Below are 234,342 nucleotides of genomic sequence, written 5' to 3' on the forward strand. Positions count from 1 at the left end.
CCCCACCTCAGCCTTCTGGTGTGCTTTAGCAACACAAAGACCCATTGTTCACTCGGGAATCCTCTTTTTGGCAGGGCACCTCGGGAGTGCTCTGCGGGTGTGCCGGACCCTCCTGCCCCGCTGGCAGGTGCAGCTGCCCCAGTTCCCAACCATGGGGCTCATGGGGATGGCTGGGTGCGGGTTGGCCATCTCATAGCAGCCCCTGTGGGATTTACTGGTGAGTGCTGACACACAGCATTTCCCTGGTGTCTGGCTGGCAGGGCAGCACGTCTGCAGCGTTTCTAATTTGTCACTGTCGTGCCCGGCCCCATCTCCTGCTCATCTCTGAAATGCCTTCTGACCAAAGCTAGGAAACTTATTGGCACATCATTTATCTTTTAATATTACCAGGAGGGTTTCTTCTACAAACAGCCTCCAGATTACTATCCAGATTATATTGGATGTCTGTTCCAGGAAAGAGCAGATCCCCACAGTCCCCACTCGATGCTGGGGATATCACAGCAGCACGTGAGATCTGTGCCTGGTGCACAGGCAGGCAGCAGCTTGCACTCAGCTCCCCTCAACAGGCAGCAAAGGTGGGACATGGAGGCTGTTTTTAAGGTTAAAAATCAATATTTCTCGAAAGGAACATCCCACAGATGCCTTTGCATGCTCCCCCTGCCATGAGGCAAGCAGACGTGCAGGGTGGGAGCTGTGTGCAGCAGTGGTTTCCTCCCTGACTCCCTCTGAGCATCCCTCTGCCCATGGGCTGTGCCAAGGCGTGGGGCTCAGTGCTCCATGCTCATTCAGGGCAGAGCTCTTCTTGAAAGCTTGCTCATGGTTTTATAGCTCTGCTCTGTTAGAGATATCAAAGCCATTTGGTTGCTGTAGCTGTTTTATGAGCCAGGCTTCAAAGGATGCAATTCCGCAGGCTGGGCAAAGATCTGTCCGTACCTCATGGAAAAGTGTGGAAAATCCCTTCCTTGGAGCCACGTCCCTGCTCCCATCACGGAGCAGCACAGCATGAGGGTACCAACCTGACCCCACCCCGAGGGTCTGAGTGTCCACAGCCTCTGACTGCCACAGTGTGCGCCGGGCTCGGGGTCCGCACCGTGCCCCAGCCCTGCCCAGCTCCTCCACACCGGGAAACTCTCAGTGTCTGGGAAGACCCTGAGGCTGCATAAAAGTTCAGCCTGTGATTCACTTCCTTCCTCTTCAGGGCTAGGCTAATTTGAGAGTGTTTGCTGAGCATTAATTACCATCTTTGCCATGGTTTCCTATCCAGGCATCCTTTCCCAGCTGACTTTCTGCTCGTTCAGGTCCAAGGCCGTAAAAGCTCCCCCATTAGGAGAGGAAATATTTTACATCAGGTTTATACTGTACGCCTGAGGTCATCAGAAGTACAGATTGAGTGGCAGAAATAAACACCGCGCTCTCTCTTTCCAGCATGAAAAAGGAATCAATAACTCATTGATTTAAATTAAAATGTCTTCTTTGCAAAATGCCTCTGAGCGGTGATATTTGCAGCCCTGTGTGTTGTGATGGCGGTGGAAAGCGGCTGCCCCTGTGCTATAGGCATGGCTCTGTCCCTGGTGAGGTGCCCACAGGCTGTGTCCCATCCTCTGGAAGGATGCAGCATGGGCAGCTTTTGGAAATCACCTCTCCCGGAACATGAGCTATGCAGACAGCACGTGGCGGTCAATATATCCGACTTCTTGGTGAAGTAATTAAGGATAAATGCAGGAATTGGGGCAGAACCACTTCCCGGAGCAGGAGGCATGACCCCATGGTGCTTCACTGGGGACACTTCTGGCTGTGGTGGGATGCCAGGTCCTCCCCTTGTGCTGCCCCACATCCTTGCACGGCACCTCGACTTCCACCCCCCAGCTCCAGCAGCTCCACCCACAGCTACTCCCACCAACTAATTAAGAAGCAGCTGTATTAGCAAACACATTTAGAGTCATTAGCAAACAGTCAGCTCACTGATTCTGAAGATTTATGGCGCTGGTATTGGGTAAATGATGGCCTTCAGAGAGTTTTCTTGCAAATGAGCTGAAAGCAAGGCTTGCTCTAGCCTCAGGGAAACATAAAGGAAATGCAGGCAAAGACCACAGAGCCTATGTGCTGACAGTCCCGCAGAGACAGGCAGTGCCTACCTGAGGTTGTGGCAGTCACTGCTGGTGATGGCTTTGCTCAGGAGCCCACCTGTGAGTGTCCCCAGGGGTTCCTCCCCTCACCCACAGGAGGCAGGCAGCAGCAGTGCGTTAGCAGTGAGCGTGCAGCTGTTGTTTCCCACATTTGGTTATAAAAACCTGCTGCTCTCCAACTGCAACACGTATTACGGTCTCAGTTTCGCAGTTAGAATAATGTTTAGTTTGGCAACGAAAGCTCTAAATGTGCTTATAGAGGAAAGGGCTCGCCGTGCTCGCTGGGAATTGCTCTCATCCATCCCAGTCCTTCTTTCTGCCCCTATGGGTCCCTGCAGCACTGCCCCACCTCCTGCTGTTGCCACGCTGAGGCATGCATTGCGTGTGCTTGCAGTGTTTTTGCAGCCTCCATCCAAGAGGCGGATGGAGCAACCCCAGGGCTCAGCATGCCTTTATTTCAGGGCACCTGATTTATGATCCATCACAAGGCTGTATTTCTGCAGAGGTTTGGGGCGTTCCCAGAAATTGATGTGGGTTTTGGAGATGTGGGGGTCCACCATATATTTATGCAGTACCTGTGTGTCCCGAGCTGCAAACAAGGCTTCTCTGAGTACGGATAACTTGCATGTGCCTCTTTGCTTCCTTCTCTTTCCATAAATGCTGACAGTGGATTTCTGCCATGCCTCAAAACCCGCTCGAATAAAAACATTAAAGGGAGCAAATTATTTAAGAGCTGGGAGCACGGGTGGGAGCGGCGGCAGGAGGCCAGCACTGCGCTTTTTGGCCGTTAAGCTGCATATCATGCTTAATATAGCAGGTGATAGCTTCAACCTCCCCCCACGTTCAGGGCAAGAGCCAAGAAGGAGAGGAACTGGTTCTTGTCAAGGGATTTGTGCTGGTGCTGAGGAACCAACACAGCCCTCTGTTGGGGAAAGCATCAGCACTCGCATACAGAGGACACATCCCTGCGGGAAGGGACAGCTGCAGGTGAGTGTTGGGTGATCTCTGAGGTCCTTCCCAACGCACCCATTCTGTGGTTCTGTGGTGGCACCAAGGTGCCAGGGCCTCTGAAAACATTCCTGCCTGGCGCAAGGACACACTGCAGTTCTGTAAATGGGAACATGGCAGAGATAATGGAGATCCAACAGAAGGCACTGCTCTGCGCGGTGCTCTCAGGTGGGCATCTCCTGTTCCCAAGCACTCCTCCAGATGAGCAGACGTGGTGGCACAGAGCTGCTCTTTGGTGCCCCAGCTTCAAGGAGCCCTGTCTCCCCTCTCATCATCGTGCAGGACTGACTGCTCGGGGGGAGGTGAGCCCGTGTTGGTGCTGAGCAGCTGTGAGCACCCCGGGCTCCCTGCTGTCACCTCAGCTTCCCGATCGTTTTAGTTCCTTAGCAGCAGCATCCCCACATATTAGCTTAACACATCGCGTGTAATGCTCTCGACGCTGATTAAATTAAAGAATGTTTTCCGCCCAAACCGAGTGTTAATCCCCTTTTCCCCACCGTGGAGATGTTAGTGGTGCTGCTCCTGCAGTGCGGGGCTTTGCTCCATGCTCGGTCCGTGGGATGAAGGCAGGGATGTGCACAGGGGGAAGGAGCAGTCCCTTCCGAGGCAGAACCCTGCGGCGTCTGTCTCCAACCTAACAACATTTTGCTCGATTACCTCTTCAAAACAAGTGATCCTGGTGGTGCCTGCCCTGCTCTGAGGGGGTGCACTGGCTGCTGTACACTGCTAGCAGCATGAGAAATGCCCTTTGGTCCGTCTGGCTCCACCTGTGACTCAGCCACCTCCGATAGGACGGAGAGCTGGAGGGAGTCAAGGGAAGCTCCTGCTAACTCCAGGAGGGCTCTTTTCCTACCTTCAGGGAGGTGTAGGTTTCTCAGGGAAAAAAAAACCTAATTTAATGCTAATATAGCACAGCTTTTAGTAAAGGGAAGTGTTTTGCACTTCAAAGGGTCTATCAAAGACATGGACTTAGAAACAAAAAGTGGCTTTATCTGACCATAAATCTTGTCAATGCGTTATCCATGTGCAGTGGGCAGACGGCTTTGAAACGGAGCTCTCATCGGGGTGGTTCTTTCCGTCCTGGTCAGGGAATGAGATAAGGCAAAAAAGAAAAACTCACTAATAAAAAGTCAATATTTGGTTTGGCTTAAAGAAATGAAACCTCTTTCTTCTTTGAAACTGCTGCTGACCTCACGGGGATTACTTTTATCTGATTTTGAGCTCCCTCCCACCACTGAGGGATGGGGCCGGGAATAGGGTCAGTCCCCATTGCCAGGATGGCTGAGTGTTGCTCAGACATGGGGATGAGCCATGATGCTGGGTGCCCTGCAGCCCCTCTCCCACAGCTGCTCTTTGCTTTTAGCTCCCTGCATGGTGGGCCCAAAGCGTTTCTCTTTAATTTATGTAGTTTCTGTGAAAGGGCATTGAATTAAAGCAGGGATTTGCCAAATTGGTGCACCTTGCTGAAAGCCCGAAATGAATTCTCACTTGGCCTACCTATTAGGAAGAAATATTATTGTTTTCTGCAGAGAAGGATGTGTGTGTGTGTGGGGGGGGGGGGGGGAAGGGGGCTGGGAAATCTATACATTTCTGGTTTTAATCTGAAATGAGAAAATAAAACACACCTCCCTGCTGCTGTTGGGAGCTGCTTGCCGGAGCCCTGCAGCACCTGTGCCATGGGTGCCAAGTGTTGTGGGCAATGCCCTGTGTGATGCAGAGCAGAGATGCTGCCTGAGGAATGCCAGGTGTGCTGCCCTGCTGGTCCCAGCCACCACCAGGCACCTCGTCCTGCCTGGGTCCGGGCTGCTCTGCCCAGAGCCGCCCGCCGGAGCGATCGCTCAGCTCTATCGATTATGTCAAAGGCAGTAATTCAAGAAAGCTATTTAAATTCACAAGAGGAAGCTCTCACAATTATAAGTGTCTGCAGCAGATTATTAATCATTTTTGTTACGGCTGTGGAGCCACGAGGCAGGCACTTTCTGTAAGGCTGATGTGAGCGGGTGCTTTTCAGTAGCGACTCGGGTCCTGCTTTGCCTATAGGTTCTCAGTGTGGGATGAAAGATGAGCAAAGCCCTCATTATGTACACCAAAATGCACAGGGTGCTGCAGGATGACGCTGTCAGGAGCGGATACACTTTCAGGAGTTAATTATTAAATTCATATTCCACAGTCTGTGGGGATGGATGGAGGCACGGAGGTGTCCTGTGGGCACCTGGATGCTGCAGGGGACATATGGCTGTTTCAGCTGGACAGAGAGCAGTGTGCCACACAGCTCTGCTTCCCCAGCCCCAGCTTAGCAGCCAGCAGGCAGCAGCTTCCCCAGAAAGGCAGCTGAGCAGAACAGTCCTCTGTCAAAGGCTGCAGAAGAGAGCAGAACCGCTCTCCCTCTCCTCTTCCATCTCCTTTGCTTAGTGACCTAGAACTAAATGTTTTATTATTAGAAGGAAATGTCTCTGTGTGTGTTGCGTTCCCGTCAGGCCTCTGATGCAGGTTTTCAGGGCTCCACCGACGTGATGCGATGCTGCAGAAGAGAAGGGGCCCAGCTCATGGGATGTGGTTCCCAAGGAACCAGCTGTGGGTCCCCTCACACAGGACCATCCCTCTGGGCTTCTGGGGCTGACCCCACAGGGTAGTGTTATGGGATGGATGGCACAACGCTTTCCCCTCCTGCAATTGTGCTGGTTTTGATTAAAATCCTCATCAAACGTTTGTTTTGCCTGAAAGGAAGCTTTTGTTCTCATTTCGGGACCTCTCGGTTATAAAAACTTCAGCTGAAAGCACTTAATTAAAGATGTGTTTTTCCTGCTCTGTGCCTCAGGAGGTTATCTCAAGGCACACCGTGTAACAGGGTGGCACCGCTGCCTGTATGGTCCAACCAGGGACACCTCCAGAACACGTCCCTTTGGGGGATTGGGTTTCCCCTTGCAGAAACGAAGTGGTCCGTGTCAGCTCCAATCACCAGCAAATGCGTGACTGTGATGGAGCAGAGAAGGGTGTGTGAATGGAAGGAGGGCTCTCTCCTGGAGGATGCTCCCAGCACTGTGTGTGGAGCTGCCATGGGGTGTCCTTGTGCTTCTGAGCTCTTGGATTTCGCTCATCAGGCATTGGTGGCTGTCAGAAATTCTCCTGCAGGAGCCAATACACGGAGCACTTCCGATTCCACCCCTGTTACAGAATGGAAAGAATTAGTGCCTCAGTAGCAAGCATAAGGCACAGAGCTTTTTCCTATGGAAACTGCCCTGGGAACCTTTGGGCGTTGCTGTGATGTGTTCCGTCACGTCTTTCCCATCTTCATTTCCCATTGGGCTGGGGTGGGTGCAGTTCTCCTTCCTTAAATTTAAATGCCTCCTAAATAGATGCAATTCACCGTGCCTTAGGCTTTAGTCATCTTCTTTCTCCATCCTTTTACACCTTTTGGGATGGGCTGTGTGGCACGGATGGGAGAAAGCCAGGTGGGATGAGCATGGCAATGTCCCCTTTCCCTTCACACCTTTTGCAGCATAACAGTCTGAGCCCACACGCTGCGAGCAGCCAGCTCAGCACTGATGGGTGCTGCCGCCTCACCGCGCTTTGCTTGGGTTGTGTTTGTATTCACGCTTCCCACCCTCTTCCTTCCATTAGTCCTGACGTATTCAAGTCTCATTTTCACATGCAGTTCACCATGCAGCAGTGCTTCCCCTTCCCACAGGGTTTGCCACAGGGAGGAGGAGATGGTGGCCCTGGGAATGGGGCAGGAGCTGTGCTGGGTGCTCCCGAGGCCCTTCCACTTCATGTGAGACGAGGACAACGCGTGATGTACACTCTCTGCCGCACCAGTTCTTGAGATGTTAAAAAAAAGACACCAAACAACAAGAATAAATATTGCTGACAGCCCCCAGACAGTCTGCTCGAGATGGAAATCCAACAGCGTGCTCAGTGTGGCCTTGGTGTGTGCAGGAGGGGCAGCGGTGGTGGGGAGGGATGGTTCCTTTGGGCACTGTATGGCTGTTGCAGGCTCTGACTGATAGCTGGGGGAACAGCTTCTGGTTCACAGTGCACATCCACCCCATTCGTGCTCCGTGATCTTTACCCCCTTGAGGAAACAGCAGAGAAAGGGCAGATTGTCACCACCAGACCGGGCTCTGGGCATTACCATGATAAAGACACAACAGCTCCAGCTCAGCACTGCTCCCCAGCGCAGGTGCCCCCATGTATTTACCAGCAGCACAGTGTCCAGCAAGGAGCCCTGCAGAATGGTGCTGTGCTGGGGAGGAATGCTGCTTGTGGCTCTCAGGGTTGACATGGACCCAACACAGGGACACGCTTTAGGTGCTGTGGGTTTGTGGCCCCCCAGGATACACTGAAGTCCCCAGAGGAGAGCGGCCCCATCTCCCTATGGGGCCGCTGCGTGTTATCCTAATGCTGATAATTAATACAGTGGTGTCTTTAATCCTGTGCAGGGAGAGCTGAAGCGTTCCCCAAAGCTTCTTTGCATCATAAAACTCCTAATCAAATACAGCGTAGATCCCTGCCCTCTCCACAGCTTTAATCCCACTTCTCCTCCAGAACTAAACGGCTTTAAATTCTTCAGCCCCCGCCGTATTCAGCTGCAGAAGCAGAAACGTTGCCATTTTTAATTCCTCCCCCAGCACCAGACCAAAACCTCTGCAAACACCGCCTCAATAATCCCTGCTAATTTATCAGAGGTGCTCGCGAATGCTAATTTTCATGTGCAGCACTCCTGGATCAGAATTACAATTGACTGGCTATAAAATGATAATTATACACTGGGAGCTTTGCGTTGTGTAAACACCTTAAATTGATTCCCCTGCTCTGCCAGTGGTGAAATTCTTTCCATAGCACGCTGGCGCTATCTGAGATCGAAACGATTGCGCCTTTTCAAAACTTTTCTACCATGTATGGATTTTCTTGCTGGAGGCAGTGAGCACAGCAGGGCGGCCCCAGAGCTCTGCACGCACACGGGGGGGGGGACTGACCGGGGCTGCAGGATGGTGCTGAGCAGGGACACCCCAGGGACAGCCAGCCCAAATCCCATGGGTTTGCTCCAGGCCCTCCATTTCCCCATGCACGGCACTGTCCTGTGCTGGGATAATGATTTCCCGCTTTGGCTGGGAGCCCCAGCAGCTCCTGAGCATCCTCCTGAGTGCCATGAGCATCATCATCTGGCGCTGTGTCTCCATTGGGAGCGGTGGTTCCTCTGGCAGACAGCTGGTAATCTTGTACTCAGGCATGAGAAGGTTTGGTACACCGGAGTGTTTCTGAAGCCAAGCTAACCAGCACTGTCCTGCTCTTAGCCCACGTCGGTGCATCCAGAGCCCTCGCTCAGAGGCAGTGTCTGTTCTATGGGGTATTTCACCAGATTGGAGAATGTCCCAAGTTGGAAGGGGCCCGGAAGGATCATGGAGTCCAACTCTTGGACTCATGTGCCCCGCCAAGTCAGCGCAGTGTGCTGTTCCCATGCAAGATAGGGATGAATTGGCCAAGGGGCTGTGGTTGAGCTCCCACCCATGTGGCCCTGCACGCCGCGCTCGCTGTCTCTGCTGAGCCCATCTAGGGAAGCAATGGCTTTACACCATGTGTTACATTTCCCAGAATGTATGGTCCATCCACTTGAAGTATTTTGCTCCTCCCACAGCAGGCAGCGGAGCAGCCCCCCCCGCCCTGCCCAGCTGCTCGGGGTGTTCTGCCAGCTGTTGTGCAGGGGAGGCTGCAGAGCATCGTGAGCATCACTCTCTGCAATGCAATATCTCCAGACTGGGCTCCAACGCACACCAAGCATTTAAAAATACGCTCGTGGCACCATTTTATATCCGAGTGACATGGCGGTGCAGCGTACAGCTCAGGTGAATGATTGCTTTGAATATATGGACAGTTTAGCTTATGAAATGCATAACTCATCCGGTCCATGGAAAACCAATCCATCTTCCATATGAGCAACAAATCAGAGATTACTGTCCTTGGGGAACAGAACGGCTGTGCTGCACCGAGCATTTTGACTTGGAGTTGACGCAAGTTCTCATTCCTGCTCCATGACCAAATTTCCTAAGCCGAGCCGTCAAACAGAATGAGCTCACTCTCTCCCTGAGCCGTGCTGCAGGACTGCTGGAAGGCTCCTGCTCTGCTCCAGCAGCAGGCTTCGAGCTGGGGAGAGCAGTGAGAGCACTGCTATTGGCACTCCACGACGGCAAACCCCCATCTCCGGGAGATAGCACGATGATGTAATGGAGACATGGCACAGACCTGGGGCCATAACCTTGGCCGTGGCCATGTGTCCCTGCACAGTGGCACACACACCGTGCTGGTGGCACGGTGACTTTGTGGCCGGTCCCTCTGCCCCACCTGGTGCCCACCGGTGCGTGCGTCGGACTCGGGAGATGATCTTGTTACAGGAAGATTATGCTAATGAAATGTTTCCTGAGATCAAACTCATTTTGTGTTCAAAAGCATTAAAATAAATGGCTTCTAATTGAATCTTATAAACGGTTCCCTCCTGATAATGAGCTGCTATTAATTATAATTGAAGGAAGGCAGAACGTAAACACAGTGCAGCATGGGGGGAAGCGGGGGCACTGCGGGGTGTCCCCACAGCCCCAGCCCTACTGCTGTGTGGTGCCACAGCCCCGTGTGGCACTGCTGGGGACACTCTGGGGACCCTGTGTTGGCAAGGAGTGGACAGGGACAGGTGTGTGCCACCCACGTTGCCTCCCTATGGCCCACAGGGTCTCAGTTCTGTCTCACTGCTATCATTGCTGTTTTCTTTTCTTGTTTGGACTGCCCCAGTCCTTCTCACTGCAGCTCTCTCTGCAGTGAGGGTGACCTCATCTGCTTCAAAGCAGAAAACGGGCATCTGAGCTCAACCAGAGAAAATTTACAGGAATCCATCTGTCAACAGGGACGTTTCCATTTAATAAGCGCCGGGTTTGAGCTCACATCAGCCCCTCCATTATTTATAAGCTGAGATCGTACAACTTCTCCACTCGGGTCTAAAAAAAGTCTTCATGCAGTGCAGAGCCGGGGGGGTCTGTGGGGCTGCACGCATCCTCTGGGACCCAGTGGGGAAGCTCAGTGCTTTCTGCAGTGCGCTCCTTTTGCTAGGGGGGGCACCCTCAGGACCCCTCCATGTTATCCTTTTGCTTTTCTCCCCTTAAGGTCTCTATTTAGGACACGGTGTGGCCATGGCCAGGGCAACTCGATCTGGAGCCACTAATGGCCCTGGCGCTGTGTCTTGTCTGCTTGAAGGGAATAAAAGGGAATAATTAAATAGCCAGTGATGCAGCGATCAATAGCATTGCACTAGCAATGATGGAAAAAGCACTGCCTGAAGGCTGCTGTTGTGGAGCAGCAACGCTGGAGGGTTCTGGTGCTATGGGTTGGTGCTCTGAGGGACCAGGGGAAGTAGGCTGCATTTCTGTGCTGGAACAGCACCAGTGCCGTATTTAAACATGCACTAATCCACGTGGACGAGAGGGAAAAGGAAAACTCCCCGGGATGAGGGATCACTGCCCTCCCCCAGGAATTCCCCAGTGGGGTGCAGGCTCTTTGGGGTGCCCTGTGGTTGAAGTGCTCCATGGCTCTTTGGAGAGATGAATGGCTTTGGGGTGAAATTTGGCTTTTTAGGGCACAGGGAAACTGCTGAGGTACCGTACCATATTCCCCAGCGATCCCCCTGCTGGTTTATGGCTGGGAAAGCCAGTGCTAACGTGCTAATTGGCTTTAACACCCGAGCTGGGAAAGAGGCAAATTAGCCTGAGCATCACACTTAATCCCACGGTGAGGTCCAGTTTGTGCAGCCCGCTGTGTGGGATCCCACTGAGCCACCGGGAAGGGTTCAGCATGATGCAAAGCATCTTTCCCTTCCCAGAGCCTCCAGTGCTGCCACACTGTGCTGCTGACTGCAGGGACCCCTGGCTCCAGAGCTGTGTGCAGGAGGCATGGGGCTCTTACAGGAGCACCTCACCCCATCCTGCTCCGAGTCAGCTGCTCGCCTCAGCACGGCGTGGCGGGGACGGTAATTGTATGTTGAGTGCTCTCCGGTTGATTAAGAACATATTTATTGAAGTTTATCTGCTGTAATATGTATGAGTCTCTTATTAGATAATTGCCAAACCTCAAACACCTGTTTAACAGATCATATATATAACCCATTACATAGTTGTTAAACCACACTGGTTTTAATTCCTCAAACGTGGATGAAATCCGTTCCCAATTAAATCCATTTTGAGGTGCTCCTCCCCAGGGGCCTTCCCCCTTCCATGCAAAGGGACATGAGCACGGCCGGTGACAGCAGTGAGGGTGCTGCCCCCAGAGGTGCTCTGTCCCAACCTCAGTGGCCCTATGACTCCATTGGCCCAGAGGAGCAGGCAGGGGATGCAGTCGGTGGGCACGACTTGGTGGTTGCACTGGATGACCTCAGAGGTCTTTGCCAACCTTAAGGGTTCTATCGATCAGTGTGGAAGGCTGAAGAGCTCTTATTCCCACTCTGGTTCGGCAAAAAGCTTGCCCAAAGTGCTCTCCGTGTGCTGGAGCAGTGCACTGGGTTGTGAAGCACAAATCTGCCAGCTGGCAGCTCGCTTCTTCTGCCTCTCTCTGGTTATTTTCTGTTCATGACAAAACAAAGTGGAAAGGAAGCATGAAAGCCAAGGGGAGGGTGAGAAGAAACACGATCTCTTATCTAATGCATGCCTGACCTGCTCGAATGTTCCCATATCAGCAATTATTTTGCCTGGCTCTGGGTTTTCGCAAAGCTCTTGAGCCCTGAGAATGTGATCTGAGATCACGCTGGTGAACTGCAGGCCCAAATTCCTCTCTGCTTCCCTCCGTGGTGTGCTCTGTGCAGGGCACTGTGCACAGACCCTCGGCTGCTCAGCCCAAGGGTTAAGCTTTAAACCTCTTCCTAAGCAGAGAGGAAAGAGAAAAAGCGCCTCACTGTTAATAGCAAAGGAATAATATCTCTTTATCTACGTCTGCAACCACGCTTGAAGTCGTGCATATATGCTATATTTCAAGCAAAGCAATATGCAGCACTCAGAAAGGCAATATCCCTAAGCTCTGCTCTCGTTCCCATGTTGATTTTGATATTTTTAATATCGCATCCAGACAACGGAGCCTGTCAGACGCGATGCGAAGCGTTCGTTTAACTAAGCCAATTTAAAATGTGTAACAATTATAAAGAGATGGGTTCAGATGAGTCAATTTGTCTCGAGTGTTTTCTAGCTGAACTTAATAATATTGGAGATGTGAGAGAAATTGGAAAAAAATTCACCCTCTGCTTTCAATCCTTTTGAGAAGTCGAGATACCTAATTCGCTCTGGCAAATGATAAATGTTCCTCCCCTCTCCTAATTACATCTCGCCTCAGTCGCAGCGGTGTCTACTAAATCTCCTTTTGTGCCTGCACACACTGTGCAGCACCCTTCTTTGCAAAGGAGGAAGAAAGGAAAAGTTCTTGCTTGGGTTTAATTGAAGTGAGATTCACTCTGCCCCGCTTCCATTTGCTACATCTCAGGTCTTACTAAAGAGAATAAAGCAGTGCCCAATGGAAGGCGTTGGTTGGGGGTCCTATGGGGAGCTGAGGCTTCCAGATCTGTGAGGGAAATGGGAGCAAGTGTGTGCCCAGTGCAGGCAGAACTAATGGGGATCTAACCATGGGACAAATGGGCTTGGGGTCCTACTGTGATGACGCCACGCCCCAAGCCCCAGCAGAGCTCCTCCTCCAGGAGCTGCTGCTCTGTTTGGACCATTCGTCTTGCTGGGTCTAATTACACCAAGAAAGCAATTATAATGTTATGCTCTTCAGATTATCATTCTTGCTCAGGGCACCACAATTAGTGTATGGTTTGTAGCTTAATGATTCTGAGAGCAGTCGGTGCAAACTTCCCAACTGCAGATGAGCTTTCTCCAGCCGTATTTACTGCACACTGTGCTGCCCTGAGCTCGGGGATGCCGCGCCGGGCAGCAGCTGTTGGCCGGTGACACATTGCTCGGGTCCACTCAGGAGCTCCCGGGAGACTTTCACAATCTCTTTTCCACTGGAAAATTTCATTAATTCGTTACAAAATTGTTAACATAATCAGGAGCTCTGCTTTATAAACGAAGGATATTCTCATGATAAATGCCACGGCGTTCCTTGGGTATGAGTCCGGGAGGAGGCTAAAGAGCATTGAGCAGGAGCTGCAGCCCATTGCCTGCAGCACTGAGCATCCCTCGCTGCTCATGGGTGGTTCCCACCAAGTTCTCCCTTTGCAGAGGCTGGCAGCCAAACACAGAACGCTGGGACCATTAAATCTTCGTGACATTTTTGCAGGGATGTCTGAGAAACAAAGCATTGTCACAAACAGATGCAGGAAGGAGAGGCAGCTTGCTGGGCTGCCAGGGCTTCGGTTCAGGGTTTGCTGGTGGCCCTGGTGGCACTCACTTTATGTCTCCTCGAGGAACATTTTGCTCCCTGCAGTCGCCCGCGGCTGCAGTGGTTTCCCCCTCTCCCTGCATCTTGCTGTAGCTCAGCACCGTGCCGAGCATTGCAGGCACTGCTGTCTTTCTTTCCAGCAGTGGCTGCTTTTCAGGAAGCTAATGAAGTGATGATTTGCCTTAATTGGCCCCTTGGATCTGCCCATCACTCCTCGGGCTCTCAGGTTGAGCGGTGCCTGTTGTTACTGGCAGGGCAGAAGGGCTGCACTTCGTGGCCAGAAGGGTTTGGTGTGTGAGCAGCACCAGGTGCCGTGGTACCCACTGCCGTGGGGTGCCCCTGGGTGTGCCAGTGGCAGCTGTGCAGCATGTCCCAGCACATCCCCTTCTCCATCTTAATCATAAGCCTCAAGGGAGAGACGGATATCCAAAACCAGATTCTGAACGTTCTGGACATCCTCCCTGAGAAGATGCATGGGACCGGCCCTGAGCCACGGGGCAGTGGCAGGAAAGGATGGCACCACAGAATCACAGGGGGCCGATTGCATCTTCTCTGGGTGATTTGGGCAGTGCCACTGGGGGCAAGGCGGAACGATGAGCACAGCAAAGTGCTGGGCTGGGTTTCCTGCTCTGACGGTGTTGTGTTCGCAGGCAGAGCCCATCATGGAAAGTGAGATTCAGGAGGAATCTGGGGCTGGTGGGGGAGCGGCGGAGCCCTGGCGACGGAGGAGCAGCTGGAGCCCAACCGAAGCCACAGCTGTGGGGAGTTGAGTTACTCAGCTTCCAAATTCGCATTTTTCTGCGGTTCCCTCATTTGAATGTGGAATAATGCAGGAATTGTGAGCGGGGCCAGGTGGGAACACCCAGCACACAGCCGGTGCATGGGGCTGCCCGCAGGACACGGACCTGAGCCCCCCCAGAACATCCCCAGTTCTGCAATGGGGAGCACCAAAAGGTGCGATAAAGGCTGCTGATGTGTGCTCAGTCCCTGTGCAGCCCCTGCTCAGGGTAATGCCCACTCTCTGCACAGCACTGTGCCCACAGTACCCAACCTGCACCCAGCAGCCCCACATGCTGATGGTACAAACGCAGCCATGGGAGCTCCAGGCCTGCTGGCGTTCCTCAGATGCCTGCAAAAGTTCAGGCTGGCCAAAAGGGAGCCCTGGCAGGGGAGGCAGCACACACAAATACTTCTCATTCCAGATCCTAACCCAGCCGGGTTTGTTTTAACCATTCCACACCTGTTTTCCTCCCTCTCCCTTCCCAGAGCCCCACAGAGGTCCTGGATTGCACTCAGTGACACGTATCTTTTGGAGGCACATATGGCTTCAGCATCCTCACCAGGCACAGAGACATGGAGAGGGTCTGGTCCCACCGCAGAGCGAGCGCTGAGACTCCAAAATTAAACGCCGTTGCCATAGAAATATTAATTGGGAACAAAATCTTAGAGATGGCACTTCAGCAGAAGATGGAACGTTAGGGAGAGATGAGGACAGCGATGAAAATAGAACAGTTAAAAGGGAAAGCCTTCAAAGGAAGCGTGGTGTAGGTGAGCACAGAACGCACCGCAGCAGGTCAACGTGGTGGAGGCGGTGGAGTTGTAGGGCCGTGGTGGGGAGCTGTGAGCTGCAGGCCAGAGTGCAGCTGCAGGATGGCTCTGAGGAGGGAGCATGCAGCAGCACCAGGAGGATTACACTGGGTATAGGGAAGTTTTTACCCTGAGGGCGGTGAGGCAGTGGCACAGGGTGCACAGAGAGGTGGTGGTGCCCCATCCCTGCAGACACCCATGGGCAGAGGATGGGGCTGTGAGCACTGATGGAGCTGTGGGTGTCCCTGTGCACTGTGGGCAGTGGGACCAGACAGCCTATAGAGGTCTCTTCCAGCTCAAAACATTTCTGCATTACTCTGCTCGTGCTCGTTGGGAAGTGGGAGCCATATGCACCAACGCACAACCCAAAAGCCAAAGAGGTGTCACATTCTGGATTTTCTGCCTTCAGGTAGAGGCTGGAAAGAGGCTCTCAGCACTGGATCTGTGCCTTTGCCCCAAAGGAATATTTGCATGGAGTGTAGGGGGAAGCACCCAACCCTGTCAGGCAACGCGGGCAAACCAGCTCTTTCAAGTCTCCTGCCCTCAAACCACTGCTCAGCCTGAGCTTTGTGAACAGGGCTGAAAAGGAGGGCTGTTTGAGGTAAAGCAGGGCTGAGAGGTGTTGGAGTGCCCCACAGTACAGAAGTACTGCTGGGACTGAGGTGGGGATAGGGGTGAGGATAGGGATGGGAATGGGTATCAGGATGAGAATGGGAATAGGCATGAAGATGGAGATAGCGGTGGGGATGGGGGTGAGGAGGGAGATGGGGATGAAAAGGAGAATGGGGATGAAAAGGAGAATGGGGATGGAGACAAGCATTGGGCAGGCAGCCCAGGGGAAGCAAGGGGCTGTGACCTGGCAGAGCACAGGCTGCCTGGTGCACCCATCTTCTGCCATCTTTCCGCTTAAGAGGCAGGACAATTACCATGAAGTCGTAGTTTTCCCATGAACCACCTCCCACTGTGTTATGCTCTGAAGTTAATTGCAAATGAGGAGATGGAAATAGCTTATTTTGACTTTCCTTAAACAGTGCTTCATTGATTTTTCTTTGCCTTATTTTTTTTTCTGTCTCGAGAGGCAGGCCCGTATCTATTGGAAAATAGCAATTATTTCTGTAATTCCCCAGAATTAGTGGAATTAGTTGAATGGGTAAAATCTGAAGCAAAATTCTGGTTAGAAATACACAGAGGTTGGAGGCATGACACGGTGGTGCATCACTGGGTGCTCTGCATCCATCCATCAGAGCCATGGCACGTGTCTGCGGCACTGAGCGATGCAGTGGGGTCGGGCTGGTGGTTGGACTGGGTAACCTTAGTTGTGTTTTCCAATCTTAATGATTCTATGATGCTCAGAAAAATTAAAAGGAAGGAAAAAAAGCACAGGCTGCTCTCCTGACATGGCCGGGGAGCCCACCTGGCTGCTGTGCTGCACACAGGGCAGCTCCAATCCGTGCTCTGTGCTCCTGGCTGTGCTGATGCAGTGCTGCTTCACAACCAAACACAGAAGAGGTCCCGTGGTATTTTTAATAACCTGCCGGTTTAACTCAATGATGAGAGCGTAATTAACTCGCTGAGATGAAACACGAGATAAACCTTTGATTTCTTTTTCTTGAAGGATGCTGCAGATAGATTCCGAACTTTGTGTTCAATTACCTTAAAAGAGAAAAAAAAAAAGAAATTAGCAGGTTTCTGATGAGAAAAGCACACTGCCTCCTCATAAGGAGAGATTTATGAAGGACACTGAACGAGCGTACCTCGGGGCTCAATCACTGCCGCTTTTTTTCAGGGGGTGATTCAATTACTTTAAGACGCGTCTCCTAGAACAGACCGGGCTCTGTTCCCCGGCAAATTAATCAAGTTCCTCGGGTGGTTTCTCCGGGTTGGTAATTTCGTTGAGGCGGCCTTCTGTTCCCCACGTCGTCCCTGCTGAGAAAACACTCCGAGGAGAGGGAGGAGGGGAAAAATCGCTGTTTGCACGTTGGCCTCAGCGCGGAGCTCCGGTGGGGAGAGCTGCTCCGAAAGCCGAACGCTCGGAGCGGCTGTGAAAGCAGCAACCGGTTGGGAGAGCTGTAAAAGCAACGCGTGAAGGGTAATATTTTCCCTGCGCCAAAAGGCCATTTGGGTTTGTTGTCATCCGTGAAGGGCTGTGGATTTGAGTCGTAATTACCGTGAGTGATGTTCGCTGGATAGCGCGAGCGAATCCTGGAAATGTCACCGATTTTTTAACACTTTCATTTTTATTTTTTCTCTTTCACTTGAATATTCATAGCTCTGCTGTGCAGTGCAGACGGATGGGAGCGGCACAGGGAGAGATGCGGGCACTGCTGGCCCACCCGCAGCACAGTCCTGGTGAGAGGTCCCCAATGTGTTGTGCTGAGTGAATGCCCACCCCTCTCTGTCCCAGTGACCAATGTCTGGCTCTGTGTAGCGGAACAACGAGGTCAGGATTTGAAGGTGAATTGGGCTTCTACACCCCAAGCAGCCCCACAGTGGAAACATGACACGAGACAGCACTTGGGTACCATGCTATCCCCACACTGGATCTTGGGGCTGCTCTGCTTTTTGGAAATGCTCTTGGAAACATGGCTGGTGCCACATTAGCCCTAATGAGGCAGCTTCATTAGGTGCAGTTGGGGCACCTCACTGCCTGCCCAGGATGCTGAGGCCCTGGGCTCCTCTCTGCACTCCAGCACTGTGTTACCCCATCACCAAGGGCTGGGATGTGGCTGCCGGGGGATTTGTTGCTGGAGAAATGCTGCACTCATGCTTAGGAAAGTAGGGCATCTGCTTGGCAGCTCTAGAAATAATGGGAGATTGGTTTAATTATTCTACAGAAAGACTGAGATTGTGCAGATGCTGAACGTAGGTTTAATATAATTAAGACAACTCATGTCTTATAAACACGTCTGGGATGGCCTGGGTGGTGGAGTGGTGCTCCCCATCAGCACTTCCCTTCCCAGCCACGATCTGGAGCTCCCAGGGCAGCACCATGGGATGTGGTTGTGCCACTGTGCCAGAGCAATTTGGCACTCTGGCTGAACCTGACGTCTTCTCTACAGGATTGCAAGGTGAGCCCACCCCAAGCACAGCATCACAGGCTTTTCTTAGGCACCCGCTATCCCAATATTACCTTGTTCTTCTCCATCCCACCCTAGGCTCCTTCCAGCCCCATGCACCTCAAAGCTCCTCGTGCAGTGCCAGCCCCAAGCACCACCCACCCCACAGCTGTCCGGGCTGTGCTGTTACCCATCCAACCCCAGCTTCACCCCCAGGTAAGTGGGAGACCCGCACATGGCTGAAGAGTAATTAGTGCGAACACACACACACACAGCAGTGCTGATTTCTGCATTAGCATGATAATGAATGTTCTCACTAGAACCTTGTAATTATGTTTCCTCTTTTTTTTTTTTTCCTCCCCCTGAAAGTATAATTAATTATGAATAGAGCCAGAGTTTGACGCTAACGCATATATTTTTTTTAAATCCCTTTTGGCTCCATTTCTGCCCTATTAAAAATTTATGAAGGAACCAGAGGTAAAGTCATTTTCCCAGGCAGTTCTTTCTATAAATTCAATGGGAATCGTATTAAAAATAATACTAACAGGAGAAGGCAGGAGGGCACTTTGCTGATGGTTTCTTCCCTCTTTGTAGGGTCTTCTGGGCAGGACGTGGGGTTCTCCAGTCAAAATGAAAGAGAATCCAGCCTGGGAGAGGGCGGTGGGCAGAGGGACATAGTAGGGCATGGGTCAGGCAGTGGTGGTACAGCTGCTGTGTGAGTTCATTGTGGGATGGGAGATGCTGTCCCTGCAGGTGCCACCCCAGAGGGTTTGGGGCAATGGGGTGAAAGGGCCACACACAAGGCAGAGTTCCCCAGCCCTCCTCCTCCACCAGCTGCCATTCACGCAGCCTTCCCTCGCTGTAGGTGGGAACTGTTTTTCTTCCTAAATTGCATTTATTCTAACAAATGTCTCATGCAAACACAATTGCAGGTTTGCTGGAGGGAGATGCTATTTGCAGGCAGCCTGGCACAGAGGCAGATTTATTCTCCTTCCTTTCATTCATTTGAAGCTAAAGTAATAGCTCTAACTACATCTGACTTCTAATAAGCGCGTTACTGGGAACAAACCTGAGTTCTGCATGTATTTCCCTCTTTGTCAGCTCCATCCAGGCACTTTTTCTCCCTCTCTTTTACAATAACAGAATCAGAGCCTTGTCAGCTGGAAGTTTATATGCCCTATTTATAACACCACTGCACTCGTGTCCTGGCATACGGAGCTCCTCAGCCTCTGCTCATGGAGCAGAGCAGCACTTGCCCTGGTTCAGATGCCCGAAGCACACTCTGCACTGCAAGCTTTGCTTGTTAGCAGCAGGTCCTTGGCCTCGGGGTTGCTGTACAGGGATGGGCATTCTGTTGGGCAGTGCCCATAGGTTTGCACCTCGCTCCGACGAGCTGATGTCCATCGGTTCCAACTCCTCCTGAATGAAGACCAAAGCTGGCTCCAATTTGGCAGCCACCTGATGGCTTAATTAATGAGATGCATTAATTACAGGCTCAGTGCCCCTACGATGGAGAGGTGGTACAGTGCAGGGCACACAGCTCTGCCACCGCTGCCTTTCCCATGTGGATTTCTGCTTGCTGAAGTCGTCTCTTCTGTTAAATATAGCTGATGAGCTGTTCCTGAATTGCACCTAATTACGGCTCCTCTCCAGCGCTTCCTGCCGGCTCACAGCACCAGGAGTGGGGAGACTCGAGCTCCTCCGCTATCCCACACTGTGTGCTCAGAAGGAAGGAGATGAAAAGAGGAATTCTCTGAGAAGAGAGGGGGAAATAACTTTGTCAAGACTCCTGCTGAGCACTCTGCCCATGGAGATGTCAGAAGTTGGGTGCCCAGATTTGAGCAGGGCTGCCATGGTCACGGTGCTGAGCATCTGAAGTTAACACAGTGATTCTGCCTCATTCTCACAGCTTTGTCCATGGTGAAGATGTTTTGCACCTCCATCCCAAAGCGGGGCTCTTGCTGGAGCTGAAGCATGTTTGTCCCTGCTGGTACTGAAGCTGCTGCCCTGTGTGGGTGCATGCTGGGCACTGCCTGCCCAGCTCGGCTCAGACACCAGAGCTCTTCACTGGAGGAGGAGGGGGAGAGCCAGCATGACCAAAAACATGCAGAAGATCTGCTCTCTGGTTAGGAGCAGCCCAGCTACCAGTTTCAGTCTCAGGCACTTGGCTTTGCTGTGGGAAGCCCTCATCATTTTCTACTGTTTTACTCATAGCCAAAAATATGATGAAACCAGAACTGAATGTGTTTGTTTTTTTTTTCCGTTTCATTACAGTAAGCATCATAAATTATTCAGCCATGAGACTCAACCACATTTCTTACTCCAAAGGAGCTTCCTTTTGTCTCCAGATGCTGGGACCTGGAGCAGGGCAGGGCCCTGCTGGAGGCCCAGAGGTGGCTGGTGTGTCCTCAGCCCCTGCCTGGCACAGGGATGGCACCGCTGGCCATATCTGCTGTCCCTGCAGTGCAAGGGACATATCCCAGGGTAAGGTGGGGGAGGGACCCAGGGCTAGGGCCTCCAATGCAGTGCCAGCTCCTCCAGCACCACGTGCCCTAGGACAATGTCAGCCTAATCAGCGCCCTCCTCGTTAGCAGGGCCCTATAATTAGAAGCAGCAGCCAGCCATCTGCTTTTATCTCATCACATTGCACTGTGCATCCCTGCTGCCCTTTATGACTGGCCATCGCTTTAGATCAACATTTCCTCCCCAACCCCCCCCCAGCCATCTCTTATCCCACGATCGTTATTGCTAATGACTGACACCAGTGATGCTCTGGCACGAAGGGCATCAGGCAGTGCTGAAAGCGATCCCATATCTGACACCCTCCTGCCTGCTTTCCTCCATTTCTGCCTGTTGTCCCTAAGATGTGACATTTTTGGGGTCCCAGCATCATCGTGGACCTTCCTAAAATAGGGAAGAGTGGAAAAGTGGAGCTGCACTCCCATTTTCTGAGGTTTCTCAACCTGTAAAATGCTTCCTCACGTTTCTCAACACCCCGTGGCATCAGCCAGCACCTAAGGGACAGGCAGGCGTGGAGGGCACAGGCCCCCCATGGAGGAGCTTCAGCGGTGGCACCCAGAGAGAAGCATAAGGCATATAAACGGATTAACAGCCACGGTTTATTAGCACTCCTTAATTCACTTCACGGGGCTGAGGGAAAAGTTATTAGCAGATGTATGGCCAGTAATAAGCTAATTATAACCCTGTCAGATCTGAGATTTGAAGAGGTGGGGAGTTTTGTGTGCGAAATAACTGCAATCGGGCGCTGAAGCTTAGGAATTAACATTGATTTCACCACGTGGAGGCGATGCCCTGCTGTGGGTCCTCGCTGCTCGCCCTCCTGCCCACCCCACAGCCCTCCAGACCCACTGTCCCTGAGCAACATTTGCACTTACACAACGACAGCGTTCCCCTGAGCAGGGCAGTCCCCAGGCAGGATGCTTTGGGGTTCATTTGGGATCTGTGCGTCGCACGCTCGTGGGGACCCCCATCGGTGAGCTTTTCACGCACATCGCTCCCCACGGGCCGACGCTCCAATGAAGGCAATTACAGGCTGCCTCCGCTTCAAGGCCGCGCGGTTCGCAGCAGATTTAATTACTTTCCCCGAAGCTTTCCATGGGAGGGCTGTTTCAGGGCGCGGGTAGTGCTGCTTTGCATCCCGCTGCTTTTCCTGGAGGAGCTCAGGTGAACCCGAGTGAGAAAACGCCCCGATTTCTGCACTGGTCGGGCGGGGTTACCCCGGCAGCGCGCAGCGATGCCCCGGCTTTCCGCCGAGCTCTGAAATCCCCTTTTTTTTTTTCCGACGCATCTCAGCAGCGGAGCGCAGCGAGATCCACGCGCTCCGGACCGCGAGCTCCCGTGGGAAAAAAAAGAAAGGGAAAAAAGAAAAAAAAATGTGCTCTCGGCTTACAGCCATCCGTGGGAAGTTTGGAAACGCCGCTCGGCGAGCGCCTGAGCGAGGGCTGTGTGCTGAAGTGCAACACGAGGGCAGCGCGGCCGGGGCAGGGGCCGCGGTACAGCAGTGCTGGGTCTGCAGCCCACCGGGGCACAGCAGGTAGGGCACAACACCCATCTGTGGGCCGCTCAGTTTTGCCGTACAGCGCGCTCAACCCTGAATCTGAATAGATCTGCTCGCAACATTGCCCTAAGGCCCCTGGAACCGAAACCGCTGCGGGGAAACGAATGGCTGACAGCCCGAGCGCGAAAACACCGCGGGACAACAGAAGGGAACGAAAGACTCCGCAATACCCCCAGCCCCGCAGGAGGGCCGCGGTCCCTTTAAGGCGCGCGGGCGGCACGGCCCCGCCCCGCCCCGCCCCGCCCGGCCCCGGGCCGCTGTGGGGCGGCCGTGAGGAGCGGCGCCCGCCCCCCCCCCCACCCCCCCTTCGCCTCCCGCCGGGCACGGGCAGGGCCGGGTCAGCGCGGCGCGGCGAGTGGCACGGCGCGGCCCCATGGCTCTGGATTTATAACCGCGGCGCGGATGGACGGGCCGAGCCCCCGCGCCTCCCGCTGCCCCGCCGGGCGCTGAGGCGGCCCCGCGACGGGAGGAGGAGCGCGGCGGCCATGGGGGGCGGCGGTCGGCGGAAGGCGTAGGTAGGGATGGATGGATGGATGGAGGGAGGGCCCCGCGCGGGGCGAGCGGGAGCGGGAGGCGGCGGGGGTGGGGGGGGGGGCGCTCCGCCTCCGTGGGTCCGTGGGCGCGCGGCAACAAGTGGCCGCCGCTCCGCGCCGCGGTCGGGCCGGGCCGCGTGGGGCGGTGAGCCGGGACCCTCCGCTCCGCAGCTGCGTTATCGGGGCTGCCCGGCGCGGCCGTGCGCTGCGCTGTCTCGGAGCTCCGCGCACGGGGAGTTCTAGCCGCCGCTGTCCGTGGATCCTCGCGAGGAGAAGTGCGTGGCGCGGTGGTGCCGAGCGCGGGTCGGGGCGGCCCCTGCGTTGGGACGGAGGGGTCGGAGCTGTGAAAGCGGCCGCGGAACGCGACGGCTGCGGGGAGGTCGTCCCGGAGCTGTGGGCTTTCGCTGCTGACTCACCCCGCGGCAGCGCCGGGCTCGGGGCGGCCGCCCGCAGCGTGCAGGGCCGTGCCTCGTGCTGGGAGCCGAGCCCGGCCGCCATGGCGGGGCAGGGGAGCGCCGTGTGTGCGGTGGTGATTTCTAACGTCGCTGTGAGATGGGACTGAGTTTCGCTATGAGAGATAGTCTCGCGAAACGCGTTCAGCGTATTGAAAGTGCTCCAGCTCTGGTTTGTTGTTGCCAAAAGGGAAGAAAAGTCGTAGCTATTTTTGGTGTGAGGGAGAGGAGATGGGGCATGCACGCGTCTGGGGCAGGAAAACAGTGATACTTTGTTCTTCGGGCTGTCTGTGGGTGGTGGTTTCTGTTTGTAGCTGCGTGCTGCCAGGCTGCGTGGCATACCTGTCTCTGCCAGAACGCCGTGCTGGAGCACCACCCCCAACCCTGTGCTGGGCAGGGGTAGTGCCGTGCCCTCCCCCCTTCCCCCCCCTCGCCGGGTGTTTCTTTCCAGCAAGATCTGGACCAAAACCATGAGCTTGCTCCCTGTAAGCACCGAGCACTGATGTTTGGCAATGCCTCCCCCTTTGCCAATGGCTGCAGTTGGATCAGCCCCAAGTTGCCTGGAGTGGGAGGTTGTGCCTGTCCTGCACCGGATCCAAAGCAGGTTTGGTTCAGCTGTGCTCACCTCCTGAAGCTGCAGGCTGGGGAAGGCGGCTGTGCTGTGATTGCTGTGTGTGCAGCTGTGCTGATAGCAGTGCGTGGTGGTGGAGCTGCCCCATGCATCTCCATGGCAGCTCCAGCTGGGACTGCTCCGAAGAGGCACCTCTGTGGTTTGTGACATACCTGTGTGTTGTTTGTCCCCCTGACATCTCCTGCTGCTGGGTTGGCTGTTGTGGACCCGGGGATGTCCCTGTGCTGACACATACGCTGGGAGGGGCCTGCCCAGGGCTGACCATGGCTTGGTGCCCGCTGTCATCCTGTAGCTCTTGGGCAAGAGGGAGAGCTGTTTTCTCACAGGTTTGGGTGGATGGAGAGGAAAGGAGGAACAAATGGGTAACTTTTTAGAAGTGGTTTTTGAGCAGCTGACTGATGGATGGCAAATGGGGTTTGTGAAGAGCTGCTCCCTGATACGGTGCCTCACTCTGACCACATCTCCAGAAACACATCGAGGCCAGAGGGGTGATGTGATTGGGGGGCTGGGGAGGAGAAGTCACTTCCCCATGAGTTCCTCAGAACTGCACAGTGCTGATTCCTGCATGGGCTCAGTGCCTGCCAGCAGCCTCCTGTGATTGCATTCCCTGGGCTGTGTGTGGGTCCGTAGAGATGGAAACACCAAACCCAGGGCAGTGTGTGCCTGAAGGACGACTGTCATTGCCTGAGCTGCAGCTGGCCCTGGTCTCTGCTGAGAGACTTGAGCAGAAGCAGGGTGAGCAGTGATGGAGCTGGCAGTGGATGCAGCAGCACCCGCACTGCTGGTCACTGCTTCTGGGATTTGGGTGCTGTGAGGGACGTGGTTCTGTGTCTGTGGGGGCACAGCACTGATAATGGCACTCACAAACACTTCATAGCACCAGAGCACTGAGCGAACGTTAATGAACGGAGAGGATAGCAGCGCTGTCTGCTTATAGAGAAGGGAAGTTAACTCCAAATTAACTTTATGGTCCGTGAAACTGAAGGTTATTTAAAAAAATAATAAGGCAAATGAAAATGCTGAAGTTTCCCAGAGTCACCGAGTGTGCTGCTTGTTGTTTAATGCCTTCCACTTTTTTTTTCCACTCTCAGTCTGTGCTTTTGGCTTGGGAACAAATTACAAGCAATATCAGCTTACGCTTGGATTTGAACCCACATTACTCTTAGTCAGCTGAAATATTTCCCCTTATCACCGCTCCCATAATGTTTATTTTAGAGCGGATAGCATCGCTGTGTTTCTGCTGGCTGTGGGAAGAGCTGGCTCTGACACGGCCCAGCACCTCAGGAAGAAGCGATCTCGAAGCTTGCTTCAATTTCTGAATGAGATACAGCTTCATTTTCCATGGAGAGCTTTATGCAAGGCTGTGTCCCAGAACCGTTCTCCGCATTGAAAGCCCAGGAGGCAGCAGATGGATGAATTGCTGACAGATTTAAAATCGCATGACGAACATCAAGTGCTCGGTCTGGAGGCCAAGGCTGGAGGGAGGCTGCAGGGGGAGGCGGAGGCAGAAGGTTGAGTAAGTTGTTCTGGGCAGCAGCGCTGCAGAGCCCAGCAGGTCGGGCTGCAGGGGAAGAAAGGGCCCATCTTCAGGGGAAGGGATGTGGTGAGGAGGATGTTCTGTCCGGGCAGTGAGCCCTACGTGTCCTGCGAGGAGGAGAAGGGAAGCTCTGGAGCTGGGTGTGCTGCACGGGGCTCAGCCCTGTGGGGGGGGGGAGGTGGTGTGCTGGGGCTGTGGCCCATCTGCAGCATCACAGTGCGTATGGTGAGGGAGGAGAGCCGGCAGGATTTCCTCTCGGCAGCGCTGGCTCCTGGGTTAATAGCTAACTGGGCAGCCGAGGGTTGTCCTTTCATTGTGGAAGGGAATTGTTTACATAATAGCACTTGGCGTAGCCTTTATTTAGCATTGTTTCTCTGTGTGACACCGGCAGCAGTGGTGCCCAGAAGTGCCGTTTCAGCCTGAATGGAAGTTAACCCTTGTGCCTGGGGAACGCTCCAGGGTGCTTTGCCCCATGTGTACAGGGTCTGGCACGTCTGGAGGAGCACTGGGTGATGTGCTTCTGCTGTGCACTTCTGGGGACCTCAGTGATTTCTAAGCCTTGCTTTCTGCAGGCTTGGGACTGGTGCTTTGCAATCCTTTCCCTGGCTCCCAAAGCAAGGCAGCTAAGGTTTGTTCTGTGCATGTTTGGGCAAAGGAGTGTTGTGATCATTTGTTTTGCTGTGTCTTTTATGTAAAGAAGGCAAAACGAAAGAAATGTGTCAGCCCGTGGGTGGAGGATGACAGCAGCATTTGGGCTGCTGGTGCAGACCATCCCACCTCCTGCCATCAGTCCCAAGGACCAGCTTTCCCCTGGGCTTTGTCCTCAGAGCATATTGCTGTGCTGGGAAGAGTGTGGTACAGGGGGTTGGGGAGGGCTGTGATTTTCTGGGCTGGAGGTTGGTGTGTGCTACCTTCTCTGCCAGCCCTGCTGGAGCAGCACATACCAGCTCTGTGCTGGTGGTGTAGATGCTACCTGCTCAAGCCTGCAACTTGCTGGAACAGAGGTCACTGTTAACACGTCCTTAAGCCGACTGTAACCGGCAGGGTGAGTCTGAGTAGGACCTGTGCTGGGTGACTGCAGTGTTCCTGCTCCACTGCTTGCAGCCCTAAAGCTTTGTCTACTGACTCGTCGAGCCCTTGCCATCACCATCATGTGTTTCATGATCTCATGTGGTATGTAAATCCTGGGCGTGTAGCAGTGCTGGAGTTTACTATCAGAGCTGTGTGCTCAGGAAGTTTTCTCTGCTTGTTTGCTGGAGGTATCTTTCCTGCATTTGGGGCCTTAAATAATAGCATCCCCTCCTTTTTGGCACAAGGCTTCCTTCTGTTTGTAGGGGGTGATTTTCCTATTGGAAAGATCTCCTTGATCAAGAGTTGCCCTTGTTTTGCTTTAGGTCCCATGCCCTACAGTTTCATTGGTAAGCTTTTCAAGCTCCGTGTTGAAAGCAGCTATGCTTCTTCTTGCCTTTTGCTGCAGAATTTCAGGCTCATGCCAGAGTCTCAGCTTGGTTTCTAGGTCACCCATCTGCCCTTTCATTTCCCCTTGTGCTGGAGCTGGCCGCCTTGTTTTGATTTGGTGAGAGGCGAGGTGGTGTCCGCAGACACAAACAGCAGGCAGCGGAATTCGTGTTCCCTGCAGCCTTGTTCCTGTTGAGTGTGTGAATAATAATTTCCAAATGCTGGACCAGCAGTGATTAAAAGCTGTCAAAGGAATAAAGCACAGCAAAGTCTGCATTATAGTGTGTGCCTCCAATGTTCTGGGAAAACTCTCTGAACTGGCAGTGGAAAAAAAAAAAACCTTCTGTATCCTTTAAGGTTTCTAATCTTAAATAACTCCCTTGGGAAGATGCTGAGGAGGCAGTGTGAATGCACCTAGGCTGGGCAGGGCTGGCTGTGTCGGGGCTCAGCTGTTCTGAGCTGCAGGTACTGTTGCACAGTGTTTGTTGTTAGCTGTGAGCAGGTATCAGTGGTTGTTTTTTCACTGAGCATCCGCTGCCCTGCAGCTCTAGTGTTGGGGCCGTGGAGCAGTTGTCAGCTGCACTGAGCAGTTAACCACATCTTCATTTTTGGAGTAAGTGATCCTGCTGGCAGCGATGTAGAGGAGGTGTCAGCCAGCCCTGAGCTCTCCCTCCCTTTTCCTTCATTTGTAAGTTTTCATCTTCGCTTTGACAGGGTAGCTGATGAAAATTTGTGTTGTGTTTTTTGAGTTTTGGTGTTTGTGAGTCAGGATGGCATGCTGAGAGATGTGGTTTGGTCCAGCACCCAGACAGCTGCCTGCAGCTCTCCCCAGGGCTCTGTGCTGCTGGGCTGAAATGCTGCAGGATTTGGGGTTTTCTCCATTGCTATGAAACGAAGCAGAGAGATGTAAGCACATACCTTAAGGCTCCTGTTTTTGTTGTAGCTCTCTGTGGAAAGCTACAGTTTGCATCTTCTCCATAGAGACCAGTGTTCGTGCAATCTCAAATACTGCTGTGCATGTCCTGAAGCTCTGCCAGCAGTAGGGGAAGGCTGAGGAATCATACAACTGTTTGAGCTGAAAGGGACCTCTGAAGGCCATCTGGTCCCACTGCACGCAGTGCACAGGGACACCCACAGCTCCATCAGTGCTCACAGCCCTGTCCCCTGGCAGTGGGTGTCTGCAGGGATGGGGCACCCCCACCTTTCTGGCACCGTGTGCTCCCTGGCAGTGCTCTCCTGGCCCCAGTTCCCTCTGTATGCGGAAGCGCCCTGAGCCTGGTGGGGCTGCTGGGGAGCAACGTGCCCATGCACGAAGCAGCGTTGGCTCTCCAGGTGTGGGACGTGCTTGGCCCGGGAATGTTGCTAACCTGGGGCCTGATCCTTCCCTCAGTCACTTCAGTTTTTGCATAGATGCGCTGAAGATCCCTGTGCTGCCTGGAGGACTGGATCACAGCCTGCCCAAAGAGCCTCTCAGCCCACAGAAGAAACTTCCAAATAAATACAGCATCCTGGCCTTGCAGCTGTGCCAGCTCTGCACCGTGTGTACATTGGGTAGTCAGAACAATTACTTACGGAGACAAATGGGTCCTCTGCGCTCTGTGCTCCGTCAGCGGGCTGTGATTAGCATAGCAGTGAGATCTGCATTAAGCAGCCAATTAAGGCATCTGCAAGAAGATGAAGAAAAAAAAGTAGCAGCTTAACACGAACCTGCTGAGAAAGGTGGCACTGAATTGTACCTCCTAACGAGTCTGGGGCTGTCTCTCCAGCAGGGCTGAGCTCTGGGGCCTTTCTCTGCCTGTAGCTGACTCCAGGCCGTACCTGGGATGTGGCAGCATGTGCTGCAGTGCTGGCTGAAGGAGTTTTCTTCTTCTAGAGAAGCAGTGTTGAATTGCAAATTGCCATTTCTCTCCCCTTTCTCTAAATCTGCTATTCCAGTCTTTTGGGAGAAGTGGAAGTTGGTGTTGCTCGTGCTCAGTACACGGATAGAAGCAGCAGAGGAGAGTTACGAGCAGCTGAAATGTTGATCATAAATGGGCAGCGTGTTTCCAACGACAGTCAAAGCATTTGCTTGTTTGGGAAGTGCTGTAGCTCAGTGGTCTTTCTGCAGATGCTGGAGCAGCGTGGGGGAGGCAGACAGCTTTGTGCTGCTTCTGACAGTGGGTTCTGCATTTATAAGAGAGCGCAACATCTTTTTGTTTCTTCCCACATATACAGGGCTGGGGGCAGATCTCACACGCGTTCTGTTTGCTGCTGTGTGTGAGTGCATCCTCTGGCTGTGCTGTGAAGCTGTTTGCTTCCCAGATCTGCTCCAGAATGCCCTGTGCTCCCCATCCAGAACAGGGAGAGCTGTGTAAGTCCTACTGCCTGGTGCTGTGCTCATGGTAACTGGCTTGCTTACATCAAACTCCACTAATGAGCCTAATGAAGAGCAGCTTCCAGGCTGTCTCTCTCACTGGGTCTTGGGACAGGACTGGTGCTGTCTGGTCCTCCAGTGCTATCTGTCTCAGTCTTTCTGCTTTCCACTGCCACTGAGGCCTCCAGGCTGGTCAGAACTTCAGATGGATTATTAAATATCGTTAACCTCTTATCCTCAGGAATCAGAATATGGGTTTTTTTTTATGCTGCCTCTGGCATGTTTGAACTTCAAGGATTTGCATACCTGCATCTCTTTAGCTTTAATGGTAAGGGCTGGGAACATCCTCGCTCACAGTTTCAGCATTCTGTATTTGTTCCAGCAGAGCTGAAGTTAACCCCCAGCTGATGACCCCTCTGCTCCGTGCATCTGACCCTGAAAACAAATGTGCTGAGAGAGGAGCATGTGAGCCCTGCGCTGGTCACTCATTGACCAGGACCCTTGTTTGCCTTCCTTTGAAGCTCTGCTCATTGCTGTGAGGGTACTGGGGCTGCTGGCCCTGCGTGATGTGTGAGATAACACGGGGCTGTAGGAAAGCTGCAATCAGTTTGGCTGGGGAGGAGATTGTCATCGATATCTCTCTGCTCTGACGTCTGTGCAAACACACTGGCCGAGCTCAGTTTCAGTGAGCGGGTTCACGTTGGTTAGTTCCCCTTGGAATGGGGCACAGAGCATACCAGGGCTGTGGGCCTTCTGTGGGGTTGCTGTCTGTAGGATGAAAGCTGATGCCCACGAGGGCAAATCTCAGCGTAGCAGCAGCTGAATGGAGATGTGGGGCCCATGGTGTGACCTGGCTCTGAGGTCTCATCATTCTATTTTTCATCTGTACTTCCTTTAATACCTCCAGGTGACCCAGGAGATGCTGCAGATCTTGATGCTTCTGGACTGGTGCAGGAGAAGTGGAAATCACTTTGTTTCCTTGGGGAATAGCATCTTGTTTCGGGTGCTGGCCATCTTTCCAGCTCGTGGTTTGGTGAATGGAAGCAAGCTGCCAGGGAGGGCTGACAGGCGTGCGGAGAAGCGAGGCCCTGCCTGGCTGTGGGCCTTGTGCGATGAACTTGCTTGTGCCTCAGATGTTTGCTGTTGTGCCACTGGAACTGGATTTTATTGGGGAAAAAATGTGGTTTGAATGGATATTTGGATTCTCAGCTTGCACGCTTTGGCCCTGGCAGGCAGTGTGTGGCTCAGACAGCAGTTCTTTGGGGCAGCTCTCAAATCATTTTCCGCTGGTAGATAGCTTCCCCCGTCCCCCCGCCCCAAAACAAAAGGGCAGATGAAAGGGTTCATTAGGAATTATTCACTCAGCTCCGCCGCCTGTCTGAGGTCTGGCTGCCTGCTTTCATCCCCCAGCTCGGGAGGGGTCAGGGGGCATCTCCTGGGGGAGAATTTGCTGTTGACTGAATTGCACTCTGTCATTATCCTCTGGGATAACGAATGCAGTGGCCTCATTGGCACCGGCTTCAGAAAAAAGTGGGGTCATCTGCTCATGGCCTTGAGGCGAGGGGTGAGAGTGCTGGGAGGGGGACAACGAAATGCCATGCCATGGGGAAGGCGTGGGACAGGGCTGGGTGGCTGCGGGAAGTGGGGGGGCATGGCAAGCGTTTGAAGGGCCACAGCCCTTCTGGTGGGGTGAGGTGTGCTCTTCTTTGCCTTGATGGAAAACCTTGCATGCTCGCGACGTGTTTTGAAACCTTTTAAAATGAGATTTAAAACAGTTCTTTTTTTGTTTTGTCTTCAAATAGGCTTCCTGAAAGAAAAACCTAGAAATCCCCCTGAGCTAATTGTGATGTGATTTGAATTCAGCTGCTGCCTTGGAAGAGCTTTTTCTGGCAGCTGATTTAAAAGGCACCTTTTTCACAGAGTTGTGGGCTGTCAGCCAGCGTCCGAGGGTCCTGGAAGCCCTGGGCTGGGGGGAGATGTTGTGTTTGTGCTGCACTTGGAGTGATGATGGAGGGATCATAGAGTCATGAAGTTTGGAAAAGACCTCTGCTCGTGTCCAATCTCTGCTATGCCCACTAACTGTGTCCTGGCAGTGCAGTATGGCACAGCACGGAGTGGGTCTGGGGAGTTTTACATCTTACACGTGAAGTAGGGTAATAATGAGTTGAAATCACTGTAATTCTACCGCCAGTGTTAGATGAGCTAAAATTACCCTGTGCTGTAATAAAAACTAAAATACAGAAGCCTGGAAAATTCTTGTTGGTGTCATCCAGAAAGAAAACATGTGGGTCTGGATGTGAATTTCTTTGATTGCTTCTTTGAGTCTGATCCTCCAGGTCCTTATTGTTGCAAGAAATCCTGCTCGGAAGGGTGGTTTTCTTTGGGCTGTGTGTAACTGTGCTGCGTGACCAAGCAGTGGCTTGTAGCATTTATGAACTAGGACAGAAGTGGATGCCTCTATTCAGGCAGACTCGCATAAGCCTTTCATATTCTATCCTGGGCCCCAATTTGCCTATGTTATAAATAAGTCTGTGGCTGCATGCTTGTGTGTGTTTCTTTTTTAAGCTGAAGGCAACCCCTTAAGCTCTTTTCTGCAGGTCTGTTCAAGCTGGGGCATGGGGAATTCCTAAGAGGATTATCATGGTTTACTTGATACAGAACTTGAACTTGAGCAATGGCTTATCTTATCAGTGATAAAAGACATGGAAATGAAGTTTACGTAACTGAGGAGGCCTTGAACATGGCTTATTTTTTCCCTCTGGAATGACAGATCTGCCGAGCTCCTTCCCTAGCAGTCACTGTGCTGTCTGGCACGTACTTCCCAGGTGCTGGGGACCGGTGCAGGTTGTGCCTTGCTTCTGCACAGTCACCCACAGGACAGCCTGACCTCAGCGTTGTGGCTTGTGCTGAGGGGGCTCAGCCTCCTCTTCCTCTCTGCTGGGTTCAGGAGGATGTGATTGCCTGGGTGTCCGACTCCTGCCTCATCTGCTGTGTGGGAGGAATTGAATTTTGGAGCTCTTGCTGTTGCAGATGGTGACAATGGTGCTGAGGGCTGGACAGTGTGGTGCTTCCCATGGCAGGGCTCGGCAGCCTGAGGCTGGCAGGCTGACAGCCCTTATTAGAGGTAACCTTCAGGAAGTGCCACACGCAGCCCTCGCTGAGCTCCCTGGCTCTGGGTGCGTATGGTATTTACACCATGCTGCTTGAGCTTCCCTCGAGGCTCTCAGCCTGCAGCTGCCTCTGCTCTGCCATCTGCACACATCCTCGTGCCCGTGGTGGGCCTGGTTCCTGCAGCAGCACCTTGCTGGGCTCTGCTCACCCTGTGCTGAGGCCATTTCCTTTGGCCTCCTGGCCTGGGTGCAGTCTCAGGTTAAGCTCTTTCTGTGCAGGCACGGGGAGGTTTGTGCTTCAGCTCTCAGGATCCAGGACCAGGTGGTAGGTAGGGGCAGCTGCCTTTGTTCTCGCTTCTGCTGGTGTGAATAAACAGAACATGTCTTCTGAGCTGTTCCTCTGGTGTTTTTCACAGCGGCCAGATTTACTTAACAAAAGGAAAATATTGATCTTCCTTCACTATATTTCATAAAAACTGACCGAGGTAGGAAGCTTGCAACCCACTGCTCTCACATGTGAGTCTCACCAGTGGTGAGCTCTCTTATTGGCCCTGGAGCATCAGCTGGCTCAGGACTTGGCTCTTTCTGCTGTGCTGTGGGATAACTTTCATTGGATTGAGCAACACTGATCTAAGGTGCTGCTTGCTTTGTGTGCTGTAAATGGAGTTTGGGACCTGGACTCCTTTCTCTCATGTCTGGGTGCATCAGCATGCTCCCTTCATAGCTGAAGGAAAGCTGTGGCTGTTTGCTTTATGAAGGGGCCTGCAGAGATGGGTTGCCAGGGGCTTTACCTGAGGCCTGTGATGGAGCTGTGCACGTACCACAGAGCCACAGGCTTTCTGCCCAAGATATAGAATAAAGGCTGCTATGTGTGGGGCTTTTCTCACCTTGATTTCCAGATGCTTTCCAGCACAGTTGGAGGGACGTGGATTCCACAGCTGAAGCTGTTTGGGCAGAGGTGTGGGTGCATTTTGGTTCTCATTTGCAGTGCTATGTTTGTAATTTTGTTGATGCAGAGACCTGCTGTCTCCAGCAGGGTGGAAAGTCTCTGCAGCATGCTGTGAACTCGTTTGTCTGTTGTGGCTCGGTCTGACCAGCTCTTCCTGCAGCCCCCAGCTGCCCTTGGAGCTGTTAATGGCCTGGTGGCCCGTAAACCATCCTGGCACCTGGCAGAGGGACGGCTGCTGTGTGTCATGGCTCTGCTGCAGGGCAGCCCAGCCAAGTGCTCTGAACCCATGCTGCTGTGCAGTGCTGAAATGCCCAAGAAATCTGCTATCTCTGATGTCTTGTGGAATAATTTGTGTCTCTTGACTCCAAGCTCATACCAATCAATAACTTTCCTTTTTTTTTTTTTTTGGTAGCAGCTTGGTTAAACTCTTCTGCTTGTGTTGAGAGACCTTGACTTGCACAGTACTGATCTCAGCTGTGCTTTTGCAGCAGAATTGATCCAGGCGTTTACATGGAGCTCTGTGCCCCTCCTCAGGACGCTCAGCTCAGGTTTCTGCATACAAAAAGCAGCCTCCCTGCATCCTTCCCAAGGGTCTTGTGTCTGCCCCATGCTTTCTGGTCTCGGGGCTGGGGCTGGTTGAGCTCCTTCTCTGAGGCAGGGCTGGAAGCATGCTGCCGTGCCATTCCAGCACTGGAAGAGCTGATGGGAGTGAGTGGCAGCAGCAGGAGGGCAGCTCCTACCAGCAGATGTGCAGCCCCTGCAGCCCAGTCACTGGGATATGGATATGTTAATTTATTCCTGCAATTTCTGGGCCTGTCTCTGAACACTGAAGTGCTCTGATGATCTTTGCTCCCTGTCAGACTGGGAGATGAAGCCTGAAATGTAGCAGTAACAGCTGTGCCCTTTGTGTTGGGTTATTATCCCTTCAGAATTTAATAACATGACACCCCTTCTCACTGGATAGCTTGTCCTTCCTTCCAGGAACAGATCGATAACAGACCTTGTATCTGTGATTTGGATGTAATTGCAGGTGTCAGCTGATGTCTGGTGCCACGTCTCCAGCCAGCCCTGGAAGCTCACGGCTGGGGGCATGCAGGATTTCTTTTCAGCCTTTACACTGCACCCAGATGCTGGGAGAGCACAGATTGTGTTAGGTTTCCCTGCTCCCTTCTCTTGTGTCTTGTGATCTGTGGGCTGTGTGGGAGGGAGAGGAGGAATGAGCAGACGAGAGGGCTCTCCATTGCAAACAATTATTCTGCTGGAGTCTTTAGGGTAATTGAAGAGGGTAATTGCTGTACTTCCATGCTTGTAATCTACAGGTTGCCTGGGGAGGAAGGAGGAAATGATTCAAGTGTGTGTGCAGGTAGTGAGAAGGGGAGGGCTGCTGCTGGGCTGCTTGCTCCCTGCCTGCTCTCTGCCTGCTCTGCTGTCCTCATTGCTCAGGTTTCCATCTAATTGGTAATTAGGGGGATGCAGAACAGTTGGGTTGGAGAGAGTGATTTGAGGTCTGTTGTTCAAGGGAGTATTATGTTTTTAATAAGCGGAGTTGAGGATTTTGCCCATGAAAACACGGGAATATTGCAACTATAAAAAGTCTGCAGCATCTAGGTCTAAAGAAGTGTAAATATTTCCTAGCAGTGAGGTTTGCCTGCACGATCCCACAGCGAGAGGGGAGAAGTGTGATTAATGGCTAGCTCCATCCTGCCTGGTCCCCAGACGCAGGGAGCTGCCCTGCATCCTGCTGTCCCCTGGTACTGCCGTGTTGGGTTGCGGTGCGTGTCGCAGTGGTGACAGTGCCTGACTCACTCAGCATGAGGTGCAACTCTGTAGATGAAGCCAGGGCCATGCCCTCGCTGTGCATGTCTCCAGAAAGAGCAGAGCTGCTGGGAAATGCAGGTCTTCTTTCATTGAGAATACTCCATGCCCCATCTTCCTTGCTGGAAGCTGCGTGTGTGGCACCGGCATGGCTTTGTTTCTTTACAACACCTGCAGGCAGAGTGCCACTGGGGGTGGGATGGGCTCCTCCAGTTGAGGGGGGGATGAGGAAATGCAGCACCTGCCCCACACAGCTGTGTGCTGGGTCAGAGCTGTGACCCACTGCTGCTCTGTGCTGCACCCCTTCCCCTTTTTGGCGTTTTCGTTATTTCCTCTAGTTCTGTCCCCAATTAAATAGCGGAGGGGAGGGAGAGCGGAACAAGACAGATGGATATAATGGGGCTAAATCCTGCCCAGCTGTTTTCTCAGCAGCCATCTCCCTTATGATCCCGAGGAAATAAATGCTCCTCTGGAGGGTCCTGATGGTTAATGATGATGTGAAGAGTGCACACAAACATCCCCGCAGATGCAGCCTGCCTGTGCTGTTCCGGCCATGCAGAGAGCCCTGGGAGCCCACTTCTCCCGCAGCCAGTGCAGTGATAAATCATTCATAGCCTGGCAAATGCGATGCTCCTCCTCGCTCAGCACACGAGCAGCCCTGGCCCCTGTGTCTGTGGTCCTCTGAGGCCGTGTGGGCATCGTGACAGCTGTGAGAGTCTGAAATGGAAGAAGGGGGAGGGCTCCGGGTGCGTGGTTGTAGGATCAGCTCTGTATGGTTTTTTTTGTTTGTTTTGTAGCGGTCCCAGGGTAGCGAAAGGAGAACAGGGATGTGCTGTTCATGGACTGACAAATCGAAATTATTGCTTGTTTTGTAAAGATCTGGTGCTTCCTTCCTCTCGTGTGCAGGCTGGTTGGTGTTGCAGCTCTAATCCCTGCGAGCCCCACATGGGAGGGGTGCCCTTTGTGATGAGATGCTGCCAGGCCCAGCCAGCACGTGTGAGAGAGAGAGGAGGGTCACTGGGCTGGAATAATTCACTCTTGCTGTTTCAAGCAGAAATCCAACCCATAGATCTCCCTGTTCTCTGTAACCAAACTCATTTGGGTTTCTGGTTATGAGCCTCATGCGGTGAGGTACTACGGGGAAAGGGAAAAACACACGCACCTACACACGCTCTAGAAATACGTCAGAGTTGGGTTGCTGAGAAATTCAGGCCCAAGCCTGACCTACTTTAACACTGTTACAGTCTGATGGGGAATGCCCTCTGGATCAGGTCAGTAGGTCCTATTGATGTGTGCTTTGGGCTGGAGGAAGCAGTGGCTCAGTTGCTTGTTTTCTCCCTTTGCACATGAAGCAAGGAAAGATGCTCAGACCTGAGAGCAGAGGAGGTGTGCTTGGCAAGCATGCTGGGACTGTTAGCCTGCGCTGGGTGAGGGTGGGCAGCAAGGCCTGTGCTGTGCCCCTGGCTGCTAGGAGGACCTTTGGCTCATTTTGAGGTTCAGCTCTTTGGGACTGTTTGCTTGGATTTGTTCTCATCTGATCTGCTGCATGCTGAGAGATACCCAAGCAAAAGTGAGATATAGATGCATCCAGTCTCTTTCCACTCTTCCATAGTATTTTTTTTTCTTTGTTTTTCTTCCCCTCTAACAAATTACTTCCAGAGCTCAGCAAGGACATGCATGTATGTGGTGAGAAGAAAATCAGCAGGCAGGCTGTATTTCACATCAGTGTCCCACAGAAGGTGGGGACCTAGCAACTGCCAAGGAAAGATGTTGGAAGGGAGAAGCACTACACTTGGTTTTCCAGGAGATTTTTTGAAAGCGGGGAAGCTGAGATGGAAATAAAACTTGCTGCATTGAAGAACTGGGAGTTCAGAGGTGGCTGTGCCTTGGGTGACTCTGGGGGTTTTCAAAGCTTTCTCCTCCAGTTCCCAGAAAGAGGAATGGGGTGTGAGGGATATTCCATCCACTGGTGTGAATTGTTCTGCCAGGCTTCAAAGAGATGTGGAAATACCTCATCTGTTGCTTTCAAAGGGAAGAATAAAATATTCTGATAGATTCTAAATGGAATTGCATCAGCAGTGCCTCTTCCACTGATGCCTTTGAGCTGCTCACTGATCTTTCTGATTGGGGTAATGCGGTGAGGAGGATACAGTATTCCCTCGAGGGGAGCAGCTTGTGAACGTTACAGCTCAGTCAGCCTGAAAAGCTCTGTTACAGGGAGACTGAGACCCGTCTTTGTGCACTGTGAGGCGCAGCAGCGGGCTTTGTCTGCAGGCAGGTGCACGCTGGGCCCAATGCTGCGTGGCCTTTCTGTATCCTGTGTGCACACATGTCACCTGCCACCTGGGGGGCTGCCCAAAGGTGGGCTGCTGGCTTTGCTCTCGTGTGTTTCCATGCCCTGACCTTTGAGTTTCTGTCCTGAGAGCAGGACTGTGGTGTCACGCAGTGGGTGCTGCGTTTGGGAGTAAGTCCCAGGAGGTTTTTGTGCCACTGGCAGCTGATGAAGATGAGTCAGGTGGATAAACCAGCAGGCTCATCCAGCATGCAGTGAGTGTCTGCAAGGTTCTCTCTGTGTTTCCCAAGCTCTGCAGTAGCTTGTGCTGATCTAGAGGGGATGTCATGTAGGAGTTTTTTGGAACAGCATGAATATGGAAGAGAGAGGATTTCCTGAAAACACAGTACAGCTTGTTCCTGGTGTCTCTCAGCTATGCTGGCGTGTTGGGGAAATGCAGCTTTTATTTCCTTAGCTTTGCTCTTCGTGTTGGTCCCTGGAGGAGTTTCAGGAGCTTCACTGGGATCATGCTGTCCTTGCTTAGGTCGGTCCTTCTTGTTTGCTTTGGGTAGTGTCTCAGGTGTGGTGTTGTGCCTCTCAATTGTACTGGGGAGACCACTAGCTCCCCATCCCTGCAGCAGCATTGCAGTGCTCCCAGTGCGCATGTTCCTGTGGCTGCAGCGTGTCCCATCAGGGCTGCACTGCTGTCTGTGGAGGACAGGGATGGGACCTCATAGATGTGCTTCTCCATCCCACCCTCTGGGGATGGGGTGGGATGCTGGCTTGGAGGCAGCTTCCCAGCTGCACTGAGCCCTGCTCACACAGCACTAGGAGCTCGGGGAGATGTCGAGGCTGCACGGTGTGCAGCTCTGTGCAGCAGCCTGCCAGATCCAGCTTAGCGCGGCCGCAGCTGTCGGCTTGGCTGCCAACAGGGCGATGCAGGAGGGGAGGAGGAAGGAGAAGGGCCCTTTGGAAGATGGCAGTGGTGACAGAAGAGCAGTGAGGGTGAGGCCTATTGGTTACATGCTTCTCTGCTTCTTTTGTGCCCGTGTTTGAAGGCACACTGCGGGCATGGGAGCCCTGTGCGGTGGCTGGGGAGGAGAGGAGTGGAACGAGGTCTGGGAACGGAAGCAGCAACGTTGTTGGACTTAACCAAACTTCCAAGTGAGGGTTTATTGCAGACAGCAGAATGTCCCAGGTGGGATGAGCTTCCTGGAGGGGAGTGTTGGCTCTCACTGCCGTGTCTGAGCTATCTAGTGAAGGAAACTAGCACGTGAGTTTGCTGAGTAGCTCTGAAATCTTGAGGATATCTTTGTGTTGTCCATAGAAGTCCTGTTCATGCAGCTGGAAACATAAAGGACCATTTCTGCAGGGAACTTGTCTTGCCTCCAGAGTGAAAGAGCTGGCTCAGCAGCTGCACGCAGCCCAGGTGCCTTGCTGCGTGGCCTAGGGTTTATCCTGCATTTAAAGCATCTCTCCAGCCCTGAAATGCTTTCCCCAAAGCCACGAGTGCAGTGTTTTGACTTGAGCCTCTTCGCTTATGTTTCATCTCTGCCTTCCCGGTGCAGTACAGCTCAGCAGTGGAGTGCCCTCCTGCAGACATGGGGCTCGGTGGGTGCTGCTGCCCCTCTCCCAGCACAGCACCTCTCAGAGCTGGCTGTGTCCTCTGCGTGTCGCTGACCGAGTGACACAGTTGTTTTGTTGATTTGGAGTGGGAAAACATAGCAAGAGTGGGAGTGCACATGGCAGATGCCTGTTTGTTTTCAGAAAGCCTGGGGATAGTAAAGACCTAATTAACATTCTTGTGAAGGCAAGTCGTAGGGAGACTCCAGGATTTAGTTCTGCATGGAGGGACTTTGCGTTGGTGAAAGCAACAGCTCGCTGGAAATGTGGGAGCAAAGTACTCTGTGCTGAGGTGGAGGAGGGAAGGTGGCATGCAGGGTGCTGGGAGCAGGTATGTGCTCAAGGGCACCGATTCCCAATAACACCTACGGAGGGTTGGCTGCAGCCAGTGCCCTGTTAGTGCCCGGTGCTGCCCGTGGTGAGCCCTGGGCTGGGCTGGGGCAGGAGGAGCTGCCCACGGCTTCTGTCTCTGGGGCAAGGCCTTGAATGTCAGCAGCCCACAGCAGTGCCAGGCTCCTGATGGCCAGCACAGCAGCTAGAGGCTGGTTACTTCATCTCTGCAGTCCCATTTCATTTGCTGTTTTGGAAGGCTTGCTTTGGAGGTGATCCAAGGATAAATTCCTTGTGTGAAGCAAATGATTTCCAAAAGTGCATGACTGGTTTTTTTGTTGATTTTTTTTTTTCCCCTCCCTGTCCTTTTGTCTCTGGAAGGAGACTGTACATCTGCTTATGTTGGCTGCAAGAAATGCTCTTGGAGAATACAAATTAATGTTTAAGACGTTGAACCTCCGGTGTACATCTAATCACAGTATTTCTGCCTTTGCAGTATGTTCAGCGGGCGTCATTTATCATGATGAGGTTTAGCTGTGCGTGGCTCTTTGCTGGTCTTCCAGTCCTCTGCCTGAGGCACATATGCTTCCATTAATTTTCTGTTATTATCCACTCAGGTGTCCTGTGTGATCCAACATGCTTAATTTCATTCTACTGAGCACCAGCTCTTCCGATCTGAAGTTAGCGGTGTGATTTGCAAGCATCACACGGAAATGAATCTCTCTTTTCTGGAGATAACTGCTTCCTGAATTTCTGTTCTATTTGTAATGTGCTAATAACCTCCATCCACCGAATCCTGCTCAACTGGAGATCCTGTTTGTGTCCCTTGGGCTTCTGCTGAACCGGAGCATTCCTCGTTGTGTTGTAGCTGCATCCAGGCCTGACTGCACAGGGTGCTGCTCTGAGCAGGAGCTGCTGGTGCCTTGGTAAGATGTGAGCTCTTCAAGGCATGGTGAGGTGTGTGGCTGCAGCCTTAGGAAAAAGGCAAATGGCCCCGTTTAATAGGCTGGGCACACAGACCCAGGGAACCTGCTGCTGGGTGTGGTGGAAACCTCTCATGCAGAATGAAGATGATTATATGAAAGCTGACTTGAAACAGGCCAGGTTTCAGAGCTGGCCTCTCTACAAAGCATGACCAGGGGCAGTCTCCTTGGCTGATGAGGAAGCTCTGAGAGCTGAGCTGTGGCTCCACAGCTGTTGGCTGTTTGCAAAGTGTGCCTTCCAAGGCAGTGCCTGAGTGCAGAGCCCAGGGTTCCTCGGGGCTCACACCCATGGTGCTCTGGAGCATCCCCCGTGGCTGTGCCCATCCTCAGCCACTGGAGGTGCGGCGTCTCCTCCAGGTGCCTGGCTCTGCTGGGGCAGCTGGCAAGATGGGGCTGGGGGCATTTTGGAGATGCCTGGCTCTCAGGGCCTGGAGCTTGACAAGAAATACAGCAAACTTGTGGGCTGGGCACACATCTCCTTCAGTAGATGGTTTGTGTGGAGGAGTGAGTTTGAAAAACAGAAGGAAACAAGCAGTGGCTAACGGAGTGGGTGAGGCAGGGAAAAATGCTCATCTGCCACACTCATCTGCCCTGGGATCCATTTCTTTTTTGGCTGCTCCCAGCTTTAACGCTGGCGCTCCAGAACCTGGCAGCAGTTTGGGGGATGCCAGTTTGCTCCCCCAGCTGGTGCAGCATGCCTGAGCCCAGGCTGCTGGTGATGGTTTCTTCCTGCACTGATGCTCAGGGGTCTGCTGGGGGTCTCTGCTTCTGGCCATGCTGTTGGCACACCACTGTGGGCTCAGAGCTCATGGGCCTGTGAGGTGGCAGCAGGATGCTCATGTAAGGATGGACCTGAGTATTTCATTAGCTAATGATGTTCCGTGATGTAATTAAAAGTGTCTTAGAATATGTAGGCATCAGGAGGGACCTCTGCCTCCTTTGAGCCCACTGCTGATACATGCATTGGTTTGCATTCATTCTGTAAGGTGCGTTTCTGTCGGGTCTGCAGGAAAGTCTGCACCCTTTTAAATGGAATGAGGACAGCCAGGGACACCTGTGCCCTTCATGGGCACAGTCTGCACTCCTCTGTGTGACTGAAGTTCTGTCTGAGGCTCTGTTTAATGTGGCAGTGGTGCAGTATGGGGCTGACTGCCCTTAGATTGCTTTGCATATGTAATTAGTTCGTCCCCTCCGATAGTTTCCCTCTGGTGATAACGCAGTGCTCTGAACACTGCTGCTGTGGCCATGTGTGAGTACAAAGAGTTGTGGTGTAAATGACAGAGGTGGCAGTGATGCTGCAGAGCTCCTGCTCTGAGCAGTTCACAGCCTGGGCCCTGTGATAATGAGCACAGCATGTGTTACACGTGGGAGATCTTTCTTACAGGTGTTTTCCATTCAGCCCTTGCAGTGGCAAAGTTTTGCTTGCAGGTTTTTCTTCATAGCTGGAGAAACTGAGGTTTGGAGCCATGAGCGATGGGTTGCGGTGTGTGCAGGCTGGTGGGCTCAGAGCTGGGAGTGCTGGCACTGCATGGCTCTGTTTATGCTGCAGGCACAGACACCAGCTCTCCTTCAGGGGACAGGAGTGCCACCTGCCCTGGGGACAGCCCCGCTGCGGGCAGAGCAGCTCCTTGGTGGAAAGGGCACCGTGTGTAATTGGGCTGAGCTGTGTCAGCTGTTTCCTGCTTGTATGGCATTTGATCTGCAGCAGAGATCAAGCCCTGGTGACACAGCCCATTGATGCCTTTGCTGCTGTTGTTTCAAGGGAAGCCTGCATGACTTATTCATGTGGCTTTCAGGAGTTGCCCGCAAGAATGCATTTGAGGGTCGCCTTGTTTTTGTTGCTCCTACAGTACGTGCTTCCAGCCCTTAAGACATCCTCTTTGCCCATCATTCTCCAAGACCAAATATTTTTGGCGTTGTTGGTAGTTTGTTTAAAGAAGAGTAGAAAACCAACAGAAAGGCTTCTGTTCTGCATGTGTTTATTTCTTTGTGTGTAGGGTTTTCACTGCTCAATTCTAAATGGTTGAATTATTAAACTTGAAAAGCATCTGCTCTTTAGAAAGCATTCACATGTACTGTAAACATGATGGATAACGAGGCAGAGCCTAATCTAATTGACACAGCTCTGTTGATGTTGAAATGCAGGCTTGTGTGAAGCCTCATTTTCAAGCTGTGGCTCTCACTGGTGCAGGAGATGCTGCTGGCTGGGCTTCTGAAGCTGCTGTGGGTACCCTGAGCTGGGGGGTGGGGGGGACAGCCCACGGCAGGGGGTGGGGTTGGGGGTGCTTCTGGTTCCTTCCAACCCGGCTGCTCTGCGATCTCCCTCTCGCAGGGCTGTGTGGGGATGCCTGGCATGGCTCGGTTCTGTGCTTGGTCAGCTCTGCTGGTGCTGTGAGCTGGGCCTTGCTGTGTCTGTAGCTGCCCCAGCTCCTCGACCCATGGTGTGAGGATTTGCACTGGGGCGTTCCTAACCAGAGGCCGGGCTGGTGCTGAAAACTTTTCCACATGAAATGCTGTGGCTGTGCCAGCGGAGATGAGGGCAGGAGGAGGCGGCTGCGCTGTGCCAAAGCGCTCTTTCATCTTCTGTCAGCTCTCCCCATTAGGGGTCCTGGCTCACAGCACATTAGATGCCTTGTGCAGATGTCTTGGCTGGGAGAGAAGAAGTGGCCCCTTCTCCCTCCCAAGCAGAGAGATATAAGAAAGCTATTGATTTGCTTGTAGCGAAAGTGAGCTGGGCTCTGCAGTGCTTTATTGAGTCTGTGTTAAGGCTTTGTTACTGGGGAGAAGGATGAAAAAAAAAGTGCTTCCAGTTCTGCCTGTGTTGGTAAGCAGATCGCTAGCTGTTTGCTTTGGGACTGACCAGCAGGTAGGTGGGAGTCCGGGACAGACTGAGTGCTGAGCAAAGCCCCCCACCCCTCCTGCCCCATCCCACCGCACTGCGTGGCAGTGCTCCAACGCTCGGTGGGCAGGTGCCTCCTGCTGCTGGGAACGGTGGCTGGCTGCCTCGCACTGCTGCGGGGTGCCAGGCTGGGCTGAGCTGCCAGCCCTGCATGCCTGCTGCTCCCCGGCCCTTCCCAGCTGCTCTGCTTCGCTGCTGCTGGAGGAAGAACAGAGGAAGTGGCCTCTGGGGCTCCTAATCTGCTCTGTGTGCTGAACAGTGAATCCCACCTTGAAGGCTTTTCCCTCTGGCAAGCAGGTATTGTAGAGAAAAATGAATTTTGGGAGCAGCGTGATTCGTTTACTTGATGCTCTGCTGGAGGAGTCCTTCATCTCTGCTTTGCGTGCTCTCTCTGCTGTGGTCACGAGTGTGCTGAAGCTGCAGGAAGCATGGGCTGGTGATGAGATCCTGCTGTCTGAGTGTGTTGGGTTGTAGCTGTAATTGCACGGTGGGTATAAGCAGCTGAGCACGCTCAGTGCTTCTGTTGAAACCTCGTTTGTGGGATCTCCTCTGCAGATATTCAGAGCCCTGCTGGATGCTTTCCTGTGCATTTCAGGAACATGCTTTGACAGGGGTGTTACAGGGGCGTTGGACTGGGGGATCTCAGAGAGCAGCAAGGCCCCAGCACGTGTTGCACAATGAAGTTGTGGCTGTGCTTCTTAGGCTGTTGTGGATGCCCATCCCTAGAGGTGCTCACAGCCAGATTGGATAGGGTCCTGGGCCCTGATCTTGGGAGGGTTGGAGACAAGCAGCCAGCAGCCAGGGGTTGGAACTGAATGGCCTGGTCCCTAAGCCATTCTGTTACTCTGTGATCTCCAGAGGCCCTTTCCATTGGTTCTGCAGTGCTGATTTAGCACGTATGGTACAGTTGCTTTTGCTTTAGTGTGACACAGGGAGGCTGGCCCCGTTGGTGTCTCACTCCTTGTGTGAATAGCCCTGCTTAACTCACCAGTGGTATTTCTCTTTGAGGAGCAGGTGGTGCTCATGGAGTGAGGAGCCCACAAACCTCACGGGGATGCTCTCAGTGTGGGGCCTGTCTGCTGTCATCGCACCCTCCCTCTGCTCACGATGGAGAAAACGTTCCTTGTACCCAGGAGGGAGCAGGGGCTTTGCTGAATGTCATTGCTTACCAGAGAGCTGTAGAGATCTTTAATCTCAAGGTGCAAATTGTCATTGCAGCATTTTCCTGGGGAAAAGCAGCCTGGAGAGGAAGCAGAGCTGTACATGAGCAGCCTGGCTGTGTGCTTGCAGGCAGTGCTGTGTTCCCTGGGCAGCCTGGCAGAGCTGTGTGCCCGCAGCCCAGGCCCTGGCAGCACTGCTCTGCTGCGATGGGTGGGCTGGCATTGTGCAGCCTACCTGCAGGCTTTGAAAATCTAACCTTGTAATTTTAGCAGCTGGCTCAGCTCTGCTCTGAGCCGACAGGCTCGTTAAAATAAATAAATAAGAATACCGGCCTACGTTTCCTGCGCGTGTCAATATTGGAATAATTCTAAATGGTGTGTTTTCCCTTGGTCACTGACCTATAGTTTATTCCATTATTGACTGCTGGGTTAGTGGCTCTTTGTGTGCTGTGGTTAAGTGAACTGTAAGGCTGAAATCATTTGGCGGGGATGGTGTTGCTGGGCAGGAACTCACGTCTGGCTGACTCAGATTGGGGTGAAAGTGTGCCCTCTGGCAACACGAGTGCTCCCTTATCTCCCCTCCTTCGATAAACGGGTTAGGCAGCATAGTGGAGTATTGATCCCACTCTCAGCTGGTGGCCCCGGGCTGCAGCAGCCACCTTTGTGCCGCATTCCTGCTGCTTTCCCAAGGATGAGATATGCTCTGCCTTCCCCAGGGCTCCCTCCCTTGTGCCTTCGGACCTGGTGACGAGGGGCTGTCCCTCGGGCTCTGCTGCGGAGCTGTTGGTGTGAGGTGGGGGAGCCGGGCCTGGAACAGCCCCGCTCTGTTCTCTCGGGGCTGTGAGGAAGGCATGCTGCTGTCCCACAGCACACGTCCACATCTTCAGGAGAAGTGGGGAGAGGGGTGGTCTGCACATCTAGGTTTTCTTTGCCTTAAACAACTGGTGTTTGGCATCCAAATAAACAGGTGTTCTGGCGCACGAGAAGAGGAGTACTTGTCTCGGAGCTCCTGTTTCTCATGGCAGTGAGGATCGCCAGGGAGTCTGTATCCAAGAGCTGGGTTAGTAGTTCTGTTTCTACTGCGGGATTGGTGTGTCTGTGGCAGGGCAGGCTGGTCCAGGAGGTAGATGCCTCTGGAACACAGCCCACAGATTTCCTTAGATGAACTGCAGAAGTGAAGAACGCAGCTGCTCTGCAGACCTGCTGGCTTTGCCACGCAGGTGCCTGGGGCTTGGCTGGTCCTCGTGCTGCTCCCCGGGGCCACGCCTGCTGTTCAGGTGGGATGCTGGGGTAACCCTCGGGTCTTTGGGCACCCAGGTTGGAAAAGTTTTGGAGAGCTGGAATTTTCTGTTGCCCAGCATTTGGACATGTGGGAGGAAATGCTGCCCAAAGAGCATGTTTACCTGTTGTTGCCTTTCATGTGAAGGTCTCCCCAGAGCCGTGTCCTAGCCGAGGGGCCCAGCCCTGGAGTTTTGGTTGCTTGGTGTGGAGCAAAGTGGTATGGCTTGCATGGGAAAAGCTTCCAGTCAGTCCTTTATCACATGGGCCCCACCGTGTGTGTGCAAGAGGTGGGCTCAATCCTCTGACAGACCCAGATAGGAAATCCTATGCTTTAAAGCACTGCTCGCTCTTAACTTGGTGTCTCAGCTCCTAAGCACTGGCAAACTCTGTGATGGTGTGACACAGGCCCTCGCTGCCATCCACGTGTGCCTGTCTGTTACCCTGGCTGAGCTGTGGGTCAGGTTTCTTTGAGGGCCAGGCCCTGAAAGCAGAGAACCAAAGGGCTGGTGGGGTCACAGCAGCCTCCTCTGCCTTGGTGGCTGGGGCAGAGACCAGGGGCAGGCTGTAGGCACGTCACCCAGCTGGGAGCAAAGGCACAGGGTTGTGTAGGCCCTCGAGCTGCTAATGGACCCCATAGTGCTCATTTCCCCATACTGGTTTGTTTGTCTGCGTGTCCCCAGGGTGCTTTTATGTGCTCTGGGGTGCCTGAAAGGCCTGAGGCACCCAGGCGGCTGTGCACAGGGTCACTGCTGCAGCGGGGCACGCTTGGCTTGTTTTGTTCTTAAATAAAAGCAGCTCCAGAGCAGATGGAAACATCAGCGTTAGAGAGCTGTGTGCCTTTGTGTCGTAATGCTGTCTGCCCAGCAGCTAGCAGACGCATTAGGAAGCTCTGGCTGCTGGAGCACTTTGCCAGGCACTGTCAGGAGGGCTGTGTGCCCCTCGGTGCTGCGGGGGCTGTCTGTGGGATTCACTGCAACTCCTGGATACAGGAAAACCCACATATGAGCTGTGTGAGCACAGCAGCATAGCTGGCCAGGAAATGATGCTGCTCAGCTCTAAAGCTCTATGTAGGAAAGAAAGAACCAGAAGTGACAAAGATTGGGTTTACTTGGGAGTAATGTGAGTTTGCTTTTTATTGTATGCCACCTGCAGTACTTGTCACCCAGTGTGACCTCCATCCAGACCTGCACCTCCCACACTCTCTGCTTGTGGGGCTCACGGGTGCTCATCTCATTCATCCCCGTGTGCCTCTGTGATGTGCTGGCTGTCCCCTTGTCCTTTCCTCCCTGGTGTATGTGTGTGCCGCTCCTTCAGTGCGTTCTGGCACCAAGGGGAGGGTAAAAATGGTGCTTAAAAACTTAAAGGATTCCAGATGCAGTCATGCTTTGGACACTGCTGGTGGGGGAGGAATGTGTAACCCACACAGGTGTTTACGTTATGGCACAGCCACATGCTATGTGTGGATAAACACATCCCAGATAAAGTTGCTTGCTTTTGTAGGTTTGTTTCCTCTCCCTTTTAAACTGTAATTTGAAATCCACACCCCGGGGAGCATGCAGCTGTATACCTGCTAGCTTCATTGCTTGCTGCCGTGTCAACTTGGTGGCTGGGGCTTCACATGCATAAATGTGAGCGATGAGGTGCGAGCAGTCCCCCTCTTCCTGCTGGAGGAGGTTGGAAGAGGCCCCTGGGAGCTGTTTGCTGAAGGAAATGCGAGTTGCCAAGATCCTCTCCTTCCTATGGATGCTCTGTGATCTCTCCACCTTTTGGCGGCTGGAATAATCCTGGCACTGCTATGCAGCCCCTTCCCTGGCTGGGTGGCTGGGGCCAGTCCCTCTTGTGCTGCACCACTCTGCAAATCCCCCTGCGACGTGTGAGGAGCAGCTCAGTGGTTCATGTTGCTCCTGGGCTCGTGGCTCCTGCTGGGGCTGGTTTGGTATGGAAGCCTGCAGTGGTCGTTGCCCGTGGCTCTGTGTTGGCACTGAACGCTTGTCAGCCCGTGGCAGTCCCTGCAGTTCTGCTTACCAGGAAACCTCCAAATAAGGGGCACTGCCTGTGGCTCTGTGTGCTTCTGCTGCTGTGGGAGATCCCAGTGCACGCGGGTGGGGAATGGGCTGTTCATAGGGCTGCTCTTCTCAGTTCTGATGCTTTGGGCCTTCTGGCTCTTTGTTCATGGTTTTGGTGAGTGCTTGCAGCAATTTGATTTAAAGAAAAAAGGTTGAACTGAAGACAGAATAAAAAAAAAAAATCCCAGCAGAGGATTACCTAATTTCAAGCTAGTGACTGTAGCATTTCACACTTTCCCCTGTCTGTCATGCCTCTTTTTATACGCATGAATTTGCTGAGACAGGCCTTGCTGCTGGAGCCTGAGGGATCTGACTACCTACTGCAGGCTATTCTGGGCATCTGCTGGAGGTGTGTGCCTCCTCTCTGTGGTGCTGCCTCCCTTCTGCCCAGGGAGGAACCGGGGATTCTGACTTCGGTCCTCCTCCAAGGCTGCTGGAGAGGGCTGGGTCACTGCTGGCCTGCTGGAGCACCAGGTGAGTGTTAAATCTGTTTGGCTTTTTTGCTAGGTTTTGTATTTGTTTTTATTTTTTTTCTCCTTGAAAACACCAAAGATGTTAAACCTATGACCTGGGAAGTGGTAAGTGGCTCAGTCCCAGGGGAGGTGAGCACGGGGCTGGGGCCCCAGCTTCCCCACTGCGCTCCCACCGAGGTGGGCCTGGAGCACTGAGCTGAGATTGTAGGAACATAAATTGAATGAGCAGTCCGGTTAAATAAGTAATGAAGTTAGCAGGGTGCCTAATTAAATTAAATTCAAAATTATGTATGGATGATGCCTTTCTAATAATTGCTGTAGGTTTGTCACTGAGGTACTCCACACTGCCCTCTTGGAGGGAGATCCTCCTCTCTCAGACAAACACGTGTTGGTACCCCAGGGGGATGTATTTTATGCTTCAGTTTGGTTTGGCTTCTTCCTCATTCCCTTGTGAACATAGGACAACATGAACAGCATTCCCTTGCGTTGTTCTGCTTTACTGAGTTGTATGGAAAGGGTTTGTGTGGTTTCAGTCTCTGCTGCTTAAAGTTGCTTTTCCCTTCCCACAAAGGGTTTCTGCATTGTTCCTGCTCTCCCAGACCAGCCCCGGGGCTGTCAGGATTTTCAGGCAGCTTCTTTAGAGCCAGGCTGGTGCTTCCCTGGGTCTGTGCTGCACTGATGTCTCACGGACAGTCCCTGTCCTTCCAGCCCCTCTTCCTGAGATGTGCTCCAGGGTTCCTAACGCAGCTGGGTGAGTGTGTGGCTGCCACGCCGGTGGCTGGGGTCAGGTGTGGGGATGTGGCTGAGCATGATGTCTTAACCCATCGCTCGACTGGAAAATAATTTCTCTATTTTCATGTTCCCAAGCCTCTTTCAAGCATTGGCACTGGGAGGGTGTGTGTCAGCCTGTCTCAGTGCAGGCATTAGGCTGAGGCGGAAGGACTATTTTGAAGCGAAAGAAAGCTGCTGAAATTAAAGACACTTGAGAAGACACAGCCATCGCAGCTGCCAAAGGAAATTCTCCCCTTGCCAAACAGCACATTAACAGCAGGCTGTCCTGCTATCCTGGGCACAGCCGTGTGGTCAGGCTCTCGGTGTGTCGCGAAGATGGGCTGTCAAGGCCAGAGCTGTCTGTGGCTTGCAATTACTGACCTTTGAGGTAATGTGTCCTTAATAGAAGGATGTGAGTACACTGGAGAGAGGGAATTATCATCGTCGGAGACATCTTTTCACCTCTTTGGAGGAAGACAATCCTGTTAAAGAGCCTGTGCTCTGACTGAACAGGTTCTACTCCTCTGGGAAATGAAGGGGAGAGTAGGATGCAGGGAGGAGAGGGAGCCCAAATGGCCATGGAGCTTTGTTGATGGCTTCTTCACAATTTTTTCTCCTGCTCTGCTATTAATTTTGCAACGGGGCTTGTGTATAAGGTCTGAGACATGGTCTTCAGCATTCATCCAAGCTTGTCTGGGCCTGAGGATCCCCATCTGATGGAACATGTCGGGGACGGGGAGCTGTTGGGGCGATTCAGCATGTTGGCTGCAGAGAGGCGTCTGGGACTGCAGCTCCAGTGATGAATAATGAGAGAGCTCGTTGTGTTTGGACAGTCTGACTGTGATCATATCCCTGGGGAAAGGGGCCTCCAGGTGATGAGCACGAGGCTCTTAAACGCAGTTGATTTTCTCCAGGAAAAGCAAATGCTGTGCAGTGAGTTGCTCTGTGCTGCTTTATCAGAGGATCTGGAGGCCCTTTGCAAACCTTTAATTAGTCTTTGATTTGCCTTGTCACCTTGGTGTCTGCTGCCCTGTGTTGGGGCGGCAGGACTGGTGAGCCTGGTTACCCCACAGCTCCAGAGTGGGGCTGTGGCAGTGTGGGGCTGTGGCTGGAGCCCTCCAGGAGTTCAAAAAGGCAGAAGGTGACTGACAGCACTGAGTGACTTGCGTGGGTGCAGTGACCGGAGCGGGCTCTGCACATTTCATGCACAGTTGCTTTAAAGGGATGCTGATCGCTTTCAGCATGACCTGCTAATTATTAGAGCAGATGAAAGACTTTTTTTTTCTCCCTGTAAATCCTCCTCCCACTCCATGTTCCCTTCTCCCTCCTCCTTCCCTAAGCCTTTATCTAAGTTAATCAACACAATGCAAACAGCCTAAAAAGCAGTATTGTTGTAACAGCTATTAGCGGGGAAGGAGACAGCAGGCATCTGGAGCCTCTCAGGAAGGGCTTGCCTGGTATAACACGTTATTTTTAACAGCCAGAGAGAGCTGTAGAGTCAGAACAGAAAAGGTTTAACCTTTCCTTTGAGATTCTAATACTCAGTGACCTGTATCCTATGGTGTAGATTAAGGCCATAGCCTGGATATTCTGTAGCAATGAGTCTTTCCAAATGTCTCATACATCCACAGTAAATATAAATGTGTTTTCTGCTGGTGAGCGTTCAGATATTCAAGACGTGGGTTGGGTCCCTGTGAGCAGCAGGCAGAAGTCACAGTTCATTTGGTGCCACCGTAGTTCCCATGGCTGGGTCACGTTGGAGGCATCAGTTCGTGTTGTCCCATATCTCAAGGTTTTCATTCTCTAGGGTCACGGGATGGCTTTCCCAGAGTCTTTTGCTCTGTTGTAAGTGGTTATTTAAAAGTTGTGCTGATGTGATAATGGAGACAGGCTCAGGTAGAGGATGGAGTTGTCTCACGGATTTCAGCTGCGGTGCTGTGTTGGAAGGAAGCTGAGCCAATGGACACCGTGTTGAAATACCGTGTCCCGAATTGCTTTCATTTGGTTCTTGTTTCGTGAGGCATTGGCTGGGTTTTCTGTCCTCTCAGAAACCAGCAGCTTCTTATGAAATATGGAGCTGTTTAAAAACAGACAGCAGCTGCTCCATCCTTGCGTCAGCGAGGGCTCGGCAGAAGGAAGGGGAACGGTAGACGCTTGTTTAGCTGTGATATTCTTCCCTTCATTGCCGTTGTCATATTGTGTTAACAGAAGGTCTGATCAAATGTACACTGGGAAAGTAAGACTTAATGTTTCTTTGTTCTCCTGAAACAGTGCTGGGAGGGAAGGGGGGAGCGTTTGAATGAGACTTTTATTTATGTGGTTCAGAGAGCTCGGTGTTGCCTGTGTCGGTAGATGTGTTTTTCTGCTCTTTTTTTCTTAGGCTATTCATGGTATTTTTAGCTGGGAGAAGACTTGATTTGTTGTTTGTGGAAAACCTCTGCTGCGCGATACAAAAACCTCTTGGGGGGTAAATATTTAGCAGAGGGAGTATGCTCTGTTGGTACGGACTCCATTTCTTGTTTTAAACTCTTTTTTAAAATCTCAGCCAGATTATGAAATTAAAAAAAAAAGAAAAAATGAGGAACATGGTTGCACAAGAACTGGAAGGAACCCAGATAGTTTGCTTACTGTTACAATTGCGACATGACTGAAAACATTTGGTAAAGAAAAATTAATTGCCTGGTGTATTTGTGGTTTCCTGTTGAATCGCAGTTTCTAGAGGAGGCTGAAGAACCCGTGGATGCTTCCTCAGATTACTAGATAGCACTGCACCTTGTGAGCAAAGTGTGCTGATCTCCACAGGCTGGTGTATGTGGGCTCTCATCTTGAACGTGGCTGATTTCTCCTTACGGGATGTGAGCACAGGTCATGAAAGCCTGGTCAAGTTCTGTTTCACTGAGTTAAGCCTGAACATAGGTGGTGGCTTGAGGAGCATCCTGCTTGGGCTTCAGTGAGTGTTAGGAATGCAGTTCCTGAGCAACTCTTGACGCCTGTGTTACTCTGGTAATGACCTGGTGATGACTTTCTTCCAGTCAAACATCACCTGAAGAAGGATGCTCATGGTACCCTAGCTCTGTCTTTGAAGCAATGGACAGGGCTGCTTTTTAAGAGAGCTGTGCTTTAAAAGGGCTGAGCACAGAAAGGAGCTGGTGCCTGGCCTGGCTGCAGCCCAGCGTGCCAGGCCTGCCCAGTGATGCAGGAGGTGCTGGTGTCCAGCTCGGCACATGGCTTCAGGTTGTGAGATCTTTGAAATGCCTCTGGGCCTTCATGCGGGAAGGAAGAGATATCCCTTGCATGGTTTCTGTGTGGAGATCATTCATCTCATTAAATGCCAGGGCTGGCTCTCTCAAGCACAGTCAGGGCTGTGGGGGGAGCGTGGTAAACCATGCGGGCTGGAGACAGGAGAAAACTCGTAAAGGAAAAATGTATGTAGGAGTTCATAGCTGTGTATGAGTGCATTAAAGCTTTAATTGGAGATCATTTACTGAGATCAAAATGAGCTTCCACGCAGCTACACTGCTTTCAGGGAGCTGGAAGCAGCTTTTGAGAGGGCTGTGAGCCCCACAGCTGCAGGCGCTGGGTGCTTGGGAGCATGCACAGTTGCTTAATATCTGCTGCTCATGGCACTGGGAAACTGAAGTACTTTTTTGGTCTCTGTAATGAAAAATGTATTTAAACACTCGTCCAATCCGCTGGCTTTCTATGAGATTCCCATCCAGTTTTCAGCATGTTTGCTCCTGAGACATTGGGGGTTAGATTTTCATCTTGACTCAACAGTGGAAACTGGCTTCATTTATCACTTCCCAGTTTAGCTCCTGTATTAAAATTATAGCAAGGCTGGTGTTTATTTTTGTCTTGTGTACATTTACCTCCTGTGTATCCTTGTGTCTATTATTAGAGCCCTGCTCTGTTGCTAAATGGATTGGCCGAGATCCTGGGGACAAAGTATGGAAGCATATGACAAGTCTGCAATGCCCCTCGGGCGTCCTGCTTTTGGAGTACTCGCAGGGACTGGGTTTAGCCTGCCTTTGTCACAGCTTTCTTATTTTAAACTCTGAGGATGAAGTGGGCAGAGTGAGTAGAGGGGAATAGTGCATGGGTGTGGGAGTGGAAGGAGTCAGAGGTAAACAGAAAGTAGTGGTGCGCCTGGAATGCACCTGAATGCCATGGCCAGGGACAGCCCTGTCCTTGCTTTGATGTTTTCTTTGTTGGTGATGGGGTGTTTCCATTTCAGACTGCAAATGAGGCAGTGCCGAGTCCTCTGAAAGAGGCTGTAGGCTACAGGCTCACCATTTCCTGAATTAAGAAATCAGTTGGAAAGTTTCTATGGATTTCAGCCTTGTTTCAAAATCCTAATGATGACCGCATGTGCTGATTGGCAGCCAGGCCCACGTCCTCCAATCTGTACCTGGCCTTAACTTGCACAAGAGCCGTGTTCTTCCTCTGATCTCACTTGCCTCATGTTTCCACGTCCAGCCTGAGCTAGTGAGGGTGGCTGGTTTGGTTTTGGGCGTTTGTTTCTGGGATCTGTAACTGGCTATTGACCATACAGCCCCGTTGTTGTTTTGCTCACAGGTGCTGTTAGGTCATGCTTGCTGGAGTGGCCTCATGCCTCTCCTGCAGCTCTGTCCCAGCTCGTAGGGAGTATGTAAGTGGTCTGCTCTGTAGTGGTCTGCCACTTAGGGGAGTTGTTCTTGATGGCTTTTCATTCCTTTTTTAAAATAGCTTGGGCAGTGCCTTTGGCAAGGGCACAACCGAGAACTTTGCTGAAACAATTGAGAAGAGTTAGTGTTGTAGCAAAGCTTTGGATCCCATTCTTGGTTTTGTTTTTCTTTCCTTCTAATTCATTGCTCCAAAAAGGGCATGATGAAACGCTTCCCCTACTCTCCCCTCTGTTTTTTCCTTCTCCTTTTAAGCGATCTCACTCATGTGGATTTTCTCCCTCTGTGGCACTGTGCCATGTGCCAGCTCTGAGTGTGTGTGTGCTCGGTTCTGCTCTGCTGACGTGGGCTCATTAAGAGCACACTTTGCTGTGGAGTCTCTTGATCCAGTGAGAGGAAGGCAGGCTGCCTGGGAATGACAGCTCTCACATAGATGCTCAGATGAGTCGTCTTTCTATTTCCTCCTCTCTTTGTGTTCCCCATCCAGCATCTTTCAGTTCCTACGTACATGCCATGTGCTTCCTTGTTTTGCCTGTGTGAGCAGCGCTTCCTGACGTCAGGATGCGTTCCTGGAGATGCAGCTTGGCCCATGCAGGCTTCCTCCCTGCTAGCAGGAGCAGACCTGCCAGGCTGGGTGTGCTCTGAAGGCTTTGGCTTATGGAGTGAAGGCTGGCTAACCCTTCCCCACAGCCATGGCCATGCCTATGGACTGGTTGCCAAAGGGTTTGCTGCTGTGCCATAGCATGACTTGGCAGGTGGGGGGAGGTGATGGACCAGAGCTGCTTCCACTAATTGTCAAGGCTTTTGTATTTGTTTTTGTGTTTATTTTCTTTTAATAATTTTGTGAACTTTAGAGCATGCATGGCTGAACGGTTTAATTAGCTGTGGGAACTGCTTGAAATAACTTCCTGGGGCTTTCTGCCATCCTCGCTGCCTTTCCACGTTTTCAGCACAGCAGTTGCTGTGAGCATCCTCTGCTTCTGAAGCTGCACTCCGGTTTGATAAGCTTTGGGTCTTCTCCTTTTCCACCTGCCATCCGGGGGTGTGGAGCTGCTGACAGGAGGAATACCAGCAGTGTCACTGAAGCTATATGGGCTTCGTGGAAACGTGAGGTTTGTCAGCAGGCCCATGCCTGCCAGTACACTTAAGAAGCTGCTAACAGGTAATGTTGCTGGAGCCTGGGGTCAGAGTCCTGCTCCTCGTGCGGGCATGGGGAGACTCCAGGTGACTTTGCAGAGGTTGGCATTGACCCAGGTTTTTCTCCAGTTTCTCATGTTGAGTCCCCTTGCTATAGCCCAGTGCTGGGACTGCAGGTGGGTCCTGGCCCAAAGGGACCTGGGGAAACAGCGACCTACCTTGCTTTGGTGGTGCTGTTCATAACAGAGTTCCACCTTGTGGTTCCACAGTGCTGTTAGCAATGACCAGAATTGGCTTCCTGATAGATTTTTCTTGTGCTTATGGTGATTTTTCTGTGGTCAGATATGTTTGCTTCTAGCTTCCTCCCTAGGCACGAATAGATTGTATATGGGGCTGGCCTTTGTGCTACGGGGCCTGCTTTGTCCTGATGCATCCAACCTGCACTCGGGTGCATCCCAGTCCTGCAGAACATCTGGAAGCTGTACATGATGAGTGTTCTCAACTGGTGTTGTATTGTTAAGGTTCACGGATCTTATGGTGGAAGTTTCCTTTGGAAGAAAAAGAAAAGGAAAAGCATCCTGTAAAAGGTGCTGCTGGTCATTTTCCTTAAATCCTTAAATTTGGGGTTTGAGAGGAAAAAATCATTAAATCTTAAATCCGAGTGAAGAAGTCAGTAGTGAGTGTTTTAATGTCTTACAGATGCAGTGGGCTTGCAGGATTTTATTTTAAATCTAACAATGGGAGCTGGAGTGGCTCCAGCACTGTGAAGAATGGCCTCCTTAATTAGGGTCTGAGCGGAGCGTGCGCTGGGTGCCATTTTGAAGTGGAAGCAGGGCTTGCAGTTGTTGTTCCCCATTTTGGATCACACGTCTCAGTGCCCGGAGTTGATGCAGGAGGGCTGGGCTGTTCCAGGGCAGCAAGGTTTCTCCTCAGTGATTAGTTCTGAGCTCGTTTCTGTCCCTTTCCTGTGCCCGCCGCTGCAGGCACGTGCATGGGATACGTCAGAGCCAGGAGGAAACGTCGCCTTTGTTTTTCAGCTTCAGCTCAGCCCAGCACACAGCACAGCACCGTTCCCCCACGCGTGGCTTCCCCGGCACGGCAGCAGTGCTCCGTGTGTCCATCGTCAGAGCAATGACTGCTGCTGGCAGGCATGGGGGTTCACTGTGAGAATAAACTTCTGCCAGGGTTATCCACATCTGGGTTTGTGCTGAGAGCTGGAAGAGACCCACCTAACTTTTCTTTTTACTCCTTCAGTTTCTCTGCAAACTACTTTTCTTTGCACAGGGAGATGCAGCTATGTAGCAAGGAGTGAGCCTGCCAGCCCAGGTACCGAGGTACCTTTGTGTTAGTGTGTCCCAGCATGTTTATCCCTGCCAAGTAATCAGTGCAACCAAGGCTCCAAGTAATATTATCACCTTGGCACATTCAGAAAGCCATAATCATGCTCTCCAGTTTAATGAGACTTGCTTTTTGTTTGCCTTCTGGTCTCTGGGTGCTGATGGCTCCCAAAGGCCGTGCACTCAGCCCTTCCCATGTGAGCGCTGCCTGCTTTTGGGGCCTAGCTGTGCCATCAACCCCCCCCCCCCCCCCAGGTCCCCTGGGGCTTCCAGGGCCACGTTGGGAGTGCTGTGACACTGTTCTGAGTGCTCCAAAGTGAGCTCACTGCCAAGTGGCCTTGGCTCTGCTATCTTTTAATTTTCTCTTTAATTTCTATTGTTTTCCTTGCTTATTTGCTAACTTGAAGAATTCAGCAGAGGATCTCCCAGCCCTGGGGGCGAGCGTTGCGGGGAGGTGCAGCGAGCAGCTCCTGCCCCAGGTGGGTCTGTGCTGTCTGTGGGGCTGCTGGGGTCTGTGCTCCGGGGCTGTTTTCGGAGGTGAATATTGCCATGCTGCTGCCGTGGGGCACGAGATGGTTCTCCAGCACTTCTCAGCTCCAGGAAGGTGGAGGAGCTCTGCAGGGTGCGGAAGCACCGTGCTTCCCTGCGGCCCGTGAGCCCCGGCCCTGCTCCCACGAGGCAGCACCGCACTCCCGAGTGTTGTTTTGCCGTCTGGCTGCTCTCCCTCCAGCTCAGCAAACTCAAGAGGAGTGCCCCCTGCGCGGCGAGAGCGTACCTGCTGAGCTGCAGGAGCAGCGGCACGGCCCGCAGCCCGCCGCGCTGACTGCAGATGCTGTGCTGCAGTCCCTCCTGGCTGGGATTTCGGCGCCTGGTGAGAAGTCAACAAACCCATTAAATCGGAAGCATTGCCGATGTGCGAAAGCAGCGCAGTGCTTGGGGGGGGGGGGGGGGAGCAGCCCCCTTCGTCAGCCCTGGGGAGGAGACGGTTAACGCGGGGCTGTCGGGCCGGGTTGGCCAGGAGATAGCTAATATTTTAGAGGGTTTCAGAGCGAAGCTATAAAAAGGCCTCGCAGTATTTCAGCTCCCCCATTGTCTGCTGGAAGCCAGCCAGCGTCGCCATGGCTACGAGGAATTATTACTGGCTGCCAGAGCTGGAGGAAAAGCTCATACTTTTGGCTTCAAAACAGGAGGGGTGGACTTATGTAATCCACTGTGTTTATAGGCTGAGACTGGCAGGAGCATTGAGAAATAATTACAGGCTTTCCATTTCATTTCCAGCTCGGTTCTAAGGCTGTGTGGCCTCTCTTATTTATTTATTTTGCAGCCGCGACGCTGGCCGCTCAGGATGCGGGAGGGCTGCGGGGATGCTGCCGGGTGAGTGCCGCGGGCCGCTCTCCTGTCGGAGGCGTTTTGTCTGCGGCAAGCCGAAGTAGGCCACGGCAGAAAGAAGTTCCTTTAGAAACTGGGACTTGGTCCCACGACACGGGAGCAGCGCTGGGGCTGGAGGCCGGGAGCGGCCTCTTGCTGGACGGGGCATTCCTGTGCCTCACTGCTTCCCGCGGGGGTCCCGGCCCTCGCTGATGGACAGCGTGTGTTTTTTTGGGAGGGGGATGGTGGGTGAGGGTGGAAAAGTTTGTGTGTTTTCTTCTTGCTTTCTCTCCTCTGGACATCTCGGCCTGGTGCGTCGCCGTGCTGGCTGGAGACAGATTTGTGAGCGCGATCGAAGCAGTTTTGCTGGTGTTCGGTGCTCTGGAGAGGTGAACTGCGAAGTTAGCCTGTAATTAACGTGGGTTTGTTTGTCCCTGGAACAGTCAGCAGATGACGCTGTAATTTGGGTTTGCCTGAAAAGCAGCGCGGTGTGTTTTGACTTCGGTCAGGCCAGTGGGAGTTTGCAGCTGCTGTTTTTGTGCTGGCTGTTGCATAAAGGCAGTGATTGCTGGCGAGCTGCTCGCAGAGCTCGGAGGGTGGGGGCACTGGGGAGGTGCTGCTCGTGCTGATGTCCCCCGCCCGGGACTGCGGGGTCTCACTGGAGAGCTGTGGCTTGGTGTGGGGTGCTGGGGCTGGGAGGAGTGGGCTGAGCTGCTCCTCATGTCCCTCTGCTCCTTTCTCATTCGGTACGTGAGAATGGCATTCCAACTGTGTCTCCTTAAATCCCACTGACGCTGGGTGTAAAGCTAAGTGGTGTGTTTGTAGAGGGATGTGGGGAAGAATGCTTTGATACGCCACAAACTTGCTGTAGCAGTTAAAAAGCATGTCAAAGCTGGAGGCTGCTGTGACTCTGACATCTCCCTGCACTGTGTGGGGACCTGCTGCACAGTTACACTGTCAGCCTGTGCTCGTGGGGCTGGCGTTGCTGTTGGGTGCAGTGTGACATTGGGATACCTCTGCACAGCTCTGTGCTCTTTGGGTTCCCTGTGGCTGCTGAGTGTGTTCAGGACGGGCAGAGGTTTGGGGTGGTGGATGCTCCTTGGAGGAGCAGGCACTACTCATGCTGGTGGGGCCGCGTGGTGTTGGACCCAATAATTCAATAACTTAACGATCCTTAACGCTGCTTTAACTCCCACCACAGATGCTGTTGGACTCAATTTGAGTTAGATTTGTTACTGCAAGGTTTTCATGGTTTTATGTTTTTTTTCTCCCTCCGGGCTTTGTGCCAGGATGAACTGTATGTTCTGTTCTTAACAGTTATGAGTAATGTATGCGTGAATCCGTAACGTAAGTAATACAAGGATATAAAAGGTGTGAGTGTGCAGAATTCATGCATCCCATGTCTGCACACACAGTGTGTGTGTTCGACACAGCCGAGCAATGCTGCCTGGGCAGAGCCATTGGCAGCTGGAGCTGCTCTCAGCCCAGCACTGGCTTTGGGACGCTGCTCATCCGCTCCAGGTGCTGCACTCCAGCTTGGCCCGATGGGATTTATTCATTAATTTTCTTTTTTAGCCCGGTAAAACGAGCTTTCTCTTGTGAATTATTATTATTATTATTTTTTTTAATGTGAAAAACGAGAAGGTGGCACTTTGCCAGCTCCCTCACCTCCCTCTTCCCAGCTCTGATGAGATCATTGCCTCTTAAAGTTTGTGCTGTACGTTGTGAGCCATGGCAGGAGGGGCAAGGAGGTGGCCGAGGTCCCTTGGCCATGCTGGGAGCCCTGGGGCACGGCCAGGCTGTAAGCAGCACCGGGAGGACGGGCACTGTGGGCTGAGGACTCACAGCTCTGCAAGGAGGAGTGGGGCTGTTGGCTTTGGGACCAAGCGTGCAGGGCTCGGTGTGTCCGTAGTTGGTGCTCCTCGGCTGAGCTCGCTCTCGTGTTGATGTGCTTTTCTTTGGGAGTTTCCTCACTGCTGGCTTTAAAGCGGGCTGCTCTGCAGGGTGTGAGAGTTCATGACCCTGCGGAGGATCTCTCCGGGACCTTTGTGTCCCCTACTGAGCCGAGGGGAGAAGTTGTTTATTTTCTTGGATGCCACACGGAGCTGCTTGTGAATTCCTCAGCTTTTGTCTTCTCCCTTGCTGTCCCTGGCCCTCTCCCCTCTGCCCCGAGTTCTTGGCTTGGAGGTGTGAGCACTGCAGGAGCACCCAGACCATGGGGACTCGCTGGCTGCGGGGCTGGGGACGCTCTGCTTGGTGCTGGGCTGTGTGTGCTGTAATGGGAATGGGGATGTGGATAAATAAGAGTATGTCTGAAAGCGCAGTTTCACAGGTGCTGTATGAACAGAACCTTTCTCAGAGCAACTTGTGGGTTTCTCTTGGGTCGGTTTGCAGTGCAGTGCACAGCGTGAGGATCCTGGGTGCACCTCTGGCTCTCACTGTCCTGCCCCACTGCTGCTCATGGGAGTGCAGCTGTGATCCCACTGATGCTGCTGCTGCCCAGGAATCAGTACTGTGCTGTGTCAGAAGGAGGAACGGTGTGTTGGGAGGTGTGCAGGTAGCTGAAAGGGTGAGGAGAGCTACTTTCAGGAAAGTTGTCTGTGTGATGCCCTTGGGAGCAAGTGAGTGTTGGTTTGCTCCTCCAGGTTTGTGGCCTGGGGCTGCGCCAGGGGGATGCAGAGAGGCTGGGAGGAGGAAAGGGAAGAGACACTTGGGTCTGCAACCTTAAAGGGTTTTGCTAAGAGCAGTAAGCACCAAGGGGTGGTGGATCAGCTGGCACCTGCAGTGCTTTGGGAAGGCCTGGGAAATGCTTCCATTTGCTGACACCAGAAAATAAAACTGCTTTTAAAAGGCAAAGCAGTAGGTAGCAGCTCTGAGTGCCAGACTGGGAGCTGGGGCTGGGTGCTCTTTGAGGTCCCTTCCAGCCCGAGGTGCTCTGATCAGAGGTGTGGTTTGGGCTCCATACCCCCATACGGTGTTGCAGAGGTTAGGGCTCATCCACAGCAAAGTGCTGTGGGAGATAGCAAGGGGGGAGTCCAGCACACGACTGCCCTTCTAAGCAGGGAAAACAACACTGTTCTATCACAGCACTCTGTTCTCTGGAAACGATGTAAGCATCCCACTGATGCTGCTGCACCCCAGCACCGTCCCTGTTCGGTTACTCTTTGTCTCTGTGCTGCTTTGCAGCCTCGTTGATTTTTTCCTGTCCACATGACACAATCGCTCCTTGTTAGCCCGTCGTGCTCTTTCCTCTTTCAAGGAAGGGAAGGGAGCAGGGGAACCAGATCTGATAATTCCAGCGAGTAGAACTGTTCCCCTGAGCCCTTTATGAAGAAATAAAAGGCTCTCCTTCTCTCCGCTTCTCTTTGAGCACGAGCACTTTACCCTCTTGGATTCCCTGCAGGCTCCTCACACTGCTAAAATTGAAACATCAAGATGTCTGAGGCAGCAGGAATTACCATCAGTGTTTTGACACCTGGAGGTACAGTTTCTATTAGCTTTTATATGAAAACAACACAGATTTTGCCAACGGAGTTCTCGTTAAATAATGCACGAAGACCCTGCTTCTGGCAGTGGGTATTTTTCTTTCACTTTCTCGAGCTCTTGGCTTAATTTTTGTGACCACTCAGGAAAAATACATCTCAGCTCACAGACAGCAGTAGGGCTCTGGGCACACGCGTGCTGAACTCCCTGGCACAGAGTCAATTATCCTGTTTCCTAATTAACGTGAAGAAAGGGAGGAAAGCAATTCAAGGTTGGTCCATTGGATTATTGGTTTGGGGTTTTATGGAAGCAGAACGCTGTCTTCCTGAGATACCTGATGGCTGTATGGCTTTGCTGCACGCAGTGTGGGATGGACACGAGCACTGGGTCACTGGGAACAGAAAGCAGGTGACTTGTTTTGGTGTCAGTGGCACTCAGCATCGAGCATATGCTCCATGCCTGCTGCTGGGGGAAGCGAAGGGAAACAGAAGGGCACAGCACGTGGATGTGACTGTTAATAGTTAGACTCAAAGTGCAGTTTTGACATTGCTAACCTAATGAGTGGTGCTGCGTGTGAGCGCCTGCTTATTTTCCCTTTCAGCACAAGTTGCTTTGACAGAGGAGTAAAGTCCCATTTTGACGTTTCTGTCATTTTAACTAGAGAGAGATTACAGTAAATTGGATTAAGTGAAAATCTTCTTCAGATGTTTGTGGTTTGGGCTGATTTATGGATAGATGTCAGTGAACGTCACTGTGCATCTTTGAAGCATCTGCTGTAACGCCGCTGCTGCAGTTGTGGGGGTTCTCCCCATCCCATCTGCCAAGGATGTCGTTGTCAGCGGAGTCAGTGAGGTTTGAGTCCAGGCATCAAGGCTTGTGGATTTCAGTTCTGGTCTCTGGAGTTTATTCATGAGTCTTGTGTTGTTTTAAAGGTTTGTGCCTGCATTGTGAGCTCCTAGGCTTGTGTTCAGCCTGCTCAGCTCCTTGAGCCACTTCTGCTCTATGCCAGGTAGAGAACCCCAGTGTAAAAATCCCTTCTCTCCGCCTAAGGTGCTGGATGCCTTATGCTGTGGCTGTGTCAGTTCTGAAGGTGCTGCCAGGAGCTGAGCACAGCCTATCCCAGCTCCCTGCTGGGGCTCTCCTGTAGCTGTGTGACACCCAGCCTGCCCTCCTGTAGGCACCGTGCTTCTTCTGTCTGCTTCTTGTAGCTGTGCTCCTCGCGTACTGTTGGGGTGAGCACATGGGCATGTGTTGCCCTCGCACTGAAAAGAAAAGATGCTGATTTCTGTTGTGTTGGTGCTTTGTCCTTCACTGTCCATTTCATGTCCGGTTCTTAAAAACATTCTGCATTATTTTCCACGGTATGATTATTTGTGGAAGATCACACTAGTGTGGGAAGATAAATTGGTAATCCCGCTTAGCAGCTGATCTTATCCCTCCTGAGTGGCTGCGGTTGCATAAGGCAGTGACCTGAGCTCCACTTCTTAGGGCTGCGGATGGGAGCTGCCATTCATTCCCCCCCCGGGGCAGCATGGTGGGGTCCCCATTGCCCCGTGGCTCCCCCAGGCCCGTGGGATGCCTGTGGCCCCAGCTGCTCCCACAGATGGGCTCTTTTCCTCTGTGCCATGGGTGAATTGGAGCTGTCTGTGATGGATCCTCACAGTGACAGGCTCTAAGTGGGAACTCTCGGGGGAAATTAGCCTGCAGCTTTTGGCTTTATTAAATATTCTCCAGTGCCATCCCAAAGGACTGCTTTTTAGTACTTGGCTAAATGTTTCATCTGTGTTTTTAACATCACCTGCAGGAAATGTGACTGTGGATAGCCTATATTGACATTGAAGTCTATGTACTAACAGTGGACAATGGGCAGACTTCTGCAGGGAGGGAAGGACCCGGCTGGAGGAGCTGCAGGTGACTCTGAGCCCAGTAGCTCCCTTAGAGCTGCAGTCTCCAGTAGCTGATGTGGCCTTTTCCCATAACACCTCTCTAACGATTGGTTTGTAAACTGTTTGTAATTTTTAAATTGTGAGTGGGTGTACAGTAGCTCCATTAGCATCTAGCTTGTAAAGTACACCAAGGGCCTGAAATGCCTGTTGGGTTGATGGAAACTGTATTTTCTACCCTTGACTGTGTATAGAAGCATTTTTTCCACGAGCTGTACAGCTTTCCATGTGCCCGAGCTGGCCGTGGGGATGAGCTGTGTAATGGGATATCTGTGTTGGAGGAGGATCCCACTCTGGAGCTCAAGCAGTCCTGATTTGAAAGCACATTGAGCCAAAGCGGTGTGGATCTGACAAGGAGAAATGAAAATTGCTCTGTCTGATGGATGCTGAGGTCAGGAGTCAAGGGATACTCAAGTGGGGAAACACCAAAAGCTGCCAAGTGCAGCTGGTGGCTGTCCCTGGGGCTGCCTGTGCTCCTGGGACACGCTGGGGCTGGAGGAGGCAGGGTGGGTTTGCTTGTTTGATGCACCCAGGGGAGTGAAGGTTGGTTTGCCTTTTCTGACGGCTCGAGTATGATTTTCTTGACTTTTTGCCTGCGGAGCATACAAGCCCAGCCTCAGTGAAATGATGGGAGATACTGATTAATTGTGAGGGGGGGAAAAGCAGCGAATTCCCCGTTGGGTAAGAGTTTACCAGTGGAGCTGTGACCTTGTTAAAACATGTTAACTCAATAAAAGCCTGAGTGTTTAAAGACAAGTGACTTCTTCCTACCTCGAGGGGCATAATTAAGCCATTCCACACCCCTGAAAGCAGAGCTGTGGGAGGACTGAGGAGCTCCCATCCTGTGCGTGTTAAGTCACAGCTTCCCATAGGTCAGGTCAGCGGTGCCTGTGGAGCTGGGTTTTTTTTTTTTGCTAGTAATAATTATTAACAATGAGATTAGAGATCACAAAACGAGGTGGGCTCATAGAGAGTGCCCTGGGAGGTGATGGACTCTTCATCCCTGGAGGTATTAATGTGCCATGAACTACTGAGCTACTCCTTTCTCTGGGCCACCAGAGCTGGAACTGCTCTCTTTTGTGGGGAGGAGTGAAAGCAGCAGATGTGTGCATGAGCAAATGGCCAGTTTGATCTTTAACCAACGTGAGGATTGACTCGTGGCCCAGTAATCAGCAAGGGATGTTAGGAGAAGGGCCCTGTGCAGGGTTCAGAGCTGACCTGGGCTGTTGTGTTGGCTGTGCTGGGTGAGGCTTGGTCTGAGAGCCCCGGTGGCTCTGTCATTTCCCAGTTGATGGCACAGCTGCATGCTGTCATCATACAGTTCTGAGTACCTTAGTTTACAGGTCATTTAATTTATTTTCAGGCTTTGTTTCGGTTCCCCAGGGTAATTTTCTTCCTTTGCACATCTTCCTATGGAGGCATTAAATAGTGCAGTTTGTCACAACAGTTCAGCTTTTATGCTGGCAGTCAGAGCTCTTCAAAGATGCTCGTGTGAAGTCGAGACTCCTGAATCATTAGAGGATCATGAAAGAAAAGGAATAATTTAGAACGCGGAGATGTTTTGTCATCTTTGAAACTGGGAAACGTGTGAAAGGAGAAAATGTTTAGCAGCGCGATCCGCCTCAAAGAACTTATCTTAGGGAATCCAGAAAATGAATTTCCCCTCTTTATGCAGGATGTAAATAATCAAAAGTGTCACTCCCGAGCCGAGTAATTTGTTCAACAAAAGGATGTGGAGGAGATGACTCCCGCGCGCTCACGGCCGCCCCAGACATCAGAGGCCCCATCTTGGCAGCGATGGAGGCGAAGTGTTTGAAACCCAAATGAGCAGCGTGTGCTGTGCCGTAAATACAGAAGGTTTGCAGGTGCTCCCCCCACACTGCAGCCCGGGCTCCGCGTGTTGTTACAGCCGCGGTTGTTAATGTGCTGTTTAGTGTACTTGGGAGCATGGCTCAAGCAGTCATCGTTATCACACAGTGGTGAAGAACTGATTTCCCCCCACCCCACCCCGCCCCTCCTGATTTGAAGTTCCACGTGTGTTTATGAAGCTGGGATGCGCGGCGTGGACCTGCTGTGCTGTGTGAGCACGCGTTGCTGGGGCAGTGGAGCTGCTGCCCTGTGCTTCTCTCCTTGCTGACAGTGTTCTGCCATCACTGCCTTCATCCCTCTCCTCCTCCTCTGGCCCCATTTCCCTTATCAGCACCCAAATGGTTGCATTTGTTTGTTTTGTTCTTTTTTTTGTTTGCTTGTTTAATTTCCTCTTCGGGCATTTCCATTTGTCTTTGCGGATCATCTTCAACAAAGGCCTCACGTGGTCTGTTTGTTTTCTATTTCCAGCCTACACTTAAAAATAACTCCTTTGTTTTGTGAATGGCCTGTGCCTGGGTGCACATCCCCCTTTCTCTGCGGGTTCCTCCCTCTGTTGTTGGCTGTCAGTACCTTTACTGTGGGTGTCCCATTGGGGCAGCTCGCCCAGACCTGCCTGGGCCCTGTGTACCAGCTCTGCTTGCAAGTGCTGGCAGAGGTCACGTCAGGGCAGAGCTGAACGCAGTCCCAGGCCCAAAATAGCTTGGAAAGATTGGGAATGCAGGTCCTGAATCCTGCTTTATGGCTCTTGGCACTGACAGGGTGGGAGTGGAGTCCCCTGGTGCTGAGGTTGGTGCCAGGGCTGTGTGAAGCTGTGCTGCGAGTTGTGGCCCCCAGCAAGGAAGACCTGTTGGGGTTTTACCCACACCTGCATGGAGAGGAGAGAGGTGGGTGCTGTGAGCAGCCCAGCCTGCAGCAGCTGCAGGACAGAGCCAGGAGCAGGGCCTGTCTGCCCCTGCTGGGCTCTTACGTGTTGTGGTTCTCCAAAGCCAGCACATCCCTTGCAGGTAAAGGCTTTGGGCCCAGGGCTGGAGTCACCTTCCTCCAGGCCGTGCAGCTCAGGGTGTGCCTGGTCTTTCCTGTTGACCTTGTGCTGCTATTTCAATTTAAAACCTCCGTACCCTGCTGCGATTGAATGCTGTTGTGGATTCCTGGGCTGCAGACGCTGATGTTGTTTGCTTTGTTACTCTGAATAGAGCCCCAAATGTACGGCAGGCGCCTGGCTCTCCATTGAAAGGACTTCACAGATACAGTACACACAAATATTTGTGTCTGATGTCAGCTGTGCTCCAAGAAAATTTCATGCACATTTTGCTTAGACAAACCCATTATCAGTGCACGGTGGTTCGTTTCTTAGGAAGGTCCCTCGAATCATTTTCATCATGTCTTAATTATTTTTCTTTACTTCTGCCCATCCTTTAAAGAACATGTGGGTAAGAAAGCTCCTGAGCTCTGTGCCCACGCCTGGGCTGGGGTGCTCGTGTGGGTGCTGCCTTCTAACGGCTTCTGCAGACCATCCAAGATCCGTAGACCACAAGTTGAGTAACGTTAATTCGGGCTTAAGAAACAGAATATTCTGTTAAGCTCATTTCAGCGTGTCTTTGCTTGTATAAAATGCTTATTTTAAATTCAAGAAGTCTGCTCTTATTGGGATCTTTAGAGCTTCTAGAAGGACAGAGAAATGGGTAAGTTCTGTGAGCTGGGAGTGTCTTCTTCTCACCTTCAGGCAGAGGAACTGAGATGGGGAATCGCAGCCCCTCACCCACGTGGCACTGTGAGTGATGAGCTGAGGTTCAGGCCCAGGAATGCTGCCTTGCTTTGCAGCGGGTCCTTGGGGTGTTCCTTGGCAAGGTTGGAGGTGTTGGGATGTGGATCTGGGAGTCTCCTGGGTGTGGGGGGAAGCAGACCGGCTTGGAAGCCCCCGCTCAGTGCCTGCAGCTCTGTGTTGCTGTCCTGGGGCCAGGTTTGCCAGCAACCTCTTGCTTTCTCCTGTTTCTAATCAGATTGTAAATCTCATACCTAGCACCATAATGGCTAATGCAGGTCTGTGGATAAAACATTCCCTGATCAAGACTCCAACCAGGGGGGAGAAATACTTTTCCGGTGAGACAACATCTGTTCCTCATCAAAATCAGTTGAGAAAAGTAGTAAGCAAACAGTCCAGATTTAAAGAGCCTGCCTGTGCTATTTCTGGTTTTATTTCCTATTAATCTGCTCCTATTGTTTGCATTCCTCTCCTACAATTAGTTAGAAACTCATCCCCAGGGCACGGAGTGCTCCCGGGGTGGCTGCTCACCAAGGTCCTGCTGTGCCCTGCAAACATTACTGTGAGTGGGATGAGTGTGGTGGCAGCTGCAGAGCTGTCCTGCTGCTGTGCTGGGCTCCCTGGGCACGCTCCCTCAGGAGCAGCATTGAGATACCTCTGCATTTCTGCCCTCTGCAGCCTTGCTAGGAATTGGCTATGGGTGTCTTTTGAAGTTTGGGCCCTCTGTGGGTGATCTCCTCGTGACATGTGCTGCTGCTGGGGCTGTCACTGCATTGTGGTTTGGTTTGTGGCCGTGTGGACACGGGCAAGGCGGCGAGGCAGTCCTGTGCCTGCCTGGCACAGATAGCAGGCATTCCATTAGTGTGGGCACATCTGTGGGCTCACAGGGAAAGAAACTCTTCCTCTTTTTTCCCTTTCCCACCCATTGTTGTTTTCTGCACGCACCAACTGCTGTTTTGGTTGAACAGTGCTGGCCTGGGCTCACTGTGCTCCCTGTGGAGCAGAGCTGGGCAGCTTGCAGCCCCATCACCTCCCTGCAGCTCTGTCTGGGCCGAGGGGAGTTCTCCCACTGGTTTCCCAACTGTGCTGCAGCTGCAGAAGGAGTTGCAACACGTAAGCCACCATGCGTGTGGGCGACCAGCTTGTGAAAATACCCTCTGGGCCATGGTGTCTTCTGTGACACTCGATCCTAATCAGAAGGGCCGATTCAGTGTTGATGTGGCACTGGAGGCACATGACACACTTGAGCCCCGAGTTACGGTGCAGCCCCGTGCTGGGCAGCGTGGTGCCCGGCTCCTGCTGGCAGTGGGGGCTGCCTCATGTGGGTGCAGGAATTGCTGGGGTTGGGAAGCAGAGCACTGTGCTACGGGTGCAGGGAGGTGTGAGCAGGGCAGGGTGCTGGAGGAGGGACCTTGGGGTGTGGTATGGGGGGAGAGTGCAGGAAGCGGGGCCGGTGGAGAACCGTGAGGGCGGTCAGGTTTTGGGGATCATCCAAGCCTCAGTGTTGGTTGTCTTGTGGTTGACTGAGTTTTAATCTGCCGCTTTCCTCTTTGCTCGCAGTTGTTGCGCGACGAGGAGAGCACGTTCACGATGAAGAGGAGCTCTTGGCTCTCCTAATCCTCTGTTGGTGATTTGGAAGCAGCCAGCACCGTGTCTGCTCTTCCGACATGTCTGGATCTACTCAGCCCGTGACGCAGAACTGGCGCGCTGCTGAGCCGCGCTACCCCCCCCACGCCATGTCCTACCCGGTGCAGATCGCCCGGCCGCACACGGTAAGACAGGAGCTGCCTTCCCACACCACCCCGTGCTGGGCAGCAGTTCCTCTGTGCTGGTCTCTGATGTGGCTGCCACGCAGAAATCAGACTGTTTCCATGCCTGTGATATGGGGTTTCGCCCTTCTTTTCCCATGTTGTGCTCTGTATAGTGCTTTCAGCTCTTCCCCTTGCTGTGTCAGTGTGTGCTGAGGACTGCCTCGCTGGGAGCGGAGCTCGGTACAGTGATGTGCTCAGGGCAGGAGTGAAACTGCTGCAGCCTTTGGGTCAGGAGAGCAGCCCTGCTTTGCGTGGTAGTCCTGTGGGGCAAGGAGGAAATATACTGCTGGTTTTCAGCATTTGGTCTTTCCCCATGTTTTTCCCTTCTCTCTTCCTTGACATGTAGTCATGTCCCTTGAAGGGCCAAGCCACATGTTGAGATGAGGGCTGGCTGAGTTTTGCTGAATGCACTGGGTCAATCCATCCAGATCCAGCCTCTCGCTGTGCTGTCACTCATCCCTGCTTGCTCATCCTGGATGTTTGAATGCTTTAGGTTTAAGCTCTTAATGGGAGGAAAAAAAACTCTCCTTAGTGGAGCAGCTTTAGTCAGCTCAGGCTGCTTAAATGAATCTTATTAGGTGCTGGAGTGTGATGTGTGCTCTCCTTAGTGAGCTGCAGCACGGTGACCGCAGCCGGTACAGTGGATGTAATGGGAGTTAGCGAGGTGACCTTGTCTCAGGGTTACACTGCTGATGGTGAAGGCTATTGAACTGTGAAACTCCTGCTGTGATGAATTTCAGGTTTGACTTGAAAGCCTGGAAATCCAAGAGATGTCAGCAAAGAGGTGAAATTTCCCTGTCTGCCCTCTTTGTTGGGCTTCAACAGAGCACCACATTAGAGCAGAGTATGAGTTTGGAATGGCTTTGAAATAGGAACATACGGAGGGTGCAGGACGGACAAGCTTTTGGCTGAGTTAACTGGCTCGTCTAGATCGCTTGGGGTCTGCATGCTTCTGCACAAAGAGGCTTTTCATCCAGGCTATGAGACAGGCTGACCTGGTTTGATCTAGGGGAGTTTTGCTTCCACTGGTATGAGCGTGTTTATTTGGGCGGTGGGTAGAATGAGAACGTTTGTCTCAACAAGAAAATCCCTGTTTTGTTTTTATCAGAAATTTCAGCAGGAGGATGTGACCAGGTGAGCAAGGTCTGCTGGTGTTGCAAAGCTGTGACTTAAAAACAACCCCCTAAAACACAAAGCTTGGGGTGGAGGGGGATTTCAGAAGAGGACAGATGGCTTCTGGCTTTGGGGTCGAGTCCTCATCCCCCGCCAACCCACAGCGCTCCCTTAGTGTCACATCAGCAGAGGGACCCGAATGGGGCAGTTGTTTGCAAGGCAAGCTGAGCTCTTGGTCTCTTCAACCTGTCCCGCTCCGTGTCTGGAGTGAATACTGTTTTTATTCTATCCTGTTAATGTTGGAAGAAGTTGCTGGCTTTTGCTTCTAGAAGCTATTTTTACAGCCGCGTGTAATCTCCTGAAGTTACGCGATGCCGTGTGGGTGTCTGGGGGCAGGGGAGGTGGAGGCTTTCAGCTGGAAGGCCGAGCGGACCCTCCCTCCGCTGAGTGGAAGCGTGCCAGCCCCAGAGAGCACCAAGCACACCTTGCTGTGCTGGGGGGGCAGGCAGGAGCCGTGCCCGGAGCCGTGCCGTGGCTCTGGGGGCTGCTCTCTGGTGGGGTTACTCGGGAGAGCTCCGTTGCTTTGAAGCCGCTGTGCCGCTTCATGTTAAAAGTCAGCGGTATTTGCTTGCATGTCTTGGCCAGGTCGGTTTTGTCATGGGGTGTGTTTGCACAGTGAGAGCTTGTTTGGAAGAAAGCAAAAGAGGCCAAAACCAACCCAGTGCTGGCGTGCCTCGCATCTCATTAGGTCTCGGTTCTGGGTTGCTGCATTCCACGACATCCTTTCATGCTGGGAACTTGCCGGCCCTGGGCTCCTTCCCCGGCTGCGGTAGTGGCCCGGTCACCTCCCCCTGGGCACGTGGGGGCTGTGCACAGCGGGGCTGCAAATGCCACGGGAACAGAAATAAATAACTGCAGTCCAACTGTGACGGGCGCACCCAGGGAAACGCAGTGCAGCAGGAATACTGAGCTCCGAAATGAGCCGTGACATTATTTTAGGCTTGGAGACACTTTATGAAAAGTGATTTAAAGGATTGCAGCTGTTGGGTTTCACAGATGAGGCAAGCGGGAGTGGGCGTCGTGAAGGGGCAGGAGGCAGGGGAAGCGGGCTGGGCGTTTTTCTGCTCCCTGCTTGCCAAACCTGAGGGAATGCCCAACAAAATGGGGGAAAAAAGATGCATTTCAGACAAACTCACAGGAATGTGCTTGGTATGTATGGGCACCAGCTCCCAGCAGCAGGATCCAGGAGTTGCTGCTGAGCCGGGGGCTGGTGGAGGAGAGGAGATCAGTGCTGGGTGAGCAGGGGCTTTGTGTGCTGGTTTTACCCATGCTGTGCCTGCCCTGGGGAGGGTGGTGGGCCCGCAGGGCTGGCTCAGCGTGTGAAGCCAGCTGCCTTCTGCAGGGTGGGCTGCTCCTACTGCCTTGTGGCCTCCTCTTCTTTCTCCTCCTCTTCTTTCTCCTCCTCTTCCTCTCTAATTCGGTGCCATCTGCTGCCCAGGAGGCAGGGTAAGAAAGTGTGGGATCTTATAACACCCTGAGATTTAATTCCATCTTATTAAAAAATTACTTACAAAGCAACTTTACCAAGCGTGCAAAGCGCTTTTAAAGGGAAGAAGGTTTAGTGGAAGGATTCTGTTCTGTTTAACTTTTACTTGAAGGAAAAAATCAATAATGAACCAGTTTTGAGGGGAAGCATGTTAGTTTTCCATATTAATTAGCTGTAATATTGGGGTGTTGGGCTGATTCTGTCATGTTCTGCTTGGGAACAGAAGAATTGTTTGAATGCTTTGTGACCTTTAGCTAAAGGTGAAAAAGCACATTACTTACCCCATTAACCTTCTAATGTGTCCGAAGTTCATGCTCTCTCGGAGCAAGCCTTGGCATGACGGATATTCCTTCGCAGGTGACCTGCAGATATTTTCTGTAAACAGATGGATGTCCTCGCATAGCACACATCCCCTGTCCTCCCGGAGCCTCTCCGTGGTCACTGTTCCCTGGGGCAGCAGGGTTGCCCTGGCTCCTTGCTGTGCCATGTCAGCTGGGAGCGTGCTGCCATTGCCAGGAGCTGGCTGTCCCCACACCGGAGCAGCCTCTGGTTCAGCAGTGCTTATGGCATTTTGTTGCTTACAGGAGATATTAATCGGGATTGGAGAACAGTTGGAATGCATGCACGTGCTCTGTCATCATTTGAATTGTGGTGGTAGTGTGGCATCCCCTTCTGACAAAGCCCTGTTCCCCACCCTGTGGGATGGCAGCAGGAGCTTCCCTCCTTAACCGCTGAGCTCCAGCTAGCGCAGGCCTTTGTGCTTTCTCACCAGCTGCCCCTCTTGTCCAGGAGTAGCTCATGGTAAGCCATTATGGTTAGCTGCTTGCTAACACCTTGCAAAGCAGCTCCTGTGTAGGAGCAGTTGCTCAGTTCTAGGCCAGCTTACTTTTTCACTGACCCAAACCAGGGACACGAGGTTGGTGCAGAGCGGTGTGCTGAAGTGATGTCTTGGCCAGGTGGGAGTGTGTGAAAATTGTGATTTAGGATCAGGAGAGATGCAAGTGAAGGAACAGAACACCTAATTCTCTGCCCCAGGGTCTCTCTCTCTCCGTGCCAGGAACAAGGAGCTGGCTTACAGTAGCTGCTGTGAGCTGGGCTCATTTTCCCTAGGATACAGCACTTATACAAAACAGCTCTTTTTCTTCAAGTAGAATTTTATGGCTGTTTCCTAATCTACTTTTTGGACACGAGTTGATGTAGAGGATACTTTGGTTTTTGTTGATTTCAGAGTTGTAAATCCACAGGGGAAGAAAAAACTTGCTGCATATGTGGTTTGGCAAAGGTAGAGCTCTGCTAATGCTGCTTTTGGAGGCGTAAAGCGGTCGCCTGTACTGCCAGCTTGACTGTCTGCATTGCTCCACCAACTCCTACAGTGGGATTGTGCTCTGCAGGACTGGGGGTGCTGCTGCTCGTCGCTGACAGTCAGTTACACAGCACTGTGAGTGGGTCGGGTCCGTTAACCTGAGGGATTTGCAGTGCAGCTGTAAGGAAGTATAGCTGGGAGCTGAGTGGGGGACGGGGGAAGGCAGCAGGTAGGTGTTGTATGGTGGGGGTCTCTTGCAGAGGAGAGGTGATGATGAGCAAAGTGACCTGATGCTTTAAATGTGGATGTCTGGGGTTTGGCGTGTCACTCACCCCACAACAAGGCTTGTGGCCAGGAGTGGCTGCAGGAAGCAGAGTGCCTGGCGTGGAGATGGGCTCACTGCTGGCTCACTGTGCCTGGATGTGACTGGGACAAAAGAAGGAGCTAAAAGTCTTGTGATAGAGAGACATTCAAATGCAGCCCCGTGATGAATGTGCTGCTGTTCTGTGTGCAGCCCTGGCTGCAGGGACGGGCTGGCTGCTGGCCTGGCACCAGGAGCTGCTCAGATGACTGGGAAGCCAGAGGAGCTGGGGGCTGCCCCCACCACACAGTCACTTCTCTGTGAATGGCACATTCAGACGGGACAGCTACACATCACTGACCACCCTGGTTTGTGCAGAGGGAGGGGGGAAAGGCTTCAGGAAGGATGCATTACTGTGCAGCTGCTGCGGGTGCTGATGGTGCTGGCAGCAGCCACGGCCTCAGTGCAGGGATGGCAGCAGCAGTCAGTGCCTTCCAAGAAGAGGCCACGCGCAGTGTGGTCACCTCCTAAAACAAAAGGCCAACTCAGCAGCGTCTGGGAGGTGGATGGCAAAGGGGCTGTGTCAGAACAATGAGGGCATTTGTCTTTTCAGCACATGTTGCATCCCTGTAGGCAAGATAAAAATGTGCACGCCCAGCCAGGTTTTTATTACCAACCTTATCTCCAACAGTATAGCTAATTGTGAGGCAGTTGGTATTTGTTTTTTTTTTATTTTGAATCCGCAAAGAGCCTGACCCAGGCTTTTGGGAAGGATGTGGGACAGACAGCAGAGTGCCTGGGGACAGCCTGCTTTGATCAGTAAGAGTGGTGATGCTGCATGGAGGTTTTCTCTTGCTTCCTGGGTCAATGCTGCTCCTCTGTGCTGGGGCTCTGTCACCATGCAGCTTCCTCCCAAACCTCCCCCAACCTGAGCTGGCTTTGGACAAAAAGAATTCTCCAGGCGATGGCTCAGAAGTGCATTTCTTGGCCTGATGAGCAACTGCTGCCAGTGCCAGGGGGTATCCAGGCACCGGACAGCTTTTCCTTTTATTGCTAAAATAGGTCACGCTCATTGCTGGCAGAGGTTTAAAGCAACTTCTTTTTGCTAAGTTCAGGGCTCACAAAGTGGAGTGGAAGTGTCCCTCGTCCATTGGCGAGGTGCTGGAGGTCAGGTGTTAGGAAAAGGCTCTGCAAGGTGGGCATGGAACGGGCTGCCCAGGGCAGTGGGCACAGCCTGGAGCTGCTGGAGCTCAAGGAGCATCTGGACCGTGCTCTCAAACACTGTTTGTGTGGTTCTGGGTGTAGTCAGGAGTTGGACTACAGTCCTTGTGGGTCTCTTCTGGCTCAGGATGTTCCCTCAATCTGTGAGGATGGGATGGGGGACCCTGGCTCTGCTCCTGCCGGGTGTCAGTGCAGGAGGAGAGTGGTGGTTTTAAGCGAATTGATCTTATTTTGCACTGAGTCAGTGGGGAGCTCCTGGTTACTTTCTCAAGATGCGATGTGGTGAGCAGCAGGGTCAGGCCTCGTGCGGGCAGCTCGAGCTGCACTGCAAGTGCTCACCCAGCTGTGCTGGGCATCCTGCAGGCTCATTCCAGCTGAAAGCCCTGTGTGTTTACACTCATTTTTCTGCTAGTAGCAGGAAGAGAGGAGCAGCAGCTCACTTGTTTTACTTCAAGAGCAGCTCCAGGCTTCCTCTCTTGCGGGCTCCTCTCCCTGGGGCCTCAACCTCAGGGACTGATGGGACAGATGGAGCGGGCAGCGGTGCCATGGCTGCAGCACTGCCTGGTCCTTGTGCCACAGGTTGGAGCCCAGCTTTGCCCCCGGCCTCCCCGTGCTGCCGTGGCTCGGCTGCGAGCAGGGGAAGAATGAAGCACGCTGGAAGGCACACGCGTTCAAAACAGAAAGTGAGAGAGGCAGGCGGGCTGCGAGCTGCCACAGCCATTGGTTGGGCACCTGGGTGATCCCCAGGTCAGAGGGCACGGGGAGGATTTCCCTGGAGGTGCTGCAGTAGGTAAGGCAGCGCACTGAGGGCTCTCACGAAGCAGCTTTCTTTTTTCGTGTCGCCGTCTGCGTTTCTGTGCCACTGAAAGCTTTTCTGCACTGCTGCATTCGGTCTCCGGGCTTTAGACGGTTTGATGATTGTATTTAAATGAGCCCGATAAGAACCAGGTCATGTAGGGTGAAAGGATCCACCGGGAAGAGGAGGGAGATGGCACTCTGAGCTCTGCGGCACTGAGGAAGAACGCGCCAGGTCGGTGAGATGGAGTGTGTCAGCTCCCTGCTCAGCACCCCGGGCCGGGGAGGTGCGGCACATCGCGCTCCCCGCTGGCAGCGAAGGACGGCATGCTGGGACGGGAGCCTGCCAGGGCACCTTCTCTGTCTGCTGCGTGAAGAAGTGTGTTTTAATGAGGCTGTTTTTGGCTCGTTAGCATTTTATTTATCTTAGATGTTGGCCTTGTGTGGGATTGCTCTGTCGCCGTGATTTATGGCACCGAAGGCATGCTGTGTCTGTCCGGTTCGGACGATGCTGCTGTCCTTGCTGGCTCAGCTCAGCCAGCTGCTCTGTGTGCTGCAGGGCTGGGAGCTGTGCAGTGGGACCTCCTGCAGCGAGCCTGCGCTGGGGCACGTTTGTGGCTGTAAAGGATCTGACTGCTCCATAAAGGCCAGGGGTTTGCAGCAGTCCTCCTGACATCACATGAGGTGCTGAAGGCTGCGCTGCAGGCGCTCACACCCCACTGTGAGGTACTGCAGTGCTGTCCCTGTGCTCTGTGCCCACAGCCCCGTGCTGCTCCGTGTCCTTGGGGGAAGGTGCCTCCCCGCTGCAGTGTGAGCCGAGCCCTGAGCAGCTCTCTCCTGGTGGTTTGTTCCTCTGCTGCTGCAGGTGCACGGTTTGAAAGTGGGTAATGTAGGCTTTCCTTGTTGATTTTCTAATTTTACTTAGCTGGCTTTGCCCTGAGCTTTGGATGTACGGCTTGCTGCTTTTCATGCGTCTGTTCCTTGCACACAGGGTGGATTGGCCTGGGCCAGGGCAGCACTCCAGCACGGTGCAGTGCCAGGTGGCTTGTGAAGGACGAAGAGCTTTGCGTTTTTGGGCCTGGGAGGCACAGACAGCTCAGCCTCTTTGCTGCATTTCAGTGTCACGCTGCTCCCAGCACAGAGATCCAACCTTCCTTTCCTGCCTGGTGGCTCCTGTAGATTTCCAGGTCTGCCTTGGCCTGGGCTGTCAGCACACAGGGCTGGAAGGAGTGCTGCCACGAGCTGCCCCTGCAGCCCTGTGGGTATTGGGAGGCTACGTAGAGGTGGACCTGGGAAACCTGGCTCTGTGTGGTGCAGGTGGAGAGGAAGCCCTGACCTGCTTGCTTATGCTCTGCCGGCGCTATTAGAGCTGACACAGTTCCTTCCACCCAGAGCTGTGTTTTGGGAAGCTTATCAGGGGATGATAAGGTCTCGAATTTGTAACTTCCAAACTGATTTTTGGTCTCTTAGCTTTGGCTTTGTGTTGGAAACATCCCCCCTCCTTTGGTTGAGTGAAGAGGCTTAATTTATATCAACAGCACAGAAGAGGTGCTCCATTCCATAACGCTCCATATTCTGTCTGCTTTCTTCTATTTTGTGACGTTTACAGAGCTTGTGAAATTCTGCAAGTCACAAAGACTGTCGGTGGAGAGCAGCTGTGCCACAGGAGGGCTGGTGGGAGAGGAGCCCTGCTCCAGTGGGAAGTGATGGGAAGGGGAGCCAGGGGCTGAGGAGCGTGAGTGCCCCAGCTCAGCTGGAGGAGGTTTGGCAGGGGCATGGTGTGCAAGTAGAAGGGCAGGGAGGGGACGAGCTGTGGTCCGGGCAGGGGACGTGGTGTGGCTGTCTCCCAGCAGGTCTTCAAAACACTGAGCAGTGACACCGAGGTTTCTTCTGGAGGCAGCTCGTAAACCTTTCCGGCATTTGTGTGTGAAAAGCACGCTGCTAGCTCACAGGGTAACGTACTGCAGTAACTTTCTGTGCAATTAATCCACCTACGTCCTGCCAGGTCTCCCTTGGTTCCTTTGACAGTTCATCACAGGGCACAGGGATCTGTCACTTTTAATTCCCCTCGCATATTTTTCAGGTTATGTTTTCTTCCACTAAAACTGAGTGCCAGCATGAGTGAAGAAGAGCAGTCAGACAGCAGTGCCCGGCAGGGGGATGCAGTCCTGGTCCCAGGGTTGAGCATCACGCTGCTGCTCCTGGCCATGCCAGCAGGCTCTGAGCTCCAGGAGTTGCTTTCTGAAGGATGTCATAGGAAGAGAAGGCAGGGCTGTGTGTGGGCAGGGGAAGAGGGAAGACAGATGACTGTCAGGACAGAGGAGCCCTTCTTTCTTTTTTTTCCTCTCAAGGACACAGGCTTGCAGCCTCCCAGGTGGGTAACTCGTTTGTACACCTACAGCAGGTGAGTGCCCTGGCTGTAGGCCTGCTGTGCCTTCCCAGCTGGTGTGTATTTGTTTTGTACATCAGTGGCAGAAGCTCAGGTTTTGGTTTAGTTCTGAAGAAGAGAGGATGAGTGCAGATAGGAGAAGCTTGCTGCAGGCCCTAGTCAGGCTATGAGGTCTCACTGCTCCCATACCTCAGTGTCTGTGCTTTTCCCATCCACATGGGATCATGGCATGCTCTGACCTGTGGTCCCACGGGGCCTCACATGTGGGGGACTTTCTCCTGTTAGGGTCTGAATGTACAGCAGGGCTGGAAGGTCGCTGCTATGTGAGTAGATGGAGCCCTGCCTGCAGCTGCCCAGAGGTGCCGGGCTGCAGGGCCCACTGGGCTCCTGGTTTTGCTTTCTTTGATTCCTGCCCTTTCCCATCATCTTTGAGAGCTTGACACTGCTGCTAGATGCTGCAGAAAGATGAACCTGCTCCCCAACATTCACCTCCTGGTGTGCCTTACAGAACTGCCTTTCCCCTTCCTCCTCCATTTGTGTTTGACCTTCACAGCTCCTGGGAGAGTGGGGCAGAACTGCAGCAGGGATCTGGTTTTGTTGGCTCCCCTTTACTGAGTGCTTAGAGCAGGTTTTTCCCCTTGGATTTCCACGAAGGAAAGGTGCAGGTTGGTGCAGCATAATCTCCAAAATCCCCTGCGTGCCTGCCCTCACCATGCTGAGGCTCCTTGCTGTGCACTGGGGTTTATCAGCCCTCATTACATCTGATCAAATAATGCCCGTGCAGCTGTTTGGGCTGAGAGGTTTTCCCCTCCCAACTGTGAGTACTTGGCGTTATATTTGGTGGGTGGTGATTTGCTTTGGGCTTTTTTTGTTGCTGTTGTTTTTGACCCTGATGTTTCTCTTCCTTTGTGAGGCAGTCAGAGCTTTTGTTTGGTGTCGCTCTGGGTGAGGGCCGTGTGAAATAGACTCCCAGGTGAGATTGGTGCTAATGTAAATAAGTGTCGGTGTTAGCACGGCTAATTCTGTGGCAGGGCTTTCTGTGCTGCTGCTGAAGGTCTCAGTTAATTAGATGATTAGTCTTCTTTTTCTGGTCAAGTATCTATCTGCAAATAAAAAATAGCGGCTGAAATGTAGGTGCTGAAATGCTGTTGCTGGAGTCAGCCTGTGGCACAGAGCAGGAGGGCTTCTTATTTAATTAAAATCGGGAACATACTGTACTGTACTCTCCAAGGGTCAAGGAACAAAAGGGATGTGCACATAATAAGTAGCATACTATCCTTTTGAGCCCCTTCAGCTCTGCCCAGGGGAGCTGTGTTTAAAGGAACAACATTTGTGATCCTTCCTCTCTTCTTTATTTCTCTCCCCGCGCTGCGGTGTGGGTTACTGAAGCTGAAAGCATCCTGTGATGTTTCACGTTCTCTCACCTGGCTCTGAAGCCATCTCCCGAACAGCGTGGGTGCCAAGAGCCCCACGAGCCTGGCGTGGGGGGGTCCTGAAAGCTGCCATCAGCCTAACGAGCTCTGTCTGTTTCCACAGGACGTCGCACTGCTTGAGTACCAGCACCATTCCAGGGACTTCGCCTCGCACCTCCCGCCCGGGTCTATCATGCAGCCGCAGCGGAGGAGGCCGTCCCTGCTGTCCGAGTTCCAGCCTGGCAATGAAAGGTACCTCGTGCTGCTCCTGGGGCTGGGGGGCACCCAGCTATGCACAGCCCTGGGGGGCACAGCGGGGACTCGACGCAACCTGCATTGAGTGATGCTGGGTATTGCTACCGACTGTACCTTACCTAATGCAAGCAGCACCTTCTGGTTTCTTGTGTTGTCATGTGTTTCATAGACGTGCTAAAAAAGCAAGTACCGTGCACACCCCATCTGTGAAGCTGCACTGCTGGTTTTGGCATGTGTCTGCCCGTGCTGGAGGGAGGAGTGCAGACAGCTCACTGCCACTATTCATCCCCGCTTCCTCTTGGGTTGCTCTTCCTCCCCGCTCTCGCTGTTATTGTTTCTCTTTCTGTGCTCCTCTCACAACTTTCCCCGAGGTGCTGTGCTCCCTCCCTCTGCCCTTGTGGCTCTCCCGGTGTCACCGCTGATGGCTTTAGTCGCCTCTCCCCTGAGGTTGCGGTGGGTGGGCGCCGTGGGGCTGCAGCTGCACGAACCACAGGAGCTGCTCTGTTGTAAAGGCTCTGTTCATCACAGAATGCTGCTCTCTCTCACAGTTTCTCTTCTGCATTTGATGCTTTAGTGGTTCTGCAAAAAAAAATAAAAATAAAAATTGCCTGGAAGTGAAATAGCCTTGCAGCAGTAGATGTATGCAAAGTGTTGGTTTTTTTTTTTTTGATGCCTTGTTCCTTAGGCTAAGAATGCAAGTAGTGCAGAGTCACTGAGCTGCTGCTTGTGGCCAGCCAGAAATGAGTCTGCTTCTTTAAAACTGTAATTGTTAGCGGAGAGGAGAAAGAGCTCAGGTTGGTGGTTGCTGAAGGTCACAGAGCAGCCAGAGCACTGGGTACTTGGCTAGAAATGCAGCCAGGGCTGTGTTTCTGGTTGGGAGGATTCAACTTGGTGCTCAGCAGAGAGGGGGAAAGCCCTGTGGTAACCTGGAGGCAAAGCACAACCTCTAGAGTTCTGCCTTTCCTGGATGGGGTCTGCTGGTTGTGCCCAGCACAACTCTCCAAACTTAATTTTGAGCTGATAATCAAGTGAATGTGGGTAAATGAGCAGAACTCCTGGTCCCAGACTAAGTGGAGCTGAGGTCAGGGAGGTGCTCATCCCTTTGGCAAAGGCAGCTCTTGTTTCCCTGCGTCTTTAAGCGCTCCATGTTAAAAGCTCTCCCACAGACTTTGCTTTTCCGACTTTGTGGTGTGAGGGCCGGCCCCAAACCAGAGCCTGCTGTGCTGTAAATGGGCCCTGTGGGTGTGTGGTTGTTCACTCGAGAACTCCAAGGCCCCGCAGCTCCCGGAGCAGGTCAGGTTGGGTGTTGGCACTCACCCCCAAACCCAGCGCTGGTTCCGGCCCAGGGAGGGTGGTGGAAGCAGCTGAGTCCCCTTGGCAGGCTGATGCCAGGAGCATCTGTAAGCACTTTGGCTCTGTTCCTGCGCCGGGGTTGCTGGGTTTGAGCTGAGGCAGCTGGCTCTCAGCATGAGGGCTGGGAAGAGGGAGCAGTGGCAAACAAATAACGTCTGTGGAGCGGGGATGGGGGGATGAATGGAATGGGGCACGGGTTGTGCTGTCTGCAAGCAGGGGTCTCATCCCACCCCAGCCCTGTGCTCCCTGCCTGGCACCAGCATGTTGCTATAGGGAAAGTTGGCCCTACGTTTCCCATGCGCTGCTTTCTTCGATGGCTTTTTGGTAGCAGGCATTTTCTTGGAAGGACGCATGGACCAGACTTCTCTGGAGCAAAATCCCTTATTAACACAGGAATGCTGGGGACAGCAGAAGATGTGGCTGTGAGTAAGTGATATGCATATTAACACAGATATTCTGCCTTCATCCAGAATGAGATGAGTCACTGTTTTCATAGGAGATTGCTTTACCAGTTCATGAGACCGTGGCCTTTATTCGGAGCTGTTCTGCGTAGCGGTCGCAGGCGCTTTGCAGAGGTTCCCAGTGTTCCTCTGAAGTGTGATATTTTGGATATGTTGAGCAGCTGCTGCATCTCTGCAGCCACCCGAGATAGCCATGTGCAGTGCAGCATGAGAGCAGGCCTAATTACTGCACTCGTTGGACGTGATTAATCCTCTGGCTGAGGAGCACGGGGAGCTATGGGAGCCCGGCGTGAAGCCTCTGGAAGTAATGGGCACTGCTCAGCCCTCATCTGTGCCAGGCCAAGTGGCACAGACTGTTCCAGAGGGAGCTGTGTGACCAATGGCCTCTTATTTATGGCCTTTAATTAAAGTTTCCCTCTTTAAAGGTGACCCTTGTCTCAGCAGTGCAGCTGAAATCCCCTGCAACTGTGGAGCTCCACATCTTTTCCCACTTGAAATGATGATCCAGGAGGTGGATGTTTTGGGGTTTTTTTTGTCCTCCTTAAATCAGCGTGGGAAAATGTGGGCTGCAGAGGGTGGTTGTGGTGTGTGGGCCCATGAGGCCGTGGGCAGCCTGCTCCTGAGCACACACTGCTCTGTGGGTGAGCAGGGAGATGTGGAGGCAGCAGGTGGAACAGGTCAGTGTGCTCTGTGGGGCACTTGGGCTCAGTGTTGCCACTGATGGAGGAATAACAGTGTGTATGGAGCAGCCTTCCCACACCCAATCCTGAGCTGGAGTTATTTCTAGGGAGGGTAGGTGATCCAGGTGATCTCATGATGCATGCAGCAGCCTGGCCAGCATGGGCTGTCCCTGCAACCGTTGGGCCAGGGAGTGCTCTGGTGACACAGTGCTGCTGGGGGGTTTCTCCAGTGATGCTCTGGGGAGCAGGAGTGCCTCAGGAGCTCGTGGAGATGCTGGGGACCCACTGGCACAGCAGAGGGTGAGGGCACCCAGCTTCCCCACCCAGACACACGGGCTGCTTTTCCCTTCCCTCTCCAGCTGTGTGATGAGGGAATGCAAAGGCTGGCCCAGTGTGTGTGTTTCTAGCTGCCTGGTGGCAGTTTCCTCCCACAAACCCTCAGGTTTCTCTCTTTAACAGGTCTCAATTTGCTGAGTCTTCTGTTCTGGATAACATTGGCCATGAAGAGGTTGTTGAAACCTCTTGCAAATCTTAGGGTTGACTATAAATAATTCACATCAGCACTGGTGATTTTCTGTGGGACTCACTCATTTTCTTGTCTGTCTATACCTGTGGGGGCTGAAGATAGAGTATTTTTTTTAAAATTTATTTCTTTTTGGAGACCATTTCCCACCAAAGCATCTCAGCTGAAGGAAATAAACAGCTGCACCAAGGTTACTGCTTACCTTGCTTCTTGTTCCAGCTGCCTGCCTGTGTCCCCATGGTGCAGGGAGCAGTGTTTGCAGGTGGGAGCAGAGCTCCAAGCGTTTCCTTGCTGGGCAGCTGCTGGGGCTGCAGCATTGGTGGTACTGCTGCTGCTCAGCTGGTGGGGGACAGGAGGGGGATGGTGGAGGACAGGAGGGATGGGGTGTACTGCACTGGAGTGCTGCTCGGTTGGACTGGGGGCTGGGAAGCTTCTCTTTGACCTCAGGAGGAGTTTGTACTCATCCATTTCCCTGTGATTTCACTTGAGCGGAGTTAGGAAGATAAAGGTAAGATCCATTTAGATCTAATCAAGGCTGCTCCTATGAACTCCCCGAGGGCAGCTCGGGGTGTCTGGTTGGAGCCTCTCTCCCAGGAGATGGATGCTCTCAGCTTCCCTGATACCCAGCTACCAGCCAGCCCCTTTTTAACCCATTTTGTGCTCAGGTGGTTCTGGCGTACCAGGTCTCAGTGCTCAGCAAGTGCAGGAGCTTCCAGCCACATGTTCCATGAGTTTGCTGGGGAAAGGGCTGTGGTGTGTGAGCAATGCAGCTGGCAGCGTGCAGTTCATTGTTTAGCTCAGCAGAAAACCAAAGGTCCAATCTTGGGTCGTTTTGGTCTTCGGCCGCAGACCTGCCCCAAATGGAGCTGCTGTGCTCATGGCCAGGGGCTCCGGGGGGGTCCTGTGCCATTGGTAACACCCTCAGCCTCCAAAGGAGGAATCTCTGGAATAAAGCAGCCAGGTGGGAGCTGCTGGGGAAGCGCAGCAAAACCCCACACTCAGTGCAGTGCAGGTTTGGGGGCAGGGCTCTCCCTGTGCCCACGGCAGTGTCGTGGCCATATAAAAGACTGCTGTGGGGAGCTCCTGCAGGTGTGGGTGCACGGGGGGAGGTGTGAAGGCAGCGAGAGGAGCGTTGCTGGGCAGAGCCATCCTGGGAGCGGCTGGAAATTCCAGGGCACAGAATCAACAGCAGTTCCCGTGGATGTGGAAATGGAAACAGAATAGCACCCTGTAATGTGGCAGCTGCTCTCCCCAGCACAGCCCCTGCCTCTCTGTGAGTAACTGCCTCAGCAGAGCGGTGTGCTGCTCCTGCGTTACAAACAGCGCTTTCTGAGCACGGTCCTGCGGCAATTAGCAGCTTCTGGGTAACGTGGCCTTCAAGAAAAGGAAAGGAAAAAGAAAACAAAAAGGAAAGGAAAGAAGTGAGAATAAACACATCAGATTTTTAATTGCTGCGCTACAGCGAAGCCACGGGTGTTGGAATATTTTAACACCTGCCCGGCTCAACAGTTGCCCATTGTGGCTGTGTTTGCAGCAGAGCCGGGACGTCGCATGCAGCTGTGGGCTGACTGCAGGAGGGGCTGGGCAGGGGGACGTAAGGAGGGGGCTGGGTGCTGTTGTGTGGCTGAGCTGTGCTTTGGGGCCAAACCCAAGGACTGTCCTGGTCCAAGCCTGTGTGCTTTTTGGGTCTGGTGTTGGGATTTAAATGAAAAACATAAATACAGACGAGGAGCTAGGAGTAGTGAGAGAGAAGCTGTGGCTCAGTTGCACGGAGCTGGGCTTGGGTCGCACTGCGGGGAAGGTGATTTCCACCCGGCACCTCCTTCCCCTGGATGCAGTCCAGGGCTGTTGCAGCTGCTGGAAGGGCTCCCAGTGCCTTCAGAGGGCTCTGGGCCCATCCCTTCCTGCCGTGCTCCCAGAAGCTGAGTTAGCAAGGTGAGCCTGGCCGTCTGCAGCCCCAGCTTGGAGGGGCACAGCACACAGCCCTGTGCCTTTGGTGCTTGCTCTTGGCATCCCTGCAGTGTGCTTGCTTCCCCTCATCCCAACTTGCAGCTTTCAGCCTGCTCCCTTTGCCAGTGCTGTGGGTGTGCTGGCACCGTGCTGCACGGCTCAGAACTCCACAATCTTTCTTAAAGGAAAAAGGAGAAAAAAAAAAAAAAAGCCTTGCTTTTTTTTCCAAGTTTTGAATCTCTGGTGTTTTGTTGTAATTTTTAAGAGAGACATCTGCCTGAAGTGTTAAAAACACCTTTGGAGCCGCTGCAACAAAGCTGATCTTTGGGCATAGTAAAAGGTTGAGTGTGTTTTTGTAGGAAGCTTTTACAATTCCCACAGGAGAATCCCGCTAGCAAAAACAGAGCAGCAAAAAGTTTTATACCTGCTTAAAAAAAAAAAAAGCAAAACCAAAGCCAATTTCCAGGTATTACCAACTGCTGCATGTGTAACAGGTGAAGAGATCTCAGGCTGCTGTGCAGGAGAGGCAGGGTGCCCTGGGGCTGTGCAGGCTGACATGTGTGAGCTGGAGCTGTTTTCTCCCTCGGTCCACCCTTGGGAACAGGACAGGGAGCCCTGTGTCCTGCCTGCTGTCTCAGAGCATGGGGAGCGGAGCCAGCTCTTGTTCTGAAATCTGCTTTCTTTGTTCCCAGGTCTCAGGAGCTGCACCTGAGAACCGAGGCGCATTCCTATCTGTCTGACCTGACCAAGCCATCAGATTTGGAGTTCATTGAAACGAAGCGGCCGCGCCTGGACCTGCTGCAGGACCCACTGCTGCGGCACTCACCCCTCCTGAGCCAGGGCCAGCAGGCAGGCAGCGAGGAGCTGCCCAAGGTGAGGGCTGCGGCCGGGGTCCCCTCGTCCTGTGCAGAGCTGCCTGTGGGGCTCCCTGTCCCCGCTGCATCACACAGTGCTTGGTGCACTTGGATGGCACACACCGACATGAGGTGACTTCTTCAGAGGCAGGAAAGGATGTAGGGTTTTCTCCTAAACTGTTCTAGTTGTGGGCTTGTATTTCATGGACTTGTATTTACTGGCTGTTGGCTGCACTCTAGAGCATTTAGGAAGTTCCTGTTGGCTGGTCCAGGGTTGGTTGTGTCTGGCTTTTCTGGATACTGTGCCTTAATTTGATTTTTACTTGACCTTTCTTATTTATCGCATCTCCTTATTTAATATCGGTGTTTGAAGGGCTGGAACTGGCTGCTGGTGGTTCCTTAATATAATCTTCCCCAGGAAAGCCTCCCTTGTCTTAGTCTCCTGGAACAGAGCAGACTGTTTACTTGCAATTACCTCCTCTGCCTGCATGATAAATATTACGAAGAACAACCCCTGGCTCCTGTGCCTGCTTGGATTAAGCTGTGTGCTGTATTGGGATGGATAGTGTTCAACTTCAGCATGAGCTTGAGTTTATTCCTGGTGGAGATGGCATGAAGTCCTGCTGGCTATCCTGGGGTAGAGGCACGTGTAACTTGACATGGGGTGAACGAGGGCAGTTGGGGTGCTTGGTGTTTCAGGAGAGGCCTGGCCAGAGCTGGAGGTTGCAAGGTGCTGCCAGGAGCAGCAGGGACCCTGCAGCATGGGGGCTCTGGCACAGCAGCAATCCCTGTGGGTGCTGGCCTGGGCGGCTGTGGGGAAAATAAACTGCTAGCCACGAAACCAAAGATGTCCTCTCTCCAAAGATGTGAGGAAACCAGGACAGCTTTTCTGTCTGCATGTTGTTTCCATCAGCAGTTCTGTTCTGCTTCTCACCGGAAAACCACGCATTGTCTCAGCTATTTGTTTCTAATAGGCAAAGCCACTCTTGAGGCATTAGTTGCTGAGTTAGGGGCTGCATTTGCTTCTTGGTCTGTGACACATTTCCAAGAATTACATGCATTTTATGGGGCTTAAAACATCTGTTAATGAAAGAGAGAGAGAAAGCTGAGATGCATACTGTTCAGCAGGACAAGATTATGCTTTTAGTGGAGCCATTTGTAATTTTGCAGTCTGGAAGGAGAGAAAAGTGGCTGGGGAGCACCTGAGTGGGCTGGGTTGGCTGTTCCCGGAGCAGGGCTGGCCGAGGTGCTGCGTGTACTGCTCTTCCTGATGGCTTTACAGATTGTGGCAAGTCCTGGCAACAGGCTGTGGAGATTTTTCCATTAACGTTCCCAGGAAAGAAGTGGATCTTGTATGGCTCTTATCTGTCTTTGGCAGGCAAGGGGTAAGCTGGGGTTGCCCCGTTCTGGATCACAGCAGCCTCACTTCAATTGAGGATGAGTGTGCAATGCAAAGGCAGTGACTCTCAGTGACTCAGCTCATTGTGGCTGTGGAAAACAGACATGTTGGGGCAGCATTCCTTACAAAAGCAGCAGCTTTACAGCCATGTTTCACTCCATCCAGCAAAGAATACCTTTTTATATGAACCTTGTATCGCTCATACCCTCGAGCGCCAGTATTTCTCTTCAAGCTGGGGAACAGAAAGCTGTTTTCCTACCTGTTCTCCCTGCTTGAGCATCTCTCCCCCACTCAGGGTGGCTGTCACATTGCTGCAGGGCTCAGAGCGTGCTGCTCCTGCTGTTGGGTGGGCTCAGGGGACAAAACCTCCTGGTGCCCTCCATCCAGACTGACACTGCCTCTGGGAAGTTGCTTCCCTGAGCTGGCCGAGGACAGCTGGGCAGAACTGAAGTGGGCGGCCTGCTTTCTCAATCACCATGACGTGGATGTGAGACCCACTGGAGGAGTGGCCTTGGTGGGGATTTGCCAGGCGTGCTCATGGTGGAGTGCTGGAACCACTTCCCAGGACCCTGGGTGGGTTTGGTGTTCTGTCGGGTGGGGAAAAGCACGTGACAGTAGGTCAGAGGAGCACAGAGCAGGCCAGTCGTGTGTCCGTGTGGTCCCTGTTCCCCCCACAGCCATGGGTGCTGGTGCTGCATGCTGTGCCTGGCCACCCAGCACCCGCTGCAGAGCTGGAGCTCTGTCCTGCCGCTCCCCTTCCCATCCAGCTCTTCTTATTCCCCTCGTGCTTCCACTTGTTCTTCCCATTTCTGCGGCCGCTTTTCCACCATATACGTGGCTTGATGCTCTCCCTATGGGATGTGAGTCAGTTGTGATCTGCATTTAGCCCTCTCGCAGGGGCTTGCTGCTGCTGCAGTCACAGCCTGTTGCTCCAGCAGAGCCCCACAGCCCTGCAGCAGGGCCAGGGCAGGCTCAGGAAACCCGAACCTCGCTGCCATCTGCCCCAGCAGGCCGCCGGTAAGTCTCTTCCCCTTTCTGCATCTCAGATTTCCCCGTCGGTTAACAGGGACAATGCCACTTCCCTCTTTTGTAAAGGACTTAGCAGCTTTTGATGGAGAAGGGCTATTAAAAAGCAGTGCGTTGTGAGTGCTCGGACTCTGCTTCGCATTGTTGGAGGGTTTTAATTTCTTCCCTTTCTGCGCGAATGTTTTTGTTGTGCTGTGAATGAAAAAAACTGCGATATGAAAGGAGAAGGTGGGACTGTGGGGAAAGGCAGTGCTGAGGCCAGGAAACACATGTGGCAAAGCAGAAATTGGGGCAAAGGGCGCTGTGCTTTGATGCACATTAATGCAGCTTTAAAAGCCATTAATTGAAAAAGGATGAATTAACACGTTTAAAATGCATTTTTAATGACGCGTTGAAGCCAGCACCACGCACGCCAAATTTCACACCAGCTGTGCCCGTTTCACAGCCCAACCTACACCGAACTCCTGGAAAACAGGAGGAGTGATGGGAGGGCTCCTGGCCAGCCCTGAGCAGCCTGACAGCACCCTGAGGAGCTGGGGGGGCCTCGGGGAGCCCCGTTTCCACTCTCTGCTGGCCAGGGGTTGCCTGGGGAGGGGGTGTTGCTGGCAGGGATCCCATTTGTGAGCGAGGGAAGCGCCCCAATCCCAGTGCAGAGCTGGTAAATCACCAGCCTGCTCTCTGCTCCGTGGTTTTCTGCGTGGCTTTGTTATGGGAACATTGATCTGTTGCTGGGATTAACCTCTCAGAGTTTCCAGTGGGCTGGTCTCACAGTTATTAATGAAACTGGCTGGAACTCGTGTTGACCTTGGCAGAGGCCCCAGTTGGCTATGAGGGAACTGGCAAACGCATAATCTCTAATTGAGTAATCCAGCGCAGGGGGAAGGGAGCGAGGGGGTGGAAGCAGCAGCACTTTGAACTCAGAGAGCCACGGCGCTCCGGCAGGATGCGTGGGAGCAGCTCTGAAACCTGCTGAGCACAGAGAGGGGCAGCACACGGCCCCCTCAATGGACCCATGCTGGGACCCACTGCCTCCCCACACTTAGGTTGGGTACCGAGTGCCTGTGTGCCAGAGTTATGCTGCGAGCCCCAGGCATGTGTCCCCTGCTGGGTGCCTCCAGAGCTGCTGGTTGGGCACCCAGCAGCAGCATGTGGGGCAGCAGAGGGTCTCACTGCAGCACACTCAGTCTTTTCCCCCCCTCCCAACACACACACACACACACACACACACACACACACACACACACACACACACACACACACCATGCTGTTGCTCACAAATCTGACTGCAGGAATGATCCCATGGGGTGGGGGAGGACTGTGTGTTAGGACAGCAGTGATTCAAGGCTATTTCTGGGAAGATGAGGGAGATGTTGGCACACTCTGTTGTTCCAAACATACTTAAAAGCTGAAATATTTGCATTGTTCCTGCTGTCACAGTGCAGACGTTTCTGGATGGGTTTCCCAGTGCCCTGCTTTCCCCTTGCTCCCCAGAAAGCCACCTGTCCATCTTCCACCAGGGCAGCACGTGGCAGCCCCTGCTTGCTCTGCTGCTGCCCTGCTTTGAAGGGCAGAGTGCGGGGCGTTGCAGGCAGGGAGCTCTCACCCCATGACTGACAGTGTTTGATTTTTTCAGTTCTGATGACTGGAGAGCCACAGCTCCATGGTGTGCCTTTTCTGTCTCAGATGTGTTTGTAAAATGCTTCTGAAGCCCATTCTTTCTATAACAGCAAGGATTGCTACATGCCCTGCAGTTACTTCCTGGAAAGGAGAGGCAAGGGCTTCTGTGCTGCACAGCTTTGATTTGAGATCCTGCACTTGTGGCCCTCTGGCCCTGTTAGACCTGGAGCATTGCTGCTGGATGGGGTGTGTGGTGCTTCCCATTTCTGCATGTTCTGCCCACTGTGCAGACAGCAGGAGCTCACTGCCAGCTCAAAGGCACTGCAGCTATTGCAGAACAGCCTGGGCTCCCTCCACCCCCCTCACTGCAGGTCCGACATGGGGCAGGGGGTTCAGGAGGCACCCGGGGCAGCCTCCATGAGCGTACAGCATGGTGTATCCGTGCTGCTGTACTTTTCCATCATTATGAAATGCTGTAAATCCACAGCAGTGACTCATACACCAAAAGCCATGAGTTGTGACACCGATCAGCTGAGTGCTGTGTGTGAGGAGGAGGGCACGCTCATCCCGTGCGGTGCTGAGCAGTGTTGTCGATGGGGCTGGGGGTGTGGGAGTGACTCCAGGGCTGGGTTTGGCAGCAGAGCTGCTGCTCTCGGCTGTGGTGTGGGAGCTGTCATAGCACTGAGCGTGGCAGCAGCCCTCGCTGTAGCTCAGGAGCTTCATCTCCCAACAACACACTCAGCGTTGGTGGGTGCCAAGGGGCCCTGTTGTAATCACACTCTGAAAGCCTTCTCTCTTTTTGGACCCAAACCTGCTGTTTAAATGCAACGTTTCTTTGGCTGTGTTTGAGGCAGAGCACATCGGAGGGTTTCTGGCTCACGGAACGACGAAGCGAGCTGCAGCTCCGTGCTGATGGACGCTTGCGTGCAGCAGGAATGCTGGCTGCGCACACAGGGGTTGTTCTAGGACAAGCTGACAGGCCCTTGGCTTGTTCTGCCGCTCTCAAAAAATGTAATTCTAATTCTTGGCACCTTCCTCCAAGAGAATAAAGAGTGGGAATGCGGTGGAGCCTGTTCTCTCTGCCCTTGGAAGCGTGCTGTTACCCACAGCAAGCTGGCGTGGGGTAGGACACCGTGCTCCGTCCTCCCCTGGGATCTGGAGAGGGTATGGCAGAAATTCACATGGGAAATGACCTGAGAAACCTCCTGCGTTGCATTGGTATTTTCTTCGATCGGTGCTGCCTGAGCATCCTCTATCTGCACGAGCATGCAGCCCCACTTCTGTGTGCCTGCATCCCGGTGGGGGCTGCCAGCTGCTCTCCGTGCAGCCCCGGGTCTGTGCTGTGTGGGGGGGCATCCCCAGGGCAGCCTGAGAAAGAGCCCATGCAGAGCAGCCGCCCCACGGGGTTACAGAGCAGGGCGAGCACAGGCTTTGATTTCAGCCTGTTTTTTCAGGTCTGTGCTGTTTTATCTCCTGCCAGCAGTCTGGGTGTGACGTGGGGCACGCAGCCCCCGGCAGTCGATGGCTCCTGCCACAGCAGCAGGGCCAGCAGAGATGCACTCTGAGCCTTTCAGGCACTAAAAGCTACAGAAGAAATAAGCAGGTTTATGTACGTAAATAGATCACATTCTGTTAATGGCTTTCAGTGTATCTGGAGGGGGTTATATGGATGATACATTCATAAACGTTTCACACATATATGCTTTCCATAGTTTAATTGAAAAACTTGCATGTTTATGTATGTAATATATGCATACACACATACATGCTGCCTTACGCTTGTAAGCTGTGCTTTCAAAGGCTTCTTACAGCTATGCTATCAGAGATCCAGGCAAAGGGAAGGCTCACAGTCTCAAGCAAAGCTAAATATTGATTTGAGCTGATCCCGGGTGCACTTGGAGACATCACTAGTGTGCATGAATGCAGCATAATCTCTGATTGGAGTGGGGAAATTTCATCATAAAGCCCCAAAAGGGAGGTTTGTTATTGCTTTCTTCCAAATGCCTGAATTTTATTAGCTTCAGTCATTCTTGGCAGGGTGGTGGAATGGGATTTTATAGTTAGCAAAGGAAAAGTAAACACAGTAATCATTTCATAGGCCTGTGCCTGCCAAACCGAGATGGAAATTCCAGCCTTGGTGGGAAGCTGGTGCTTTGCTAACAGATAATAACAAATTCACTGTGGGCTCATTCTTGCTATGGGAGCTGAGATTTTGTTTTTTTTTTTTTCTTTAACATCATGGCCTGGAAGGGCAGGGGTGCTTGGTGCTGTTCTGCAGACAGGACCTAGGCAGGAGCTTGCAATTTTGGCAGCTCGTGCAGCAGCTGCAGCTGGAAATGGTTCTGCTCACCATGTCCTCCAGAGTGGCTTGCTCCTGCATTTGTTCTTCCCCTGGTTGGTGTTTCTGTGATCGCAGCTCTCTGATGCTCAAAACCTTATGGTTCTTAAACCCCAAGACCATCTCTACCTGCAAACAAAATTCCTCAAAATAAGTCCAGAAGTGCCTCCTGACACATTTTCTTAGCATGTTTTTCTGGACACGTTGGCCTGGTGGGGCTGGCACAACACCTGAGCACGCTCCCCCAGCCTTGCTGCCCCACTGCTGCTGTCACGCTGGGGGGCTGTGGTTCTGCAGCCCCAACCTGACTCGGTCTGCGGCCTCCCCATGGAAAGCAGGCAGGAAATGGCTGCTCAGACAAGCAGGCAGTGTTGAGGCAGCCCTACCACACGTCAGCACAATTAGTAGAACAGTATGGCAATGGGCACAGCCATCAACTGGCCGTGATGGATAGGGCAGCTGCTGGCTGTCCCATACCACCCACACCATGTGCTGGGGACCCGTGAGCCTGCTCAGGGCTCTGTTAAACAGCCCTGAGAAGCTGTACGAGGGGAAGGGCTTTTCCCCCCGAGCCTATTTGTGTTGGTTATTTCTTTTTCTTTTCCAAAAGCATCCAAATAACTGTGAGCCTGTTTCACACTTAGACAAGTTTCCCAGCGCAGCCATCTCTGAATGGAAGCCAGCCCAGCCTGGATTCAGAAAGTTGCTTGTTTTTTCGCTTGTTATCTCAGCTGGGGAACTTCACAGGTCATGTCCAGTGGTGACCTGTGTCCATGCCCAGGCTGTTGAGGTTGGGTCTCTCACTGTGTGTGTTTGAGTCTTAAAAGGTGTGCTTGCATGTGTGTGCTCCACGCTGTTCAGATGGGGGTGATGAGGTCTTGCTTTTGAGGGGACTGGATTTTGGAGAAAACAAGGTCATGGACTATTGCCATTGAGTTCAGTTTTCTTCCAGCGTTGGGAGAGCATCCACTAAATGAGCCTGCAGACAGCAGTCACCTGCTCACCTCCAGGGCAGCTGGGCCTGGCTGGGTGCTATGGCTCTAGCAAGCAGGCTGGTCCTGACACCATTGGAGCTCTCTTTTGAGTATCTTCTTCCATCTTGTGTGGAGTGTTTGGGTTGGAGGGGACCTAAAGGTGAGCCAGCCCCAGACCCTGCGATGTGCTGGGTGCCCTGCAGCTCAGGCTGCCCAGGGCCCATCCTTAGGCACCTCCAGGGATGGGGCAGTGCAGCTCCTCGGGATGATCAGGCTCTCGGCAGCTCGGCCTCTTGCATTTGGGGAAATGCAGCTTGGGCGGTCGTTGCACTGGGGAGAATGGAGGGAAAGGAGCACGAGCCGGGCAGCCTTGAAGTATATCTCACTTGCAGTGATTAAATAGAGCTGTCTTCGTTCATTCATTCCCGTCTCTCTAAATCGGATGCCCTTCAAGGCAGCTTCCCGGCGCCGTGTGCCGCCCCGATTAACTCCCGACAAATCCCCACCGCCGCTGCCTCAATGGACCCCGCAGGAATTTGCATGGCTGAGGAGTCCCTGCTCGCTCCTCCGCGTCCTTCCTCCTCCCCGGCAATAGGAGGAAATTTAAATGTTTCTGAAGAGCGACATTTCCATTTCAAAAGCTGTTCGCTCAAGTGCGTCTGGAGTGGGATTTCTCTCCCCCCCACTCCTCTCTGAATGGGAGCTTTACAAGTCTCATTTCCTCTGCCTGATAACACCGGGCTGAGAAGGGCTTTTGTCTTCTCATTTCCCCTCGATTATTTATTTTTCAATAAGTGATGTTTCCAGAAGTTGGCACCGTGGCTTTGCCATCCCTGGGCTGGAGGCTGCACCTGGTGGGAGCACCCGGGAGGAGGAAGAGCGCATCCATCCCCACGCTCCTCAGCATCCCAGCTCCTGCAGGCAGTGCTGAGCCTGTGGTCCAGCCCCAGTGCGTCACCTGCTTGCTTGGTGGCTGCAACTGCTGCGTTCGGTGGTGTGGGATGCATGTGTTTTGTTCGGTGCCTTCTGCAGGGCAGCTTTAAGAGGATGCAGGTGCTTGGCAGGAGTAGTGTGCAGCGATACGTTTGTGGGATGGCAGCCTGGTTGTAGCAGGGAATTGGGCAGAACCCTTCTTAGAAAAGGCAAGTGTGGCGTGCGGGCTTTGAGGGCTTCTCCTGCATCCTGTGCACCGGTGAGGACGCTGCAGGCTACCAAGGTGCACCCCAAAGCTGTGTCAGAGGGAGCACACCCACAGGGATTGGGGCAGACCTTTGGTGGCTGCGTGCTGGGGGCTCAGCCCTCGCTGTGCGTGCTGGGGAGGGCTGCTGCAGCAAAACCATGCTGGGGGAGCATCTTCCCCTGCCTTGTCCTCCGGGTGCCGGTCACACGGGGCCGTGTCACTGCGTCCCACCTCCGAGGAAGTCTGTGGCAGGCGTGTGCTGAGCGGTTCCTGTGAAGCCGGTTCTGTGGAAGCAGGGTGGCAGTGAGCCCAGCTGTGGGTGCTGGGTGCGATGTGAGATGCTTTCACAGCTCGTGGTGCCACCCAGGGCACGCACATCCCCTCGTGCTGCTGCTCACAGCTGCTCCTTGGTGCTGCTCCTTTGCCCCCACTGCCTGAGGTGTGCTCATGGCTCAGGCCTCTGCTCTGTGTGTGCAGGAGGAGGGGTGGCTCTGGGTTTCCATGGCAGGTTTTCCATTGCTGCGAGGCTTTGTTCACAGGAACTTTTCCACCTGGGTTTGGGTTCATGCTGCATGTTGGAAAGCAAGGAGCAAAACCCCACCTCGTCCACTGTCCTGTGATCCCACAGCCCCGAGGCAGCATCTGTTGTGTGTCATGGAATGGCTCTTCTTGAGCAGCAGCAAGTTTTGCAAGACCAGATACTGTGCTTTGGTTAGTGTGTGTAACTATAACACCAACTGCAGAGGTTTTATGCCCTCCGAAATGTGCTGGAGGGACGGGGAGGATCGGCCAGCATTTGTTCTTGCTTTTGCAACTCAATTGCTTCAAGCTGTTGAAACACTGGGGAAGTTTTTTGACCTACTTTCGTGAGAGCTTCAAAATCGTTGGGATATTTTCTGCCCTGGCTTGGTGGAATTCAGCTGGGTTACAGGGGAAAGGAATTTTGTCCGCCTCCTCGTAAAGTCACATTTATTGAAAAAGGAAAAAAAAAACAGAAAAACATTAAAAAATAAGAAATAAACAGACTCTGTCTTCAGACAGCTCCTTCATCTTCAATGCCCTGGATTCCCTGAGCACATGCTGGTCCATGGCCAGGGAAGGCCATTACTTCTTTGGGTCTCTGCCCTGCTGTGTGGGAACAGGGGGAGGTGGTGGTGCCCGGCCCGCTCCCCGGCTGCCGCCCCTGGCTTGGGGCACTGCTGGTGCCAGGGTGGGCTGGGACAGAGCTGGGAGCCACGTGCCCATCCCATTATGCCTTGCTGTGGGCTTCCAGCCCTGGGAGCTGGAGGCCAGGAGTGTTTGGGAAAAGGAAAGAGGAAAGGCAGAGATGCTAGCACAGAAAAAGACACGCAGGGGCATAGTGGGGACCTCAGGACCTTCCTTCCCCTTCTCTCCAGGCACGGCCACCTGTTCTGGGAGCTGGTGTTTGGGCAGGTTAGAACCACAAGATCATTATGGCTGAAAAAGACCACTCAGACCTCTAAGCCCAAGCTGTGCACACTGATGTTCCCCCAGTGCCACATCCCCACAGTTCTTGAGCACCTCCATGGACAGTGACCCCACAGCTTTCCTGGGCAGCTCATGGCAGTGGCTGAGCTTAGGCTCTCAGCTCCCCACCAGCTGCACGTCTCTTAATGCTCTGCATGTAGTGGGCCAGGAGTAAAATTGTGCAGCCTGACACTGCTGCTTGGGAGCCTCTCAGCAATGGTTTTCTTCGTGCCGGATCTCCTCCTGCAGCAGTGCCTGCCCCCCACTCACCCACCCTTGTTATCATACAAATCACATAATAATAAGGCCGGGGATAAACAGGAACTACAGTAGTTGTTAGCCATGTATAAAAACAAATCACTTGGAAACAGTATAATTACTGAGAAAATATCAACTTGAGTAATGTAGTAATTGCTTTCTTCCCTCCAGCAGATCTATTCCAGCTCTCCTGGCTCGTGCTGGTTTCGAAGTCTGTGATTTCACGTTAATAAGAAGAATTTTATGTTTCACACTGCACATGTTTAGAGCGTGGGTGCGATGCTGTCTGAAGCGCTGGCGTTAGGTGGAGGACGCTTGGAGTGGGGAAGCAGAGCTCCAGCAGCAGTGAGAACACAGCCAGCCCTGCTCGTGGGACATGCTGGGTCCCTTCTTGCAGAGCTCCTGTTTGCACAGTACCAACCAGCTGTGCTGAAGCCAGTTGGGTTCCCCAGCTTTCCTCCTGCTGCTCTGGGCAGCAGAGGCTTTACAGCAGGCAGCAAGCCCTGCAGGGTGGGCTCAGACCTCTTCTCTTTCCTGCCTCATCCTGAATTCTGTGTCACTGTGCCCTGGGGGAGAGAGGTACTGTCCTCAGGAGGAGCAGCCCCACAGTGGGACCCATGCAGTGCCACCTGCTGGGAACTGACCCTCTCCCAGAGCCTGCTGCAGGGCTGGGGTGGGCCCTGCTCCTTGCAGACCTCTCCTCTGAGGGTTCTGTGGTGCAGAAGAAGGGCTCCTCCATGCCTTGTGCGAGTCACAGCACTGCGCTTTGGGCTCTGCAATTGCACGAGGGAGATTTTTTTGCCTTTGTCTTTTGTTTTCCTTTCTCGCTGCAGCTCGCTTCCCTTATTTGGAGAGGTGCTTGTGAGGTGACAGAGGCCAGGAGAGGTCTGGGGACATCACCTCTATTTATTGCTGTCATCATCTCGTAATGAATGATGATGATGGGTTCTGTGCTGTTTGTCTTACTGAGCTTTACTACTATTTCACTTTAGTTTCTACAGGGTAAAAAGATACCTGTTTATCAGAAGGCAGGTTCCTGAAGGGGTAGCAGCGTAAAGATGCCCTCTCTTGCACATTGGCAGGGATGAGAGAGCACCTTTTGTTTGCTGAGCACAGTGAGAAGCTTTTCTCTGTTTTTGGCAGGTAGCCTTCTGTCCTTTAGAAAAATGCATCCAGCTCCAAGCCACGGCTGCTTTCTGTTCCTATTCCCTAACTTGAACTAGATATTCAAGCAGCTCGTTTATCTTCTGCTTCTTGTGATTGTCCTGCTGGTATTTGCCTTAAAATGGGACAGAAAACTGCCAGCCCACCTGTGGAAAAAGCACTGAGCTTCACCTTGCCACAGCAGGGTGTCCAGGTGTGCTATCTGATCCTAGGGAAGTAAAGCAAAACAGAATCTGCTGTGTGGGGCTCCAGTGAGTGCTGGGGAGCACAGCGGGTCCCTGCCGTCCTGGTGTCAGCGGGGGCATCCCATCACCCTCCTGCACGAGGGCCAGGCTGTGTGTCAGCCTGCAGCCGTGGTCAGGAGGTGCAGAACAATGTGGGCTTTGTCCCCGTGCTGGGGTAGTGAGGCTGCGCAGACTTCTTCACTTGTTTGCTTTCCCTGTCCCTCCCCTTGTAGCAGCTGCAGGGTGCTGCAGCCTGATCGTGGTTTAAGGTTACGGACCCAACTGCAGCTCCTCTTCCCCACTTCCTGCCCCCCAGGGGAAAAAAAAAACCAACCCTCCACTCACTAAGCAAACAAACAGATAAACCTCTAATTGAGGCGCTGGGCTGCTGCCAGCTGGGTGTGCTGTGCTGTGGGTCGGGGTGGGCCGGGTCCCCTCGGGTCCCCTTGGGCCTTCTGTTCATCAGTGCTGCCTGAGCCCACAGCTCGTGTTTGCAGGAGCTGGGATTCTGTGCAATTGGGAGTTTGAGGGATGAAGGGCGATGTGCAGGGGAGATGCTGTGGCTCCGGGACGCTCGCAGTGTCAGCAGGAGTGTCACTTTGCTGGAGCAGAGACCGAGTGTTCCTGTGTTTGCTATGAACTGGAAGCAAAGGGAAATGAGAGCTGCCCCCTGTGATGGCCGCGGAGGTTTTGCTAATCCATCTGCTCATGTTGAGCTGAGATCTTTACCTAGGATCTGTGAAAAGCCATTCCCCATCAGTTTTTTGTTGGTTTTTTTTTCAGTCTAAGTGGACCACACCTGTCCCTGTGGTCTCCATCTCTGGAAGGATGTGTTTGTCATCTGCCACTCAGGGCTCCCCACACTCTTGACGAGTGTTTAATGGGGTACAGAAGGAGCTGTAGAGGTCCCTGGTGTGGGAAGGTTTGTTTCTGTGGGGATGTGGTTGCTCAGGAGAGTAACCTGGTGCTCCCTTGGGATGCTGAAGGTCCCAGCACAGGGTGCTGGTGTCATCTGGCAGCTGGTACTGCTTGGCCCTGCAGGTTCTCTGGGGGTTGGGAATGGGCTGGGGAGCGCTCTCAGGAGGTTGAGCGGAGGATGGTGAGCCTCCTGGCACAGCTGACCTGCAGCTTTTGTGCTCCCCAGGACCGCGGCTTGCCTGGCAAGCTGGAGCCCGTGTCTCCCGTCAGCCCCGCACACCCCGAGGCCGAGCTGGACCTGCTGCCCGCCCGGCTGTCTAAGGAGGAGCTCATCCAGAACATGGACCGCGTGGACCGCGAGATCACCATGGTGGAGCAGCAGATCTCCAAGCTGAAGAAGAAGCAGGTAAGAGGTTGGGCTCTGCAGGGCAGCTCGTGTCTGTGCTTCTGCTCGCTCTCACACCCTGCCCTTTCCCACGTGTGTCTGCAGAGGGGAAGTGGCAGTGCCACCAGGGTGGGTTGCAGCCATGCTCCTTGTCGTGGTGTGGGGCACAGCTGCTGTGCTGACAGTCTGGGGCAGTCTGGCTTCCCTAGCTGAAGGATCACCTGCCTTATTGTAGCCACATCTACAATTACTATAAACTCATTAAGAGATTAATATGACAAAACCTTGGGGTATGTGTGTGAAAAACCCACAGACTTGAAAGCTTTTGCTTCCAAAAGCAAATCACTTCTGTGTCTCTTTTGCCAGTGGTTTTTCCCTTTGCTTGTGGCAATTTTCTGGTCTCCTGATGGCTGTTAATCCCAGACTGCCTCTGCAGAGGTGCACACTTCAAGAATTTCTGAATGGAGCTAATGTGTGCTTGGGCTGTCACACTGTGTGGGAAATGGGGATGAGTCCAGCGCTCCTTGAGGATGTGCTGAGGCAGTGAGAACAGAGGGGACAGTGGTCTGTGCTTTCAGCTCACGTCGAGGAAGGATGTGCAGATTGATCATTTCTCATTGCTAGTGATGTGAGGAGCTTCCAGGGGGGCTGCATGCCTGATGTGGTGGCAGCCTGAGGGCTGGTAGCTGCAGGTCCTTGGCTGGCTTGTTTCAGAGATGCTGAGGAGCTGCTGTTGATGCTGATGGGAGCAGCATATGCTCCTTGCCTTTAATATCAACCTGTCCTTCCATAAGGAGGTAGGTTTTTTCTTATTGTTGGCTGCTTGCTTGGCTGATTTCTTCTCTCTGAACGAGTTTTACGATCCTCCCCACAAAATCGTTCTGATGAGAGGGGAAGAAGGTGAAAGTGGTTGCTGGCAGTCATCCCCTCCACTTTTTTATTTTGGCACGTGGTAGCAAACCCATTTGGTACACCCCCTGCAAATGCCTGCACAGTGTGGCTGCCGTCCGCTCCCCGGGGAAGTGCGGTGCCGGGTGGGAGGCGGTGTCTGTGGGGTGGGGGGGTCCTGCCCCACGTCTGTGGGATCGCTTTGTCCATCTGCACGTCGGAGCTGTCAGTGCTGAGGAAGGTGAGGGAGGGGAAGCGATCAGCCTGTAACAGATCCTGCTCCTCACGGAGCAGGGGAGGAATTGTGCACAGCCGTAATTTCCTAATGCGTTTCCCCTCTGTCTTTGGGAGGCCTTCTTGGGGTAATTAAATGCACTTGTAAGGAAAGGCAGCACAGAAAAAAGAAAAGTACAACACCCCATCGTTCCTCTCCGCTCAGTTGTTCCAAAAATGGCAGTGAAGGCTCTGCCCGGTGCTGTTAGCAGGAGGGGTTTTGAGAAGGACAAGGCTTGAGCAAGCTGAGAAACCCTCCCCAAACCCTGCACACCCCTGGCAGAAGGCTGCTCTGATCAGCCATCCCCTGCTCATTCATGTGCCATATGTGCTTCAATCTCTCATTGAGTTTGTTCTCCCCCTCTTTCTGACAGGGAAGGATAATCTCTATGCATTTATTCCTGGCAGCAGCACTGGGGATCTTAACGAGAAATAAACTGCCGGGCTTTTCTTCGCAGCGGCGCCTGCAGCTCCGTGGTGCTGAGCTCAGTGAGGGCTCCTGGAGTACAACACTCCCACCTGGTGATGGAGGCACAGCTGAGCCGTGCAGCCCTGATGGGTTGAGGCTCTTGGGGGCTCCGTGTCTGTAGGGTTCCCACCGGCTCTCCCGTAGGCTCTTTGGAGGTGCTTTGCAGTGCTGTGTGGTGGCTGGCAGCCCTGTATTCTGCGGTGGGTTTGGGAAGCATTGCAGTGCCCACCTGGCTTGTCACGCTGGGCGCACGTTTGTGTGTGGCTGATGATGACATTTTGTGTCCCTTTGTCATCGCTGCTCTGGCTCTGGGGAGAGGAGAGGATTTCGGGGCAGTTGTCACTGAGGGTGGGGAGGGAGAGAGCGTGGAGCCGTCAGGTCTCATCTCTCATCCCACTTCTCTCCCTGTAAAGGTCACAGTCCCAGCCTGGCTTCTGTGGCAGACCTTTAAGAAATCCATTTTGCTCGTGTCTGAGAACCTTGACCTATTTCGCTTTGCCATTTCCCACAGCTCCCAGGGGTAGCTGTCGTGGGCTGGACCTGCTGAGGTCAGGTTTGCCATTCCAGTGGGTGCTGGTGCATCCATAGCCTCCAGCATCTGGCCCTTTAATAACTGTACCGTGTTACACCACATAGAGCAGTCTAATTCTCTACTGTATTTCAGCTATAATTAGATTTGTATTTTTTTTCTCTTAACGAGCTGCTTTTAATGAGCCTCCACTTACTGGCAAACTTTCATTTCCTGATATGCCATCAAATCTTCTTGTCTGAAATCAATTACAGCAGACCTGACCACTTTGCAGGATTTTTGTGGGTTTCCAGAACAATGTGGCCAAGTTTGGGGCATTTTTTACCCAGATATTTTCCCCCAGAGGAGGAGTGGATTGACAGATGCCTCTGTGGCAGCCTGAGTGCTCGGAGCTGTCGGGTGTGGGGTGTGATGGGGTGCCCTCGCCAACCTGGGAGCGCCGCAGTGCAGGAGGGGCAGAGGGACAGGGGGTGCCTGGGGGTGGTGGCTGCTGGCAGCTTTGAGCTGTGGCTTAAGTGCTTTCATGGGCTGCACAGCCCGAGCATTGCTCTGAGCTGGAGCAAAGCTCTGGATGAGTGTTCTGTAGGGGCTGGTCATCCTGGTGCATCTCCTGTAGGCACTGATAATGGAGAGCAGCCTTGCTACCTCCCTCCCTCTTCTGCTGCTCCCCTTGCAGACAGCAGCTCCAAAGGCAGGCAGGGGCTGCGGTTCCCCTCTAGGGTTTCAAATAAAGCCATTATTCCTAGGCACGAGGCTCTCCAGGAGTCCTGCTAAAGGCTGAGCCTGTTGTTCGTGGTCGAGGACAGGCTGCCAGGGGTAGGATAGTGTCGTGCTTCTATCAGCAGCATTGCTCCCTCTTCCCTGTCTTGGTGGCCCACAGCTGCCCGTGGTGGCTCCTAGGAAGCTTTCTGCATTGGTCACGGCACCGCAGAGTGTCGTGTGGACGGGGATGGCAGCGTTTCTCGCTGTGACTCACTCTCCTCCCCCCTATCCTTCCACAGCAACAGTTGGAGGAAGAAGCAGCCAAACCACCAGAGCCTGAAAAACCCATCTCCCCCCCTCCTATCGAATCCAAACATCGCAGCTTGGTGCAGATCATCTACGACGAGAACAGGGTGAGTCTGGAAATGATGGAAACTCAAATGTGCGGTTGTGCTGTGTCATCCTGGGCTGGGCTGGGGGGGTCTGGTGTGGGGCAGGTGGGGATTGCCCTGGGAGAGTTTCTTGGTGAAGGCTGAGGGCAGATGTGATGGATGGAGCTCTGTTGGGAATGCTGCTGGCGGAGGGCTGAGCCCTGGGGTGCTGTCTCCACTGTGTGGATTAAATGCCACGTGAGGACCTGCTTTTGTAGGGTTTCCTGCAATAAGTGTTAGATTGGAAGCATTGGAGCTCTGCCTGTTAAACAGCTTGCTTTATCCTCTCCCCTGGAGTGAACCTGGCGGAAAATTACTTTTAACTATGGGCTTTGGTGGGCTGCACAGGTGGAGAGGAACATCCGTGCTGCTCTGATACTGGCAGCCAACTATGAGCCCTCCTGGCTGCCCCTGGGCCACGGGGCTGGTGCAGAAAGGACGTGCATTTATGGGTATTTGGTGCTGTAAATGGTATTGGCAAAGGTCATCCTGGCATCACTGCCTTTGGACCTCTGCCTTGACCGCTCGTTGTTGCTCTGAGCTGTCGCCTGCAGTGGCAGCCTGAGGAGATGTGGATTTTGCTGTGTGCTTTGGAGGGATGCTGGAAAATTGGGCCCTTTGGAAGATAATCAAGCACATTCACATTCATTTAGGTGTTGGATAAAAAGGATGATTTTGCATAAAAGGAAAACTACCAGTCGCTAATTATTTTGAATTGCAGAGCCTGAGATTTCACTGGGAGCTGCAGAAATCCAGGTGCCTGGTGCTAAAGGAAAAACATAAATAAACGACATACTCTGTGCTCACAGGCATTGCCATTTCCCTGGTTGTATTTCTCCCATCTGCCTCTCTCCCTTAGCAATAGGAAGCGGGTGAAGGCTGAAGGCAGCACGGCTGAGGTGTGAGCACACAGCAGAGCTGGGGTGGCCCTGCAGAGCTGGGCTCAGAGCCCTTCTGCCCCACTGCGTGGCCAGGTGTCCTGCCCAGGAGCCTTGAGCTGGGTGGCTTCTGCCTGTCGTGCAAGGGTTGGGTTCACAAAAGGAGAACTCGTGTTTTCATTTTTATTTCATTGACCCCATCTTCCCTGTCTGCTGTTGTGGACCCAGTCCATGAGATGTGGGGAAGAAACAGGTGATGTCAGTGAGGCAGGGAAGGAAAGGTGGTCTTCAGAGGCTGCGTCTCTGATAAGCTGTGTTGCAGCAGCTCCTGTTAGCAGGAGCTGGCTCAGAGCACAATCCTGCTGGGCCCTGTATTTCCTCTGCCCAGTGCTGCCCAGCAGTGGGGCTGTGCTTGCCCTCTCATCTCTGAATTGCCTCTGCCTCCCTCTGTGGTGTCTGGGTGAGAGAGAAAATTGCTCCCACTGAGAGCAGCGTGTCAGCAAGCCTGTCTGCGGGCAGCGGGCTCAGGCTAAGCAGCCCTTCCCTTCTGCATGGCAGAAACCACAGCGGGCAGCACAGGAGTTCCTCCTTTGGGGAACACACGATCTGTTCAGAGTGCAGGGCGGGCAGAGGCTGTGCTGTCCTTGTGCTGCCTGCAGCTCGCAGCGGGGCACGGCTCATGGCATTGCTGTGGGACTCAGGGTATTGCCATCCCCTGAAGGGCAGCCTCAGCTCTCTTGGTCAGAGCAGCAGAAGCTCCTCACCTTTGGAGCAGAGGTGCTGCTCGGTGCAGGTGCTGGCCCGTTCCCAGCCCTGTGCTGAGCACAACACGAAGGAGGGGGGAGAGGAGGTTATGTGAGGACAGAGCAGCTAGGAACGCCGGAAAATCGAGTTAGCCAGCCGTTCTGTGACCTACTTTCCTTTTGGCGATAGCTGTGGCTTTTCAGGGGTGAATGGTTTCTAATTTTAGCCCTGGTTCCTCAGGGAGGTCTGTACGTTTCCCTCCCGCCGTGCTGGGATGGGTGAGCTCAGGGCTGCGGGCTGCTGCTGCCCTGTGCTGCTGGTCTCAGTGCGGACCGCATCGTGCTGCCTGTCCCGCACGCTGCCCGCTTACTGGGTGCGACTGGAAAGGATCCTCAGCATCACAGAGCGTCGCCGTGGAGAGCCTGACCTGCAGTCCCCTCTTGCTGCACTCTGCTGGGCAAGTAATTGATTTCCAGGAAAAAAAAAGAAAGAAGTTGACTGCACAGATTGTGCTAGGGAGGGAGAGAGGAGAGCTCTGGTGGCCGTAATGAAGCGCTGCTTTGTGAGGGGATGTGAGGACAGTGCTGAGCTCCCACATCGTGCCAGGCATCCCAGGTGCTGCCTGGGGCTGACAGCAGTGCTCTGTGGGCATCTCTGAAATTAAACTGCTGGTGACCTTTAGAGTCATCCCTGTGGGAGGGAAGCTGATTCCTGCAGGGTCTGCCACCTCTGTGCTGGTTGCTGCAGTACAGGCTCTTCGTGGGCTGTAATTTGCTCCTCTGGGATGCGTTGTGATATCGAGAGAATTTATCTTCCTTCCGTGTCAAATCCCCCTGACCAGGGCACGTCCCCTGGCTGTATTTTTAGCTGTGGTTTTATCCTGAGTTGTTGGTGGGATTCCTCACATCCCTCTTCCCTTGGAATTGATTTAGTGTACCTGGCCTTGAAGACATTTCTGTGCTCAGGGTTCCAATTAGCAGGTCCCTCATTAGGCGTGCAGCAGGGCAGCACCACTCCGAGCTGCACCAGCATGCCTGGAGCAGCCTTTGTGTGAATCCTCCCTAACAGCAGCCCTTCGTTCCCTGGCTCCCATCATCTCCCCTGCACACAGTGCTTTCTGCTGCTCTGTGCTCTCAGAGAGGATGAGGTCGCCTGAGGACGCGGTGTGACTTGTCCCCACGTCAGCATGGGGACACCAGGCACTGCGACCCACAGCAGCACTGCACCTGCATGCCGTGGGGCCACACTGCCCTTCCCTGCTCTGCTGTCAGCTCTGCCAGATAGCAGGTTTGATGCAGTGCAGGCAGGGGAAGCAGGCAGCACCGTCTGTCTCGCTCTGGGGATTGAGTTGGTGGAAATCAATAAGATTAAATTTTAATTCGTTTTCTGTCTCGGTGCGTGTTCCTTCAAAAGGGCACGGCCATCTATCTGTAAATTCAGCATTATGCTGTAAAATTGGAATTCAAAGGGTTGGTTTGAACTTTTTCCACCCCCTGCTGCTGTTGTGTCTGTGGAGCGTATTCCTGGCTATCCGCTTACCCTCGTCTGCGCGCTCATAAAGCATTAATGCCCCCTCCATAAATAAGGGAATAAATAAATGAGTGCTTTTAGCATTGCAAAGTACAATCTAGCCACTGAGTGCTCGGAGGCACAGAGCGTGACTCAGATCCCATGGCGATTTTGTGTCTGTATAACTGATTTTCTATGAACTCCTGATTTACATGAGAAAGGGAAGAGTCGGGCCTGCACCATCAGCACAGAGCTGCTGCAGTGCTCAGGGCCTTATCAGAGGAATGCCTTTTGAGCATTAAATCTGCACGTTGTTCTTCCAGTCCTGGTTGCTGGGGGTAGGCAGGACAGGGCGGTCTGCGTTCGGCTGCTGCAAGAGCCTCGTTGGTTTTGCTTTTGTTCCTGCTGCTGTTCACCCTGGGATTGCTTCACTCTGCTGCATGGGGAGCTTCCCGTTGGTCCAGGGGGAAGCAGAGCAGTCAGGGTGCTATTAACGCTGCACTGTAACAGCAAGATTGCCAAAAAGATGAGGTTCGAACCCTCAGCCTGGAGCCGCTCAGAATCCTTTCACTTCTCAGACGTCAAAGAAAATAGCTTGATCCAAACCAGATACTGCAGCGTCCTGCATCTTCAGGCCTGGAAATAAAGCTCAGGAGCTTCTTGGGCACGGCATGAGAAGGGAGCGTAAGCCCATGGCACAGTGCCCGCTCCTCGCATGTGACCGGACTCCTCCCAGTGCAGCCTCCGTCCATTTGAACCTCTCCTGCCTCAGCCTGGCACCACGGCCCTGCGCACTGCAGCGTGGAGCTGTGCTTGTGTGTGATGGCATCCGAACCCAGTGCCCGTGGGTTCTGCCCTCGGGTGGGGGCAGGGCTGCTGTGGCTTGTCACGCTCTGCACAGGATGCCGGCCCGGTGTTAGCACGTGGACCCTTCCCTCAGTTTTCCTGTTAGTTACGATGAGTCATTTGTCACCGCCGTGGCATGCAGCTGTGGTGGGGAGTCCCCAGAGACAGCACTGCCACTGCTCTGCAGTGGGAGGGATGGGCCCAGGGGCAGAGCTCAGGAGTGGGATCATCTCACACTGGGTAGCGTGCTGCCTGGGATTGACTCTGGGAGTGGGGGAAGAGGTTGGTACCTCTGGTCCTAAGAAGGAAATCCTTCCTCATAAAATCATTGAGGTTGGAAAAGACCGCTTTGAGCATCTGGTCCAACCTTTGGCCCACCACCCCATGCCCACTGACCGTGTCCCTCAGTGCCACACTCCTATGGCTCTGGAGCCCCTCTGGGGACAGTGACCCCCCAGCTCTCTGGGCATCCCATCCAGCACTGACTGCTCTTTCTGAGGAGGTGTTTCCTGATACCCAGCCTGAGCCTCCCCATGGCCATCACCTCTTGCCCATGAAGCCAGCGCTGTGAGGTTTTGCTGTGCTCCCAGCAGGTCAGCGCACGCATTTTCCTTTTACATCCTCCAAACTGTTTGCCTTCCTGCTCCCTGCAGAGCGGCGGGGGTGTGGTGTCTCGCCTGAGGTTTTTTTCTGCTGGTTTCATTGACACCACTTCTGAATTCTGTCCCAAACAAGCTCCATCCCAGCCTGCCTGCTTGGCACACTGGCCCAGCTCCCCAGGACGTGGTGCAGAGCTGCGGGGCTGCTCCCTGCCTGTGCCGTATCACTGTGGGATCCCCAATAGGAGCTCTCACGTCCCCCAGCACGCCTGCTGACTGCTGCCCACAGGCTGCTATAAATAGCGCTGGGAGCACAGTTCAGCAGCGCAGGGCGGTATGGAATGATGGCTGTAACAATTCCAAGAAAACGCCGCCTCCTGATTTCAGATCCGCTTTCTCAAAATAACCCCGTGTTTCCTCCGCTTCCATTTTTACACTTCGCTTCACGAAGAGCCCCGTGAGATCCCGGCCGCTCCCTGGCCCTGGGTGCTGCGATGCATCGCGGGCTGGGCGCTGTCCTGCGCTCCCTCAGAGCTGAGGGCCTGCTGTTGCCTTAGGAGGAAGCCAGACGCTGTTCAGGCTGATGGACATCTGTGGTTTAGCTGCACTTCTTGTGACACCTCCATCCCCCTGTGAGCGAGGCCGTGCCCCAGAGGCCGTGTGTGTGCCACTGCTGTGCTGCTGGAGCAGAGCCACTCTGCTGTGAATAGGAGCAAAATTCAGCCCCGGGGCTTTGGTTGTGCTGCGAACACTCTGTGCTCGAGTGCTGTAATGGTATTTCAGGACTCCATACCAAATCTGGAAAAAGGGTCATTAGCTGCTTGCTATAAAACCAGTGGGGATCTTCTTACATCTCACCCGAATAATGGCTGTGTTTGCTTCCTGATGTTTCGTTTCTGTTAAATAACAGGGGTTGCAGGCACAACTGTCTGGCCACCTTGTTGAGCTGCTGTAGGGTGAACCTTCCAGTTCCCATCTGTGGCATCACCCTCCCAGCGTGCTCCCCATGGCACAGCAGTGCAGGCCGTGCCTGTGGAGGTGGTCCAGCAGGGATCACGGTGCAGGAGAAGCAGGGCTGTGCTGGCACTGCCTGCCCTCAGCTCGGGCTGCATGTTTCCATCTGTCCGTCCTCGGGCACAGGGGCACCCTCCTGCAGGTGACATCTGCCACTCCAGCTCTGCCACCAGCTCCTGCTGGCTCTGTGTGGCCGCTCCGTGCGGTTCTCTTCTGATCCGATAAAGGCAGTGAGGAGCATCAGCGATTACGGCGTGTCGAGTGCTAATTGGGCAGCCCTCGTGGCAGGGCCGTGTCTGTGTGTACACACAGCGATGCGACGTGCTCAGAATAGCTTTCCCTCCTGATCTTTCGCTCTGGAGCCGTGTACATTACAGTCAGTTAACGCAAGACAAATTATGTCATTCTTCTCGATTTGCCACATGTTCTGCCGGTGGTGATTTGCCTCTGGCTTGTCTCATTAAGCTGTCTGAACGTGGCACGCGCAGCAGCTGAATATATGCAGGTTTTGCTTGGAGTTAATCGCGTTGCACACATTGACCTGTGGCATCTTCAACTCGTAGCTGTGATTCTAATGCCCTCGTCCTTCCCTGCCCCAAATCTTAGCCTGGTTGTAATGGTGTGAGGCTTCCCAGTGCCACTGTGCGTGTGTTCTCTGAGGTTTTGTTGCTCCTAGAGACCAAAATGCTGAGCTCTGGCTGCAGGTGCCCTGTGGCAGGATGAGTGGGTTGATGGTTGGACTCGATGATCTTAGTGGGCCTATCCAACCATAATGATTCTATGGAGCTATGAATATTTCAGGCTGGCAGCTCCCAGGGCAGACTTCACTTCTTCTCACTAATGAAGTCCAAAGTGCTGCAGAGGAAACATTCAGTGTCCTATAGGGCCTTCTGGGGAGCTTCGGATGGGCTCTTTGGGTTTCTTACCTGTGCTGGATTCAGTAGCACTGATACTTTTAATTTCCCTTAATTTTTTCGTGTGACGTTGAACAGAGCAGCTCACTGAACAGCTGAGTGTTGAAGCCTGTGCACAGGTCTGCTCGATTTGGTCAGGATCTGAGCTGGAGCCATGTGTGAACCCACTGCTGCTTGGAGCTCTCTTGGCAGCAGAGCAGGGAGCTGGGACCCATTTGAATGTGTCCTGCGAGCCTGGGGGAGTTTGAGCAAGTTTATTACCCCGTGGTAGATACAACAGCCATAAATCCAGGGCTGCAGGGAAAGCCAGCTACCTAGCCATACGTTTAACAGTGCTCATCGCTGCTTTCTCCCAGCCTGGCTCCTGGGTTTTGTCTGGGGATGCCCCATGTTCTCCCTGCTGTCCCAGCACAGGGCTGCGTGCAGGCAGTGCAGGCTGAGGCCGCTGGGTGGCTGTGCCGCGTTGCAGCCCGGGCTCTGTGCTGCACAGAGCACCCGGGGCACACTGCTCACTGCGGTGTGGAGCCCAGAGCTGCTCACTGCAGGGAGAAGGGCAGAGCGTGGGGCTGAGCCGTGCTTCTGATCCACTGCTGTGCGTGTGTGTGGCCCCAGCAGGGAGCTGCTCACAGCATGCTGACACCCAGCAGTCTTTGTGAGCTGCACAGGAGCCCCGCAGCTGGGCGAGGAGCATTGGTGACAGTGCTGCTGTGTGTGTGGGATGGTTACGTCTCTTGTAGCATCCTTGAAGTCACTTTGGAATCGCAGGGAGCTCTGCGTCCTGCTGGGTGCGCAGTGAGGGAGGAGCTGGCATCTCGTCCCAGCACCACCTGGCTCTGCAGCCCCAGGAACCCGCAGCTGGCTGCGGGCACCGTGACTCATCCCTGTGGTCCCGTGGCCAGGTTTGCAAAAGTGAACGCTGCAGCTCAGACTGTGTGGGTGCACAAAGCCCCAGCGAGGAGCTCACGCTGCGCGGGGTCGGCGGGGCATCTCCTGGCGCCCTGTAGGATTTCACAGCCAGGGCTGACGTGCCAGAGAGCAGCACGAGTGACAGCCCGCCCTGCGCTCGCTGCAGCTCCTGCCAGCTGAAATCCCGGCTCTCAGATCCTGCAGAGCTGTAGTGCTTACTGGGTTAAAGCTCTGAATGCGCTTCAAAACAGGTTGGTTTTTTTTTTATCCTCTTCCCTCTCCCCTCCCCACGGGTGAATCCTGCAAAGCTCAGCTGCCCACGCTGCTCCTGCAGCCTCTTGGAGGCAGCCTGGATTTCCTCTCTCCCTACCCCAAGTGAAACAGAGCCCGTGTGATGGAACAAACGCCTCTGAAAGTCCATCTCCTCGAACCCTTGCTGCCAGGGATCCGGCTCTACTGCATCAGCCCCAAAGCGATGCGGATTTATCGGGCTGTTAGTAACAGCAGTTGAAAAGCCCAGCTTTGCAAGGAAGTGCTGTTGACTGAAAACGTCCCCTTTTATTTAACCTCCCACCTCAGCGAACCCACGCCTCTGTTCAGGCCTGTTCAATTAGGAAGCGCCGCGCAGTCCCACACGTGTGCTATTTTCTCTAACCCATGCAAGAGAGGGGGGCGGGGAGGGGGCAGAGCAGGGCAGTGCGGGGGGAGCGGCAGCCGTGAGGAGCCTTGGGCAGCTCCAACCTAACGATCACGTGCTCCCTGAGCAATGGATCCTAGGAAGGGCATCTCTGCGTGCGTGCCGGCTCGCTCGCGCTGAGGCTGTGCCGAGGTGACCTGCACGGTGATGATGTGACTCCGGAGCCGGGCTGGGAGAGGATGGGGACTTCTCCTGCAGCTCCCGGGTGTTGCAGTCGGGGTGGCTTTCCGCAGTGCCAGGAGGAGCTCAGGAGCTGTGCGTTGGGTGTGTGATTCTTTGCTGCCCACGGGGCTTTCCTGCGATCCCTTCTGCTCTCAGGTGCGGGTGGGTTTGCTTGGGAAGGGTGTTCGGGTGCTGAGGCAGAGGGCTGCAGTGGTAGAAATAACTTCTCTTCTCTCTCCCTCTTCTCTCTCCTCCGTGCAGAAGAAGGCAGAAGCTGCCCACCGCATCCTGGAAGGGCTGGGTCCGCAGGTGGAGCTGGTGAGTGTTCCCTGTGGCCGTGGGCATTGCGGAGGTCCCCGGGAGGTGTGGGGCTGAGTGAGGAGGAAGTACTGTGGGCTGGGACATCTCGCTGTCACAGCACCAGGACGGAAAGCAAAGTGGCTGAGCTGAGCACTGAAACACACACAGAGCCTCTTCAGAGAGCATTAACCCTTCAGCTCCTCCATCTCACTGCACCAGGGCAGAGTGATGCTCCAGCACAGCCTGCAGCAGGATGCTGCACCGGAGGAGAGTGTGGGAGCTGCTGAGGAAGGGGCTCAGGGATCATAGCCTGCAGCTATCAGGATCCACATGGATCCTATTTCTGACTCTCGTGCTCAGAGAAAATGAGAAAAAACACATTTACTGAATTGTCATTGTGGGACTACTGCCTCATGCAGCAAATTGCAGCTGTAAGTCAAGCAGCTGGATGCTGGAGGGTGGCTGAAACTAGCCCCTGAAGAGCTGTGAACTGAAGAAAGGTGGTGGAAAAGTAAGCATCGGCAGTGATGCTGCAGGAGGAAGGCAGCTGGAAGGGTCAGAGCAGGCCAGGCTTGGGTCTGGCAGCATCTCTTGCATTGGCCCTGGGGTGCAGCAGAGGGAGCCATGGCTGCTGGGTGAGCACGCAGCACTATTGTAATTAGTCTGTAATTAGGACTGGCCTTGCAGAGGTGGCACTAATCACTGTCCTCCCCACATGCGGAAGGGAGAGGTCACAGAGGAATTAGTGGTCAGTGCTGCGTGCTGGAGCCACTTCCTTGCCCGGGGAGGTAGGGCACGTTACACTTCTTTGAGTCACAGGGGTCAAACCCTTTGGCCTCTTTCTGCTCTGAAGAGTGTCTGCAATGGTGCTTCCTCATCTAAAACATGTTGCATTTCCTTTCTTTCCCCCACACACCTTTTTTTTTTTCCCTTTTTCTTTTGATTTGTGGATGCTTTGCCTTTGGGTGCCTGCGAGTCGCAAGGAAGAAGTTTTCACAGGGATGTGGAGCAGTTTGGGTGGGGACTTACCCAGTGGTTTGGATCTGTGTCAGGGGTTTCCCCTCAAGCTGGAAACTGCTGGGTGATGGTCCAGCTTTGGTAGGAAACTCAAACTCCTGCAGTCTTTCCAGCAGCCTCCAGGCTCACCAGCACCGCGCTGTGGGAGCGGAGTGTCTTAGGGAAGCAGCTCCTTCTCTGTTCTCGGTTTCCTGCTGCTTTCAGCTCACATGATCTGGCCCTGCATTTTTACCTGAAGAGTTTTGCTTTGTGCTTGAATCTTTCTGAGGAAGCCCCACTCCTGTGCTCCTGAGAACTGGAACTTGTGGATGTGTACCCCAGTACCTCAGCCCCTTAGCACTATCTGCCTCACGTGCCTGGGGCAGCCCCGATGTGTGTGTCCTGTGCCTCGTGTTCAGCTGTGCCTTTGGCAGGAGTTCTCTTGTTCTGCTGCAAAGAGCAGTTTGCTTTCACTGGGTTATCCCTGCAACATACTTGGGACCTTTGAAACTGACCCCGTGTATTCCCCAGGGAGAAATTTCGTGGAGATTTGTGCCCTGAGTGTTGCAGTGACCAGAAAGCAGTTGATGGCTTTCATTGTGTTTAATTTTTAAAGATCTTTCAGTAAATCCGAGGTTTTTCCAGTAATAGCTTGCATTGCAGATTTTTTTTTCTTAAGTGTCACCCCCCAGAGAACTGCATTACACGTCCCTGATGAGAAGAGCTGCTGTGAGTGCTGCCTGCACGTCCCTGGCCGTCCGACCTGTCAGGTTACTCATTTAGCAAGCCTCCATTCTGTGCTGCAGGCAGCTCTGAGGAAGGATGGTGGTTCTCAGTCCCTGCCCTGCAGAGAATGGAGTTCTAGTGCCCAGCTGTGTAGGTGAGCAGCTCTCCTGGGTTGGGAGTGATTCCTGGGCTGAGTGCAGTGACAACAAGGCTGTCTGCTGGCAGAGTCCCCCCCCCAGTTTCTCTATTGTCATGGTTTTGTTTTGGGTCCATGAGTTTTGTAGCTGGGGACGTTTTGGCTTTTCGTTGTCAGCAGTGCTTGCAGCGGTTGCCCGTTAGCGCTCGGGTTTGCTAACTAAGAATGTAAGTGGCCACTTCTATCACAGATCAGTAACAGTGGAAATGAATCAGCAGCCCTTGGTGAGCTGAGCAGTGTCAGGGCATCCGTGACAATGAGAAGCCTCTAACCTGGGTGCACAACATTCCTCCCACCCCCTGCTCTGAGAGGAAGACACCCGTGCCTCGTCACACACCAGCTTGTTTGCTTTGGTTTTTATGAGCACAGAGGAAGGCACTTCTGTTTACCAGCATTTCCAGTTCCTGCAGTCCTTTCCCTGTGAGCGTTCCCAGCTTACCTTCTGCTGAGCTTCAGCCAGGCTGCGTACAGACGCTGCCTGTGGGGGTCCGCGTGCCAGGGCAGCCCCCTTGGCACTGCTGCGTGCCGAAGGCTGTCCCTGCGCTCAGCTCCTCGCAGAGCTGCGCAGCTTTCCTAGCGTAGACATAACAATTGGAGCACGCGGGCTGGCTCCCCCCGCTCCCCCCGTTCCCCTCACCTCCCCCGTGTCGTATGTTCCGAGGCGCTCTGCGTTCGCAAGAAGCACATAACAGCCACGCACTGCTCCGCGTTCCTGGGGGCTGCGACGGAGTGAGCGCGAGCAGCTCGCTGCAGGCTGCCTGCCCGGGACCTGCAGGGACACGGGGACGGGAGCCCGCAGCCAGGGCACTGCGCTTCTGATGGGGTGAAGTTGCTAAATGTCAGACTGTACCCATTTATGCCTTCATTTCTCTTATTTATTTCAGCCGTTATACAACCAGCCTTCAGACACCAGGCAGTACCATGAAAACATTAAAATGTAAGTACGTGGCAATAAAGGCTCTGTGAAATGTCAGGCTGTGCGTTAGGGGGTGCTCGCTTGTTCCCGGTCCCCGTTTCTGAGCGGGGTTCCCCATCAGAGCTGTGGGGAGTGGGGCTCTGCGTGGTGCTGTGGGGCTGCTCCATTTCCCTGGTGGCCGCCAGCATCCAGAGCTGCGTGGGCTTTTTGGGGTATGTTTCACATGTACCAAAGTACGAACTGGACTGCCTGTGCGTGCCTGTGTGTGTTTGCATGCCGGGAGCAGCAGGGAAATAAAAAGGTGCAATTACCGTTGGATTTTTTGTGAAGCACCTCTTGAATGTCTGACAGCAATTGGTTGTTTCAGAGATACTTACGAGTCTCATTAATCATCTAATTTATGGCTTATCACCCCGATCCACGATTTAATCACCAACTTGCATTTAATAACTGCAGCGACTTCCTGAACACGGGAGAAATAAAACAGGCAGTGAGAACAGTGGTAATTGTGATCGTTGTTGGAAATGGGAATAGTCAGAGCTGGTCTGGAGCTCCTGCCTGGCCAGAGGGAGCCAGTGGTGGCTCGAGTCTGTTTTGATACGGGCACGGTCAGCTGCTGATAATCATCTTTAATAATCTGTTAACCAAAGTTAATAATCTTTTGCTTTTCAGCAGTCCGTTAATTGATGCTGGGGGAATTAGAGGGGAAGAGTTAATGGGCTCCTGCTGTTCTGCGTGCAGCCGGGGCCGTGTGCGGGGCCGTGGGGTCCCCAGTGCCCCTCTGCGTGCTGCTGGTGGGGCTGAGTGGGGGGGGCACTCTGAGCAGATGAGGGCTTTGTCCTTGAGAGAATGACTTAAAGGAGCTCCTGCTGCTTCACCTGCTCACCCTTCCCCTGCCAATATTTGTAGTTCTGTGATCACGTTTTCCTGTGATTGGAATCATTTCCTGTGCTTTGTGCCCACGTGGATGGTGGGTGTGCATGAGGGCGTTGGGACGGAGTCCAGGGTGTGGGGGGCTGCCCTGACCCCCAGAGGTAACCCAAGGGGAGGCTGAGGCAGGCAGTCCTGCTGATTGGTGCTGCAAAATATGGGAAGGAAACCACACATTGTAATGAAAAGCTGCCATCTCCTCCTGGCAGAACCCTTGCAATTAGCTGTGCTCAGCTCGCTGTCGATGCCAGCTGGGTGCATTTACTGATGTAGGTCAGGGAAAGGCCCTGCAGCCCTCTGGGCTCCAGATGCTCCTGCTTCTGCCCTAGGGCCTGTCCCAGGGGTCCTGGGGGTCCACACTGTGTTTGTGCCACCTGCAGGGGTGCATAGCTTGGGTGCATCCTGACCTCCTGCCTCGTGTCCGTGCTGGGTGGGAGCCTTGTACCCAGGCACGGAAGGGCAGCTGAGCTCTTTCTATCCACAGATGCCTTTTATTTATTTATTTTTTTCCCCCAACTTTTCCTACATTGGATTTTTTTTCTCAGTTTGCACATCAGTGGGAGGGCATTTGAATATCACAACGCCAGGATTCCTCGATTTCTCTGCAGTGACACTCTCTGCGTTGCAACACTGCTTTAATCCCTCCTGCTTGTTTGCTTTGCCTTCAGCTGGAGTGAGTCACTTGTGCTGATAGAGCTGACTGGGGAGTTACGGGAAGATTTCCTGCTCTTCCAAAAATGTTCCCACTCTCTTATTTTCATGGAGCTTTATGGCCTGTCTCCTATTCAGTACAGTTAGAATTAATTTCATGCCCCAGTTCATTCCAGTGTTTGCAGTTTCCAAAGGCTTTTAAGTCCCATTTAACGGCCTCGCTGTGCTCTGCTGCCCGGCTGCTCGGGTCCCCTCGGTTCACCTAGGGGCACGAGCTCCAAGCAGACATGGTTAATGTTGTATGCTGCAGCTGCTGCGGGATGGAAGGCACAGCCAAGCGGTTTATGGCACGGAGCTGACCTCCCTGGGGTGGGCTGGCATGCTGTATGTGCTGCTGGGGAAGGCTCTGCTGCTCCATCAGCACCAGGCAGCTCTTAGGGAGCTTACAGTGATGGGGATGGATGAGCTTTTGCTCATAGTGATCTTGACGCTGCGCAGCCTCAGGTGGTGGTGGGCAGCCAGCCCACAGCAGGGGGTGCACCGGCTGGGTGATCTTTAAGGTCCCTTCCAACCTAAGCCATCCTATGATTCTTTGAAATACAGCAACAAACACAGGGGTCACCAAATCCTGCCCTAGTTGAGCAGAATCTGTCCTGTCTCTTCGCTGCAGTGCTGTGCCAGGTGAGGGCTGCACTCCCTACCTCTGTGGGGATCCTGCGTGTTCTCCTGCCACCGAAGGCATTAACCATCTCTCAGCAGAGTGTTTGAGCAGTGACACGATGCTGCTCTCAGGGCAGGATCCATTACCTGCTGCCTACCTGGACAGGGATTCTCGGAGGGCCCTTCGCTTCGGCTGCAGCAGATTCCTGCCCGGTGAGCCGTGAAGAACGGCCCCAGAGGACTCTCCTCCCCTTCATAAAGCAGTCATGTTGAAATTGCTCTGTGAGATTTGGGTTTGAAAGCAAAATAGGAACTTCTCAGCCTTGAAAAAGCATGCTTTTCTGGGGGGGAAGAGCCTGCCTGTGCAGAACCTGCAGCTTTGGGGTTTCAGAGGGGTTTAGGGGCTTCTGTGAACCCATTTTTGGTTTGAATTGCTTCTCCCCCTTTTCCCAAAAGAGCAGAGCAGCTTTCTTCTGAAAATCTGCTGCTAACTACAGCTTTCCAAATCACTTGTCACTTTGGCAAATTTAAGTCATCTTTTCATTACTGACTGTTTAGGGGGTTTAGTAGCATTGGATTGCCTCTGAATTCATAGTAGAAGCCTGACATGTAGCACAAATGCTCCTCCAAACCCTGTCATTATTAATGCATTCTCTTTCAGGTCTTTTTATTACAGCTTGTAGACATTTTCCTCATTAGAAATTCACCTAGCAGCTCCCGCTCATCCCATTCAAGGTTCCTCATCTCTTTTATTCTCTCTTTGCACACGCTAGCGCAGAAGTAATGCCTTGTGATGAATTTCTAAATGATGGAGACACACTGCAACCTTCCACTTGTTTCTCTAACCAAGACCAGGGGCTGTTTTAGCTGGGGTGGTGGTGAGCTGCTGGGGCTCACAGCATCAGCTGCAGCTCCTGGGGGGGGGATGCAGAGGCCGTGAGCCCAAGCGATGGCCAGAAGTGCTTCTGCACTTGCATTCATCTCATGGTGCTCTCAAGCTTATAGGTGCTAAAGAGGATGGGTACCAATTCCCAGCCTGATGTGATGAGCCCTGGTTGTGGGTGTAACTGCTGCCAGGAGGCAGGGAGCACCTTGGTGGCAGGTGGGTGAGCAGCCCTGTGGTGGCCGTGCTCCAGCCCCACGGGCAGTGCTGTGTTTGGTTGCAGCTGCCAGGAGGCTCCTCCGTTCCCGTCCCTTTCCTACGCAATAAATCTCACCCTGCAGTGGGTTTGCCAGCTGCTGGTGGCCTCCTCCCCATCGCTCTTTGCAGGCTTGATCCCTGCTTTGTTTGCTCTGGCTGCTCGATGAAAGACGCTCCTGCGTAATTAAATACCCGTGATTAGTTGTGATCAAACAGCAAACTTCCTTTCATCTCGTCCTGTGCTGGCCCAAGGTCTGTGCAGGTGAGCGGGGCCAGGTGTGCCGCAGTGCATCGGCCCTTTGTGTCCTCAGGAGCCTTATCCCAGCCCTTGGCAGCGCCCGCACCTACGTACGCACCGTACCGGCACGCATGCGTGCGTCCTTACTGCGGGAGGATCACAGCCAAGCAGTTCACGTGGAGCACTGCCAGCTATCTCAGAAGTCAAAGTTACAGCTTCTCTCCTTGACTGGCTGCGTTGTGAAAGCTGGAAGCCAGCAGCAGCCTTGCACCGGGGCGGTTAAGGTGGAAGCGGTGTTGGCCCTTGGATCTGCTCTGGGTGGGAGGTGATTTTGCCTTGGTGCTCGGTGGTTTGGAGAGGACTCTGAGAGCCATGCTCAGGTGTGGGACCTATGAGCAATGTCAGTGGGGTGAGGATGAGGTATGTGAGGACGTGCAGTCCTCGCAGTCACACCTCGAATTACAGATACTTGGATCCTGCTTCCTGCTGGCAGGTGACACTCAGACCTTTGGGTTGTTTAACTAGTTGAGCCTCTGCTTGCTGCTGTTTGTGGAGCAGTGCTGGGGTAGGGGGTGCCCCAGGTACTCCTGGGGTTTGGCTCACCCTATTCTGGGTCAGAGAGCTGGGGTCTGGCTGTGCTCATCCACCCAACCCCAGAGTGGGTGATGCACCTCCTGAGAGCTGCTGCCACCCTGGTGCTCTAAGGATGAAGAACCTCCCACCCAACCCCAGCTTCCAGCAGCTGCCTGTCCATCCATCCCAGCTCCATTTGTGCCTCATGTGGCACCACCAGCAGTCAGGACCTGATGCTACAGCCCAATCTGTGTGTGATGTGAGCATCTCCTGCAGTGCAGCAGTACTATAAACTGCCCTTGAGAGTCACTGTTACTTTTCACAGGGAGCCTCTCTGCCTGTGGGCCACTTGGCTTCTCTTCTGTGTCTTCTCACCTCTCTTCTGTGTGCCCAAGTGGGGAGGTGAAGGATGTGAGCAGCTGGATTGGCTCACAGTGGACTGCTGGAGGATGGCTGGCACCTTGCTGCAGTGACCATTCCGTCGTGCCACTCTGCATTGGCTGCCTGTGCAGGACAGCAGCATGCAGCCCCTGCCCTCCCAGCACTGCTGCAGGAGTTCCATGTCACCACTTGATGTGCCCGGGGAGCACAGCGTGTGCTTCAGAGACAAGCAGCCTGAGTTAACCTCTCTGCAAATGGTTTCTAAGGAACAGCAGCACATGGAGCAAGATAAACTGTGCAACCTGTTTGTATTTACCAGGATTTTATAACCTTTGAAAGGTTGACCCTATGCAAAAAAAAGCAACAAGATAGTGGGAAAAACATTTAGGGTACTTAGCAGGGGGTTGTTGTTGTTTGTAATCCTTTCACTCTTTGATTGCTTCAGCCTTCGCAGTGGTTAACACACAGGGGTTTTCAAGGCATTCCTGATACTTGCAGCTGCAGAGCCATTAAATCTTTGCCTGTATTTGCACTTTCAAGGTCGGTTGTGATGCAGGACTCAAGGTAATGCATCAGCTGTGTAAGAGCTTCTTGTTTTCTTCCCTTGCTCTCCCCTCTGCTGATGGGTTTTGTGCCAAAGCTCTGCATCGCTCCTGGGTGGACAAGTATTGATTGAGCTGAGCTGCCCCTTCAGCTCCAAATCCACCCCCAGTAGTGCTCCTACTGATGGATTCCATCTGAACCACATCAGCCAAAGTGCACCCATCTGAGCCGTGCTGAAGTTACCACTGGGCACAGCACCCAGCCCTGCTTCCCGTGCCCTCCTGCACAGGCTGCAGCTCCTGCCTCAGTGCCCCTGGTTGGTATGGGCTGTTTGCTCAGAGCTGAGTGGCGAAGTTGGCTCAGCCTGCCAAGCTGCTGCTGGGTGGATGTGCCACACGGACAGAGACAGAAGAGAGCGGTATTGTGTGATCCAGCAGGGAGAAGCTTTTGGCAGTGATATTCGTTGATGTGTCTAATGAGACAGCTTCTGATCTTTGCAGCTCAGCCCAGAACAACAGTGGGTCCTTTGTAAACACACCATCAAAAAAAGAGCAAAGGCTGCGTGTGCCCCACGCACCGATTTATTCATTCCCCTCACCCCCCGGCCACGATTGGTGCTTTGATTTCTGAAATGGAATCAGAAGATGAGGTCTGATCTCCAGGCCCGTGCTCCAAACCTTGTTGTGGATCCCAGTGTCTGATCTGCAGGACCCAGGAGCATGCCTGTGGGGTCTGCAGTGCTGTTGCTGCTGGTAACCAGGAAAGCCTGGGATGCTGTGTGCCCCCACCCTCGAGCTGGTCAGCCCAGAGCCTGTTCCAGCCGCAGGCTGGGGTTCTCCATTGCAGAAGAAAACCTGAGCCCACTTACTAGCCCCACCTGGCAAGCAAGTCAGCTTGTGCGTTAGAGTCAAAGGGAATGCAGTGCTGTCTGCAGAGGTTCCTCATGAGGTCAATACTCTGGTAGCTAAGGGGAAAGCAGGAGGTTTCCAGGTTTGAACAGCATCACCAAGACCGAAAACTGAAACGAAAAGATGGAAAGCTTCTTGTGACATTCTGTGTTCCTGTATTAATATTAAGCCAGGGCTGCCAGCTCTGCCAGGGGAGCTGCACCCACTGCCCCATCTGGGGCTGTGTGGGGGTGGGTGTCCATGGGAGGAGGGTGCATTTCCAGGGGAAGTGAAGCAGTGGATCTGAGGAAGCGATGAGGGAATGTCTCTGTTTTGCTAAATCCCACAGGAGGTGCCTGCACAGCACCGCCCCGCACGGCACCGCTGAGCTGCTGGTGGGTAATTACACACCGTGGCTCAGTCACTAATAAGGATGAAGGGCTTAAGGAAACTCTCGTCCCCGGCCTCTACCTTTCACCTACAAACTTGCTTGCTGTAACAGGAACACCTGCAGCCGTAGGGCTCATGCAGAGCTGTGCAGCCTTCCCAGCATCCTGCTGCTTTCTCTTCTGAGCGGTTTCTTCGTGCTTTCTTGAACAATTCGGAAGCAGCAGCACTGAGTGGCTGGGCAGGGCTGGTCTGTGCTTCTGGGGATGGTTTCTCTCTTCAGGACCATTCTGCACGTGGCTGGGCTTTCCCAGCTGGTTCCCTTGGAGCTCTGTTAAGCTCAGAGGTCAGGAGATGGAGCCCTGCTGCTGCTCAGCGCCCGCAGCAGAGGAGGTGCTGTGGTGGCTGTGGCTCCGGGTTAAGGCAGAAGCTGCTCTGAGAACCCCTGTGTGCTCTGGGACGGCCAAGTGCTGAGTTTTAGTTGGCTCCTTAATGGGATCTCATCTTTTTTCTTTTACAGAAACCAGGCAATGCGGAAGAAGTTAATTTTGTACTTTAAGAGGAGAAATCATGCTCGCAAGCAGTGGGTGAGTGATTCCCCTGTACCTTATTCTGAAAGTATAAAGCAGCCTGAGTTATTCTGTCAGAAAGAAAAGGAAGTTTTTCAGCAGAGACCTGCCCAGTGCTTTGCCTGCTGCACTGCCTTTCTCTTTCCATATCTCCCCTGGATGTAAAACAGGTCCCCAGTCCTGCTGCGTGCACTGAGCTCAGCATCCTGTGCTTTGTGGGAGCCCAAAGGGAACCAAACAGGAGCTGTTTTCTGGTGGAAACGGACTGTTACTGCACTAAACCCAGAAGGAGTTGCTCTGTTGTGTATATCAAGGAGCTGAGGGAAAAGGTTTAGCTAGGCTGCAAGGGCACAGGTCCTGAAATACGGCTCGCAGTAAAGTCGCCTGTCATGCAAAATAGGTGAATTTCTGCCAGCCACTTGATTCAGTGCCCTTGAAAGGGGATTTTTCAGTTTAGGGAAGCGTTTTGCCTGTTCTACAAAATAGGCAACAGAAGGTTGCTGATTTTGCAAAGTGAATGCATTTGCTGATTCTGTTTGTAAAATGGGTCTGCTTAGCTATTTTTCCGCCTGTTTTGTAGCAGCCCCTATTTTTAGCAGAGCCTGTCTCTGTGCCAGCTCCTCCTTCCTGGCTCCTGCCCTCTGTGTGCTGGGATGCCCTGGGCAGGGCCGGGGCAGCCCCACAGGTCCCAGTGCCCGCAATAAGCCTGCAGGAATCCCTCCTGCTGCAGCAGCCTGCCCAGCAGCAGCTTCCAATTGCCATCAGGGGGGCGATGCTGCAGGGAGAGGAGGGTACCAAGGGAGCAGTGAAAGGTTTATCTCCATCAAGCAAGGGAACAGAACAGTAGGGGTTGCACAGGGGTTGGACTGACTCCTTCTGTTGCTTCCTCCTCCCCACCAAGATGCTGCTCTGTTCCCAGAGCTGCGTGGGCTGTGGGAGGGCCGGGGCTCAGCACCGCCTGCGAGCTGCTTCAGTGCTACGGCGGCGTTACTACTGCGCTGCTTTTAGCTGCGCGTGTCGGCTCCTGTTGGCTCACTGTGAGTTCTGTGTGATGGAGGGGATGGTGGCACGAGGAGCCAGGCCGGGAAGTCACCGTCGTGCTGCGGTGGCTGACATCCCAGCAGAGAGCTGCCCACTGCCACAAGCAGCCCTGCCTCAGAGCAGCACTGCGGGGTGCGCGGAGCGAGCCGGGGGTTGCCGCTGATTGTTCTGCAGAGCTCCATCTGCTTTCGCTTCCTTCTTTGGGGCCTGGAAGGCATTGGCTTCGCTCAGAGTGAAACCTTAAAATCCCTGCTGGTTGCTGGCTGTGCTCGTGTGAGGGCTGAGCGGGATCTCTCGTGGCACCGAGCTGTGCTGTGTCCCTGTGTGCAGCAGGGCCAGGGCTTTAGCGTTAATCACTTTTGGAAGTGCTGAATTACTTTCCCCACCCTCATCCCCTCAAGAATTAAGGCCTCGCACAGGTGGGGTCTGTCCCTTGCTGCTCCTTGCCCTGCGGACCTTCTGAGGGCTCCAACCCACCTGCAGTGTTTTGTTTTAAGCATTGGGAAGTGATGCTAACGTGGAAAGCATCCTGTGAGCTCTGATAATGGCAATAATGAGAGGGCCGCGTGGAGCACGTGCTGCATCCCAGCAACGCTGTTGGTAAAACCACAGATTAGCATCTGAGAGCTAATCCTTCAGGGCCGTGGAATCTCATCGTCTCCCTGCCTGCAGCAGGAGGGTTCTGTGCATGTTGGAAAGCTTTTCCTTCCTAAAGCCCCAGCCCGTGGGGGTGAGCCTGGGAGCGAATCCCTGCGTGTGGCTGAGCTCGGGGCTGTTAGCAGCAGGCTGCAGTGTCTGAGCTCCGCGTGCACTTGCTGAGATGTGTTCGCAGCTCTGCTGCTGTTACTGGGGCAGCAACCTGTGGCTGTAGCTACAGAGGGTTTCCTCTGACCCTTTGGATGTCGGAGGACGGCAGAAGGGAGGTGTGTGGGCCCTGTCCTGCTGGGTGGCAGTCCTTGCTGTACCAGAGGTGCTGGGTTGGAAGAGAAAAGCCCGAGGGCACCCAGTGGGTTGTACTGAGTGCTTGCTGTTGGGTTGCTCCCAGACCCCGCAGCCCATGCCCTAGCAAACCACGTTTCTGGAGGCACTGTGACTCAACACTCAGCACGGCCAGCCATCAGGAAGGGCTTTGGGGAGCTGCCCTGCCCAGGCACCGCACTCAGCTCCCTCTCGCTCTGCCCTTCCAGGAACAGAAGTTCTGCCAGCGCTATGACCAGCTGATGGAGGCCTGGGAAAAGAAAGTGGAGCGCATCGAAAATAACCCCCGGCGCCGCGCCAAGGAGAGCAAAGTGCGGGAATACTATGAGAAGCAATTCCCCGAGATCCGGAAGCAGCGGGAACTGCAAGAGCGCATGCAGAGGTTAGAGGAGAAGCGGTAGGACGGGGCTGAGCCGGTAGCGGACAGCCTTTCTCTTTTGTTTGTTGGTGGGTGTGGGGTTGGTCGGTGGGAGGAACGGGCCGGGATGGTCAGCAGTCCCATCTCTCCCCTGTGAGCAGAGGATGCACTGAGTGCAGGAGCCAGCAGTCACTGGCTGCGTTCAGCCCTGGGCGGCTGGGCTCCATCAGGGGAGGAAAAATGTCAGGAATGTGAATTCCTGCGGCAGCTCCCTCCTTCTGGCCACCTGAGTGCCTCGGCACTAATGGATTCCTCACTGCTGGGCTCAAGTTCAGGGTGTGCGGATGGATTTTGTCGTGTCTGACTTCAAACGCAGCCGTGCTCTGATGGAGCGTGGGCAGGGGAAGGGATGTCTGCAGAGGCTGTGGGACTGGCTGCAGGAGGGAGCGGTGTCTCCTGCCTGCCACCCCCGTCTGTTTTCTGCCTCATGTTTAAGGTACATCTGAGGTCACGTCATTTCCTGCCAGGAGGAGATGCAATGTTGTGATCCTGACGTAGGCTGATTTAGCAATAGGGATCAGTATGCTTAAGGACCAATATCTTCGTTTCAAAAAGGAATCAGTGAGCACTAGTTGTAAAACTTTTGGGTTTAGCTTTGCTTGATGTGTGAACAGCCTTGTTTTTCCTCAGTGATCCTGCTTCACAGGGGCACTGGAGTCACAAAAGACTTTTATCTTTGCATCCACCAGGTGCAAGGACTTTTTCCTTGGATTTCACATATATCGTTTTGGGTTATAGTGCATTATGGTGTAACAAGCAATGGAAATTTGCCAAACTGTGAAAAAACAGCTAGATGTTGACCAGAAGTCACTGTGATGGAGCTGATGATGGAAAAATGAGGAAGTTAAGTGGTCTAAGACCACCATAGGCTCCTACCATGCACACCCAGAAGGATATTAGCATATATTAGTGAGTTCTTGGGAAAAAAAAGAATATGTATGCCAGTGTCTTGCAGGTACGTCTTTAGCATTTAAATGTAGAACTTGAACTCTGAGAATGCACTTGATTTATCAAGTCACCCAGTATGTACTGTGAGGAGTAAAGGAATGCCACTTTCCATCACCACTCTGGGGTTGGAGAGTCTCCTTCCTGGATTTCAGATGACAGTTCCCACCCTTCTTGCTGAAAACTTGCCGCCCTTCTCATCTCAGCCCAGAGACACCTGGTGTGTGCAGTGCCATAGAGCTGTTTGGTCAGAAGGGACTTCTAAAGGCTGCATGCTCCCACTGCCCACAGTGCACAGGGACACGCACAGCTCCAGCAGTGCTCACAGCCCCGTCCTATGACTGTGGATATCTGCAGGGATATCCTCTCTGTGCACCCTGTGCCACTGCCTCACCGCCCTCAGTGTAAAAACTTCATCCTTATACCCAGTTTAAATCTCCCCTCCTTAAATTAAAGCTGTTTCCCCTTGTCCTAGCACAGCAGACTCCGCTGAAGAGTCTGTCCCCTTCTTCCCCATAGCGGGACAGACTCCCCAGCAGTGTCTATCTTGTCTTGTGTCCATCATCTCTGACTAGTGCCCTGCAAGCAGCTAGATGCGTGCAGTGTTCCTCTTCGGAGGCTTTATTTTATCATGAAGAGACGGGGAGAAATGGAACTGAGAAATGCTTTAGATTTGTACCTGCTCAATAAGGAAAGTTTGAATTCCTTTCCCCAGGAGTGTGGCTGTGGTGTGGGGTGATGCTGGAGGGGGGATAGCTGCTGATGGGTGATTTTTGTTTAAATGTTCTGCAGCGTTTGCACACCAGATGCGATGGCATGGCACTGATTGCTCAGTGCTAGCACAGCCACGTCCATGCTGTTGCTGTTGTGTGATGACGTGAGCATGGGAAAATAGGGTGGGAGGGTATCACTGGGTGTGAAATGTCCTCGAGTTGTAGTGACACAGAATTGGCTGCTGGCACAGGTAAGGAGCAGGGGCAGTGAGAGCTAGCAGTCACAAGTGTGCTTTGTGTCATGGAGTGTGGGGCATCAGTTTCTGAGTGTCCCATTGCCCTTTCCCAGCAGGGTAGGACAGAGGGGCAGCGGAGGGCTCTCCATGTCGGCTGCACGCAGTGAGCACGAGGTGTCGGAGATCATCGACGGGCTCTCAGAGCAAGAGGTGAGACCAGGTTCTCCTTCCTCCTCCTCTTCACCCCTCGTTCCGCTCCAAGGAAGCCAAGAGAGTGGGAAGTGAAGAGGGCTGGTGCCCTGGCTGGCGTGTGAAGAGATTTTTCTGTTTCACTTTGTTTTGAATGGGCCGTGCAGCCTGACACTGGGGAATCCTATGGAATGAATGGTTTGTAAGAGAGCCAGTTGGCCCACATCTTCTGGGAGTGCTCCATTCATCTTGAAACATCCCCATGACCTTGGCTTCAGTTGGATCTGGTTTCACAAGGGTTCCACTCTCTTGGCACGGAGGCAAGCTGCAGTGAATGGCTTTGCTTGGGAGGGGAGAGCCGCTGTCACCCAGCCGTGGCAAAGAACATCAGCTTTCAGCCAGGGCTTTCTGTCAGTGCTCTGGGCCTGAGCTGTGCCTCTGTCCTCCCATGATGAGATAACGCCCCTCAGTGTGTCCAGAGCAGCCAGGTGCTACATGGGAGGTGTCCTCATCCCTCTTCCAGAGCGCTTTCAGCATTGGCCCTGGCAGTTAGAAGGGATCGGGCCTCCACGTGGCCCTGGGTTGAAGAGCTGCTCCCTGTGCCTCTGCTGCTTTAACTCCTCTCCCATTGTGGGCAGGAGCTGTTTTCCTTAAGTCAGGCGTTTCCGCACGGTATCTTAAAACCTTTTATTTCAAAATGTAAGATTAATTGCTTCCTGGCTGATGGCGATAGCCTCTTTCAGCATTTTGCTTACAATTACCCTAGCAATAAAGCTGCCTAGTGCTTGCTTTTCAATTCTCCTGTTCCTCCACCTGTCCTTTCCTCTCGAACATCTGTCCCCGTGGGTCCCCTCGGGCCGATGCTGCTGACCAACTGTTCTCTCTGCTTTCCCTGCAGAACCTGGAGAAGCAGATGCGCCAGCTCGCCGTCATCCCACCCATGCTGTACGATGCTGACCAGCAGCGCATTAAATTCATCAACATGAACGGCCTCATGGATGACCCCATGAAGGTCTACAAGGACCGGCAGGTGATGAACATGTGGAGCGAGCAGGAGAAGGAGACCTTCCGGGAAAAGTGAGTGCAGCCCACAGACGTGTCTCAGAGGAGCCCCTGGGAGCGGTGAGATGTGACCTGTGCAGTGCAGCTCGCTGAGCTGAGGCGCTGTGTGATGGTTGCTGAAAGCTGAGATGGCGAGGGCTCAGTGATGCTGTGTAGTTCAGGTGCACGGCTCCAGAGAGGCCCAAGGAGCCCTCCAGGTATCGAGGGCAGTGCTCTCACTCAGTGCCAGGGACCTCCCCTTCCCTCTCCTGCTCCTGACAGCTCCTGCTTGCCGCTGAAGTAAGGAATTGCCAAGATGGGCCAGAAAAAGAAAATAAGCAAACCAGCTCCAAGCCTGTTGTAGAGTAGAGCCCTCACTGCTAATTAGCTTTAAAATGCGCCACTCCAAACAGCCCAGGCTTGCACACAAATGACGCAGAGGTTAATTAATGGTCCTTAATGGAGGGGCCATGCCTGGCTAATGGGGCTGGGAGAACCCACACCCAGCTCGTGCATCCTGCTGTGCACGCTGGTTTCTCTGTCATTACTGTGGGTGATGCGGAGCTCAAGGCATAAATAGAGAGGAACTTCTCACAGAACTGATTGAAGGAATGGGCATTCGGGAGCTGTAAGCAGCAGGCCCAAAGGATCACAGCCCTGCTGCTCTCCCTGCACCCAGCTGGGTCAGAGTAATTGATAATTTGATCTTGATCAGCCCCTGGTTCCTGCAGTGTACAGCACAGCACGTTAAGATCTGTGGTCCAGCTGCTTGTGAAAAAAAATTAAAAATTACAATTTTTATGCTTAGCATTGCTGATGTCTTCTTAGTTATCCTGTTATCCTCTTATTTATTCAGTTACATGCCTTGGGAGATCTCCCTTGGGTGCCTGTGTTGTATTTGGATAAGCTTTGCCCTTCAAAGCACTTGGTGGAAGAAGCCTTTCTTGGGGTAGAGACTGGACTGTTAAGTGCCTGAGCATTGTGCTGCCATTGTTGTCTTCCACATCCCCTTATGCCCCCAGCCCCACACCATCACCCTCCACCCCCGTTCCTTCCTGGGATCATTCCAGCTCGGTGCTGTGGTGGTAACTTGGTGGAGCTGCTCGCTGTGTCCTGCCCGTGTTCGATCCCGCTCAGGCCTGTCCTGCCCCTGGGACATGTTTTGATGGCTGTGGGGTCGGGCACAGTGACAGACAGCTCTTGGGCACTGTCACCTCTCTGCCATCCTGCGGTGAACATGAGACCATTGGAGCACCAGCTCCACTGTTAGGCTAAATATCAGTTTCCCATCTTGCTGGGATGCTGAGTGGCACCAAGTCTAAGTATGCTCCCAAATCAGCAGGTCGTTTGGGTGCTGGCCTCCCACCCCGCCAGCAGCTGAGTCAGAGCTGGTGCCTGCACTCATCCTGTCCCTTTGCTCCCACAGGTTCATGCAGCACCCGAAGAACTTCGGCCTGATTGCCTCCTTTCTGGACAGGAAGGTAAGCTCTGTGCGTGGCTGCAGCCTGCTTCATGCTTACTCTCCTTGATTTCTCATTCCAGTCTTGTTCTGAGCAAGGCCATGTACCTTCTATGGGGCAGGCTGTATGGGCAACTCCTGGCTGGACCTAACCCAGGAGGGTGAAGGTCGATCAGATGCTCTCCTAAGCAAGAAATGCCCTTAGTTCTGCCCCATCTCATGCCACATTTCATCCTCACAGCCTCTGTTCAGGCAGTGAAACCCTTTGCACACAGGGGGTTTGGTTCAGAGGTCCTCTGCAAGGTCGCTCTGACCTTGCACATCTCTGCCTGGGGTGATGGTTTATAAAAGCTCAACTTTCCTGTCCAGAGCAGCCCTGTGGCAGCAGCCTCGTGGTGCTGGCATGCTGTAAGGCACCAGGCTCTTTTCAGCCTTTCTCACTTGTTAATGCTGAAAGTGGTGGGACTTGGATGATGCTCACAATCCAGCCTGTGTTCCAAGCTGTAAAATGTCTTCTAATTTTATTTGTACTCGTTTGTAAATCAGGCTGTAATTATGATACAGAACACATCTATTATCCAGTTGGAGAGAGATGCAAAGTATGGCTCAATGTAATGAATTAATAGATTTTTAAATTGCATTAAAAAAAAATACAGTGATCTTAGCCCTTGGAACAGATGACTGTAAGTTTTTGTGTTCGTGTGTGTGTGTATAATCAGGGCTAGATTAGAAAGGCATCCAATTAACACTTTAAAAGTTACAATCTGTTGCTGCAAATGGTTCTGCTCTGCGTAAGGGTGGGGAGAGTGCAGCCCTGTGCCCGGGCGCTGGGCGACGTGGGGTCTGCGGCTCGGTCCTGTTCACACATCCGCTGAGCCCCTCCACGGGGTCGTAGTTCGGTGTCCACACTGTGAGGGGAAGGATTTGAGGGCAGGAGCAGAGTTCCCCAGCGTGCCCAGGCCGGCGCTCAGCAAGAGCTGCAGGAGCTTGGTGGGGTTCGGAGCTGAGCGGCTGGAAGTCACGCCTGCTGACAGCACGAGGCAGGCTGTGCGTAGCACCGCCGCAACAGAGGGTGACAGGCAGCTGTCCTTGCTCTGCTTTCAGTTGCCACAGTCATCTGGGGTCAGCCCTGCCCCGGGCTGGCCCCACGCTCTGCTCTGAGCACGAGGCACTCGTTGTTCTCCTTCCTCATCTCTGCCTCGGCACGCTTGTGGGAGAGGCCCTGTGTGGTCCCTTGGGAGTGCAGGGTGATGTCCCTCGTCCCCCTCAGCCCGTGGGCACAGCTCTGCTGGTGATGCAGGGAAGCTGCTCTGCCTTCAGAAGCGCTGGATCTGGCGATGGCAGGGTCTGAGTGCTGCTGCTGAAAGCCTTCTGCTCCCTGACTTGCCCGTGTCATTGCAGACGGTGGCAGACTGCGTCCTGTACTACTACCTGACCAAGAAGAACGAGAACTACAAGAACCTCGTGAGGAGGAATTACCGTCGGCGTGGGAAAAGCCAGGTAAGGGCAGAGGAGCACGTGAAAGCTGTGTCCCTCAGGAGGTGTGGTGACACGAGTTCTTAGTGCCAGCGTGGGGCTGAGCACCCCAGAGTCCCTTCCCCCCTGCAAATGGAGATCTTGGTTGTGAGCTGCAGTGGGCTGTGGCTGTTTGCTCTGTGTGGCCTTTCAGAACGTGCTGTTTTCTGGCAGCTCTTTGTGCTCTGGCAGTTGATGTTTGTCTGTCCTCATGCCAAGGTCACAGTGGCTTGAAAAAGCAAATTCAAGATGTTGGAAAAAGGGGTTGGAGCAAATGGTGACCATGCATCAGGAACTGCATGGGGCTGACTGAGTGAACCTGTGCAGTCCCATGGCCTAGATGTGAAACTTAGCATGGCCATGCCACCCCAGTTGGGTGAAGTGAGCCATGGTCCACCTAGCGAGGGCATGGCATGGGGCATCTCTCTGCAAACATGGGAATAGGAATGGAAAAACAAGCCTGTCCCATACCACCATGACATAAACAGCTCCTCGTGCTGCATGGCCATAAAAAGCAGTGCTTGGGTCTAGATCCCGATTGGGAGGCAGATAGGTAGCCTTGCTGCAGTTTGATTTCTGCAGCATTAACACATCAGAATAGTTAGCACATGACGAATGTCATGGACAGGGCCCAATTTTCCCTTCTTTTTTTCTGAGACATTAGAGATGGATAAAACCCTATTAGATTATCCACTCCCTCTCCCAGCAAACACAGGGTGGTTCCCTCCAGTACATTTTTATAGTGTTTACCAGGGTCTGTTTTGTTAGATCACAGCAACTGGAACATGAGGCCACATTTGTTTCTTGTTAACAGTGGAGACGTTTAGCACAGCTCCTTCTGCTTTCAGTGTTAAGCTGAGCAAGGAACAAGTGTGGAGGGGGAGAGGTCTGCTGGGTCTGCATCCCGCAGCCACCAGCACATGCTATTCCTGCCTTGGAGTTTGAAACCATTGCAGGTGTGCCTGGCTGCAGGGATGATTGCCCTCCATCATGATCCAGCATGTGCAATGGGGATGTTGGGCTGATGGGGCCCATGAGCATGGTGGGACAGTGTGGGGCAGGCGGCCAGCAGGAAGGGCACTGGGGCCACTGACCATCCTCCTGTGCCTACAGGAGATGTGCTGTGTTGCCAGCACCACGTGTGCTTCGTGGTCATTCCTGCTGGTGAGGATATGAGGAAAATCAGGGAAATTTTCTTCTGTGGATGAGTGGTGAGGTATTGGTACAATCTGCCCAGGGAGGCAGTGGGGTCACCATCCCCAGAGGTGTTCTGAGCTGTGGAGGTGTGGCACTGAGGGCTGTGGTCAGTGAGCACGGTGGGGGTGAGCTGATGGTTGGACTTGGTGATCTTAGAAGTCTCTTGCAGCCTTAGTGATTCTGTGGTTCTGTGAGGGCTGAAGTGGTTAAATGGCAGAGGTGAGATGTAATTGATGTATTGCTGGGGAGGGGAGATGAGAGGAGTGGTGAGGTTGGATCCAGTCGCGTTTCGTGCTGTTGCCTCGTGCCGTTTCTCATGGAGAGGTTGGTGATCTTATTTGCTTTTGGAGGCTATGGGGAGCTTGAGAGAAAAGGGGAGATAATTACCAGTAGAAATAAAGCTCCTCTAGCATCAAGATTATCACTGTGGCCTACTTATTAAAAGTACATTAAAAAAAAACAAGAATCCCTGCGTTCCCTGGCTGACGGTCCCCTGGCAAGGGATATTCCTCATAAAGCTGCTCCTTGCTGCTAAAAACACCTCCTGCCAAGAGTGAGGACTTCACACGGCTCTGCTTCCAGTTTGTCACCAAACACACAGGCTGCTGGTGCAAGGCACGGCCCCGCAGGCACTGAATGGAAGGGGCACACATCCAAGGCATGGTTTTGCGCAGCGTTCGGCTTCCTGAGATGCAAATGTTTCCAAAAATAATCTCATTTAACCCTGAAAGGAGGGAATCAGTGCTGAAAGGATTGTGTGTAATTCCTCACTGGGGGGAAAAAAAAAGTTTGAATTGTGGTGTAACGCTCCGATCCGGTGTTTGGTAATGAGCATAAAATTGGGTGGTGCTGCCACCGCAGCTGCCCCTGTGGGGTGTGCTTCCCGGGGGCTGAGCAGTTGCTCTTTAGGGGATTTCCAAGCACGTCTCCCTGCTGATGTCCCCAGTTCTGTATCAGCACACCGGGCCTGAGGTTGGCTGTTAGCCCATGGGCTGTTGGTTGAGCTATTCAGCACAGCTGCAGCAGTGTGAGCACTGTGCTGAACCCGTGCTGGAGGAAAAGGGACTTCACATAATTATCCCTTGTGGGGAGCACCGTTCCTATTCCAGAATAAATCAGCAGCAGGCATGGCCAAAACCAGCACTGGGTCACACTGCACTCTCACAGCTCTTTGGGATTGATACCTGTCCTAGAACAACAACTCCTCAGGTCTTCCTGGTTTGGGGTTTTCGGAGGGGATGAGTTTGGCTCGGTTTTCTGGGCTGGTTTGCAGTCTGACAGCACTATTGGTGGCCAAAGCAGCTGGAGGCATCACCAGGGGCTGCTGGGTAAGGACCCGTGTTCCCTTTGCTCACAGACCCCATCCCTGGTGATGCCCCATGAGGTTCATTGTGCGACCCCATCACAGCTTTCCCTTCAGCTCTGCCACCCTCCAGACAGCACAGTGGGCAAACACAGTGGAAACATTCCTGAAATCACAGCTGCAGTTTTGGGGGTGATTACATGAGAACTCTCTTGGCCATATTTGGGAAAATAGAAGGATGTGTTGCTGCTGCTGGAAGATGGCTTCTCAGGTCCCCTCAGCTGCCACACAAGGACAGCAGTGAGAATGCAGGGGTAGGACTGGCCTGTGGGACATGGCTGCTCTGCTTTGTGGTGGCACCAGCACAAGCTGCCAGTGGACCAGCTGCTGATCTTCATTGCATCTCAGTGGTAATTTAAGTGATGTAACAGTGATGTGAGCCCCCAGCTCACCCCGTGCTTGGACCAGTGTTCCTGCAGCAGCAGGTCGATACAGCCCTGAGGCGAGTGTCCCATGCTCATGTGAGTGGTGACAAGGTCCAGGGGCACTGCTCTGCAGGGGGGTGGCATCTTCCAGGTGGGGCTCAGGAAGGAGCGGATTTGGGATGAGTTGTTTCACTGACAGTTTTGGACTGGGAGCTGTGAGCCCCATCCCCCGTTTTAGGGCACTGAGGGCGGATCACCATGCAGCCAGGAAGCAGAGCCTGGCAGTGGGCAGAGCGTGGCACACAGACTGCAGAGAGGAGGAAACACGTGTTCCCTGCCTGGGAACGAGTGGGGCTCCTCTCTGCCACTTCCAAGTGCTGTGCATTCATCCCCTCGGGTCATTTTCCCTTTGCGAGCAGACAAATCACTTCTCAAAAAACTCAGCAGTGACCCAGAAAAGAAACATTTCCACTTATGGAAAAGCCCTCGGTGATTTTAAGGAGGGATTGTGCGAGCAGGATCCTGGACAATTGCTTCAGTGCTCGGGTGAGATCACTGTGCCACAGGAGGGCCTCCACCAGACCCCTCGGTGCCTGCAGGGCTTGGTTGTGCCAGGAGTCTCCCAGCCATAGCACCGTGCAATTGTTAAGGCTGGAAAAGACCTCTGAGGTCATCATGTCCAGCCATCAGCACATCACTGCAGTGCCAAGGGCTGCCGGCCGCAGCCCTCCGTCATCACTGTGCCCCAGCACTGTCCTGTGGTCATCCAGCAGCAGAACAGCGTGGCCCTGGGGCAGCCCTGCGCTCCCTGCTGAGCTCCCAACCATTTCCCTTATCACATCTGTGACTGTCCTCCCATTTTTGATTCACTTCCGCAGTCAACAGCATCCAGCGCTGGGCTGCGATCGATCAAAGCGGCGCAGCCAGCAGACATTCCTCTTCCCCTCCTTGTTTTGGCAGCAGCTTGTTTGGATTTGTGGTTTCTCCCAGGAGCGGAGGGTGCTGCGTGCGGCCGTGAGAAGCCCGGCTCCGTGGCAGTGGGTGGCAGCGGGGGCTGAGGCGTTCCAGAGCATCACATCAGAGGCTTCGGGCTCTGGGAGCCGCTTACGTGATACGTATACGTATTCATAACCCCTCCTGCCTTGTGCTCTGCATCCAGCGTGAAAGCGAGTGGAAGGATGCACGTGGTAGGCCAGCCCCAGGCATTCTTGGGCCTTCTGCCTTCAGCTTATCTCAAGCTGGTTTTAATTTGCAGCTCTGTGATTGCGTGCGGTGACCTCGGCCCCGGCTCCCCTGGAGAACGTTGTAAATGCCACAAATCTGAAGTCACCCATGGGAGAAGGAGTCAGCAGTGCCCCGAGCGTGGGAGAGGCACGGCCCAGGGTCTGCAGTGGGGACAGAGCTGGGGGCAGCAATACCCAAAGTGTCTGTAGTGGCATGGCTTGGGAGAGCCCACAGTCACAGCTGAGAACACGTGGAGTGAAAAGAGTGATGCTCATGGCTGCAGTGCCTGGGGCGTATGCTTGTGGGTAAGGGACCGGCGTGCCCAACTCGTTGTGTGCAAGAGGGGGGGCTTGCTCCTTTCAGCTGGAGGAGCAAATGGCTATCAGTGATTTTTTAGAGAATCGTTGGGGTTGGAAAAGATCCCCAAGTCCAACCGTAGCCCACCCCCATCATGCCCACTCAGCACATCCTTCTGTGCCACGTCTGTGTGGTTCTGGAGCACCTCCAGGGATGGTGACCCCACCACCTCCCCTGGGCAGCCTGTGTCTGTTGTTGCCTTCAGTAGGAGCCCGGTGCGTGGTGGTAGTGGTGATGGAGGTGATGTGATCCAGCTGCCAAGGAGCATCCCATGGGCAGCAAATCCAGCCCCAAAACCTGGGATGAACAAGAGCTGCTGTGTAGTGAGGGGTTCCCAGTGCCATCTCACAGTCTGATGGGGGGAAATTGGACTCGGGAGTGGCTTTAAACTAAAGGAGTGGAAATTTAGGTTATTTAGGGTGAAACTGTCTTCTCAGGGAGTGCTGAGGCACTGGAACAAGTCGCCCAGAGTTGTTTACACCCCATCCTTGGGGTGGTTCACGGCCGTGGATGGGGCCCTGGGCAGCCTGAGCTGTTGTGGGGCAGCTAGCCATGGCGGGGGGTGGGGCTGGGTGGGCTTTAAGGCCCCTTCCAACCCAACCATTTCATGATCTTCGTCGCTGCAGCCAGGTCACCACCAGCAAGCAGGGAGGAGCCGGCGCTCCAAGGGTCAACCTGCTGCTGGGGCGAGAGTTGCTCTGAAAGCTCTCCCATCCCTGACCCCTTCCAGCAGGATGGGGCTGGGGACCAGCTCACGGTGGATGTCCCCAAGCATCATCCCCATGGTGTCAGAGCGGTGCCCTGGGCGCGGGGCCGGGCCCTATGGAGAGCTCCGGGATGCACTGTGGGCAGTGAGGTGTCTGCACAGCTCCACTCGCCTGCTGCAGCCCAGTGTGTGTGTGTGTGTCACCACGGAGGGGCCGGGGAAGGTGGCAGCAGTGCTTCTCTGGAGGTTTGAGAGTTTGGAAAATAAATAGCCGTGCGCCGTAGGTTAAAGCTTGGCATCCTCGCGGATTAATCACGCCGGCTGCAGCCAGCGCTGAGAGCCCTGGTGACGAGAGCTGTGGTTTATAGATGATGATTCATCGACTCGACTTAGAGCGACCACGTTATTCCAGCAGATTGCAAAATCGTAAGAGGAATGTTGTGGTTAGTTTACGGCTTAACTATGCAAATCGTCAGGAAGCCTTCGGAGCTGGAGAACGTAAGGCACAGTGAGCCGGGATGGCTGGGCGCTGAGCGGGGGCCCGCGGCCGGCGGCGGGGAGCGGCCGTGAGCGGGAGCCGGGTGCCGGGGAGGTGAGTGCCGGGGCCGGGCCGGGACGGCACCGGGGGCAGCACGGCGTTCCGGGCCGATCCTCGTGGCTCCGTCGCGGTGCTGTGGGGCTGGGGAAGGGTGAAGGTGCGGAGCGGCGGCCCACGTCCTCCCACCGCCGGTGGCTGAGCAGAGGGAGGAAGCAGAATGGGAGGAGCCGCGCCTCTTCCTCGCTGCCGCTTGTTCCCGGCCAGAGCCAGGCGGCGGTGAGCGGTGCCGCGAGTTGGTCTGTGCTCAGCTTCGGTGCGGGACCTACCTGGAAGCGGGCGTCCCTCGGGCGCGATGTGCCGGGCAGGGCAGGGGGAGGCGATGCGGGTGAGCCGTCGTTGTGTCGCTGCGTGGGGCGGGGTCGGTGGGGCTGCGTGGGGGCTCCCGGCACCGCTCTGCTCCTCCCACTGCTGTGGGGTCGGGACGGAGGTGCGCAGATGTTTGGCATTACGGAGCGGAGGTGAAGGCCACGCGGCTCTGCGGGCTCGGAGTGGGATTGGGCTCTCGCACGTACCGGGTGCGATTTGTCCCGGGGCCTTTTTAAATAAACAGGATGTGTTGGCAGCAGGACCAAACAGCGCGATGCTGGGGAGGAAGGCGGGCGGAGAGGAGAGCGCTTGGCCTGGGAGGGAGGGATGGGAGGAATGGCCCTGCCCACTGCCACAGGCTCTTTCCCTGGCCTTGAGTGCGTCCCTCTGCCCCCTGGGCATCTCTGCCTGGGGCCGTGGGGCAGTGCATGGAGGAGAAGCTCCATTGAGCAGTTTTGGTGCCGGCCCACAGCTCATCCCATAGCCAACCCACCTGCCGGCCCGCCTCAAAGTGGGGCAGTGTGAATCAGAAGGCAGCATGGGCTGGTAATTGGGGAAGCATTTCCTGGCCCGTCACGCTTCGGGATGGCGTCCCATCCCTTGAATCATCCCGAGCTGGGCCGCAGCCAGGGCTAAGAATAGGCTCTGTGCACCATGGACAGCCTGAGGACGGCTGCTTTGGGGCCAGGGGTCGGCTCCCAGCTGTCACCTCCTTGCAGCAGTGTTGGCCCCAGTGGCTTTAGGGTTGAGGTTAGGGTGTGCGGCTCTGGGGCTGAGTGGCCACGAGTGTTTGTGTCTGTGCAGTCCTGGCATTGGGTACCATGCCCTGGCTGAAGCAGGGCAAGCACTAGGGGGCATCCTTGGATTAAGATGCTCTTCGCAGTGAGAGAAGCACTGGTTGGTGTCCCACCACCTTAACTTGAGACCTCCATAGCAGCGAGCCCAGAGTCTGCTGGCCCTCCTCTCCAAATCAAAACGCTCCTGAAGACGGGGTTGGAAGCACTGCAGAACAAACCTGGGCACCCCTCCCCTGCACGGGGAAGGGCAGGAGCGTGGGAGGTGATGGCCGGGGCTCAGCCTGCTCGCCGTGCTCCCACGCAGCCCGGCCCGGGGCAGGTCCCCACCGTCACCTGCGGCTCCTCCTGGGGCTGAACCCATGCGGGGTTCACACTGCGGGTGGCAGTGACTCAGGGGGTCAGGGAGTTCAGGGCAGTGCATGCCTGGCCATGCCCCTTGCTCCTCTGCAGCCAGGCTCTGACTCACAGCCACGCTCCTGCCAAGTGCCCACTGCTTTTCTGTGGAGTTTGGGGCTACACTGCGTCCAAGTGGTTCTGGGCCACCTGCTGAGTTTGATCCTTTAATACTCCAATCTCAGCCCAGTCCTGGCATTGCTGGCTGCGTTAGCTGGGAGCAGGATGGCTGAATAAATAATTTCCGCCTCTGATTTTTCCTTTTCTCTGAAATTCCTCTCATTTGCTGGTCACCAGGGGAAGGGAGGTCAGGGGAACCGGGCCTCCCCAGCATCCTCCTTCCTGCAGCTGTGGAAACAAAATCCAGGAACACCACAACCACCGCATCCCTCCCTGGTGTCGCCATGTGCTCAGCCCCCCTCTCCCAAAAAGGGCACAGTGGGGCTGCTGCACTGCCTTCCACGGGAGCTGGAGCGTGGTGTGGCCACGGCTGATCCTGCAGCCCCTTGATGCCCCTGCTCTGCTGCAGACAGGCACCCCACCGCGCATTTTCCTCCTGGCCACTGCCCCCAGCTTAGTTTAACTGTGCTTGTTTGGGTTGGCCCAGGTGCTGCTGTGTGTCTGGCCCTGCACTGAGTGTTTGTTTTGTTTTATGTGCCTCGTTTTGCAGCAGCAGCAGCAGATGCCCAGGAGCAGCCAAGAAGAGAAAGATGAAAAAGAGAAAGAAAAGGAGAAGGAGGGAGACAAGGAGGAAGACAAACAGGAAACAGAAAATGACAAAGAAGAACTGACAAAGTAAGCAAAACCCTCCCCAGGTCCCTACTGCTGGCAGTGGGGTGTGGGAGCTCCCGGTTCCTCCCCAGCAGTGCTGGAAAGTGGGATGGAACGTGGTGTGAGGTGGGACATGGGATGGGATGCAGCGATAGGATGCAGGACGGGACGTGGTCCAGAGCAGCCTGACACCATACGGGACTGCGTGTGCTCACCTCCTCCTCTGCAGGGAGGGAAGGAAGGGGAGCGCCTGCCCTCCCGTTGGTTCTCATCCCTGCTGCTCCCAAACAGCTCTCTGATGTGCTTTTATTTTTAAACCTGCTCAACCCGCAAAGCCGCCCTGTTCCTCAGGCTTGTTTTGCTGTTGCGAGAGCCTCCCCGCGCCGCGGGAGCCGCTGAGCGCAGCACTTCACCTTTAGTGTTATTGATGTCAACGTGAGAGCTTCCAGAGTGAGGGATGGGAGCGGTTTTACGGCTGCGCCCGCCCCAATGTCTGACACAGTCATAACTAACAGGGAGCGCCGGAGCTGCGGCGGGGAGAGGCTGGCACGCGGGCTGCGAGCGCTCTGCAGTGGGCTTAATGCTTGCTTTAAAGGAACATCTGGCTTCATTATATCCAGGCTGCTGAGACATTTACCAGCAGGTCCTTTTCAGGAAGATAAATGAGGAGGAGGCAGTGATGAATTTGAATGGCCTGGTATTAAACCTGTCTCTGTCAGGTCCCTGCGTGCGCGCGGTGGTGGAGATACAGCCAGCTGCAGAACGATCCCCCCCCCAACCCCAAATTAGGCAGGAAGAGGGTCTGCGTGTGCAAAAAATGCTGACCCGCCCCTCCAGAAGTGCCCCAGACACGTGCAGGGAAACAGCTATTTGACCTAAAAACGATGCCAACCCAACGATCATTTCCTCGCTCCCTGGTTTTGCAGGGACAAGAACGACGACACGTCCGGGGAAGACAACGATGAGAAGGAAACCGTCACCTCCAAGGGCCGCAAAACCGCCAACAGCCAGGGCCGGCGCAAGGGCCGCATCACCCGCTCCATGGCCAACGAAGCCAACAGCGAGGAGGCGGCCACGCCGCAGCAGAGCGCAGAGCTGGGTGCGTAGCCATGGGGGGCAGGGAGCACACGGTGCACTGCCCATCAGCGTGTGGTCGGAGCCTGCAGCCCGGCTTCATGCTCGGAGCAGACCTGCTCGTTTCCCTGATGTCCCACGTTCCTCCCAGTGCTCATCTGCCCCATCCGAGGGTGGCTTTGGGTAGGCAGGAGCTCGCGTAGCATCCTCAGCCCCACTCGTGTGCATCTGCCTCTGGAGTTTGCGGCTCTGATAGTGGTTACCCATGGAAACTGACTTAGGGCAGCAAATAAATCAAGGAATTTGGCCGATTTTCCGATGTTTTGTACTCCGTCAAGTACAAAATTACGACCGCACCACCTAAGGCAAGTGAAAATAAAGCAGGGTGACTCCTCTTGGTTTCCTCTCCCTGCAGTTCCTTGCTCGCTGTGTTCCATGTGCTATAAATCACCCGGAGGTGTTTCGCTCCCTGTTCCCTGCTGACAACTGGCTGAAGCCTGATGGCAGGCGCTGCTCTCATAGCACCAATATAAATAGTTCCCGGCACAGTGGAGCCCTGTGCTCCATCTCAAACTTGTTCAGCAGTGCTGCAGAGAAGCAGCAGATAATGCTGGTAACTCAGATGGGATTTTTCATCCCGGTATCTTGGAGCGGGGAGGAAAGGCTTCAGACCACGTTTGGTTGGGAAAAAGCAATGGATGGATTCCAGCAGTAGATCTGAGCGATCGGTTACTCTTTTTGCCTCCAATCGTGCTTTAATTTAGGTTGGCAGAGGAAGTTACTGCGTTTTAAATGCCGATTGAACATTAAAAAACAACACAAACCCATATTGTGGTTTAACTGCAGCGTGCCGGAGCTCCCAGTAGGCATCTGTTACATAACTGCACAACCTCAGTAAATATCGTTAATCAAAGCAAATGGGCCATCGCTCTGACGGTGCCGTGCTGTGCACTGACAGTCATCTCAGAGCTGAGCCTTGTGACACCCGGCTTCGGGTAACTGAGAGTGCACTGGGGACACCTGACTTCAGGCAAATGAGAGCTGCAGCTCTGCCTGTGCCCCAGGGAGGGGATAGCTGTGAGGTCTCCACTTCCCTGTGCTACAGGGCTGGAGGAAGTGCCCTGTAGCACCTGTAGCTGTGCCCCATAGCCTGAGGAGGGCATCCCTCCGTCTCTGGCACCGATGCATCCTCCTGCCAGGTTCAGCCCCTGGAAGGTGTTCCCCTCCTTGTCCGTATCCTCCAGCCTAACCTATCGGCCTGTTTTCCATTCTAAAAGGACACTGTCAAAACATCTCTCATCACTGTTGAAATAATGCTTCGCCTGTTGTTTAGAGTAATAACCCATTGGCAGCCCGAACCGGAAATCTGTTTCCTTACCGCGTTGTTTTTTTGCCTCTGACTCACAGCCCAGCTTGTTATTGTAGGGTTTGCTCTAGTGCCAGGCTGCCAGCGGGATGGGTGTGCAGTGCTGCACACAGGACCCCGGGTCCTCGCACCAGGCGTGAGGTGGCGACAGCCACCCCCTTCTCTCCCCATCGCCCTCTGCTGCTGCATGTCCCTGGGTCAGGCATCCTCCAAACGTGGCTCTGGGATGTCCCAGAGCTCAGTGACATGCCAGCTGTCCCCGGCAGCCACTGCCATCAGGGCCGGATCCCTTGGCAGATGCAGTTGGCGTGCCCAAGCCACCAAGGTGATGCTGTTTCTCCGTCTCTGCTGAGGGCGATGGTCCCACCCCACGTCTGCCACCTCTGAAGCACGCAGCCGGTGTTGGCTCTGCCTCACGTACCTGTTGTTGGCGGGCCAGAGAGCATGGCGCCCGTTCAGCAGGAAATCTGGTGCCTCCCTCGAGCCATCTGGCTGCACTTCCAGCCCCAAAGAAACCAACACGGAGCTCTGCGTCACCGCGACACATCCCGGGAGGGTGCTGCACGCGGGCTGCGGTGTGCCTCCAGCCAGCAGGAGGGGGCACGGTGTCTGCGGGTGGGTTTGGGATGCAGCGCCCACCACCTTGGTTTGGGATGAGGCTTTGGTGTGGTTTAGTTCGGAACACGGCATCCATGGGGTGGATTTGGGATGCATGGTGTCGGTTTGGGTTCACTCTGCCTGTCCCGCTGACTGCTCTCCTCTCCTTCCTCTCCCAGCCTCTCTGGAGATGAATGAAAGCTCTCGCTGGACTGAAGAGGAGATGGAGACAGCAAAGAAAGGTAAGAAGCCTCTTGCTTTCTTCCTTGCGTGGTGCTCAGGGGTTGGGGAAAGCGAGAGGGGTGTCAGGTGGTGCCGTGTGGGGCTCTGGGAGCTGCGCTGATCCGTGGGACAGCAGTATGGGAACGAGGAGGACACTCCTCTGGTGGTTCCAGGCATGTGTGGTGCTGGGCACAGCTGCATTACTCTCCAAACCTCCGTCCTTGTGGGTGGTGAGCCCTGGTGCTGGCACTCAGCATCCTGAGCTGATTCAGAGCCTCTGGAAATGCTGAATGTGGCACTGCCCCTCTGCAGTTCCCCTTGCAGCGCCAGTGCTGGTTCTTGCTGCCCTCCATTGGCCCCATGTCCCATTGCTGCGCTGTAGAGTTGCCAGCTGTGTATCCTCCCTGCCTTGCTGCTGCTCCTCCTGGCCTGGGGAGGCTGTAAGCACAAAATTAAAATGGAAATGAGTGCTGTGTGTGGACGGCCCTGTTTGGGAAATGCACCTGCTGCAGGGATGCTGGTGGCACGTTCCAGAGCTCCCAGGTGCCGGTGGAGCAGCGCGCTCATATTCTGTCTCCTGTGAATGTGCCGAAGCGCTTGGCTCGCTTGCCTCAAACCATTCCAGCCCTCTTCACAGCCCAGTGCCAGTGCTGTGTGCTGCTGAGTGTTGCTCTCTGTAGACACAGCCTTAATGAGTGGACGTTCATCAGGCAGCGTGGCCCGGTGCCAGGCGTGGGGCGAGCAGGTGCCGGGAGGGGAGCGCTGCCACGGGGACCTTTGTTTTGGAGATCACATCTGGTTGTGAGAAAAGTGCCTCTCGCTGTTTGATGCTGGATGTGCACTGAAGGAGTCCTAAAAGCAGTGAAAGATGAAGTGTGTGAGCACGTCCTTGCTCCTGTAAGCAGAGCCTGGGGACCAGGATGGGGCAGGGGTTTGCTGTGTGCTGATGGCTGGTGGTGCTGTGGCAGTGGGGCCAGCAGCCTCGTGGGGGGAGAGCAGAGCTGCACAGAGTGCTTCCAGGGAGGACAGGGCAGGAGTGTGTCTGTAGGGAGAGACAATAAAGGGGAGTACCGTGTTATTAAAGTTAACTAGGGGAACGAAAACGCAGCGAGAGGAAAGTTCTTGCTTAATGACACTTTTATTATGCAATAAACTTTGATTCACTCATCTGTCAAAATGTGCTGAGATGGGTATAATTACGGGGTAGCGTGTTTTTCTGATGCTGCCTTGTTGCACAGGGGCTGTGAGTACAGATAAAAGCAGGAGGTTTCGGCTATCTGAGCTGCTCGGTATTGATCCCTGTTGCATTTGGGGCCTGGCCGAGCAGGGTGCTGCTCCATACAAGGCAAGGTGCTGGCATCTGGGGGGATCCCAAGCACGCAGGAGCTGGAGGAGGGCTGGGGAGGGCTGCTCCAAGCCCCAGCAGGGCTGTGCCACACAGCAGCAGCAGAGCTGAACTCGGTGAACCAGGAGGTTTCCGCGTGACCTTCGTTACTCTTTAAGCACACTACCTGTTCTCACCCTGGCTCTGGGTTTTCCCCCACTGCCAGCCTCTGACAGGTGGCTTTATGCTCCCAAAAGGGGTCACATGCCAGTGGCAGCTCCTCGCTCACCTGAGCTCCTCCTAGGCCATGCCAAGGCTGCGTGCTCCTGGCACAAAGGGCAGAGGCAGCACGGTGCTCCTTGCGCCCTTCCTCCATCTGCTGGGATGGAGGGGCAGTACCACGGGTGCTCATGCCGAGCAGGCAGGGCAGTGTGGGAGGTGATGGGATTTGCTTTCCATCATTATGAGCATGGAGCAGCTGAGGAAAGGACTTTAGGAAGGGCTGAGGCTCACGGTGATGTGGGGCCGGTGCTCTGGCTGTGCGTGCTCTCGTGTGAGCCTTTCACTGTTTAATTCAGGATGTGCGAAGCCAGTGTCAGGGAGTTAAATAACCCATGAAAACTCCTCAGTAGTTCATTTTGGGCGGATGCACACTATTTCCTTGGATACAGGAGGTGGTTTTTTCATATATGTTTTTTCATTTGAGGGCTGATTTCCAAACCAGCACGGAACATGAGATGAATTTTGGACCGGCCTGAACCGTTATTACTATTTTTTTTCCCCAGTGCCATTTTGCCCGTGAAACAAACAAACAAACAGACAAAAAAGTGGGACTTGTTGAGAATACATTCATCTCTTCCCACTCTGGCAGTGCCAAACCACATCAAGCGTGGCCCCCACGTAACGCTGCGCTGTGCCCCCCCCGGCGCTTCTGGGGGAGCGCTTCTGCCGCGTGTAGGAGAGAGCTGCGAGGATTTGCTCAGTGAGTGTCAGCGAATGGCACACAAAAGGCCTGTCAGGGGGAAACGCTGGGTAATTACTATAATTTACAGCCCACATTTTAATTTTGAGCATTATTTTTTCAACAATGAGGGGGAGCGGGAGTAATATCCGAACGAGGTGAAGAGAGAGAGTGTGGATAGCGCTGGGCTGCGGGACGGAGCCGGCCCTGCGGGACGGGGCAGGAGAGAGGGGAGGTAGGAGAGGGGCTGGGGGTGGATGCCCGCACGGCCAGCTGTGCCTGCTGGGGGCTGGGGGCTTCCCAAACGGCGGGGGGGGACCCGTGTGCCCTGCTGGGTGCTGGCTCCGCGGCATCACTCACCTCTTCGTGCCACGGCGTCCCACGCGTGGCAGCAGGGGTGGGCGATGCGTGGAGCTGCTGTCAGCGCTGCCGACCACGCGTTCGCAGCCCCGCGGGCTGCGTGGTGCCAGCTCTCCAGGGCTGGGTGATGGCACGTCTCAGCTGTGCCAAAAGCATTTCCATCTCCGCGCTGCGGGTGCTGCTCTGTACCGGAGCATCGCACCCGAGCCCAGCACCGCGGCTCCCAGCCTCACTGTACCGCGCTCCTCTGTCCGTCGGCCCCGCGCCCATCCCCAACCACTCCATGGGTACCGGGGCACCGCTCCGCGCCGGGCTCGCACCTCCCCAAAGAAACGCTCCTTTGATTCACTTCAGAGCAGAGGAAACTATGAGCCCAGCTTTGTTTTCCTGGATCCCTCCCCCTGCGCCGACATTCAGATGAGAGCGAGGGAGACAGAAAGTGAGAGAGGGAGGGAGGGAGCCGGTGCCAAGCGGCCGCACCCCTTGTCAGCTTGGGTCAGCGCCACGTTCGTTATTAATGCTCTGTCTAGAGGTCACATTCAGATGCAATGAGCCCTGGGTCAGCCAGAGGAACAGATTAGAGCTCGCTGCTCCGCACACGGCGCGGCACCGGCTCCGTCCGCGGGCTGCCAGGAGCGGGGCTGCGGCTGCTCCCTCCCCTCCGCCTTTCTGCTGCTTTTTTCTTTCTTTATTATTATTTCTTGGCAACGTCGGGCATCTCCTGAAAACTGCACGGCCCCCCCCCCCCCCCCCTCCGGAGCCCGGGGCTGCGGAGCGAGGAGCCGGGGAGCGCACACCGCTCGTGCTTCCAACGCCCGCGGAGCGTTTTGGGGTCGGGCCATGCGTCCCCCCCGGCTCCGGGCAGTGGGGTCGGCAGCCCCCTCCCTCCGCTGACCCGCTTTCCAGCCCCAGCAGCTGCTCCAGCCGCCCATGGCTCTGCGATCCTCTCGCCCCCAGGATTTAAGGACCCGGCTTTGCTTTCTTCTCTTTCTCCGCCCGCTGCGAGGGAACGAAAGCAAAATGAGCGGGGAGTGCGCGAGCGCAGCGCTCGCATCGCTTGGCCGCGGGCAGCTCAGCCTGGGGGGGCTTTGAGGAGCGCCCACCGCCCGCACGCTGCATGCTGCGGCTGTGCTCCCTGCCCGGCGCAGCCGCACGTAAGTATGGCAATGGGGTCAGCGCCGGGAGGGGGGGGGGGGGGGGGAATTGGGGCCCCCACTGTGCCATAACCCCATGGGTTGGAGCTTCGGTTGTGCCGTGGGGGTGTGCGGTGTGCCTGCGTGCGTCGCGTGTCCCCCGTCCGTCCCCGTGCGGAGGCAGCAGGTGTCGGGGTGCTGTGGAGGGGTTTTGTGCGTGGCACCGTGCGCTGGCAAAGGTCGCACTGCAGTGGGGACCGCGGGCTCCGTCCGCCCCGATGTGCTGGGCTGGGTCCCGCTGCTGATCCCGGCTGCTGGTAAACCTTTGCCCTGGGCACAGCAAACCACCCGGGCCCCCGGCGTTGCACTCAGTGCCGCGCTGAGCACAGGGGCACTGAGCCAAGGGGACGAGGAGCCAAGGGGCCGGTAGCTTGTTTGCTTTGGGGCAGCAGCCCGGCTTGTGGAAAAGGGGTGGGCTGCCCCGAGCGGTTGGTTACCGGACATCCCCTTTTTTTTTTTTCTTTCTTTTTTTTTTTTTCTCTTTTTATTTATTTATTTTTTCCTTTTCCCTTGTTTAGCTGCGCGGTGACGGAGGTTGCGAGTTTTGCAGGCTGGGAGCTGCAGAGTTAAAGCTCCAACTTGCTTCTTGGCTTGCCCCGGCCTTTTGTGGTGCTCAGCGCTGTGTGATGCCTGCGCGCTGCGTGCAATTCGATAAGCCCCGGTGCTGGGACGGGGCAGGATACTGCACAGCTGCGGCTTAACCCTTGCTGTGCCGGCTCGCAGGAGTGGCTGCTGAGCTGTCATTGGGGCACGGCTCCCAGGAGCATGCAGGGCCACCATGGGAGCTCTATCCTGGGACGTGCTGAGCTCTGCAGCACCAGGGCTGGCGGCAGCCTGGAGACAGAGGGCGGAGGCACGGGGGCAGTCCCTGCTCCCATGCTCTGTATGCTGTGGCTTCTGCACTGGAAAACCCCTTACAAAAGAGGAAAGTGCTCTTTGTAGGTTCATTCTCTGCCCGTTCGCAGCAGCACCGTGTTCAGTCTGCCTGTCCCGTATGCACAGTGACAGGCAGGAGCTGCGGGGCTGTGCCTGTGGCGCTGCAGCGAGCAGGACGGCTCTGTGCCTGGGAATCCATCCGTGTGCCCATGCCCCACTCTGCTCACTGCTCCAGCGTGCCATGTCTGCATGACCCTGTGCAGCCCCATGGCTGCAGGAGGGGGATGGCACCTGGTGGGGGAGGGGGGTGCACATGCGTGGATGCATCCTCCTCTGCCCTGCCCCGTCCCATGCTGGAAGTGTTCTGGGCATGGCAGTGCGGTCACGAGGGGAAGGGAACACCTCCTGCCCCCATGCTGTGGCCATGGGATGTTCTGTTCCCGAGGCACTCAGCTCAGGGCCTTTTTTCCCCATGGAAAGACAAACAGGCCGTCCTAAGTCATCCTGGGAAGCCCTGCAGACGGGTGCTGTGACCATATTGTTCCTGCGGAGCTTGGCGTGCGCTGTGGGTGTTTCCCATCCTGTGTGGATAATGCTGTCCTTGTGTGAGTCCATCTGGCCCTAAACCCTTCTCCTTCCCTTCTGCTTCCACAGGTCTCCTCGAGCATGGGCGGAACTGGTCGGCCATTGCCAGGATGGTGGGCTCCAAGACCGTGTCGCAGTGCAAGAACTTCTACTTCAACTACAAGAAGAGGCAGAACCTTGATGAGATCCTACAGCAGCACAAACTGAAAATGGTGAGCACCTCATCCCAGGAGCCTGTCCAGTCCTGCAGCCACGGGGGAGCCCTCGTGTTTGGGAGAATGTATTGGGGTGGGAGCACGGGGACCAGGAAGCATGAATGGTGCATATGGGGCCGCCCACCAGGCCCTGGGAGCTCTGCAGGAGGATAGCTGCCAAAGGGATGCAGGGGGTTGGGACAGTGCGTGAAGGAAGAGCTGAGGCCAAAGCTGCAGCAGTGGGACAGGTGTTGTGCAGAGAGGGCTGATCCTGGCAGTGGTCTCCGTGCCTTGGTTTCATGGTGAGAATGGGCTGACGCTGCTTTTTCTGCCATTCGGTCCAGGGTATGAATGAAGTGGGGCTCATTGAGTGTTCTGGAGATAGCACAGACCGCTGAGAGCAGCGGAGGATTATAATCATTTCATCTGTAGAGTATCCTGGGGTTCCTGGGTTCTGGCTAATAGAATTCACATGGCTTAACCCCCAAGGGGTGCTTTGAAAATGCAAAGGACAATGTTCAATGCAGGAATCTCTCCAAGCAAGCTATTACAGCAAGAGTAAAAAGAAAGACAGGAAAACATTCAATGACTCACCCAGGAATTTAATATCCTAGTCAGTCTATAGGAATGAGAGGGAGAGAAGGCATCGGCGATTCTTTTCTCATTAATTCTCTACGCACAGAGACACTCCTGTGTTCCTGTACTTCACCACATTGTTTTTAGAAACAGAGCGAACGATACAAGAGGCAAAAAAATATAAAGACTGCAATGAAATGGGCATGAAGCCCTCCGAATGTAAAACGTTATAGATATCTTTGTTCATTACGGGGGAGCATCTGAAATAAGATCGTGCCTCTTAGCTGGCAATGGGCTCGCTGTTTATTAATTTACTCCGCTTCCTAATGTTTCAGAAATCATATCACAGAAGGGCTTTTCTGCAGAGCCACATTTCTCGCTGCCTCCGTCCCTCCGAGGCAGCGCTGCGCTGCTCCTGTCTAATTGCTCACTCTCACTTGCAGTTGATATCAGCATCATCATTTTATTTTCTGAGCATTCGAGGCTATGGGATTCGGTTTTGTCAAAGAACAATGAGCGTTCAGCTGTTATTTATTGTACTCCATTGTTTTGTGGCAACAGCAGATGCCAGAAAGCTGAATAAAATGAAAGAACAACCGAGATTAAATTGCCATAGACCTTCCTTCCTGACTCCTAAATATATTCACGAGCAAAACGAGCCTCCTAATCCCCTCCTGTAGCCAGCACTCGGCCTTGGCCTCCGCAGTGTGGCCGTGGTGTGGTCGCATGGCTCTGTGTGAAATCCCCAGGTTGCCCCCTGCCCTCATGACAGCTATGGCTGATTGTGTGCAAGGAAGCCAATTGGCACTGCCTTTCTGCCTTTTGCTTAATGAGAGTAAACTCGATTAACAGCTCTCGTTAGCCTCCCAAATGTGGCTCGTTAATAGTGTAACCTCCTCATCTTGCAGGTGGGGCTGGGGGGCTGGCTCCGGCCTGGTTGGGACTGTGGAGCTGTGGGGATGGGCAGTGAGCTGAGGATGGGAAGTGGAGCCTGGAGGTGTCCCCGCACCCCAGAGCGCGCTGCCGCGTCCCGCAGCGCCTCGAGGCCTTGCTTTGTCTTCATGGTGTGTTTTGGCTCAGATGTGTCCTGGCATTGGTGTCTCGTCGCCTTGACCGTGCTCGCTCATGGCTGGGGAAGGCAGGGCGCGTGGATACGTGGTGTCCTCCCACTCTTCTCATCAGCAGTTGGAGATAAGGCGCTGTCTTCACCACCTCCTCCTCGCTGGGTGCTTGCTTTGGTCTAGGAGTTGGACTTGATGATCTTTATGGGTCCCTTCCAACTCTGGATGTTCTGTGATGCTTAGAGACTGCCTGGGCTTGTTGTGCGTGCAGCTGCGATGGGTGAGGGATCCCCAGGCTGCTGCCAGTGCTGCGTGGTGGCTGCCTGCAGGGTTTCTATGATTCCCTGCTCTTCAGGGGGTGCTGGGTGCAGACCCAGCAGGACGGCCTGGGGGCTTCTTGGACAGATCCAGCATGGTTTGTGCAGCATGCTGGGGCTGAGGGTGGGAGACTGAGGCTGTCCCCACCCCAGTGGGCAGTGAGGTGCTGGGATCACCAAACTGCATCTCACATAGCTGTGCTGCCCATGATTGTGGTATTTTTGAAGCTGCAGTTGAATGGGATAACTCCCATTTTACTACTGCAAGGTCTCACCCAGAGCCTGTTTAAGTGGCATCACATCCTGAAGGGCCAAGAAACGTGTGGTAGGCAGAGTGCAAAGGCTGGAATAATACAAAAAGAGCTGGGCAAATGGCCCTGGCATCTTCTTGCGGGCTCAGTGGTGGTAGCTCAGATTAACATGGTGATGGTGGGGACACCAGGCTGCAGGCACAGCTCACAGAGCCTCTGGGCCATTGGAGGCATAGAGGATCCCTGGGTGCAGCTGGGATCTGGATGCTGCTGCCCTAGGGCCGCTCGTGCTCAGCTCATTTCGCAGCGAGGAGCCTGCTCGTGGCTTACACTGAGTCACAGACCCGTGAGTAAGAGCAGAGAGAAGCCTTTGCCATAGTAACGTGGGGGCTTTGTCATCGCATTAGCATGATGGAGAACTGCTGCTTCAGACCAAAACCTGCCGGTACCAAAGTGCTGCTTGGCCAAGGTGTGAGTGCAGGGCATGGTGACCGAGCACAGGGTTGGGGGGACAGGCTGGGGCAGGAGCTTGCAGCACACAGCACTTTCTCAAGTGCCTTTTTTTCCTCTCTCCTGCCCAGTTTGATAAAAATAGCCTTTGAGTGAGCAGCGTTTCCAAGCAGAAAGCAGTTGTATTTGTTTGTTTCATTTGGAAGTTTTTTGAAGGATTGAAAAGTTGGGGGGAGGGCAGGGACCAGCTCTTCCCAGCACACAGATCCAGCAGCAGAGTTAACGTTTCCGCCGTGGCTTTATCTTCTCATCCATGTAAATAAACGTCCTACACACGTCACCCGTGTGGGGCTTGCAGGGAGAGCCGGAGATGATGGGCCTGTTCCTACTGGTAATATTTACTTAAGCAACAAGAGCAGGAAACAATAGCAAAAGCGAGACTTTTCCTTGGGGTGGGCGGCAGGCAGCAGCATGTGAGCCCTCGTGGCTGTGGCACGTGGCCCCGGGGCACACAGCAGTCAGACACTGCCGAGAGGAAGGTGGAATCCTACACCCATTGTCCGTTTCGTGCACAGGGTGCAGCATCCCCAGGGCTCCCCCAGTGTTGTGCTTCCCAGGAAGGTTGCAACTCCAAGCATAGCTGTGTGCCAGGTCCTTCTCTGCCCTTGGGAGAGACTGTGCCGTGGGGCTTCTGGATGGTGTGATCCCACAGACCCCTTTTTGTGGGGTCTGTGTGTGTTAGGGCTCAGGGCTGGGGTCATAGTGGTGGCAGTTGCTCTGTTGTCCTGCCGTGGCAGCTGCTGTCCTGCTCTGCTTTCCGTCTCATCTTCCTCTTCCTTTTCCCCAGGAGAAAGAAAGAAATGCAAAGAGGAAGAAGAAAAAAGGCACTGCCGCTCAGAACGAGGAAGCTGCCTTCCCTCCTGTGGCCGAGGACGAGGAGATGGAGGTGTCGGGGACGAGCGGCAACGAGGAGGAGATGGCCGAGGAGGCCGAAGGTGAGGTGCCCAGGGACTGCGGCGGGGGCCACAGTGTCCGCACTCTAAGGGCTGTCCCAACACTGCTGGGTTTCAGGCCTCAAGGGTTTCAGACTGTGCTGGGTCATTGCTCTCCTCTCTGTCTGGGCGATGGTTATTTTGGGAAGGTCATGCGAAGGAAGAGCAGCCAGCGTGGCCGTCCCCATCCCGGCAGGTGGGTGAGCTGTGGGGGCTGCTGCAGGTTGGGGCAGTGAGGCTGGAGGGCTCATCAGTCATTTCCTCCTTGTTCTCTTTTTAAGGGAGCGTTTTCCTTTCTCTCAGCCACACCAAAGAAAGGAAACAACTTGAAAGTGACAATTTTCAGCTATTTATCGCTTAGAAAGCGCGGCAGTGAGTTTGGAGAAAATGTGCATAATTTTCCAACAATAGCCCCATTTGACTTTTGTCAAAGTAATTTAATAACTTAACCAGCAGTGCTGGCACCCCGCTGCTTCCTGGCCTTAGCACCCAGGCTAATGGGACTTGAAATGGGAAATCTTTTCAAATCATTGTTGAAAGTGACTCATTACGAGGCAGATTCCAGGTAAATCTTTGTGCGAGGTGATACGTGACTCAGAGGCGCAGAGCAGAAGGTGGTTATTGCTCTTTGTAAGAGCAGTTGAGAGGAAACAATGTCGTTTTGAGATTAAAGACAGATCTGACATGCTCGGAGGCCTTCCCTTCCCGGTCCCAAGTTGCAATTCCTCCTGCTGGATGGAGGGGACTGGTGCTGGAGCAGCACACTGTGCTCACTTGGCTGAGCCCTTGGGTTTCTCTGCAGCCCCTGTGTGTGGAGCAGCATTGAGCAGGACGGACTGACACCACTCACTGCGAATCCCATTTCAGTTGTCCCTGAGTGGTTGCATTTCACTCATTCATTTCACTCTTTAAGAAATAAATGTAGGAGAAATGTAAGATTCCCAATATGCTCCTGGCATATTTTGCTGCTCAGCTGAAGACTTCGGGTGTGCTCAGATGTTACGGCTCTCAGGATGCATTGTGCCTCCCTGTCACTCATTTCCCTGCAAAATGTGCTGCTGTAGAGAGACAAAGGGGAGAGCTGTGGGAAGGCCCTGTGTCCATTTGGAGATGAGCCTAGGAGCTGTTCCTGAGGGGCTGTGGGCATTGTGTGATCTGGCCCTTTATAGAGTGAATATAGATTGTAGACCCAACCTCTCAGCAGTTCCTTCATCTGCCATGGTGTGTGGGCACTTGTATTTCCAGCCCATTTTGAGCTGTTAGATTTGTAGACGATCCTTTACATTTACACTGGCACAGACTCCCAAAGAGATTGTGGGTGCCCCATCCCTGGAAGTGTCCGAGCCAAGGTTGGGTGGGTCCTGAGCAGCTTAATCAGTGGGGTGCAGTCAGCACACGGCAGGGGTTGGGGCTGGATGATCTTTAAGGTCCCTTCCAACCCAACCGTTGTGTGATTTAATAATTAACCCATCCTGCAGCATTGGCAAAGCTTTGCTTTCTCTGACCCTGACCTCCTTTCTTTTGCCACCGGCGGCTTAAGCAGCAACAAACAGGCGCGGTGTTTTGGGCCGGCCCCAGCTGCCCCGGGGCTGGCAGAGCTGGGGACATGGGCACCATAAGTCACATGCCGTGCCAGCAGATGGGTGAGGGGAGGCCACCGGGAGCGGGGCCGAGCAGCGGATCCAGGCAGGGTGTTTCCAGCTGCACCCCTCGTCCTTGGTCTCTGGGTTGGGTGGGTTTTGAGGGGTGAGACCCTGGGCGCATCCCCGCTGCCGGGGATCCCAGCACTGCGCCGGGATCGTCTCCCGTTCGGAGCGCAGGCGTTCTCCTCCCTTGGGAGGGGGCGGAGGCAGCGGTATGGGAAGTGAGAATCTCAGCCCGATCCTTATTTTTATTTCTTCCCTTTTCTCAGCTGCAGTAAATAACAGCTCCGACACCGAGAGCATTCCCTCGCCGAGGCCCGAAGCCAAAGAAGGAGGCGAAAGCGCGGCCAAGGCACCACCCGGGCCGGGAGGTGACTCCGGCACGGAACCGGCGCTCAAGTTGGAAGAGGCTCCCACACCCCCCGACACCGCTGCTGCCCCCGCCGCCCCCACCCCCACCACCAACCCTGCCTCCAGCACCAGCCCTCCTCCGGAGACCCCAAAAGCGCCCGGCAGCGAGGAGAAGGCGCAGGAGGAGCTGGTGGTGGACGTGGTGAAAACGGAGGAGCCGGAGGAGAAGGCGAGCGAGGAGCCCGGCAAGAGCGAGGTGAAGGAGGAGGGCGAGGACGGCCAGGAGAAGGACAAAGGGAATGACAAGAAGGCGGAAAGTGGTGGCAGCAGCGTGGGGGCGATGGAGGCTGAGGAGACGCCCAAGGCCGAGAAGAAGGAGGGCCATAAAGGCAGCAAAGGCCAAGGGGTGAACCCCGACAGCGACTCGAGCGCGACCTGCAGCGCCGATGAGATGGACGAGCAGGATGCTGTGGACAAGAGCAGGTAGGAGCGGGGAGGGGTGGCTGAAGCGTCACTTCTGCAGGTGTGGGGATGTTCCCAACTGTGTCCTCGCATGGCAGCGGCCCTTTGGCAGTCGCTTACGCAGAGCCCACAGCAGTGTCCTGGGCAGTGGCTGCAGGCAGGTGCTGGGCACAGAACGCTGCGTCTGCCGCTCGCAGCCCATGCGGGTGACGCAACAGAGCGGGACGTGCCCTTGGGGACAGCTGAGTTATGCGGAGGCGTAGACCGGGCCGCCTGTGATCAGGGCTGGGAACAGATTTTCTGTCTGAGTCGATGCTGGCAGGGGAGCGGTCGTGTTCCCAGAGTCAAGGGGGGAGAGCTGCTGCCCTGCTGGAAATGCTGCTGGGGACTGTAGAAGTGAAATACCTGTCCTGGTTGTAAGGCAGCAGAGTGGTGAGGGCTGTGCAAGTAACTGCAGGAACAGCAATGGGGCCTGAGCCCCACAGCCCCCCAGCATCTGACCATCCTGTGTTGCTCCTGGGACAGGGAGGGGAAGCACCGTGCTCTTCAGAGGAGAAATGTCCTGTTCCCCTCCCGTCCCTTCCCAGCGCGGCCGCAGAGCCCTCCCCACCCAAGGGCCTCACAAATGGGACGGGGTTTCCTGGCTTTTTTAAAGAGTATACATAAATACATGCATCTTGTAGTGTTGCTTTCTCTGGTGGCTCCTACTTCCATCCACACAGATCTTGGGCCAAGAGGGACCTCCTGAGTCCACCCTGCATGGAGGGGCAGAAGCCCCTCTGTGCTCTTGTCCTGTTGCTGGGCTGGGACCAAAGCTGGTGTCCTGCATCCAGTGTTCTGTGTCTGGTGTCCTGTGTCCCTCGCAAAAGGGAAAGAGTGCCCCAGGGCTGGTCAGACTGTACGCTTCACTATGCATGTATTTACTATGCAGCGGAGTGTAGCAGTGGCACGAGATGATAGCGAGCTGCCGTGCATCTGTACCACCTGTAACCCAGGGAGGTGCTGACCCTGCTGCAGTGAGGGCGAGTTGCAGGAGCATCCATCTGTCGTGTGCCAGTGGGAGCAGCCCCTCGCTGGCAGCAGTGCAGGCAGGGATGGGGATGCTGTGGATGCAGCTGGCTATGGCCCTGCAGCAAGGCCAGGGCCTCTTGGCTGGGTGCTGCTCTCCAGCAGTGGAAGGAGGCCAGAACCACCCCTCCCCGCCCTCTCCTCCTTCCCAGACAGGAGAAGCCTCCCTATGAGAGGGAGCGAGGCCAGCAGCTGGGCTCCACGCCGCCTGTCCAGCATTAACCCAGCCCAGATGGGACAGCAGCACATTTGCCAGCTCCCAGCTGCGAAAGAACCATGTCTTCATGGGAACAACTTTTCCGTCCCAGTCTCCTTCCTGAGTCAGTGCCTATCTGCACATCACTTACCAGTTTCTAGGAACATTAAGCATAACAAGCATCCCTCTGCTGCCCAGCCCTCCTCGTACCGCCGTGCTGGGCAGGTGCAGGTGACAGCAGAGCTGCTGGGGTGCCATGCCTGCATGGTGCTGAGCTCCGGCTGCCGCGGTTACTGCAGCGCCGCGTGACTCACGAGCACGCAGGCAGAGGCGAGGAGCAGGATGGGGATGCCACGTGGGCCACCCCGTCTGGGACAGCGCTGGGCACGTGGGCAACACTCACCCACCCATCCCGTGGTGCTGGACTGGGTGCCCAACCTGTGCCGGGGACGGCATCCCCCAGCTGGGGGTGGAGGGTGGCTGAAGGATGTAGCGGTCTCTGAGCACCTTGGGTCCTCCTGCGGCTTGTGCTGGGATGGAGTCCCAGCCTGAGCTCGTCAGGGCTGGAGGAGGCAGCGTGCTGTCTGTGGTTACATGCAGCATGTGCTGTAGGAGGGCTGCCGCTAGCACTGCCAGTACCGCGGTTCAGTGGGAGGTCACGCCAGATGGGAACGCGTGTGCGAGGCCACGCACATCTCCCTGGTGCAGAGCTGAGTGTGGGGGGGCGAGGAGGTGCCGTGTCACCTTTGCACGGTGGTTGTGTGTGCAAGGAGTAGAGTTTGGGCCACCTGGGATGGGCCATGGAAGGGTGCGTTGGCTCATCTGGAGGTTCGGCCAGCCCTTCGTGGAAGCTGGAGAGGTTTGGAAGATGCGGTGCCCTGCTCACCCCGACATTTCCAGTGCCTCTCCTCTCAGAGCAGAGCATCCATCCGCTGCTGCTGTGCTGCAGGGAGAGCTCACTCCTCTCCTGCTGCTGATGGGAGGTTGGGCTCCAAGAGAGCAGTTGGCATCTTCAGTGTTGGGTGCCTAAACTCAGTCCTGCAGGAGCTTCCATCTCCAGGGATCCCGTCGCCCCTCCAGTCCAGGCACCGCACGCTGTGGGGCTGAGGCAGTCCCAGCACAGCCATGTATTTATTCCCTGCACATGGCCCAGCCACGCTTGTTTATTCATCCAAGGGTGAGCATGGAATGACCTTGAAATTTATAGGCTGAAAAGAGCAGTGAAATAACAGCTACAATAAACAAATCAAGCTGTAAAACTTAGAAACGATGAACTGGCTTCAACAAATGGGAGTCAGGAGGGAGAGAAAGTGGAGATGTCCTGGAGTGGCATGGCCCCAGGGGCTGAGCAAGGGCCTGGGAGCTGGGCACCTCTCAGCCCATGGGCTTTGCCTGTCTCCATCCCCTCGGGTGGGACCTTGGAGATGCCTGTGATGCTGGTTTGGGAGCAGTCCCGCAGTGGTCCAGCCGGCCCCAGTGATGGCAGGGATGTCCTCCAGACTGAGCAGAGGGATGCAGGGCATGGGGGAGCACCCAGCCATGGAGCTCATCTGCATCATTCCCCATGTAACCCATGTTCTGTGCTCAGGTTGCTGTCCCCCCGGCCCAGCCTGCTCAGTGCCGCCAGCGAGGCCAGGCTGAACTCCTCACCGCAGAAACCACTGGACCTGAAGCAGCTGAAGCAGCGTGCTGCTGCCATCCCTCCCATCGTAAGTGCTGGGGCCAGCAGTGCTGTGCGTGCTGTGGGCTGAGCTCCTGTGTTGGGTGGTGGGAGCCCTGTGCAGGCAAGGTGCCCCGTGCACAGTGCGTTCCCAGCTGCTGGAGGCTGCCAGCAGTGTTTGGGTGTCCCTCAAGATCTCGTATCAGAAAGTGGTGGGAGGTCTGGGCAGAACAAGCTGCTCTTTGCCATGTGACTGCTATCTCTTTTTGCTTTAAAAAGCAACCAAGCACCCTCCCAACCTCTGCTTCCCTTGGTCTCATGTGCTTGAAGAAACTGTGTAAAATGCATTTATACTCTTCTTCATCCAAAAGCTCTTTTCCATGTCCCCTTTCTGGCTGTCCAGCAGCCGTGTGCTGAAAACAATGATCGTTTCTCCAGAGTCCTCCAGGGTCAGCCCCAGAGCAGCAGTGCTTGCAGGGTGGGGAGAGGAAATCCCTGCTCTCACGTGCTGGGTTTGAGTCCTCAGGGAGGACCCATTCTGATGCTCCCTCAGTTACAGCACAGATGTGGGTGTTGTAGTATAACTTCTTGCAAAAGACATGGGCACTTAGCTGTGGATTAGAGGTTTTAAACAAGGGCAGCCTGAGGCTCCGAACAGAGCTGATGCTCTTCACCATGGGACTTTTCAGTTTCCTGTGCCTGGTGAGCTCTGGAGCATGTTTTGGGTCAGAGTGTGCCTCTCACTGTCCCCAGGGCTGCTGGGGATGCTGACAGCACACGGCAAGCACCAATTGTTACTCTCCTGTTGCAGATTTCTGAAGGTTTCTCAGAGGGAATACTGCAGAGCGGAAGCATGAAGCCCCCGGTGCCTCCCCACGCCCTGGCCCTCTACCAGCAGCAGATCACAAAGGCCCACGAGTCCTCCCGTGAGGACGTGCCCCCCAGCAAGCAGCAGGAGAAGGAGCAGCAGCAGCCGAGCAGCAGCCCCAGGGGGAAGAGCAGGAGCCCCACTGCTGGGGACAAGGAAGGTAGGGCAGCGTGCCGGCAGTGTGCGTTTATCTGCAAGGAAACGTGCTGTGTGTGGCAGCAGCTCTCCTTCTCTTAGCAATACGTTTGCTCAGCCCTTGAAAGCCCTTTAATAGCACCTTGAAGGAGCGGGGAGGCATGGCTGATTTCCCGTGTTCCTTAGACAGTACATCATGTCTTGCTGAGCCTACGGCAAACACCGCGCTGGTGTCGAGCGCTGAGGAGGTGAAGATTGCCTTTATTAGCCTCTCTGCCATTCAGTTGAGAGCAAAGGGGCCTGGAGGCATGCCAGGGCTTTGGGCACAATGGCTCTTTTCTACCTTGCTGGTTTTTTATAAAGAATGCTTTTAACGCTCAGCAGGGACCATTATTTCATTTAAAATCAATGCTAATACCGTGACTCGGAGTCCGAAGGTTCCTGTAAAGATTCCCAGTGCTTTCTCCCTGGAACAGCTCTGATACGATTTGGCTGCCTAATGAGCAATTCAGAGTTTCCCACCGTTGAGCATCTCAAGTGTTATTAGCTTGAGCACCTGGGGACCGAGGTTAAGGAGAGTCAGGAAGTCCTGATGAGCCCATCCTCTAAATGTGTTTTTAATCTCAGCGTCGGTCTGCTCCAGTTCAGCATCTGTGTCCCTGCCCCTCGTAGCCTGCGCTGCAGATGTGCCATGGGGATGTTGTTGCTGGTGGTGTGGTCAGGGAGCAGCACGCTGGGCTTTGTGGGTGCTGCCCCAGTGCTGGGATAGAAGTGCAGGGGGATGGTGCTGGAGGAGCCCTTGCCCCGGGCTGTGTTTTTTGCTGGAAAATCGGTGCCCAAGTTCAGCTCTGGCAGCTGGGATCTCAGCCCTCTGCTGTGTGTCCCGGCCCAAGAGCTCTTCCAGCAGCCACATCTCATTGGACAGAAGGATGTGCTTGCAGAAGGAGTTGGTTGCTGGATCTTTGCCGGATTTTCTTTCTTTCCTTATACAATAAATAGCACTGTGTGTGGATCAGCACTCCAGAACGTTTTGCATAGAAGCCAGGAAGGGGACTGCTCACCTTGAGAGGGAGTTTCCTATGAGTCACAGTGTGCCACCCATGGAGTGCCATCTCCAGCTGATCCCGTCCCGCTGTGCTGGTGCCTGCTGCCCTGGCAGAGCTCTTCCTTCAGCTGGATTTGATCATCTCTTTCTGCACTGCAATCCTGTGCAGATCTGGTCTTGCACATCTCAGCTTCCCGGTGGGCTGTGTGGAAGCACTGCTCTGTTCTGTGACTGAGCAAACACCTCATGGTCTCCAAACCCTTCCTTCCCATGAATCAGAGTTATTGAGTCTGGAAGAGAGCACTGAGATCCCCAGCCCTGCCATGCCCACTGACCATGTCCCTCAGTGCCACATCCCTGCTGTTCCTGACCACCTCCTAGGGCAGCCTGTGCCAATGCCAAACCACTCCGAAATTTTTTCTCATAGCCAGTGTGAACCTCTGGTCCAGTGTCAGTCCATTACCCCACATTCTTGCTTGTGGCTAGTACCACTGTAGGTCTGGGTGGTGTGTGAGCCCTTGAGACCCTTCTGTGTTCATTGGGGTGAATGCATCTCCACGTGAAAATGAGCTGAGAGTCACCTCGAGGGGAGAAGCCAGGAGCCCACACCCCCATTTCAGTATTGGAGTGTATTTAGGTGGTGGCTCAGTGCTGTCCCTGCCTCTGGGATCCAGGGCTGGCAGAGTGAAAGCTAAATAGTGCCAGGAGACCTGTGCACCAGGGGAGCCCCTTCCTTCCCCTGCGTCCGGATGGAGCTCTGTGTCCGCACTCCATCTGTTGTGCTCCGCATCCCAGTGGGGTTGGACTCCGCGATCCTTTATGGGTCCCTTCCAACTCAGGGTATCCTGTGATTTTACGGTGGTGCTGCACAGGAGGGTCCAGCCCCTCACACCTCCCCCGGGGCAGCAGCAGCCCCTCCCGCTGCCCCCGACCCGCTGAGGCCCCACTCTGTAAGAGCTTGAACTCTCGCAGCCGCTCCGGGGACCAGCGTCCTTCGCACCGTTCTGGCTCCGCTTCAAAGCAAAGTCTTGCACACATCCTGGCTGAGGCGTTGGCTGGGGCCGTATCACCTTGGAGGGCAGCCAGGCCCCCTTGTGCCCCCCCGACCCCGGGCAGGACGCGCCACGCGGCCCCGTGGGCTCTGGGCAGACGGATCTCTCCCCCCGCTGCCTTGGGGCGTATCTTCGGTTATCGCGCGGCGGTTTGTTCTGCGTTGATTTAGTTGGGTTTCAGTTGGCCTTTGTAGGAGATGGAGAGCCAAGAGCATTCATTTGGATGACGGATCGTATAAACTCCGACTCCTTCGCTTCGATTCCAGGGGCTTGATAAACGGTAATAGGAACTCTCTCTTCCCCGTGTAAGTGCTATTTTATCAAAGCTGGCTGAGTTATAGCTGCCCTCTAATGCGGGGGCAATTAGGAACGAGCCACATTTCATAGCCCAGAGGTGCAGAGGGAAGGGAGCAGCACTGTGGGGCCGGGGAGGACGTAGCTCAGCTGGGGCATGTGAGGCTGTGGCTGGGAGAGCACCTCCAGCCCCAATTGTCCCAGTGCCTTCCAGCCCCCAGATCATCCCCTGGGAACTGGGAGAAAACCAGGGAATGCTCTGGGACCCAGCATGGGATCTTAAGGAGGGAAGATGCTCAGACACCTCTGTGTACCGAGAATGGATTTCTTGCCTCACCGAAGAGGACAAGAATAATCTCCCAGCTTCTGAGTACACTGAGCATTAATAATGATAATGCAGTAAAGCCTCATTAAATTGGGCCTCTGATAATCTGCTTGCCCTATTATTAGGCTTAGCAGGATTCGGGCATCTATTTTTATCAGAAATTGATGGTTAAGGGCTGGGTGTGCTTGTGACTGCCATTGTTTACTGCCCAGTTTCTAATTTCTGGTCAATGCAGACGTTACACCAGTGGGTCTGGCAAAGAAGGGCAGTGCAGAATTAAGCGTTTATTGATTAAAAGCAAATCCTAGCAAACCTGCCTGGGATCTGAGCCAAAAAGGCTGCCTCATCTGTCTGCTTAGCACAGCATCCTCCATGAGGATGCACCTGCGAAGGAGCTAGCACGGATAAGGCTCTTTTCTTGGACCCCACAGGGTGCTCAGGTCAGGAGGGAACAGCTCCTCCATCACCAGGTGCCTCTTGGCCTTGGATCAACCTTCTTACAGTGAACCCAGCCTGGCATCCAGTACACCTGAGCCAGACAACTTGAGGATGCTGCCCTGCCTCCAGCCCAGCTGCCTGGCAGCAAGGAGGCATCCAGCTGCCCCACAGAGCCCATCCTGATCTTCATTTGCCTTTGACACTCCAGTAAAGCACACTTGTCCCAGGTGCTGTGAGAACATCTGCGCATCATTCCCTCTCCATGCAACAAGCTGACACTTTTCTTCTCAGCCACTCCAGCAGGCTGCAAATGGATTGTCACTGGCGAGCCTGGCCCTGGTAGTGCCAGTTAGGAGTGTGAGCCTGGGGAAGGCTGTTTCACCTCCACATGGATGGCTGTCCATCCATCTGTGGGTTGCCACTGAGCAGTGTTTATTTTCTGTTTTCTTTGCAGAGAAGTCCGTGCATTTCCCATCCATCGCAGAGGCTCAGAAGTTGGGCACGGAGCTGCCACCCACCTCGTGCTGGCCCCCTGTCCTGTCCTACTCCCGGGATGTGATAAAAACCTCACCTCAGGCGGAGCCCCACCTGTTCCAGTACAACCCACCAGGCATGTGAGATGACATGCTGCCCTGACCCAGCGTTGGCGCAGAGCTGTGGTTGCAGCTGATACTGTGCACCGCTCCCCGATGTCTGTGCAGCGCTTTTCTTTTTTGGGCAGGAGGGCTCTGCAGAAAGCTGCCACCTCTTGCTGTGCTGCAGCACAGAGCAGCCTCCCTGCTGCTGCTGGGGCCAGCCAAGGATGGCAGGCAGGGCTCCTGAGCCCACGGTGGGTTAGGAACGTGGTTTGTCCCAGGATACTGTGAGCTCCCTCAGTGCCATCGTGGGGGGGGGTTCAGCCCTCGCTCTGCTGTGCCTCTCTGGCTGGAGGGCACACAGCTTGGATGCAGAACCAAAGGAGAAGAGGCAATAATTCGAGCGATAACAGCAGTTTTCAAAGCGATCGTGCTGCATGGATCCTGGAGCAGGGTCACCCCGTTCACACCCTGCTCCCTCGCTTGCCCATCGTTTTCCCTTGGTCATGCTAACACTCATGTTCCCCACACAGGACACCCCATCCCGCTCAGCCTGCACGAGAGCTCCCGCTCGGGGCTGCAGAGGCTGGCGGGCATCTCCAACCCTCCTCCCCTCATCTCCTCCACCAAACACCCCTCTGTGCTGGAGAGACCTGTCAGCTCCATCTCCCAGGTACGGGGTTGGCTGTGGGCAGTGGGGACACGTTGCCAGGCCGACCCCTGACCTCCCCTCTCTCACTGCAGGGAATGCCCATCCAGCTCCACACACCCTACAGCTCCGAGCATGCAAAAGTTCCCGTTGGCTCTATCACCATGGGCCTGCCTCTGACAATGGATCCCAAGAAACTGGGTAAGGAATGAGGGAGTGAGGGATGCTGTCTTGCAGGAGGTGGCAGTGAAGTGCAGAAGGGACAGACTTGATCTGAGGATGGAAGGAGTAATCTTTTGGGAGAGCATTGGCACGGGCTGCCCAGGGAAGTGATGGAGTCACTGCCCCGGGAGGTGTTCAGGAACTGTGGAGATGTGACACTGAGGGATGGTGGGGTGGGTTGGTGGTTGGACTGGATGACCTTAATTGTCTTCCAACCTTAAAGATTCTGTGATTCCGTATGTGCAGTGTAGGGAAGCACAACTTGGTCAGGAACACTTCCAAGGCTGTAAAAACCAGCTGGCTCACACTGGGATTGAAGGAAGGAAATGTCTTGCCACTCCTCAGGCTGGTGGGATAAAGAGTGAATGGCCTAAAGTGAACAAAGAAAGTGCTTAGTTTGCATCTTTGGAAGCATTTCTTAGCAGCAGGAGGAGATGGGCAAGGGGCCACGTCTGGAGGGATATGCGCATGCCAGCCCGACACTGCAACCCCTGCAAGGGACTTCGGTGGCCATGAGCACAGGAGGTGCCAGCAGGAGGCTGGGGAAGATGAAAACCACAATGTCCTGTGCTTCGTGTTTTCCAGTGCCTTTTCCTGGAGTAAAGCAGGAACAACTCTCTCCCAGAAGCCAGGCCAGCCAGCCTGAAAGCCTGGTGATGCAGCCAGCCCCAGAGGGCTCCGTCCTGCGAGGTGAGCATGCAGCTGTGCCCTGACATGGGAGGGAGGGGAATGCTCCACTGCCACACTGCTCATGGCTGCCATGGGGCTTCTGGGGGGATTTTGCATTTCCCTTTTTTCTTTCCCCATAGCTGTGCAGGGGAAAATAAATACAAAGGTGGTATTTTTATATGATTTAAGTAATTCTGGTTTGTGAGCTCTCACAGGTTATTGCAGCCATATGCAGAGTGCACTGTGCCTTGGCTCCAGCCCAGCATAAATAACACACAAATGAACTCAAACCACCCTGAACTACATCTCTCTGGAGATCTCTGATCACATCAGGAGGAGCTGAGACATGCTGTGCTTTCTCCCAGGCCCATCAATCTGCCCAGCCCCGCTGCGAATGCAGCAGGGAGATGGGAGCTTCGAAATAACGGATCCTTGCATCTCCCAGCCCCATGGGGGGACAGGGTGGGGAGGGCTCTGCAAGGTGACATCTCCTGGAGGGCTTCCCACAAGCACCCTTGGCCCCACACTTGTTTTGCTGACCACAGATTCAGCCTTCAGTTCACCACCTTTGTGTCCTGCAGGTACGTCCCTCGGCTCTGCCTCAGGAGGGAGCATCACCAAGGGGACGCCCACATCCAGACCCCCTCCAGAGTCGCCCATCACGTATCGAGGCTCCATCACACATGTAGGTCCCTTGTCTCTGCTGGGCTTTGCTTACCTGGGTGCTGCTCATAGAGCACATGGCACAGGACCGGGCAGTGCAGGAGAGCATCACGGATCTCCCGCACACGGCCTCAGCCTGGTGTGGGCACCAGCCCTGTGCTGTGAGAATGGCAGAGCTCAGCGAGCAGCAATGCACATCTGAGCTCCCCTGTTGCATTTAGTAGTTGTCAGGAGCACAGGCAGAAGCAGCTTTAAATGGCTCTGGGAAAGTAATCCTGCCATGCCAAGAAGTGGTGAGGAGGAGGAGATGGGTGGAAGGCTCTGCCCAGGCGGAGGGAGGGGGGAGGCTGTGGGGTGCATGTCAGGTAACGAGTCCTGCTGCCAGCACTGTGCTGTGCTGTGGGTCCTGCCCAAGGGCTCTCTTGAGCAGAATGATGCTTTGGCCTTAATCTCCACCATCCATCTTTAGAAGAGCAGCTGGCAAGCGGGCGATAGTTTTTGCAGCGTGAGTTATTGCTCATCTGGTTACGGAGCGGAGAGCATAAAAAAAAAGTCATCTGTTTCCCTTGGGGATTTTATCTGGCCATCATTCAGCTATTTAAAGCCACTTGTGCTCAGATTTTTGCCTGCTTCTTTCAAGCAGGGTGACCGTGTCCCTTTTGGCCCTGGGGACCTCCACCTAAATCCTAGATCAGAGCAAAAGCTTCTGCCTGGTGCCCTGCATCCAGCAGCTGCCAGGACTGCAAGTGACACAGCAGAGCTGTACATGCCCCCGTGTGCCCCTGCTGCAGCAGTGGGTGGGCATGGAGGGCCTGGAGCACTAGTTCAGACAATGAGCAGAGTTTAAGATGCTGTGTTACATCCAGCTATTTAATCCATCTGCATTCCTTTGTTTGGCTTGGGAATGAAAGTACCAAGTTCAGAGTGAGAGGGCATCGCCCATCCCCGGTGTGCAGACAGAGCCCTGGCCCCGCAGCAGCCCCCAGTGCTGTCGCTGATATTAGATCTCACATTACTCATCCAGTTTGCAGGAGGCAGGTCTTGAATAGACAGTCTCAGCTCCGAAGCCATCTGTCATCACTTGCTCTCAAATCCCACTGAGCACGTCCACGGAAGGAAGACGATGTCACCTGGGGCTGGGAATGCCAGCACCGGGTGGACCCTGCACACAGCAGTCAGAGCACTGAGCCTGGCAACTGCAGTGGGGTTTTGTGGGACTGGTGGTGCTCAGATGGCTTTGTGCAGAGCACAAACCACGCTGTGGTGGGGGAGCAGTCTGCAGAATCTCAGAACGCTAAGAAAGGCGGTGTTTCTAACTCACCTTCTCTGAGGCCAGTTAGGCTCAGAATGGGCAGGTGTCAGTCATCACGGGTGTTCCCTGCTGTGGGGCAGGGGGACTGCTGCTCCCACGGTGCCTGTTCCCACACTGAGCACGCTGTGATGGCAGAAGGGTGTTCGTCGGCTGTGACATCTCCAAGGACACCCAGCTTTAGATTCTGTGAAGGGGAGCCCCCTGGAGCACAGTGCCTGCCATCCCCGTGCTGCCCTCACCCCTGCCTCTTCCCAGCAGCCTTCTCCAGCTCACGTACCTCCTTACCGCTCCTCGTTATTGTCCTCATCAATAATTAAGCCGCAGGTTTCTCGCTGATGGCTGTCAGGAAGCGGAGGCCGGGCGCGCTCTCCTCCGCTCAGCTTCCCCGGTGGAACAGCGTGTTCCTGTGTGCGAGCGCGCTTGCTTGCTTAATTGCTTGTGACACTGTTAAATATGGATCTTGGTGGCTTTCCAAGGGCACCCCGGCAGAAGTGCTGTACAAAGGAACCATTACCAGGATAATCGGAGAAGACAGCCCCAGCAGAGCAGAGAAAGTGAGAGAGGATGCCATGCCAAAAGGACATGTCATTTACGAGGGGAAGAAAGGCCACGTGCTGTCCTATGACGGTAAGCCACAACCCTCTGAGTGCCTGGGGCAAGTGCAGGAGGGCTGTGCAGCGGTGCTGGGGGTCAGGGGCTGTGAGGGGAAAGGCCACAGAGTGTGGTGGGATGACCTGACCTCGTGGGTTCTCTTCCAGAGTGGTTTCTCTCACACTCCACCACACCTCCCTGCAGCTGGGTTTGCCTCTGTCTCGTGCTATCCTCTCGCTTTGGTCATGGTGTTACTGGCCCCATCCTGCTGTGCTGTGCTATTAGAGGGTTCCCAAGGTCTTAGGCCAGGGTGGAGCCCAAAGAACCTACAAGATGGAGGCAAGGCAGTTGGACATAAACATATTGGGACATCAGACTTCCTGCTTTGAATGTCTTGGGCACAGCAGCACCGTGGCTGTTTCCCCATGGCAAATTAGAGCTGGTGGCTTGCTGTCCATCAAGAGCTTGGTCCTGTGTCCTTCCCACATGGCCTGTGTGACAGCCAAGGAACAGAGCAGCTCAGCATGCTCAGCAGCACAGATGGATGCAGCCTCACTCCCAGCACTGTCTGCGTGCTGGGCTGGGGCTCCTGTGCCTCCGGCTGCTGGCACCCAGTCTGTGTGTTGGGAAGGGCAGCACTGGCACAGTGTGGCATGGGTTGAACTGCATTAAGGATTGGCAGTGAGTCAGCCCCAGCTCCCCTGGCTCCCAGGCAGGATGGAGGTGCCACTTAGTGGGCCGACCCCTGGCTGCCCAGAGAGCAGTGAGATGCAGAACTGCCAAAGCAGACATTGGCCAGTGGCTGCTCTGAGGACGGTGCTGCTCTCAGGAGGGCTCAGCACAGCCCACGGATGCTGCACTCAGACCCCCTGCACAGGAACACTGCCGTGGGAAGCGCTGGAGCTGTGTTAGCAGCATCAGCACACAGCCAGCAGCTGCTCTGTGCCTCTGTGCCCGCTCAGCAGGCAGCAGTGCTGCCCATAAGGGCTCGTCTGCAGGCTGCAGTGGCTTCCATGGGAAAGAAGCAGATGTTCATCTCCAGCGAAGCCAGGAATACCTGCTGTGCTCGCCTTGGGCTGGGATAAAAGCAGCCAGAACTGGGCGCTGGCTTTGCTGTGGCATGGCCATCCACAGGGCTGCATCACTTCTCTTCTGAGTCAGATTTACAGAGATGAGTAAGGTCTGGATCCTGCTCTCAGTCACCTGGGTGCTGTGCTCACACACCTGCAGCTCTAGCCCGGGCAGGAGCTGCTTCCTCCCCACTGGGTCAGCCCTGGCCGTGGGGGCAGCTGAGGGGCTGTGGCTGTGCCACCTCGGTGCAGGGCTGTGCCATGTGGAAGCTGCTTCATCCCACGCCTGCCCGTGTTTGCTGTCAACTCTGTCCCAGATAAGAGGTGTCACCGCAGAGGCCGATGTCTGTGTGCCCTTTGGGACAGTTGGCAGTGCTGGTGCCAGGCAGGGCAGGAAGCGCTTCGGGACTGGTTGTGCAAGCAGCTGTTTCCATCTCCTTCACTGGGGCTTGGAGTGCCCGGCTGCAGCCATCACCTCTCCTCCTGCCCTGTGGGGTATGGAGGAATTAATGCCATCCCTCCCTGCAGCCTTCTGCGTGCTCAGTAACGTGGATAGCACCCTGAGCCATCCCTGCAGCCCTGTCCAGCTGCCTGGCTCCTTCCTGCAGCCAAAGAGTTAAAAAAACGAACAAACAAACAAACGACAACAACAAAAAGAAGTGAGAAACACAAAATTGTGGTTGATGATGAATTTTGGCAAGCCGAAAAAAAATTGCAAATTCTTTAGTGTCATGAGGGTGCTTAAAATAAAAGAGCCGTAATGAGGCGAGATCCTGCAGCATGTGCGGGCTGAATTGTGCTAGATTGGTTATTCTCATTCTGCATATGATTGCGGATGGCTGCTGCGAGGCAGGGACGTGGCTTTGGAGTGGTTTTCTTTCTCTTCAGTCTCTCTCCTTCCCGGGTACAAAGGGGACCACGTCCCCTCTGCAGGGCACAGATGTGCTGTGCTGGGGGGTGGCTGCGCACGGTGCCGGCTGCTTTCTGAGCAGCTCCCCCGGGTCTTTGCCCTTGACTGGAGCTGGAGTGAAGGCTCAGGGGTGAACCACCTCTTGTTCCCCTGCACACAGCTGCAGACCGTCTGCCTGGCAGCTCTGCTTTGCAGAAGAGCTGGCTGCAGGTTCGGATGAGCACGCAGTTGGTGCTCTGCAGTCACTGCAGTTCTGCCCCATCGCTCCGGCGCTGACGCGTGGGATTTTTGCTGTCTGTCCCAGTCCCCGTGTGCACTCATTGCTGTTTCAAAGGAACTCTCTGCTTTGCCTCTCCCCTCTCTTGTTTTTCTCACCCAGGGAGTGTCTCGGCAAATGTTAAGACTGGAGAGGATCCCAAACAGTAGGTGACTAATAAAAACGAAAACAAACAGCAAAACTCCACGGAAGCACGGGGCTGAGCTCAGTGAAAGCACAGCTGCTGACACGGGGGCTGGCCCCAAGCTGTCCCCTGCCTGCATCAAGGAGGGAGTGGGACGCCGTGGGGTGGATGCTCTGCCCACACAGGAGGCGCAGATCTGGGATCTGAGTGGGCAGGGAGGGGAGAGGCCAGCAGCTGGATTTCTTGGAAGCCATCCTCGCGCAGCGTTTCTTGCACTGCCAAGCAGTGGCTGTTGTTTGGATGGGGTCTGACATTGCTTCTTGGTGTTCCCATCCCAGGTGGCGTTGCTGCTTCTCAGTGTCCCAAAGAGGACAGCAGGAGCTCAGGGGCTTCGCATGAGCCCACGGGAACCAAGCGGACCTACGATATGATGGAGGGGAGGATCAGCCGTGGCTTGTCATCCCGGGATCCGCTGTCTGCCAGCATTGAAGGTAGGTCTGGTGGAAGCCTCTCACCTGTGCTGTGTCAGCACAGACCCCATCTTGTCTCTTGCCTATGTAACACACCTTCCTGTGCCTGGCCATGGTTTGCTGGGACCCCTTGCACATCCCAGCAGGACAGCGTGGCAGAGCAGGGGGCACACACCAGCCTGTGTGCCTTTGGCTTCTGTCCCGGTGTACCAGTGTGGGGACTACAAAAAAGGAAGCACGTGTGAAAAAGAGAAATCAAGTCATTTAGAAACTGTTGATCTTTTTCCTCCCCAGCTCAACACTGCATTATACACTGGTTTTATATGAACTTCTGTGCCTGTGATCTATTCTAGGTCTCATGGGTCGAGCCATCCCTCCTGACCGACACAGTCCCCATAACCTGAAGGAGCAGCACCACATCCGGGGCTCCATCACACAAGGTGAGGCTGCAGCAGGGCAGGGCCATGTCCAGCAGTTTTGTGGGGAAGTCTCACCCACACGGCCCCTTGTTCTGCAGGAGAAACCCACAATTTACACATTAAGGTCCAGCTGCAGGTCTGGGAGATTTTCAGTTTCTACCAGCCTAAACTTTCAGCAAAGTCAGGAGTAACATTCCTGTTGTCTGGCACAAAGGCAGCCTGAAAGTGATCCTAAATGAGCCCAGGAAGAGGTGATGGGGAGTCCTATTGCATCAGTGATGTAGCTGCATATGTGTTTGTCTGAGTAGCAGTCTTTGAGTTGTATGCATTAACTGGAGGCCCCTTGGACTGAGCATCCCCGTGGGGATGGGCCATGGCTGGGGTTCACCCTCTGTTTGTCTGCTTGGGGCTGCAGGAATACCTCGGTCCTATGTGGAGGCCCATGAGGACTACCTCAGAAGAGAAGCCAAACAGCTCAAGAGGGAAAACACTCCACCACGGGACTTATCCGATGCGTACAAGGTCAGGTCTCACGAGGGCCTTACTCCCCTGAAAATGAAGCCAGCCCACGAGGGCCTGGTGGCCACAGTGAAGGAAGCGGGGAGGTCAATCCATGAGATCCCCCGGGAGGAGCTGAGGCGGACACCGGACATCTCTCTGGCGAGGCCTCTGAAGGAAGGCTCCATCACACAGGTGAGCAGCAGGTGGGCTCGGACCTACTCAGCCTGCTGTGCTTGTAGGGGACTGCTTCCAAAGCAAAAGGGGAGAAGAGGGGGCTGTGGGGCCCGGTCAGTGGTCAGTACGTAGGTTCTGTGGGGGTATAGTTTCCCCTTTGCCATTTTCCAGGGGATAAATGCAATGTCTCAGAGCTCCCTGGCGTGCTAAGAAGGCGATGCCGTGTCCACGCACGATGGAGCAGACGCATCTGGCTCATATTCAGGGCTGAAGTCAACATGGTGCCCTCAGCAGCTGTGGCTCTGGGTGTGCACAGCCTTGGTCTCATCCCTGTATGGGCAAGTGTCAATTCAGCAAGGCCGGTATTTAGGATGAAGTGTGGCATGCCGTCTCCTGTTGGGCTGCAAATATTTGGAAGGTTCCCATGGCACCTCGCAGTCCTACCTCATTTCACAGCGTGTGTAGGAGAGGCGTGATGGGCACAGCCAGCCTTCGGTGGTGACTCATCTCCATCCTGTTGGAGCACAACAAGGCATGCAGAACGGGCACTCCGCCCTGCCCGCTGCCACGCGGTGCTGCTGCCTCTGCTTCCAGGATGGCTCTTGTCATTTGACCAGCTGAACTGGTGTATTGGCCTACTGGAGTGGGAAGCATGAGTCCCACTGAAGCTTGGTGGGATGTTGAGTCTTAGGAGGTTTTTTTCTCTGAAGGAGTGGTCAGGCACTGACACAGCTGCCCAGGGAGGAGGTGGGGTCACCATACCTGGAGGTGGTCAGGAACCTTGGGGCTGTGGCACCGACAGACGTGGTTAGTGGGCATGCAAGGGAAGGGCTCGGGTTGGACGTGAGGATCAGTGATCTTTTCCAACCTTGGTGATTCTGTGATGCAATCACTGCACCCCATTCTGCTCCCTGCCCCTTTGACACCCCATCTGCCTTGTGTCCCCAGGGTACGCCCCTGAAGTACGACAGCAGCTCTTCCTCGTCGAGCACCAAAAAGCACGACGTGCGGTCCATCATCGGCAGTCCCGGGAGGACTTTTCACTCTGTGCACTCACTGGATGTCATACAAGACCCGAGGAGTCTGGAGAGAGCTTACGAAGAAAGCCTGAAAAACAGGCCAAGCCCGGTGACCAATTCGGGTGGCTCAATCGCCAGAGGGGCTCCTGTGATTGTGCCTGAGCCAGGAAAGCCCCACCAAAGTGCCCTCGCCTATGAGGACCACCAGGCCGGGCACAGCACAGCATTCAGCAGCCACTTGCACAGAGGGTCTCCAGTCTCCACAAGGGAATCCACGCCACGGCAGCACGAAGGTAACTGCCAACTTTGTGTTTGGTGCTGGGATTTACAGCAGGGCACAGTGGGAAGTCACTGCTGACCTCACCTGTTCCCAGCAAGTGCTCGTCCGACCTGTTTTGTTCCAGCACCCACTCCTGCCTGCAGCTAAGGCTGACTCATGGGAGCGGGGGCCACTGCCCTCCAGAGTCTTCCTTGTCTCAGAGTTGGCCCTGGGCACCTCTCTTTCTGAAGGTGGTCAGGAGAGCAGTGCTCTGGTGGAGGGGATTTTCACCTTTTTCACCAGTGTGGTGAAATGAGATGGAAATGTGGTGTGTTTATCCATCATCTCTGCACCCAAGCACCTCACCCCTCACACGTGGGTCTCTGTGCCCATAGAGCCAAGCAGTGATCCAAGATGTACTCAGAACCAGAGCACAGAAAGTCTCTGGCATTACGGCATGGCAGGGGGCAGAGTAGATCCCATTCCACAGGACACTGCCCATCGGGGCTGCTCGCTATAGGTAACTGCAGCAGCCTGGGGGCACTGCTTTCTTCCAGCTCTGTGACAGTGTTTGGGGACATTTGCATCTCCCATTTGCAAATCCTTGTCCTACAAGAGTCTTATGATTTGGGGGCGTGCAGCACAAGACACTACAGTCTGCCAGAAAACAGTGCCAGAATGCAGCTCCCCTGAAGGACACAAATTAGGGCTACTCAGTGCAGAGCTCTCCAAAAACCCTCTAGTGTCGCTCATGACCAGATGATGAGGCTCTGGACACATTTGGGGTCTCTATGGTCAGCACATCCACTTGCTCTGCTGTTTTTCCAGTGAGGTCCATCACTTTGGGAAAGCCTTTGGCTGCTTTGCAGCTGATGGGATTTGCACATATGGTGAGGATGGCACGGGGGAGGCAGCACTCAGGCTGTGGGAAGGGATCCCAAGGGGAAAATAAGCGTTCCTGCAGAATGCCAGCAAGGAAGCAGATTCCTGCATCATTGGGCTCATGGGAAGGGATGGGCTGGCTCTTTTCCTGAACGGTTCTGGGCTCATTTCTGTGCAGTTTGGTGCAAGAGAAGTGCATTCACGCTGCTTTGGGGTGGCTCTGTCAGCTGCTGTCCACGCTGGTGTTAGAGCTGTGAACTGGTGACCCTTGTCCCAGGTGGGGTGAGAAGTGCCACCAATGTCCAGCACAGGTTGGGAGAGCCAAGAGAAGGCCGTGACATTCCTCCAGCCTCACTGTGAGCATTGGGCAAGAGCTGACAGGGCAACTGGTGCCTGAACCCTCTGAACTGTGTTTTGTCATTGAGGCCGGGAGGTTCTGGGGCTGCTGGCTTCCATCACTGGGTGAACATACAGCAAACATCCCCAGATTGCTGCCTGGAAGTTGCATGAGGTGGAGGAATAGGAAAGTCCTGACCTACTGCTCCTTGCATCTCTGGCTCCACTCCCCACTTAGAAGAATGGCCTGTGCGTGGCCTCCCCGGGGGGGGGGGGGGTGGAGGACAAGGCCGTCTGTCTGTCCCTCCCTGGTGCAGATGCTGCACTGAGCCATGCACAGGGCTGGCATGCATCCTGCAGGACCATCCTCAGTGCTGTTGTAGGAAAGCCCGGCGTACTGCAGCTGGTACCTGTCCCCTGTCTCATTCCTCTGGTCATGGGATAATTTGAATGCTAGAAGGCGAGAAGGGGATGGCAAAGGGAGAGGTCCAGGGTGAGTGTGACGCAGGCAGTGAAGGGTGGGAGCCCCTCTCCATGTCTCATGGGGCACAGATGGGTTGGGACAGGCTTCTCCTGTGTGCAGCCAGGGCTTGGCTGCCTCGGTGTTAGTGGTGTAATATGGCATGGCAGCACAGCAAAGAGGAAAGGTCCCTCAAGTTCAGGGAGAGCCGTGGGCGTCCCCTGAGGACACACTTGGCTCAAGGCACTCCTCAGAGATGGCCTGGCCGCTGTGCTCGGTCTCTGACTCATTTCCTTCTGCTCACTGCAGGGAGCATCACTGCTGGGAAGCCAGTGTCCCAGGACAGAAAGATCACCCCCACGTCGAGAGAGCTCACCAACTCCAAGTCTCCACATGCCCCCGTGCCTGACCACCACCACCCCATCTCCCCCTACGAGCACCTGCTGCGTGGTGTGAGCGGGGTCGACCTGTACCGAGGACACATCCCGCTGGCTTTTGACCCTGCTGCCATCCCGAGGGGAATCCAACTGGAAGCAGGTACCTTTGACAGGGGGCAGAGTCATCTTGGGATTGTGCTGCAAAACCTAAGGTTGTGCCAAGCAAAAGAACTGCTTTTGTTTTGGTCGTGGTAGATGTGATACCTCCCAGAAACCATTCCTTGGGGGGAGCACCTCATAATTTCTCCATCCTTTCCTCTCCCAGCCGCTGCTTACTACCTGCCGAGACATCTGGCTCCGAGCCCCACGTACCCCCACCTTTACCCCCCGTACCTCATCCGGGGGTACACGGACACGGCCGCCATGGAGAACAGACAGACCATCATCAACGACTACATCACGTCGCAGCAGATGCACCACAACGCCGCAGCCACGGCCATGGCGCAGCGGGCAGACATGCTGCGTGGCTTGTCGCCCCGGGAGCCCTCGCTCGCCCTCAACTATGCAGCAGGTCCTTCTCATCTTGGAGGGTTTGGGGCTGTTTCCCACATTTTGGGAGCTAGGGTCAAGTCACGGTGGCTCGCTGTCACCCTGACAGTCCTCTCGCTTCTCTCTCTGCAGGAATCATTGACTTGTCCCAAGTGCCACACCTGCCCGTCCTCGTGCCCCCCACCCCTGGCACCTCTGCCACCTCCATGGACCGCATCACCTACATTCCCGGCCCCCCCCAGACCTTCAGCAGCCGGCACAGCAGCTCCCCGCTCTCCCCAGGTAATGCTGCAGGTTTCTTTTCCCAGGGGAAAGCAGTTGGGCAGGACTCAAACAATTCATGGCCATGAGTTCAGCATGTTGGGAGACATTGGGGATCTCAAATCCTTTCCCACCTGGCGACTAGCACTCTCTCACACCTGCTCCTCCAGTTCTGCTTGCAGGGAGCTTCATTGCTCTTCCTCCTCCTTCCCCAAAGTGGCAGCTAGCAAACAGCTTTGTGAAAGGTCAGACCCAGGAGATGGCACAAAGACAACTATTGCATGAATTTCCTGGGCTGTGTCATACTGGTCATCCTGGGCTGCGCTGCTCCAGATGACCTTGGATGGGGCCATCACTTATCTGCTCTGCAGACGCAGCAGTGTGAAGGGCAGGGAGCGTTCCCTGTGTGGAGTGACTGCTTGCAGCCCTTTCATTGCCTTCCTGTTGGGTTTCAGGAGGTCCCACGCACTTGACCAAACAATCTGGATCATCAGAGCGGGAACGAGATCGGGAGCGTGAACGTGAGAGGGAGCGTGAAAAATCCATCCTAGTATCCACCACGGTGGAGCATGCGCCCATCTGGAGACCTGGTGAGCTGCGGGGGCAGCTGGCACCACACCCAGGGGCCTTGCTGGGTGGAGATGGGGTCGGGACTACAAAACAAAGGGCTGAAATCCTTGGCTGTGTTTGCCCCCAGGTACAGAGCAGTCCAGTAGCCGTTCCTCCTCGCACTCTCACAGCCACCAGCACTCTCCCGTCTCACCCCGCACCCATGAGACCATTCAGCAGCGCCCCAGCGTGCTCCACAACACGAGCATGAAGATCATCTCCTCGGAGACCCCCACTCCTTCCGTCTTGCGGTACGTCCCCGTGCGCTGTCCTTGCCTCTTTCCTCAGGGTGGATATGGTGGCTCATTATGGAGCACTTCGTGGGCCACCTTGGAGATGCACAAGGGTTGTCTTGGCTGTGCCCCAGCAGGAGCAGGGCTGGGACTCGGGGAAGTTGCGGTGGGGAGAGGGGGTTCTGGATGCCTCTGGGCGTGCCCCGTGGGCTTTTTTAGCTCTACTCAGTCCACCCAAGCCACATATCCCATGGCCAGCAGTTCTGACAGGCACCTGGTTGGCAGAGGCTTCATCTGTGCTCCCTCAGCTGCCCCAGCATGTGCCACCTCTGTGACCCATGGCAGGCAGTTGGAGCTCAGTGATCTTTAAGGTCCCCTCCAACCTAAAGCCGTTCTGTGATTCTGTGCTCGGACTGAGGATCACAGTCAGACAGTGCCAAGCACTCTCCTTTGCCACATGCTTTTCTTTGACCTTTGCTCCATCACCTTTTGCCTTGCAGAACCTCCTCCACCACCACCACATCGCCGATCCGTTCTGCAGCCTTCCCCTCGGCCTCCGCCCTGCGCTCCTCCATGGGCGCAGCAGACAGCTACGCAGCCATGCTGGACCCAGCTGTCCTGCAGAAAGAGGCCTCGAGGGCACGGGAAGCAAAAGCAGAGCGAGCCCAGACCGACAGCAACGTCTTCACCTCAAAGCTGCCCAGCGGGGCTAGCCTCGAACAGTCGCCTTCACCTATTAAAGCCATGGAGTCCAGGCCTCTACCTGCCTCCGGACCCAGTTCTTCTCATCACTATAGCAGAGGACAGGGGAAAAGCCAGCAGCACCACCACCCTCTGGACCAGCAGCACGCAGCCTCGGGCCCTGAGCAGCACAGTAGAGAAAAGAGTCAAAGTAAACCCTTTTCCATGCAGGAACAGGAGCTCCGAGCACTCGGTAAGAGCACCACAACAGCAGCCAGCTTCATAGATGTGATTATCGTGTGCCAAATTTCTTGTGATAAGGGGCAGCGAGAAAGAGGCTCGCTGAGTATCAGCTCCACTGGCCATGGTAAGCCTTTGGAGGGAAGGGGCCAGAGAGCTGTGGCCTGAAAACAGTTCTATTTCATTATTTCTTATTTTTAGTTGTACACTTTGGTTGTTGGCTTTGTCAGCTCCTGAGGTGTGCTTGTCCCTCTCCTCCCCATTACGTTATTGCAGTCACTATTTGTGCATGTTCTAGGGTTCTTCCTTTCCCCCACACTTCCCAGCCGAGCCCTGTTCTGCAAATGTCACGCAGTTCCTGGTATTGCTTTTTACAGACAATAGCAATTTGCTAATTCTGATTTCCCCACCATTAGAAATTCCCAGGCAGTCTGTAAGAAACAGTTGTGGGCAATAAATTGAAGGAACGAAGAGGCAAAGCAAGCATGTGTGCATGACGTGGCTGTTGGCCACCCAGCACACATGTCCTCGCTCCTGTCATGCCATCAGAGCTCCATGGCCACAGAGCAGTGTGGCTCTGACCGGGTCCTTGGACCTGAGAGCTGGGAGCTGCCAGCACCTCTACCCAAAGAAGACATAGGGAGGGCCATTCTGGTGAGGGTGGCTCACTCCACACTTGCCCTCTTTGCCGACCAGGACAGCCCAAGGCATCCCATTGGGGCCGGGGCAGTGTGTCAGTGGGGCAGGGTGTGCCTGGGCACCACTCAGCACTGCCTGGAAGGGGCGGTTTCTAGGAATGGAGCACAAGGAAAGGAGGGTGAAGGTCTGTAGGGCAGAAATTGTGAGTGTTGCCCAACCTGCTGAGCTGGTGGGAAAATGGGGACCTCGTCCAGCTCCTCAGCCCCACTCTGTGGAATTCTGACCCATCTTGCCTCAGTTCCCTCTCTGTTAAAAAGTAATGTTGATTCATTGCAGATCGGCACGTTTTGAACCTTGAGTCTCTGCAAAGGGTTTAAAAGGCAGAGAGTGGTCAAAAAGAACATTTCTATGTTTCAGGAGGTGGGCTCAGGGGGAAGAGCAAGAGGTAAACCCACAGGGGTTGAATTTGGGTCCTGACTCTTGTGTCATCACTGTGAGCTGCACGTCCAGCGCTGCGGGAATGAGATGTGGCTGCAGACCCCACTGGGACAGGAGGCCAGGCTTCAGCCAGACCTGGTCCACGTTTTTCTTCCCCCTTTGCTGAATGCACGACTGCCACCAGCAGCCATGCAGTGTTAGGAGCAGCTCAGTGACTCCCAGTTTTAATGCCATTCTCACCTTTGTCCAGGCTTTCATGGCGGATACAGCCCTGACCGGATCGAAGCCGTGAGTCCTGTCAGCTCACCCAGCCTATCCCATGAGAAGGGGGCCAAGCTGCTGCAGGACGTGGAGAAGGGGCACGGGGAGCATGACCCGAGGCAGAAGCAGCAAGGTGAGGGCAGGGGCCTGGTGCCATGCAGAGATGGTGTTCAGCCATCAGGGAAGGAGACGTGAGTGTCACCTTGCTCCAGCTCTGCTCTCTGTGCCTCTTCCAGGCTCTCTGAAGGCCTCAGGCCCTGAAGCAGCCCATCTGCAGCACCTCCGGCAGCCCGACGGCCCGCAGCCCCAGTGCCAGCCCCTGCAGTCCAGCCAGAGCGTCAAGGGCATGAACCAGAGGGTGGTCACGCTGGCCCAGCACATCAGTGTAATTAAGCTTGTTTTCTCCTTCGTCTGGAGGGAGGAGGGAAGGGCCACATCCAGAGCTTCTGTGAAGTATATCTGTTTGGGAGGGCTGGGAGTAGTGCTAGAGACTTGGTGTAGGGCCACAGAGAGCAGAGTGCATTTGATGCATTCATCCCAGGTCCTTGTGTCCCAACCTTGCCCATCGCGAGAGCTGCTGCTGGCAGGAGACAGAAGTCGTACCCCTGCAAGGCCACACCAGTCTAATTTCCTCCTGCTAGTCCTTAGCTGACTCCCATGAAATAAGAAGTAAAAGCCATCTTTCTTCTGACTCAAGGATTTCTTCTTCTAGGAGGTCATCACCCAGGACTACACACGCCATCACCCCCAGCAGCTCAACTCCCACATCCAGACCCCGGTGTACTCCTTCCCTGGGGCCGCGTGCTCCGTGCTGGACCTGCGCCGCACCCCCAGCGAGGCGTACCTGCAGCAGCAGGAGCACGCAGTGGCTTCCAGGATCTCCCCACAGAACGAAGGAGGCAAAAGGTGAGCTCAGAGCATCGAAACGCAGCAGGCACAGATGGGTTCTGCCAGGTGGCTCAAATCAGGGCTGCCCTTGGCTTCATGGCACTCTGGTAAGGGTGTGTGTAGAGCTGGTGTCATTTGGCACTGTTGGATTTATGGTCTCCTCTTGGGGCACGCGTGGATCACTTCCTTCTGAGCTGGATGTTTTCCCAGGCAGTGCCTCTCTGAACACCCATGTAGTCCTGGAGATGCTCTTAGAGTTGGCTTTTAGGTGGGAATGGACCTCTTAAGACCCTCCAGATGGACGCCCTGTGCAGGCAGGGATGGCTGGAGCAGGTTGGCTGTGACCATGGTCAGCTGGGTTTTGAGTATCTCCGTTGATGGAGACTTCAGAACCTCCCTGGGCGTCCTGTCTCCGTGTTCATGCACACTCACAGTCAAAAAAGTGTTTTGTGTTCAGATAGTTCAATACATTTGGGTTTGTGCCCACTGCTGTTTCTGCTGTCCCTGTCCTCAGTCTCTGGCACTGAGCAGTGACATTTCAGACCACAGATGGTTCCAAAAAAGCCCACAAAGAAACATGCTTTCTGCTGGTTCAGTAAATTTTGCCTTCATCATTCTTAATGATTCTTGTTGCTTCATGCAACACTGTTATTTCTTTTGAAGTCACTGCCAAATCATGCAGATAGTGTTAGAACATATGATTGAAGTGGAAAAAAGGGAAATGTGGGATAGGTGTCTGTCCTCCCAGCCCAGCATCAGAGATGGTGAAACCCAGGTGTGTCCAGGAAGCAGAGAGGTCTCCAAACCCACGGATCCTTGTCAGTAAATGACATTGTTTCCCTCAGCTGTGCATGGTCTTAGAGTTGGATTTGTAACATCAGGGGACAGAGCCCAGCCCTGACCAGCCAGAGATGAAAAAAACTGAGAAAAAGAAACCACAGAAAGAACAAAGACGCAAACTCTCAGAACTGCCCATGAGGAATTCCTTGTGGGCTCAGCCCTGGCCACCTCCCAGGCTGCAGTTGGAGGGCTGCATCCCTCCAGCTGCCCCACATGGCCCCACCACGACCCTGCAGTGATGTGGATGGAGGTGGCGGGTGCTGCCCTCCCGAGCATTAGAAAACATAGCATCACATAGAATCACAAGCTGTGTCCCCAGAGCACTGATGTCCCGCCCTCCAGAGGGGTTGTGGCTGGGACTGAGCCCCAGGGCTGCGCCCTCACATCTCCTGGGATGTTTTGGGCATTGCTGCCTGGTGTGCTGCCTGCAGATCTGGGCTGCGTCTCCACCCAGCGCTGCTCAGCACGCCTGAGGTTCGGAAAAGCTGCACTGCGCTGAGGGCTTCGTGTTAAACGGTGCCGTGAGCCCACGAGGGTGGGGAGCTTGGCTTCGTTCCTGTTGGACTGCGCGCTGTTGTAGTCCTTCCCCATCACCCCACGCGGAGACTGAGCGCGTTGCAGTGCACCGATTGCATCTCCCCATCGCCATCCTCAGATCCCCAGAGCAGAGCAAAGCCTCGGCCGGCAGCGGGTCAGACAACTGCATCGAGCCCGTGTCTCCACCAGACGGCGTGGGAGAGGCGGAGCACGCCAAGAGCGCCACGTACCCGATCCTGTACCGCGAGGGCGAGCAGCTGGACCAGAGGTACTGCAGCCAGGGCTGCACCCATCCCCACGCTCACCTCCACCCACAGCACGACCCCATTGCTGGGCCCCATCCCTGCTGAGCTGGACGCTGTCTTCTGTCTGCAGCAGGGCCAGCTGGCTCCCACAGCCCATCCGTGGAGCTGGCCTCCTCGCTGCTCCTCCTAGGACATGGCCACGCTCCTGCACGCGGCTCAGCACCACAGCCTGGCCGTGCTCCCATCCCTTCTGCTGCTGCATCTCAGGGGCCCTCTTCAGAGGGCCACCTGAAGTGTCTTTCTGTAGAAACTGACTCCCTGAATGATTGGCTGAGTACCAGATCTGCTCTTGTGGAACTGTTTTTTAGGTCTGAGAAATGGGGCTCATTTGTTGCAATGTGGGAAAAGTTAGGGCATAGATTTTTTCTTGCAGGCAGAAGCAATGTCACTTACGATGATCAATCCTAGATCATCATAAAAGGGTAAAAGGAAAAAAGAGATTTTTGGATATGAGGAGGAAGTTTTTTACAATAAAGGCAGTGAGGCAGTGGCACAGGGTGCACAGAGAGGTGGTGCTGCCCTGTCCCTGCAGACATCCAAGGTCAGGGGATGGGGTAGTGAGCACTGCTGGAGCTGTGCGTGTCCCTGTGCGCTGCGGGCAGTGGGAGCACACGGCCTTCGGGGATCCCGTCCAACTCTTAACGGTTCTATGATAGGTTAAATATCCCAAATATCTCAGGAGCCCTGGACTGATGATGAGTAGTTGCACTAAGGGAAGAGTGCAGCTCTGGGCGGGACATTGCAGAGGTTTCTGATGGCCTTTTGCTTTGCAGGATGGGGTCCAAGTCCCCAGGAAACAACACTCAGCCTCCAGCTTTCTTCAGTAAGCTGACAGAGAGCAACTCTGCCATGGTGAAGTCCAAGAAACAGGAAATCATCAAGAAGCTCAGCACGACCAACAAAAATGAGACGGAGTACAGTAAGGACTTGAGGATCCTCATGTTGGGGCACGAGGGGAAAAGCCTTAAGGGTACATGAAGCGAAGGAGGTTTGGGGAGGAGTGCTTCTGTGTGGCAGGCTGGGAGCTCCCAGCCAGCTCTCTGCATCATGCTGTGGTTTCTTGGGAAGTGCAAGTGCCAAAAGCATTTTGGTGCATCTGGGGAGGTGATGGGAGCCTTCCCAGCTGCATATCTCCACGCTGTGGGGCTGTCAATCCCACCCTGTGGTAGCACCAGATAACCTCTCAAGAGGAAGGAAATAATGAGCTGAGCATGGAGGAGACTTACGAGCAGTTGATATTTTAATGAATGGCCAGCCAAGCTGAATCCTTCCTCCTTGAGATGCATCTCCCCCAAACGTTACTTTAATCCTTACGTCAATATTGGTATAGCTCTGTAAAACTAACCAGGCTGGCTTATATTAAAAATCCAGCCCATTCATTCATTAACCGCTAATAGAGTAGATAGGATCATAATTTAATTTAGCCCCACATTATACAGTCAATACTAATTCAATTTGAATCCATCTTACAACAGCTGCATTGGATAAAAGCGACTGAGCTGTCTCGTCTCCTGGATGATGTTACCATGAGCCAACAGTATTGTTATGTCCCTTTGGGAACGTGTGGCTGAACCCCATGACCTTCCACACTTTTCCTTATCAAGGGAAAATATACAGAAATAGGAAACGCCTCTTATTTGATGAGAGTTTCTGTTATTCTAAGGAAAGCATTATCCAAGTCAAATAGCTCAGCTAAGAGGGAAAATATTGATGTAACGTTTCTTCTCCTTCTTGCCCTCCCCACTGCCCAGACCTGGGTACGGCGGATTGGAGCCTGTGGGAGTCCCATAGGCTGGAGAGGGTTCAACTTCATCGAGCTCTCAATCTGAAGGGCTGGAGGGAGGAGGGAGTGCAGTGCTGGGTGTGAAGGCATCACCCTGGTGTCTGCTTCTCTGCCCTTTCCCAAGACGTGGCTGCTGGCCTTCAGGCAGAGCTGCCCCGGGGCTTGGGGCTGCTGTGGGACACAAGCTCTGGCTGACTCCATGGCGCCAGTGCAGCACTGCTCCATACTCAAGAGCTTCTTTGTTTCTCCCCAGATGTTGGGCAGCCTGGGACAGAGATTTTCAATATGCCAGCGATTACTGGAGCAGGTAACTCTCACATCTGTACCATGCCTCATTCCATACTGAGCTCATAGCTATCTAGAGCAGGAAGACAGGGAGATTGGAGCATCTCCTTTTTTCCTTCTGCAATTATGCCAAGCGTGGCATTGCTGAGGCTGCAGCCTCACTGCCCTCCATTGCTCCCCACTGCAGTGTGACTCAGAGCTTTGCAGAGGGCAAGGAAGAGTCAGAGCTGTGCAGAGCTGAAGGGGCAGTGCAGGAGCTAAACTGGAAGTCTGGGAGCTTCCCAGAAGCACTGCACCCTCCCCAGATCTGCTGACTTTTTTGATCTTCTGACTTTTGGCCCAGCTAGGAGGGGAAGAGAGAGATCAAAGAGGGACTGAAAACAGTTCTATAGGGTTGTCTAGTGGGGGCTCCTCAGGTGTTGGACAAGTCAGCCCAAGGGCACAAAATGCCAACAGCTGAGTCTTCTGCGTGGCAGCACCCAGCCCTCTCTGTCTCACCTGCCCAAAGGCAGAGGTAGCTGCACTCCCCGAGCAGCACCGCAAGGAAACAGGGCCCCTTGCTGCCATGGGGCCGGGCTGCTCTCCCAGGGCTGTGACATGCTGCTGGGGCAGGAGGCACATTCTGTAGGTGATGTGCCACATGTCCCTGTCAGCCATGGGGATCCAGCTCTGCAGAGCAGCTTTCTCACAGGAGTCCCCACTGAAGGGTATTTAATACTACTTAATAAGTGATTAACACCTGCAGTGGAGGATGCCTCTGGGTTGTTGTGTTTAATTATAAGGAGGAATGACCAAATTTCCCCCTGCCAAGGGAAGGAGCAAGGGGTGCCATGCTTGCTTCTGTGCTGCTCTGCCTCCGTGCCAGATCTGAGCCCAGGGCTGCTCACAGATCATGGTGCAGGAGGGCAGTGCATTGTGGGACCACTCTCATGTGGGGCCCAGTAGACTGTGGCAGGCAGAATTCATGGGGTGAAGCCCAGCGTCCTGAGAGCATCCCCTGGTTCCAGATGCTCATAAGCATAGGGAGTCGGGGGTCTGGAGGGGGCCGTGGGAACACCCTGCTCCTTTCCTGGGGTATGAACCCCCTGGGACGTGGTGAGCTGGAGGCTGTCAGGGGGTTCCCTTGCCAGCCTGCTGTTCTTGTGTCTGTATTTTGCCCTTGCTTGTTCCCCTGTAACCACCGCGTTGGGAATGACGGTCGCGTGGCTGAGCCTAGTGCCCTCTGGTCCCTGCGCTGCACTATAACTGCATGGCTTCTGACACTCACTGCCACTCGGACACACACCTTGCCTCTGCAGCCTGTCCCGCAGCCGTGGCCAAGTCTGGGGGGGGCTCTTTGGGGAGGGTTGGGGCGAGGGGGGACCGAAGGACCTCCCCAGCCCTGCGGGCCGTGTGCCCCTCTCCCACCTCCTATGCTGATGCCAAATCTGGGCAGTTCTTTCCAATCCAGTTTTCATGTTTTTTTCTAAGTGCCCCCTCTTCCTCCCCTGTCTCTCCCCCCTCCTTGGGAAGCCCCAGCCTCCAGTTTCTCCGCACAACCATATTGCATCCATACATGCATCCGTGCGGGCTCCCTGCAGCCAGGCACTGAGCCAGGTGGGTGTGCAGCCCCCTCCTGCTGCACCCCGGGGCTCAGCACAGACCCTTCCCCGCTTCCTCTGAGCCCTCAGCCCCATCCCAGCCCCTTTCCCTGCCAGGACCTGGGGCGGGATGGAGTGGGGAGGAGGAGGAGGAGGAGGAGGAGGAGGAGGGGGGCCAACACGCGTTGCAGAGCTTTACAGAACAAGATGACAACATTTGTTGCTTTGCGAGAATGTGCTGACTGTTTGTTTCTTCCCTCCTTCCTTGTCTCCTTTCTCCCCTTTCCCCATCCCATCTTTCTTCTCATTTGGCTCCCCCCCCACCTCCCATCCCCTCTTTCCTCCCCTTCCCGTATCTCCCAGGGCTAATCAGTTGTAGGAGCCAGTCGGTCCAAGAGAATTCCAGTACCAACATGGGGTTGGAGGCAATAATTAGGAAAGCCCTAATGGGTAAATATGACGAGCAGTGGGAAGAGCGCTCACCTCTCAGTGCCAATGCTTTTAACTCTCTGAATGCCAGTGCAAGCCTGCCCGCTGCTATGCCCATAACTCCTGCTGATGGACGAAACGAGGACGTGCGCTCCTTGCCAGGTCTGCAGCCCTCTCCACCTTCACTCTCTGTATTATTAATTCTCAGCACTTTCTATTTCCCTTCCTCCTGGGTGGATTTGTTCCCCCCCTCCCCCGTTTTTGTTCATTTTGGTTTTCTTTTCTCCCCACCCCGGCTTCAAGCTTTGTGAATCCGCTGATTAATCCCGGTCTTGTTTGATGTTCATTTAATAGTCTCGGAAGGTGCTGATGCTTTCTCTAAACCACTGACTGTGCTCCTTCCCCCGTTTGTTTCTGTTTTGGTTTTTTTAATACCTCCCTTTTTTGGTTTTTTTTTTTAATTAAATAAAAGAAGTTTATGGGGGGGGGGGAAGCCAAGACCCTGAAGACCAAAGTGATACATAAAGAGTCACCCCAGACTGTTTGTAAAGCCCCATCCCATGCCCACACAGCAGGAGGGAGTGCTCAGATCCAGCACTGCCTTCCTGGAGCTGGGCTCCAGAGCTGCTCCAAGCCACAGGCAGGTGCAGGGGGATACAGGGCAGCACCATGATTCTCTCCCCACCCCGGTCTCAGGGTGTCAGTGCTGAGATGTGCAGTGCCTGGAGGAAGAGAGAGGGCTCTCGCATAAAGCCAGGAGGGACAGATGGGGATGCCATCTGAGTGCAGGGCTGGGGTGTGCTGAGTCTTAGTGCCTTGTAGGGTTTGCTCAGCATCGGTTGTGCACACCCTCAGCTTGGGAAGGGAGCCCGGCTGGCTTGGGGTGTGCATTTGTGCCCTGTACACAGAGGGCCCAGTAGATGCTGGGGCAGTCTCCAGCCCATCGATGTGTGGGGGCATGTGGTGCTCTGCCCTGCCCAGCTGGCAGCAAGCACTCCACAGCTTGCTGCAGGCATGCTCTCTGGCTGCTGCATGAGCCCAGCAGCTTCTGCCAGCCATGCTTTTTTTCCCTGTGCCTACTGAGATCTGCCCAGGGCAGGTGAGGTGGGACAAGAGCCCATCCTTTTGGGAGCTATGTCCTGCTTAGCTGGGCTGACATCCCCAGCACAGGATGTTCTATCCACTAAACCTTTAAAGTCTGGCTGAAACGTGGCCAGAGATTGTGCTATAAGGATGGATTAAGGATCACAGGAATGAGGGACTGCAGCACTGTGTAGCTACAGGGTCCCCCCGTGCAGGGCGTGCTTGCCTCCTGCCACCAGCACCTTGCAGGCTTCAAACAATGCGTGGGGCTGGGGAAGCTCAGGGGGGTGCACGCACTCTGTGCCCACTTCCCCCCTAAAATCCGTTGTGGCCACATCCCAGCAGGGCTGGCTGATGAGCAGGCACTTCTCTTTGCAGCAGGAGGGGGGAAGCCAAAGATCGCTGCCAGACCCAACAGCCGCAAGGCCAAGTCCCCGGCGCCCGGCCTGTCCTCTGGCGAGCGGCCACCGTCCGTCTCCTCGGTGCACTCAGAGGGGGACTGCAACCGGAGGACGCCCCTCACCAACCGCGTCTGGGAGGACCGGCCGTCATCCGCAGGTAGAGCACGGGGAAGGGGGCGTGTCCCCGAGGGACCCCCCCGGTCCCACAGCACTGACCCTCTGCTCTCTGCTCCCACGCAGGCTCGACGCCGTTCCCCTACAACCCGCTCACCATGCGGCTCCCCAGCGGGGTGGTGACGGCGGCCCCGGCTGTGCCGCTGCCACAGGGAACACCTGGCGGGCAGCACCACGCCTGGGACGAGGAGCCCAAGCCCCTGCTCTGCTCCCAGTACGAGACCCTTTCAGACAGTGAATGAAGCGAGCCAGGGGCAGGGAGACGGCGACCAAACCGAAGGCGCAGGGAGCGAGCAAGGTGCCCGGGGCCTGGCCCCGATGGCTCTCATGAGCAAAGACGCAGGAGCAGAGCTTTCTTTTGGTTTTTAATTTTCATTTCCTTCCTCTCCCAACCGGGCAGTTTGGTGGGGATGATTTTCTTTTTTTTTTTTTTCTTTTCTTTTTTTCCCTTCTGTTTTTTGTTGTTGTTGTTCTTGTTGTTGTTCTCAACATCTGGAAACGTCTGCATCCTCTTCAGTCTAAGAAAGAAAAAAAGAAGCCTTAACGAGACAAAACCCAAGGATCCCATCTTCGTCCTCGCCAGCATTGCTGTGCAGTGACCCCGGGGCTGCGCGCACACGGATGCTCTGCTCCACGGCGCCGGGTGAGGGGCTCCGTGGGGCCGTGCCACGGAAACACAAAACCTTGGAACGGTTTAACAACAACAACGAAAAGATGGAAGGTGCTTCATAGGATTGAACCCGGTTCGGTTTCCTTCGGCAGATCGGAGGGTGGGAGCTGCCGTCCCCACCGCGCAGGACGCGTCAGCTCGATGCGCTTTGCACGCAGCTGGGGGAGCAGGGAGGGCAAGAAGAGCCATTTCTGAGGAAATTGCTGGTCCCGTCGGTGGCAGAGGGCCCGGGCTCCATCGGAGTGGGAAGAGATTCCCCGTGCTGCCCACAGACGGGCTCGGTTGCTTTAAGTGCATTGTTTTCTGAATGGTGAGAAAAGGCAATTGTAAATTGTATTGGTCTACAGGGTATATTTTTGATACCTTCGGTGAATTATGTCGATATTTTACGCAAGGAAGGACTTAAACAAAACACAGTATTACATGCTGTAAAAGAGGTTCTGTTCTTACACGCAGGCTTTGATGTGTTTGTCCATTGTATGGAAATGTTTTAAAAAAAGAAAAACAAAAAAAAAAAGAGAGAGAGATGGGTAACAGTGATCCATCAAAGTCATCTGTAAGTCAGGAGAATGTATAAACTTAGTTTAAAAAATAATCTTGCCATGGTTGCAGGGCCCCCGTGACACACACTGCTGCTGACTCAGCAGAAAGCCTTTGCTGGTTGCAGGCGTTGGTTCTCCAGATCCCTCCGGAGCTGCCGGGTGCGGAGCAGCGCAGCAGGAGGGCAGCGGGGCAGGGAGAGCTCACAGGAGACTTTAAAAAAAAAAAAAGGAAAAAAAAAGTTTTTATTGTATTTTTGTGATACACACGAATGCTCTACTTTACATTATTTTTTTTTCATTCCATGATGTTGGATCATATCTGCAGTTAAAGAACAAAAATATTAGATTTTTTTTTTTTCCATTCACTTCTGCTTTCTCGCTCTGGGGGAAAAAAATGGCAAAAAAAAAAAAAAAAAAGAAAAAAAAAGTATTAAATGCTTTGCATTCTGTACGCTAGAGGAAACAGGAGCACGGCACAGACTTCCCGCAGCCCGCAGCAGCTCTGACCCGCCAGGCAGCGAGCATCGCCCGCTCACCTCGCCACGGTTCTTTCTTTTCCCCCCCTGCAATGATTCTGATTTCGAAGCAAGAGAATGACGGTGTTTGTTGTTTGTTTGGGGTATGGGTTTTTTGTTTTGTTTTGTTTTTTTGTTTTGTTTTTTACAATGTACAGGTTTTTAACGTTCATCGATGTTTGTGTCTTTTCTGTTGTGCTTTTTTTTTTTTTTTTTTTTAAGAAAAAAAAAAAAAAAGAGAGTGCACAACGATGTGGAAGTGTTTCTGTTCCCAGGTTATTGCTGCTGGTATCTCCCCGGCTCTGAGACGTAGAGCTGTCAGAGCTGATGTCTGGGCATAACGCTATTAAAAGTGTCACAGATTTTTTTCTGGGAAAAGTCTAAATTCAACCCATCTTCAAAAACCACCTCTTTAAGCTTTTCAGAGAGAGAAAAGAAAAAAAAAAAACACCACAAAGAATAAAGTTACCACTTGGCACAGTAGTGCTGCTTCGGTGTCTTGGAAGAGAGGCCGAGAGAGGTGCAGGTCCCTGCAGGTTTGGCGGAGCTGGTGGATGGGGCAGCCCTCGCCCTGCTGGCCATGCAGCGTTGGCACTGGGAGCAGAGGGACACAGCGTGGGGCTCAGGTGTCCCCTCACCTCAGTGTTTGTGAGGGTGGCTGCCCTGCTGGGGCATATCCTCTCCCATCCCCTCCTGCCTGTCCCCACAAACTCTGGCTGCGGCCGCCCCGCTGCCACCAGGGCCTGGTTCAGTGGGATGTCCCATGCCACGGACCTGAGGGGCACAGCCTCAGCCATGTCATGTCACCCCACTGCCTCAGCCATGTCATGTCACCCCACCTCCCATGAAGAGGCCCTGCTGCCCAGTTGTTTTCTCGTTTTCCCTTCGGGAGCCCCCAGTGAGGGGCTGTGGTGCTGCCGAGGGCTGTGAGGTGTTTGTGAGGCGGCGTCCGCCATTTTGGGGCTGTTGTTCCCTGGGCTGGGCCAGGAGCAGCACCTTCGGGGCGGTGTGTGGGGTTGGCTTAGCTCAGGGAAGCCCTGCTCCCTGCCTGCTCTCCCCTGGGTGCTTCATGTCCTGCTCTGTCCCCGTTGTCCCTCCACAGACCCTATCCAGCCGCACAGGGGCACACGGGGCAGCAGCTCTGAGCCGCTTTTGGTGGAAACAGGGAGCTCCCTCCAGCTGGAAATCAATTGTGAGTAAATTCAATGAGTTTACCACATGCTGGGAAGGAGATGCGTGGCCGTGTGGAGGGACTGGCTGTGGGGCTGTGTTTTTGGGAAGCAGCAGCTTCCCAAAATCACCCCACACACCCACCCAGCACGGCTGCAGCCCAGCACCCCATATATCCCCAAACCCCATGGCAGGTCCTTGCTGATGTGTGCTTGTGCTGCCAACCAACCATACATCCCCGTCCTGCAGCCCGAGGAGGAGGAAGGCATGTTAAACCATCAAAAAAACCCCAAACAACCCAAGTTTAAAGGTAATGTTCACCCACTTTGCTATTTGTACAAACAAATTATTGGGCAATTTGAACTGTACCTGGGGGGGAGGGGGGAGGGAACTGGGGAAGGATATCTATTTTCTGTGCGACCAAACTGTGCATAGCTGTTTGAAAGTGAGCTGTATGATAGACAGGGCTGTACATAGAAACCACAAGGTGTAAATATTTACCCAGCTTGCTCTGAAGGGGAGATGTTCTGCTGCTGAAGGTGAAGGGCTTGTTCACTATTACTTTGCTCAGCACACCCACCAGCAAGTGGTGTGGGCAGCAGTGGCTGAACACTGCCTGACTGTTGAAAAAATAAAAAAAAAGCAAACAAACAAACAAACAAAAAAGCTTATTTGCCAGCAAAATACAGCTCTCCTGCTTCTTTTGCATGCGTAAGGCCAGGAAGAGCGAGTTGGTGGCACAGCATGGGTGGCAGTGGGGTGGGTGGGGGACCCCACAGCGATGGGGCACAGTTGGAGATGCCAACAGAGAAATGGGCTGAAAAGTGGGAAAAGGGATATTGGTGACTGTGCAGCATCCCTAGCCCCATCAAGGCTGGGCACCAGCCCCATCTGCCCCTTTGGGACACATGTGCCTCTCTCTCCCCATCAATCAGCCTGAAATACCTTGCTCAGATCTAAGAAGGAGTTCTCTCTCACCACTTTCATTTTATTTTAACGACCTACTGTCTGCTGCTCCCCAGAAACCAGCCCCTCTTTTTTCCTGAGTGCACCCTATCACAGATGCTTCTTCCCTGAATCCCAGGCTGTTTTTGTTGGTTTGTTGGGTTGTTTTTTTGTTGTTGTTGTTGGGTTTTTTTTTTCAGGGAAAATGGAAAAGCAGCCCAAAACAGCCCCCTAGAGCTTTGGGAGTGAGGAGGGGGGCAGGGTCCCGTGGATGGTTCTGGGACCACTTAAATAAATGCCACAAAACGGACACCTTGGCTTTGATGGCCTTTGAATAGAAGCCAAGGAAAATATGTGTGATTGGGGAAAAAAAAAATACAAAATGAAAGAAAATAGATGTTCTGGTGATGTATAAGCCCTCACAAGTCCTGTAGGGAATTGCTGCAGAAGCTAATTAGCTGCTACCTAATTAACAAGTGGAACAGAAGCACTGGTAGCTGTTTGCTGGTCCGGATCACTTTACCCTTGGTATCAACCCTGTGAGTTTTGACCGACTTTGGCTGGGGCTGCAGCATTAGCCCAACCTCCCACATCTATGTCTATGGGTTTGATTTTTGGTATGAGTGGTTTGGCATTTTGGGGTGGTGGGGCTGTTTGAAGCTCACAGGATTGCATTTATATCTCAGAAATGGCCCAAGGAGAAAAGAGCCCTTGGGCTGTGCTGCAAAGGGGCCTGGAGAAGGTTTTATTTCACAGTGAATGGGGACAGGCTTCTTGCTGTGATGGCAGAGCAGAGTGGTACCTCCATGTGTGATTATATGGAATATATCTCACTGGAGGAATATTACTTGGTTGTGCACCTGGGGCCTCCAGCTGCCTTTTCTGGAGCTTACAAATTGTTTTACAAAAAATAATGATAATCCCATTTTCTCTCTGAAAGGAGCAGCAAGCATCTGTACTCACAGGCACAGCATTTTGGCTGCTTAAACTTTGTAGTGGAAATGCTGAGTCACAGCTGAAGCAGTGATGGAGCACCTGGTGGGAAGGTGGTCCAACCCAGGGCAGCTCAGGTGCATGCAATGTACTTGAGTGATGGGGATGGGTGGAGCCAGGATCCACTCCTTCACAGACCTCATTTAAGGGCTGGCAGTGGAGGCAAGGGTCTCTCACTGGAGATGGCTGTGTACCTGAGGCCTTCTGAGGGTAAGCAAATGCTTTCTTTTGTTTCTGAGAAAAGACAGAAGGTGGTCCTGGGTAGCTTTGCCCTGGAGAGGGCTGCAAGGAAGTACAGATGTACTGCAGCCTTCTCCTGGTGATGAGTTGATGTTGAGTTATGATTGGGGTGTTGATGTCATACCCTCTCACCCTTAGTCAGGGATGCTGCAGTGTAAGTGTACAGCCTCTGGAGGTGTGGAGTGCTGGAAGGGGGGTGAGCTCCATCTGGAGAGTGCTCTGCTCTGATGTCTGCACCATGCTAAGCTCAGCAGTGCTTCACTTTTGTTTAGAGAAAGTAGAAGCTGTCAGTGAAGATTGACCTTTGGCCAAAGATTTCTGCTGACCCTTCCCATCTTTTTCTCGTATTTATTAGTCGTTTGCAATCTCTCTGATGACCGGACACGTGCTCAGCTCAGAGCAAACCCTGTTGTGGTATTTACTGAGGAGATGCTAGGGAATAGGAAGCACCAACTATGCCTTGCTGCAGCTGAGCTAATGATAGTGTATTTGTAGCTGTCATGAGCTGCTCTGTGAAAGGCAGGGGATAGAGGCACAAGGCTTGGCCCAGCTCTGCCCAACATCCAGGCAGTGTTTGCTGCTGCTTTGTCCTGAGCTGCACAGAAAGCAGAGCGTCTGCCAGAGGTCAGAGCAAGGAGGCTGGTCAGTGCCTGGAGCTGGGCACCAGCTGGACCCAATCAGGTCTCTTCCCCATAGGGTGTTAATCCTGGGCCTTGGGTTAGGACCATTTCCAGCTGTTGTGGTTTTGGAACAGAAAAGGAGCTCCATTCTGTTTGACAAACCCTCCTGCCCTGTCTCTGTACCCAGACAACAAGGCACAGCCACTTCAAGTGGCGCTGGCTCCTTAGACAAGAAACACATCCAACTTCCCTGCACTCATCCCATTTTTAACCTACAAGGATATGTTCAGTCCCCACGGGCTGCCAGAGCATCCTGCTGTATGTCAGACTGGAGCTGCCTCCTCCACCCACTGGGGAAGGAGAAAGCAAGCAGCAGAAGTTGCTCCTTTGTGGAGGTGAACAGCCTTTTTATTAGGTCCAGATGTTCCTTTTTGCCCCAGGCCATGCTGGGAAGTAAAGCAATGTGTTAATGTTGGCCGAGAGAGCCTCGTTGGAAACAGACTGAAAGAGAGCAGGGTTCCTCCTGCACCCCCATTTTCTCAGCGCCACTGGGAGATGGGGCCAGCATGGGAGGCACAGGCACCAGCCATGGGGTTGATGTGAGCAGCCCCGTTCTCTTCAGTGACCAAAGATCTCCCAACAGCAAGTGTGGCTTTTGCTAGCCACTCGCTCCCCAGGGCCCTCTGGTTCACTCTGCAAGGAGCACTGCCCAGGAAGCACTGCAGCACTGCACAGGTGGAGTGGGCTCAGCTGGGCTCATGTGGGATGCAGTGCCAAGCCTGGAGGCTGCTGAAACACATGGCTTGTTAACAGCATGCTCCAGCATGGCTGGGGCTTGTGCCTAGGGCTGGCGCTGCCTGGTGCTTATAAGGGCTGGGGGACTTGCAAAGGGCCAGGGCTGTGAAGTTCAAGAGTAGAGCAGTGCTGTGCTAAACCTAGAGCCTGGAGTGCTGCCCTGCTGCTATAGCCTGTGGTACCATCTATATTGGTAAATCTGTGTGGCTGCCATCCCATAACTATAGAATCATAGAATGACTTGTGTTGGAAGGGACCCCAAAAGTCATAATGCTCCACTGGGAGCTGGACCTGAAACTAACCCCACCTCGTGCAGCAGCATAGTGTGGCACCGGGATGTCCCCGTGGTGCCCCACAGCAGGAGGCTGAGCAGCACTCATTGAGCAGCCATAGCCAATGGCCTGGGAGTGCAGGTGCTAAAAAAAAAAGTCCCTGTCAGAAGCATGGCAGAAACCCATCTGTGAGTGGAAGGGGAAGAATACAAAGGCTTTTATTTCCTCAGGCATTTGTCAGTAAGACAAATGTGTTTTCTGAAATGTGCTGCCTTTTCCTAGCTGGCCTCCCACACAGGCACGGAGCGGGATGTTGGTGTTTGTCCTTGGTAACCCAATGCTCGTGGCCTCGGATGAAGAATTGGTTGGATCACTGTTTATTATCAGTAAGCAGGGTGTATTGAAAGGAAGTGACAGATTTCAACCCTGCATCTATAACTGGTTCATTGCTGGTGTGCTCCTCTTGCCCCTATTATTTATGTTGAAAATGATAAATGAGGGATTGATGATTCTAGCTGGTTTATGAATAATCAGGTCATTTTGCTGGAGTGCCCCAAGGGGGGGTAATGTTTCTACAATCCTCCATCAAAGGGAATGCAGCCTGCACTCACGTGTGTGTGCACACATGCTGGTGCTGTGTTGCACTGCACTCAGACCCCTTTGTATTTCAAGGAGCTGCAAAAAGCCACTGGGCTCGAGATCTGATGTGAGAGAGGAGCCCCTGGGATACAATTTCTATGTATTTGTATATAGAAATGTCTGATCACTGGGCTGAGAACGGGCTTGGGAAGAGAATCTGGAGGTGGTTAACTGAGAGAATATTTTTACACCAGAAATATGCTGTCCGCCTGTTTGCAGGGTAGGAAGGATGCAGTGAGCTTGGCAGGATGAGCGTGTTCATCTTTGTGGATGTGAACTCTCCATCTGTCTGAGGGTGGAACTGTTTGAATCCAGCATCATTATTAGAAGCAGAAAATAGAGTTCATAAAACTCCTTCCTTATGCCCCACAAAAGCAATTCGAGGAAACCTACTTGAGAACAAACTACTCCTGCATTGATTTCCCCCCTGCCTGAGGGCATTGGCAAGGGAAGGGGATGCGGTGCTTGGCAGAAGCTGTGCTGAGCTGGGGCAGGTCCTTGCTCCTCTCCTCTGTAACAACTGCAGGATGCTGAGGGGCACAGCTGGTGCCTGCACTTATCAGCCAGAGGGGCTGAGAGCTTCCCCCTGGGCTGTGGCCCCATGGGTCTGCATGAGGACATCACAGAACTGTGGCTGCAGCACCTCAGGGCTGGGCTGTGACACTGCCATCTGCTGAGCATAAGGAGCTGAGATGGTCCCACACAGTGCTGTGGAGCTGGTGGGTTGCCAGCTGGGATGAGTTTTTACAGGTAAGGTTATTTTTTTTATTTTTTTTCCTCACAAATCACTCTTTTGTTGACTGTACGTAGCTGTGGAATTGAATTTGATAAAGGCATCTGTTGTTTTGCTCTGCTTTGTTGAGCAGAATTGGGATTCCCAACATGGGGGTTTTACTGTTATTATTTAATTTGTATTTGCCTGTTATCAGTAACTCCTTTAGGTGGTTTTTGGCATTTCACATGCAGCATTCGTGCTGTCTGTAAAACCATCCTAAACCTTTCCTTCTGCTCATAAAGGTGTCTAGTCTGAATTCCAAGTCCATCCATTATAACTTCAGCAACTTGTAATCCCTCAGAGATACAGAGATAGGTGCAATTACTCTGAAATATCCCAGGAGCAAAACTAATACCAAGCATCATCTGCTTAAATTTACAGCATCCAAATGACACAGTGAAAGCTGCTAGCTTAGGAGTTAGCTCATCTGAGTGTGCTTGCCAAGACACATATCCTGCATCTAATGCTGCTTTTGCTTCTGAGGATTTAGCTGCCACCTCAGGAATCTTCTTTGGACGGCATTCACATTTTGTGGTTTTAGTTAAATAACAGGAATGGATGCACATGTCCTTCATCTGGCACTTGGGTTCCAACCAACAAACTCACCCAGGCCGTCCACCCCGATTTCTCTACGTTGATGGCATTCTTCAGGAGCTTGAGCATGTGTCTCCCATCCTTCACCTCATAGCAGTTGAGCCATAATTTGTGTCAAAAAGCTTGGGTTTTGAATGAGGATATGAGCATTCCTGTGCACCTGAAGCAAGCCTCTTGCACAACATGGCTTTCCTTCTCCTTTCCATTCCTTAGTGTTTAGCAGCTGTTTTTGTCCAAGCCTATTGACTTCATCCCTATAAATCCAATATGCTTTTTCCATAAGGATTAGCGTCAGATTCTCCCTGCAGACATCTTAGGACTTGGAATACAGCTGGGAGCTCTACTAATAGCTGGCTGGTGAGCCTGAGGCATTTACAGCAATGGCTTTAAAATGAATGCACTTCATGGCTAGGCAGGGTTTTAGCTCTGACACAACCCATCTGCCTCTGTGATTTGGAAAGCCAGGAAGTAGCAGGGGTCCTGACAGCATACTAGGATGTGGATACCTGGACATTAATTCAGCATTATTCTGGTCCTGCCTGCCTCTTAGGGTGTGGGAAAGCTGGGGGAGGAGTTATCTAGCCTGAACACCGAGGCTCCATAGCTGGGTAGAAATGCTTGAGCAAGGAGAAGGAAATTTTGAGTGAAGAAATAGTAAAATCTCAAATCCAGAATGGCGATCTGCCTCTGCAGAAAGAATGAGTTCAGTGCCCTCTGCTTAAGTCATTTAAATTTCCAGTGGGCCCACCTGACAGAGCAGGTTTCACTAATCAGGGCCCTGCCTAGGAGCCCATAGCTGGGCCAAATCCCACTGGCATGACAGGGAGACACCAGAACATTCCCTCTGGATGGGGAAGGAGCATGAGGCATCGGGGTGATGGATAAGGAAAGAAATTCAGACACGTAAGCCTGACAGTTTGGGCACTTTATTACGATATATAAATTTTGTCTTCTTAAATTACTTTCTATGAATTGAACAGGAAGGGATTATTATGGAAGGGGGAATATACAAAAATAAAAAGATATTGAAAACTACTGCATCACCACATATACAACAGTAAAGTACTTTACAAGCACTTGGAGAATCAGACTTACAAAAATAAAATTATGACACATCCTTTATGCATTTCCACCAGTAATAAGTTCTCCCTTCTCTAACCTTCAAACACCTTTCAGCCCCATCTCCAGGTCACAATTCACGTGGCAGGATACTTTGCTCATTTTGATGGCCACTGCAGTATCTGAAAATGAACACGTGTCTCCCAAGACATCAAATACAATGGTTACTGGTGAGCTGCAGGGGGGATGTTCAGAACTGAGCAATTTAGAGAAGGGGTAATCCTCCAGGTACAGTTTACCTGCCAGGAGAAATGTGAATCTCCTGCACCGAGATCCATCATTTCCCTATGGGTGTTCCCTTCTCCACAGTGGCACAGCTCTGTGTGCAAGGGCTTGGTATGCAGAGACCCCTACAAGTCTGGGGAACACTGAGGTCCACAGACTTCAGTGGAACTGAATGACTGTGATAGAGAATGGATCTTACTATGTTTTGGTTCTAAAGAAGGCAAAGATGCCTTTCTGTGCAGAAAAAAACAGCACCTTAAAACCACAATGGCTAAATATCCTAGCTTGCAGTGCTCACACAGAACCATTCACCTCTACATCAGACTCAAGCAGCCTTCAGTCCTCAGTTTGCTCTGCAAAGTCTTTTCTTCATCAACCCTTTAGTGACCTCTCCTATTTTTTTTGTAAGACTCACTCAACATAAATAGTAAATAGCATTCATTTCTCTGACCAGCAGCTCACTCAAACACTGCTATCAACACTCAAACCTCATTTCATCATTTCCAAGAAGCCTGCACCTAGGGTGCAAACCTGTCACTATTTCACATTGAGAAAAGTAGAGCTGTCTTAGGATTAAAAAAAAAAAAAAAAAGGAAAAAAAAGAAAGAAGCAGTAAACTCTTTTGGTCCAAGTTTTCCTCTGCATTTTGTGCAAAGTATTTTGTAAATTCTGAAAAGACATTAATAAGCTAGGGTTCCCCTTTTTGGCCCCTAATGCAATTATAGCAACGCAGGCAGACCAGACTCGTGCATACTCTGTTGCATTTTAGGGGTAAAACAATCACAGGAATGTAGGGGTGAAAGGCAAACCCCACACCTCTGCACCACCTCCCCCAAAATAAAATAAAATAAAAATAACCAACAAATAACCGACAGAAAAAAGACAACATAAAACCAGAAGCCTTCAGTGAAAGCTTCTGATCCCAAAATAACTACTGATGGAAAGAAACTCCTATGGGCAGAGCCTGACTTAACCCATGAGGAGTGCAGGACTGTGGGCAACAGGCATGTTAGGATGCTGGGGAGAAATCACGAAGCTGCAGTCTCAGCTGCTCAAGGGAACTCACCTTTCTAAGCAGCATTTTCTATGGTCTAGGTTTATCATTTCTATCTTTGAGAAAAAAGATGAACAAAGATCTGTTGGTTAAGATAAATAATGTTCCATTTAAAAGAAAAACGTCTTTCTAGTGGAACTAATGGTTCCTTTTAGATGCACAAAACATACTACAAATAAGGCACTTACTGGCTCCTGGGAGCAATTCTTAATTGGCAACATGCACACAAAACTCAGATTCTGCTCTTTGAGCAAAACGACAACAACGAAATCAGCACTTCTCCAAATTGTGAGCAAGATGACGTTGGTCTCTTCCCACTGCCTCACCCAGCCACGGGGCTGGCAGCAAGAGGGACAGAGGGTGGGCAGGGAGGTGGGATCTGCACCCACACCAGGGTGAGGACTGTCCCACTGCAGCTTTGCACAGGAAGAACAAAGTCTCCTTCCAACACCGGCTTTTCCTGACAAGAAAAGCAGCCTCTCATGGGCCCAAGAGTCACCATCTAAGAAGGTATTTCTCCAAAGTTTCAACAGATATCAGTACTTGGCAATATCACAGTTCTGGATGTGGCCCTGAGTGGTAGCCCACCACAGCCTGTCCATAGTTATACACCTCCGTGTGTTGGCAGCCTAGGAAGCCAAGCTGCCTGCTGGCTTTTTTTTTTTCCTGACATGGCAAGATGAAAAAAGCTGCCTAAGCTCAAAGGAGCAGGAGCATGTTAGGTCATTTCTAGTCTATTTGCAGAGAAAACAACGCATAAAGCTTCCAAACTGCCTGGTCAGGGAGAGTGGGGACCCTGCACCTGTGAGACTTTGCCTTAGCGGTCCCTGTCCCCATGTGATCCAAGACCAAGCTGTGGTTTAGTTCTATTTGCACACTTGTTTTGAGTTGTTTTTCTGTTGTAGCCAATGTTGGGAAAGCAGAACAGCAGACAAAGCAGGCAGAAGCCTTCAGTCAGCCAGGATAAAAAAGCTCCTGAGGTTAACCTGGTACACTGGTTCTATCATGCACGTGATGGAGGGAACTTGCTGAAAAGCTGAAGCCGGGTCTGTCATGCAAAATAAATATGTGACAGGATTCATGGAAAAACAGGGAGTCTGTGACAGACTCATCTGCCTGGGAAGACCCACGTGGCTGGGCAGGTCTCTATCCATGAACCAAGAAGTTGTGTCTTGGAAATCCAGAGAGACACTGCTCTCCACCAAGGCCCAACTCTCAGGTGATAGAGGCAGAGTTCACCGCTGCCACAGCTTACATCTTTCAGTACTATCGATGCTTCGGTTGTCAGGATTTAAGTTTCTGTACAAATATCTTTTATTTACCTCCGGCAGATTAATTCAGCTTCATTTTTAACAAGAAAAGTCAATTCCATAAAAGTCACGGTTCTGGTCACACCTACCAACTGCCTTTTGAAATTGATGGGAAAAGTATCTTTGCAGGTCACTATTCAGTTTTTCTTGAAGTTTGTCAGACTGTGCATGTTTGTTTTTTCTTAATCCCTGTGGGTTTGTGCATCAACAGTTCTGGGCAATCAGATATGTCTTGTCGACATTGTTAATAGGTTTTCTGACTTGGCTGCTTGGCTGTGTTCTGAAATAACTTGATCAGACTTGCATCAAGTCAGAAACAAAATGGAAAGTTTAGAAGAACGAAAGCTGGAAACTAATTTCCAAAACTATGTGGTTATTTTCTAAGCCTGGTCTCTTCTGAGCAGCATGCAAAAATTCTTAGTAAGATTCCTGGAGACAATTTCATATCATTTTCAAAGGTTTGTAGTGGGCTCGTGCAGTTTTTAAGCGAGCAAAATGAAAAAAATACTGTGAGATGTGATTCATCACTGGGAATGGTTTACCTCAATATGCTTCTTGGTCCTGTTGCAGAGACAGCTCAGCTATCCATGAAGTACCTGTGAACTGCAGTAACCTGGCTGATTAAGAAAATCCTGCCCAGATATTGGCTCTTCAGTACCTCAGGCTATACTCAAGACAGTCTGGATGCTCCTCCACAATCAGCTAAGCTGTCCATGACACAGGTATGGAAACTCCTGAGAGGGTGAGCAACCTTGCTCTGCAGTTACCCTGCACCAGCTTCTTTAAAGCCAGTTAACATCTTTCTGTGCTACACTCCTCTCTGCAATGCCCTGAAATTCAGAAGGGTTTTTAAGTGTGTAAAAATCCCTGCAAATTGAGTATCAGATGCAACAAACAGCACGGCACACTTCAGCTACCAGTTATTTCAGGAAAAAAAGGCCTAAACTTCTTGGACACTTTTAGAACATAGCCCCACAGCTTTTCCCTCTCCTTGGTCTCCTCTGCACCCTCTTGCATAGGCTGGGCTCACAGAAGAGCTGGCTGTGTGTCAGGGCAGGCCTTTCTCCAACCACCTGCTTGTGCCATCCCGTCACAGTATGTAAACATGCAGCTGCTGGCAAAAGCACTGTGCACCTGCCTTCCTTCTCTCTTTCTCAGTGACAATACCCACTCCCACAAGCAAGTGGTACTGCAGTGGTATAATATTGCAGCTTTCTCCCAGGTGAGTTGTTGGATGCAGATCGTGAAGTATTGACACAATTAACATCATCTGCATTTAAACTCCAGGAGACTTGGCTTGGTGTGTGCTGGGCAGGCTGGTCTTCATCACTTTGCAGGCGGTCTTCTCTTTGCAGAGACCAAAATATCTCTGAAGCCTACAGTGAGTCTCACCTGCGTGCTAGACAAGACGTACAGAGCTCACAAGACGGCACTCTGCTATGGGTAATGGGGTCCTCTGTCATCTTGATTTCATCTAAAACATAAGTCAAGAGTAGATATGCTTGGAATAGAATAAAATAAAATCCAGATCACGAACGTCAGGAACATCACAAAATGTAAACCAGCCTTTCACTGATCAAAACCATCCCATGCCCTGCAAGCCTCCTCCCAGCCAGTTCAGCCTCACCCAAGATGACATTTTCTCCAGCCATTAATATTCAGTCGTCATCAGTGAGGGCCCAGCCAGAGACCCAGTAAAGGCCACAGCCTCCTTGAGGTCATAAGGTTGCCAGCAGCGGGGCAGATCAGAGGGTCTCACTGTAGCTGACGCATGGGTTGGTTTCCTCACAGAGTTCCAGCTGCACGCTGGAAGAAAACCAGCGCTTGGCACAGCCCACGCTGCAATTGAGGGTGGTCCGGTAAATGTTCTTGGCACGCTTAGGAAAAATGATTGTCGTGCTCTGAAACCTCAGTGGCTTCTGGCGGGGCTCGAAGATCAGCTGGGACTTGTAGTTCCGCCAGGTGCAATTGGGCGCAGCGATGACTGTCTCACTGTAGGTGGTGACGGTGGGGATGGGGCCGTAGAAGATGTCATCCCTGTAATGCTTCTCAGAGTCATACTTCACCTCGGAATTACACCTACAGAGGACAACAAGGTATCAAAAACAGCCTGGCATCAAAGGAGAGAGGATAAACAGAACTCTTCTCAACCCCTTGGAGCTGGAAACATCTGTGCTCTCTTAGCGCTCAGACACTAGAACAGATGTAAACTCTACAACCCAATGCACAGGGCCAAGAGGACTCCTTCCTGCTGGGTGCATCTTGGCAGAATCCCACCTTGTAAAGCTACCTCAGCATTTCTGCAGTTGACTTAGACTGTATGCTCATGCCAGGACAGAAAGGACCTTGCTGCACTGGCTCCAAGCAACCTGCTTTTTCCTTTGTCTTCCCCTTTTTTCTTTACACTGTCTTGCCATCAGAGCACGAAGAGCACAAAGACAGCCACAATCAGCTTTGTGCTGGGAGGTGAGGGGTGAAGCTGCTCATTGGGGCCTACAGAAAAATACAAGCAAGGGCCAAATAGCTGGTCAAGGGCCAAATAGCTGGAAAGGGATGCTGTGGACTGTGGGTGGGCACAAAGGAAGTGGCCACACTGACAACTCTTAAATGAAGAACCCTACAAAACACAGGATGTCACTGTGCTGCATCTCCAGAAGGGATGGATGGATACCAGGCCACGCAGAGCACTCTCCCTAGAACCTTTGGCCACTGTGAGCTGTACGACTTTCAGTCCTTTGCCCCTTCCCCAAATGCTCCTCTGGCACTCAGCAGCCAAAGAATGTGCAGCTCCACATAAAAAAAAAAGATTAAAAGCTGGGTGTGTGCTTGTCATTACCTCTACCCGGAGGGGGGTTGACTGATTGTGCACTGTATGTAATCTGAGCTGCTGTAATGTATTTTGCACAGCTAGGGTGTAAGCAAGTCATTCAGCATGCATAAAACAAGGCTCCAATGTAATCACCATAAAAACATGCCCGCCAGCAGTTCCTCAGCAAGCAGAGATTTACTGGGGTACATTTCCAGAGAGACGTCCCCATAGGTTGGGGGGGGTGGGAATTGGGTTTAGTCCTCCCACCATCCCTGCTCTAAGCTGTGCGTAACTGCGCTCCATGCTGTTTGCAGAGCACATTCCACACCAGCAAAGGAAGAGCAGAACAACGTTTATCCACAGGCCATTGCCTGCGGTTCCACAGGAGGTCAGAATACCTCAGTCACTGGCTGGAAAGACCACCCCGTCATGAGGAGATGGTTTTATATCTGTGAACTCATCTAGAGTTGGTTTCTCTGCTGCAAGGGATAACAAAAACAGGTACCAATTATAAGGGTGTAGCTGAGGATACAAGACAGCAGGACACAGCGTAGGCCAGCAAGCCTACAGAAGGTCACAATTTTCTCTCATAGCCTTGGAAATGAGCTGGCCTTGGAAGGAAAGTCTTCCTCTCTTACAACCTCCACCTCTGCTGCTGTCAGTGTCTTTTTAATTCAGGCGTTACCCTCCTACCTGTCTGTATCTTCTTTCCCATCCAAATGACCATGACTCCCATTTGTAATCACATTTAATTTTTTGCAGAAGAAAAAGCACCAAGAAAAGGACAGACATCCCCACTCACCCAACCCAATCCCATCTGTACCTAATTTCCTGCATGGGCTCAGGGTTGACCTCAATGCTTTCTCCAAAAAACACAGGGTACATTCGAGGTCTTATCTCCGACACAGACGGGTTCAGGAGCAGGCAAGGCATCTGCAGGGAGGAACAGTGCTGTGAGTGATGGGACACACTGGCATAAGCTGGCATAGTTCATATGATGCTGTGACTGGGAGCTGAGCAGCCATCAACAGTCACAGCATTGACAGGAGACAGCAATGCTTGCAGCCTTGATGAACTTGGTCTCCTCAGAGTCCCATGGGAGACAGGGAAGGTGAAAACTCTTTAGCAATGAGAACAGATGACTGCAACAGTATCAGGACCAATTTCACTGCATACAAGCTAAGATCACATTGCTGGTGCTCAGCATCATTAAGTTTCCCCTCATAATACCTTTTCCTAGGTTTGCAGGTAAGGCACTCCACCCCATGCTGAAAGCTCAAAGGGGAGGACCACTGTGAAGATGAAAAAACAAAAAGAAGCCTAAAGATGGTTTGCATAGGGAAGCCCTGCACAGACAGGTCTTGCACAGACAAATCCTGCACAGGCCTCGCATCAAGTTGCCTTGATTCTGATCTGCCACCTGCGCTGCCTCTACTTCCAGCTTCCTTCCAGCTCTCAGGACTGGTGTGATGCAGTGAGCTGCCCCCCAGCTCCCACCACCACCCACATCCCCACCTCGGTCTGCCCAGCTCATCACTCCAGGTATGGGACTGCCAGTACTCCATGCTGCAGTATCTGGTCTCTGAATGTTAAACTTTCCTTCTTCCTTTCTTGTTTCTCATAAGAATTGCAATTCTTTAGCACTTTTCATTAACCAGTGGTCAGTTCTAAATCAACAAAAAAACTCCAACCAAACAGCTTCTCTAGCTGCAAGCTCTTACAAAGACAAAGCACAAAGAAGGGCTCTGACGTAACACAGATGTAACCACATCTGCCAACTTAAAGGATGTGGCACTACTTGAGTCGTACATGTATATATATTCTTATAATACACATAAATACATATGTGCTGCAAATAATGTAACCCTTAGAACAACCCTTGGTAGGTTAGCAACTGAAGTCTCCATGCCAAAAGCAGCTGGCTTGCTCTGGGGGATGTTCTAGTTAACCATGCACAGGTGAGCACTAGGGTCACACTGTGGCCTCTGCAATGCAGGAAACAAGCTTCAAGATAGGACTTTGTAATAAATAGAGCTTCTCTCAATCATGGATTCTTAAGACTAATTTCATCCTGAAGTTAAATTACTCTGACAAACTGTCACAGTCCAGCCTAGGCTCCCCTGCCCAGTACAAAAATGAATAATCCTACTTCTTAATAATGGAGTGTCCTTATTTATCAGTTCTCACATGTAGCGACCCTGTGTCTAGACCCAGCCCAGAAGCTAATTAAGCCTAATCCTGGAAAAATGTCATTGTGGGTTTTGATCCTTGCCACTTTTCTGTCAGCAGCAATTTATGATGCACAGGGACACAGGGTCTCTTTAAAGGACATGGCTGGCAGCCACTGGCCAGGGCTGAAAGTTTTCAAGGTGACTGAAAAGCTCACAGAGATTTTCCACTTTTCACCATGCATAAGCCATGCGTGCTGGAATCAATCATTTTTCATCTGTCTCTTGGTCAGTCAGACAACCTTGGGACTCATGGTACCGCTGAAGGTAGCTCAGGATACAGAGAAACTGGCTTGCTCTTCCCATGCCACTTCCCTCTGCCCTCCCCAGCACCTTCTGGCTGGCAGGTACAGGAGCAGCACTGGAGCTGTGGCCCAGTCCGTGCTTCCAGTGCTGTGCAAGGTACCCCAGCTTGTGCCCTGTCCTGTACCCCATGCAGATCACCACAGTGTTCCCCAGCTCATCCCTCAGCTGGTGTCAACTGGCAAAACTTCCCTGAGCCCACTCAATAGCATCAGCTCAGAGTGTCTGAGGTCTGGTTTTCTCTGGTGGCTCGGGCTTTCTGCCTGAGGGTAAAGCAAAAAATGTCATTGCTTCATCTGAATTCTCCAAGCCCTTCAATTCTGAGTCCCAAAGCCACAAAACTATTTATTCTTTCCACACTGAAACATCTCTGCACTCTCCTACAGTGTTAAAACTGTAACATTAAATGGCTAACCCTTCTTCTCAACTATTTCTGTTCCACTGTCAAGAAGGACAATGCCTGAATGGCTATGAGTGGGAAAATAAAGAGCATCCTTGCTAGATTAGCACAAGAGAAATTCTGGTACTGTTAAAGAGTTCTGCGAAGTACTGTACTAAAGAAATAATTTGAAAGAAACAATTTCAGTGCTCCCAGGGAAACAAACCTTCACACTTCTTGCTAACATATGCTGACATTAAGCATGTTCTGTATGTCCCTGGAGACAAGGATGCAGGAGGCAACATCCTTCCTGTGGTTCAGTGGGAATATTCCTGGGGCATCTGACCCCCAGTGTTTTGCTGCTCAGACAGAGCAAGGGCACAAAGGCCAACACTGTCTGTTGAAATCCCAAGTCCCGCAGCAGGGAACAGGAAACAAGAACATGCTGCAGAAACAGTACCCATCCACATGGAGGATTGGAGGCTCTGTCATGCATGACTGAAACCAGAGTCCGAAAGTTGCCACTGAATTTGGTGACAGTTGGATTTACTTCTCTCCAAGTCAGCTCTGAATGGAGTGGTGATGAGACTATTTGCACTGCGGGTTAGCTCACCTAGTCCTAGGCAGGGAAGGGTAAAAAAGGGAATGATGCATTTCACCCAAATAGCATTAGCTTATTGCATTTCACCCAACTAGCATTAGCTTGAGATCTGCAGATGAGGCTTGATTAGTTCAGAAATCTGGGACGACTGCAGACTGGAGACTTCTGCCACCAGAGACCATTAGGAATTCACACTTTTCTACCATGAGCAGTGCCATGAGCTGCTGGTGGGAAACCCTGAATGTCACCCAGAATTCTGCAGACTTAAATAATTTACAAAGCATGCTCTAAAAATAGAGATCATCTGTAAGACCCCACAGTCTGCTCACCAAGAAAGTGCATTGCTTGTACAGAGTGGAAGGGTCACTAAACAGTGAGCACAGATTTTACAGAGCAGCAACTGAAAGGAACTTCAGGTGACTTCTCATTTTGCCTCTGGGTGATGTTCTGAAATGCCTGCTCCTGAATCTCACATGGAGCTTGGAAGCACGTAACAGGGCACACAAGCTTTCCAAAAGATTTGTCTTTGGGGTTGAAATGTTGTATACTTGACATGTGCCAAAAGCTGGCTTTTTGGCAACAGTCTGACACCATCTCCTTCCAATCTATTTTAAGGTAGAAACAAATCAAATATGTTCTGCTTGTTCAAAAAAACCCAATAAGTACTGACTCAATTATTTTTCCTTCTGCACAGGAACAGTTGAAAGAATAGAAACACTGGACTTCTGACCTCCCTAGAGAAAATGATGACCTTTGGCTCATTTCTATCAATCACTCAGCAATCTCAAGACACTTCAGAAATAAGGTGAGTTTCTTTCCAGCCCTGCACCACAGATGAGCTAAATTGAGCAGATGGAGAGGAGAAACCCATGTCTTTAGAGAAGGCTGCCCACAAGCAATCCACAAGTCAAGGTCTGTTTATCCAAAGAAACCCTAGGACTGCTTAGCTGGAAGACTACAGATAGGACCTAATTAATCTGTCTTAACCAGCAAAGGGTTAAAGTATTATTAAAACACATTAGTGATTTCTTGTTTGGCTGCATTTTTCCCTCTGCCTTACCTCTGATGCCTCTCAGGCATGTAAGGGCCTGGGCAGCTATGTTCTTTTTTCAAGCAGCATATAAATAAATACACCCCCAAAAACTCATTTACTAAAGGGAATTCCATCTACTGCTGATCAAGTGCACTTATTTTATGCTAACTTAAGTACTGTGAGGGACTTCTTGCTTTAGAACTGATGCATGCCCTTCAGTTCCATGTCATGGCTTCATACCCACCAGAAACGACAGGATCAGTTCCTGGATCTTGGGGATGTTTAGACCCCAGAGTTCCTAAACGGCAGCAAAAAGAATACAGTGGGCAGCACAATCTTATTTTACACCTAATAATTAATTAAAGTTAGTAGGTTCTGTTTAGGTGTTTTTCACTTTGTTATTTTAAAGAAATAGAAGCAGAGTTACAGTAAAAAAAGTGCCATGAAATTGGCCCTGAGTGTTCCTGTAGCTTCTAGACTTCAGGCAGCAAAGCAGCAAGAAAGGAAGGAAATTAATGTGACTTGAAAAATAGAAACCCTCCAAAAAATGTTTCCCCAGAAAGCAAGACAGATCAGAGCAGACTGACTCCTTTAGCTATGGTCATTATGTGGAAGGCACTAGGATTTGGCATTAGCTCCCTAGGGACTGTAAGGGGAAACAGTTTTCCAAGCACCACGACTCTAAACAGGATACAGCTTGCCAAGTTCCCAGCTCCTAACTTAGCTAGGGCATAAGCAAATCTCTCACCACGTTTTCCCACTATGGCAACATGTCAGGTCTACGAAAATGTCACTTTACTCAGCTGTTATTTACAGCTGTAATGAAAGATCTAGCTGAATTATTTGATACACATCTCCATTCTCCACTCTAGCTGATAAGCAGTATTTGTTTAACAGACCATTTATTTTCCCAGTATCTTCATGTATTGCATATTACAAGTAATTTATACTAGAGCCGGATGAGATTTTATTTGGAGGTGATAACAGTAAATGAAATATAAAGCAGGGCTTTATTACTTCAAAGAATTAATCCTTCCTGTCTCCCATTTCAAGTGGGAAATGTCTTACTTTGCTTATTGCCATGTGTTACATACGGATGCAACAGAAATTGAACAGCTAGAAGACACCACCCTAGATATAGTCACATTTTTTAGGAAAGATGATGACTCCTCTGAACTTTTGCTTGCCTTTATCACAAACTGCCTGAATCAAGATCACATGCCTGCCCATCCCACATGTGACTGTCACAGAGGTGAGCACACTAACTTGTGTGTACTACATAACCTTTTCTCTGCTAATGCCACCCATAACAGACTGATGCCAGCTGAAAGACTTGCCCAGTCCCATCTCATTTCCACAATACTCACAGACCCTTTGTGGCAGCAGGCACTGTGCCAACAGTGGATGTTATGACACGTATTTGCACACCAGTCCCTGGAGAAACCTTTCTGCTGGGTGCTAGCAATGCATGCTGCTCGCTGACACCCTTTCTCCATTTGGGAGATCTGAGCCATTAAGCACTGCACAGCAGCAGCTCTATCAGAACAGGCTGGAGCCAGGATCAGGTGGGTCTCAGAGGAACTAGACCTTGACCTGCCCTGAAGAGACATCTGTCACAGTGTGCAGATAAGGTGAGGCCCACTGCCATTCCTCTCTTCCCTCTCCTTCACTGCTGGTGTTGAACCTAGGAGGAGGAGAAGTGGGACCACATTCAGAATCAGGTGGGCCAAGGCGCAGAGAAAAGCCAGCTGTGGTTACACTCTGCCAGGCCGCAGACATGGTGACCAGCAAGCAAAAGCTGAAATCACCACCAACCTCTGCCAGGGGAATTCCTGTGGGATCCCACCCTGTGGGAGTGGATCAGAAGTGGGTCAGGATGCCAGGCAGCAAACGCCAAGCCCCGAGGCAAGCCATGCTGCTGTGCCATGCTCTCCACACGAGCCTGGAGCTTTCCTCAGTTGCTGAAACCCATGTGGACTTAGGAAGACGTCACCTGCTTTGGGTGCAGGCTGCGAGCTGGCTCAGGTTGGGGTGTTTCTCACATGTGCTTTCACTGGAGGTGTCAGCTGGTCTGCAAGTCAGGTATTGCATGGAAACATTTTGATGGCTACGTTCCCCACCCAGTCCCCAGAAGACAGCCCCCTTTTCCTGAAGCACTTTCAGTGCAGAACAAAATGCAGGCTCTGTGGCCCCAAGGGTCCTTCAAGATATGGCAATTCGGGGAGAAGGCATGCATGCTGACCTGGACACCACTGATGGAACCATGCCCACAAAGTCTACAATACAAGGCAAAAACACTCCTCCACAGTGCTAAAGATGAAGCTGGAATCTCCTCCCACAAGACTGATTCCAATGCTGCCCTGCTGTCAAAAATATACATAGGAATTCCCTACGTGGGGGCATTCATCTGACAGCTGATCCACTGGGATAGACCCATGGAAGTCAGCACTCACTGAGACAAGCTGAATTTGTAAATGTTTAGTATTTCAGATAAAACTGAACTTGTTGCAGAGGCAACGGCAGTGGGAAGGAACAAGAAGTATGCAGCTTCAAGAAGTCACCATGGATGGTTCTGCAGAAGGACGTGGTCCTGATCTCCTCTCATATCCTTGAGGAGCAATGCTATTGGATGCTAAGCACTTATTTCAGCACAGCATTAGTGAGAGCTCACAATCAGCCCTTCTGGCCTAAAACTATACCCACGGGCAACAAAACAGGGAAAACTCTAAGCACATCTGGCTACCTTGATATCACTTCATTCCCTGCCCTTCCAGCAACTGCTTCTTCGTGTGCAATATCAGAGATTTATTTCACTGTACATATGTTCCTTATGGCCCAGCATTACAAGCAAAGCCTAGGGAATTCAGCCCTAAGAATCAATTTAATCATGTTTCAGATTTATAGGTCAGAACTAGGAAAAAGTCACCTTCTATTTTCTTTAGGATATTTGCATTTCAGCAGAAAACAATTAGCAAATTCCCTAAGTGGGTTTTATTTGAATAAGTAAGAGCCAATTTCTTCTGCACTGCAAGTAAAATGTAAGGAGAAGGAAAAAAAAAAAAAGGTTCCTAAATGGTGTTGAACTTGTGGTATTTATGACTCTGGCCCCAAATTGCCTTTCATATTTTCTTGGATCCCAAAGCTGCAGCCAAATTGGCTGGTTAAATGGGAATAAATGGTGCATTGTCTTTGAAACAAAGTCATACTTATTAAAGAGAAAAGAGTTTACTTTTTCAAAGTCACACTTAATGACACAAAGCAGGGAGAGCATGCTTACACACAAGGAAGCCTTCGATAAGGGCATGCAATCTCGTTTCAGTCTGCACGAGAAGAGCTCTCCTAGAGCAGAAAAATCCCTCCACATATTTGTGAAGTTAGAGCAAAATAGCTGACTGCAAAAGAACGCAACTGGGTTCAGCCTGGTGGTTTTGATAGGTCGGAGCAGTATGAAATCCTTCCCACAGATCTGGAATGTTGTTTTCTTCACCTGACAGCAATTTATTGTAACTGCACATGCTAGAATGTTGGCCGTTAGTAACTGAGCTTATATATGCTTTTATGGCATTATACCACAAAGAATGCAGACTGCGTTCCTGGTTCTGTCACGTTTATAAGCAAAACGAACACAAATATAATAAGTGATTAAAAAAACATGCGTTGGTGTGCAGAGAGCTGCAATTATTGATCTGCCAACTCTGCATGCTCTGATGAACAGCGGAGCAGTGAAGTTAAACACACTCGTGGATTGTGTAATTGCTTATAGATCGGAAAGCCCTTGTTAAATCGTAAGATTAAAGCTAATTAGGCACTGAAATGCTCCCTACATTTCTCCTGTTCTCTTAACAGCTGTAAGTGGAGTGTTGGCAATGAGCAGTGAAACTCTCCATGCAGTCCAGAGAAAATTCCATATACCAAACAGAGAGCGCAGTCCTGCACCACTCCAATCAAAGCAGTCAAATTAGTTTCAGTATCTTTGCAGTTGTCTGTACCTACAAAATGCACAGAAATATCTGCACTATATGGCACCCACCCCTGAGCAGCAGGAGCCCAGTGCTGCCTGTGCGGCTCAAGTATGATATTAAAAAAAAAAATCAGAAAAAAAATCTAAGCTGTTCCTCTAAATTGTTTAAAATGTTCGTTTGCATTGTTTGTGTTCAAAGAAAGAAAAAGAACTTGAAAATATAATTTGCTTTACACAGATCATAGGAAAAACTACTTCCCCCCACACACACCCTTCAGGAGCATTAGAACTCTCAGTCCCATCAGACCAAGAACCAGAGTAGTTTTTTCTTACCCTCTTTCGTCTCTGATACCTAAGGGCTTTCCTGAGAGCAGTGGTGGCTGGCTGTCATCTATCACAGGAACGGAGGCCATCACACCCCCACCGCTGACCTCTGCAGACACCTCTACTCCAGCTCTTCTGAGCCAGCAAGCATTCATTCATTTTCCTCCCACATTTTATTTTACAGACATGTAGCAACAGCCGGATCCCACCATCCCAGAGGAACGTGGGTAACTCTCGGAGCCTACAGTGCCATCGGACCGCCCGCAGGTAAGGCTGCGCAGCCGTGAGAGGTCGTTAGTGGGTTTCAGATTTGATCTCCCTATTTAACATCCCACACCCTCCCCACCGTACTCCGCCGAGACATTGTTCCTGGGGATGGTTCTGGCATATCTGACAGCATAATACGCTAAAATAGCCTCAGAACTTGAGAAAGAAGATGAGGGCACGGTAAGTCATTGCAAAGCGTCCCTGCTGGGTAGAAGTGTGATCTGTCACCAACGCACAGGTAGATGAACTTTCCCCGCGGCAAGCTCAGAGCCGCGGACAGCTTTTCTTCCTCATAGAAGGCAATTAACTGCGCGCGATACACCTCCAAACGTCTTTGATACGTTAAAGAAACCCGAAAGGTCCCTGGGGTGAAGTTCCACCGTCCTTTAAAGCCCTGTCCCCCCATCGCCTCCGCTCTTACCCCTCTGCCGTCCTTGGCCTCGCGCCGCTGTCCCGGGGCCGGGGGGTCCGCGCCGCCGCCGCCCCCGGGCGAGAGGGAATAGAAAGGGGGGCTGGGGCTGGGGGGCAGCCCCGAGTCCGGGCTGTCCAGCAAGCCTTCCCGGCTCTTCTCCTTCAGGCTCTCGTCCATCCCTTGCAGCTGGAGGTGCCCTACCATGTCTGGGGGGCAGCGAGGCGGCCGCAGCGGGAGAAAACCCTCCGGCCGCGGAGGGACGGGAGGAGAAGGGCGCCCGGGGGGGCCCCGATTCCCGATGGCCGCCACCAGCCTGCCGCAGCCTGCGCCGAGCCGAGCGCGGCGGGGAGAGCCGGCATCGGCCGCGCTGGGCTGCCCGCCCCTACCCCGGCGCCGCGCCCGTCTGAACCGAGGGGAAGCGGAGGATGCGGGCGGCGATGCGGGCGGCGATGCGGGCGGCCCCGCCGGCAGGGAGCGCTGGGCGGGGAGCCGGAGCCCCGCGCTCCTCCACGCGCTGCTGCCGTCCGCCCGCCGCCTCTCGGCGGCACATTTATCCGGAGAGGGTGGGAGGGAGCCGGGGAGCGCCCTCCCCTTTCCCCGGCCCCCGGCTCTGCCCGGCTGTACGTTTTCGGGCTCTTCTGAAGTCCCAGCAGCGCGCTGCCGCCCTCTCCCAGCGGGCTTCGCCCCCCGGGACACACGAGGCCCCCGTGCGCCCGTCCGCCATCGGGGATCTGCGCTTCGCCCGCGCTGATCCCCATCACCCTGAGTTATCCCTCACGTCTGGATATCCCTTCGCTTCTGTCAGATGGTTGCCTCGCTCCTGGCTGGTTTTTACCTCACTTCTTTCACCCCCTCCCACCGTCCACCCCGGCAGTTTTTCCCCTCTGTATGAAGGAGCGTGGGCACGAGGGAGGAGCTCTTCCCAACAGCCACCGTTCTTCTTCATTTGGGGCGGCTGCGGCCACGCAGCGAGTGATGTGGCAGCACATCAGGCACACACACCCACCGTACCCCTCTCTGGTAGCCGTGCCCTCGTGGCGGCCCCTTTGATATTTCACAGCCCGAAAAACAAGCGTCTTTTTTCTTCAGCCACCTCCACAGCTGCAGGTTCACAGCCACAGAGGAAGTGGCCTCACCATCCCGGCTGTCATGTGCTTTGGCCACTGTGTGTAAGTGTGACTGGAGGGCATCCCAAAGCCCAGCACACTGTTACCCGAGAGGAGCTGGGTGCCAGCCCTGAGGTGGATGGGGCGGTTCTGTGAACCTCAGGGTTTGGAGAAGTAAGCGGTGGTTAAACAGGTGGGGCTCGCAGGAGCCAAGATGGATGTCCATTGCACAATAACTGGCAGACGTTAACAGTACCTTGTCCACAGTCCTGGTTATGTTTTTCTCATCATGTTTTCTCCCTACATAGAGTCCAGACTGTGAGAAATCTGGGGCAGGCCCACTCATAGTTCTCAGCCCGGTGGAGAAATCTGCAGCATGTAGGTTTCCCTGGGAAGCTGTTGATATCTAATTGGCCCAGCACCGTGCAGAACAGGGCCACAGCTGTTTGTGCTACTCTAACAAAAGAGTCCGTGAGCACAACATTTGTTAGGGCAGCTGATGAGAGTGTGGGGTGCCTGGTATGGCATCTCGTGATGAGGACTTCTGTGACCAGGCCCTGAAGTTGGCACAAAGTCCTCGGAAGTAGGTTTGATGCTGAAAGAGCCCTTGCTCCATCTCCAACAACAGGTCACATTTAGGGTGGTAGGTGACCTTGCCAGCTGATAAAGCTGGATTTGTTTAGCATCTTCTGCTCAGCTCAAAAGGAAAGGCCATGGATGCCCAAATCCACCCTTGACTGAGACGAGGGGCCCTTTTCACAGAGACTGAAGTGATTTGTATGTACTGAGCTGTGCAGAGGAATGTCACTGATTTATAAATGTCAAACAGGCTCTGAGCAGCCCACACACGAACCTCAGTGAATTCTTACCTCTGACCCACTCGTTGGCTCCAGCAGCCACACAGGCTGATTTAGGGCCCCTTACTGTAAGAGCTTTAACATCTCACACAGGCTATGGCTGATCCGAAAATGTCAAAGGGGATCAAAGGTCAAAATTTCCATAAATTAGGCCCTGGCTTGCTACCTATCACGTAATAGGATTCTCTAGGCAGTTAATGCTGGCTACACTACAGGCATTTAGTGCAGCAGTTCCCCTGCAGCCCAGTTCCCCTGCCCCTCTTCTGAACTGCTGAGACTGTATGTGCATGGAGAAGGGGTATCTTCAAAGCTGCTTTCCTCGGAGGAGAAAAAAGGAGCAGGACAAAGGACTCAGCAATGGGCAGGAGTGAGTATCCTATCCTTTGCTTCTGTACAGATATATTGTAGCTTGGTTAGCAACAGGAGATTTTTTTTCTGCTTCTTGATTTGAGAACCTATCATCCAGTATTTCCTGGATCTAAGTAAAGTATTTTTAGAATCAAATTTCAGCATGATGCACATTTTCAGCACAGTAGTTTAGAGTTTTCCAAGTTCCACGTTGCTGAAGCGTTGGGCAACGTTGAGCAGCCCCAAGCGTACACAGAGGTACAAACTTCACTTATCACTGGGTAAACTGCTGCTGACTTCTGCGGCATCTGTAGGCATGTATTATGGTGTTATCATTATTATTAATCTGTTTAGAGTTAGTACTGTGTCGTTCAACCAAGGTGGAGTGCTCTCATGTAAATCACTGGGTGGCAGATAGTAAGAAATGCCTCCTGTCCTGACAGCTATGATGGAAATAAGTTGTTTGTTGCTCAAAAGTCCTCCTGAAGCAACAAGGTCTGGTTCTTGGCAGGTAAAAATCTGGCTGAATAGAAATTCGTTGTGGGTATAGTGTGTAGACACACGTATATGTATCAGAATTGTTTGAATTGGAAGGGACCCTCAAAGGTCATCTAGTCCAACTCCCATTCAATGAACAGGGACATCTACAGCTCGATCAAGTGCTCAGAGCTCTGTCCAGCCTGACCTTGAATGTCTTCTAGGACAGGACCTATGCCACCTCTCTGGGCACCCTGTGCCAATGATTCACCATCCTTATTGTAAAAGACTTCTTTCTATCCAGTCTAAGTCTGCCTTCTTTAATTTGAAACCATTTCCCCTAGTCCTAATCACACAGAGCCTGCTAAAGAGTCCATCCCCTTCCTTCTCCTAGTCCCTCCTTAGATACTGACAGGTTGCTCTCAGGTTTCTCTGAAGCCTTCTCTCAGCCAGCTCTCTCAGCCTGTCCTTATAGAATAAGTATTCTATCCCTGGGATCATTCTTGTGGCCCTCCTCTGGACACACTCCAACAGTCCCTATACTGAGGACTCCCCATCTGGATGCAGCACTCCAGGTGAGGTCTCACCAGCGCAGAGTAAAGGGGCAGGATCACTTCTCTGACCTGCTTGGCCATGCTGCTTTGGATGCAGCTCAGGATACGGCTGGCCTTCTGGGCTGCAAGGGCACGGTGCTGGCTCGTGTCCATCTGGCCACCCAGCAGTGCCTTCAAGTCCTTCTCGATAAGGCTGTGCTATATCATTTTTTCCCCCAGCTTGTATTGATAGTGGGGGTTGCCATGACCCAGGTGCAGACCTTGAACTTGGCTTTGTTGAACCTCATGAGGTTCACCTGGGTCCACCTCTTGGGCGTGTCTAGGTCTTTCTGAATGACATCCTGTCCCTCAGGCACACTGACTGCACCACACAGCTTGGTGTCATCTGAAAAGGTGCTGAGGTGCACTTGATCCTACTGCTGATGCCAGACTAGCACAGAATGATGTAGCACAGGTGGGAAGTCGTGAGAGAGGCAGAGAGCCTTCCTAATGTGAGCAGCCCAGGTTCTGAATAAAAGCCCATGCCCTTCCTTGAATCCACGGGGATTTGAACCTCTGAATGCTCAGGTAGGTCCACTGCCTCCTGTATCCCTGGCTGTTCTCTTAGCTAGATTTGAGCACTTTAAGAATCTGCCATCCCACAGACATGGCAGAATGTCAGCATCATCACGTGCTAAGTTTCCTTCCACTGCTGCCAGGCATGAAAGAAAAATACAGTGAGAGAAGAAGTAGACAGGATACAAACACCTACATCGGGACTTTTTCTGAAACAGGCTGGGTGGCAAAATTGGAAGAATGCTAGGAATGTCCATTCTGGTTCACTGTCAAACCTGATCCTTCAGAACACCCACAGCATAACTAGCCCCAGTAAGAATGGCTCAGGCCACAGTTGGATGTAGCTATGCTCTTTGGTTCCCTTCAAAGAGGTTCAGCCTTTTCCTCCTCTTGAGAGTGGTTCTGAAGGGGACTGAAGCAGCAGAATCACACTGCAGGAACCACATGCATCCAGCCCAGATCTCCCTTGCCTCACACCTCCTGGAGGTTTTTTTCCTCAGCAAAAAATGAAGATGCCGTACTGCCATTCATTGCATGAATACAGATGATGTTAAACCACAGGAAGCACATCTGTAGTGCTGTACCTGGAAACCACAGGGAGTTGCTTCTGGGAACTCTCTCAGGAGATGGCTGGCCTCCTTGGAGCATGCTCAGGTACAGCCTTCCCAGGACATCGCAAGGGCTGGTAGCTTATTCCTGTCTCCCTTTAGTACTGCACTGTGTCAGTACTGCACTGTGGATGAAACCAGAACACTGTGCAGTTCTTTCAGGTCTTGGCTGCACCTGCTGTGGCCCTGTTATCCTTATCAGATAAACACTCCCTCATAGCAGTGACCTGGAAGAAACTGTCTAGCAAGAAATGGAAGCCAAAGCCTCAAAAACTCTTTTCAGGGGTCAGGAGTGGCTGTTCTTGGCAATAAATCAAAGGTAGAAAATTTCCTTCGAATATGTTGGACTTGACATAAAGGTAGTGTATCTCCCAACAGCAGACTTTGCTGCAGTCAGGGAGGATGATCTCTAAAGAACATGCACTGACTTGCATGCAGCAAATGTTCCTTTCAGTTTGTGCTGCACAGACTGAAGTGCAGTCGTTGCCACAATCAAGGCAAACAAAGTAACTGAATATATTACACAGTGAGAAAGGGTCCAAAGCTCAGAACAATAATCATAAAAGCTTCTGCAGACTCTGCTGGCCTTTGAGACGGGCACTACATGTAGTCTGTTCAATTGCCTGTTGCATCCAGTCAGCATTTGCTGATGCTGTTACACACTTGAGTCAAAACACAATTCCCTGCCTCTCTGCCCTGGCAAAGGACCTGCCCGTTATCCTGTGAAATTTCCTCTGCTTGTCTGTCAGGGCTGCTGTGCTGTAATCTTGGGAAATAATCAACAGTGAAACCATTCATAAATCACAGCTAACAGAAAAGATGCTGATAGCATCTTAAATTTCAAGTCGGCAAAGCCGTCATTTCAACAGTGACAGTCAAAAGGGAGATTAGGAATTCCTTTACATGGAAAAGTTTTTCTTGGAAGAGCAGCCTTCTCTTTGGTTGCCTATAAATACAGTCATGTGGATTTGATTTTTACATGGCCCTTCTGCCCGCTTGTGGGGAGCACTCTGCAACCCCAGTGGGCCTGTTCTAGCACCGAACGTGCGCACGGAGGACTGTGGTGGGATTTGAGAAAGTGAAGCATCGAAAGTAGAGAACTGAACTTTTGCTGGGTGCCAGCAGAGGCCAAATGGGCTGCTGGGGAGGCTGTGGCAAAATGTCCCACAGAACAAGATGCCTCTTGGCTCCAGTGCTCTGTCCTCTGGGTCTGACTGCAGAACAGAAGTATGACTCAGTCATTTCATGGTGCACAGTGAAGCGTTCAGATTTCATCTGCGCTTGGTGCTTAAGGCTGGAAGGGTACGGTGGAATCTGTAGACAAAAAGAGAATTTGGGTCTCAATTGACACCTCAGCTAGCAGAGAGGTGACTGTCTCTGACCCAAACCATCTCTTATCTTGCACTTTTCATTTGAAGAAACCACTTTGCAGAGGAAGAAAGGGAAGAGGAGTGCCTTTATGCGCTTCTTGCTCTCCCAGCCATGGATGACCAGCAGTGTACACAGCAGCTATCTTCAGGTTGAGAAGAGCTAGTCTTAGATAAGCTCTAAAGCCATGCTTATAACTTTCTCCTATACCCTGCCTGTTCAAGGGCAAGTCTGGAATAACATCTGCTTACAGCATGGTTTGCTGCTAACTACAACAAGCTCTATTTGAATAATTTCTTAGAGAATGCAGGACCAGAGGGGAGATGTAAATCCTCATTGAACAACTCACAGATTAAATTCTTGACTCAACACAAGTTACTGTAAGAATTCCTTCATGTTCTTGGCTAGTCTACCGGGGTAGTGTTGTGTCTCTTTGATTTATGACATATTATCCCTCTTCTAATGTCTCACAGTCAGTGGCTCGTTTCTTCTCCAGGTATCTACCCCATCTGGCGTGTTTGTAAAGCCTGGCAGGACAGCCACAGCTCTCAAGTTGCCTGTTGAGACATGGCATGTTGAAAACAGGTCATTGCACAGTGACATGTGATGGGCAGTAGAAGAGCTCATTCATCTCGTACATATAATTCCTACAGCTCTAAATAAGGTATGACATAAAAGAAATGATTTGTGCACCATATGGTGGCCTGGGGAATGGAAGGCCATCTTCTTCCAAGAACGGTAGCTGTCAACTTGTCACTTGTGGAAGGAAACCAAGAAAAGCAACTCCATAGTCAGCTTAAATTCACTGTACAGAAGCTGCATCATTGCCGAGAGTCCACAAATGGAAAAGAAAGAAGAAAGTCAGAATTCACTGTCTTAGGAAACTTTTCAAGTTAAAAGTCTTTGGTTCCCATGTCTAAGCTAATACACTACTGAAATCGAGTTGCTTCAGGATCTCAGCATCTCTCCTCATAAAAGAATGGAAGCTGTGAATTGAACTTTCTTGGAGGATATCAGCCCATAGATCCTGGAACTCAGTAACTTCCAGGATCATTCGTAGAAGTCACTGAGCTGAAAATCTCTTTTCCCTCTTTTTTATCCTTATCAGCAGGCTCTCAGCATATCCCTCACACACATATCTCCTCAATGGCTATCCAGGAATAGCCCCATGCCAGTGGGAATCTACTCAGCCTCTTTTGACTTCTGTAATAACCAGGGATGGACTGACCCCTCTGTGCTGCACAGAGGGGCTGACTTTAATACAGCTAATCAGTGTCTCACCATGTATCCAGCTGCTTAGCAGCCTGACACAACAGCCCCACATGTGATACAAGCTTGGGCTAGGCTGGTTAGCCAAAGTCCTCTGAGTTTACTGAATTGCCTTCAAAAATTTAGCAATGGTCGATGACCAAATGTGGTCACCTGTCCACTAGCAGCTGGGCTGAGACCTCTGGAGTCATCAGCTAAATTACCCTGAATTGATGACCTGTAGATTAAAAGCACTACAACCCAGTCCCCATGATCACACAGACCCCATTTCCTTTTGTATTTCTTTTATAGAAAAATAACAGGAAAAGTAATTACTGGCCATATGAAATACAAGTTCATACAATATTTCCTATAAGGCTTCAAGCAACTCCTTGTTCAAGCAGATAAGTTAATCTGTCTTTTGGTTCAGGTCACAGTAGGTTTTCAGCTTTAAATCACCATGGCACAGTAACTAATGGCATTTACCGTAGAAATGATGTTGAAAAAACAAGGAACCTGAGCAATTATTAGGTGTATATTTCCAGTGAAAACAACCCACATACAGGCAGTGTCAGTAAAAATGGATGATTGATCATCTGGACTTTGTTCCTTTGCATTTTCCTGCCCTCTTTTTCTACAATGCAATATTAACTCTAGGGCAATTACTGTAATGAAGTCTGCCAGCACGCCTTTCAGCGTGAGGAGTTCTGGCACCACCAGGAGGGGCTCAGCAGGGCATTTTACCCCTGGAGGCTGAACCTGCACAGCAAGAGGAGCGTGGTCATCCACCTCTCCGAAAGACCAAGGCAAGAGTTTTACCAGAGGTGGGGCTTTTTTCCACTTGGAATTCTTGGTAAAGCACTGTATGTTGCAGCTTTGGCTCAGAGCTCATTAAAGTCAATACAAAGACTCTTGTTGACTTTAATGAACAGTGGTTTGAGCCCTAAAGCTATTATGTGATCAAAACTCCCACTAAACTGTAAATACGGAGGTGTTTTGTTTGCATTGCAGATATAATATTTGGCTACAAGGCAAAGATGCTTGAGATTGTTTTCTGTAGTGGTTTCTGTGCCTCTTTCAGATGCTCAGTATTTTTACTGCACTGTTTATAATTAGAATTTTGTTTATTAGGTTAAATGAATTGGCCAGATTCGATCTCAATGTAAAACAGAAGCAACCAAAAGCTACTGAAGTCAGTGCAATAAATTTGGCTTATCTCACAGTATGTAGAACTGTTTGCTGCTGGTGTGAGTGAGCTTGTTCTCATGATACAATATGCAATGCACACAGCTATTTTCTGTTCAGAAAAGAGGTCAAGGACAAAACGAAAGCTCAGAGCTTCTCACTGAGTGGTATCATTCTGAACAGCCTTTGGAAAGCTGTGTCACTTGTTCTCTAGACTGCCACAACACCCTGGGATGCTGTAAAAATAGCTGGCAGTGCCTGCTTGACAGGCAGGAGACGTGTGACCCTAAATTATGATGTTTTCTTTTTCATGATGAAATGAATGCTGCCTTAGACAGAGGCTGAAACACATCTGTTTGCGGTGGGAATGCCATTTTAGGCCCATTTCTTTTGAAACTAGGGTTGGAATTGCCAGGGATCAGCAGAGCTCCGGGCTCACAAAGAGGGCACTGTCTTTGAGGAGTCTTTACATAAACCCTGCACAACCGAGGCAACAGGAGTTTGCACAGCTGCTGCTGGAAGCAAACATGTACTTTTAGCTGACCTGGGCTGGTGACTTTGGGCGTTAAATCTGACGCTTTCCAGATGTAAAGCCCTCTCCTTCCACAGTCCCCAAACATTCAGTCCTCAGGTAAAAAGAAAAACAATAACAATAATAATAACAATAATAAAAGGGTGCTGTAAATGCCACGCTGTAGAGTGTATTCCAGAGCTGACTTTTATAACTGCACAGTGCAGTTTGAAGGTGTGTGGCATTATCCTCTCCCAGGAGCTGTGTTTTGAACTGCATTTGATTCAGCTAATTAGTGTTGCATGTACATTCAACCTCAACTGTGACTGAGCACCGTCTTCAGACCAGGTGGAGATGTTGGAGAGTTCTTTTTATGTGGAGAGTTCTTTTTACCTGCTGGGTTTGGTGAATATGGGTCTTTGAGTATAAAATTTCCAGGGAATAGTCCTGTGCTGAGCCCCAGGAACATTCACAAGGACAACAGCATCTTGCCACATTATCACCAAATTCAGCTTTGTGCTTCATGGCAAAGCAGCATTGTACATCAGGAGACAGCGTGAGGATGTGCTGGGGTACTTGGGAAGTATTCAGTGCAGGACAAGCTACAGCAGAGGGGCTGGCTGCTCCCCTGTGCCATGTCCTGACTGCAGCTTACAGGCTGTGCTGCAGAAGTTGCTGATGACTGCACAGCAGGCTCTGGGATGACATTTTTCACTTGACTCTCAGTAGGAAATGGAACCTCATCCTTGCCTGAGGTCCAGTGTAAATTGTTTTCCTGCCCAGACGGGTGATTTTTAACAGTAATTCCCTTTGCATCTCTATGCAGCCCTTGGATGTTGAGAAGTTCTTAGGGAGGGTGATGGAAGGGTGTGAGGTTCCTGAAGAGGATCATTTATTTTATTCCATTTTATGTAGGTGTGGTATTTATAAAGGCTTCGAAATTGGCAGCAAGAGAAAGACAAATATTCTGTTAAACAGCAGAGTGCCCTTGCACAGACAGCTGCAGCCCAGCCTCTCCTCAGTCTCCTTGCCAGTTCTCTCAAGCATGACCTGGTTTGAGGACCACCTTCAATGAGATCAAAAGGTGATTTTCCCAGTGCTTGCTCCACATTCCATTTACTGCCTGTCAAATGGGTGGTGACTGTATGTGATTCTGGCCTCCCTTATTTGAAGTACAGATAACTCCAGGGAAGACAATTGTTCAATGAAGATCACATCAGCTTCTAGAGAGCCTTCAAAGCCATAGAGATGTGTTCCAGGATACACAAGGAAGTGGCTGCTCAAAACTATCTGCTCTCTGACCAGCTGGCAACTTGAATCCCTCCAACTTGAGGGATTGCCTGTTATCCTGGGAAAGTACCCTTGAAATATGAGATAGAAAGCTTAAAAAGAAAAAAAGAAAAAAAAAAGAATTTCTGTCTTGGGAATTTTTAACCTTTTTTTCTCTCTTTGGCTGTGAAGAAACACTGATGTTTCCAAATTTTTCATAGAATAAAATTTCTCAGCTTTGCTCTTCTGAGGTCAGCAAGTCTTACTCTCACATTTCTTGATGAAAACTAAATGTTTTGCCATGCACCAAATTGACCTGGTTCACTTCAGTTTGTTCAGTTAACTTTACTCAACCACATTCAACTCCTTGAATCTGTATTTCCTCCTGGCCACTCTCTTACAGTAATTCTTTGACTGTACTTCTCAGGGGACAGTATGTAGCTGCTATCTTATCTCACGGACTTGATAGAGTCCACTTTGCATCATGGAGGAAGAAGTCCTCAAGGAAACAGCCTGTAGGAAATATGAGACACCTAAACCACAACCCCTGTGAGGTGGGATTGGGGATACTTACAGGGAAATGAGGTTTTAATGGTTTATTGAATACATTCAAACCAAAACATGGTATTCTGATTTGTTCCAACTGGCCCTGAAGAAAATAGTGCTTCTTGACTTTCCTTAATTGAAAAAAAAAAAAAAGAAAAAGAAAAAAAAGAAAAAAAAAAGGTGTCTTTTTATTTCTTTATTCTGAAAGGAAAATGGGTTCAAAATCAGGATGTTTTTCTCCTTGAAAATTTCGATTTTGTGAAAACCACCTCTTTACTGGGCAGCTTTCCCAAAGGGAATCCCCAGCCAGCCCCACTGCTAATATCAGTGCACACTCTTTGGAGCTGATCCAAAGGTCATTCACGCCATTAGACATTTTTATCATGGACTTGAATAAACTTTGGACCAGGCTCTTTTGGCAGGAATATACAGAGTCTGGAAACCTAAAAATAAATCCTGATTTCAAGCCATCCACAGCTTTTCAGTCACCACGATGGTTCGAAGGTATGAGCTTGTCAGAGAGAAGGTGATGAAGTGACTTGGCCATCTCTCTGGTCGGTTATCTTTTTCTGTTTGCTGTAATAAACTAGGAGAGAGGGAGCATTCTATGACCTCAGTGTTTAGAGTTCTTTATGAATTATTTACCTTTGAAGCACCAACCACAGATGGAAGATGTCTCAGGAGATGATCTGGTTCTTCTGTTTAGAAGGTTTTGCAGCTCTTTTTGTTTTGTAGCTCTTTTTGTAGCTCTTGGAATGTGTAATGCTGTCATCTTCAGGTATAGGAAATGGAGAAGTCCCTCCATGGTGCAGTTTGACCACAACAGTAGTTTTGGGAACCAGTGGAAGTATTGTCCCACAAGAGGAACTGCTCAGAGCAGCACTTCCTATTATTTGTATCCTGTCCATGGTCTGAGAGGCTGACAGGAACCAGAATGAGAAAAAACCCTTGGCTGCAATGAAGCGTTACCATCTCACTCACTCTGCCCATTCCTCTTGCTACACACCATGAAGGGACTGCTCTACAAATACTGACAGTGAGTCTTATCTTGTAATTATTATGCCTCAGCTCCTTCCTCTGGAGCCTGCTCCAGCTGTCTGTAACGGCCCGAGCCCAACCTTTGTGCATAGGAAGTAAAATGTTTCCAGCATTTCAATTCATTTCTCCTGACACAAGTGTTTAATAGTCTGTCACTGCTTGCTGGCTGGTGAATGTCTGGAGCTGGACACAGGTAACTGGTCACTTCCTGTTGCTGAGATTGTACAAGTGGCCACGTTTTCTGCAGCATTTCTGGGTTTCAAAACAAACAGTAGTCCTCATTTACATGATTTATATTTAGTAGTCTAATTGCAATGGATGTAGTTTAATTCATGCACATTGTCATGGTCTAAAGCATCTTTGGCTCAATTAGAAAACTGGCTGTTGAGAAAATTAGAGATTTTGGCTGTATGGACCCTTCCCAGGATCAGTAGGTCTCTGTGGGGCAGTTCTTCTGAAAAAAGGCAATTGCTAAGGAGAAAGAGCTTTTTGACATATGAAACTGGGGAGAATAGAGCGAAGAACAGGTGGTTGTACAATGTCAGGAAATGAAGGCAGTGGGAAACAAGATTTTCAGGAGAGATGGAGAAAATTAGAGGCCCTTAGTCAGAAGAGCAGCGGGCTTGCTAACACTGGCAGTCCGGTAGATGGTCACAGTGCTGGTGACAGGATCCTGCTGGAGCAGTGTACAGTCACAGCAGTGGTTGGCTGTGGTCAGGACACCAACCAGCATGGTTGGTCCATCCATCCAAGTACTGGATATTTTGTTTTTTACCCACAACAGGAAAGGAAGTATTTGCTTCATCCTCAAGTTTTATAGCAGCCATTCTTCTGTTTCCTCCATCAGCTGGTTGCTGCCATTGTCCTGATTCCCAAGGCAGCTCTCACAGCTGTGGCTCTCTCTGTTTAAGGGTGTTAAGTTGTGGCAGTAATAATGCTGGCTGTAGTGAGAATGCAAACGTGTAGTTTGTTGATCCTGGACTGCAGAGCAGTACTACTGCCTGGCAACTACACCACAAGAGCTGGCAGGCAGACTTGTTTGCAGCACACTCCTCTGAAAGAGGAAAGGGTGTTTTCAAGTTTCTTCTTTCCCTCCCTGTCCTCCAAGTTAGAGCCTGCCAGGAAGCTTTGGAGAGAAGCTCTGGTGCTCCAAGCTAACTATAGATGCCTGGGCTCTTGCTCCAGGACATGGACCCCCAGCAAACTTTGCTGTCTCTGCAGTAGATGTGCATCACTGAAAGCTGAGGATGGCACTGGATCACTGGACATGTCCCCTTTACCCAAATCTGAAAATCCTTTTTTTAGAATCAGCATAATGTCCTAAACATAATATTGTGTTCAGTGTATAGAGGATTTAAATGTGCGTATCAGGTGCCAACTTTTCATTGAAACCATTCCCATTTTAGCCTCTCCTGAATGTTCAGTGTTCAGAGGCTGGACTGAATCTGAGTGCAAATGTACCAGGGAACTTTGCTGAGGTTATTCACCAGCAGAAAATCGATGCCAGCAAATTAGAGGGAAAACAAGCACTGCTTGATTTGTTCTTGCCCAACAGCAACCTTAACTCTTGCATCCTGTTTGCTGTGTTTTACATAGGTACACATATGTTACCCCAAGCAGCTACAAAAAATGATGTGGACAGAAGCCGTGGAGAACTAGAAGCTGTGGAGGACTAGCAGCCCAAACACAAAGAGGTGACAGGACACGGATGGACAAGTTGGTGACCTAGGTGAGTATCTTTGTGGTTTTTCATGCAGCTGTCCTGTGTGTGTTTCACCTCAAAGGTGTTGTCTGCAAGACAGAAAAATACCAATCCAATGTAGTTAAGGAGACACTGCTTCCTACACAGCCAGGGACCATTTTTAAGTGAATTTTCATGGTCTTTGAATTTTAGACAGTTCCTTCATTAATCTGCACCTTACAGCAGTAATTTTTCTGTCTTGGTTCTAGAGTGCTTTTGCAGTTTGAAGTATCAGACTTACCTGTCAGTACTCTTGTGAAGGTGGAAGAGGCTTTGAGTACAGAGGGACTGCAGGGAGTTCACTCCTTATAACTACAGCACGGCTTTGATGTGGAACTGAGTTAGGAGGTCAGATTTTGCATGACTGTCAGAGTTTCCATGAGATACAACTAGGAACCAACCACCTGCCCCCAAGGTACAGCTGCCTCAGAGAGAAAGACAGCTGTTTCATCATTCACAGAAATAATGATAATTATATGGCTGAAAATTCAGAGGGACATCTGTGTTGACAGAAGTTAGTTGTCCTGTTTGAAAATGGTCTAGAGAAAGAGGTTAATGTGCAGGGATTGTGCAGTCACAACCTCAATTACTCATCTGCTTTGATGTCTCAATTAGCAGAACTTGGAGCAGGGGCAGAGGTGCAACTCCATGGTTGTTTCCAGCTTTTTAGGGGGAAAAGACATTTATTTATTAGAAAAGGCAGGTCACAATTTAACTGAGAGATTGCTGAAGGAATTCAGAACCTGTGGGATTTATGACAAGGTGATGAAAGAGGAATTCTGATAGTTACCCAATATGCTTTTTTTACCAAGAAAAGAAAGTTTAAAAAAAAAAAAGAAATGAGTGGGGTTTTTTTATTTATTTTTATGAATGGGTTCTTGTAGCTTGCAGGCTGCTAACACTATCAACATTGTTTCTGGGGAACTCCAGACATCTAATCAATCTTCATTCTGTAAGAAAATGTTCCAAATTATACGAAAACCACATGGCTTCTCCTGTTTGTAGGGAAAAACCTGACCTGACCCCATCTGTTCTCCAGGATGGTTCAGTCCCCATCTTAGGACTAATTCCAGCAAGGCTTGTGATCCATTTTCATTGTCCTAGCACTCAGCAGAAAGCACTTTGTGTAAGGATGCAGCTTTCCTTAAGTAAAGAGGGAAGCGTTCCAGGGAACACATTGAAGGGAAGATGGCAGTGGGAGCACAGCATTACACATCCAAGCCGTTTCCAAGCTGCTTATATTCTTCAGCGTGTAGAGGCCACAGCAGATGCATTCAGCATCTTGCCTGCTGTAGAGAACGCACCATGTGCCTCATATCAACTATATCACTTGCTCCTACCTCTGAGTTGTGCCAGGTATAGTGGTGGAGGCAGGATTCAGTGTGTGTTGGGTCAGGACTGTTCCAGTTTGCTGCCCCAGAAGCCTTGCTATAGGAAGGAGGGAGATATGAGGCTGGATACTGAGTCCAGCAGGGCAGAGCCCTAGCTTCCCAGGCCAGCACTACAGTTCTGCTTTTCTAGTTGCTTGAGCTTGTTTTCCCCGAGGACTCCTTGCTGCCAGAGTTCCTCGCAGGTTTCATTTCTCTGTCAGATGCCAGCATGCTGTTTGCTCCTGCTCCCCTAGACAGGAGAGGCCAGCTCCTACTGGTTGCCTCCATAGAGCTTGCTATAATCCTTCTTTAGATAGTGGAGAGGTTGGGAGCATTTCTTTTCAGACAATACCTCTTCCAAAAGGTTGAGGGCTTTTGTTTGGCCTTTATACATACACATATTGTGCTGTACACATGGTGAGTAAAATAAATAGTAGTGTTATTATATATATAAATGCAAGTTCACAAGGCAAAGACAATTTTTCCTTTGAAGAAAAAAGGACTTCTGCTGAAAAGATGTTCTTCTTTGAAGACTAATTGCTTCTCTCGTAAATTACCCTGCTGTTTCCTCAAAATCTTGTGCAGAAGTGTGGTGCATCCCATCCTAGTCAGTAGTTTCAAAGCCCAGTTCAAACCAAAGCAAATTGCAAGCATTTTGTTGCTTTCTGAGTGGAGCTGAAAGCGTCAGGGGTTGTCTGGCAGAGCTGGTGCTTCACAGGACTGTCAGCAATATGCTTCTTGGTTTGTTAAACTGGAGTTAAATGCAGCAGTCTAACTGTCTTTCCCAGCCCATTAGGAGGATAGAGGGCTGACGACCAGTCTCTTAGTGCTGTTTATTTATTTTTAAACAAATACACAAATGGCTACAACAATTGGAAACCGTTTCTTGTGTGCATAGCCAAGTTGCATCTGGATTGTCAGGCGTGCTATCTATGGATCTCACCCTCCCTCCTCAGGCTGCTGGTGCCAAGCATTGGTGTCTCCTGGGAGCTGGCTGTGCTGCTCCATCAGTACCGTAGCTGTGCAGCACAAGTCTCACCTCTCACATGGTCTCACTTGCAAACAGTGTTAGCTAGTGTGCAGCTCCAGGGTCTGGTGCAAGGCACTTGCCTCCCACAAAAGAGAGAGAAAGAAAACAAGTCCCTTGACGTCAACCTGCCTGCAGAAATGTTTTCCTACTGAATGAATGTTTTTCTAAATATAAAATACCTGCCATCTGGCTAAATATACCTCAAGGAGAAAGAGGCAGTGTTTGGGGCAGGTAAGCCTGCCTGGGCCTTCCCTAACATGTTTGGAAAAAAACAGCCAAGTGGAATATCCTAAATATTGGCACTTTAGCACTGCTATACTGGTTTCTGTTGCCCTTCTGACAGCTTTGTCACCAAACTGGTCACTTGATGTATTTATTGTTGTGTGTTGGCTCAAACGTCTCTCAGAGGATCAGTCTGGGTCACTAGCTACAAAAGTGACATCTGCCAAGGCAGTTATCTGAGCTCTGTGCTGTAAGTAACGTGGCCTAAAATGAGGGACTTCATCCTGATAGCCTTGCACCATGTTCACTCTTCTCAACAGTCAACTCTTTTTTATTTTCAGGCACTCCAGGATCAGATATCGTTAAAGGCCTCAGCACTCAGTGTGCTACGCACCGACTCTCACAGCATTAGAGGCAGAGGAAGATACTGAGGGCATTCTAGTTCAAACAGCTACAAAAGCAGAGACATGCATCCTCTCCTGCCTGACTGTGAACCACACAAGCAAGTGGTTTGTCCTAGGGGCAGGGTGAGGCCTAGATTACCTGACTCCTGGTTCTTTCCTTTCTACCCCACACCCTAGTGAAAAACTACAGCTGTACCCATCCAGGGAACTAAGGCTGGTCTGAGATAGTCAAACTGGTTCTCTCAATGAGGAGGAAAAAACACATCTTTTGAACCGTTTATGTATAGTATGTTTGCTCACTCTTTCTTAAATAATATGAAGGAAAACTGAGAAACTTCAGCAAGAAATCTGTCCTGCCCTTTCTTTGTCTTCCTCCAGTGTGTTTTTGTTTCTTTCCAAAACAGTTAGATTTCCGGACAAAGAGAATTGCAGCTTTGCTTTCAGGTTTTTGGCTCTTCTCAGTTCACGTCTCTCTGGCTATTCCTTTATTCAAACAGAGTCTTTTGTGTGAAGTACATGAGGTTGAACCAAGGGCAAATATTTTTACAGTCTCATATTCTGAACTGATACCAGCCAACCCACCCTTCTACACTGCTCTAGCAGGATTTCATGTCAAGTTGTTCCCCTTCTTCAAAGGTCTGACTGTGCCCTTCAGCAAAGTCATGGGGATCCCTTGACTCCACGGGGCAGGACTGCAAACTGTGCTGTCAAGCTAGAAGCATTGCCTTGCAGTCTCTCTGCCCTTACTGCGATGAACAGACAAAGTCCAGGTGCTTTGTCTGGGTGAGATGAGTGCTGAGATTTTGAGTTGCCTTCTCAGGCAAAAGAGAGAAAGCAGCAATGAACTCTGGCCCTGTTTGCAAATAGGAAGAAGCAGAGAGTTTAGAAATGAATTAGGGTTAAGGGAAAGCAGCTCTTCTAGGGACAGGCTTGAGAGAAGGAAAAACCTAGAAATAACTGGAGGAGAACATCCAAGATCAGCTCTGAAATAACAGATTGCTCATTATCTCTCATTTCTTTCATCTGTTTGTTGGTTTGTTTTTATTTTGTTTGGTGTTTTTGGTTTTCTTTGGGGGTGTGGGTTTTTTTTGTTTGTTTTACCATTTTGCCTTTTCCCAATGTCTTCTTTCAGCTGTTCTACAAATTACTTCCTTGCCTTTTTCAAGCCCTTGATGTCTGTTATTTATTTTCTCTTTCAGCTAGTTAATTGTTTTCATCCTTTTCTTTTCTCTCTGGCAGAAGAGAAGGAGATGGCAGGCATGAGAAAGTCTGGAGATCAAACCAGCAAGGAAGCCAGCCCCATTCTTTTATGAAGAGACATCCTGAAGAGACTTGCTGTAGTCAAACATTCCTGCACTGGCAAGTGCTGTATATCTGAGGAGACCAGTGGTATGCTGTTACTGCAGTGGAGTGTTCTGCTGGGAGAAGCTTTTGGTGAGTGGGCTGTTGTTTTTGGCTTTTTGGGGTAGGACATCTTTCTGTTTTTTCAGGGATTTTATCCCACCCTCATCTTCAGTAGCACATGAACTGGGATTTGGTAAGAGTATAGGCACTAGTAAAGCCTAAGAGATGCTGAAGTGCTAGACTCGCCACTGTAGGAGGAGAGAGAAATCACTATGGCTGCCTTTGGGCTTTAAGCAAAAGGCACTTTTCAGTGGAGTCCATTGGAATTTGAAGCCAGTCGTTGCAGTATCCACGTAACTGCTCATCCATGCTTCCTTCTCTTTCTCCATTAGGTTCTACTGATGTGCATATTGACCCTTCATTGCAGTTTGTTGTTCAAACAGCCACTGTCCTGCCTGTCTTGTGGAAGCCTGAGTGCCAGTGTAGTTAGGCATAGGTCTATGGGTCTAGATGCAGTTAGATGTGGGTCTGGCCACCCCTGGGAGATGATCCTTCTTTAGTGTGACCCCTATGGGATTACTGTTGTAGCTTTACTAATCTTGTGCACATTGGAAAGTTTCCAGACTCTTTCTGCCCCTTACAAACTTGTAGGCTAATGTGCACGTTGCTTTAATTTGTTCTTCAAATGAAACCCAGTTATGCCTGTAGGTGCCTGGCTGTTAAGTCAGTAATTTACTTCACAGTAGCTTAGCATGTTTTTGAAATGCCTGTTTTGCTATGAGGTTTCTGTTCATTGAAGGAATGTGCAAACCTGTAAAACAGTACTGGAAAGAATTTCTTTGGGAAAAAGAGACCCACGGTGAACTGTACTATTTTTTTTTCCCGTTCACCTGTAGTGCCATAAAAGAACTAACTGAAGAGCTCCACGGCTGGTGCTGCTTTAACAAGCTTTCTTAACTTGTCAACTCTACCATAGTTGGTCTGGCTACAGATCTAGAGTGAAAGAGAAGGGGCAGAGGCTGTGTTACAGGCCTTCTTCCTGTATTCTCAAAATGGTATTATCCTAGTTTTTGTGGGGTGGGATGAGCTTCAAGTGTCAAAAGCACCTCTAATCTCAAAACATCTCCCCAGCTCTGCTAGAGGACCTAGAATCCTTCTCCTTGTATAAGCCACCTTATCTTTCAAAGGCTGGTTATTGAAATTACATTTTTCAGCGTCCCATGCCCCTCCCCTGCCCTTCATTTGAACTGTCCTTGATCACATAAAGCAAGTTTTCTAGTAGAGGTAGTGTGTACTTCCTGACTGGACCTGTACTGAACCCTTTCATTCTGGGAGTAAACAGAAAGTAGCTTCACTTAAATCAGAGAAGCAGATCTGGTTAGTGCCTTGGGGAAAAACTGAGGGAAAGAGTGGGAGCAGCAAGACAAAGAAGGAGTTGGACTGAGAGGTGCCTGGGAAGCTGTGTGTTTCATTCTGCTCCACGCCAGTGGTGCTCTGAAACCCTCAGCAGAGCTGCGTGGACTAAGTGCACTGGGAGGAATCAGAGCAGCAGCTGCTGGCAGCTGCACCACCAGTTGTACTGAAGTGGAGGAAGCAGTCCTGCACAGCCTATGAAGACTGCATGAGCAGTAGTAGGTTTATGCTGCAGCAGCCAAAAGTTAGTTTAAACAAACGAAAAGCTGTCTACCCTCAGAGCTACAGGCATTCATCAGCCTCCACAGAGGCAATGTGTCCTGGGGCCAACTAGGACTTTTGCCTGAGGGTTTATCCAGGCAGGAGCTCTTGGTTCCCAAGTGGGTTAAAACTCTAGGCAGTCTCCTGCACAAAGCCTCACAGATCTGAAAGGATCTGCTTCTGAGGCTGTCTGAAGCAGGACTGAGGAGCTTTGTGGAGCAATTCTGAATAACCAGCATGGGTACAGCAGTACCTGTCCTTCTGTAGTGGCTAAATTGGAGTCCTTTCTAACTCATCTGCTTTTGCTTGAGTCTCTGGGGATTTGTGGTCCCCCGGTGTAATAACTTTCCCCCTCATTCAGCTCTCATTTGCAAGTGCATCTTTAAAAGAGAAAAACAAAGTATTTCAAAGCTTTCTCTATGTTGGGAATGTTTTGGTGCTGTGACTTAGGCTGGGTTGCTGTATTCCACATTATTCTGTTCACTAATAAATGGTATTTACTTCACTGGCAGTATTCCCTTCTTTGCTGGCTACCCTCTTACAAAGCAATCAGTGACACTTTGGCTTAATAGGAGGCTCAAGAAATCTGATAGGAACAGGCACTTCTCGTGTGGGATGAAATGTGAAGAGAATCAAAGGATGTTGCTGCTTTGCTGGGAACAGGACAGGGTCACCTCTCCATAATGAGATGTTCTTTAGGACTTTCTAAGAAACAAGGTTACATTTTCAGCTCTGAAATCTTAGTAGCCTCAGGCTTTTGGAAAGCTCTATTGCATTTAGATTCTGGCATTTACTTCTGTTTGCGTGGACTGTAAAGACCTTTTTATTCTGATTCTCAAGAGCTGTTTACCATTCAACACATGTGGTCTGCATCGCTCACACTATAATCTTTTGCGGACTTGGCGCAACCCTTTTTCGTTCTCTGATCAATGCTGGCTAAGGAACAATGGCAAAAGCCCATTAATGTATGTTGCTCAAAATGTGCTGCCCCTGTTCTCATTAAGTAGCAACCTCAAGTGAGGTAGTGGCTTGATTTTTTCAGTGGTGCTGGTGCAGATCGGGAGTCACTATGCTGAACTGAAAGGAGGCGTGTCAGTGTAAAACCAGAGGACTTCACCAGCTGCTTGTGTATGTGCACTGAGAGCAGAGCTTTGCCATCTGCCTTGATTCACAGTTAGTGCTTCTGCACACTGTTGCTGCTCTCATTTGATCAGTTACATGGGCAGCTGCCCTCCAATGTTGAACAAAGCTGTCACCAACGCCTGTATCCTGTAGGATCCAACCTGAGCATAAGCTGGTCTGAGTTTAACTGAAATCTCTTCTGCATGAAGACCAAAATCTGGACCTTGTAGTAGCTTTACTTGGGGCTCCTGACAGGGTAACCAAGGATCAAGATTTGGTTTCAACCTCTTTGCATAGTTGAGTGTAAGAATGTTAATCCAACAGGGGTAAAATATTGCCTTCCTGCAGCAGTTCTAGATTGGCAGCCTGGAAACTTGTTAGTCACAGAAGTAACACCTCACTGCTGAGTGTTCCACTTCAAATGGCTAGGAAAGCTGTTTGTGGAAGCAGGGAGGTAACTGGCCACGCTGGTTTTCAAAGAGCAAGAAGACAAGGGGAAACCAGTGAAAGACTTGAGCAGTGACTGCTGAGAATAGCAACAGGGTCCTAAAGGGACCATTTTCTTGTGCCTTGGATTAGTGTGTGCTCCTATAGAAGCAGCTGCTGGCTGAATTTGTGAGATGTGGTGGAGTTTTGAGCTGACACGCTCCACTGAGAAGGTGCTGTACTGTGGAGTTGAATCCGTGTGTGCACAGAGAGGTCAGATGTCTTTTTGGTTTTAGCAATGAAATCCCTAAAGCAGCACCAGCACATCTACACAAGGCTTTGGAAACCAGATCTCTCCACTCTAAACTGCAGGATTCGTGGATCAGGTGAGGAGCTTGTCATCTGCTCTATTAAGGGTCATATGAAGTTTTTGAGATCTCCAAATTTGGGTGGAGGAAGCAAGAATCAGATTTATTCAAGGCAGTAGGCAGTGGCCAATTGATATGAAGTTATCCTTAGATTGAAGGCTCACATCTCCCCCTGTGTAAGGACTGCTCGTAACTGGGATTTTGTGTTCACTGATCACAGCAATGGAGGACAGAGGCCAAACTCTCAGCACTGCCTGGTAGGACCAAGCTCCTGGAGAAGTGGAGGGCTTGGAGTCCTCACTGTGCCCTGAAAAATCACAGAACATAAAACCATCCCCAGCCAGATGGCTTCCAGTTGCAAGAGCACTGCACTGAAGCACAGCCATAAAATAATGAGATGGTGTTTAATTGCACTGATGCTTTTGTGTGTCTTCGTAGAGGCCACAGCTTAGTGAAGCACCTGCCTGAAATTAAGCACAGGACTACCTTTATTCCCTGCTTTGCTTTACTGAATTGGCGTTAAAAAAGTCTAGTTCTCTTCCCATCATTGGTGGAGCAAAGCTAACTAACTGTCCACTGTGCTTGCTTGCTGTTCTTTGCTTGAACCTCTCAGACTCTGCTTAAAGAAAAAAGAATAAAAACTGAAGGGTGTGAGACTTGAGGGGGGTGGAGGGGGAAAAGTCCGTCACTTCCTCAGGAAACACCTATAACAACAGTGTTTGGAAAAAGTATTTAAGAAAACCTCCGTTTTTTTTTCTTTGAAAACCACTGCTCTAACTCCACAGCATTCTTCTATTTAATTATTTATTTATTGGGACATGGTGCAGCCTTTTTAATTTTTGAGTTAAATGAGCAATAAGTAGTATTCAGATGTTGACATAAATTTATGTGTACACCTGCTGACTGCCTCATAATGAAAATGCTTTTAGTTTAGAAATGGCAAGCAAACTAAAATACTGCAATTACATTCACTAATGAGAAACTCAAGCAGCTAAATTATATATGTGTTTATTAAATCACACAAGACTTCTGAATGACCTTTTTCATTTGATGGTGCTTGATAATAGCAGTAGTGATTTCAGCTCTTACTCAAAAATCTGTCGTTCTTCAAGGGCTGATTAGAGTGTGTACATAAAAGAACATTCAGGTCAAAGGGAGAGGAACTGTGTAGCTGCACATCGGTGTAAGTTGTCATGTCCCCCAGATTGACTGTGTTCCAGTTGGATGTGTGACTTTGGGACTACTGATACCTCCTTGAATTCTTAATTTACAAAATTATCACACAAAGCAGTTAAAGAGTAAAATGGTGGAGGTACGTTTCTTAATGTAAGCACTGATTCATTTCTAGTTGTAGAGAGCTTCTGGAAGGTTCTTCAGATAACTTTCGAGAATGGTGTTTCAGAGAAAAGAAGTTAATCATGATGGGCTGGGCAGCTGCTGCTGGAATGTGATTGTTTCCTTGAAAGCATGAGGCCAAGCAAAGATGAGCTTTGGAATGCTAACAACAGAACACTTAGTGTGAGCCAGGGCAGCAGCGAGATGGGGAAGAAGGGAGGCAGCAGGAAAAACTAGCTGCTACTGGGGGCTTACGCTACTGAACTGGAAAGTGCAAAGGCATCTGAGTTCTCCTTGTGTATACTGCAGGATGTGGTGATAACAGCCTGATGGAGTCTGTCATTCACAATTCCTGTAATACCAGGATCAAACAGGTAGCCTGGTCTCCCACTGCTGTGTCCAGGTATGAAGGCTTCTAACTTTGTAGATTATGCCTTCATTTTATGCACTGCTTCCATTCTAAATGTGGTCTTTCAGTGCTCTCAGATGTCTTTATTTGCACTAATGCAGTCTTTCTGGTTTTAATGCTGTCTGACTCACTGAAATGGTTGTTTTTATCATCAAGCAGTCCACTTTGGATTTGAATTGGGCGGTATAAATATGGCGCTGCTTTTCAACAAGACCAGACTGAGTTCAGAGCTGTGACGTCTGTGAGCATCATGTTGGTTTTCAGTGGGTTTCCAGTTGAAAAAAAAAAAAAAGTCAAAGCAAAAGGTGAAATTAATCTCCTCACCATGGGATGAATGGGAAACAGAGAGGTGGTCTTGAATTTCAGGCATGAGGCTTGTGTGTCTTTGAACTGAACCTCTAGGCCAAGAACAATATCTCAGTAACAGGATATGTGATGTGAATTTTACAGCCCATAACTGCTTCCCAGTTAGGACAGATACTGGTGAACTGTATTCATGAGGTGCACTGTAAACTCCAAAGACATTTTTGGTAATGTCTCAGTGGTCCCTTTGAAATGCAGTGAATATCACTTGGCTCGTTTACAATCTATTAGTGCCTGGGGAGGCTGGGAATTCATGGCTTTTGGTTAATGACTATAAATCAGGGGAAAAAACACAGGTCATGGGGATGACACAGACTGTTGTGGTATAACATGCAAGTACTTTTGTGGCAGTGAATCTTGGGCGCTCTGTATACATGAAATGCTTTAAAACTGCAAGGCTGGAATCTGAGGGACAGCTGTTGAAGCAGTGAAGGGTCAGGGGCTGATCTGCTGTCACTCTGAGCAGTCCTCCCAAATTGGACCTCAGGATTGAGGGCAGTAAGAGTTCATGGCTGGAATTCATACTCAGCCAGCATTTCTGTGCTGAGCAAGCCTGGCTTATCAAAAGGCTGTTTGACCAGCCTGTGTCCTTCTGCTCCTCTCTCCATCAGAGAACTTGCTTGTACAGCAGTTAATGGGGGTGCTGGGACAGAGCCTTGCTTGTTCAGATTTCAAAGAGCATTGCAAGGAATGTGAGTCAATGGACACGTTAATCAAAGAAGTCTCAAATTTGGGAGTTTGATTTATACCTGAGCACCTGACACAGATCATGTAGGCTGGTGGCTTGACACACAGGCTGCAGGTTGTAAAACCCCTCACAAAGCTCTTGCCCTCCACCTCTTCCAGCCACCAGGCTGGAAGCAGTTCATGTATGTGTCCCTCGTGCCTCACTTGAGAGTTGCTCTCAGCCTGCTAATAGGCAGTTGTAAACTCAGAGCCACTCTATGTATTCTTTCTGTCCCCTCCAGCCCAAATCTGTTCACTTAATAGGGACTAAGACACTGAAGAACCCTATACAGGATCAAACCATGTCACACCCAGAAAAGACTGCAGTTCCTAAACCAAAGTCACAATGAAAAAAAAAAAAAGAAGAAGAAGAAGAAGGAAAAAAAGAGTATTTTTGCTCATCTGCCACATCTGTAAGCTCTAGCTGTGATCTGAAAAGCTGAACTATGTTTTTTGTTGTCACTAGTGCCTTTGTTGAAGGTCTGGATTTCATGTAGGAAATCCTGTGCTAGAATTACTTGCAGAGTGCGTCCTTCATGCTGGAAAAACAGATAAGCAGCACAATGTTGCATAATGCTGTAGCCTGCCCTCAGTCTGCAGCTCATAGCATGTATAACATCAAGCAGACAAGGAAGGAATGGCCACCAGATTGCCTGCAGTGTGCTTGTGGCACTGTTGTGGTGATTAGGAGCCAATCTCAAATTCTGAGCTCCCATTACCAAACCAGTTCATTCATGAGGCTTCAGAAAATGCTGCTAACTTTGATCATTTCAAGTTCTAGCATATAACTGGGGGTGCCAAGTTCAGACTTCAAAGTCCATCAGTCCCCAGATCCATAAAAGGATCAACAGTGTCATCATGCAGAAGGTCTGACAGGGGGTGGAGGGGGGAAAGCACATTCCCTTCCTTCTCCAGAACTCAAAACTCATGGGCCATGCCTGGAGGAGGCTGAATGCTTTGGTGTGATTGCTTCTGGTCTTTTCTTTCCTTCTTCACGTTGTAAATTATCTAGGTGACAGCATCAAGATCAGAGAGAAGCAGAAGAAAAAATCTCAAGTAAATGTTTTATACTCCTCAGGATCATCTGTCCAAAGAGCTCTGTTTGCTTTGTGGGTATGGGGTTGTATTCCACCACAAAACATCCCCGTAATAGCTTACAGCTGGGGAAACTGAGGCATGAGGCTGTTAAAACGTGACTTGGCTACAACATCTGCAGAGTGTCTGCCAAAGCTGGGAGGAGTGTCCTGTCCCCTGACAGCTCCTCTGCATCTGCAGGAGCATGCTTCCTCCCTCCAGCAGATTGCCAAAGGCTGCATAAGGAATCCCCTGCTCCTACACATCTTGCCTTTGCTTTACTACGGCAGTTAATGGGGGTTATTTTGCTTCGGCAATTTTGCTTCCATGGCAACTTGCTGAACTGCCCCTTTTGCAAAACCTTGGCCAGCATACAGTCATTTTGAGGGAATTCGGATCCACCTGGAACTCTTCAAATGATGGCACATTCTTCTCTTTTGGAATAGGAAGTGATGGCTCTTTAGAGATGCTCTGAGGAGGTGCTTTCTGCTGGGCTTGGTGCTGTGCTATTCTGGGTCAACACACAGGAGTGTCAGTCTCCCTCTGCATGCTTTCATGCACTGCTTGATTCTCTGGCCAGCTGAAGAGAAGGGTTGTCTTGTTTTGTTTCTCTGCATGTGCAGAGTAACACAGTAGCTTTAGCCAGCCAGTTCAAGGTTGCTATAAATACTTCTGTGCCTTGTCATGAGAGTTACACATTTGTTATAGTTCTCTTCCTTGTCAACGGCTTTTTCTCAAAGTTTGCTATAGCAAAAGCTCTGGGATGCTGTCACCACACAGCTCCCTTTGAAATGCCCAGAGCACCTGATCCAGCATGACTGCAGCTCCCTGAGTGGAGATGCCGGAGGTCCTGAAAAGCAATATCTGCTCCAACCACTCAGTTCTAGTTATGTAATTTAACAGTGTGGCCTGTACCCTGTTCAGTAGAGCCCTTCTGCTTGAATTGATGTTCTAGTATCTTTCTGCAATTTCCTTCACCTAGGAAAAAAAAAAAAAAAAAAAAGAAGGGAAAATTATTTTTAATTGCAGAACAAGAGCAGGAGACTTTCCAATGTGAGTTAAGCTGCACAAAACTCCTTCAGGAAACGTGTGAGGGTATGCTTCCTTTTGTAACCCCCACCCCTTAGTCCTGCTTTAGTCAGTGATATGAGGTCACATTAGGGCTGGAACATGGTATCCACTGAGCAGCATGTGATAAAACCACCTGTCTGGTTTTAGGGGCAGAGCAGCAAACTATTTTGTTCCTCTTGGAAGTTACAGAGAGTATATGGGCAAGCTGTTTGTATCTGGCCCAGAGGGAAGTGCCTGGCCATGCCTCTTAGCTCAGACAAAGATTGCTTGTGCTGAGAAAGGTGATTATAGGTGAACTGAGGTTTTTCACAGCCCCAAGCCAGTAGGTAACCTTTGTCTGGAGTCTGGTTGTTGTTGGCTCTGCATAGGCTGCTGGGTGCTGGAGGAGGTAGGTGTCCAGAGAGAGGTGATGATGTTTGTGCTGTTGGCAGCAGCCAATCTCTCCAGCATACATGTCCACCAGAAGAGTTTCTGTATTCCTGAGTCGAATACAAACCTTTCATCAGGAGCCAAGAAAGACTTACCTGTGAATTCAGCCTTCAGCACTAAAAGGGCAGAGATCTCAAAGTTCACCCCTATCATTAGTGAAGTTGGATAGGTAGTTATGGCTAGGACAACAAATGTAGGCTTTTGGAGCCTGCCACTGGGGATTTTTTGGCTTGGCCGAACTACATCTATCTTTATAGAGTATCTCAATTTCTCCACCACTGAAATGAAAATGAGTCCTTCCCCACGGCTGCAGAAGAAAAAATTGATAGGTGCAGGCTTAGGCTGTGCAAATCTTAAGTTTTCCCTCCTGGAGGCAACAGCTGGCACCCCGTCTGGGGCAGGGCTTTCACCTCTGTGGACCTGCAATGCCTTAAGTTTTGGATTCTTAAAATCAGAGAGTGCCTCTATTTGCTTACCAAGTTATAGCTTCAATGATGGTTTTACTCTAAAGAGATGTTACAGGCTGGAAATAAAGTCTCTCCAAAAATAAAGATAACTTTTAAGAGGTAGATTTTTATTGTGACTTGAACAAACAGATTTGAGTTTCCTTACAAGTCTGTTCTTTTCTATTTCTCCTGCAATCTGAAATTTCACTAAACTCATCTTGATTATAGTCTTATGTGCCTATAAGCCTGTCTTATGGGTCTGTAACCCTGCTTTCCATGGGCTGCTGGCATCACCACTAAGATCCTGAGAGAGTGGTCAGAGTGCCTCTTCAAACAGGCATATCAGCAGTCAGGCTAAGGGGAATGCAGAAACAAACTGAGGAAATTGCTTTCCTCCCTCTTTGGGGTATAAAATGTTCTCTTCTTTCAAGTTAATTTGTTCTGTGAAAGTTTCCCTTGAAATCATTTTCCAACTACTTTGAAAGATCAAAT

At 52.5% G+C, this 234,342-nt stretch overlaps 2 protein-coding genes across 2 annotated transcripts; one reads left to right on the forward strand and one right to left on the reverse strand.

The window, feature by feature from the left end:
* The first annotated feature begins 22,576 nt into the window (after positions 1 to 22,576).
* NCOR2 (nuclear receptor corepressor 2) lies at positions 22,577 to 182,385 on the forward strand. Its single transcript, XM_065739140.1, has 47 exons — positions 22,577 to 22,774; positions 68,076 to 68,287; positions 78,531 to 78,658; positions 84,321 to 84,501; positions 97,295 to 97,474; positions 100,614 to 100,727; positions 109,276 to 109,332; positions 112,117 to 112,169; positions 119,060 to 119,126; positions 121,337 to 121,524; positions 123,553 to 123,649; positions 124,527 to 124,705; positions 126,096 to 126,150; positions 127,530 to 127,628; positions 135,620 to 135,744; positions 136,647 to 136,819; positions 138,937 to 138,999; positions 144,348 to 144,490; positions 147,975 to 148,122; positions 150,032 to 150,596; positions 153,428 to 153,548; positions 154,311 to 154,527; positions 158,111 to 158,266; positions 158,765 to 158,904; positions 158,976 to 159,081; positions 159,688 to 159,792; positions 160,353 to 160,456; positions 162,223 to 162,373; positions 165,057 to 165,209; positions 165,542 to 165,628; positions 166,023 to 166,300; positions 167,231 to 167,594; positions 169,548 to 169,775; positions 169,941 to 170,186; positions 170,297 to 170,446; positions 170,881 to 171,015; positions 171,123 to 171,285; positions 171,768 to 172,201; positions 173,516 to 173,659; positions 173,763 to 173,911; positions 174,239 to 174,432; positions 175,910 to 176,059; positions 176,870 to 177,015; positions 178,133 to 178,186; positions 180,108 to 180,335; positions 181,635 to 181,814; positions 181,898 to 182,385. The coding sequence occupies exons 2-47, from the start codon at positions 68,183 to 68,185 to the stop codon at positions 182,071 to 182,073; spliced, it is 7,479 nt and encodes a 2,492-aa protein (XP_065595212.1). The 5' UTR covers positions 22,577 to 22,774; positions 68,076 to 68,182; the 3' UTR covers positions 182,074 to 182,385.
* Positions 182,386 to 195,499: 13,114 nt separating this feature from the next.
* On the reverse strand, positions 195,500 to 207,102 carry RFLNA (refilin A). The gene is made up of 3 exons (XM_065739141.1): positions 206,636 to 207,102; positions 197,942 to 198,051; positions 195,500 to 196,388 (listed from the first exon to the last, which is right to left on the reverse strand). Exons 1-3 carry the CDS (start codon positions 206,828 to 206,830, stop codon positions 196,055 to 196,057), a joined length of 639 nt encoding a protein of 212 aa, XP_065595213.1. The 5' UTR covers positions 206,831 to 207,102; the 3' UTR covers positions 195,500 to 196,054.
* Positions 207,103 to 234,342: the final 27,240 nt, after the last annotated feature.

The sequence above is a fragment of the Cyrtonyx montezumae genome, unplaced genomic scaffold (genome assembly GCF_038088225.1).
Source record: "Cyrtonyx montezumae isolate F1298 unplaced genomic scaffold, pur_monq_1.0 scaffold_23, whole genome shotgun sequence".
NCBI lineage: Eukaryota > Metazoa > Chordata > Aves > Galliformes > Odontophoridae > Cyrtonyx > Cyrtonyx montezumae.

Coding starts and splice junctions, on each gene's coding strand:
- NCOR2 (XM_065739140.1), top strand. CDS start 68,183: ATGTCTGGATCTACTCAGCCCGTGACGCAGAACTGGCGCGCTGCTGAG. Junction 97,475..100,613: donor CCAAGCTGAAGAAGAAGCAG/GTAAGAGGTTGG, acceptor ATCCTTCCACAG/CAACAGTTGGAGGAAGAAGC. Junction 159,793..160,352: donor AGAGGGCTCCGTCCTGCGAG/GTGAGCATGCAG, acceptor TGTGTCCTGCAG/GTACGTCCCTCGGCTCTGCC.
- RFLNA (XM_065739141.1), bottom strand. CDS start 206,830: ATGGTAGGGCACCTCCAGCTGCAAGGGATGGACGAGAGCCTGAAGGAG. Junction 198,052..206,635: donor AGGCCAAGGACGGCAGAGGG/GTAAGAGCGGAG, acceptor TCCTCCCTGCAG/ATGCCTTGCCTGCTCCTGAA. Junction 196,389..197,941: donor GAGCCCATGCAGGAAATTAG/GTACAGATGGGA, acceptor TGTCCTCTGTAG/GTGTAATTCCGAGGTGAAGT.